Source organism: Megalobrama amblycephala, linkage group LG9 (assembly GCF_018812025.1).
Source record: "Megalobrama amblycephala isolate DHTTF-2021 linkage group LG9, ASM1881202v1, whole genome shotgun sequence".
NCBI lineage: Eukaryota > Metazoa > Chordata > Actinopteri > Cypriniformes > Xenocyprididae > Megalobrama > Megalobrama amblycephala.
In genome coordinates, this window is record NC_063052.1 from 17380221 (window position 1) to 17628167 (window position 247947).

Here is a 247947-nt window from a genome sequence, read left to right on the forward strand (position 1 = left end):
TCTCGAGCAGGAAATCATATTAGAATGATTTCTGAAGAAGGATCATGTGACACTGAAGACTGGAATAATGGATGATGAGAACAATTTAAATATTTCACAATATTACTTGTTTTACTGTATTTTTGATCAAATAAATGCAGCCTTGGTAAGCATAAGAGACTTCTTTCAAAAAACACTGAAAAGTGTATTTCACCCCTAAACAATATATGTTTTTCATGATGAAATAAAGTTTATTTTTTTATTACAAATAAGGTTTCTCTCATTGGAAAATTTACATAACAATTAAGCATATTATAATCCCTAATTCTCTTTCCTGTAATGCGAAAAAAAAAAGAAAAAAGGCACTTTCATAGAAATATTTTACTGAATTGTTTTTTTTTACAGTAATAATAGCATTTTTTTTTTCTTAAAAAGGCCACATTATTATTATTATAGTGTGAATTATGTACTGGATAGCTTAGTCCATAAAGAGAATTAAATGAGCCATAATTTTAGATTGGTGGTTGTCTGCTTGGAAAAAGTGAATGAAGCAACGCATAGTTACAGAAACTAAATGATAGTAGTTTTATTCATGGATCCTACTCTTGGATAAAGAAAAGTAAGACTCTTCAACATCAGACACCGTTGGTTTGTTCTGTTTGTTTTAACCAAATGCAATGTCTGTTCATCATTTTGTACAATTAAATTTTTTTTTTTTTTTTTTACTTACATCTCATAAGGTACACTATGTACACAATGTGAGCACTCCAGCATAAGACATCATCTAACAATCTCACAAACTGGATTTGAGCATACAGCCCTGTAGATATCATAGGAAATTTCAAGTAATTTCATATAAAAAATAGAGCATTTCATTTTGCCTTTGAAAAAAAGTTGTCTAAAAATACAATGTGTGAACAGCATTAGAAATGCATAGACCTATTTCAGATCCTGCTGCTTTTTCCAACAAAACAAAAAGCAAAATAAAAAAAAGACAAAAAGGTCCAACGAAATTAAAACCTAATCCAAACCATGGCGATGCACTGTCCTCTTGATATTATTATTATTATTGAGTTTCATCCACTGATATAGTGCTGGTGTGTGCTGTTGTTCGGAGTGGAGAAACCTTCTCGAAGAGTTCATGCTGTAAACGGCTTTTAAAAACATTGGGGTGGATGGGGGAGGATTATGGGATGGAGATCACTTGCTGAGGTTGCCATGGATTTAGGAGTCACTGGTTGTTCTCGCTCTGTCAATACAAGCACAGAATGCAAAGTCAAATATGTAATATTTAAAATCACAATGTTTAAAAGGGTTTCTTCACCCAAAAATGAAAATGAAACATTTACTTGCCCTCATTTTGTTCTAAACCTACATGACTTTCTTTTATGGAACACAAAGGAGAACTTTAGCAGAATTGTTGTTGTTCCCTAATGGGAAGTTCCAAAAACAGCTGACGGTCAAACGACATGAGAGAACTGAAGAAATAACTGAAGCAATTTTTATGATCAACTTTGACAAATAAATATAATTGACTGACAACCTTTTTTTTTTTTTCCTTTCTTTTTTTTTTTTTTTTTTTTTGAATTATTGCTGGGCATTGCCAACCACCTAATGATTCAAATCTTCACAATGCAATTTCAAAATGATTCTCGAAGCATCTCAATTTTTCCTTAATGTCACTTTAAAGTCAAACTAAAATATGAATGCTTTGAATCACCACTAGAAATAGTTCAAGCAGGTTTTGTCACCCAGTATTAGGCTGCGATTACACTGATTTTTTACGATTTTCAATCTGACACAGATCAGAATTTGTTGCACACATGTAAACGGAAAAATCTACACGCATAGAAAACGATCACCAAGAGAATAATTTTTGGCGGGGATTATTGTAAACACAGATATTGGACAAAGTGGGGAAAATAATTATTTGATCCCCTGCTGATTTTGTAAGTTTGCCCACTTACAAAGAAACGAGGAGTCTATCATTTTTATGGTAGGTTTATTTTAATGGATCGAGACAGAATATCAACCAAAAAATCCAGAAAAAAACATTATATAAAAGGTTATAAATTGATTAGCATTTGATCAAGTGAAATAAGTATTTGATGCCCTACCAACCTGTAAGAATTCTGCCACCTACAGACTGTTTGTGCCCATGTCAAACACAGATTAGTCCCGTCACTTTAAAGCTGCAGTTCGTAACTTTTTTTGGTTAAAAATGATCCAAAATCAATTTTGAGCAAGTACATAACCAGCCAGTGTTCAAAACTATCTCATTATCTTAGCTCGATTCACAACGGTAAGCTTGTAATAATGTTTTATAATAAGAGCGACATGGTGGATTTCCGCGGGAAATTCGAGCATGCAGCAGTTCGTCTTTGAGTCATTACGTCACGTCCGTAAACAGAAAGGAAGGAGTCCCGTCCAGGCTAGTCTGTTTTATCATGTGAGGATGCTGCTTGTAGCGGATCATTTATAGCCTTTTCTCACAGCAGCTGGAATAATTAAACTTATCATTTTGATGGTGGATTGTAATCGAGAAAGGTCCAAATGATAATCATCAGTGACAACTGGAGATTCACCCGTAGACAAAAAGGAAAAGACTTTGGACTGTGGAGTGGCTACAGAAATTGAAATCTACAGGTAACGCTAATATACACTAAATACACGTAATGCTGATGTTGTTAACATTAACAATTTGAAAAAGTATAACAGTAATAATAATTTGCACAGTTTGACGTAGTGCTGGGCGGTATGACAAAAAAATTATATCACGGTATTTTTCAAAATGATATCGGTTTCACGGTATATGACGGTATTTTTTTCCTCTATGCATGACCGGGCATTACCACATTTTCTACTGATTGAGAGAGGAAATACTGCAGTAGATTGATTAGAACGCCCTGTTTTACTGTCATGGTGAATATTGTAGAAAAATTCCACACTAGAGTTAATACAGGTTTACAAAGACAACAACCAATAAAACACAGACCTGCAACACACTCATTACAGACACATGAATATTAAAATATGACCATGGAGATAGGAAAAAAAAAGGGCACCTTAAGCATTTTAAAAATCTAACCCTATATAACAACAAACTGCCGAAACGAGGGAGAAACGCGGAAGAATATTTAAACTGTCTAAGGATATTTTCAGTACTAAGCTGACCGATATATCGCATGCGATTGTCACGCGCATTTTGTCAGTAAAGCCGGTTCCCTGATTACCGCTAAATCGCCATCACCTGCTTTCAAATGGAGCGGCATTTAATAGACAGAGCCGTAGATCACTGACAAGCTACGCAATATCGCGTTCATATTGCAGATGAATCTTATAATGAACGTGATATTGCGTAGCTTGTCAGTGATCTACGGCTCTGTCTATTAAATGCCGCTCCATTTGAAAGCAGGTGATGGCGATTTAGCGGCAATCAGGGAACTGGCTTTACTGGCGAAATGCGCGTGACAATCGCATACGATATATCGGTCAGCCCTATTCAGTACATTTAAGAGCGCTACAGTCTCTGAACAAATGACACACGCAAGTTTAACACAGAAAGAATAAAGCAGTTAAATTTTTGCCCAGTCTATTTATTAACTTACATCGTCTTCTGTGTAGCAGAATAACCCATCGTGTCACCGCGGTCGTGATCAGACGTACAGTTCAGTGTCCTTTGCGTAAGACGTGATGAAATATGTGCGCATACACGCTGCTGGTTCATGTTTACAGCAGTGGTTCTCAAACCTGTCCTGGGGACCCCTCACCACTGCACATTTTGCATGTTTCCCCTCATCTAACACACCTGATTCAACTCATCAACTAATTAGTAGAAACTGCAAGAGTTGAATTGGGTGTGTCTGATGAGGGAGACATACAAAATGTGCAGCGGTAAGGGGTCCCCAGGACAGGTTTGAGAACCACTGGTTTAGAGCACTAGAGTATATGAAATGGGTCCATAAAAAAACTTAAACACACTTAAACATGTGGAGAACGTTGTTAATCTCATCACGGCGCTCCGTGCAGAAACCGCTCTATCTAACACGCCGCATGTAGTTTGAATTCTGCCATTTGTAGTGGTTTCCGAAACCATAGTGGACGTTATTGAGTGCACTCATTCAATCTCACATTGCACCACAATAATGAGTGTACAGCCAATGTACACACAACGGCCGTCCGAATTTACTCACTCGTTTTCATTCGCTCTTTCAAGTGAACAATATAAGTGGATAACGTAGGGAACAGTGAATGAGGCTTTAGGGGGTGATTTCGGACTTACCATAGGCTGTGATGCGATCTCAGCTGTGCTCTCACTACAGTGCAACAGTGAAACGGGACGCTCTCAAACAGTGACGGGCTGCGGCGCGTTCCGAATGTTGGTTAAGCGACACATACCGGTATTGCGGTATCATCAAAATTCATATCATAACAAAAATAAATACCGGTATTCGGTATGAACCGGTATACCGCCCAGCACTAGTTTGATGTGATCCGAGCTAAGCGATTGTTAGATTTAATTACCATTAGCAGCCCGATTTATTGTAGGCCTAATGCTTTTTTCCTCAGATGGTCAGAACAAAAGTGGCAGACATGTTACTTGTTCAGATGATATTTTCCAGTGAAAATTCTTATATTGGTCATACTTTCAAGATGTAGAATCTGTGATTCTGAAGTACAGTATCCACACCGGTGCGGTGACTGACAGCAAGCATTAGATTCATCCGCGCTGACGAGCTGTGCCGAGGCACAACGCACGTAGAGATAACTGTTCCGCATATGACTGCAATTGCAGGTTTCAAACAGAAATGGCGAAAAAGAGGAAAATGGCGGACTGCAGCTTTAAGAAAGTACTCCTAATGTCCGCTTGTTATATGTATAAAAGACACCTGTCCAAAGAATCTGTATCTTACATTCAAACCTCTCCACCACCATGGACAAGACCAAAGAGCTGTCAAAGGACATCAGGGACAAGATTGTAGACCTGTACAAGGCTGGAACATCTAAATGATTCAGAGAAGGCTTGGGAGAAAGTGCTGTGGTCAGATGAGACCAAAATTAAGCTCTTTGGCATCAACTCAACTCGCTGTGTTTGGAGGGAGAGAAATGCTGACTATGACCTCAAGAACACCATCCCTACAGTTAAGCATGGAGGTGGAAACATTATGCTTTGGGGCTGTTTCTCTGCTAAGGGTACAGGGTGACTTCATCCAAATCTTGGATGAGAACCTCCTTCCCTCTGCCAGAACACTGAAGATGGGTCATGTATGGATCTTCCAGCATGACAATGACCCAAAACATTCCACCAAGGCAACAAAGGAGTGCCTCAAGAAGAAGCACATTAAGGTCATGGAGAAAATCTGTGGAGGGAGCTGAAACTTCGAGTTGCCAAGGGACAGCCAAGAAACCTTAAGGATTTAGAGAGGATCTGTAACGAGGAGTGGACCAAAATCCCTACTGAGATGTGTGCAAACCTGGTGACCAACTACAAGAAACATCTTACCTCTGTGCTTGCCAACAAGGGTTTCTCCACCAAGTACTAAGTCATGTTTTGCTTGGGGATCAAATACTTATTTCACTCACTAAAATTAAATCAAGATTTTAAAATAAAATTGTTGCCATATTCAAATAAAGATTTTAAAATATAGGCTAAGTGTCACTAATTAAACAAGTATATGTTTAGCTAATTGTCAGCCTCTTACTCGAGAGATTGCAGAATTCAAGTGACAAATTATGTTTAAAGGTGCCCTAGAATCAAAAATTGAATTTACCTTGGCATAGTTGAATAACAAGAGTTCAGTACATGGAGAAGACATACATTGAGTTTCAAACTCCATTGCGTCCTCCTTCTTATGTAAATCTCATTTGTTTAAAAGACCTCTGGAAAACAGGCGAATCTCAACATAACACAGACTGTTACGTAACAGTTGGGCTCATTAATATGTACGCCCCCAATATTTGCATATGCCAGCCCATGTTCAAGGCATTAGACAAGGGCAGCCAGTATTAACGTCTGGATCTGTGCACAGCTGAATCATCAGACTAGGTAAGAACAATAGCGAAAAATGGCAGATGGAGCGATAATAACTGACATGATCCATGATTACATGATATTTTTAGTGATATTTGTGAATTGTCTTTATAAATGTTTCGTTAGCATTTTGCTAATGTACTGTTAAATGTGGTTAAAGTTACCATCATTTATTACTGTATTCACGGAGACAAGAGAGCCGTCGCCATTTTCATTTTTAAACACTTGCAGTCTGTATAATGCATAAACACAACTTCATTCTTTATAAATCTCTCCAACAGTGTGTAATGTTAGCTTTAGACCGTTAGCCACGGAACACTATCAAACTCATTCAGAATCAAATGTAAACATCCAAATAAATACTATACTCACATGATCCAACGCACGCATGAAGTATGCATGACGAACATCTTGTAAAGATCCATTTGAGGGTTATATTAGCTGTGTGAACTTTGTAAATGCACTGTATTATCGTCACAAGCTCGGGGGTGGGGAGCACGAGAATTTAAAGGGGCTGTGCGCTGAATCGGTGCATAGTTAATGATGCCCCAAAATAGGCAGTTAAAAAAATTAATTAAAAAAAATCTATGGGGTATTTTGAGCTAAAACTTCACAGACACATTCAGGGGACACCTTAGACTTATATTACATCTTGTAAAAACTGGTTCTAGGGCACCTTTAAAAATAAATAAATAAATAAATAAATAAATAAATTAATTCGGGAGGAGCATGTTCTAATCAGCTCGAGAGGAGGCATATAAATACACATCCGACTCACCTAGTTACCTCGACAGTTTTCTGCATCCCTTTGCCACCCCGACTGCTCACTCTTGGCTGGTTCCTATTCCCAGGATGCAAGGGGAGTACTCTGGGTTTGGTCTAAATTCCGAGCTCGGAGCCTCTCCTCGGACAGCACGCCAAATACGCTTATTTTACATATTTACTTATTTACTCTTATTCGATCATTTATAAGAGTGACCTCGTGAAAACAACTGCCACAGGTAATCGGACAATATTTTCAAAGATTTATTTTGGCATTTTTGCCTTTTTTTATGATAGGACAGTAAGTAGACTGGAAGAGGAGTGGAAGAGAGAAAGGACGATAGGATATTATTTTCAACTTGACCGCAATGTTTTATTCTCCATCATTCAATACATTTTGCCTGTACATAAATTAACCTTTATGTTATGTCATTGCAGATTAAAATCTATACATCAAAATATTTATTGCATTTATGAAGAAAAGGCTCTCGATTCAAGGCTCTATCGCCCATGGTGTTCAGTGTCTTTGGGCAGATTGCCGGCAACAACCATTTTAGGATTGTTTGTGATTTGGTCTTTGTGACTTACCTAACTTTTCACAGATGTAGGAGCTAGTTTTAGTGCTAAAATGCTTTGTGCATAATACTCTTACAGCAAAAATTTAGGAGTCCTAAATTTAGGACTGATACACCCATTATTTTTAAGAGTTTCTTCTAAATCGGCAAGTTAGGAGCTACTTTTAGCCTTGAGATGTTTTGTGAATACGGTCCTAGATCTGGGCATTAAGACCTGCAGTGTAAACGCAGCCTTAGGAGGTGACTATGCGGCATTTTATTATGTGTAAAAATGAGATGAGACAGACTGATATAAATATTTCCATGCATTCCGTGTCAAATGTGTTCCATGATATAGATTCTTTTGCATATACATTTATAAATAACAGAAAATGACAGTAAATGACAGAATTTTCATTTTTTTTGGGTGATCCCTTTAAGTGGCACATTCAATATATGCATGTTTTTTTTTTAAGCTCTGCCTCTGACAGTCTATTAAGAATAATAACAGGTAGTTAATGTCCCACCATGCAGCAGGGGCATTAATGACCAGTAAGGACTAAGCTCTTATTACTGTGAAAAAAATATTACATTCAATATTGGTATACTGTTCCCTACTCCTTATTCACCCCTTTGGCTTCAGTAATTCAAATGTTTTCTGCATGTTTTGATGGGTCAGTTTAGACCAGTGGTTCAACCTTTTTGACTTCAAGGTTCCCTTTTGTCTGAGCTGATATGTACCTCAGGCACTTTGTTGCTCACAATTATGAGTGTTTTTAAGCATTTTAATTGAGATTACATTAATATAACTATATTTAAATAATTTTAAGAAATGTAATTTTTTCAAGGAAAGTTGTCCCCTAGTTGAGAACCACTGGTTTTTAGACTATTTTGTCCATCTTTATACATTTTTATACATCTGACTGATATAAATATTTATTCACTGATATTTATCCATCCAATGATAAATATTTAGTGGGTTCATTTCACAGTTGTGTGAAATGAACCTGACCGTGATAAAGGGGGGCATGAAGGCGAGTGAGGGAAGTTTTATGCTTAAAAAAAAAATCTTGTTATACATGCATCCCTTTGACTAAAGTGGCAGAATAAAACAAAAATATACATGAAAAATAAAGAAATAAATCTATTTTAGTGACACACAATTAACCAAGCAAAACACACTCTTAGCTCAGTCTGCAGAAACATACCAGTGCTGCACACAAACCACACGCCCACAAATGTTTCAAAATTTGAGAATTAAGGCACTGAGGCTGTACCAAGAACTAAAGAACTTTGCCACATTTCAAGAACCATCAGGTTTTGGCCCTCAAAAGACTTTTAAGTTGTTTAAATTAGCCATTGCGAACACAATTTAATCTCATTCAAGTAGAGAAAGCAAACGTCTTAATCTGAGAAAAAAAAAAGCAAAAACATCACACCATGCTTAAGCTCAGTCTTAAAACGCCAACAGCCACGGCCATAAGAATAGCAGCAAGCTCCAAACCAGCATGTCACAGCACACAAGGCTCATGTCTGGAGCTCACGTACAGCCTGAAGATTTTGAGGAGCCTGGTCAAGCTTGTTTTTACAAAAAAATCCTGCAGATGTGCCATTGCTGCCTCATTAGGGAGGTTTCCCAACAGGGCAGCACTCGCTGTGTCACGTACAGCAAATACAGCCCAGACTGAAACCATAATATAAGACAGTTACTGCCAGAATTCACCTGTGCTATACAGAACTTTACAAAGCCTCGACACGTCGCTGACCTGACCCAACAACCTGTTCATATGTAACATATGACCTCCTTGCGCTTACAAAATTGCTGAAGACTGAATAAAAAAAATAAAAATAAGAAATCTTGTTAACTAAAGAAAATTAAGACTACTTTTAACATAAGTATTTCAAAAAGTTTCTTGTATTTTTATATTTCCCCCCAAATTATCATTAGTGTAATGTGAAAAAAAAAAATCTCACTTTAACATGCAAGTAATTATATATTTTAAAAGGCATTAATACATTTTTGAAGTACAGTTGTAAGTACAGATCATAGTAGTATTTGTTTTGCTGAAATACATTTTATTAAAAAGGAAAACATTGTATTACAGTGTATTACAGTAATGAGCATTTAGGGGAAAATCTGCTTGTCATGAAAATGTCAGAATGCTTTTTTTTTTTAAAAAAATAGGCCATCAGACTTATTATCAAGCTCAGTCTGATTACATCAGCATCCCACTAGCCTACTCAAGTCTGAAATCTTGCCCCCTTCTGTCAGAGATCTGTCATATTCACCAATTAGGGTAATTTATGATGGTGGATACTGTAAACTTGTACAAAAGAAATATTCCAAAATAATTATCTGCTATCATATTGACCAACATGTCTATATAATTTGTTATTCTATTATGATATTATTAATATAATATAGTATTATCAGTGATGCCAGTTGAACTCGCAAATTACAGTAAGTTCTGGCACACACAGACATTACAAAGGCACACGGAATCGCAGCTCAAATCTCTCCCTGGGTAGATGCCCCATTTCAAACAGAGAAAAGAACAGCAGTACACTTATCCGCACTGGTGAAACTGAGCTGCTTCTGCTGTTATATGACAATGCAACAGATATATTTTGCAGAGAGAAAGATACACAAGTATATCCTAGAGACATGAGTCTGCAAATGGCTTGGTCTCTGAATGGCCCAAAAGGCTAAATAGTAACTTAAAAGTCTAGTGAGACACCAACATATGAGACACTAAATACTAAGTGACATTATGAGAACTGAGTGGGTTGAAGGATCTGTGGGATTATATGACATTACATACACATGACCAGACATGTTGAAATGATTCAGTGAGGCAGTGAAGAGTAGAGCACAAAAAAACAAAAAAAACAACAACAAAAAAAACCAACAACACATTCCTTCCAGACAGACAGTTTCACCTTTTTCTTTTCTTATCAGGGTCGTTGATCCTGGGTTTTGTCTGTTTCTGAGTCTTCTGCATGGGGTTGGACATTTTCTCATCTCTTGGTCTTTTGTGACCACTAGAAAGAGAAAACAGAGAATATAACATGACAATGTGGTATTTTAACAAGGTACTATATAAAAGTCACATTTCCAGTAAAAAGTATTTTTTTCTATCCTCACTAAAAGCAAAACACAAACTCGTAGTCTATCAGAACAAAATAGATATTTAATCCTCAACGAAGCATTACGAATCTTTTGTTTCGAATCAGTGGTTCGAAGCGTGTATCAAACTGCCAAAGTCATGCCTCCCAGTGGTAAACCAATGAAATTTCTAAACGTCCTAAATGACGTAACGAAGCATCGTTTACTGAAATTATGCGACTTTGGCAGTTTGATAGATGCTCCCAACCACCGATTCGAAACGAAAGATTCGTAAAGCTTCGAAGCTTCATGAAGTAGTTTTGGCACACAAAAAGTATTCTTTTCACTTCATAACATTAAGGTTGAACCACTTTAGTCACATGAACTGTTTTAAATATGTCTTTAGTAGCTCTCTGCGAAAGTGTAAATTAACTTGCTGTCAATGCAAGCCTCACTGAGCCATCGATTTTATCAAAAATATCTTAATTTGTGTTTCGAAGATGAACGAAGGTCTTACGGGTGTGGGACATGAGGGGTGAGTAATTAAAAACAGAATTTTTATTTTTGGGTCAACTAAAATTGGGTGAATCTCACAGAAACTGTCCTGTTCACACCCAAAATCAAAAGGAAAAAAACAAATTAAGTATGTAGTATCTGCGACACTAGTGGCACCTAGCGAAATTACAAAAACGCCTCCCCCAACTCATCACAAATACAGCTCTTAATGGGTGTTTGAGAAGGCATCTCTCAACAGGTATAGACTACATTCAATAAAAGGTCCAACATATTAGGAATAGCAATTGAGTAGGCTAATAACACTGTCTAGAGCGAACGCGAGCGTCTCGCTTATAATAAACCCATCCAACTTATCTGCACCAGGCACATTTTTTGACATAACATGACACAGGCTGTCTACACTGGACACATAAAAGTAAACAATGTAAACTGGAACATTTGTCTTTCTGAACAGGTGCATAATGATGCTATGTATGGTACTGAAGCATCCATTGTAACGCGTCGCATCGCAATGCGGCAGAATTTTGCTTGCACTCCTGTACCCGAAGCTGAAGGTTTACACTTCTTTCACACCTCTTACAGAATTTCACACATTCTTACAGTAAAATAAAATTATTGTAATACACTGATTTAAATCAGCATATTTTTTTTACGTAATACCACAATGTATAATTTTTTTTTTCCAATTGAAATGTGAAATATGCTTGATTGTCTTGAAAAAAAAAAACAATGAACGACGCAAAAAGTAAATGGTTTTAAAATATGCCTTGTTTTCTTAAAGCTAAATTATATTTCTTAGTCCTTTTTTGGAATGAAATATGACCTTGACATGTTCTTGACAGATTTTGTAAGATTCATCCAATTATAGAAACAAATCAGTAATTCAACTATTCTAAAACATTAAAATGGTACAATAATCCTGGGACTCATTTGGAAACCAAATCCAGCATCTGAAGTCATGCTTGATGATGTTTTGGAAACACTTTGTTAAATCTAAAATATACAATGTCTTGTTACATACATTGTTCGAGCATCTCTGTCTGGTTCTTTATTGGGGGTCTCTAGGCCTGTTTTCTTTCCAGTCTTTGAGTCCATCCCATCCTCCAGACGAGACAGCTTGCTGCCATTGTAGCGTTCTGTGCATTTAGGAGGCTGCGGCGGTGGGGGAGACTCAGATAGGGGTTCTTGGTCCTCTCTGGAGAGCTCTCGCCATTGTTTCTGCACACATTCATAAAAAACTATAATAAACACAAACACAGTAAATCTAGTCCAGGGTCCAGTTAATGGTGATTCTGTTAAAAAATGGCATGCCTGCACAGAGGAGTCTCCCATAATGTACTTGGCACCTTCCAGCACAGCCATATATGAGAAACGCAGCTGGTCGGGGGTCTGAATCAAACCCATCCGATACTTCCTCATGTCTAGAAGAATCTTTTTGATGTCCACCGCCAATGGGTCTTTCCTATTGTCCATCTGAACACATTGGTGATAGAGGAAAAGCATTGGTTAATTAACTCTAAGTCTGAGAGGGAAACAAATGGAAAAAATAAATAATGTATATAAATATTTTTTTTTTTCCCCCTTTCCTTTTCTCTAAGCCTCATGAGAATACAATACCGCAAGTATAACTCATGATGTTGCACCACTATCGGGTATATGTTGTCTAATCACTTGAGATTAGTAAAGTCAAAAGGTTTTTCTCCCAACAGTTTACTTTTTGGTAAAACTCAATTAATATTGCCTGTCATAACTTTGAAAACACTTCACTGGATTTGTTTCTCATGACTTAAAATTCCTATCAAACAAAGGCAAAAATGCTTGAAATCAGATTACACAAAAAGTGGCATAAGTAAATTTATTGCCTATTTTGTATCCATATTACTGAAAATCAGCCTTTCAGTGACCTACAGTCCACAGCAAAACTGAAAATTGCTTTGATGTTAGAAACATTGGCAGAATGTGCAATTAAGTATTCACAAAAACGTTATATTGTTAAAATTCTTCAGGCTCCTAGTTTTAGAAATCCAACTCACCAAGACAAGACAAGTGTCGACCAGAGAGAATGTTCCAGATCGCCCAATTCCTGCACTGCAGTGGACCACTGCTGGACCATGGTCCATCCCGAGTGAGCCAGACTCTCGCACTTTAAACAGGAAATTGAGAAAGCTGGCTGGGGATTCTGGGACGCCGAAGTCAGGCCATGTGGTATAATGAAAATGATAGATCTCTCTTGTCTCTCCTGTCTAAGTGGACAAAAAACAGACAAGAAATGTACATGATATTAGTATTGCTAAAAGAATAGAACTGCAATTAAAATCTGCATAGGAAGACATCAGATAGAAAGAATATTCTGTGAGCATGAATGTGATTTTCAGTGGTTAATATGACAAACTTACATTTGCGTTCTGGAGTTCCAGCACTCTGGTGGTGTAATATGACTTGATGTCCTCTGACACTAGTGTTACCACAAAGCGGGTGTCACGGAAGGACATTTCTCGTTCTTCTTGTGTCGGCCAATATTGTGCACACTTTTCCTGCATTAAGGAATGTGTAGAAAAAAAGACAAGTAGAAACAGATTTAGAACATTTCTTTTATTTAAAAACTTCCTGATATAAAAGTTGTTTTAAAACTTAAAAGGATGATTCTTTTTGCCGTTTTAAGATGTTGTCCATATAATTTAGATACAAAAGTCAGTGCAAGTCAGAGCAAAATTAAGACTAAATAACACTTGTTTCCTCAGTAAATTTAAATGACTCTAAACAGAGTCATAAGATGCTTTACTTATGTTCTGTGATAGTCTAATGACCATTCACATATAAGAGGGTCAGATACTATGTCCATAAACACATGACATTATGCAAACATTTGACAGTTATTTGATTTAAATGTCTCAATTTAAAATTTGCCAAAAAGAGTTTCAGTTACACCCACTGAGTTTCAGTTACACCCACTGCATACAACTGCATTTATCACAGAATATACATTGATAACTGGCTCAACGACATATAAAAATGATGTGAGATGAAGATAAAAATCTAGTTCACATGTATGTGCAAATATCATGAATTCTGAATTGCGAAATATTAATTTTAAATAATTTAATCATTCAGTCATTAAATCATGTTAATTATAAAATATATAAATTGCATTTTTATGTATTGTTTTAATTACTAGATCTGATTTATATATATATATATATATATATATATATATATATATATATATATATATATATATATATATATATATATATATATATATATATATATATATATATATATATATATATAATTTATTTCTCTCAAGGTTAGGCCTTTCTAAAATCGGTCATATTATTCTATTGTGAAATATATATATTGGTAGTATATTTCACCAACGCACTCAAACTGAACATAGACTCTATTTTCTAATAAAGTGTTATATAAAATACCTTAGTGTCATACAAAAAAAAAAACAGGATGGCAATACAGCTGTAGCATCATTTATTCAGTATTTATTTATTAATACAGCAGTCAACATTTGAAGTGGATCAAATCCTTTGATCAAAGTTGTCCTTAAACCTTCTTCTTAGGACAACTTTGATTAACTTTTTTTTGATCCACTTCAAATGTTGACTACTGTATTTTGATTTGACATTTATTTTTATATTTTCATTTTTCATTTTAATTGTAGTTTACATAACTTTGTTATGTGCTTTTGTAATTTCTATTTAGTTTTCATTTATTTTTATTTCCGCTTTAACTGAAAACTAAATTTAGTTGGTTGTTCATTTCTTATTTTTGTTTAAGTTTTTCATATAACATTTATTTTTTTATTTTATTTCAATTATAGAAGACTAGTTAATAGTCTTAACAGCACTGCATCTTCTACAGATCTATTAGTTCTTTGAGATACTACTTAGACTTCCTAAGGCTCTGCTGAGCTCTCTAATATGAACTATTTGAATAACAGAAAGCCTTTGCATTTCATTGAAGTACGAAAGTGTGGAGGCTGAAAGTGTGGTGCTTTCAAAGTTAAAAGGTTTAGATCAATGATGCTTACCGAGCCTTTTTCTATTACTCTGTTGAGCATGATAACGGCTTTGGTCTTCTGCTCCCAGATCATCAGCCAAAAGTGACCACAGGTGTTTCTCAGAGGACCCTGACAATAAAGAAACACACATAGAATGTTTGACAATAGGAAGGAATGGGCCACAATGGTCACAAGAATATGTCTTATGTAATAGCTCCTTAAGAAATATGAAACCAGCTTAATTTTTTTCAGAGCTTACTTAAGATAGATAAGTTGACTAGTCATCGGGTAAACCCTAGTTCAAGCATGTAATCAAAGCATGTAATCTTGCACTAGGGCTGCACGATATATCGCTTTAGCATCGAAATCACGACGTACGCATCCACGATAGTCACATCACAGGATGTGCGATGTCTAGTATAGTTAATCCGTACGGACAAGACAACACGATTTAAAACGCACGCGATTCTCTGATTAACAGCAAAGTTTGACCATCATACAATGAAAGTTTATCATTTGAACGTGTTTTAGGTCAGTTTAAACATTCAAGAGATTATAAACCATTTGAGCACACAAAGACGAGAAAGAGAACTCAAATCTGAACAGGCTGCTGTTTTATGTGCGCACCCGCACACACAGAGCCACGCAGATGCACGTGAACGCCGCATGCCATTCTCTTCCGCATCTATATGTGCCTGAACGGACACATACATGCAAAAACAATTGTCTAAATGCATGTAAGAGATTGACTATCCTCGTAAACAATTGATTATGGCTTAGGTGAACGAAACAATCGAGAAAAAAAACAGATGTGTAAAAGTATTTTGATCCGCACTGTGCATTCGGTCTTAAAGTGACAGAAGCCCCGCTGCTTTCGGTGTCATGAATGTTGATCAAACAAAAGACAAAGAGAGAGGAAAAAAAAAAAACACAAAAAAAAATCACTTTTGTAGTTTAAACACAGATTAATTGTTTAATTTATACTGAGACTATGTATTTTACACTATGTATTATTTTACACTATGAATCATTACACACAGTATTATTTTACATTTGATTATTCAATTTCCGTACCTGAATACTGTTAGGCTTACCTGGAAAATATAAATATAAATTTGCAACTTTGTTCTATTATATTTATCTATGCTTGTAATTTGGACATTATTTTCTATGTGTATGCACTCACCTACAAAATCACCCCAATCATCCTAGAATTATTAATTCTTTCCAAATATAGAGCTATTGAAGTCGTCTGGTGATTTATACATCACAGAAAAACAAAATATCGCAGTGTAAATTTTTCCAATATCGTGCAGCCCTATCTTGCACATCTCTAGTAGTGCTGGGGGTGGTAAAAGGTTCATCAGGTATATTGGTTTTAATTTTGCGAACAATATGCATTTTTCAAATACCGCCATCCTGGTGCATTGCTGAAAAAATAGAGTGATGCAGGTATGACTTCAGAACCTGGAAGTCTGATAAGCTGCTCGTTCCTTCTAAGATTTTCCTATGGGGTTTTATAATGGGTTTTTTCAATTTATTTCAAAATGTCTAAGTATAGTCAAGTTATGTTTACCACAGGCTTTATTTTACAAATAAATCGAAAACTCTCATAAAAACCCACAGGAAAATCTTGAAGGAATCAGCGGGGAATGAGTCTTCCGGGTTCTGATGTCATACCTGCACCACCTCTATTGCTGTATCTATTCAATGGCCACGAAGAGCGCTATGTAGAGTATCGAGAGAGGAACTCCATTAACTGCATAGCGTTAACTGCATAAACACGGATGGAATCACGGAATCCAGTCACAAATGGAACTTACTGTATAAAGCAGAACGTTATGGAATTTGGCAATATTTGTGTGAATAAAATCAAAAGTAGGGCTATACAGTGAATCAAATCTCAACATGGACTAGTGTCTGTGAATATTAAAGCTCGAAAAAACTGCTATTGAATTCTGAAGTCTGCATGTTCTGCGTTTCTGTGTGAATGAGCGCCACAGTTTTGTCTACTACACACATACTGAAGCCTGCGTGACGCTTCAGTGTCTGCCATCTCACTATATGAGGACATGGACATGTATGCCATCTCACTATATGAAGACACATGAACTTCATTGGCAGAGCTGCTATGAGAGTCATTTCACCATGTCATTTAATAAAACTATCGTCATTCGTCATATCATATACACACATGAACTCAAAGGTCTTCATTTCATGACAACCAATCAAAATAAAAGTAAAAGGTATAAATTGAACAAATTATAAATTTTCACTTGATTTCATTTTAAGATTAACTAAATTTTCAGTTTTACAAATTGATTTCTTAAAGTACTTAAAGTATTTGTCCTTACACTGTTTTTATATTCTCTGTATTCCTGATAAAATAAGTAAAATAAGCCACAATAAAAGTACAGTGAAAGAAAAAAAACAAAACAAAAAAAAACCTTGAATCATGAAACCATGAATCCTCCAGAGTCTTAAAAAATACAGTGATACAAATATTTGGTCATACCGCCCAGCACTAATCTCTAGTAGTTAGCTATGCAAAATCGTGTAATGTCAAAAAGTCTGGCACACCTACACATTTGTTAAAAAATATCAAACGAAAACCGCATCTCAAAAGGCTGACTAATGTATTTTAGAGTCTGTGACCTTCGAAATACTACCCACACAACTTTGTTGGTAATAGACGTGCGTAAAACCTACCACCTGCCTACATCATCCTGTAGTAACATCAATGTAAAGCAACTGCCAGCGGAGTGAAGGTAGCCAATGGTGTTGAATCTAGAGGAGTAACACACAGGTTTTACTAAAAACTGCTAAGTTCACAATCCTGTTCTCTGTACCTGAGCAAAGCCATTACACCACAGGTTTCTCCAGAGGGACTACAATTAGTCTACTGAAAATAACTTTAGACCAAAAAAAGTGCCTGCTTAGGCATCTTATTCACAATGTCAAAACAAAAGCTTTCTATTATTGAAAACTAGAGCTGCACGATTAACCGTTAAAAGGATAGCAATCTTGATTCAACCACCATCTTATTCCTATATGACAACGATTCTCCTGTGTCTATTAAACCTTTGACAAAATCACACCAGAACATTTAGATCTGCGTCTCTGACCCAGAGAAAGCAGTTGTCATTAATAGGTATTAAACAGCTTCACAAACAGTCTTTTCAACCACATAATATTTCTGTTACAAATATTCAAAATATCATAGAAGTACTGGGATAAATGTTTATTGTTCAGATTTTTTTTAAAAAAGACACGTCTTTAGTAGCGATCAAAATAGAGCATATCACTTTTTGAAAGCAACTCGGCACTTCAAATAACAATTGCATAGATTACATTGTTACATTGTTGAGAAGTGGCCGTGAAAAAAAAAAAAAGTATTTGTCATTGAATCATTCTTTCAAGAGATTCATCCAAAAATAATAAAACAAGTCAAGTATTTGAGTGAGTCATTGAACCATTCAAACTGATTTTTTTTTTTTAATAATTCATTTAAATTAATTAAACACTTTTAAATAGACTGCAGCAATTAACATTTTGTCAGAGCCTCTAGTAATGCTGCCTTCATGTGTCTACCTTCGGAATTATCGAAAATACGAGTTTCCTAGGTAGAAATTGCACATGAACGCCCAATCATGCAGAATCGTGAATGTGATAAGCTCGTAATCACGACTTGAAATTATCAATCACTCACGTGGAAATTATCAATTTTCCTATAGCACGTGAAGGCAGCATAAATTACATGTTATTTTCTTTAGTTAACAGTTACTCTGTTCAGAATCGTGGGAGAATCGTAATCTCTTTAGAAAAAAAAAATTGTGATTCTCAAATTATCCAGAATCGTGCAGCTCTACTGAAAAAATAATTGAAGTCTTATGGCTGTTTCCTTCTCTTATTCTTCATATTCATATAAGAACTAGTGTCAGTGTTGTACACAAAATAGCATGAAATATACTACATTATCCTTTCATATTTACACTGCTGTGATTATTTCTGCAGAGTTTTTAAAAACAATTTTAAGACTTTTTAATAGCTTTTTTTATGAGCTGCACAAATAAAATGGATACCATAGAGAATAAATCATGTATCTCAGACTCAAACTCTTAAAGGATTAGTTTAAGTGAAAATTACCCCAAGATTTACTCACTCTCAAGCCATTCTAGGTGTATATGACTTATATGAACACAATCGGAGATATATTAATAAATATCCTGATGCATCCAAGTTTATAATGGCAGTGAGAGAGACCAAGGAGTATGAAGCTGAAGAAAATGCCTCCATCCATCATAAACTTACTCCACATGGCTCCAGGTGGGTAAATGAAGGCCTTCTGAAGCGAAGCAATGCGTTTGTACATATCCATATTTAAAAAAAATATGGATATGTTAAATTTGAAAAATATCCATATTTAAAATATCCATATTTAAGTTATGAAGTAAAATATCTAGTTTCCGGCAGAACGCCTTCCGTATTCAACTTATAAAAAACGGAACTGGTGTCGCATCGCTTCACTTCAGAAGGCCTTTATTAACCCCGGAGCCGTGTGGAGTACACTTTTATGAAGAATGAAGTCACTTTCTTCAGATTCATACTCGTTGGTCTCGCTCACTGCCATTATAAAGGTCGGATGCATCAGGATATTTATTAATATATCTCCAAATGTGTACATCAGAAAGAAGAAAGTCATATACACCTAGGATGGCTTGAGGGTGAGTAAAGCTTGGGGTAATTTTCATTTGAAAGTGAACCAATACTTTAACTTAATTAAACTGGGGCACACCTTCAGCTGCATAACAGGTTAACTTCAAGTTTAAAATAATCAAGACATGTTTTACAATATATACACTCATTATATATACGTAGTCAATTTGATTTATGTACTAATAAATTATCAATACATATGAATTAGAGGATAGTGGATTTTGATGATACAACGTGTCTAAAGAAAGACAATAAACAGATTATTGTGTCGATACTTGCATATAATGAATGTGTTAAATAATGTTCTTCGTCTTACCTTCCTATGAGCTCCAAGAGTTTATGTTAAATTAAATGCCAGATGCAGTTTGTGTAACTAAAATTATGCATAATCAGGGTTTTTCCCATCATTAAATATTTTGGTGGCCTCAAATGAATTTGTCTCACCAAATATTTATTTGATCATTTAATTTGACGTTACCTAATGTTCTGCAGTACCAGTAACCACTGATAGATGGCTGTTGTAAAACACTCCCGTGAGAGTTTGTGCAAGTGCTCTGTGAACAGCTTCAAAGGTTTCTATTTACATTATTTTTTTTTGCAGCGTTGAGCTTTGTAGACAACCACAGACATATCTATTGAACGCTTGAATGCAATGGCCAATTAGATGCATTTAATTTAGCCAGCGCGAGTTCTGTATACAAGCAAATCCTTTCGTTATAACCAACAAAGTATAAACACAATGTCAATAAGAGATTCATTACACAGCTTCATTGATTATAACAGGAGTTTTCGCAAGAGTGCAGCTTTGTGTACCTCGTGCTGTAGTAATGACAGCTTCAGTGATTATAATGGCAGCGATCTTTTCTCGATTTCTGTATATAATATAAATTTTTCATGCTGCTAACTACATTTTGCAAAGTTTCTGGATACAACCATATTTAAATGTGCGACAATCAAACTGACCGTGAAAAACCATAGCAATGAACAAAATCTTATACTGTATGCCATTTGATGAATATATAGGATAAGTTAATACTACAAACTGTTTCTTTGCATTTATTTTGGATTTATAGTCAGTACTGGGCAGTTTACATGGGTATGTTTTTTTGTACTCTGTGTGTGGATGGCCGTGTTCATTTGACACCACCGAAGACCACTTTTTGACATGGGAAAAACCCTGATAATGTAGGACTTAATTACAAACAACCCTAAAATTCATTAGGACTCTTATTTTGAAATGTCTGTTTTACTTCTTCCAGTTGCTCATTTAAAAAGACAAGGAATATGCACATAATCTGCACACTTATAAACATACACAACATATTACAATATCAAGTAAACATTGTCACAATACATTGAGTAGATTATAAGATTATTGGCATAAATGTGCTGTATTGATTGACTGCAAACTGATCTGAAATTGTGAGCCTGTAGAGTGTGCAAGTGCAACAGTGCTGTATTTTGACTTTGAACATGCAGCACTTCAATTTATTTACCTCAGTAACAGCTTCATGAAATGTAATATTAACATTAGGCCATATCATGATTCCTGTTTTTCTTTTCTCTCCCTAAATTTAAGACCTCCTAAAATGGAATTTGAGCCTTTTTAAGGACCCTCAGGAACCTTGTCAGTGCTGCATGCTTGGAGCTCTAAGAGTAAATTTATTGGCCTGGGTGGAGTTCACTCACCTGGGTAAGTATGTATCTTCTCTGGGCTTCTTCCATTACCACCAGGCTGGCATTGATGTAGTCATTTTCTGTGTTTTCTAATTTCACCCGACTGTGGTCAACTGATATGTTTGGAAAAAAGGGAAACAATGTCAAATGCAATATTAAAGTCTAGTTGCATTCCATGACGAGAGGCATATCACTTAGGCGAACCTGATGTTACTTACATGGGCTCACATCTCTGTATCTGTTTCTATTGCGATTCTCTGGATACTTGGCCACTTTGAAAGCACACTCATGTGACTGGTTGCGTATTTCCTGGGAAAGAATTACAAGTAGAGCTTCAAACCAAAAGTTAAATCAGGTCATTACTGTCATTTCAGTAAAGTCAACTGCACATTTCTGCAAACACAGGACATGAAAAACTCATTTAAAAGAAATTAGCTGATCATGTTGTTTGCTACTGCTTCCAGAAAAAGTAACACAATATTACTGGAAAGGAAGCTACGTTTGTTTAGTTACAGACAAACTCCCTCAACAACAAAATAAATTTATGAGGCCTTTAAATATTATGTTTGTTTATTTAGCACTACAAGAGTGAAAGATTTGAAATCCAGTTACAAGTTCTTAAAAAAAAAAAAATTGTTCAAGAGGATACTGAATGTGAAGGAGACTTCATGGCAGTTTTATTTAACAGACTGCTTTTTTATGTTTACGGATGATATTTAGCCAATGATATTAAGAAAACGTAACAGTTGGTGTTTACAGTAAATAAACGTGTTTAAGTCAGAAATAGCTAACAGCTGTTATTCGTTTAAACGATGGGAATATGTTACATTGTTGGCACAAGATGTCTGTACCAAAACCTAGTGCGTTGCCGGCATTTTTGTCGTTAAATCACGTTTAAATGTTGTATACATTATACAGTTCGTTACGATTTCAGTCTCAGCCTACACTGTTTTTCTGTTGTTGTGACAAAACATTAAGCATAATAATTTAAAAAAATATATAGTTAAAAAGACTCAGTGCCCAAACATGCTGTCTAGGTAGGCAGTTCACTAGATTCTGAGGTACAGTTAGTTTCACTCACAACACTTCAGTTTACAAAAGAACAACCACCATAACATCCTGGTTTTACAGCTTCACTTTCATTTTATCCCCATTTCAACAACAGTAAAACGAAGAACAGTGAAAACACACTGAATTAAAGTTTAAAAAGAGACAAAGAAGATAAAGAGACATTTTTCTCTCGGCTTACTATAGATTGCGTGGCTCATTAGCATGCTAGCTGACTTAGCTTCACTTACTAAATAAAGGTTCTGCCAGCGGCCCTCTGAATCTATGTCCTCAAACTCCTGCTCCATATCTCCGTCAACTCCTTCCGCTTTAAGCTTGTTTATTATTAAGAATGAACGTCACAACTGTAGAAATCAGTCATTTCTCGTTCTCACACTGAACCGCTGAGAGAGTCTGACAGTGTTTGTCCGTGTCTCTGACATTTGCGACGAGTAGCTCAGTCCTCTGCGCATGCGCTGCGAGAGCGCCGCTGCTCTGCTCATGCGCAGTGAAAGAGCGCTTTCAAGATGTCAGAGCAGGACGAACATGTTAAACATATGTTAAGGGGTTAATTCACCCAAATATTAAAAGTATCCCTTGATTTACTCACCCTTTAATCAATCCTAGGTATATATGATTATATTCTTAAATACTCCCTTTAAACATTTGTACGTGTTGGACATTTTTCTCATATATAGCCTACATTTGTTAAGTTTTCAAGTTTATTTTGTGTTAGTGTGATGCTCACTTCTCAATTGTAATTCTTTTTGCAATTGTTATTATACTATATAATGTTATGTTATTCTAATCTACAGTAACCTACATAATAGCCCTATTACAATCTTGATTTACACTGTAAAACATCTACGGTTACTAAAGGTAACCATGGCTCCATGAGAAGGGAACGAGACATTGCGTACAGCTGATGCTGACGCATTGAGGGAACAACTTTATCCTCATTAGAATGTTGAAGCCTGATTTGCAGAGGAGGGTGGGGCCAAGACAGTCAGTGAATGAGTGTGTACATAATATTGAGAGTAGAAGCAGTGAAGAACAGCACTAACTATCAGAAACGTTGACAAGACAAATGATTATTCAATTTTTCACCAAACGGCAAGTCTGGCTCGGCACACAGTATGTGATATACTACTGCGATATACTACAGTCTTATTAAGTAATACATTCCACTAGCAAGGACTAGCGAACGAAACAACATAGCGTTCAGGGGCCAGGGAACCGGTGAACTTATGAGCGAGCGTTGAGCTCAGCCTTCAATAGAGAATGAACATATACAGGCTCCATCCTTCCTGCAGACCGTGGTACAGATTATAGAACTGGATGAGCAGGCAGTGGAGGCGCCGAAAGGAAGGACCGAAAATTGATAGGTCACACCTTTTTAGGCAAACCTCAGAAAGTGCCTGTGGTGAGGGGATATCTGAATGTGGAAATAAGCATCATTCAGATCCACGGAAATAAACTAGTCCCCGGGTTGAACAAGCGATAGTATCCATTTTAACGTGACCATTTTTAAGGAGTGTTTTGCAAGAACACGATTGAGATGAAGCAGGTCTAGGGCAAAGACAGCTGTCTTTTGGGAACCAGAAAGTAGCAGCCGTAGAACCCAGTTTTGCATTTCTCGTCAGGTACAATTTCCACAACCCCTTTCCCGAGGAGATTGTGTATTTCCGCTCTTAAAACTGGAGCGATTGAAACGAGGAGGTCTGCGTGCAAACTGAAGTATGTTGTCATTTAAGACTGTGTTCATTACCAACTGCGATATACCTGGAAGTGCTCACCACCAATGCTAGTGCCAGTATGGGCACTGAATTCTGGGACTGGGATGAGCACAGGGACTGGAGCGGACCCTGGAGCGGACTCAGGGACTGGACCCATCTCTGGGCTCTGGACGAGGAAGGGGGTCATTTCTGGATCCTGGACGAGGAAGGGAGTTAGAGTCATAGGCGACTGTTTTGGCTGAGGGTTCAGAAGCTGCATCCATCTTGGCTGAGGGCTCAGGTGGGGTGGCCATTTTGGCTGAGGGCTCAGACTTGGCGGCCATGACGGGACGAGACTCGGGAATGGCGGCCATGACGGGACGAGACTCTGAGAATTCACACACTGGAGCTGACTTGGGAAGATCACTCACTGGAAGCATTGGGACCACTGTAATTGGCAATGCTGGAATCCGTGGAGTGGGATCTAGGAAAGAGTTGAACATACTCCCTCCACAAGTAGCCATACATCTCAGGGAAGTTCAGTTCTTCAACACCCTGAGCACCAACCCAATAGATTGTTTTGAGGCTGGTGTCATCCAGATTTGAGAATTCCGCCAATTCCCAGAATCTAAGGCAGTATTCCCTGAGAGGAAGTCTCCGGTGGTGATCAACAAAAGCTGCTGCTAGATCCATTTTTCTTGGGTCAGCCCTTCTGTCACACTGGTTGCAGCAGAGATAAAGCAGTATCAAGGTTCAGAAGTCATTTATTAAATAAACTCAAAAACTTCACAAATACAGAATCTCAGGAGGCAGGAACAAGGCTAGGAACAGGACAACCAACATAAAACATTAGGACTGACAGAAAACTGAAAGAAATACAGGGTACAAATGCAAGGGCAAACAGGAGCTAATGGGGTGATTAATAAGGTAAATTAACTAGACATACCTGAACTAAACTAGCACAATCAGTGGCCATAGAAACAAACAAGGAGACAACGAAGGAGAACTGAACTAATTAAACAGAAAACCCAATCTAGAAACAGACATGAACAGATCACACAAACCATGACAGATTCATAGATACAGTCATTTGTATAGGTACATTGATAATTTATGCAATTGATTAATAGTGTATTGTTATAGTAATTATTGTTATTTACTGTTACAATACAGACAGAGCGGAGACAGAGGATCACAGATAACGTTGTTTATTTGACACAAGCAGAGGTACAGGTGAACACAGGTGAGTTTGTAGATGCAGTTGAGGTGAATGATGAGTGAATGAATAGTGATACTGTCCTTTTGTGAATTGCAGGGTAGATGCTGGTTGGATGCGGTAGCAGAGATGAGATGCTGGAGACAGACGACACTCACACACAGACTGGAGACACAGGAGGTAACTCAAGAGACGCTGGAGACAGGTAAGTAGCAATGGGAGTCCTTGAGGTAAGCATGGAGTCCTATATGCAAACAAGACCAGACAACGTGACTGAGTGTGTGAGTGTCTTTTATACTGGTGCTGATTGGCGTGCTGATGAGGTGCAGGTGTGTGTGATCAGTATTTGGGAGATAGAGTGCACCTGTGATTGGAGGGTGCTGGAGCCTGGCGTGTCTGTGACATTTACATTTTTCTGGTTAATTTTTTTCTAGTAATGTTATGTAGAGAAAAAGTGAATAGATAGATCTTAAGATATTTTAAGATGACAGTAATAATAATAATAATGACAATAAGAAAGAACACTCTGTTCTTCTTAAATAGTTCATGCACAGTGTTTAAATCCATATTTAAAGACAAAATACATGACAAAATACATTATAAAGCAGAACATTACTTTTTTCATAAATTAAATGTGATGGTGTTTATTTAATAAACAGCATCATGTCAGCTGTTTATCAGTGCAATAGAAATAACAAGACACACTTGCAATAAAAGAAATCAATAGCATCTATAATGGGCTTCATCACCATCGGTACTCTCTCTACTACCCAGTAGCTAATGGTGCTGTAGTGTAGCCTTAGTGATAGACATGGAATGCTTCTCACTGCATTTTCATGCACACAAAAAACTGAGAAATGAGCGGCAGGGAGAGGACAGAGAAGTAGAGAAAAAAATAACAGGGCTCCACACAGAAGGGAAAAGATCCTAGAGAATGACGCAAAGTAAAAAAATTGAAATGATGCCTTAAAAAGAGCAGCCATATACTAAAACAAGTGATTTTTAAAAATATGGTTGATGATGTAACAAAATGAAATGTTATTTCTTCTTTAAAAAGCAAATGAATTACATTAAAAAAGATTTTGGGGTGTTAAAGTTTCAAAGATATTTGCTCATTTTGTTGATTTTTTAACAAAAAAAAAAAAAACAAAAACAAAAAAAACATGTTGGTATTGTTTGTATCAAAATAAAATTTTCTTTCTTCTTTGACACATTCAAGATTAAAAAAAAAAAAAAACTTTAATGTAATACCCTCACTCTCTTTTATTGCAATAACTAACATTTCTGTCTTTTAGTGTGACACACATAAAAGAACCACAGATTTGTCTTTATCTCAAAATATCTTAAAAGAACAGTTGAGTATTGCAGTAGGGCAGGTATAATCATCACTTATCTTAAAATGGTACAATTTTCAGCAGTTTGTAAAGGATGACAGCAAAGTTTGTCTCGTATTTATTGAAAATGTCCAACAAGTCATAGGGAAAAATAATGTTTTTCATAATTTCATATTAAATAATAGCACCATATGAAAATAAGTGTCTAACAATGAAGATAAATCTCTCTCATGCTATTTGTATATTATTAAGAGTTATTTTCTTAAGTTTTGCTATGTCACACCACAGGACACATTTACGGTACAGTCCAGTAAAAATGTAAAAAAAGAATAAAAAAAAAAAAAAAAGAAAACAGTGAAAGAACTGATACAGTGACCCCTCATATTTTCTCAAGCATCAGACTTCACACAACAAAAATATATGTATTTTTTCTTCAAAAATGTTTTTTTGCATTTTTGTCAACTACCCAAGTTGTGTTCATAAGTGAAATTGTGTTGTGGACTATTATTTTGAAGAGGAAGTCTGAACTGTAGCTGTGTTGGGTTCTGACGTAATGTGTGTGAAAACGGAAGTGAATGAATGAACAAGATGGATGAAGTTCGCTACTCCTGTCTCATCTGCTTTATTGCTCAATAACTCCTTACAGATATCACACTGTTGTATTATGTTTTTATTTACAAAGGAGTTTAGATCTTTAATATTCGTCATTAAATAGACAACAAAAAAATAATTATCCACCTATCTGTATTGGCCAGTATTTTAATATTGATGCATACCTTTTCTAAATCTTATACTTTTCAGCAATAATCAGAAAACAGTATTTAATAATACTCTCACCTCTAGTTCATTTTATATAATGTACACCGATGAGCAATTACATTATGACCACCTGCCTAATAACCTGTAGAACCTTCTTTAGCCGGTAAAAAGGAAGCATTGATACAACGAGGTGGCGATAGGCCTCCTGGGATATCTGGTACCATAATATCAACAGTAGGTCCTCCAGTTCCCGTACATTGCGGGGTGGTTGTGATGTAGCGCAAACTCACTTTTCCAAATCAAACCACAAATGTTCGATAGGGTTCATGTCAAGTGAATTTGGAGGGCATTAACAGAAATTCACACTCATTGCTCTAGGCTTAGGGTGGTCATAATGGAATGGTTCATCAGTGTATATTGAAGTGTTGTACAGGTGATGGAGTATAAATAATAAAGAGTTCATGGATTTTGGAAGTATGAAGAGTTTTGACATTGTGACTTCAGTTTTGACCAATGCATGTTAGCAATCAAGAAAAACTGTAATCAGATGCTTGTCGTTAAGCAGTGGCATTCTTGTTAGACCCTGCTCACTATATTATTTGCAGAATCCATGAGTCATCAATATTTCTATATGATATATTGATATATCTTAATGTTTCGCTAATCCTAACCTGCAATATCCATCCATCCATTTATCCAACCATTTGCTTTATGTAGAGTCCCAGGGATATTGGAGCCTATTCTAGTGTCTCGGTGTAAAGGCAGGGAAACACCTTGGACTGATGGCCAGTCCATCACAGGGCTAAAATTGCAAAAATTAAATGTAAAATTAAATAATACAAACACAATTTTTTTATTAATTTAATCTTACTTTATTTAACATTTTGTGTCTGCCATGTAATTAAATTCCATTGCAAATGACTTTAATTTAGTTAAACATTACTTCAGCGTTTTATTCAAGGTTCAAACATGAATAATCAAACAATCAGATTCCTAGAGTGAACAAAACAAGAAAATTGGTTTAACACTTTTAGTTTAACTGTAACAGATGTCAAAGACTCTTGTTCTTATGTTGTTGGAAAGAAAAATCAAAATGTATCTATGATTTAAAATCTGATACATCATTTTTAATCTTCTTAACCTGAATTATAATTATCAAAAAGACCATGTTTAAATTCAGCATCTTTTTTTTTTTTTTTTTTTTTACTATAAAACTATATAAAATACAATTAGCTATTTTCATATTTACCAGAAAGTGCAACATGTATGCTGGTCTGGCTTTTAAACCATGTGCACTTGTTTTTTCAAAGTAAAAATTTGGTGCTGTTTTGACAATAGGTTTACCAGCTTAAAGACTTGCTCTTCTTTCAGCACCCTTTTCAGCACTCTTCTTTCAACACTCTTTCCTGGCATGCTGTCATATTCTGGGGTGATCTGGGTGCATCTCTCTCTGGAAACCAATAGATATATTCTGTGTAAATTAATGGAATGTATCAATTTAACATGAATTATTTAAGCACTGTATTTTATGTCATATTTCATGGTGTCAATTTATTTTTGAGAGAAATTGAGTACTGTACCTTTAAGATCTTTTTATTTCTTCAACAAATCATTTAATTGCTGCAATAAATTCAATAACCATTTTAAAGCACTGAATTTTTTATATCATATTTCATGGTGTGTTTATGTATTTTCCAAAGTAAATTAGTCTCCATTACTTTTTGAAGTTTAAATAATCTTTCGAGCTCCTCTCTTTCGCAATCTTGGATCTTGGATCCTGCAGTCCTCCGTTCTTTAATGATATAAATAATAATATTATAAAAGTTTATGCAATTAAACACACACACACACACACACACACACACACACACACACACACACGTATATGTGGTTTATGTGGACTCTCCATAGGCGTAATTGTTTCTATTCTGTACAAACATATTTTTCGAATTAAAGAAAAAATTTAAGCCATTTGGTTTACAAGGACTCTTCCTGTTTATGTTGTCATTATATGTCATTATACACGTTTGTGTCCTTATAAACCATATATACAAGAACACACACACACACACACGTAACAACATGAGTACAATTCCATAATGGAATTCCAAATTTCTGTGACACAACATTACATACATATATATATATATATATATATATATATATATATTAGGGCAGTCAAACGATTAATCATGATTAATCGCATAAAAAATAAAAGTCTGAGTTTGCCTAATATATGTGGGTGTACTGTGTGTAATTATTTTGTATATATAAATACAAACACATCCATGTATATATTTGAGAAATATTTACAAGTATATGTATTTATTTATATTTTTATATAATTTATATTATATATAAATACATTTTTTGTACATAAATATTTCTCTTAAATATATACATTAATTTGTGTGTATTTATATATACATATTATTTACACACATTACTCACACATATATTATGCAAACTCAAACTTTTATTTTGTATGCGATTAATCGCGATTAATCATTTGACAGCCCTAATATATATATATATATATATATATATATATATATATAATCAGAATTATTGGCACCCTTGGTAAATATGAACAAAGAAGCCTGTGAAAATAAAACTGAATTGTTAATACTTTTGACGTTTTGACTCATTGGCCACAATTGGCCCTTTTAATCAATACTTTTTGCAACCTCCTTTTGCCAAGATAACAGCTCTTTATCCTCTGTTCCTTGAAGAGTCTTTGGCCACTCAAACTCTCCTCTGAGACAATATAGATATGTGTCCTCTTCCATGCAGATTCATAACATTTCCTGTTGATCAGAACTACTTATTTATTGCCCTGGAAGCGTTAAAATGACTGTTATTTTTGTCAGCTATACTGTTCTGTACATGTTCAGTACATACACTATATGGACAAAATTACTATATGATCCCCCTTTGTAGCAACAACAGCTTCCACTATTCTGGATTTTGGAGTGTTTTTGTGGAATTTTTTTGCCCATTCATCCAGTAAAGCATTTGCGAGGTCATGAACTGATGTTGGACGAGATAGTGTGTATATTTTAAAAGGGAAATTGTGGTTCAGTGTTTTATAGAACAATTTGAGAACATTTCACTAATAAAACCAAGAGATACAAGAAAACTTAAGCACTTTTGAGGCTTGAATTGAGGAACAGATTAAGCTGATAAAATAAGGAAAGAAGAATACCTATTTATTTTAAGAGAATTAGATAAATTATGTGGTTTTATTTAGAGACACCATTTGGTGGTGATTGTTAGTTCCCAGCATGCTTTGCATATGGAGTAATTTTATATGTTTTTGAGTTAAGGGAAACATCTGATAATGTTTAATGTTCAGTTATGTTTGACATTTGAAAGAGTTTCTGTTATTTTGACGTTTTAATCGTTACTATTATGCAGAAGAGTGGTGCTTATGCTTAGGTTGTGGTGCATAACTGCATGTACTAATACTGTGAAGCATGTTGCTTTGTTCATTGAGCAATAGCTTTGATAATGCCAGTGCAGTAACAAGTTTGTTCCTACTTGTGCTGTGCTAGCAGCATACAGTCTTTTAATTGTACAACATGACTCAAAGTCAAATGATAAAATTTTGACCCCAAACCAGCCAACCACCAAGAGCCCGCTGCCGGCCCAGAGGCCATCCCAGAGCTTCCCGCTCTTTCTGACATAGCCACGGAGGCTGTCCCAGAGCCACTGGCTCTCCCAGACACAGCCACAGAGGTCGTCCCAGAGCACCCCACTCTTCCAGACATGGCCACAGAGGCCATCCCAGAGCCGCCTACTCTCCCAGCCATGACCACGGAGGCCATCCCAGAGCCGGCCGCTCCCCCAGACATGGCCACAGAGGCCATCCCAGAGCCGCCCTTGCTCCCTGCCCTGCCAGCTCCGCCTAAGCTCCCTGCTCCACCCTGGCCCTCTGCCAGGACTCCAGATCTGCTGGATCCTGCCTGGTCTGTCCCTCCAGCACTGCCCTGGCCCTCTGCCAAGGACTTCAGATCCGCTGGAGCCCACCTGGTCTGTGCCTCCAGCTCCGCTTTTGTCCTCAGCTAGGACTCCAGACCCACATGAGCCTCCTTGGCTCAACCCTCCCTTCTCTCCCTGGACTTCTGCAGAGTTTCTGACTCTATGACTTTCTGGGCTGTCTCCTTGACCCTGTAACTTGACCCCTCCTGCTGTCTTATGTTGTCATGTTGATGTGTTGTGTTCAATGTAGTGTCAGAGTTCTGTCACTTCAGTCTGTTTATTCTTGGTTTGGTGACAGCTCTGACAATGCTATCGTCTTGGAACAAGGCAGTTCCAAGCTTGCTTTGTTAAGTGTGAGCACATGGTTGTTTCTTTGTCTGTTTCTTTGAGCCATGTGCTCTCCTATTGTCTTGACTCTTCCCAGCTTGTTATCTGATTATTGGTTAATTTGCCCCACATGTCCTCTCTTGTTAACTGCCTTGTTTGCTCACTATTTATTCTCCTTGTGTTTTCAGTCCTGTGTCAGTTCGTTGTCTGATGTACCGTTTGTGTCAAGTCCTTTCTTGTCCAGATTCTGGTCTTGGTTTTTTTTGTTTTGTTTTATTTTTTAATAATAAAAGCCTGTTGTTTCTGCATCCTTGAGTCCTCGCCTCATCCCTTCACCCAACCCTGACACAGACAGGCAGGTAGCGTTGTCCTGGCATTTGCCCAATTCCAAACTCGTGAGCGTGATTTGTCACTCCACAGAACACAATTCTAAGTCCAGTGACATGGTTTAACCACTCCATTCAACAGTTGGCATTTTACTGATGTGAGGCTTGTATGTATTTTGTATGTAGTCTTTAGCTACTGAATGAATACTCTGTGACTTTCTGTGGTCTTCTGCTTCATGGCAGAGTTGCTGCTGCTCCTAAATGTTTCTTCCGCTTTCCAATAATACCACTTCCAGTTGACCATGTAATATTTAGCAGGGATGACATTTCAGGAACTGACTTTTTGCAAAAGTGGCATCCTATGACAGTACCACACTTGAATTCACTGAGCTCTTCAAAACGGCCTGTTTTTCCCCCTACAAATGTTTGTAAATGCAGACTGTGGGTAGGAGCTTGATTTTATACACCTGTGGCGATAGGTCTAACTGAACACCTGAATTCAATAATTTTGAGGTGTGTCACAATAATTTTGTCCATGTAGTGTATATTCCTGATTAATATTGACATATTTTTTTGGGTAATTGACCATCCAGACTTGGATCATTATATAGAACTTTATAATATGGCTTCTTTGTAAAGAAAAATGTGCTGAATTTGTTAAATTTCAGATGGAGTGTACTCATTTATGCTGTGTACCATGTTTAAAATTTAAAACACTGAATAATTAAATCAACATTTGTGATGTGTTCATTTAGTTTGGGGAGTAAATGGGTCTCCCGTCACTTACCTCTTAAATCAAAAACTGCTTTTTCTGTCTTCGTCCTCTCTGCTACAATTGATATATAAATTCAGTAATCATTTTTTATGCACTGTATTGTTTTTACATTACATTTATATTTAAATACCTCTGCCAGATATTTTTTCAATCTCCTCTCTGCAGAAATCCTCCAGTTTCTGTCTCAGTTGAGAGACAGATTTTCCTACATCATTGTAATAACTGACAGTGATGCTGGGAACGTCTGAAGATTCAGAAGGGACAGGGAGAGTTGGGAAACTCTGCAAAGACACAAAGACAAACAACCGGTATAAAAAAGATAAAAATAAATTTAGGATTAACAGAAACAGAAAATACTTCATATATATATCAGGGCTGTACATTAACTTTTTTGCACATAGCACTGGTGCTACAGAGGTTGAAAGCACTATAGCACAGGTCACACAATTGTAGCACAAGTATAAAACAGTGTTACCATCTCTGAAAACAAGTAGTGCAGTTCATCAATTAAACAGGCATGTGACTGATAAAGGACATTATGTTCTATACAGGGCACACAAAATACAAATGTCAACAGGAAATGTTATTATATTTATTATATTTTATTATATTCAGACAAACATTTTCTTAATATGCCAAAAATGGCAGATTGCACGAATGTAACACCTCTTGCTTTTAAGTCAATTTTGTTTATATAGCCCATTATCAATAATCACAATAAAAATCTATCCATTTTGGTTGGGCACTTGAAAATACCACTTAATTTTCATATAAATAATTTGCCTGGAAAATCCAGCCTCACCACTGTACCAGCGAGTCTGGTCGGCCATTGAATCAATTCGATTTCTAGGGCGGAGCAAATCTGAGCAAACAGGAAGCGGAGTAAACCAATCAGAGAAGGGCGGATATAACTTTAGCAAAGCGACAAGAGAGTCAACAGCGAAAAGTACATAATTAATGTGTTTTTGGTCATTTAAAACTGAATTCACGGCTGAATAGAACAAACTCTCGGGTCTCGCGTGCGCAATCTTTGTTGATATTGAAGGGACTTTCACCGCACTAGAGTGACGCTGTTTGCGTCACTGAAATAAACGAATCTGATTGCATGGTACGGTTTGGAGTTGACTCGAATCGCGACGGAGGGCGGACTGACAAGACTGATATATCTTGTAGAAGATATATCAGTCTGGCCTTGACAGGCAAATAAATCATTAGAAAGGTCTAAAATTTTATTAATAAAATATTAAATTATGATAAAAATCTTTGACTGTAGTTTTTTAAAGGGGCTCTATGTAAGATTTTTACTTTAAGCATAAAAATACCCCAATATGTTTGCAGATATTTAGGAAACACGCTAAGTTCACCTACTTGTTTCTCAGAAAAACATTGCTACAGCCAGATATTCTATTTTGAAAATGTGTGTTCCGTGTCGGAACGTCTGTCTTTGTTTTGGTCTGTGCAAAACCGTTTGCTGCCAGTTTATCCAATTGTATTTCAACATCACAAGTTGCCAGTTGGCGGAAAACACTGCGTATTGTAGCCATGGAAACCAGCAAACAAACTGGGTCAGCGAATCGTAGATTCTACCTGACCTAAAAAGCCTCTGAATCCATCTAAATATCTCTATGAACAACAGCTTATATTGAAACGGATAAATCAACTCATCAGCTTACAGTGTTTAAGTCTCCTCCTTTCATTGTGAATTGTGCTACCTATTGTTGCTGGCAACCCGCGTCTTTGAACGAGGGGGCGGGGCAAACAATATTTTGAATTTGGACTGCAGTACCTATTTTGAACACTGGGTGTCATTCCTACATAGAGCCCCTTTAATTTTTGTCAGGAAATCTTATTCATCCACTGAGAGAAAATGATTAACTATTATAAACGATTAAAAAATGTATTATTTTCCATTTTTTTATTACCCAGAATAGGGGGATGTGACTGTTATAATTAGTGAGTACACACAGGGGGTACCCTTTTGTGGTCAATATGTGCCCTCGATGTGTACTTTTGCCGAGCCCGCACTGAAGCGAGTGCCACCGCAGACTTCTTCCCGACAGTGAAAGCAGCGTTACGTCACAAATGTGTGGACTGGTAGGAAGACCGCAAGTGTTTAGGGTGCAATTTGGGACAGGGCCATATAAGTCATACAACTTATGGCATTCCAGGAAATCACTTGTATGGATAAACACCACAGCTATCACTGTAGTAGAATGAAACACAGATTTGACTACTGAAATAAAGACAATAAACATACGATTGCTACCATATACAGTTTATCTGTGTTCTTCTAGACATCTCAGGTATTTTCATAAGAGTAAAGTATATTTGTAATGCAATGCTAATGGACCTTTATCACTGAAATATAATACTATATTTCAGCCTCATTCTATGATATGAAGCCACATCAGATCACAAAAGGAAGTTATTTCAAACACTTGACTGACGCTATAAAGTGAGTTTGGAGTAAATACATGTCATTAAATGATATCTTTTGTTGGACAACAGGTTTGTAAACACAAGTTTGTAAAGATGTTTGATAGGGCTGGGCGATGTATCGAATGCTTTTGTCACGCGCATTTCTTCAGTAAAGCCGGTTCCCTGATTACCGCTAAATCGCCATCACCTGCTTTCAAATGGAGCGGCATTTAATAGACAGAGCCGTAGATCACTGATAAGCCACGCAATATCGCGTTCAATATCGATGGCGATACATATCGATATTGAACGCGATATTGCGTGGCTTATCAGTGATCTACGGCTCTGTCTATTAAATGCCGCTCCATTTGAAAGCAGGTGATGGCGATTTAGCGGTAATCAGGGAACCGGCTTTACTGAAGAAATGCGCGTGACAAAAGCATTCGATACATCGCCCAGCCCTAATGTTTGATGCGTGTTGCTTTTTCAAATGCTATAATGTTATAAGTGCCTCAAACTCGCAGCACTTAAGGGAGGAACACACCAAGCCGACGGTCAGCCGTCGGGCAGTTTTTGTTCGTCGGCTGACTAAGTTTTCTCAGTGTGTTCCATACCGTCGGCTAAAGTTGGTCCTCGTCTGCTTTTTTAAGGCCGATTCGACATGTTGAATGGAGCTCGTCGGTCCGTCGGGCCATCTGATCATTCTGATTGGCATTTTAGCTACTGCCACCTGCTGGTATGGAAATCTTACGCAGGCGCAGAATGGACGTGCTACTTGGCCGTCGGCTGTCGAGCATTGGTTTGGTGTGTCAGGCCAAATTTGGGCCCAGACGCTGCCTTTCGTCGCCACTAGTTTGCCGGCTTCGGTTTGGTGTGTTCCTGCCTTTACAGAGATGGAGCAGCATTTACTGCAAACCAATCGATCCGCTCTGTTCATAGTGTGCTTCACTATGAAACATGCTGTGCATACAGTGGGTACGGAAAGTATTCAGACCCCCTTAAATTTTTCACTCTTTGTTATATTGCAGCCATTTTTTTTCCCTCATTAATGTACACACAGCACCCCATATTGACAGAAAAACACTGAATTGTTGACATTTTTGCAGATTTATTAAAAAAGAAAAACTGAAATATCACATGGTCCTAAGTATTCAGCTGTGACACTCATATATTTAACTCAGGTGCTGTCCATTTCTTCTGATCATCCTTGAGATGGTTCTACACCTTCATTTGAGTCCAGCTGTGTTTGATTATACTGATTTGGACTTGATTAGGAAAGCCACACACCTGTCTATATAAGACCTTACAGCTCACAGTGCATGTCAGAGCAAATGAGAATCATGAGGTCAAAGGAACTGCCTGAAGAGCTCAGAGACAGAATTGTGGCAATGCACAGATCTGGCCAAGGTTACAAAAAAAATTCTGCTGCACTTAAGGTTCCTAAGAGCACAGTGGCCTCCATAATCCTTAAATGGAAGACGTTTGGGACGACCAGAACCCTTCCTAGAGCTGGCCGTCCAGCCAAAATGAGCTATCGGGGGAGAAGAGCCTTGGTGAGAGAGGTAAAGAAGAACCCAAAGATCACTGTGGCTGAGCTCCAAAGATGAAGTCGAGAGATGGGAGAAAGTTGTAGAAAGTCAACCATCACTACAGCCCTCCACCAGTTGGGGCTTTATGGCAGAGTGGCCCGACGGAAGCCTCTCCTCAGTCCAAGACACATGAAAGCCCGCAAGGAGTTTGCCAAAATGGTGAGAAATAAGATTCGCTGGTCTGATGAGACCAAGATAGAACTTTTTGGCTTTAATTCTAAGCGGTATGTGTGGAGAAAACCAGGCACTGTTCATCACCTGTCCAATACAGTCCCAACAGTGAAGCATGGTGGTGGCAGCATCATGCTGTGGGGGTGTTTTTCAGCTGCAGGGACAGGACGACTGGTTGCAATCGAGGGAAAGATGAATGCGGCCAAGTACAGGGATATCCTGGACGAAAACCTTTTCCAGAGTGCTCAGGACCTCAGACTGGGCTGAAGGTTTACCTTCCAACAAGACAATGACCCTAAGCACACAGCTAAAATAGCGAAGGAGTGGCTTCAAAACAACTCTGTGATTGTTCTTGAATGGTCCAGCCAGAGCCCTGACTTAAACCAAATTGAGCATCTCTGGAGAGACCTAAAAATGGCTGTCCACCAACGTTTACCATCCAACCTGACAGAACTGGAAAGGATCTGCAAGGAGGAATGGCAGAGGATCCCCAAATCCAGGTGTGAAAAACTTGTTGCATCTTTCCCATAAAGACTCATGGCTGTATTAGATCAAAAGGGTGCTTCTACTAAATACTAAATACTTAGGACCATGTGATATTTCAGTTTTTCTTTTTTAATAAATCTGCAAAAATGTCAACAATTCTGTGTTTTTCTGTCAATATGGGGTGCTGTGTGTACATTAATGAGGGAAAAAATGAACTTAAATGATTTTAGCAAATGGCTGCAATATAACAATAAGTGAAAAATTTAAGGGGGTCTGAATACTTTCCGTACCCACTGTATATTTAATTAAATCCTTGCGATTTCATAATTACACTAAGCCAAATCACAATTTGGACATTATGTTGCACTGTACAGCCCTGTTAGTACCTGTAATGAAAAGACTAAAGGGGTTTCTACCTGGAGAAAATGAATGTGATCTGGTGTCTGTGAAAGCTGCTCCAGCTCAGCACCTGTCCTCCTCAGTTGACAAATCTCCTGTTCCAGTCGCTTCATGAATCCTTCAGCTTGACTCACTGCAGTCTTTTCTCGATCTCTGATCATCTGTGAGACCTCAGCGCGTCTTCTCTCAATGGAGCAGATGAGCTCATTAAAGATCCTCTCACTGTTCTGCACTGCTGTCTGTGCAGATCGCTGTAGGACACACATTACAATCAGCTCTTTCTGTTGCTCACAGCCTCACAGTCTGCTGTGCTTCAGTAGGACTGAAAAATCACCCTCACTGACCGACTACAGAAGAGTCTTAACTAAGTCTGAAACCAGTTCTTCTCCAAACTCACCTTGTGATCCTCCACAGAATCTTTTAGCTCCTGAAGCTGCTTCTCTCTCACCTGGATTTGCTGCTGGAATTTTCTCTGTGTCTCACCAACGTGTTTCTGTAGGATATCACAAAAACAGTACATCACAAAAATATGAGTGGAACTGAAAGCACAAAATGTTTTTGAGTATATGTTTTCATCTCAGAGATCTGAATAATCATGCCAGTGTCTTTCAGTCAATACCTGTTTCTCAGTTCTCTCTGCTGCAGTTGATACAGTGTCATGGTTTTTGTGTTCATCCACCATACACAGCATACAGATACACCGATGGTCAGTACGGCAGAAAATTTCTAGAAGCTTTTCATGTTTACGGCATATCATCTTCTGAAGCTGTCCAGTTGCATCCATCAAGTTGTGACTCTTTCCTCTGAAGAGATTTTCATGTTGTTCAAGGTGATTTTGACAGTAAGAGTTCAGACACACCAGACAGGACTTGACGGCTTTGTATTTTCTTCCAGTGCAGACGTCACATTCCAAATCTCCAGCTCCAGCAGGAACAGCAGTTTGGAGTTCAGTCATCTTCAGTTGTTCCACCACTTCAGCCAGCAGGGTGTTTTTATTTAAATCAGGTCTTGGACTGAAGGTCTGTCTGCACTCAGGGCAGCTGTAGACTTTTCCCCGATCCTCTTGATTCCAGTAGCATGTAATGCAGCTCGTACAGTAATTGTGTCCACAGGGAATGGTCACTGGATCCTTCAGTAGATCCAGACACACTGGACAGCTGAACTGCTCCTGAGAAACCCTAGCTTCAGCCATTTCACTGCACACACATTAAGAGACACAGCTGGATAGTCACAGCACTAAAGTTTTGTTTACCTCGACATGGAGAGTTGATGTAATTTCCTGCTTCCGTGTTTTAGAGATATGAGCAAAACATTCTTAATACAATTGGTCCACTTCCACTAGATGGCAGTCTTGTAAAAATAGAGATGTATAAGTGGTGTGTGAGCTTGAGAGAAATGTTGCAGTTAATTGTGTGAAATATGTGAATGGACTAATTTGATAAAGGATATTTAATGTTGTGTAATTATGTCCTTTTTGACTAAGGTAAAGAAAACACATTTCTATGATCTATAAGTGGAAATTCTGTGGATACTAAAAAAAATTAAGGCATAGTGTTTTTATGGGGCTCTAAAGCATGTGGACAGATTAATTTGGTAGCATAAAGTGTCTAATATTTTGGTTTACCTAAATAATTCATAAAATGTGGTATAATTACATTTCTAAATACAAAAAAGAACCATTCTATTTTGCTCAGATAATTTTTGACTTTTTAATATGTAAAGTATAAATATATAAAATATTTTAATGTAGGCTACATCTTCAAACGTAGGCCTATAAATATAAAAATTAATCGTACATTTAAAATGTAATCTTGAGCTGAACACATTGATTTATATTTATATTTAAGATTCAGTAATTTAATATATTTAACATGCATTTAATATATCAAAACATTAGATTCTTGTTTTGTTAAATGTGGTAAGACTGCATAATTTTGTCTCTTGTTCATAGTCCATTTGGTAGTTTGCAAATAGCGATTACGCTTTGTGGGCGGAGCCAGTTCTTTTTGAATGGTTAGTTCACCCAAAAATGAAAATAATGTCATTTATTACTCACCCTCATGTCGTTCCACACCCGTCCTTCATTCATCGTCGGAACACATGGTTATTAAGATTCATTAAGATATTTTTGATTAAATCCGATGGCTCAGTGAGGCCTGCATTCACAGCAATGACATTTCCTCTTTCAAGAGCCATAAAGGTACTAAAAACATATTTAAAACAGTTCATGCGAGTTCATAGTTCTACCTTTAATATTATAAAGCGACAAGAATATTTTTGTGCGCCAAAAAAACAAAAAACAAAACGACTTTTCAACAATATAGTGATGGGCCGATTTCAAAACACTGCTTCGGAGCTTTGCGAATCGAATCAGTGACTCGGAGAGCCAAAGTCACGTGATTTCAGCAGTTTAAACGTTTGATAGGAGATCCGAGTCACTGATTCGATTCGTAAATCTCCGAAGCAGTGTTTTGAAATCGGCCCAACACTTTATTGTTGAAAAGTCGTTATTTTTTTATTTTTTTTTTGGCGCACAAAAAGTATTCCCGTCGCTTTATAATATTAAGGTAGAACTACTGAACTCGCATGAACTGTTTTAAATATGTTTTTAGTACCTTTATTGATCTTGAGAGAGAAAATGTCATTGCTTTGAATGCAGGCCTCACTGAGCCATAGGATTTAATCAAAAATATCTTAATTTGTGTTCCGAAGATGAATTAAGGCCTTACGAGTGTGGAACGACATGAGGGTGAGTAATAAATGACATTATTTTCATTTTTGGGTGAACTAACCCTTTAATAGTGGTAGCAGTAACTCCTCTAGTGCATTAGGTGGCAGTAATCGGCTCTCAGATGTTTTCATCTGCAGTAAAGCAGCGAGCAAAGATTTGGAGTAAAAAAAAAAACATTTCACCGGTAGAGTTAGAATTTGTGCTGAAGTTTGACCAAGGGCCTATCTGCTGTTTTATTTACAATTTGTTTGAGATATTTTCTTGGTGGCGTCAAGAAATAGTTTTACTAGAAGATGTTCGTGGCGAAGAGCATCGCAGCGGATCATAAAGATCTGATTCACGATGTTTCTTATGACTTTCATGGTCGCAGGATGGCGACCTGCTCCAGTGATCAAAGCGTCAAGGCAAGAAAACACTCTGTTGTGTGATCAGTTTAACTGGACAGGACTTTATAGAGACTTTGTCCAGACTTGTATTGAGCTGTCTACCTAGAAGATAAATACTACACGCGCCTGTATACCCAAAAAATTTTAATACATTGCCAGATATTTAATTGGGCAGAAGCTCTCTAAGTGATTGAATGGGCTTTTCTGCATGGAAATACTATCCCGTGTTATGTATGAGTCTCCAGACTAGTTTATGAGAGAGAATAGGTTAGATGTTATGAAATTAGAGGTTTGGTCGGTGTATTAAACGATTAGTTGATAGACTGAATTGGAGACAAATATGTGTCTGTTATGCTGCCTTCACGTGCTCTCGGAATGATCGTAAATACGTTTTTCTTAGGTAAAAATTGCACATGAACGCCCTCCCATTTCGAAACTTGAATCACGACTTAATCAAATTTCCGATAGCACGTGAAGGCAGCATTAACCCCCATCACGTTATATGTAATTCGGTAGTAAATATGGTCCAAAATAGGAAATTTGGTTTCTTGACCATTTTTTTTTTTTTTTTGAGTGGTCACCTCTGTTTAGGTAATACCAACCACTGTTTTTTAATCAGTTTAAAGTCATAATAAAATCAAAATAAAAATGTCTTATTTTTATGTAATCTTGCAGTATTTATTATAAATGATTTATCTGCGCACATTGTTGTTATTATTATTTTTTTTTAATTCATATGTCCTCTTAATCTTTAATCAAAATAACATCCCTTTCCTCTTGCAACATCTCATCTCTTATGATGTGTTTGCTGGTGTGAGGGCGGGACAATCTGTCACTCACATGACATCACAGCATTAGTAAACCACAACAGTCCAATCAACTCCGATGGACAAAATCAAGCCCCGCCCTACATTTGTTCTTATTTGATAAGCCGTTTCATTCAGTTATACATCACAATTGGGAATAAAAAGCAACTTCCATTTCATGCGGACTTTGTCCTGGCCCACAACAAATTTTAGTTTATACAGATGTTTACAGAAACCTCAATAATATCTCAGCTTAGGATGGTCTGAACTGCTTGAAACAAAACTGAGAGGAAATTTTAAGTTATTGAAACAATATCTTGTTCCTTAGATTTAAAATTTTAATTTTAATGTAATGATCAAGAACTCTCAAAGTTTAGCATTAAATAAAGTGAAAATAAAAACAAACAGATGGTATTGCGATACTAATATGTGGGTTAACGCAAAAATTAGGAAAATTAAAAATGGTCTAGCAGCCTCTATTGCATCACATGAGATGGATTGACAGATTTGAAGCTTGGGGATTCAACCGATAGCAGCTTCAGATAGGAGGCTGTGGTCCTTTAGCTTATGTGCATACTTGTTTTCCATATTGTTGACAAATGTTTGGCTTTTGTGAACTGTTCTAGGTTTGGGACAAAGGTGATGATGGAGAGTGGCGCTGCACTGCTAGTTGGAAGGTATGATTTTTGTTTTTTCTTTTATGTGCTTAGGTTGTAAATCTCCATGTAACCCTTATAGCTGACTTTAGTTTACACCCTCATTCATACACTGGTTAAAAAGTTGGGATACTATTAGATGCATATTCTTTTTAGCACTTTTTTATTTTGTCAAACAAATATATTGCAATTAAAATTTGTCTACCTCTAATAGGCAAGTTTCACAGACGAGGCTTAAGCTAGTCCCAGACTAAAATGCATGTTTGAGCTGTTTTAACCGAAAGAAACTTACACTGCCATATTTTAAAATATGTCAGTGCAATTGTTTTGTCTCAAGAAGACATCAGTAATGATTTTTTCTAAGGAACATTTATAAAAGCTATATGAATGTCCTAATTGAACTGAGGCCTAATCCTGGCTTAATCTAAGCCTTGACTGTGAAATCATGCCTAAATGTGAAAATAATTAATGTGATCAGACACATTATTTGAGAAATTCCTGGAATGGTTTTAATGGTTCTTCTGACTGATTGTCTGTTGTTGTAGACCCATAGCGGTTCTGTTTGGAGGGTGACATGGGCGCATCCTGAGTTCGGTCAAGTGTTGGCATCTTGTTCGTTTGACCGCACTGCGGCTGTATGGGAGGAGATAGTCGGCGAATCCAATGACAAACAGCGTGGTCAGAGTCACTGGGTATGTAAATTTTGTAATAAATTTAAGATATATTATTATTATTACTTTGAGAAGTACATTCTACAGTACAAGCAGTAATACTTGTAATATATTTCTGTCATAATTTCTGAAATGCTGGTGAAATGACAGCTGTGGTGATGAAGTTCATGCCCTCATATAGTGAGACGGCAGATGCAGAAAACAAACAGGCATCATGCATGCCATGCTTGAGTATATGTAATAGACACACTGTGCCACTCATTCACACAGAGAGACACAGAACATGCCGCCATGCTGTAATAGCAGTCTTTCTGCACTTTAATCTTCACAGACACTAGTCTATCATATCGCTATTTGATTAAGTCTACAGCCCTACTTTAGATTTAGTCATCCAAAATGTTCCAAATTTTATGAAATTCCGTGTTATACATTAAATTCATTTTTTTTTGGACTGGATTCTCCAATTACGCCCATCATAGGCCCTTACTACTTGCTTTTCCTGTTGCTCAAAGAGTAGAGCATGGTGCTAATGTAACCCCCCATGTTCGAACCACCCGCTCTAAGCGGGACTCGAACCTGGGTCCGCTGGCATGGGAGTCGGGCGCTCTAGAACGCAGTCTCTAGAGCGCCTCTTGAGATCAGGGGAGTGAGGTTTATGTGCACAACTCTTACCGGCCTATGTCCATTACACTCACTCCCATCCGGGTCACGGCACCAATGTAACCCCTCCTGTTCGAAACGCCCACTCTAAGCAAGACTCAAACCCTGGTCCGCTGGCATGGGAGTCGGGTGCTCTAACAAGGCCGTTACACTAGCAATGGGTTTGATTCCCACGGAATGCATGAAGTGACAAATATAGTATAAGTGAAGAGTATATTGATTGCAGAGTTGCTTTGGATACAGTTTCTGCCAAATGTAAATATGCGATTTTGAAAGTAATGTGAATTTTCTGAAAAGAGCACTGCAAAAAATGCTGTTCTTACTTAGTTTTTGTCTTGTTTCTAGTCAAAATATCTTAAAGTTCTTAAATCAAGAAGCATTTTCTTGACAAGTAAAAATTATTTTCTTGTTTTCAGGAAAAATAAGTTTTTCCTTAAAACAAGCAAAATAGTCTGCCAGTGGGGTAGGCAAAATAATCTTATTTCAAACCAAAAATAAGATATATAAACTAGGGCTGGGCGATATATCGCATGCGATTCTCACGCGCATTTCGTCAGTAAAGCCGGTTCCCTGATTACCGCTAAATCGCCATCACCTGCTTTCAAATGGAGCGGCATTTAATAGACAGAGCCGTAGTTCACGGACAAGCCACGCAAAATCGCGTTCATTATCGAAGATGAATCGACTTCGATAATGAACCCGATTTTGCGTGGCTTGTCCGTGAACTACGGCTCTGTCTATTAAAAGGCACTCCATTTGAAAGCAGGTGATGGCGATTTAGCGGTAATCAGGGAACCGGCTTTACTGACAAAATGCGCGTGAGAATCGCATTATCGCATGCGATATATCGCCCAGCCCTAATATAAACTTGTTTTCAGTTTGGATTAAGATTATTTTGCTTACCCCATTGGCAGATTATTTTGCTTGTTTTAAGGAAAAACTCACTTAATTTTGACTTATTTTTCCTAAAAACAAGAAAATAATTTTTACTTGTCTAGAAAATGCTTCTTGATCTAAGAATTTTTAGATATTTGGACTAGAAACAAGACAAAAATTCTAAGTAAGAACAGCATTTTTTGCAGTGAGGTTGGTAACCAATCAGGTTTTTGTGCAAATCTGAAGCAATGTCATAGTTCTTCTATTGATTTCTTCTGTGCTTCTCCAGATCAAGAGAACCACACTGGTGGACAGTCGGACGTCAGTGACTGATGTGAAGTTTGCACCAAAGCACATGGGCCTGATGTTGACCACCTGCTCTGCAGACGGCGTGGTGCGCATCTACGAGGCCCCTGATGTGATGAACCTCAGCCAGTGGTCACTGCAGCACGAGATCTCCTGCAAGCTCTCCTGCTCCTGCATCTCCTGGAACCCCTCCAGGTCTGAACCCCATCTACACACACTCACCCACACAATCAAATATCATATGAAAGAAGTATTCTTGATTGTCACAACTGTTTGTTCTGCCTTTTAGCTCTCGAGCTCATCCTCCAATGATAGCTGTGGGCAGTGATGACAGCAATGTCACATACAGTGGCAAAGTGCAAATCTATGAGTATAATGAAAATACAAGGTATATGAGTTTCACTTCATGCATCAGTTCTTTCATTTCTATTTTTCTATTATAAGCATGTTTCTAATGGGTTTATGTTGACCTTTAGGAAGTATGCCAAAGCAGAGACGTTGATGACTGTGACTGACCCAGTACATGACATCGCCTTTGCCCCTAATCTGGGGAGATCCTTCCATGTGCTGGCGATAGCGACCAAAGACGTCCGCATTTTCAAACTCATACCATTGAGGTAAATAGGATATCACGCTCGGTAGTAAAAAAAAAGCTAAGCAGTCAAATTGGTCATCTTAAGGCTGGAAAACACTGCATGACTTTTGCTCAGATTTTTGCCCCGATTTGCAGTTTGGACAAGTCGACAATAGTTACCTACTAATCCTTTAAGTCGTCTGGTGAAATTTCCTGAATCTTTTCTTATCGAATTATTATTATTATTATTTTTTTTTTTTTTTAAACAATTCTCTAGTAAGCACCATTCACAATAGCAATGTGCTAACATCTGCTTAAGTTAGAACTTCTAAGCCACCACCTGGCAATGCCCTACAGTAGCTTCAAATGGGTAAACACCACTCACATTTTCCTCTGACTGTAAGAATCTAGTTGGTGCAGTTGATTCATGTTGTGTGTCTGACAGGAGAGAGAATGCCAACAGCTCTGGTCCCACTAAGTTTGAGGTGCAGGTGATGGCTCAGTTTGACAGTCACAACTCTCAGGTGTGGCGCGTGAGCTGGAATATCACCAGCACTCTCCTGGCCTCCTCTGGAGATGATGGCTGTGTGCGACTCTGGAAAGGTCGGCCGTCAACTCAGTCTACTTCCTGCTACTTTTGCTACCGTAGACATCAGTGTTTATATCCGAATTATAAACTTTTAACACAGTACTTCTGTGATTAATTTGAATATTTTTAAAACAGAAATAATGATACTGTGTGGTTGAAAAGACTGTTTGTAAATCTGTTTCATACCTCTACATGACAACTACTCACTCTGGGTCAGAGACAGTGATCTGAATGTTTTGGTGTGTGTGTTATTTTTGGTCAAAAGTTTAATAGATTAAAAAACACAGAAGAATTGCATGGGTGTTTGAATCGAGATTGTTTTTTTTTTTTTTAAACGATAAATCGTGCTGTTCTACTTAAAAGTCAGCATAAAATGAAAATTCACCCCTATTTTCTAAATATATGTTATATGTTGTAAATTTTTGTGAATGATTTATCCATGCATTTTTTTTTTTTTTTTTTTTTTTTTTAACCTCAAATATCATAACTCAAACTCATAACTCAATGTTGCTGTGAATTCTGTTTCATGTTGTCTGCAGCTAATTATATGGACAACTGGAAGTGCACAGGGATCCTGAGAGGAGACGGGAGCCCAGTGAACGGCTCCTCTGGACACACTGCTGCTCTGAGCACTGTGGGAGTCCCAGGAGCTGCTCAGATGGTTGTTGGGGCGGCTTCAGCTGGCAGGTATGTGGCGGTGATGTGATGTAGAGATGAGCAGTATAACCCTCAATATAGTAGGGCTGCACGATATATCGCATGAGATTGTCACGCGCATTTCGTCAGTAAAGCCGGTTCCCTGATTACCGCTAAATCGCCATCACCTGCTTTCAAATGGAGCGGCATTTAATAGACAGAGCCGTAGTTCACTGACAAGCCACGCAATATCGCGTTCATTATCGAAGGCGATTCATCTGCGATATGAACGCGATATTGCGTGGCTTGTCAGTGATCTACGGTTCTGTCTATTAAATGCCGCTCCATTTGAAAGCAGGTGATGGCGATTTAGCGGTAATCAGGGAACCGGCTTTACTGACGAAATGCACGTGACAATCTCATGCGATATATCGTGCAGCCCTAGAATATAGTTATCTTTGCTTGAAATGGTTAAAATTAAATTACAATATGAAAATGGATAGAATTTAGATATTCATCACAAATGAATAGGTCTGGCATATTTATTAGACTTTTTTTAATAAAGGTACAAAAATGACTTTTTTAAAGGCATTTTTATTTTATTATATTTTTATGTGCATTTGACTGCATTTGCATTTTTTCAAGTTTGTGGTTTATACTTAATTAAATATCTTATTTTTAACAGAAAAAAAGCTCAGCTGATGCCAGGCTAATGGCATAACATGCTGATTGGCTGCTTGCTGCATGCACATGCACAGGATTGGACCGAGACCTCATTGACCCCTCCTCTGCACGGTGTGACACCTGTACACTCTTCTAGCTACTAATCTGACAGAAACGTGTGCTGACGGCACGATTTGTTGTGTGGCTGTTAAAGGAACTGCGCTTGTGTGTTCTGTTCAGTGGCACTTAACTGACATTGAGCGTTTTTTGTATTATTGAACAAATTACACTAAACATGATTCCATCAATACTGACATTCTTATTAATCGTTGTGATGTGATGCATTATTAATTATTTATTTTAATACTTATGTTTAGGTCATTTGCAAGTTTCATAGTGTAATTGTCTGCACCCATTTGCATTGACTGTATCCGTTTACTGTTATAGTTGCTTTTAAAGGAACAGATAACTCAAAATTGTTATTGTTTACTTGCCTTCGTATTGTTCCAGAACTTTTACAACTGAGTTTCTTCTGTGACGCACAAAAGGAAACATTCTAAAAACCCTCAATTAAAAAAAATAATAATACTAATTTGCACTTGGAACAGCATGAAGGTAAGTAAATGGACTTGAGGCTTCCAAAAGAACACTACACATGTTTGTGCTGAATGCTGCTCACCATGTATTCTGTGGTGTGGACAGTAGAGGGAGACACTGGGTCATAAAGCCCAGTTCTGCTCAAATTTTATGTCTCCAAATATGCTCTTGGAATTACTAACACATCACATTCAATTTGTCAAACTAACTGTGTTATAGTATTTCAGTTACTATTTTAGGATGTGGGCACAGACAGTTTGTTCTAAAACAAGCAAATTTTTGCAGCACTAAAGCTTAGTATTCAATGATGAAACATTTGATCTTCTAAACAATATCTATTCTCAGTTCAGGGTTTTGGTGCTTGAATAAATTAAAAGCTGGCATCTGATCATTAACGTTATATATTGCCAATATCCATCTTGAGATACTAGTTCCCATTCATGGCATTCTTTATAGTGATGCCACTTGAATTGGGAATTCAAAAAAAGAAATCTGAAGTGGTTCTAGAGACTAATGCAACTTTTTGTTTGTTTTTTCTTATTTTTGTAAAATAAAGAATGTTTTTCAGTTTTGATTTATGTAATAAAAACCTCTCCAAGGTTTCTCTGAATTGTGTGGTCCTTATTCAAAGAAACCTTATAAGAGGAACATGTTGGTCTGAAAAGACAATTCAAAAGAAATTAAATATCTTAATAAAAAGTTGAAATGTCACTGTGAACAAAATCCTGATTCAGTCCCACTCAGATGACATGACCCCTATATATTTAAAGCACAGGCTTGTTACACAAATCACAGTGTTGATTGCAGGTTTGAATAGTCAATCCTGCAGTTTTTCTATTAAAAGTTACTGAAGTTTTTTTTCCCTTTATTTTCTGTAACTTTATTTTAATGTGCCGTAGTTACATATTACTACATGTACTTACTATAGTAATAACAGTAAATTATGCATAATTACAAGTAACTAACCCTAAGTCTAACCATAACTATAGTAAGTACATGTGGTTATATTAAAGGATAAGTCCACTTTCAAATAAAATTTTCCTGATAGTTTACTCACCCCCATGTCATCCAAGATGTTCATGTCTTTCTTTCGTCAGTCGAAAAGAAATTAGGTTTTTGAAGAATACGGACAGTGGAAGCACGTACGAGGCGATCGTTTGTGTTTATAAAGCATATACAGTTGTATTTTTTTTTCGAAAATGGCCGATCGTTTCGCTAGATAAGACCCTTATTCCTTGTCTGGTATCGTTTAAAGCCCTTTGAAGCTGCACTGAAACTGCAATTTTGACCTTCAACCGTTTGGAGGCCATTGAAGTCCACTATAAGGAGAATAATCGTGGAATGTTTTCATTAAAAACCTTCATTTCTTTTCGATTGAAGAAAGGACATGAACCTCTTGGATGATATGGGGGTGAGTAAATTATCAGGAAAATTTTATTTGAAAGTGGACTAAACCTTTAATATTGCTCCGTACTTATTTGAGTAAATACAACATAACTACGTCACCTTAAAATGTAACCTTATTTTCTAGTTTAGAAGCAGCTGAAAACCATATTTTATTCCCATATCGGTAGTCGTATACTTAGAGGCAACTTACTTTAGGCTAAATTTATTTTAAATATGTTTTTAATTTGATAAATTTTGTCTTTTTAATTGAAATATTTATTAGCGGAAAATTACAGAAAAATAAAAATTACAGGTTGTAAGACTAACGATTACAAATCTTGGTGGATACAAATAATGTCCCAATTTTTGGTTGATGAAATTATAAAAATGATAAACCCCATAAAATCATGTGGAATAAAAATTACTTATTAATAAAAAAAGGTTTCTGGATCTATTTTGTCTTGCCCCATAGGTTTCCATTATAAAGGCATGTCTGTAAACATTAGTGTATTTTTTATAAGCTGAAGGACAAGCTAAAATTATCTTTTGTGGTAATTAACAGCATGTTTTAGATGCTGTTGATAAAAACTTCATTGCATTCAAACTGGAACATTTCATTAACTCTCCTCCTGATAATACTATCTTGTGTGATGTGAACCTTTTCCCTCTTCATTCATCATTATTCACATTTGTTTCTTTGTTTTTCCTCAATGTCCATTTTTACATCTCTCTCTTGTGCTTGTGTGTCTGTGTTGTGGGTGTTTCTCATTTCTGTTGCTTGTTGGGCTTCGCCCCCATTCTGTACCTATAGGTACTTCTTCCCACATTTGGACTCCCCCAGTACTGGATCTCGACTGGCCCACCTCCTGCCTCCTCCCTCTCTCATCGAGCAAATGAATGAGCCTGATCCCACCCACACAACTCAGCTACGTCATCGACACATGGTGAACTCCACCAACCAACCCACTGACATTTTCCTTTTAAATGATCAATAATGTCTTTATGTCCAGATCATATTTCCCTCCCCCCTCAAAAATAAAATGTGTGTGTGTGTATATATATATATATATATATATATGTATGTATGTGTTCAGACCCCCTTAAAGTTTTCACTCTTTGTTATATTGCAGCCATTTGCTAAAATCATTTAAGTTCATTTTTTTCCTCATTAATGTACTCACAGCACCCCATATTGACAGAAAAACACAGAATTGTTGACATTTTTGCAGATTTATTAAAAAAGAAAAACTGAAATATCACATGATCCTAAGTATTCAGACCCTTTGCTCAGTATTTAGTAGAAGCACCCTTTTGATTTAATACAGCCATGAGTCTTTTTGGGAAAGATGCAACAAGTTTTTCACACCTGGATTTGGGGATCCTCTGCCATTCCTCCTTGCAGATCCTCTCCAGTTCTGTCAGGTCGGATGGTAAACGTTGGTGGACAGCCATTTTTAGGTCTCTCCAGAGATGCTCAATTGGGTTTAAGTCAAGAACAGTCATGGAGTTTTTGTGAAGCCACTCCTTCGTTATTTTAGCTGTGTGCTTAGGGTCATTGTCTTGTTAGAAGGTAAACCTTCGGCCTAGTCTGAAGGTTTTCGTCCAGGATATCCCTGTACTTGGCCGCATTCATCTTTCCCTCGATTGCAACCAGTCGTCCTGTTCCTGCTGCTGAAAAACACCCCCACAGCATGATGCTGCCACCACCATGCTTCACTGTTGGGACTGTATTGGACAGGTGATGAGCAGTGCCTGGTTTTCTCCACACATACCACTTAGAATTAAGGCCAAAAAGTTCTATCTTGGTCTCATCAGACCAGAGAATCTTATTTCTCACCATCTTGGAGTCCTTCAGGCGGGCTTTCATGTGTCTTGCACTGAGGAGAGGCTTCCGTCGGGCCACTCTGCCATAAAGCCCCGACTGGTGGAGGGCTGCAGTGATGGTTGACTTTCTACAACTTTCTCCCATCTCCCGACTGCATCTCTGGAGCTCAGCCACAGTGATCTTTGGGTTCTTCTTTACCTCTCTCACCAAGGCTCTTCTTCCCCGATAGCTCAGTTTGGCCAGACGGCCAGCTCTAGGAAGGGTTCTGGTCGTCCCAAACGTCTTCCATTTAAGGATTATGGAGGCCACTGTGCTCTCAGGAACCTTAAGTGCAGCAGAATTTTTTTTGTAACCTTGGCCAGATCTGTGCCTTGCCACAATTCTGTCTCTGAGCTCTTCAGGCAGTTCCTTTGACCTCATGATTCTCATTTGCTCTGACATGCACTGTGAGCTGTAAGGTCTTATATAGACAGGTGTGTGGCTTTCCTAATCAAGTCCAATCAGTATAATCAAACACAGCTGGACTCAAATGAAGGTGTAGAACCATCTCAAGGATGATCAGAAGAAATGGATACCTGAGTTAAATATATGAGTGTCACAGCAAAGGGTCTGAATACTTAGGTCCATGTGATATTTCAGTTTTTCTTTTTTAATAAATTTGCAAAAATGTCAACAATTCTGTGTTTTTCTGTAATGTGGGGTGCTGTGTGTACATTAATAAGGAAAAAATGAACTTAAATGATTTTAGCAAATGGCTGCAATATAACAAAGAGTGAAAATTTTAAGGGGGTCTGAATACTTTCCGTACCCACTGTATATATATATATATATATATATATATATATATATACTGTATATACATTTATGTCCCAACAACTAGGACATAAATGATGCAAATTTCACAGATGTTTGATGAAGAGAAATGGAATCCGCTTGTTAAGTCGTGACGTAAGGAACGCTGTTTCCGGGTCCAAGCCTCGACTCATTTCACTTGAGAATGCCATCGACGGCCGTTTATTTATTCATATTAAACATCAATCATTTTAAAAAGTTGAACATTTTAAATACTTACAGTGTACACAACAGTTTCCGTGCTCACAGCGTCACAGACATTAATATTTTAACGATTTATAAAAGATGAATCATGGCCATCTGGAATTTTGGTGTGGAGATAAAGGTTATGTTTATATACATAAACAAATATTATATATTTTTTTGTAGTATTACACCACATCGTGTGTGTGTATATTAGCACCATTTGTTGTTTTCTTGTGGTATGAGATAGAGCGTTAGGACCCGGAAGCGCTGCCGCGTGACGTCAGACTTAACAACCGAATAGTGTTTGGATATGTCCCTGAACAAAGGGGGAGTCAATATCAAAAGTACCAGTCAGTATCTGGTGTGTCCACCATCTGCTTTAAGTACTACAGTGCATCTCATCCTCATGGACAGTTCTTGCTGTGAGTTGTTACTCCACTCTTCCACCAAGACATGGGTGTCTGGGATTACACATTGTTTGGCTCAAAAAGGATGATCACCTGTCCACCCTCTATCGCTGTAGTGCTGTCTTAGGTGTCTTACATTATTGACTGGTCACATCTGCAGTCCTCCTGCAGCAGGTCTATGGCATGTTCACACAGGTGATCAGGGACCCTAAGCATCTTTCTTCTGGTGTTTTTCAGAGTCAATAGAAAGGTCTCTAGTGTCCAAAGTACCATGACCTTAATTGCCTACCACCTGTAAACTGTAGTGGACTCTTGTCAACTCTTGAACATTGTTTGAACCCTTTTCAGTAATGCTCTGTAAAGCTTATTTGGATTTTCAAAATTATATTTAAAATGGGTGTTTCTTTTTTTGCTGAGTTTATATATATAAACACACACACACGCACATACATAGTCAAGTGAAAAAATTAGGACACCCCATTAAATTTTCAGTTCTTTATTAAGAATATTCATATATTCATAATGCTCTGAAGCTTCCTGAAGCAGTGTTTTGAAATCGGCCATCACTATATAAGTCGTTATTTTGTTTTTTTGGTGCACCAAAAAATTCTCGTCACTTTATAATATTAATATTGAACCACTGTACTCACATGATTTAAATATGTTTTTAGTACATTAATGGATCTTGAGAGAGGAAATGTCATTGCTGGCTATGAAGGCCTCACAGAGTCATTGGATTTCAACAAAAATATCTTAATTTGTGTTCCGGAGATTAACAAAGATCTTACGGGTGTGGAACGGCATAAGGGTGAGTAATAAGTGACAGAATTTTCATTTTTGGGTGGACTAACCCTTTAAACAAAGAAATCAACAAAAATGTGTATTTCATCTGAGGAAAAAGTTAGGACACCCTATGCCTTAATAGCTAGTGTTTCCCCCTTTGGCTGAAATAACCTCAATGAGACGTTTCTTGTAGCCATCTACCAGTCTCTGACATTGCCTGGAAGAAAGTTTTCCCCACTCCAATGCAGAATTCTTTCAGCTGTGTGATGTTTGTGGGGTTTCTTGCATGCACAGTTTGTTTCAAATCACCTCACAGCATCTCAATAGGATTTAGATCTGGGCTTTGACTTGGCCATTCCAGAACTCTCCTTTTATTTTTTTTATTTTTATTTTTACTTTTCAGCCATTCCTTCGTGGATTTACTGGTACGTTTTTGGTCATTGTCATGTTTCAAGGTCCAGTTCTGCTTCAGCTTCAATTTTTTGACAAATGGTCTCACGTGTTCCTGAAGCACCTTCTGATACAATATAGAATTATGGTGAGCTGGCCAGGTCCTGCAGCAGCAAAGCATCCTCAAACCACAACAATTCCACCTCGATGCTTCACAGCTGGTATGAGGTTCTTTTGCTGGAATGCTGTATCTGGTTTACGCTAAACATCCCCTCTGTTATAATTCAAATAATTCAATTTTAGACTCATCCATCCAAAGTGCATTATTCCAGAAGTCCTGGCCTTTGTCTATGTGTTCTTTGACACATAGTTATAAAATGACACACAGTTATTAAATGTTTTTTATTCAAATAATCAAGGGCAATAAAACAGATGCTACTGTACTGCATAAATAATTTTATTATAGTATTAAAAATATTTTTATCTTCTAGTAATAAGAATGAGATATTTTTTTGCATTGTAGTATAAGACAATTGTCCTTATTTTATGAAAATGGATCACTGAAAGAGTTCTAAAATGGGCATTGCTTTCATTAAAGCTGCAGTCCGTAAGATTTGCCTCTTTGTCGCCATTTCTGTTTGAAACCTGCAATTGCAGTTATATGTGAAATTATTATAGTTATGTGGGTTGTGCATCGGCACGACTCCGTGCGGATGAACCTAATGTTTGGTGTCAGTCACCACACTGGTGTGGATCCTGTACTTCAGAAACACAGATTCTACATCTTGGAAGTATGACCAAAATAAGAATTTTCACTGGAAAATGTCATCTGAACAAGTAAGTAACATGTCTGCCATTTTTGTTCTGACCAAATGAGGAAAAAAGCATTAGGCCTACAATAAATTGGGCTACCAATGGTGAATAAATCTAACGATAGCTTAGCTCGGATCATGCCAAACTGTGCAAATTATCATTACTGTTATACTTTGTTCTCAAATTGTTAATGTTAACAACATCAGCATTGCGTGACTGTGTGTGTATTAGCGTTACCTGTAGATTTCAATTTCTGTAGCCACTCCACAGTCCAAAGTCTTTTGCTTTTTGACTATGGGTGAATCTCCAGTTGTCACTGATGATTGTCATTTGGACCTTTCTGGATTACAATCCACTATCAAAATTATAAGTTTAATTATTTCAGCTGCTGTGAGAAAAAGCTACCAGCATTCTCACATGAAATGGCTGCTGGGACTCCTTCTTTCTGTTTACATGTGTGACATAATGAAGCAAAGGCAAATGGCTGCCTGCTTGAATTTCCCGCGGAAACCTACCAGTACCGATTTTATTATAAAATATTACAAGCTTACCGTTGTGAATCGAGCTAAGGTAAGGAGATAGTTTTGAACACTGGCTGGTTATAGCCTGACGTGGTCATACTCAATTCTAGTCAGAATATGAGTCTTATACTGCTCCATTGGGCTTTGATTATGGGGGCGTATTTCAACCGATCCAGGAAAGACCTCAATTGGATAGACCTACAACCAATCAGAGCTACAGAGTAAGTGACGTATGTTGAGCGACGCATAGTTGTCAACAGAACTCTTCTTAGCGACCATCGGGGCCAGCTGATAAATCAAACTTTTGCCGAATCCCGTAGGAAGGACGGCAAAGACATCTTTCCCATCGACAAATGCCTTGATCGCGGTCCTCTGTTCCTTTTTTAAAATTAATGCGCTGTCGATATCTTCTATAACGGACGCGATGGCGGAATCTACACATCTCAGTTCTTCAACAGCCATCATTGTTGTAAACTAATTGACCTTTCGCAAAGACCCGCCCCCCTTAGTTACTGTTGCTTTGTCCGACAAGCTGTGGCGCTGTCACGCCACACAGAGTGAAAAATACATCGCGGAGCAAAGAGGAAACTGACAACACATCGACAGACGAGACAGAGCAGGTTACTTATGATATTAAACAAAGTCCCAGCTTTCAAACTGTGTAGTTATTTAAAAAATTCAAACAATAAAAACCGTTTTGTGGCTCTTTAATGGGTTGTGACCATGATCGTGACAGATTGCTGTAGCGCCTCAGCTCAAGAGGCTCGTGAACCGATCATCTCTTCCTACTAGTCCATTTATAGCATCAAATAAACATGAATGAACATGAGAATGAATGTTGTTTCAAACGCGGAAAGACATCAATATGCACAATTTTTCAAGTTTAACTCCACCGAGGTTAATCTTCTAACTCCTGACTGCTTTGTCGGACAAAATGGCGGATGCGGCGTTCTGATTGGTTAGATCGCTAGTCAATCAAACTCCCCAAGCGCTCTTTGATGACGTGGCTGATTACGTTTCTGGTGATAATCTGTCAATCATTGCCCTGACAATGTGATTGGTCCGAACAGTTTCTGTTCGGGCATAATTACTCCTCTACGGATCGAGTCCAGACCGAACTCCCCAACCTCAAAATGTTGTGGGCGGGGCTAAGTTCGGCTGGCATCCAGGCTAGGCTGGTTATGTACTTGCTCAAAAATTGATTTTGGATAATTTTTAACCTAAAAAGTTACGGACTGCAGCTTTAAGGAAAATACATTTTGAATTTTTAAATTAAATATGACTGGGGCATGTGCTTGACAAGTACATATGATCCAAATGTTTGTTACATAATTAAAAAATGCTGAAAACAAGTACTGTGTATTTTGTGAGGCTAAGACAGATTTATGTATTGTTTGCTCTTTCAGTGTAGTTACAATTGAATGGTGTCTGCATATATCAGATTGTGATTTTTAGCCCTGGTTTGGCCATCCAGTCCTGAGTGGATCTAACAATTTGGGTCACAGTTCTGGGTTTATTACTATTATTTTTTTCTCTTCTCAGTCTGTGGCAGATGTAACTGGTCAGGGTTTTGGCCCTCAGGCTGCTGAGAGTGTGTTAACCAAGAGAACATAGTATTGTGGCCTGATTACACACCTGCCAACCCTGTGGCCATGTCTGCATTGGGTTGGCAAGGACTCTCTCATACACAACCACACAGTAATGGCAAACACACTTGTTAAATCCCTGCCAGGGGGTTCAGTCTCTTTTTGGTAATTGAGTCTTTTAGGAGGGTAAATGAAACAACACCTCCTCTGCAAAATTAGCACCTCCTTTTTCTCTAGCCCTTCCTACTGCTGTCTCATCCCTCCAGACAGACACACAGAGGACTCATGCAGTTAAACTCACTCCATATCACTATACATGCTGCTGTATACATACCTTATTTTTCATCCTCATTGTCTGTGATACACATATACACACTATCTATCTATCTATCTATCTATCTATCTATCTATCTATCTATCTATCTATCTATCTATCTATCTATCTATCTATCTATCTATCTATCTATCTATCTATCTATCTATCTATCTATCTATCTATCTATCTATCTATACATTATTGACGACGCATGTGTGCGCTCATTGGTACTCCTGTCCTGCAGATGTCGCTCTAGTGTGTTGTAAATTACTCATAGAGCGAGACAGAGGGCTGGACTGACTGGAACACAACGGGAGTTTGTGCTCTACTGAGTTTTGGCCATGAGAGTGAGACAGTCAGTCTAGACGCTCTTGACAGCCTCGTCTGGAGGAGAGACACTTCCCTCTGCGGCTCTGTCACCATCACGACGATACATTTACAAACGTAAGCCATTTCTATCTATCATATGGAGTTATTTCATGATGGCCCGGAGTGGTTCGAGAGAGTAAATGTGCTGCATTTCTGCAAGGAAAAAGCAATTGAAGTTGTTGCAGACAGTCGCAATGGAAAAGACACTATGCGCGTTCACGTTCTTAAAGGAACCGTCGATTCTTAATCAATGCTGCATAAATGTTTAGGACATTTACGACTACGGTGTTCTAAGGTTAAATGGGCGTTAAATAACGGGGCTGTGCACTTATAAAACTTTATGGTCTCAAATCAGGATTTTATTTTTATTTGCTGCAAAGTCAGGACTTTAGTATCTTCGTCTAATTAAAAGTTTCTGTAGAGAAGGTAAACACAGTATGTACTTAGAAGCTCTTTGCGACAGTTTACCGTCAGTTTGTATTATGCAATAGAAATATCAGGATGTTGTTTCTGCATTGTTTTTATAGGTTTGTTGTGAGAGGGGCAATACGGCTCTGTCACAGTATTCACTTTTATGCAATATAATGCGACAAAAATACTGACATACACAACACACACACATACACAAAGCAAAATATGATAAAACCTAAAGCTTTGCTTTCAAAATGTTTTTTTATTTTTTATTATTACAGGGTTGTGCCTTTTTGGCATGTAATGGAGCTCTTACACTGTTATTCCCTTATAGGCGTATATAACAACCTCAGGGGCCAGTTTGAAGACTCATAACTCATCATGTCTGAGAGAGCGAGAGAGAGAGGTGAATCAGAGACCATGGCTGCAATCTCTTTCTGTCAGTCTCGCACAGATGCATAATTTAGCCCGTACTGGTACCTTAAATGTGGCTTGACAGTAATTTTTGGAAAAACTTCCTCTGTCTCTTTCCTGGGGTCATTTTGCATGGCTGAAGTAACATAAAGTGGCATTATATGGTGCCCCGGGCCCCAGATTCCCTCATTTGTTCCTAGTGATGCACACAGACCAACGCCATAACATGGATGTGGCTTTGTTCCGAAAACTAGAGAGCTTCCTGAGTAGGCAGTATTTTAAAGCAGCATGGGAACGGTGCTGGTAAAAAAAAGTGATGCTGCCTTTGTAGCCATTAGACAGCAAGACAGCTGGTTTTGGGACAGAACCTATGCTTTACCTTTCAGCTGCCAAATTAAGTGATGTTCCATGCTGACTTCTCTACTTTCTGTCTCACTCAATGTCCATTTCATTCCACCTTTGTTAAATACGGGGCAAAAAGTACATCATGGAAACTCTTGGTCTTGTTTAGTCCTGTAGTGCAGTGGTTTCTAAACTGGGGTACATGTATCCCTGGGTGGTACGTAAGGTGACAGGGAATACATGAACAAAATGCTGAGTTTTGCTGTTCATTTAATTCTACCCCACCTTAAAGGGTTAGTTCACCCAAAAATGAAAATAATGTAATTTATTACTCACCCTCATGCCGTTCCACACCCGTAAGACCTTTGTTCATCTTCTGAACACAAATTAAGATATTTTTGTTGAAATCCGATGGCTCAGTGAGGCCTGCATAGCCAGCAATGACATTTCCTCTCTCAAGATATTTAAATCGGTTCATGTGAGTACAGTGGTTCAATATTAATATTATAAAGCGACGAGAATATTTTTGGTGTGCCAAAAAAAAAACAAAATAACGACTTATTTAGTTATGGCCGATTTCAAAACGGCTTCAGGAAGCTTCGGAGCATTATTAATCTTTTGTGTCGAATCATGATTCGGATCGCGTGTCAAACCGCCAAACTGCTGAAATCACGTGACTTTAGTGTTCCGAACAGTTGATTCGACACGCTGATTCATAATGCTCCAAAGCTTCATGAAGCAGTGTTTTGAAATCGGCTATCACTATATAAGTCGTTATTTTGCACACCAAAAATATTCTCGTTGCTTTATAATATTAATATTGAACCACTGTACTCATATGAACTGATTTAAATATGTTTTTAGTACATTAATGGATCTTGAGAGAGGAAATGTCATTTCTGGCTATGCAGGCCTCACTGAGCCATCGGATTTCAACTAAAATATCTAAATTTGCATTCTGAAGATTAATGAAGGTCTTATGGGTGTGGAGCGACATGAGGGTGAGTAATTTTTGGGTGAACTAACCCTTTAAAATAACATTAAAACTGAGCATACTGTATATTTCTAAAAGGCAAAATGACACTTCTAGAGTAAAAACATGAAAATGGTAGTGCCGTAAAAGGTCAAATACATGACATTCAATCAAATTACTTCATCTTTTGCGGTCAAAACTGATGGATGGATATGATAGGTTGCGTACTGAATATGCTGCCTTAGCAAATCGTGCTACATTACTGCCGTTCTTGACAGTGTACCTTTGTAAAAGTAGGGTTTTAGCACTTACATGCATGAAGAACAAATATAGACACAGACTGAGCATAAAGATCGATTTAAGACTCAAACTCTCTTCGATACAGAAACATACCCTGTGTGAGCTCCTGTTTTTAGTGTTGATAAATTATATGAGTATGCAAGAATGCAATATATATAAGAATGCAATTTTTTTCTGAATATATCCACACGATTGCAAATATGATATTGATTTTAAACAACAGTTCAACAAAAAAGGTAATATTAAGTGATGTAGGCTACATTTTAAACAGTATTGTTTGTTCTGTTTTGCAACAAAATAATAGTTCCAACAAAAGCCACAGTGTCTCTGCCGTTTTGTTAGTAAACGAATCTTGAACAAATAGGGAGAGTCAGTGTGTCAATGACATTTTCATAAACATAGATGCCTCATTAGCGGCTGTTTCTATGGGCCACTATACGTAAGCTGTCTGCCATATTGGAACAGTCAAAACAGAGGTCCATGAACATTCGAAAGCAAGTTGACTGAACGTCTGCAACCATATGCATATATGAATAACTAAATCTGCAATAGACTTCTACAGATGATTTTGCTAAACTAACACAATACAACAAGATGAAGCTAACTCAACATAAAAAAGTTACCACAGTGTAAGAAACCTGTAATATTGAGTTAATACATATAAAAACACAAACCAACACATTCTCACCTCTGAAAGTTCATCCCATTTATTCAGGAATTTAATCTCAGTGGTTCCACAACCAGTAGCTGCGAAATGTTGTGGCATCATTGATTCTTAAGCCCATAGTATATTTCACTTTTTATGTGTACGCGAGGGTCAATGTATATGCGCGTTATGCAAATTTCGTCATCAGAAATTTTCGTTACTGAATGAATGAATGACTTGACTCACTCTTTAAGACAGTGACTTGCCGCCACTTACTTGTGGTGTTTAATATTTAAAAGTGTTTTACTCAATTGAACAGTTTTTATTTAAAACATTATCTCATAACAATATTTGTGCCATTGTGCATTCATGCCACCTCTGAGCAACATTAAACAGTGTAAATAGATGCAGGTTGTACAGCATGCGCAAAGATGGCTTTAGTTGAAGATGATTTCATTTGATTAAAATTAATGATTTAGTTTAATTTATTGCCTTATTATAGTAATAATTAAATTAATGGAATTTTAAGAATTTTACATAAAACGTGACACATTTAATAGGGTTAGAAAAACGTTGCCTTTATAAAGGTGAAAAAAATTGACCTGAAAATCAATTTAAGGGGGCAAGTATTGTCCCCTTAAAGGATTAGTTCACTTTCAAATAAAAAATCGTTCCATAAGTACAATAGGGAAAGTGTAGGACATACAGCGTAAGCTTTTTGAAGAATACGAAAGTGCGGTTTTGGCGGAAGCACTTGGAAGGCGATTGTTTGTTTATATAAAGCATATACATTTACATTTTTTTTTCGAAAATGACTGATCGTTTCTCTAGATAAGACCCTTATTCCTCGTCTGGTATTGTTTAAACCCCTTTGAAGCTGCACTGAAACTGTAATTTTGACCTTCAACCATTTGGAGGCCATTGAAGTCCACTATAAGGAGAATAATCCTGGAATGTTTTCATCAAAAACCTTAATTTCTTTTCGAGTGAAGAAAGAAAGACATGAACATCTTGGATGACATGGGGGTGAGTAAATTATCAGGAATTTTATTTGAAAGTGAACTAATCCTTTAATGGAAAAGTTGTGACTGCAGTCTAAGTGGAAGAGAGGGGGTACGCAGAAGGATGTTAAATGCCTCAGGGGGTACGCCACTCTAAAAAGTTTGGGAACCATTGCTGCAGAGTAATGACTCCTGTCATGCTGTCTGTACCTGTAGAGAGCTCCGCAAATGTCGACAGAATTGTAATGACTGCCATTCATAAAATTCTATTAATTCTCCACAATGGTCAATGGTTTGACAAATGCAATTTTCTATCTACTGTTGATGTATTTTATATTGAAACAGGAAATGTGGTGGAACATCTTAAAGGGCTTATTCTTTTTTAGCCAACAGCTTTTTGTTTACGCCACTGCCTGGCAAATGCAATGTGTTTGACTTGATTTTCTATTTTTAGTGTGATATGTTCTGGAATACATTTTTTAAAAACAAATATTCATTTATTATTGAATATTTTGAATAATTGGATTATGCTCTCAGCTATCTGTTTAAAACATTTTAAGTTCTTTAAAGCATTATTTCACTTCAGAATTAAAATTTCCTGATAATTTACTCACGCCAGTGTTATCCAAGATGTTTATGTCTTTCTTTCTTCAGTCAAAAAGAAATGATGGTTTTTGAGGAAAACATTCCAGGATTTTTCTCCATATAGTGGACTTCCACAGGGTTCAACGGGTCCAAACTGCAGTTACAATGCAGCTTAAAAGGATTCTACACAATCCCAGATGAGGAATAAGGGTCATATCTAGCGAAACGATCTGTCATTTTCTAAAAAAATAAAAAAATTTATACTTTTTAACCACAAATGCTCATCTTGCACTATAGCTTTGCGATGCGCCATGCATGGCGTAATCACGTTGGAAAGGTCACGCGTCACGTATATGTGGAAGTACCTTAATTTCTTTTAGACTGAAGAAAGAAAGACATAAACATCTTGGATGACATGGGGGTGAGTAAATTAACAGGAAATTTTCATTCGGAAGTGAACTAATCCTTCATACATATGCAAATGAAGTTGGGCATTTCGCTGCATTCCAAAGTTCAAGGTTGGTGAAATTTTACCTCTGAATTTGTATCACATGAAGATGTGTGTGACCAATAGACAAATGATACGTCACAGTGTGACCTTAAATTAAACGAATTCAAACTTTAAATCTGCAGGTTGGCAGCTTTGCAGTAAAGTGGAGTAGTTTGCGTATTTTGTACATTTAGTATTTTTATTATTAGTCAAATTTATGTTTTTAAAAAGGCAATATCGTTCTTTGCAGTGTCCAGTGAAATTTTGTGTGCTCAAAGTCTAGTGTGATCATGGCTTGATTCCGCAGATTTTCACTCAAAATTGGGGAATAAATTCCTAAAAAAAAAAATTCCACAGATTCCATCTGAGCCTGTGCATGAGCAAAGCCTGGATCACATCCTTCAGCTAATGTTGCTCCAGAGAGAGTCTTCTGCACTGATATGACTCGTATTATAAAGATAGTGCTGAGAGGATATGAAAATAAAGTTGTCCTCCCTGAAGGTTTGTTTTTTGTTGACCTGTCTGAAGTTGGCCCAGCTGTTTATGCTGGGTGCTGCAGTTTTTGTTGTTTGCTTTTGCATGAGTTTGTTTTTACATCTCAGTATTTTGCCAATGACCTTATATTGTTGCCATTGACCACGGCTGATTAAAAAATTGCAGTCCAATTTGGAGCAAGTATTACACAGTAATCTTCTGAATCCTACCACAAATATGTTGATAGCATGACTCACTTCTTCAGTATATTTATAGAGTCCATTCATGCTTATATACTGATACAGATATAATACGGCTGTTGGTTTATTTTTAATTTCATGTTGAAGATGCTATGAAATGGTTTGCAAATTCAGTTTTCATTCTACCGTTGATGTGTTTTATATTGGAAACAAAAATGTGGTGAAGGGCTTATTCTTTTTTAGCCAGTAGCCTTTAGTTTACGTCACTGCCTGGCAAATGCAATGTGTGACTTGATTTTCTATTTTTAGTGTGATATGAGTAATTACAGCTGTAATTTTTTATCATTTCTTTTCTATGTACATTGATTAGACTGCCAAAAGTTACAACATTTGTATACAAAATTAATTTAAAGCATTTCTATTTTTGAGATAACTACTTGTGGCATACTGCTGTTTGAAATGTTTGTGATAGGTTAATGCCTACTGTTTCACTTGCTATTTTTAAAGAATAGTATTCAGTATGCAGTGATTAATGCACAGTATTCAGTAAATAGCAAGCTAGCGTTTCACTTTGAACAGCCCATTATTTGCTATTTCTAGTTATAAGGAGGGGGCATTCTCATTTTAGAGAGCATTTTATTGTAGAAAAAATGGTATATGCCTGTGAAAAGATGATGATTTGTTTAATTTTCCTAGAAGTGAAAGACTGTACATTGTAAAAATGTGTATATGCTAAACGCCTATATATAACAGACTTGTACTAAAATCTACAAAGCTTCACTTTTGATTTCATGGGGTGTAATTTATCGAACAGAGCCAGCAAACAGTGCTTATTGTGACTCATTCACATGCTTTCCATCAACAATCACTATATCATAATAGATGTCGTGCATAAATCTTTACTACTGTGGCGCTGGAGCATTAGGGAACAAGCCTGTTAGCAACAAGCCATCTATGTACTTGTTCCTAAGCTTGGGAGACTGATTAGGGACTAACAGGCCGCTGTTTTTCCTCTTCTTCTTTCTCGATCTTTATTTTTAGCCATCTTAGGCACCCTTCCCAGTCTACCCAGGGAGTCTCTCTGTTCTAGCTCAGGCTAAGACTTCAAATTCACCAGGTTTTAGCATCTACAGCATCTACGAGGAAGAGAAAAAGGGCTTTTCTGTCTTTCTGCAGGTTTCTCTTAGCTGCCTTTGAAGAAGCTCAGTTTTATTCATGTATGCCCCATAAATATTGATCAGAGTCCTGGTTCAACGCATCTTTTTGCTTTGAAGGCTTATTGATGGATTAGTTTCCTGCAGGAATAATTCATTGGGCAGGAAGAGGGAGTGTTAGGGACAGAGTTTGATTTCGAAGTCTTTATTCAAGGCCTGACTCAAGCCTGTGAGGATGCACAACACTGGAAAGAAAGCCAAGGTCTTTCGTTTTTAACCTTAATATTTTTTGGAAAAAATTCAAGACTTTTAATTGAACAGATTTGCACCAGTTTACAGCGGTTATAATATTATTTATGATATACTTATTGTAGATTTTACTTAAAACAAAAATGGCCCAATGTCAATCACACATCCAAAATACAGAGCAAGTAAAAGATTAAAATATTATATGTTAAGAAAGTGTTGATGCATATCTAGCCAACATATTTATTCATGGAGATTAAATCCGAGATCGCCCTCCTGCTTTCTCTTGTCCATTGAAGTGTAGTCTGTTCTCAGCCGTGTCTCTGATGTCTTCCAGCTGAATGGCTCTTAAACCAGAATTATTAAATTCGTACACATCCCGTTGCCACTCTTTTCAGTTCCCCAGTGGAGAGGATCTGGAAACATCGGCTGTCACAAATCACATTCTAATACTATGCGCTAAGCATGTAGCACGTCAAAAATTACCATCTATATGACCCCTTTGCAAACTTTTCAGCCTCTAACTTAATCCATTAGCGTAAAATACATTGTAACTCTATTTTCATTTTAAGAACATTTTCCTTTCAAATTGCTCATGCTAATGGGGTTAATATTAGCCAAAAAGCATGAATAATTGGACACTTTGAAAATGCCCAAGAAATAGCACAGCATTCAGGCACCTTTGAAACTTTTTTTCAACATACTAAAAATTGTAACCCAAAAACTCTTATTAGGAATGGTTCAGGATTGTCAGCTAGTCATCCAACAAGTGAATAATTAAATAGTGAGGTCGACTAGGGAGTACATTCTTTAGTACGGAAGAACTATAAAGGTAAAGTGTGTAATGTCTGCTCCCTTAGCATCACTCAATGCTAGCATGCTAAACCCCATCCTGAGACATTCTGTGTGCTTAAATTGATCTCCTTAAAAGCTCCAACACTCCAGCATCAAAGCCTAAAGGCCTGCTCACACCAAAGCAAATGTTCTGACAGTAGGTGGCACTTGTATAAGAAAATATTGACGCACGTGAATATCATGGTATTATGTTCTGCAATACTGTATCGATTCTCAAAAACACTGTATCAATATTAATTAATTCATTTGTTTGTTTGTTTACATCCAAGATTCAGGTCAGTGGCTTTGTGTTCGGTTTAAACCTGACTGCTAGATGGCAGTGTTATCTTAGAATGTGAACTGATGAGGAGAAGTGCTAGCATTAGCATTAGCAAACCCAGCTCACAAGACGATAGATGACTGCTGAGAGCAGTGTTTCGATAGAATATGTGTACTGCATGCTTTTCTCTCAATAACAAAATAAACACAAAAAAATGACAGCGGTGGCAGCAGCAAGAAAGCATCTGTTCATAGAAATGTGGTTATGTTTGCACTAGCTCTGCAGTTAAGCACTCCAGTGAAAGGAATGTTTATTAATACAGCACTTTATACAAGACAGCAGCTTTACAGTATTAAATATAAAAATAAAACGGTCATGTAGTCATGGATGGGACTATGCACTTTCTGCTTAAGTATATACTTAATGAATCATGCAATCACTTTAGTATTTTCCCTTTACTTAGACTGCACAAAATAGTGATTAGTGATATAAATGCAAATGATAGGCCTACTGTTTTGATTCAATAAAATAAATGTTTTCCTTTGGTTTTATGCATATGGTGGGGTGTTCTTTGACATTTTTTTCCCCTAAAATTAGATCCTCTTTCTTAGTGTATCACATTATATCACAATATATTAAAGGAACACGCCACTTTTTTTCAAAATAGGCTCATTTTCCAACTCCCCTAGAGTTAAACAGTTGAGTTTTACCATTTTCGAATCCATTCAGCCGATCTCCGGGTCTGGTGGTACCACTTTTTGCATAGCTTAGCATAGTTCATTGAATCTGATTAGACTAAAAGCATCTCGCTCAAAAAAAACCAACACACGCGGTAGTATGTTTTTAAGGGGGAAGTATTAACAGGATTAAAAAAAACGAAATAACCGACATGGGAAAATTACGTCGGTTAGAGGTTCTGAATTTCAGTTTCGATTACTTTTCGGTTAATCGGCCAGCCCTATTTCATCATGAGTTTTGAGTTTTAAAAATGGTTTGTCAGGGTAAAAATCTTTATTTGTAAACATGTAATTTTACACATCCATATGTACCTTGCAAACTACAGATAATATGCCGTTGGGGTACACAGCACTGATGTCGCAGCTAAAAAAATTGCATGTATGTTAGTTTGATTGCTCACACAAACACATAGAGTAAAAACATTCCTAACCCTGTCTCATGTCTGGTGAGTGAGTGAGCCAGACTAGGCCTGTAATTTGATAGCCATGGTGTGATCAGTCTAAATGACTTTGCTGAGCCATGCAGACATCACTCAGCCAGCTGTGGTGGTGCAGCATTCATCAGCTGACCTGAGATCAGCCGTGAATGGTGGTGCTATGGCTACGGCAAAGATTGGGGTCAGGGATCCTGATTACAGTTCAGGAATGAGATGAGACTTGTACCTTAACTCTGACTGCTTGATGGCCAAACCTGGCAACAGATGCCACAAAACAGCATCGTGACATCATCAGTCATCGTGATCAGCTCCTCTTCCACCAGCTTCAGACTCATGTATGGTCATTTGTGCTGCTGCCACCTAACATGCCCATAAGTGGCGAGGCAGACTGCTCCTCGCCTGTAGCCTGCCCACGTCTCTCTCTCGCGGCCTCCCTCCCCCTCTTCTCTTCCTGGCTCGAGGAGAGAGAGCCGATAGAAGCCTGCATTCCTACAGCATAGCAGGAAAGCTTCCTGACACAGGCGGGGAATGCGTGACGTCCCTCTCCGACCGTACGGTCGAACTGCTATCGGGACAGCACTCACGCTGTGGCTTGTGTTCAGCCAAACTCGGTTGGCCTGAAGGGGAAAGGTCTCACAGTATAGTGCATGACACTCACTACCCTTTGATCAACCAACCAGTTACTTTTTTATGGTTGTAATGATACCAACATTTTAGATGCTGAAGAAATTTTACAATTTTTGATCATTTAGATACCAAAGCAAAAATTACTAGGCTAACTAATGTAAGTAAAAAGGTGTCGCAATATACCGGTATCGCCGATAACTGTGATATTTCAACTGAATAGTACATGTATGGCACCAGAATCTGGTTGACATCCCAAAGGACAGTACGTGGCGGTACTGCACCTTAACGCTGGTTAATATCTGTCATAAAACACAGGTAGACACTGACGCGTAAAATCATGTCATCTGGTATGACAGATGAGACACTCTCTACCCGCACTCCAAGAGAGTTAGCTCGCCAGTTTTATTCCGCAAAAATGACTTGTTAATCAGCCCAGTCTGCAAGAATTGCCGATCAACAGTGAGCTCAAAAACCACCAACCTGTTCACCTACCTCCGCCTCTGTTATCTTACAGATTTGGCCACTGTACAGAGAGTAAGTTGCTGTTATTTTGCTAGTCCTGAAATGGGAAGTGTTACATTAACGTGTTAACTGCTGACACCTTCTGTGTTTTATTATATTTACATCCCTTTGGGCTTTTAGTACAAAAGTGTGCTCATTCGGATAAAAACGTATGGAATATCATGTTTACTTCAAATATATTTACAGATATTTACCCAAAATAGGACGATGTGATCGTCAAACTCTCACATGTAATTTGATTCATACTCAACGCTGGAGGGCGCCCTTGCACAGAAAGTCTACAAGTAAGACTCATGAGTAATAAGTTCCAGGAAATCCCTAATATGGACAGACATCCAGCGATCGCTGTAGCTGAATAAAACACATTATGACTGATTAAACATGAAGAGAATTAACACACCATTGTGACCGTATTATGGATTATCTGTGTTCTTCAAGCCATCTCAGGTATTTTTATTAAGATAATGTATTAAAAGTTCAATATGTAAGAATTTTGCAGTAAAATATCCAAAAACCACTTGGCCAGTGTTATATATTTTGTTCACTTGAGTACATACAATATTCCAAATGATTCCAACTATTTGTAAGTCTTGCGAAAATTGCAGTTCTAACCAAGGCTCCGGGACGTGTGAGGAGTCGCCTTTCAATTGCGTCATACCTGCGTTACCCTCGGTTTCCGGTTTTATTTTGTAGAAACCATGGAAACACCAAAGACGCTTTAATATATTTACATGTTTTAATAGACAAGGGAACAACTGTTTTGATACATTCAGACAGAAAACTAATTATTGTTATATAGCTTAACACGTTTAGCGAACGCACAGAGTAACGTTATAACAGAATTTAACACACTCAAATGTATCTAATATGATAAACAGAGCTGAGTTACCTCATACTCATGACTGGAAAAGCGGAAGCGGCGCCGGCGACTGTGGCATAATAAAAGTTCCTCTGCTCGTGAGGCATGTTGCGCAATCGCTCCAGCGGCCTCGTTCAGCTCCCACAACACTCGGTCCTGCTCTGCTTCATGCTACAATAACGTTAATAATCGCATCCATGAACATGATTTCTGCCCGAGTCCTATCCCGGTTATTTTCCACTGGCTGTGAGGTGAAGACCACACGTCCCAAGATTCTGCGCTCAAACTTGGCGTCATCAAGCTACGCCCTTGTTTTGAATAGGCCTCTAGCGACCTCTAGCGGACAGAAAATTTTACATATTGCACCTTTAATGCAACGGCATTCGACATGGCTTTTATCGCTGTATATAATACAATAAAAATAATATAATTTATTTTTAATTTCTGATTTGAAAATTATCTAACTTTTATAACTGTTGGAAGCCAAAATCGAAAATAAAATTCAATTAATTTTCCATCCCTAGTGCACATTGTACAGTTTTTCTAAAAAAATTTCAGGAAAAAAATCGTCTTTGATTACTTGGTGTGATTGGCTGTTGTTTCCTTTCCTTTGTGATGAATCTTACACCAATGCCCTGTCCCAAATGGCACACTTCATATGCACTTTTGGTCTTGTGGACTTACAATGCCTGCGCGTGTCCGTTAAGTCCACAAGACCGTAGGATGTCCCATTTGTCAATTTTAAGTTTCAGAAGGGTACACTCGAACACCCCCTTTGCAGTCGATACACACCCTCGATGCGCACTTTTGCCGAGCCTGCACTGGTGTGAGCTTCACAGCAGGCTTCTTTCTGATACTCGAAGTGGCGTTACTTCACTAAAGTGCCGTAGGAAGACCACGAGTCTTTAGGGTGCCATTTGGGACAGGGCCCACGTCATTGTCCTAACCAAGTGAGCCATGCACGTCCTGAAAAGTGAAGCCAAAACAATTTGATCGCCCCCTGGTGGCTGGGTGCAGTATAGGTCATGTAATTAAATGGGATGTGAGCCAAACAAATAGAAAAAAAAAATCAAATTACTCTTTTTACTTTTTACATTTTTTCCAAAGATGTTTTTTTTGTCATTTTTATCATGTAGATGTGATTCGTTTTTCCAATAAGATTGGTTTTAGTTAGTTATTTGATGCTATAAAAATGGTGTAATGTCATGATCGACAGCTGTGTTTGTGATTGAATCTGTGGGAGCGGGAGAATGTGCAGGACCTTGATACTGCGGCTCCACCTCAGGATCACTACTGCACAGACTCCGAATGACTTAGTAAGGAAGCGGAGATGCGCTGTCCATCTTTTTTTACAGTCTATGGTCCTAGCCCAGGGCTCTGGCTCTCGAGGTCCACTTTCCTGCCAACTTTAGCTCTAACCCTAATCAGACACACCTGAACAAGCTAATCAAGGTCTTCAGGATTACTAGAAGGTTACAAGCAGGTGAGAGTGGAACTTGAGGGCCAGAGTTGAGAAACCCTGTTCTAACAAGAAGCGTCATGTGATAAAAGGTATCTCTTCCATGCTAATTGGAGTTTTGTACTAACCAGTGGTAAATGCAAAACTACTGTAGTTGCTTTTTGCAATTTCACTCCAGCTCTGCACTGGAATCTCATTGGACTGAAGTACCGCTCATTATGTAGGTCCTATATTAAAATTGCATGCTCTTTGAGTAAGTACTTCTTTTGAATAAGTAATTACTTCATGACTGCTAAAAAAGTAGCGTAGAGGGATAGTAAAGTGTTCATTAGATTCTTGCCGGACTTAGTAGGCCATCCGGGTACTTTTCTCCTATTGTTCTTTGAATACTGTGAGTTCGGACATACTACTCTTTTCACGTATTGCTTTTTGCCTACTATATAGTAGAGAAGTACATGGAAGCGTGTGGATGAAGGTCCGCAGTAATGATACACTGAGTTCCTTTAGTATATTTAATAAATGTGTTTCAGTTTTACTCCAGTTTGATTTTGCCGCCGCCATTTTGCATTCTGCATGACGACCCCTGACCTCTTGACGTGATGATGTAGATGCAAAGTAATTGCTTTAACGCGTTTACATGGCAGAATTATTATTTTGTTCAGTTTATAGAAAGGTTTATCCTACCCCCACCCCCCCAATTACAATTTCATTCGGTTTGGGCATTTTTGTTCCGATTGAGGTGTTTATATGGAGCATTTTCATTTGGATTGGACCGATTATACCTACTGTAAATGGAGAAAACCTGTTCTGATTGCCTGTTTTTATGATGGATTGTATTGCATTACACCCCATTTTCCAAGTAAAAAGACAAACTCCGCTCAACTTGTTGCATCAGAAGTAGTCGCTGTTGCTCATGCCGCTCAGTCACCAACTCTTGCCGATTTCTGGTCTCTTTGTTGCTACAAATTGTTGTCAGTGTGAACACACCTTAATATGAGTAACATCTACTGTCAAAAGTTGTAAATATTTTGTAGTAATTAAGACTTTTTTTAATGTTTTTGAAAGAAACCTTATGCTCACCAAAAATGCAGTAAAAAAACTGTATTACTGTGAAATATTACAATTTAAAAGAACTGTTTTTGTGCAAACGGTGATACTTTTATCTTAGGATTTATTGATGAACAAAGTTAAAAAATGTTTTTTTTTTTTAATGAAATTTATTTGTATGTTTTTACTGTAATTTTTGATAAATTTAATGCATCCTTGCTGAATAAAAGTGTTAATATCTTTTCTTTTTTTAATCTTTCTTACCCTATAATTTTTTTGAATGGTAGTATATTATGATTTCCATAAAAAAATGAGAGATTTCTGAAGGATCATGTGACACTGAAGGCTGTATTTTGAATCTGTAAATGAATCTTGTATTTTGAAGCACATCATAGCTACGTGCTTTCAGTATTCCTAGCTATAGCCCTCAGTACAGACCATCTTTGTGTCTCATACCACAAATTAAGCCTTTGTCTTTTCGTAGCGTTGTCTGTCTTCTGCCAGTGCTGCCAAGCTCTGGCTAGCTCTTGTGGAACATATTGCATGGACATGCCCCAAGTTAGCGCCTGTGGGACATGATTTCTGATAGAAAGTCCAGATGGAGACGCTTCAGGCCTGTGTAGCATTTTTTTTAATCCCTTCCCGGGGCAAAGCCTATGACCCAGGCCATCCCCCTCTGGTGCGCCTTCTCAGAGGACAGACTTATATGTTGAGCCAATGTGGTGGTGTTAGTTAGTATGAACCGCACAAGGCTGCTAGGCAGACTTGCGCTGATCTTACGGGTGCAGCACATTAGACGCTTTCTTCCTCTGCCTTATTTGAGAGGGGTGACCTCTAAACCATGTGCTAGATGACTTCTTACAGAGGCGTTTGGGTGAAAATTGTTGCAAAATCTTTAAATAGCAATGCGTAAACGCTAACGCACATTTATGCTCCCTGTGTCTCTCTCTTACACACACACACCCCTCACCTTTCCTGTGTGAAAACTGTGCTATAAATGTTCGCTGGTGCTGTGGCAGACTCTGTCTGCAGTTGGCATGGTTTCAATTGAGATCTGTGTGTGTGTGTGTGTGTGTGTCTGTACGAACGGAACGGAACAGAACAGCACTGTACAAGCCCTCATTCTTTAGATTGTACTGCACGTACAGCTGTGGCTTGTGTCTCTCGTCATCTGTTAACACAGGGCGTCTTTAGAAAGAGGCTGCATGCTCCGGAACATTGTGAGTACAATCAGATGCATTCAGGAACTGAGAAACAGAACAGGCTAATCTTAAAAACACTTTAGCTAAAAGAATGTAGTTTTAAATGTCAAAACTCACAATTTTTAAGCAGATGGGGCTTTTATGACAAAATAAATAAATAAAACATCTGTTTTGTATTCTATGCTTTTAAGAGAGATTGCATGAAGTTTGCTTAACCTCACAGGATGTAGGACAGTACATGCTGTCCTTCTTTTTCTTCACTTATACGAATGAAGTGATGAGGTCCATTGAGGGATGGATAGATGGATGTTATGATCAGTCCTCACTAGAGCTCTCTTTCAGAAACCTGGTGGGCTGCCTACCTAGGGTGTGTCTCAATCTGTTCCCTAGTTCATTAGTGAGTACACTGCTCAGGGAGTCTAAGGCTGTCCTATAGAATATAATTGATTTTCAGCAATTACCTATAAACTGTTAAAGACAGACCTACAGTGAGCCATACGAGATTGTTAATCGATTTAAAAAAAACTTTAAAGGGTTAGTTCACCCAAAAATGAAAATTCTGTTTTTAATTACTCACCCTCATGTCGTTCCACACCCGTAAGACCTTCTTTCATCTTCTGAACACAAATGAAGATATTTTTGATAAAATCCGATGGCTCGTTGAGGTCTCCATTGCCAGCAAGATCATGAACACTTTCAGATGCCCAGAAAGCTACTAAAGACATATTTAAAACAGTTAATGTGACTACAGTGGTTCAACCTTAATGTTATGAAGCGACAAGAATACTTTTTGTACGCTAACTGTACTTTTTGTACAGTTTTTTTTATACACGCTCCGAACCACTGATTAGAAATTAAAGATTCGTAAAGCTTCGAAGCTTCATGAAGCTTTTTCATGATGTTTTGAAATCGCCCATCACTAGATATTGTTGTATAAAGTCGTTATTTTATTGTTTTTGGTGCATTTAAAGTATTCTCGTCACTTCATAACATTAAGATTGAACCACTGTAGTCACATGAACTGTTTTAAATATGTCTTTAGTAGCTTTCTGGGCATCTGAAATTGTTCATTATCTTGCTGGCAATGCAGGCCTCACTGAGCCATCGGATTTTATCAAAAATATCTTAATTTGTGTTCCAAAGATGAACAAAGGTCTTACAGGTGTGGAACGACATGAGTAATTAATGACAGAATTTTCATTTTTGGGTGAACTAACCCTTTAAGAATCAAAGTAAGTTTAATTAATACAGTCAAGATTAGTTAGTATTAACATTAGTTACTGTAGTATAGTTTTAAATAGTTTTTGCTGAGAATTATTTTTTAGAATCATTTTTTAAAATACTTTTTTGCTTTAAATCAATGTTTGTAATGTTGTGATTTTCTCTTTTAATTTAAACATTTTAACAACATATTTGTGCACTTTGCAGTTTTATGCTTAGTTGTGTCAAGCTGTTAGAGAATCTTTCTCAAACAAGGATGTTTATGTTTGTAGCTAGCTACCTGAATAAGTTTAACGACAGATACATTTGAAGTTAAATCTATTGCTCCCTTGAGTACTGAGGTTTGTAACATCACAGTAACACAAGAGTGCACATTAAGTATGTACAACAGGAATTTTAGGAACTGAAATTGCTCTCATAATGCTCGAACTAAGCAATTGAGTATGTGTTTGTGAACTTTTGTAATGTCAAAAGTGACTCCGTAATGTCAGGCCCGCCCATCTTTGTGTCTAAACTTGGGCCTTTTAGGACACACGTTTAGAATTTAGTTTTGTTTCTCTATTGTACTCATACATCAGACGCGTAGACAGAACAGACATGGTTTAATTCACCACATGGCCTTTGAAGTCAAATGTTTAGTCTGCCAACAGATTGTGTGTGTGTCGAGGTATGTGGAGACGAGATAGCAATCTCCCCCCACATGCACGGTCAATGTAATGCCTTGTCTGTCCTGCTGGAGAGCGCGTGCCCTGCGTGTGACCTCTGTACTGAGACACACACACACTTCTGAAGAGCAGTCAATGACCCTGTCGTCTAGACACTGTTAGTGCTACCGTAAGAACCATTGATTGGGTGGAAGCTGACACTTCCAGCATTGCTGAGAGTGTTACTGACAGAGAGTATGGACCCTCCCCCCACCCCAGCATTAATGTCAGGGCATTTTTGCTGTCCACACCGCCATGAACACATCCATAGTGACCTGCCAGGGTGTTTTTCTCCAGTCCTGTGGTACTTAAGCCCCAAAGTCTTCTTCGTTTTTAGACGTGTACCTACAGTTGAACATGTAGCCTTTCAAAGTAGCTATACTCCATTTGATAGCGTGCACAAATGCAGGCGGTCGACAAATGCGCTCTATAAAGTTTAATCTTTGTCCAGTGTTTGCACTATTTTTCTACAGAAGTTATGTATTCTTTTAAACAAAGGTTCTGGCTGTCTCAGTCATAACCCCCTCATACAAGCTCTTGTCAATGTTGCCGTCTGTTGTTGTTGCAGTTTCTGGTATTTTGTTGTTCTTGTTGTTCTTCCGTCTCTTTAGTTTAGTTTTCTAATGTGAAACAATAGCCTGGGTCAGTATTGCCACTTTGTGGAACAACTGATTTGTGCAAAACACATTCAGTGCTCATGTGAGACCTGCACATACAAAGTACAAAGTAAAAACACACTGCGTGGGATACTGTATCGAAATGCACGCTTCCACAAAGCACAGTATGACTTTCTATTTTGATGAATTAATCGGAATATTAGCCTCAATTCTTTCTTTAGTCAATATTTGATTGGAATGTTAAAGGGTTAGTTCACCCAAAAATGAAATTAATGTCATTTATTACTCACCATCATGCCGTTCCACACCCATAAGACCTTTGTTAATCTTCGGAACACAAATTAAGATATTTTTGTTGAAATCCGATGGCTCAGTGAGGCCTCCATAGCCAGCAATGACATTTCCTCTCTCAAGATCCATTAATGTACTAAAAACATATTTAAATCAGTTCATATGAGTACAGTGGTTCAATATTAATATTATAAAGCGACGAGAATATTTTTGGTGCGCCAAAAATTATTTAGTGATGGCCGATTTCAAAACACTGCTTCAGGAAGCTTCGGAGCATAATGAATCAGCGTATCGAATCATGATTCGGATCACATGTCAAACCGCCAAACTGCTGAAATCACATGACCTTGGCACTCCGAACTGCTGATTCGACACGCTGATTCATTATGCTCCGAAGCTTCCTGAAGCAGTGTTTTGAAATCGGCCATCACTATATAAGTCGTCATTTTTTTTTTTGGTGCACCAAAAATATTCTCGTCGCTTTATAATATTAATATTGAGCCACTGTACTCACATGAACTGATTTAAATATGTTTTTAGTACCTTTATGGATCTTGAGAGAGGAAATGTCATTGCTCCCTATGCAGGCCTCATGGAGCCATCGGATTTCAACAAAAATATCTTAATTTGTGTTCCGAAGATTAACGAAGGCATGAGGGTAAGTAATAAATGACAGAATTTTCATTTTTGGATTAACTAACCCTTTAAACGTTGTTTTTTTTGTTTTTTTCTTTACACAACATTTCTTGTAAATTGTAAAACAAGTATTTATTTTTAATATGACCTTCAGTACTTACAATTGCAATATGTATTGTGCAAAGTATGCAAATTTTTAATTTGCAGTATGCACTAAATACCTGGATTACATGCTACATTTGTACAATACATGTTCAGTATTCAAATGAAACACACTGGAATACTGTATCCTACAATGCATAAAGCATATGACCTTCTATTTCAGTTTGAGGAATGATTCTGAAGTAATTTTGGGCTGTCAAACGATGGAAATTTTTTACACAAATATTCAATACAATGAGATGTGGCTGCAAGTAGCATGTTTGAAACATTGGATATTGCATACTATTTCACATGCTAGTCATAGAGTACGGTATAATACAGTAAGCAATATGCTAGAATTCTGAACATAGTTTAAAATACTACTCAAACTAGTTTTGGAGTATGCAGCATGTATTAACCGGATGGCCTTCTAAAGTACATGCGCTCAACCTTCTATTTCCAGTGTGACCAATGAACCAAAAGCAATATCATGTTTGTTTTCTTTTTGATTCATTATTTGATCAGACTGCCATGAGTTAAGATACACACACAAAATTTCTATTAAACATTAGACAACAATTTTTTAAATGTTTATTGCTGCATACTTTTTCACATACTGTTTTTAAAATAGTAGGCAGTACACAGAATATAGAGTGCAGTATGAAGTAAGTACTACACTAGTATTCCATTCCCAACATTCTTTGACTTTATCAGGGTTTATTGTGTCCCTTTGTGTCTATCCAAGCGCTTGGCATCCTCACACCTCTGTTTCTCTCTTTTTTTAATATCGCCTCCCTTTATTCATTATAGTCTGGCACCCTCAGTACCAAACGAGACGTTAATGTGCTTGTGCCCTTTCCATGCACTCTCTCTGGCTCTCTCTTGTCTTCTCTCTGCCCCAAAAGACGGACTCTCAGCTGACACCTGAGGGGCCATAGGAAGGTCACAGACACCTCATGTCTTCATGCACTAGACAAACACACATTCTGTCATTTTCTGTCTAGACTATTATTTTAGCACATATCTATCCTGCTATTGTTTTGTATTTTTTTTCTGAGATGGATTTAAGGGGTAGTTCACCCAAACATGAATATTCTGTCATCATTTACTCACCTTCTTGTCATTCCAAACATGAATTACTTTCTTTTCTTTTTCATGGAACACAAAATTGTTATTTTCCATACAATGTAGATATATTTTGGCTGTCAAGCTCCAATAACGGGGGAGAAAACAACAACAACCATAAAACAACCACAAAACATCTCCTCATGTCTTACACAGAAAATAAATAAATAGGGTTTGTAACCAGAATTTTTATATTTGGAGAAACTATTCCTTTAAGACAGAAACTGATAAAATAACCCCATCAGCAAGAATAGAAGGTCAATTAGAAAGGACGAAATGAAGCCCAGGTCTGCACTTCTCCAGCCAATAACGTCAACCAATGATCTGTGAAAGTTACTGCTGCAGATATATAAGATCGTGTTGTCTGGCTGTACCCGACGCTTTGTATCAGCCGCAATTTTTTTTATTTTTTTTTAAACCTGTCCTTTAGAAACAAGTACATTCTGATATAATCAGTAAACGAGGTATCAAGCTGAAACAGCTGCATTAGCATTTATCTGATATGTGATTCAGCTCCTGATATACTGATCTGACTCTCATCGTCTTGAGCTTAAAGTCCTCTGGAGTCATAATAAATGATCTATCAATGCTTGGGAACATTGTCTATTTTCTTTATTGCAATATGGGAGAGATTTAGATTGTGTGAACCTCCACAGTCCTTTCAGCCTTATATACTGTAACTAAATAAAAAAAGTAGCAAAAAGTGCCATCATGGTCACAATGTATTACCATGATTTTTGAATATGTACCATGGTAATGTCATGGTGTTTTTTGAAGTATCTTACAGTACAATTAGTGTTTTTAATTGCAAATACCTGGTGTCCAACAGTGTTTTGACAATGCTGGATGACAAAAATGTACAGCAATTTATTATATATATTTTTTAAAATCTGACATGAAATGTTTAAGAAAGTGCCATTTTTTTATTAAGTGTTATAATTATATTATATTATATTATATTATTATATTATATTATATTATATTATATTATATTATATTATATTATATTATATTATATTATATTATATTATATTATATTATATTATATTATATTATATTATATTATATTATATTATATTATATTATATGGTTAGTTCCTGTCCTTGATCCTGATTGGTCAATAGCTGTGTTTTATTCACGATAAAACACGGCTATGACCGCTTCACCCAACGCTTCTGTGTATCACTACACAACACCCTTAGCAACCACTCTCAGCAGCGTAAACTGTTTGTTCTCAATTTATATTGTTAATTGAAGCTTACTGTATTATGTAGAAGAGTATTGTGAGAAAGTATTATCTGCATTCAGATTTAGCATTTTCCTTCAAGTCAGTCCTATGTTCATAATAAAGAATATGCTTAAATTTCTGCTGCAATATCTTGTCCTTTTAACAGTTAAAGGTTTTTCCCGTGTCTGACAGCGCTAGTCAAAGCATTTGTCAGTTGCGTCTTGTTCCGTGTTCACAACAATTCAGTCTTTTCAATATAAAAGTCTTCGCTACTGACTGACACACTCATAAGGACAGCCTTTGCCGCCATCTAATGGCGTAATAATGTAACTTCTGTTGCTGTTCACGGTCAGGGACTATTTTTTCCGGCGAAAGGAAGGCTTTAGTGAAAATTTATTTCATGAAAGTTGCATTGATACATATTTTTTTGGCATATTTTGTGGTAACATTTTATAAAAGGAATAAGTTATTCAAGGCTAGTGCTGTATCGTGCAATAAGCGGCTGAAGGGTGTTGTTAGGCACGACCTCGTACCTTATTGCTTACATATATTATATTATATTATATTATATTATATTATATTATATTATATTATATTATATTATATTATATTATATTATATTATATTATATACATTTTTTAAACACTGTTGTCCATTATTTTGCTATTTTTACTTTCATTTTTGTGTTGAACTGTGCTGGTTGTTGAGTCACTTGCAGCTTCATATACAAAAAGAACCAGTCTCTCGCCTGTCACAAATTGTGAAGCCTTGTTCAGTAAATTTTTTGTGTTTTAATTCAAGGAATATTTCTGGAAAAAGGGAAAAATATGTTCTGGAAAAAAAAACCCCACTTAGATATCCTAGATAAATTTAATGTTTTTTAAAGTCAGTCTTTACATATGTTTTATTTGATAGACTGTTTGTATGCCTTGAATCGTTCTTGTCACTTACATCACTGAGGGTCAGAATATTGTACTTCAGTTCAACTTAAATCACAATTTTTTTTTCCCGTTCCCAATAAAGTTACTGGCCAACATAGCCAACTTATTTATTCACCTAAGCCAATTTTTACTCGCATTTGGCACTTGGTAAGTGTTTATTTTGGACCCTGCTAATATAGATAATTTGATATAATACACATGAAATGAAATCAACACTTATTTTATGCAATGTTTACTCAAAATGAATGAAAAACATTAAAAAAACAGAAAATGTTTAATGGTCGTTGACAAGGCTGTCGTTAAACTTTGGAAAAGATTCAAAGAGCACTCCTGTTAATCAGCCAAACAGACAGAAATGTTTTTTAATGCTGATAATGTACAATTATTCAGTTCAGTAATCATTTTGTATACATCAGAATACCATGCTGTCACTTTCCTATACCATAACTGTACTATGGTACCATACAGTACTTTTTTTTGTCATAACCCATCTACCCACACTGCACCTCTTCTCTCTCTCCTCTGCTTTTTCATTCCTATTTTTTTTGTTATTTTTTTTCTCATCAGGAACAGGGCAGAGATTAGAAATGTTCTGCTGGCTTTTCTTTTCCCCGTGAGCTCTCAGTCTCGCCAGACGATTGAAAACGATGCAGACGGATAATGATGCGGGCGAGAGACGGAAGTTTTTGCGCAGGGAGGGGGAGACACATCCGCCCACAATTTTTATTTCCATATTTTATTCTGTCGTAAATGAAATAAAAGAGAAAATGATGCTGTTTACCTCCGACATGCTCTGCTACCATCAAATGTTATGATTCCCCTCTGTGCCAGCCAACTCCCCACACCCCCCATCGGCCCACGCCCTGCATGAGAGTGTGTGAGACGGTGTCTAGCTCTGGCTGCAACTTGTCTGAGGGGAAAATGTGATTGTGGTGGGGGTGGGGGTGTTTTTGGGACTTTGTGTATTTTAAAGAGAGACAGAAAGATGGTGAAGGGGGGGGGTGTTGCCTCGTTCTCTATGTCTTGATAAATCAATCTTGAGGCTGGCAGATGAGGCAGGCACCACAGAGACACTCTCAGACTGGCACCATTCAGCCCTGAACCCCTGTGCACGCACACACACCCAGACAATAATGAGACCCCGGCACAATACAACAATACACATATTTCAAATGTGAGACGCAAATACAGACTGTACACAACAGTTCTAGACCTGTCAATCTTTTCCATGTTTTATGTTTCACAATACATTCCCATGGAATATCCTCTACAATACATTCCCATGGAACATCCTCTAATGTGTATTGGCCATAAAATGTCAAACACTGCTACAATGAGTGTGTTTTTTTTAATACGATATATATTTTATTGTGGTACCCTATCCAGTGTGACACCACAGACTGACACCACAGACACAGTTTAAAACTGCTTGCCAAAGCAAGGAGGGAAAAAAAGAAGAAAATAAAATGTCAATAAACAACATCAAACTAATCGTCCCATGGTGATTACATATAGGTAGGTGTGCTCTGTGGCTCCACCTTCTTTGACGTGGAAATCTTCTCCAGTTCATTCCTTTTGTTCAGCCTGTTGAGGTCTGACGTGAGTAAAACATGAACACACTGGAGAGCTGCTTTAGAAATTGAGGTTGTATTTCTTATTGAAAGGAACATTGGCACAGTTTTTCATGTTTAATAGCTGCTTGTTTTAAAGCAAACTTTTGTATAAAATGCTAAATAAATGACTTGACTGGAGTGCCAAATAGCAGAGTTTGTGCAAACATATGCACCTCTCTATCAGATGTTTTCTTAACTGCTGTTTTCTCACCACTGTCATTTTTGTTGTGTTTACATGTTCATCTAAACGCTCTTTGCTTGCGCTACTTTCATCATTACGACAGCAAACATCTTTATTACTACTCTGATAGTACACTTATCAATTCATGTAATAAATTCGAGTGTATTTGGGTTTTTAACGGGTCTGATTCTCACCTTATTGATGAACAGAAATTGTAGTTTGCGAGTAAAGCTTTAAATTCCACCATTAATGTCAGCTGCTGTAATAATCATCTAATACGTGTAAGTGAAAATCGCTGCGCGGCATAAATGATAAATATGTTAGGCAGTATCTGTGCATTTCTTCCTGTTTTCTTCCATTCAAAAAGTTGCATTGTATATGATGTAAGCATGCTTCGGCCTGGAACGTTAAGTGCAATGTGAGTGCAGGCCAGCGGAGGAGAGGGGAGGGGGGACAATCGCACTCGGGCTCGGTTCAAGGCAACCATGCCTAGTGTGAGTACACCCTAAGCTGCAAAGTAGAGGGATGAATTGAGAGAGTGATCCAGTGGGACCAAATACTAATCTCAAGGGAGTGGGCGATTTTACCTTTGCTATAGGTGGGAGTTGGCGGACAAAAAATACAGCGCATAACAAGAAAAGCGTCATCAAATGAAGTTCACCGCATTCGATCAGTAACATTCTCTTCCTCCATAGCAGGCTAGGCCAAGTGATTAATTCATTCATTTGTTAATGTTTTTTTAGTTTTATATATTTTCTTTTTGCTATATGTTAATTAGCAAGGCTACATAAACACTAGGGCTGAGACAATACATCGATTCTCGATTGATACAATGAAACTGGATCGGTCCTGTCATTCTCTCTCTTGAATCGATTCTGAGCTTAGTTTTAACAGCAGATGGCGCTCTAGGCTAGTTTTTAACTGCACACTCAAATGCTCATGAAGAAGACTGCTGGACAGTGATAGTGTGTTCGGCTGAGTCATGTAAGTGGTTAAATATACTTGCACCTCGGCTCAGAATGCTTTTATGATGCAAGATTTGTAATTTTCTTCAAACTTTTGGAACTTTATGAATGATTATTTTAGGTTTAAAGGTGCCATAGAATGCTTTTTCACAAGATGTAATATAAGTCTAAGGTGTCCCTTGAATGTGTCTGTGAAGTTTCAGCTTAAAATACCCCATAGATTTTTTTTTTTATTCAGTTTTTTATCTGCCTATTTTGGGGCATAATTATAAATGCGCCGATTCAGTGCGTGTCCCCTTTAAATGCTTGTGTTCCCGCCCAAGCTCACAACTCTATAATACATTGCATAAACAAAGTTCACACAGCTAATATAACCCTCAAAATGGATCTTTACAAAATGTTTATCATGCAGCATATCAGATCATGTAAGTATGGTATTTATTTGGATGTTTACATTTGATTCTGAATGGGTTTGATGGTGCTCTGTGGCTAAAGCTAACATTACACACTGTTGGAGAGATTTATAAAGAATGAAGTTGTGTTTATGAATTATACAGACTGCAAGTGTTTAATAATGAAAATAATGATGCTCTTGTCTCTGTGAATACAGTAAGAAACAATGGTAACTTTAATCACATTTAATAGTACATTAGCAACATGCTAACAAAACATTTAGAAAGACAATTTACAAATATCACTAAAAATATCATAATATCACGGATCATGTCAGTTATTATTGCTCCATCTGCCATTTTTCGCTATTGTTCTTGCTTGCTTACCTGCATAACGTCTGATTATTCGGCTGTGCTGCTCCAGACGTTAATACTGGCTTGTCTAATGCCTTGAACATGGGCTGGCATATACAAAAGTCAGGGGCATACATATTAATGATCCCGACTGTTACGTAACAGTCGGTGTTATATTGAGATTCGCCTGTTCTTCAGAGGTCTTTTACACAAATCTAATTTACATAAGAAGGAGGAAACAATGGTGTTTGAGACTCACTGTATGTCATTTCCATGTACAGAACTCTAATTATTTAACTATGCTGAAATTCAGTTTTCAATTCTAGGGCACCTTTGAGTGGTGTGTGTAAAGGAACTGGAAGTAGGCAGAGTACAAAGTGTTTCTAAAGCACATATAGTGCCATCTGCTGTTAATAACTAAGCTCAGAATCGATTTGAGAGAGAATCGCGATACATCAGAAAATATCATAATCGCTCCAGATTCTTTGTATCACGAACTGAGATTCAGTGTCCCAGACCTAATAAACACTTGTGTTAGCTGAAGTTTTTATTTCCTATTTATTTTAATTTGCGGGTGTGGGTAAAAGTGGATACAAACATTGCGGCTGTGTGCGTGAGTGGAACACACACTTTTACAGGAGCAGGCGGTAATGGTCAGAAGTTCAGCAGATCGGGTGGGAGCGAGTCCTGCACAGGGTTCAATTGCAAAGCGGGCCAGACTTTATGGCGATACTCAAAAGTCTGGAAGAGATGTTTGCCTGAGGCCAGGTCTGCTACAGCCAGTGCCACCCTCCTGAGCACTCAGTCTGCTAAAAGTGTGCATGTCTGCCAGGGGAGGTTTAATTGAGCTGTGACTCATCAAATGGAGAAGGCAAAAGGCTTGTCACACTTGGGTGCATGGCAGGACTGTATTGAATCAGTGGTTGCTGAGGACAACAGGTGTGTATGAGTGTCTGTCCAGTCCAAAAAAAAAAAAACCATATAAAAATGAGAGTTTGAGAGTAGGTGGATGTTCTATAAATGGGGTACTGCACGTTATCTGCCGGTTTGTGTATGTGCATCAGTGTGTGTTTGAGCACTGTTTAGGTGGCAGAATATGCCTGAGAGGATGAAATCTGAGCTTGGCACATCCGGTCTGATTCACAGCTCCTTATAATAAAGAACAACAGAGACTGAGAAGGAAATCCTTCATTGGAGAGCAGATAGGGAGACGATGATGGGTTTTGGGACCTTACGTAAGATAAGATTCATCAAATATTCTTGTTGGGTTATTACGTGGGCACTCCTACGCCAGAAGCGGGAACTATGCCAAATAATGGCTGAACAGGATGAGTGCTTCTAGCGGTCTATATTCTTTTTCATTCTAATAACAATGACCTAAAACCTCTTGAATTGGGATGGTTTGGTAGACCCACCAAAGGTGGGTCCAAAATTCGAAACATTTATTGCTTTATATTACACAATGAATGTTTTAAGAGTGTATTTCTGTAACCACGAGTTAGGTTACGGTTTATTTAGAAGGTGAGCATTCACCTGGTGCTAAATGAGGGGTCCCTTCATTACCCCTGGGGACACGAGATACACCCCATTGTAGTTGTATGTATTTATGACAAGCAAAAACTAAAAACTAAACCAAAAGTCTTTAAAAAGATTTTTAAAAAAGACTCTCCTGGAAGTCATTGTATAATTCGCACACTGGCTGTTGAGTATGCATGGTTACGTTTTGTTACATAAAATGTTGGGAGCGTGAGTAAGGAGGTTATCCAAAGTGTGGCCAGAGGCAAATCAAAGATTAAGATTAGGGATTCTCAGTCAGGACATGGGGGGACGTAGTGAAACTGAAACTGAAAGATCATTCGTAGGAAACTAAGTCTCTGTAAATTCTGGCAAGTTCCTTCCTACCTACTGACAGTGAAGGGCCCTAGTGACAGAACACTGTCCTTGCAGTAGTGGATAGAGGGAACTCCTGTTTTTTCTTGAGACTGAAGAGATTGAGTTTAATTTGGTAAACACCGTTAGGCTGACTCCCTGCTCTGTTTATCTTCTTCATCAGCTCCCTGCTGAGGTGTGTGCAGTAGGCTTCTAGTGAAGTGCTCATAAGGTGTCTATGTAATACAAAATTGCAATGAGAGTGACGTGGGGTTTTGGTGATCATCTAGGAGAACTTGTGTAATTTGTTGTTAATAGAGTGTGGTGTGCAGGTGCAAGCGGCCATTTTTGTAAATTTGGCCAGTCTTTGGCACTGTCTTCCATGAGATGTCTGACTCATATTTCATGTTTAGAGTTTTTTTGTTGGTATTGGTTCCCTTTGTTTAACCTGTCTCCTCAGCACTGGGGTACCACAGGGTTCAGTACTTGGCTCATACTTTTCTTCATTTGCACTCAAATCTGTAATGCATTCATTACTTATCTTATAACATGTTGCTTATCTCAGCACGTCTCCTCCTCTCTGTCTCTCCACCTATGATCTTAGAATGGATCTCAGCATGCCTTTCTAACATATCAAACTGGATGCAGACTCACTTTAATACTTAAAACAAATAAACTTCCCTTAATACATCTCAAGTGATGGTCATACAGTCATCTATACCAGTTCCCTAAAACAGTAGGAGTCACCCTAGACTTTGGTGGCTATTTGCAGTGCTGTATGGTCTACAATTCTGCCTTTTCTTGGCTAATGCTTTATTAAGCTGCTCATCCAGGCAGTAGTCATTTCATGGCTAGGCTAATACAACTCACTTCTTGCTGACCTACTTGCATCTTTCAAAAGCCCCCCAGAATACCGGAACTTGACCTGTATTAACCTCGATAAATGTTCTTATGTCAAGCCTCTGCTCAGGTCTGTACTTCGGCTCTCATTAACTACAAGAATTACATTAAAGTATTTGACCTGCAATGCTAATGTCTAATTTACTAATTTGTCATTTAGATGATTCTTTTATCCAAGGTTATTTAAAATACACCTGTGGCAACCTGGGAAGGGACTGCACAGTGGTGGTAGTTCATGAATCAACTCTTCGGGAGTTTTAACCTACAATGTTTTTGTTACCAACCAAGCTCTTTAAATACTAGACTACAACATCCCAATGGTGCCAATAGCCTGGTCCCCTACAACCTTCAAACACTCCATCATCCATCTCTCCCCACAAAGGGTTTCTGCTTGTCCAGGTCTAGGATTCTTTCAAGTCATTCCTCAAAGAACAAGTTTTATTTGTCACATGCTCAGTTGAAATGGCACTGAAATGTTTTCACACATTTGCGTGTTGGGTCTCCACAACGTGTCTGTAAGTGGAACGACGATGATGTGTGGGTGGAGGTTTCACCTTCACTGTACAGTACGTGTTTGTGTGTGTGTACTTGTGCTTGCCCCTCAGCCAAACTGCCTTTATCTGGCATGGTGGGAAGTTGTTATATCGTTAATCAATGTCAGAAGAGCAACATGCCCTTTGGCGTTTCTCATCTCAAAGGAGAGCGCTGCCATGTGGCTGTGTCATAATGGAAATGTATGGGCAGCCATTGATGGGCAAATGTAAGGATTAGTCAGTGTATCATGTCAAAGCAGAGCCTCAAGATTTCTGTCTCAGAACCTTTTGTTTATCATTCAGTCATGACCGAAAGCATTTATATATCTCCTGGATAGTCTCCGCTTCAGATGTGCTTTCTTGGCTTAGTTTCAAGGAACAAGACGTGGCCTGTAGAACAGATCTATGGTCAGATGTACCGATATGAATGACACACTGCAAAGTGACACACCTGGGATTTCTATACAAGGATTCCTGGATGGTGTCAGCTTCTCAAAAAAGTTTTAAGAAGTTTTAGAAAGTACCAGGGACACTTAAAACAGTAAGTGAGTGCAGAAATGATGCAGATCAGCCCTTCACATTACTCTATATCTGCTGCAGTTGTTGCACTGAGGCCCTATCTTCCATTTTCAGTTCGTCACAGCGCGCCACGGCGCTCTAGCCGATCTCCAGAGAGAGATATTCGTCGCATAGAATGCTGACACAAGGAGGAACTGTCCTCAAGAAGGAGGAGAGGAACGAGAGAGCGTCTTGGCTTGTGCATGCTGGCTGATATCGGAGCTGTCAGTCAAACAATGAACAAACTCTGTCCTAGGGACAAAAAGAAAACTTCACTCACACTCCTTCCTAACTTCCTACACATCCTTATCAGTATAAATCAACTTCACTGTTTTTCAAATTAGACACTCTCATCCTTGAGTTAAACACACTGTGCCAATCTGCATCCACATATTAGTAGTCTATCTCCTGAGGGGTGCGTTTTCCGAAAGCATTGTTAGCCAACTATGGTTGCAAATTCTGTCGTTATCTGCATAGTTCAACGAGTAGGTGTTTCCTAAAATCATAGTTTCACCGAATATTCGCAAACAGCATCGCAAAGTTCTCGACCTGTGGTTAGAAGCATAGTTTCTTGTTTGTGTGACGTTGACTTAATAAATCCCTATCTTGAGCTAAGTAAGAAAGCCGACATTCAGTGCAATCTATATATTTAATTTTTAATCTTTTTGGTTTGTCGAGAGATTTAAAGTGCCGTTTTTAAAGAGTGTGCATGTGCATACATGCTCTAGTACATAAGAAAGAGCCTATGATTGAATCTTTAAACAAAGCAAAATAACTGAGGAAAGTAAGAAAATTAGTCCTCAGATTTCATGTCTGTGATTTGTAGCAAAAAAATCTTGCATTAACTCTATTTCAAACTGATTACTTAAAGGTGCCCTAGAACGCTTTTTCACAAGATGTAATATAAGTCTAAGGTGTTTCCTGAATGTGTCTGTGACGTTTCAGCTCAAAATACCCCATAGATTTTTTTGTATTCAATTTTTTAACTGGCTATTTTGGGCATCATTATAAATGCGCCGTTTCAGCGCACGTCCCCTTTAAATGCTCACACTCCCGCCCCCAAGCTCGCAACTCTATAACACATTGCATAAACAAAGTTCACACAGCTAATATAACCCTCAAAATGGATCTTTACAAAGTGTTTGTCATGTAGCATATCGGATCATGTAAGTATAGTATTTATTTGGATGTTTACATTTGATTCTGAATGAGTTTGATAGTGCTCCGTGGCTAATGGGGCTAAAGCTAACATTACACACTGTTGGAGAGATAAAAAATGAAGTTGTGTTTATGAATTATACAGACTGCAAGTGTTTAATAATGAAAATAATGACATGTGTCTGTGTCTGTGTGCTGCTCCAGACGTTAATACTGGCTTGTCTAATGCCTTGAACATGGGCTGGCATATGCAAAAGCTGAACCTTTAAAATAAGTTATTATCCACCGCCTGCGTGACATCATTAACCAACGTGGTTAAATGACAAATTTGCGACAATACGGTTTCGTGACTAGCTAGTTGTTCTCCTCAACGATGCATTGTACAATAGTAGATAAGCAGTGAGTTACATTGTTGTATGGGAAATGCATCCCTGATCTAAGAATGTGAAAAACTAAATATTTTCAAAATTGACTGTCTGGTTCTTTGAACTCTGAGATTTGTATAATTTTGCAGACTCAGGGTCATGGTCAGACCAGACAGTGAGCAGACATGTTTCTTAATGAGTGTTAACATAGTTCTTCTGTTTGAAACTATTTGGACTGAGTACAACAGAATTCAACAGAATGCAGAAATCTCAAGATGCAATTGTTAAAATTTGTTAAAGGACTACTGGAAGATAGTGATTTTATAGCAATGATTTGGTAGGTCAGGTCACAGGGGTTGTCTTTCACATTTCTTTGCTACAACCCTACACATTCAGATGAATGTATTTGTCCATTGTGTTGGTTCTTGTGCTGTTTTTTGTGCTGTTTTTGTGCAACCGTTAGAGTTCAGGTTAAAAAGAATACTTTTTAAAATCTTTTAAGCTCTTCCACTTTTAAAACTTTTAAAATCTTCCACTTCAACTTCACTTCCATTCTGCTGCTCTCCATCCAGCTGTTTAAACCAATTATAAAGAGCTTTCTTAAGAATGATTAGTCAACTAGTTGTTAAAGCATCTGATTTTGAAAATATGTACATTCCTAGACTTTAGGGTCAATATGACGCCCATGTAGACCTCTATAATAGTAGAGTCTCCGGTTCCTAATGACTTGACTGTCACATAGTGCTTTGATGAATAAGAGCCGTCAAAACCATACTGCTGTGTCCAGAGCTGCCCTACACATATCCATAGTCTTTGCTTTGACTTTTATTCTACACATTTGTACTTTTTGCTAAAAATGTTTCATTTGCCTTTTCTTGTTGAGCGGGCTTCTCTTCTCCCTGTAGTGTTTGAAGTGGAGATGATTTTACTTTCAGAGGTGTGCACGCCACCCCCAGTTATATTTATCTCCAGACTTCAAAGTGCCACCCTGCTGTGTTTTTGCATCTGAACAAATAAAGAAGGTTGTTTCTCCAGTGTAGTCTTCCATATGGCTCTCTTCCGAAATGAACCAGCCAAGGGGAACAGGAATCACTTGTTCAAATATAATCAAGTTAACCTTTTTTTTTTTTTTCTCTCTTTCTCTTTCCTTTTAGTTTCTCCTAAGATGAAACTCCAGCACTCCTGAAGAAGAATGACACCCCTGGCACATTGGATAGGACGGTGCCTATGGGCATCTGTGTCACTCACATGCCAAGCCTGAAAAGTGGAAAGAAAGAAGGCAGTTCTAGCAGACACATCGAACACTTCCAAGCTTTAGAGTGAAACTTTGCACAATTGGCCATGGCTGCATATCCATGGCTTGGAGGATAGGGTTCCTTGTTTAGCAAGCATTTCTTACCACAGTAAGTTTTGTAACTGGTCATTTAGCAAATCCAGCACTTCCTCTGGCCAGGAGGGGTTTAAAGAACAACTGCCACACATGAGCTGAACCAGAGGATCCAAAATGGAGGTCACACAGCAACGCTCTTTCTACTGGACTGGTTAAAGCTGCAGTCAAAAGCATTACTGCAAGGGCAGTATGCAGGCAGCTGACTACCCAGCCACATATAATAACACAGGTAAGAATCACTTAAATTAAGTAAATTAAGTTTCTCCTTAAAGGTTTGCACAAATAAATTAATATTATATATCAAATATTAAAATTGATGTACAATTGCATCTTATTAAGATTCCCCACAGGTGTCAGTATAAAATCAAATCAATTACTTATCAAAATATTGCTTAGTTCACAACCCCCTATAATGATAAAAATCCACCCACTCTTTTTTTTAATCCCCATAAAACCTCAACACTCTCATGGAACAAGCCGTCTTCATTTTCTGAGCAATGTCATGAAAGTTTATTATTTCCATGTGATGTCACATTGCTCAGAAAATGAAAGCGGCTTGTTCTGTGAGACTTTTGGGGATTTATGGGGATTAAAAAAAAGTGGGTGGATTTTTATTTAGTTTTATTTTTGAAGAGAATGCGCCACAGATCTAATATACACATTCGATTTCTGTCCCTGCTGTTTACGTTCACAGACATAACAGACTGTTTATGTGAACTTTGTGTGTTTTTGACATAATATTGCATGTGTTTGACAGTTTAAGCACAACAAAAAACACGAAAGAGAAGTTAGTTTAATACTCTTGCAACATGCCATCTGACAAGACAGCTTTCGGTTTGTGTGCTTCAGATGTGTGCGCTCAGAAGACGATAAATTAGAAGTTTAAACTGATATACCTTTAAAGCACATGGAAATAATAAACTTTCATGATGAAGAAGAACTGCACTGTCCGTGAGCGTGATCACGATATAGATGTTAATCAAAACCAAGCAGATGTTTTGTTAGTATTTGGCACAGTAATCGATGCAGACAGGAGCTGTGATTGTGGAAAGGGGAGCAGCAGCTCAGTTGCATTTAAAGGCACAAGCACGAAATGGTATGTTTTTCCACAAATGTGTCTTTACAACATGGTATAATGATCCGTGAGGTCTTTTAATCTGAAACTTCACACACACATTCTGGGGACAGCTGAGACTTACATTACATCCTGTATAAAGGGGCATAATAGGTCCACTTTAATTGTTTGAGAATACATGACTTAAAGGTAGAGTAGGCAATTTTTTTATAAACACTTTGTTATACTGGTTGAAACTATACACATCCCGATGGCAGTCAAATAGAAGCAATAGAAGTGGTCTAAATATTAAAAGGATAGTTCACCCCAAAATGAAAATTTGATGTTTATCTGCTTACCCCCAGCATATCCAAGATGTAGGTGACTTTGTTTCTTCAGTAGAACACAAATGATGATTTTTAACTCAAACCGTTGCCGTCTGTCAGTCTTATAATGTGGGTCAATGGGAACTTCTTTTATAAGAGTAAAAAAAACTTGCTTGGACAAATCCAAATTAAACCCTGCGGCTCGTGACGACACATTGATGTCCTTAGACACGAAACGATCGGTTTGTGTGAGAAACCGAACAGTATTTATATCATTTTTTTACCTCTAATACACCACTATGTCCAACTGCGTTCAGCACTCTGTTAGTGAGGTCTGATCGCGCTCTGACATCGGCAGTGATGTCTCACGCATATACTTCAATGAGTGCGAGACATCACTGCCGTTGTCAGAGCGCGATCAGACCTAACTAACCGAGTGCTGAACGCAGTTGGACATAGTGGTGTTTTAGAGGTAAAAAAATGATATAAATACTGTTCGGTTTCTCACACAAACCGATCGTTTCATGTCTTAGGACATCAATGTGTCATCATGAGCCGCAGGGTTTAATTTGGATTTGTCTGTGCATGTTTTATTTACTCTTATAAAAGAAGTTCCCATTGACCCACATTATAAGACTGACAGACGGCAATGGTTGCAGTTAAAAATCATCATTTATGTTCTACTAAAGAAAAAAAGTCACCTACATCTTGGATGCGCTGGGGGTAAGCAGATAAACATCAAATTTTCATTTTGGGGTGAACTATCCCTTTAACCCCTTAGCATTCCTGTAAAATTTGCCTAAAATGCCTAAAAAAAGAAAGGCATACCAAAAATAAATTGCATGCTGTTCTTGAACAATTTGGAGTATATGCATGGTTTTGGTCTCTTTTGAAAGGTATGTGTACCGCTGGTGGTACAGTGGAAAGCTAACAGGTTAAAAAAATATACATCTTCTGTGGAAGTCTCAGGACCAAATAATGTTCGTCCAAACATCACATGCACATCAGCACATTTCATGAGACTGTGTAGAGTTGTAGACAGACAGTCGCCGAGCACCACAAACAAACAGCAGCCACCTTTTTCAGTTACTCCTAACCCAAAACAAGACTGCAACCCATGACATTCTACTCTGAGCTGTTCACGTCCTCAAACTCAGATTTTTGCGTTTCTATATCAACACTATGAACACTGAAATGAATCTGCATCAGTCAGGTGGTTCATGTAAGAGCTCTAAAGTTGTTTACGTTCATTATTATTGTAATGTTATGTGCTTTAAGGGGCCGTTCACACAGAATGCGTTTTTCTATTCCAATGCGCTACTTTCCCATTGTTTTTCTATGTAAACACGTGCTTGACGGACGTGCATGACCGTTACGCTCGCGTCTCGTGTCTTTTGCAGCGCCTCAGACATGAGCGCCGCGTTTTTAAGACGCCGTGTCAAGTTAAAAGAATTTCAACTTTTACACGCAGCGCCGCTCATCATTGTCAGTTCCAAAACAGTGGACCAATCAGAAGAACTTGGAAGCGGGGCAAGCGTTGCGAGTTGGCATGACAACTGTTTTATATAATGGCAACATGGCGGAGGAGGTGCTCATTATTATCTTATTTTCTTTTTTTCCATGTCAAAACTTGTATCTGTAAATTCTGCAGTTTGCCTATTTCTGTTATTTCCGTCATTGTAGTTATTGCATCATGTCTCAAAGGCGCGTCTCGAGACTCTCGCGTTCTATGCTGCGTTTTTTTTAAAAACCGTTTTTAGGCGCAAAGACGCGTTCTATGTGAACAGCCCCTGAGACGTGAGGTAATTTACCGCAAGGTAACGTCTCTCTTGATGCCTTGCAGACTCTGCTGTGCTCTTTCATGTATTTTGGAAGAGGCATGGCTTTGGATAGCGCTCTGAAGGGAGGGTGGGTTCTTATGCTTTTAAAGCTAGCTTGCTATTGCTAGCCTCTCCGAAATTGCCTACCTTACCTTTAAATCTTTTCAAACTGCAAGGAGTCACTATCATGTTAGGAGGTTATGTTTCACAAAAATCAAAAAAGAGAATGTTTTCAGAAAGTGAAACTTCTGTCTTTGTGCGGGGCCGGCCAAGTGCTGACAATGAAAATACTCCAGTATCCAGTTTTTAATATCAGATGTGGAATTTGAACTTGGAGTGGAATTTGGACCCATACATCCAAAAATTCCTGAGAGACCTGAGGTAGAGGATATTGTTTTAACAACTGGATGGCCCCCAAGCTGAGCCGGGGTCACAATGTTCTGCTATTTTATTCATCATGGAGAGAAATGAAAAACCAGAACATTCTGTTCAAAAGCATGTGATGGGCTCTCCAGCTGAGGGGAAAGAGCGCCGGCCCACGATCTTAAGCAACCTGTCAGTCAGAGAAGTCACAACAGAATTAAATGCCTAAACTAGCAAAACCAAATAAACATTACAAAGATGGATTGAAATTTAACACAAAAAAAAAAAAAAATTTGCACAAAAATCAGAATCAGAAGGAGCTTTATTGCCAGTGTGCTTGCACACACATGGAACTTACCTTGATATTGAAGCTTCCAGTACACAAACAAATATAACAAGACAAATAATAAAATGTAAGAATAAAATACACAAATTATAAAGACAGATATGTAGGATTAGTCAGAATAAACATATTTACATATAAACATATTGACATTCTATTATCATTTTAACACCTTTATTTCGTTCTAAACCCACATGACTTCTGGAAATTCTGCAAAATGTCAGACATGCTCTTGAACATGTTGAGCACCGTAAAAGTAGTTCACATTATGTGTGTGCTGTATTCATTTTTATGTTTAATTTAATTTAAACATGTTAACACGCGTCACCTCTAGAAAAGCTTCAGTTTGCCATATTTTAATAAAAAATTGATTAATTTTTTCGATCCATCAATTCAGTTTTGTTGCATGGAGAAGAACAGCTTGAACATTCTTCAGAATATATTCATTTGTGTTTCATGCATAAAGGAAATTTAGGTTTTAAGGACATGAGGGTGAGTAAATGTTAGAAAAAAAAAGTTTTGTGAAATATTCCTGACCATAAGTTTAACTAAAATACAGAAATTGCCATATTTTATTGCTTTAAAACATTTGAGAGAGACAAACACGAAGCTTAGTAAATCTTATTATACAAATACTAACAATCACATATATATATATATATATATATATATATATATATATATATATATATATATATATATATATATATATATATTATATATTTTTAATCAAGTCACTTTTCATTTAATATCTGTATGAGTTAATTTTATCCCAATTAAAAAATGTATGCTGCCACTGTTTTTATGTCAATATGATTTGATTTAATTTGCTGATGATTTTGCCTAGCAACAGAGACTGAAACTACTGATGCTTGTGCTTGCTCAAACACACACACACACGCACACACACACACACTGTATTCTTCATGGAGAAGGAATTGTGTTGGTGTTTCATGGCAGAGGCGTTTTGAGTGTGGACAGCTTCCAAATCGATTCCTGTCATTTTGTGAGCCCACAGCACACAGGTTTGCGTAGGGAGATTCGGATAGGTTGGGGGAGTTTACCGTGGGATAAATGCCGGGGAATGTGGTGATACTAAACAAACGGGATAGGGGAGCGCAAAAACAATCGATACTTGGGAGGTTAAACTCTGGTTTGCTGGGCTTGTTTTTAGGTTTGAGCCGTGGCGGTGGACTGACCTGTTTAAACGCTCCCGTCTAATACGTTCACTTTAAATCTAAAGTTAAAGGTGTTTCAGAATCTGACGGAATTAGCTTAATAGTTTTCAACTTTAAAAAAAGACCATCACACCAGCTATATGTAGTACAGCGTCTAGCCCTTGTCTGTTTTACATTTTACTCAGAAATGTTAATAAAGTGAGAACATATTGCGACGGCTGCTCTGTCTCGCACTTTTTGACTCGGTTCTGCTATGCATGCACACTTAATTATCCAAGCTCAGCCGGCGGAGGTCATTCTCTTCTCACCACGACACACACCGCTCCCCCTCAATGTGCTGGGGAATTTGGCGCAGAAAATTTTGCAGGCTTCCTCGCTCTTATTTTCTTTTCTTAATAAAGGAGCCAAGACCTGGAGGCGGCGACAGACACAGACTGAGGGAGAAAGACAGGGAGGGGAGTGTTGAAAGTGACAAAAGATATAGCGTGATGTGTGGGAGACGAGGTCCAAATAAGATTAAAGGTATTAAGAACAAAACTCATTTCGCAGCCTTGGAGGAGAAATCCAGCGGAGAAGTACACAAGACTTGTGTAATGCAGCAAGACATCTTATCCAAAACTAGATGGCAAAGTATCAGTTTATTTGGAGAATCAAAAAACACAATATCTGATTCTGGCTAATTAATTGATGTGTATTTTTTGCGCAACTAGTCCACTAGCCAATCAAAAATAGCCCAAAATTAGCCCTGTGACCCTATCACAAATAACAAAACTCAAAATATGCCACTACCATACCTAAAATACATATTTTACAGTCACTGTTATATGTTATACACAATTTAAACTTGAAAATCACTATATAGTTGTATTCATAAACAGTCTATTTTGATAAATGAGCTCAAAGGCTCCTTAACAATGCCCCTCTCTAACAAAACTCATCATCTAGCACAGTTTTATCATTGGTAGACTATTAAATGGGTAAAATATTTTAATAAGTGCATTTTGTCGATTTACAAGTTTTCGATTTAAAGGTCCCGTTTTTCGTGGTTTTTTGAAGCTTTGATTGTGTTTATAGTGTGCAATATAACATGTGTTCATGTTTCGCGTGTAAAAAAACACAGTATTTTTCACATAATTTACTTATCTGTATACCGCTGTTTCCACTGTCATAAAAACGGGCTGATGACTTCCTTGTTCTATGAAGTCCCTCCTTCAGAAATACGTAACGAGTTCTGATTGTGCCAGCGGTTCCTGTGTTGTGATTCGACAGCAGTTTAGCGCATCTTGCCCCAAAAGGTCACGCCTCTTACCATAACGTGGAGATGCACGCGCTCAGTGTTATTGTAAACATGTCTTTAATTTTACCCTATCAATTTGAGCCGGAATCAGACCCGGTGATTGGACTGCGGGATGAAAATAACAGCGTTTCGACGACATGGCGACAAACACACTCTACAAACGCAACTCTTGTGTATTCCTGTGGGCGGAGGTTAGTCAAAAAACTGTTTTAGTGACGTCATTAAAGAAGGAAGTAGAGGGATGTAGTCCAAACTGGCCGTTCGATGTAGGCGACTTCTGTTAAATAAAATATCTCGCTTGGCATTGAACTTTGAGCTTTAAAATTTTACAGATTTTATTTATACTCTAACAACAACATTACACACTAACTAAAGTTTGAAACATGGGATCATGAAGAACGGGACCTTTAAAGATTTCAAGCTCAAAAAAAAATGGTTGAATCATTCACAATCAGATCGATAAGATGAATTTCGAAAGTAGAAAGGATGAATTTCCATTTCCACTTTAAACAGGCAATTCAGGCTATTGGTAAGTGTGTTAACCAACAATCAGTTAGCAGTTTAAACATTGATTTTTAGGCTAATGTTGTAGGCAACGCAGCCTTTCTGATTTTTTGACAGTACTTGACAAAGTCATAAATGATAATGTAATAATTTATTGCAATAATAGCGAAAAAGAAGTATTACCATTTGAAACTTGGCAATGCTTTCAAAGATGAACATTGATTCTTTACAAAAAGACTTTGTCAACTTTGTCAAAAAGTTTCAAAAGTAGGCATTGACTGTGCTTTAGGATAGGAGTAGCCCATTTTGAACTGGAATGCTTACTTTTCATGATCCAATCAAGTCCCACCATTAATTGTTTTTTCTTGAGTATCCTGTTTCACATTGTGGAAATAAAGTGGGTCGTGAATGCTATTTCATGATGTCAAATGGAAAATTAAGATGAAAAAGACAACAAACCACAGACATGAACAGCTGACACACTTGGCCTGAACTTGCCGGCGGACTCCAAATCCCACGTGCAGGGTAAATTTAGGCACTGAGGCTTCTCTCACACCCATGCATCCCATGATCTCAACCGGCCGCACACAGATGGCCTTGTCTGACTGCTTCAGGGGAGCGGAGGGCAGGTGATATCAACAGCCGGGCCAGGGAAGAGAACCCAGACACGCAGGGTGGTTTGAGGTCTTATCAGGGTCGGATGAGTCATGAGAATGGCAGGCGATTGTGCGACGGGCAGCCGATGACACGGAGAGCGGTCAGAGAGCATCAGTTTGGCTGAGCAGACGGGAAAGCGAGTGAGAGAAAGTGTCCTGCTCTACTGTAGGACAATAACACTGCTGCATCAGACACACTGACAATGTACCAAATGACAGTCTAAAGGCACGGTGGCATTTACTCTTGATCTGCAAAATTTTACATACGAAATTCATTTCAATTGGAATCTGCACAATCTGGAGTTTATAGTGAGGCGAGACACTGGGTTCAAGTTCAGCAAGTTGACCAAATGAAATTTGGTTTGAAATCGACTTCTGTGTGAGCTGTGTATCACATATATTGGCAATTGATAATAGTCCATTTTTGTCATGAAATTTTGTCAAAATTTCAGTAACATGACAACACCTCCAGGAAAGAATAACTATTACTGTTGCTTATATGTAGGATTAGTGAAGTAGACAAACTCCTAACTGAAGTAGTAAACTTTGGTGTGTTGCACATCCTTCACTGTTTTTGATACAGAAATGATTGATACCTCAAATAATACAGTTTGTTGAGTAGAGGTATGCTTTTTTTAAAGTGATTAGACAAGTTTTAATTATTTTAAGTGATTAGACTTACATTTAACTTAACTCAACATTAAAAATAAATACTTTAAATATCCAATCTTACCTGGATACATTCAGTATACACCAATCAGGCATTACATTATGACCACTGGCAAGTGAAGTGAATAACACTGATTATCTCTTCATCACGGCACCTGTTAGTGGGTGGGATATATTAGGCAGCAAGTGAACATTTCATGTGTTATAGGCAGGAAAAATGGGCAAGCGTAAAGATTTGAGCGAGTGCCAAATTGGCAAGGGCCAAATTGTGATGGTTAGATGACTGGGCATCTCCAAAACTGCAGCTCTCGTGGGGTGTTCTGGTCTGCAGTGGTCAGTATCTATCAAAAGAGGTCCAAGGTAGGAACAGTGGTGAACCGGCGACAGGGTCATGGGTGGCCAATGCTCACTGATGCACGTGGGGAACGAAGGCTGGCTCATGTAGTCTGATCCAACAGATGAGCTACTGTAGCTCAAACCTGTCAGGGTGCCCATGCTGACCCCTGTCCACTGCCGAAAAGGGCAACAGTGAGCATCAGAACTGGACTACAGAGCAATGGAAGAAGGTGGCCTGGTCCGATGAATCACGTTTTCTTTTCAAGTGGATGGTCGGGTGCGTGTGCGTCACTTACCTGGGAAACACATGGCACCAGGATGCACTATGGGAAGAAGGCAAGTCGGCAGAGGCAGTGTGATGCTTTGGGCCATGTTCTACTGGGAAACCTTGGGTCCTTTGACACGTACCACCTACCTAAGCATTGTTGCAGACCATGTACACTCTTTCATGGAAACGGTATTCACTGGTGGCTGTGGCCTCTTTCAGCAGGATAATGCATCGTGCCACAAAGCAAAAATTGTTCAGGAATGGTTTGAGAAGCACAACAATGAGTTTGAGGTGTTGACTTGGCCTCCAGATTCCTCAGATCTCAATCCAATTGAGCATCTGTGGGATGTGCTGAATAATTGGAGGTAATGGAGGCCCCACCTCGCAGCGTACAGGACTTAAAGGATCTGCTACTAACTTGGTGCCAAATACCACAGCACTCCTTCAGGGGTCTAGTGGAGTCCATGCCTCGATGGGTCGGCTGTTTTGGCAGCAAAAGTGGGACCGACACAATTTTAGGAAGTGGTCATAATTATATCTCTGATCGGTGTATACTTAGTTAAGCAGTATGTACTTCTATTGCAAACCTCAACTGCTCGATTGTTGTATCGTCAAAAAATGTAAACTATATTATTGCATATCTCTTTATATAAAGTAGGATATAAAATTATAACTTTTTCCGCATACATACAGTATCCTTGCGCAAGGTGATACGCTATATAGCTCATCTAAATTTTTATTTCATCGCAAAATGTAACTATATTATCCCCCAGCTATTTTTATAAAGTTAGACGTATAAGTATGTCCAACTTTATCTGCATACATAAAGTATTATAATGTAAAGTGATGCATACTATATAGCATATCTCAACTGATGGATTGGTTGTGTATTGTCACAAAATGTAAACAATATTATCACCCATCTGTTAAATGCAACTACAAGGCATTAAGATATAACATCATGATTTTTTGTAAAGCTGCTACAAGATTTTTATCCTGGAATGTGAAGAAATGAGCAAAAAATCTGATAGATTTGCATTGAGTGGCAGCATATAGCAGCTTATTCTGGCCAGGAACCACTAACTTACACAGGAAGAGAGCGTTTGACCTTAAAGGGATAGTTCACCCAAAAATGAAAATTTGATGTTTATCTGCTTACCCCCAGCGCATCCAAGATGTAGGTGTCTTTGTTTCTTCAGTAGAACACAAATGATGATTTTTAACTGCAACCGCTGCCGTCTGTCAGTGGTATAATGCAAGTCAGCGGGAACTTGGACTATAAGAGTAAATAAAACAGGACAGACAAATCCAAATTAAACCCTGCGGCTCGTGACGACACATTGATGTCTTAAGACACGAAACAATCGGTTTGTGTGAGAAACCGAACAGTATTTATATCATTTTTTACCTCTAAAACACCACTATGTCCAACTGCGTTCATCACTCGATTCGTTTGGTCTGATCGCGCCCTGACAGCGGCAGTGATGTCTCGCGCATATACTTCAATGAGAGCGAGACATCACTGCCGCTGTCAGAGCGCGATCAGACCAAACGAATCGAGTGATGAATGCCGTTGGACATAGTGGTGTATTAGAGGAAAAAAATTATATAAATACTGTTCGGTTTCTCGCACAAACCGATCGTTTCTTGTCTTAGGACATCAATGTGTCGTCACGAGTTGCAGGGTTTAATTTGGACTTGTCTAAGCAAGTTTTATTTACTGTTATTGTAGAAGTTCCCATCCACTAGCATTATTTGACTGACAGACAGCAACGGTTGGAGTTAAAAATCATAATTTGTGTTCTACTGAAGAAACAAAGACACCTACATCTTGGATGCGCTGGGGGTAACTTAAGCAGATAAACATCAAATTTTCATTTTTGGGTGAACTATCCCTTTAATGTAAAGTGAGTTTTTATTTTCCTTTTTGGTGAGGATAAATCTGAAATAGCATGATATTGGACTGGCGATATTGCAAGGCTGTTTCGTTCATCTTTGTAAAAAAAAAAAAAAAAAACCTTGAAGAAATCTGTACACAATGAAAATATATAGAGAACATAAAGGAATTTTGTGAGTATGCAGATGTTCTACTAAGTGCCTCAAAAAGTTCTTTCAAAGATTTGAAAGCCACAAACCTATAAGCACCCTAGCATTATGCCAGCAATTTTTTTGCACACAGAAGCACCACACATAATTTGTTCAGAAATTGTAAAAAATCTAGTTTATATTGCAATGCAAAACGATAATAGCAGCAATGTCTGCAAGGCTCAGACTTTGGTCTACATTTCATCCTGAAATTGAGTGACACGCCTGGCTGTCTGCTTAGGACAGATAGATAGTTGTCTGTCCTCAACCAGACATTCAAGTGTGTTTGAGTTTGTTTGGGCGTTGTGTAGAGACTGGCGTCTTAAACATGGTGTCTCATTTCCCCTGCTGGTGATCAAATCTGCGATTAACGCCACAGACCAGACAGCGGCCGGCGAACAGCCTGATACAAGCTTGCAGAAATCCTGCCCGCTATAATGGCTCTGAAGTGAATTTTTATGGTAGATGTTATGTCATCGGGTGCGGCGTCAGGTCACGCATCTTGAGTCTGGGTAGATTAGAGACACATAAAACTCTATCACAACATCACTGACCTCTTTTATTCAGAGCAGCCTGCCGAACAACTGCCTCATATGTTCTCTTTCTTGGGATCTCTTAAAGTGCACCTGTACAAAAGATTAACAGAGGCTCTTTTGTTAATTGGAGGGAGAAATTAAGATGGCTTTTACAATTACAGAACATTATTTTATCTTATAATTTTTACCTTTTCAGTGGTGTTGATTTAATCCTTAAAGGAACAGTTTAACCAAAAATGTAAATTGTCATCATTCACTAAACCTCATGTGATTTCTTCCTTGGAAGACAGGGGCCCTATTCACAAAACATCTTAAGGCTAAAAGTAGCTCCTAACTTGCCAATTTAGGAGAAACTCTTAAAAATAATGGGCGTGTCAATCCTAATTTTAGGAGTCCTAAATTTTTTGCTCTAAGAGTATTTCACAAAGCATTTTAGCACTAAAACTAGCTCCTAAATCTGTCAAACGTTAGGAGTAGTCAAGAGAGGACTCCTAAGTCACTAAGACCAAATCACAAACAGTCCTAATCCATCCAAAGACACTGTACACCATTGAGGCAATAGCGATAGAGTCTTGGGTGCTGAACCTTTTATTCATAAATGCAATACATTTTGATTTATAGATTTGAATCTACGATGAGATGCCAAAAATAAATCTTTAACAAATACATAAATATTGTCCAATTACCTGTGGCAGTGGTTTTCATGAGTTCACATTTACAAATGATTGAATAGAGTTAAAAAAATAAAAAAAATAAACATATTTGGTGTGCTGTCCAAGGGGATCGAGGGCTCTGAGCTTGGAATTTAGCCCAAACCCAAAGTTATCCCCGTATCCCCAGCCGAGAGTGAGGAGTAGGGTGGCGGAGGGATACAGAAAACTGTCGAAGTAACTATAGGCGAGTTGGCTCTCGTCTGTGTATATATTCCTCCTCTCGAGCTGATTAGAAAGACCGTTTGAATGTGTTTCTCGCAAACTGTTTATAAAACATAATTTGTCGCTTGAATTCTGCATTCTCTTGAGATGCAGACATCCAAGAGGCGGACAATTAACTGTATATACTAGTTTAATTAGTGACACTTAGCCTACATTCTAAAACCTTTATTTGAATATGGCAACATTTTTATTAAAAAAAATATTTGTTTGAATAGGGCAACATTTGTATTTTAAAACCTTTATTTTAGTATGGAAACATGACATCTCATTCTACAATATTTCTATGATTAAATCACTGACAGAGACTCCTCCCCCATCAGCCAATCACTGTGTGTATACTCCGTATACTCCATAGCAACGAGGTCAACCCCGCCCTTACTCTTAGCTTAAGACTTCTCTCTATTCCTTAGTAAAAGTTTGTCTCAGCAGCTTTGTGAATAGGTTTTAAGAGAAAACTCTTTTACTGCTATTTAGGAGAACTCTTAGTGGTAAGATAAAATGTTTTGTGAATACGGCCCCAGAAGTATAATTTTAGCAGAATGTCCAAGCTGCTCTTCTATATAAATATATTAGACATTGTTGCACAATGTTAAGCTCTAAAGACCACAAAAGTACCATAAAAGTACCATGATTTACAGCTAGTAATGGCTTAAATTTGGGCCTGTTCCAGTGTTATTGTTAACTAAAACTATTAATAATATTGCTGATATAAAATAAATAAAATATAAATATTAAATGAAGAACTTAAAAAAAAAATTGAAATGTTCTTGGCGACTAACTGATTCTAGTTGAAGTACTAAAATTACTGAAACTAAAAACAAAATAATATAAAACTGAATATAATTGTTAAAAAAACTAATAAAAATAACAAAAAAGCATCAAAATGTCTAAAATGAAACTAAAATTAAATTTAGTTACTAAAAATTAACTCAAATTAAAATGAAAATGGAAAATTCAAAACTAAAAGCTAATTTAAAATCTTAATAAATACAATATTAGTACATAAATAGTACTAAAATAACACGGTCCAGTTCCTCACATAAAGCATGTAACATGTTTATAAAAATATTTTTATGTTTTAAAATATATGTTCCAAATATATGTAAAAAAAGTTCCGTTGCTACTGATTTATCCATCACATTATTTACAAAATTGATTTTAATGTAGTTTATTTTGTACTGTTGTGCTGACACTATAAGTTTACAAATAATTTAATTCTAAAAATATTTCAGAATGAATTATCAAGAATGAATTATCAGTCAAAAGGAGTTGTCGCTTGTCGAAACCATGGCCTAGCAGTTAGATCAGCTTAAAAACCCGTGCACTCTGAATCCCATAAATCAGTTAGAAATCAGCCAGTCAGATTGGAGCTTACTGTTTTAGCCAACTCATACCATTTTTGTGTGCAGTATCCATCAGACAGCCTGTGAATGATCTATGGGCGTACCGTCTGAGGTTTAGACTTGTCAAAGAGCAACTGGGTAAAAATGTTTCACATGCTCTATAAAGTTTTGAAATATGTTTATCTTAGCACTCCACCCAAAGCCAAATTGTAATTGTTATTTTCCTGCATGTGGTGCATTGCATCAACCTGCATATACTTAATTATTCAGTCTGTCTGGTATGTGATGCCTTTACTTGTATAATAGTGCCGCATTGTGTCATAACAATCCTAACCATCCACCCTTGAAGGCACATTTCTCTCTTTGTCTTACTGCAGAGTGCAAGTTCCACTGCACCAATGGCAGATGTCTGAAACTTCTCTCGCTGATTTGTAATCATCTGAATGAATGTGGAGACAACAGTGATGAGGAAAATTGTCCTGCTGCTGTCCCTCCACCCCCAGACACCATCCAGTGTAAGTCCATCCGCCCACCTCTGTCTCAGCACCACATCTGCATCTCTGGCAGGTGATATTGCATCAGTGTTGGGGAAGCTACTATAGAAAGCTACTCAGAATTTAATGCTCGGCTAACTGTCAAGCTGCATTTTAGAAAAAGTAGTTACATTGAAGCGAGTTAGTGTCTGTAAATTAAAGGGGACATGACATGAGAAATCAAATTTGCCTTAATCTTTCACCATGAGGTCTTTGTACCATTAAAACATCCTGTAAGTTTCATAGCTTAAAAGGTCCTCCTCATTATAAACAAAGCATTTATTTAATTAAGACGAATGGTTATACATCGGTGCACCATAGGCCCCATCCACTGGCGTTTAGTTGCTTAAAGGATTAGTTCATTTCAGAATTCAAATTTCCTGATGATTTACTCACCCCCGTGTCATCCATATAGTGGACTTGCAGTTTCAGTGCAGTTTCAAAGGGTTCTATGTTGTCAATTTAGGTGTATAAATAAGGGTGATATATATATATATATATATATATATATATATATATATATATATATATATATATATATATATATATATATATATATATATATATACTTTAACCACAAATGCCACACATTATGTAATCATGTTGGAAAGATCACGCATGACGTAGGTGGAAGTACCATGGTAGGGCGAAAAACTCCTCCAACTTCAAAATCGTCCGACACACTTGCTCGGTACTTCCGTCTACCTCACACATGACCTTTCCAACGTGATTGCGCAATGCTTGGCGCATCACAGAGCAAGTGCAAGACGAACATTTGTGGTTTAAAAAGTACATAATTAAAAAATTTTTTTTTCCGTTTTGCTAGATAAGACCCTTATTCCTCGGCTGGGATCATGTAAAACCCTTTAAATCTGGATTTAAACTGCAATTTGGACCTTCAACCCATTGGCAGCTGTTGAAGTCAATTACATGGAGAAAAATCCTGGAATGTTTCCTCAGAAACCTTAATTTCTTTCAAAAACCTTAATTTCTTTTCCTCAAAAATTTCTTTTCGACTGAAGAAAGAAAGACATGAAAATGGGGATAAATGGGGATAAAAAACATGGGGACATGGGGATAAATGATCAGGAAATTTGAATTCTGAAGCAAACTAATCCTTTAACTGCTGACATTTGCCTACACTGTAAGCGAGAGTTGTCGCGTCAAAAAAAAAAAAACAGAACCCATTATAATCACTGATGCTGTCTACATTGGGTACAGTATACAAATTCAGTTTCTGACATGTTCTACACACTTGAGTCCAATAAAGTCTGTTAACAGAGCAAATGGAAGAGTGAAAGAACATTTGCTTACGCGTCCAGTTTAAACGGGTTGTTTGCGTCTCTGTACAGACTTCAGAAAGTTGAAAGATTATATGTTTTTCAGAAAAACTTTTGACTGTAAGTGTAAAAATGACTACAAGTAACAAACCGTAAGTACATGATTTCATAATGCTTTGTTTGTAAATGACGGTTTTATTTGGATAATGTTTTTAAAACACTTGCGTGCAATATTGAGGGGGCGATGATACTGCAATGACGATAGCCATTCTTAACAGTGGCCGTTTACTGATAAGTCTTAAAGGAGCCATCCCTTAAAAATGAGTTATTTCAGACAGAGGGTCAGAATGAAGGTTCACATATATATTTGTTTTGTTTTGTTTTTGTTTATTATAAGTTAACCTCAAGGAACATCAAAATAATTAAAAAAATTCATGTCATGACCTCTTTAAATAATTATTACTTTACGATTCATTTAAAAAGAACAGTATTTTTGTGGCACAAACACATAAAAGGGCTGAACAAGAGCCTGATGTATTGATACACATATTATTTACACTAAACAAATAAAAATTACTAAATTGACAACATATTACTAAACAGCAATATTTAAATTTGTTCACTACAAAAAAAGATTTGGTGAATCAAATTTTCTTTCTTTGAACCAGCATATTATGATGATAGTCCAAACTAAGCAACTCGCTAAAATGAATCCGACTTCTCAATGCTTTTGGAGAGCGTCAGACTACCAGAGTGTTTGATTACTGTCACAATTGGTTGCAAAGCTGGGTGTGCAATTTAATGTGACATAAAAGCAGCAATATAACACCACTTGTTGGAAAAAATAGCTTGTTACTGGATAAGCTGCACTATTTTGAAAACAGCTGAACTGCTGTTACGCTACTGAAAAAAAAAAAAAAAGGAGCTTGGTTTGTACTGTCGCCCAGATCTCTTTGCTGTGTGTTCTCTGCTGTTGTCTTTGCTGATCTGTTCTGTTTTATTGATATTTATTACAACAGTATGCCAGTAGATGTTGTGTGGTACATTTGATTTAACACAGTTAGGCTATAAACACGTAGTATATACAGAGTGTATATACTGAGAACAATTATTCTGCTGAAGAATACAGTTCATTAGATGATACTGCAGATATGTTAACTTGGTGCATTAAAACAGAATTTGATGTGATCAACTGATGCGTGTTAGCTGTTTTACAAAGAAAGTGGCTTATCCAATCAGATTTGAGAGTTGGAACTATCCATTAGGACTGCAACTAATAATTATTTTGATTCTGAATTAATGTCAGTTTCTTTATTCTGATTTAATCAAATATTACCCTACAATTTGATCAGTGTTCTCTATAAAACAATGTTCAAATTGAGGTCTATGTAATCTACACTGTACATTGTGTGCAAAATGTTTTAAAATATTTAAAAAGGTTGCACTATTATGTGAAAGGAACAGAACATTCCAAATTAACCAAAATTACCAGACAACAATCTAAGTGTCAAGTCAGAGGTAAAAATGTGCTGGAACACACACATTCCCACCTCTGAACATGTCAACATTCAGTCATTTAAGATAATATGATTAATATGATTTAATATGCACTCCCTTTATGTTACAGAAAGTATTGATGTATAACAAAGACAGCAGAATTTAGTCATTCGCTTGATGTGATGTGTTAAAACTGGAAATTACTGTAAATATGATAGTAAATTATACACTACTGTTCAAAAGTTTGGGGTCTGTACATTTATGCCATTAAGACTGTATTTATTTGATCAAAAATACAGTAAAAACTGTAATATTGTGAAACTTAATATAACTGTTTTCTATTTAGTATTCAGTAACCATTACTTTAGTCTTCAGTGTCACATGATCCTTCAGAAATCAATATTCTGCCCAAAAAGCACTTCTTATTCTTTTCAGGATTCTGTGATAAATAGAAGGTTCAAAAGAACAACATTTATTTGAAATAGAAATCATATGTAAAAATGTAAAAGTCTTTACTTTCACTTTTTATCAATTTAATGTAGCCTTGGTAAATAAAAAAAAAAAGTGGTTGTTTTTTTCAACAAGTATTAGTGATTTCATTAGTAACACTTTACAATAAGGTTCATTAGTTAAACATTAGTTAATGTATTAACTAACACGTACTAACCATGAGCAATACATTTGTTACTGTATTTACTAATCTTTGGTAAAGTTAGTTAAATCATGACAACTCAGAATAAATTTTTAAACAGCATTTATTAATATACATGGAATGTACATAGGTTTGGTCTTGGTGGACTAGATCTGCTACGCTGCTGCTGCTGGATGAGTGAGAATAGATCTAAAATGCACATGAAAACATTCAAGTGAATTTAGGCTGCTGCACGGAAACCTAGGGAGAATGCCCCCGAGCAGATCTAGGCAGGTGGTGCTGGGGAAGGTGGAGGGCAAGCGAAATCCCATGGTGCGCTGCAATGAACTGATCCAATTCGAAGTCAGGAATAAATAGGTTACGTAGATAGAACAAAGCGGAACGATTGGATGACCCATTGTCTTTAATTTAACCGATCAGCTGCTTGGAATTAAACTATATTTAATGAAATTACAGCTGTTCATTGTTTGTTCATGTTAGTTCACAGTGCATTAACTAATGTTAACAAGATTTTAATAATGTATTAGTAAATGTTGAAATTAACATTAACTAAGATTAATAAATGCTGCAGTTCATTTTTAGTTCATGTTAACTAATGTAGTTAACTAATGTTAACTAATGTTAACTAATGAACCTTCTTTTAAAGTCTTACCAATTTATTACATATTGCATTTTGGAAAAGTGTTTTGGAAAAGGAAGTTGAATGCATCTCTGTATATTCACTCTGTCTGCATCAGTGTTACACTGGTTGTTGTTGAAGGTTGATTTATTTTGCTTTATCCTTTGCTAGCAGACTGCGCTTGTATGTTTGTTTAACAGGAGCTTTTACCGAATCGGTTTATATAGTTGTTTGTATGACCTTCCCCTTACATCCTGCATGAATGCGTGCTCATAGGTGTCTGAATCTGTGTTTGTATGTGGACACTGTTTGCTGATGAATGTGTGTGCTTTAGTTCTCCGTTTTACTCACACATAAACACACTCTTGCATGATGTCACTCATCTTACAAGGCCAGACAGGCAGTTAATTCTTTAAAATTTACAAACCCGATTCCAAAAAAGTTGGGACACTGTACAAATTGTGAATAAAAACAGAATGCAATGATGTGGAAGTTTCAAATTTCAATATTTTATTCAGAATACAACATAGATGACATATCAAATGTTTAAACTGAGAAAATGTATCATTTTAAGGGAAAAAAAGGTTGATTTTAAATTTTATGGCATCAACAAAAAATCTCAAAAAAGTTGGGACAAGGCCATGTTTACCACTGTGTGGCATCCCCTCTTCTTTTTATAACAGTCTGCAAACGTCTGGGGACTGAGGAGACAAGTTGCTCAAGTTTAGGAATAGGAATGTTGTCCCATTCTTGTCTAATACAGGCTTCTAGTTGCTCAACTGTCTTAGCTTAATTCTTGTCTTAATTCTTTGTTGCATCTTCCTCTTTATGATGCACCAAATGTTTTCTATGGGTGAAAGATCTGGACTGCAGGCTGGCCATTTCAGTACCCGGATCCTTCTTCTACGCAGACATGATGTTGTAATTGATGCAGTATGTGGTCTGGCATTGTCATGTTGGAAAATGCAAGGTCTTCCCTGAAAGAGATGACGTCTGGACAGCATATGTTGTTCTAGACCTTGGATATACCTTTCAGCATTGATGGTGCCTTTCCAGATGTGTAAGCTGCCCATGTCACACGCACTCATGCAACCCCATACCATCAGAGATGCAGGCTTCTGAACTGAGCGCTGATAACAACTTGGGTTGTCCTTGTCCTCTTTAGAGAGAACTTCAAAGACCTTCAAAGAAAGAACTTCAAATTTTGATTCGTCTGACCACAGAACAGTTTTACACTTTGCCACAGTCCATTTTAAATGAGCCTTGGCCCAGAGAAAACGCCTGTGCTTCTGGATCATGTTTAGATATGGCTTCTTTTTTGACCTATAGAGTTTTAGCCGGCAACGGCGAATGGTACGGTGGATTGTGTTCACGACAATGTTTTCTGGAAGTATTCCTGAGCCCATGTTGTGATTTCCATTAGAGTAGCATTCCTGTATGTGATGCAGTGCCGTCTAAGTGCCCGAAGATCACGGGCATCCAGTATGGTTTTCCGGCCTTGACCCTTACGCACAGAGATTGTTCCAGATTCTCTGAATCTTTGGATGATATTATGCACTGTAGATGATGATAACTTCAAACTCTTTGCAATTTTTCTCTGAGAACTTTCTGATATTGCTCCACTATTTTTCGCCGCAGCATTGGGGGAATTGGTGATCCTCTGCCCATCTTGACTTCTCTGAGAGGCTCTTTTTATACCCAATCATGTTGCCAATTGACCTAATAAGTTGCAAATTGGTCCTCCAGCTGTTACTTATATGTACATTTAACTTTTCCGGCCTCTTATTGCTACCTGTCCCAACTTTTTTGGAATGTGTAGCTCTCATGAAATCCAAAATGAGCCAATATTTTTTTATTTCAAAATGTCTCACTTTCAACATTTGATATGTTATCTATATTCTATTGTAAATAAAATATAAGTTTATGAGATTTGTAAATGATTGCATTCCTTTTTTATTCACAATTTGTACAGTGTCCCAACTTTTTTGGAATCGGGTTTGTAAACAAATGTGCTCAAGGGTCATTGTAGGACTGAGTGTTTATAAGTGGATTAAGTTGGTTTTTATTCTGTAATGCTGTCCACTCTGTATTTTGTTGAGTTTTGCTTAACTTATTCATTAATGGGAAATTGGCAACTCTTATAGAAAGAGAACTTAGGTCCAGTTGCTTTGACGTGATAAACCGATCTCAGTGTGAACCCCCTTAACACTGTTCACCCCCAGATATGTCAGTTTCTTCTGGGAGAAGGGTTATATCTAAATGGTAAACTTTGTTCATTTGTTGCTACCAAAGATTGGATTGGTGGTGTACAGTAAGTTGCTACCTTCTTTTTTTGTTTGTTTTTTTAGTTTTTACTTCTATTTGTTTTGTATTTGTCTTTTTTCATTTTTTTCTAGTTTTAGTTTTTCAGTTTTTTGTTTGCATTTTTTTTTTTATCTTAGTATTTGTATTTTAAAGTTGTTTTTGCAACCAACGTCTCAGTCCACAGCTCACCTCTCCCTTTCAAAGCACATATGGAGAAGCTATGATTGCTGACCATAGACTGTAAAAAATATGGACGTAGTGTCCGTGACGTCACCCATAGAGTTCTGAACAGCAGTTTTGACGCAAAAATGAGGCCGCGGCCATCTTAGCTGCACGTGACCGCACGTCACTCACGGATAACTGAAAATGGGCATAGAGGCGGGACGTAGTTGGAGCCCATGCGACTTGTTGCTGAAACCACACCCGCCTAGCATATCTATCTTAGATACTATCTAAAATATTAATAAAGATAACAATATCATTAGAAAGTACTAAAGGTTTACTGTCAATCTACGGTGATTTTTAAGATAACGTTATAGATGCTCTAACACCAGTAGGCTAATTAATTTGTGTGGGGTGTGCAAATAACACAAAAAAATCAACTGGGACTTCATACCTTTAATGAAATAGAGATCGTGAGATGAATCCAATCCGTTGCACTTGGGTAAAATGTCCATTTCAAAACATAAAACATCGTTTATAATGTAAAACTCTATACGTACATATATAGGATCCAGATATCTGTATAACTCTCAAATGTTCTCTCAAACTAATGAGCACGTGTCCAAAGTATAATTTTTCAAAATAGTGCAGCAGTTTTAGTTATATCCAAGCAGTGCTGTCGGAGTTCTATATCCTCCTGGTATTGTCATTGTAGTAAATCTCAGGAACAAAACCTTTAGCCAATGCCACGACGATCCAACAACGTGTGTTCCGCGTGCGAGCACATGTACACAGATGGACATCTGTCTCGAGTATGCAGCAAGCCATATATTGTATAAAATAATCCAGAAAAAAGGCACAAATACGGCTGAGATGCCAAATTCAGCGGCTGGAATTAGCTGAGGTAACATGACGGCTCACAGACAGCAGTGCCAATCCACCTGTCACTCAAGTGACCACGCCCTTAATTATGCAGAACTTTAAGGCTTAATATAATTTAAACGGATGAGTTATAAAAAAATTCACCCCCCTCAGAGTTGTCATGAAGGACAAAATTAGCAGTATAGATCAAAACACAATGTGAACCAGAGTGTAAACATGTTTTTTTCTGCTGTAAACTTGGCTGTTTTAACATTATGGTCAATGAGATTCTGCTCCCTTTTGCAGCCTGTCCCTAGCAGCCAGTCGATGAATCGCAGTTTAAGTTACTTCCGTATTGGCTTCACGAGAAACTGGGGGAGGTTGCCGCTTGTTGCTGACACAAGACAACATTGTCATATGAGACAGCAGAGAGTAGCCAATCAAGCAAATGTGCTCTGTAGAGCAGTTTGTCCATTTAGGGCTACTTTAGAAACATGACAGTGCAAAATGGCGAATTCGATGTAAGGGGACCTGCAGTGTTTTTAGATAGAATCCAGTTGTGATTTATATATATATATATATATATATATATATATATATATATATATATATATATATATATAAATCACAACTGGATATTTTGGCAAAAGGACAGACTTCTCTCTTGTGACACATTCAGGACTTGTCCAATCATTTTGTCAATTTAAACTCCACCCCTTTCTTTGTTTTTTATCCCCAATTAGGGTCCCCCAGTGAATCTCAGCCATTTCCACCTATGTCAACAACCGATGCATAGAATCAAGTCATACGTTTTTTCTTTTTCAATAATCCATTTAATTCTGATCAAAAGATTTTTCATTTCATGCTGACTTTGAGGCTGTTAAAATTACTGTCAACTAATGTCATTTAAGTGCATTTAACAGTGTGAAATTCTAAGGGCCTTTTAATTCTAAATGTTTCACATTTTTATACCGAAAATAAAATTTTTTTGCTATATTTCAGTTCGTTTTGGAGTCATAAAAATGTATTTTAGTTTAGTTTCAGTTTTTTTTTTTTTTTTTCTGTTAATGAAAACATTTTCATATTAGTTTTACATTTTCTTTTTGGTGCATGGGTATAAAAGCTGTGAATAGATACTATTTCCATTGAATTTTTAAAGTATACTTCTGCAAGTTTTGGTGCGTTCCACATGGGATATATTGCCCTCTGAAGGGCACTTCAAAGTGAAAACAATCACGGCTGCCATATTGAAGGGTCGTTCCAAACCGAAATGCTGAAGGATTTGGAAGGATACAACTTCGGGCCCCCATGATGCTTTGCACAGGGAAGTTGTTTGGCATCACAGAATGGGTACAGGAGGCTCGGAGTTCGATTTTACCTATAAATGTATGTATAGTATTTTTCTATACTACTGTAGTATTTATACGAGTTAGATTTGGTACATTATTATGGTCAAAACAACATTGTACTTAAACAAAAATACTTTACAGCTATGAATTAAGTTGAATCAGTCCATTCAAATGTTTAGAATACATAGACAATATACAATATGGTGCGATAAACCAAAAATAAATAAATAAACTTCGTTCTCGTTCAGAGCGTGTTTTTTGGTGGGTCAACCACCGTACAAAATGTGTGACGAAGGCACCTCCTTGATTGTCTCATTAAGATGACGTAGAAGTGCGTTCCAGAAAAGAGTCAAGAAGAGTTTTTTTTGACCCCCTACACCCTTCATTCCTTTGAAGCTCTCACTCCGGAGAGTAAGCCCTTTGAAGGGATTAGGGCATAGAGATGAGTACTTCCGAATGGAACGCAGGGTTAGTTAGCTAATATTACCCACAATTCCTGTCGTTTTAGGAATTTGACTGTTTTATTTCAACTTTATCAGTTGGAAAACGAAAAAGGAATACATGACAAGGGCTTTGCTAAGGGTCTTTTGGTATGAAGACACAATTTTACAACTTATACATGGAAATGTATTTTGGTTAATTTCAGTTTTTTTTAAATTATGGTTTTACTTTATTATAGTTAACGAAAACTTCATTTTAATTTGTCATTTTTAATTTTTGTTTTGCTTTTCGTTAATGATAACAAACCTGCCATGTGCATGGCTATAAAAGCTGAATGGATAGTATTTCCATTGAATTTTTAAAGTATGCATCTATATGCTTGTTTAGTTAATATTACCCACAAATCCATGCGTTTTAGGAGTTTGTGACTGTTCATTTGGGAAAACGAAAAGGAATACACGACAAGGGCTCTGCAAAGGGTATTTGGTATATGAAGATTTGGAAATGTATTTTAGTTTAGTTTCAGTTTTTTGTCATTATGGTTTTATTTTAGTTGGAGTTTTTGTTGCACATTTTGTTAGTGATAATAACCATGAGCTGACTTTGATTTGATGTTATCAAAATATTTGACAAAATTTATAGAAGTAAATTCACACATATGATTTTTGAAAATAAAATCATTTCAGATGGATGAGGAAAATGTAAAATGGCTCTGGCATTTGTTTTTAGAGTTTTCTATAACCAACAGAACTTTTTTTACAGCTCAGCTTTTATTGGCTGTGTCCATTTCCTCCCTCTTTCTCCTTCCACAGCAGCCATCTCTTCATGAGCACTCCCCACGTTGGGATCGTTTGGTTTTGTGTGCTTTATTTAACATGCTTTTTTTTTCTTCTATTTTTTCCCTTGCTGTCTGCTGAACAAGGGCCACTCTTTACCGATGGAACAAGTCCAACTGCTGCACTTAAAATATTTAGCAGTCTGGGCCGCATGTTAATGAAAGCGTCTGCGGCTGGCTGCTATTTTAGAGACACCTGTGTGCGCTGTGATTGAATTTTCAGAGGTTGAGGACTGCTGATTTTCGCATCGAGAAAGAGACAGCAAGCGAGAGAGACGCAGAGGAGGCAAAACGAGAGATGAACAGACAGGGGTGGGGGGGGGGGGGGGACAGAAAAATTATTTCAATTCTAATGGCCACGGCGGTAGTGTAGCGTTCAGTCAGACAGATGGATCATGAATATGGTCTAGACGCTTGGTGTCTGGGTGAGTCAGGGGGGCCCTGTACGAGAGGGGTCTTCACACTACACCCCCCCACATACACACACATATACACACACACACTCACACACTTATACACATACATACTCTGTGAGTGGAGAAAATGAAAGCATTTTCAGGCAGAAAATAAATGTTTGTTATCATACGCTCATCAGAAGAGCCTCAAGGTGGAAACAGACAATGTAAAATGATTGTTAAACAACATTGTTAAACATAATCCCTGACATTTTGTCTTAATGAGAAAATGTTCGTTTTATCATCATTTACTCACCCTCATGTCGTTCCAAACTTTCTTCTGTAGAACACAGAATCATCAAGTCAAATCACAATACACATTGTTACAAAGCAGCTTTACATAAAATCATAATGTTTATATCTATAATATCTTCATGCTTTATAGTTGCATTTTTCAGATTAGAGCTGAGCGCTAATATAGTTTACATTTTACAATGATACAAGGAATCAAGTAGTTGAGATTTGCTATACTTATTATTTATTTATCTTGATATAAAGAGTTGTACAATAATAGGGTTCAATTTTGCAATGTTGGTGACCAGTTTTGGTGACAATTGCCTTCTATTGTAAGGACAAAAAACAATGAGAAATATCTCAAAATATCACATTTTATGTTCCACAGAAGAACGAAAGTCATACAGGTTTGAATGACATGAGGGTGAATAAATGATGACAGAATATTCATTTTTGGGTGAACTATCCCATTAAGGCAAATAAAATAAAAATAAAAACAGACAGATGGTCAGTGAGTACATGCACTCCACAAAAATGTATGTAATTGCTAATTATTGACTGATGAGGGACTTGGGATGGAGATATATGTGCGCTTGTCTCAGTGAGAGAGGATGGTAGGTGCTGACGCCTGCTGAGGTGGAAAATCTACAGTGACTCAATTTGTCCGGGTCTTTTTCCTGCTTAACATGACCTTCCTACAGAACTGTGATATCGACGTACTCGTTGCACTCAATTTATGCACACTTTATTTGCTATTGAATTCCAGTGGTGATATGTGTCTGGGGTCAGAGGTCACTGTTACGGGCTTTTAGAGAGTAGCTATATTCCAGTTCTTGTACACTTTAATATGTCACAATACAGAAGAAAAGATCTGTCGCTACGTCCTATAACAAGTCCACTGTAGGCAAGTTGATTTTAACCTTTGTGCAATTAATTCCAAAATCAAAAGTGAACCAAAACTAAAAGATAACTTGAAACAAACATAACTTAAAAAAAGAAAATAACAAGAACATAAACATAAATGTGAACTTGACTTGGAAACACCAAACTCACCAAAGAGCAGTTACAGGGAACAAAGATAGACAAGTAACAATGAAACAGGAAGGCTATATATACACCAAGACTAATGACTAAACAAGATACCCCTGAAAACAATGAAGACAATGAACCAATTAGAATGTGACACATAAAACAAGGGAACCAATCAGAACATGACACATGAATCTAGGGAAGCACATGACCTGATCACGTTAGGGCAAGGAATCGCATGACAAACTGGAACCATGACTGTGAGAATTATACTAAATAAAGGACACGAAAACATGAAAGTGAAATCAAAACCCAAAACCCAAAACTAAACGTGACATATCACCCCCACCCCCCACCCACTCAAAGGGCGGCTCCAGACGCCCTAACGGCACACCCACCCAAAACCCGAAACACAAACAAAATCAGGAAGGTGGTGGGTTGGAGGAGGTCCAAGGGGAGGGATGGAGGGCCAGGTCCATGCAGCTAGAGGACAAGGTCCTGGAACAAAGCCTGGATCAATGAGCAAAAGTGGACCAGGACTGTGGAGCAGTGGTGGGCTTGGACAATGGAGCAATTGGAGGCCTGGACCGTGAAACAGGTGGATCTGGACTGTGGAGCAATGGCATGCCTAGACCGTGGAGTAGCGGTGGGCCTGGATCACCTACACCATGGAGGAACAGGTGGCCATGGTGTATCAGCGAAGACAAATACCATCAGGGTGGAGCTGGTGGATGAGATGACCACCTCAGCTGAGCAAATGGCATGACATAGGGCACGATAAGTTCTTGGACGGCCTCCGTGGCTGTGATATGGGGCATCAAAAGTTTGTGAACAGCCTCTATGACCTTGACATTTGTCTCATAATGTTTAAGGACTGCCTCCGTGGCCGTGACATGGCAGGCAGATAGTTCTTGGACAGCCTTTGTGACCAAGATTTGGAAAGCAATTGGCTCAGAAATGGCTTTGTTAACAAAACATTATTTTTATTATTTTTTTATTTTTTATTAACAACCCTGCCATAAAACGTCTCTTAAATCTGTAAATGGATACTATTTCCAGTGGATTTTCAAAGTATGTATCCACATGCTTGTTTAGCTAAAATTACCCTATGTTTCAGGAGTTTGGGATCTCCCCCCCCCCCCCCCCCAACTTTATCAGTTGAGAAATGGAGAAGAATACATGGCAAGCACCCAGCTAAGCAAGTATATAGTTCAGCATGTAGTTAAAGCATGCGAAAAGTACTAAATCAACATCATTTTTTAATTATAATTAACTGGTTTGTGTTATTTGAAATCACACTTAGAGTAAATATATATTTAAAATGTACTAATTTGCAAACTCATCTTTACAAATATGTAATTACAAATATATTTAAATAAAGTTTCAATAGAATGACATTAAAGTATTTTTTAGTTTACCAGTACATTTGATAATACATTTATACCATTTATTTAAAAGACAATAGTAACTACAAAAGTAATTATGAAATTACTTACAGTAGTAAGTCATGTCCGGCCTAGGAAAATTACCACCCTTTGTTCAAATATTATTATTAATTTGTTAAAGATTTTTGGAAGCATATTGCATAGTTGTGCTTGGAGTCATTTGTTTAATTTGTGATAATGCAATGAAATATGCCATATTGTGCAGACGAAATTTTTGTCCTACAAAGAAATTATGTATACATGCAAAAACAAGAGAGAACCAGCAAAATGTTAATAACTGCTTATGTTGTAGTCAATGTATGCTTTATCCTGTGAGCTTTTGTTTTTCTATGCATTTTTTATATAGTAAAATAAAACATTTTATAATTATAGTAATTTATTTTTAATAATTTTGGCAGATAAATACCTTAACCAAGTTTAGTGTTTTGTTCTTCCCTCATATTTAAAATATTTAAAAAATATTTTGATGATTTAATAAAACTTGTAAGATAATTAAAAACAAATATAGCCTCCAGATGTCACTTTGGCCACTACTATATAAAGATTCCTGCTTAAGTTGGTCAAAAAGCACTCTAAAGTTCATCTAATTGCATTTAATATAAATTTAAACTGTACTACATTTTAATTTTCAGAGCTGTTTTAACTCTCATTAACTCTCATTAACAACCTGCTGGTTGATAACACTTGACAAGGTGTCTTAATGTGGTGCTCATGTCGCAAGATGCTAAAAACAATGCAGTTACTAAAGACATCTACCACATGTGTAAGTAGACTAACAATTGAAAAATAGCGCAGATGGAACACAAGAACATGCCTTGTGTGAGCTGAGGAGAGCATCTGTGGACAATTTTCTATAATGTATGTTCAGGCTTTACCATATTATCCTATAGTGAACTTTGGGAGGTGGAAATATCCTGACAGTGTGGCGCCTGGACACACAAAAGGAATCAAGGCATTGAGTCTGTCTGTGGGATGTAATTGGAGTGAATTGAAAAGCACTGTCGCTGTGTTCTGTCTGTCTGCTGCGCACAAACAAACACTCATATCCTGACCCGTGCAGCCTGCAGAGAGGAAGAGGATTTGTGTGCTCTAGAAAGAATAATCCAAAAATATAAGACAGTATGAGACACACAGAATTCAAGGGAAGCTAAAACCGCATTATCAAATAAAATCATTGCCTCTTTTGCGTTTGCAGTCTGTCTTTGTCTCTTTTAATGTAGGGAGAGGTTTTGAAAAATATTGTTAGATGATAACATGTTTCATTGTGCTTATGTCGTTGGCGTTCAAGATGTCTGCCTGTTGTTTGTCGGTCCTGTAGAGTCGGCCCTTAAATATTTTTCTGCTCCCTCCCTCTGGCAGTTGTGCGCAGAGTGTTCATGTGTTTGGGGAAGGAAGTGAGTGTGTCGACGGTGAAGTGCACACTACCTCCCTCTCTCTCTTTGCAGCAAACCTCCAAACAGTCAGAGACACTGCATCAGCAACAGGAGGGACGGCAGACTGCAGATACTTGATTTTTAAAGCTAGAGTCTGCCTCGAAACTGCTGATTTTAGGCTTAGCATGTGACTGTTTGGAAAGTTATCTAATCTCACATAGGGTGATAAAACCGAATGCTTTTATAGATTGAATAAAGTTTATATAAAGCAAGTGGAACGTCACAGTTTATGTGCAATGAGGAGTGACGAGAGAAAACAAGTCACCGGTATGCCATTCTTTCTATAATGAAGGAAGAGAGAGACTGTTTTTCCTGGGGTTGAAATGAGAATGTTCATGCAGCTGTCAGCTGATCTCTGGGTGTGGTCTGTCATCCACAAATCAGACATCTCCCATAAGCACTGTTCAGATGGGATTAGTCTTCTAAATGACGTTTGATTTACCGTTAGGATGTCTATGATTTCTTGTAGTGATTAAAACAAAATTGGGATCTCTGTAGCTATTGCTAAGGTGGAAGTGTCTGTTTTCTGAATGTAGCCATTACAGAAGGTCATGTGTTTTGGATGCATTCATATATGTGTGATTAATTGTATAATCAGTTTGTAAAATCAGATGCACTTTATGAATTTAACAATGTACTTTATGAATGCTTTCAGTATACGGTAATAATAAAATAATCATATGCGTGGTTCCAGTTAGAAAGATGCAAACTTTATTTCCAAAAGCCCAAGAATAAATAGAATACTATTCAATATTTTGTGGGGCCGTAAGATTTTTTATTTTTCTTTTGAAAGAAATTAAAACTTTTATTCAGCAAAGACACATGATGCACTAAACTGATCAAAAGTGACAATAAAGACTTATACTTAATATTACAAAAATGTATATTAAATGCTGTTTTTTTTTTTTTTTTTTATCTTTCTATTCATCAAAGGATCCTGGAAAAATGTGTCACTGTTTCCACAAAAATATTTAACAGTACAATATTAATGATAATAATTAGAAATGTTTTTTGAGCAGCAAATCATCATATAAGAATGATTTCTGAAGGATCATGTGACACTGAAGACTGGAGTAATGGCTGCTGAAAATTCAGCTTTGATATCACAAGAACAAATTCCATTTTAAAATATATTAGAATAGAAAACTGTGACGGACTTAACATGGAGGCATGTTTAGAATCCATATGTGGAAGTTTATTGAAAATAAACAGAGCAGACAAATCTGAATCATGAGGCAATGAGACGTAGTCGAAAGGCAGACCAAAGAATAAAACACATGTAACAGTCTAACCAGGCAAACACAAAGAAAACAGTAAACAAGCACAATAGTCATAACAAGCATCATGAACAGCAGGCAATGGTAAACACTCCGTAGTGCAGAGAAACTGGCAATACTTGTATACATGGAAATGGCATGGCTTAAATACATGACTGACAGGTGTAGTTGTTTATTAAGTGACTTGTACTTTGTGTTCTATGGCTGAGGCGTCCTCTAGGTCGTGGCGCTGGGTGGTCATGGTGTGCTTGGTGGAAGTCGTGGATCAGTGAAGGGTCTAGTATGTCGTTGACAGCTACCCACGATCACTCCTCTGATCCGTAGCCCTCCCAGTCCACCAGGTACTACATCTGGCCCCCTCTACCTCTAGAGTCTAGGATCACTTTCACCATGTTGGCCGGCTTTCCATCAGTCTCCAACAGAGGCGGCGGTTCAGGATCCATTGATACCAGGGCCAGATGCCGGGTGGACCGGTTTCAGGAGCGAGACATGAAAGGAAGGAGAGATTTGATAATGAGCAGGAAGCTCTACACAGTATGTAACAAGGTTAATCTGACAAAACTTTTTGAAAAGACCCACATACATAGGGCTGAGCTTCATGCAGGGTAGCTGGAGCTTGAGGTCACGTGTGGACAGCCAGATCCTTTGACCAGGTTGATAGTCGGGGTGGGGACGTCTCCGCTTATTTAACTGAATCCTCTGGGCACATATGGCTCGTGTAGCCTGATGTGCACACTGTCCCATACCTGCTCACTACACCTGATCCAGTCATTCACTGCTGGCACCATAGAGTGTTCACCTGACCAAGGGAATATTGGAGGTTGGTAGCCCAGCATGCACTGTAATGGAGTGAGTCCTGTTGAGGAATGAGTGAGGCAGTTCTGTGCATATTCAGCCCATAGGAGGAAGTCGTTCCACTTTTGTTGCTCTCAACTGCAATACAACCTGAACTATCTGCCGGTCTCCTGGTTAAGTCCATTAGCCTGTGGATGATACCCCGAAGTGAGACTGATGTTAATATCGAGTTGTTTCCAGAAGGCCTGCCAGACTCGATGTCTTCTGGTAGGCGGTACTCCCTGAAAACTTGGTGGAACAAAGTGTTGGCAATCTCCATTACAGTGGGTAAACCTTTCATGGGTGTCAACCTGCATGACTTGAAGAATCTATCAATGATTACCAGTATTGTGGTGAATCCACTGGAGTTGGGCAGATTAATGATGAAGTCTATAAACAGGTGGGACCATGCTCTTTAGGCAATGTGCAATGGTTGCAGCAAGCCAGATGGTTGCTCCTTGGGGGTCTTGGATTGTGCACGCACTTGACATGACTTTACAAAACAAGCAGTTACATCATCAGTCAATGATAGACACCAGAATGAGTTACGTACCAGTGAGATTGTCCTGTGAATACCTGGGTGTCCAGTACTGATGGAGGTGTGTATCCAGTGAATGGTTCTCTGACATAGTGCTTGAGGTACATAGAGTTTGCTTTGTGGGCATCCTGGTGTTGCAGGGTCCATCTGTTGTGCTCTCTGGATTTCTTCTATAATGTCCCACCTGATGGGGGCAACGATGACAGATGGTGGTAGAATGGAATCATTATGTGGTTGTGCATAAGATGGATCATACTTTCTAGCGAGAGCATCGACATAGCTGTTGTTGCTGCCAGGGCGGTAAGTAAGGGTGAATTGGAAGCGTGTAAAAAAACAAAAAAACAATGGCTAGCGGGCTTGGCAAGGATTAAGTCTGTTGGCTTCTTTGATATATTCAAGATTCTTGTGATTCGTGATTACTTGAAATGGATGAACAGTTTCCTCTAGCCAGTGCTGCCACTCCTCTAAAGCGGCCTTCATAGAGAGTAACTCCTTATTAATCACGTCATAGTTTCGTTCATCTGCATTCAGTTATCTAGAAAAGTAAGCTGCAATGAGACTGTAATTTTGGTTAAACATGTGGTAGGAATCGGCAAAGCCCAGGAATCATTGGAGCTCCTTGACTGTGTAGGCTTGGGCCACTGCCTGATTTTTTGACATGTCCATCTCAACTCCTTGGTGACTGATGTTATAGCTGAGAAATGTAGTCTGGGTGGTGTGAAACTTGCATTTCTCAGCTTTCACGTACAGTTGATGCTGATGGAGGCGTGAGAGGGACTGTCTTGACGTGCTTGATATGCTCAGTTTTGCTCTGTCAATATAAGCAATGACACATTGGTTAAGTTGGTCTCTGAAGATCTTATTTATTAAGGACTGAAACACTGCAGGTGCATTGGCAAAACCATAGGACATGACCTGATACTCATAGTTCTCCCTAGTGGTGATAAATGCAGTTTTCCACTCATCCCCTTCTCTGATCCTTATAAGCACTCCTTAAGTCTATCTTTGTGTAAATTCGTGCCTCACAAAGTTGTTCCGGTGCTGAGGCGAAGTGGAAGTGGGTACCTGTATTTAACTGTGACAGTGTTCAGACCTCTGTAGTCAATGCGTGGACGGAGTCCGTCACCTTTTTTTTTTTTTCCCACAAAAAGAAGCCTGCTGCTGCTGAAGAGGTTGAGGGTCAGATGAACCCAGATGCTAGGGGCTCTTCAGTGTAGCTCTCCATGGCTAGAGTTTCAGGACTTGAGAGAGGGTATACTCTGCGCTTAGGTGGTGCTGTGTTGGGTAGCAGTTCAAAGGCGATGACGATGGACGATGAGGTGGTAACTGTGTTGCCTTGGTTTTGCTGAATTCTTGGTACTCTTTGGGAGTCTTGATTTCTTTGGAGACCTCTGGGCTCTCAATGCTAGTAGTGAGACATGGTATGGAAACAGTAACAAGAAGACAATTGGCTTGACAGTAATTTGACCATTGTGTAAGCTCACCATGGCTCCAGGAGATGGATGGATCATGAACAGCTAGCAATGGATGGGCCAGGATGGGAATGTCATTGACAAACAGTGAAATGACTTCAGTGTACAAACAATCCAATCTGCTGTGTAACTGGAACAGTTTGATTGGTTATGCCAATGGGTTCATTATTAACAGCGGTGATGTTGATAGTAGGGATACATGGAACAGAAGGGATGTTGAGTTCTTTAACCAGATCTGCATGAATCAAATTAACAGCGGATCCTGAATCCACTACCACTGCCTTTGGAAACCTCATTGACAGAGATATCAAGGGGCAGAGAAAAGTCATGGTTAATAGGAGAGGTGAAATTTGTAGTACTCACTTGTAAACTTGAGTGTTCTGAATGTTTATGAATTCGGACAGAGTTGCATCCTCACCTTTGCATACAAGCTTGGCCTGTAGCTTGTGGTTAAGCCCATCTTGGAAACAGTTTTTAAGGCCACATCGTTCCAGCCGCTCTGAGCCGCTAGAGATCTAAATGTGATGGCATACTCAGCTGCTGATCGATGGCCCTGGCGTGAGTGAAGCAGCTGAACAGAAACATCTTTACCCCAGCTGGATATTCGAACACCTCTTTAATTTGTTGCACAAAGTAATCAAAGGATGTTTAAAACTGTGAATCTTTCTCCTAAACAGCTGAAGCTTACTTGACATGAAGCTTACTTGGCAGTCTGGAACACGTTAAGCCTTTTTTACAAATGAGAAGCGCGTTCAACCAATGTGGACGCGCAAGTGGTTGCCATGGTAACGAACAATACCTGCTTGTAAAAGCGATTGAACATCTTCTCTATCTGAGGCTAAATCACTAAATATTAAGAATACAACAGCACATATTATATTTTTCTAACTCCAAATGATTGGCCAATCATCAGAACCAGCTGATTATCACACATTTTTCTGATGCAAAAGATGTGTGCATGCTTATGCTGTGAAAGGTGAATATGAAAGGCTGAGCAGCGACGGTGTCTCAGTCTCCACCGGGCTTGAGTAAAATAATAATGTTGTTACAAGGTGTGTACAATTTAAACTACTTTATTAAATAACTCCACTAACAGTAGCTGCTGTTGAGTTTGCATACTGCTGTTCTCTTCCCTGTATTCATTAAAGCTCCAGTGAAGGGTTGACAGATATATAAGAAAAAGCAAAACAAGCCCCTTAAAACACAATATAATAAATAGATATGGTAAAACTGTACCAAGAATGAATTTTAATCGAATTGGGAGATTCCAAAAGATTTGCACCCCTAGCAATTAAAGCACTAAATCATCAGAAACTCCAGCACTATCAGCTTTGAAATAATCTTATAAATGCATTTAAAACAATACAGAATCGAATCATTAATCAAAATCACATTGAATTTTGTGTATCAAATTATTTTGAATTTGCAAAAAAAAATAAATAAATCTTGAATCAAATCAAAACCTTTTGAAATGTGAATCAAAATAAAGTGATTCACTGTCTACCCAAAGATTCACTCTTCTAGGGTCCATAAAGATACTTTATTTGTTTTGTATTTTTTGCCTAGTTTCTCTTAGAAAAATCCCAATTTAAATCAAAATGTATTTGATTTGATGTATCAATTCACTAAAAAAATATGGAAATGGCTCACAATGAGCTTAATAGAAAGTCTCAATAAGGTTTATTCTGTTCTCTCTTCTTCTGCCCCACTCTTTAGTGCAGAAGAAATGACAAACAAGGAGATGTGTCCTGATCTGAGGTCACTGTTGTGTAGCAGAGACTAAAGGTTGCTAAAACCCAGGCGAGACAGTCAGTAAGGACAAACCTGGGCATATGTTTCCCCCGGTGAATTGTGTGTGGGTTTATGAGTAGTTTTACTTACCATGAGTGTCCTGTGAGGAATGAGAAAAAGCAGGAGAACACTGCAGCCATTTGGAATGATAATTATTCTAAAACCATGACAAAGTATGGCAGTAGTTTGTGAAATGTTTTATATATACCTGTCTGTGTGTAGTGTTGTGTCTTCAGATACCATAAACCTTACATTTCAGTGTTCAGTCTTGTGGTTTCCCCCATTTTGTTAACCTCCACTCTTGTAGAAAGTTGTGTAATATTATGTCTTGTTCTGAGTGTTTGGGTTTTTCTCTGGGATGAGCAAAGGAAAACAAATATGCATATACTGCATACAAAGCTTACAGGGTTGTGCACCATGTAGAGTTGAACTGAGAATGCCTTTTTATATTCAGGTACATTGGATGTAGAATTGCAGTTCAAACATGAGGTAGAATTAAAATGGAATGCAATTCAAATCCACACATTTTTAAATTTTAAAAGGAAAGTTTGTCAATACAAACTTGAATATTGACTTGACCAAGAAAGTTTTAAAAAAACTCAAAAGTTCTAAAGGCCGGATGGATGGATGGATGGATGGATGTCGATTCTTAAATCGATATGGATTCTTAAAACGAATCGAATTTTTGGTCTGTGCTGTTTTCAGTTGATGAATGAACAGAACATTTTAGCGTGCCTCCCATCCAGTAAATCACAATAAGCTTTGTGCTTTGATACTTTTGATATGAAAAATCAATTTTATTACAAAATTCAGATAACACAGATCGGTGTTGTCGCTTTAGATCAAGCAAAGTGTATGTGAACGGATCAACTATTACACTTTGCTACTAGTTACAGCACGAAATAAACATGAATGAACATCAGAAGGTATGTTGAAAGATACAGTACAACTTACCGAAATCCATATATCTCATGTAATCACTCAATCAGTGTTTCATCCACGGAAAGATGTCAATAAAAACGCTTTTGAACCGCATACCATGTAATGTTACATTTACCTTAGAAAAGCCATTCGGTGACCATAAACTCAATAGTCAGATAGAAAAATAACTCTAGAGAGGAGCATTTTGCTAAATGTATGCACCATATTGCATATTTATTATTTTTTTATTTTATCCGAGCCAAGGCAAATACCCAAAATCTAATGACATTGGTCATAATAAAAGAGTAAAAAAGTAAAATAACAAACTTCCGGCGCAACAGCCATACACATTCGATGTACGTCCAAAAAGTGTTAACTTCTACGACGTAGTACACAATGCCATGACGTTCTACACTACGCCATGACGTACTATGCTATAACACGTAGTATGTCATGGCATTGTGTACTACGTCGCAGAAGTTAACGCTTTTTGGACGTACGTCGAATGCGTATGGCTGTCGCTCCGGAAGCTCATATTTTATTTTATAAAGTTTTAAATAAGGATATTTGTCTGACACAAACGCATCGATTCGCTTCAGAAGGCCTTTATTAACCCCCTGGAGTCATATGGATTCCTTTTTTTTTTTTTTTTTATGGATGGGTGAATTTCTTTTTTTTTTTGTCTTCAAAATTTGGGCTGCCATTTACAACCATTATAAATCTTGGAGGAAGAAGGATATTTTTAAATATATCTCTGATTGTGTTTTTCTGAAAGAAGATAGAAGATGGAGGTGATAAGTCAGTCAAGTTTTTATGACAGCCACCATTTAAATGTTTATATTTAAAAAAAAAGTTTAAAAAAGAGTAGAAATATAATTAGGCATTATGAAGTTTTATTTATAATATTATTGTGACATGATAAACGCATCGATCTTTTAGATTTTGGGTCTTTGCCTCAGCTCGGACAGACGACTTCTCGTGACAGTTTTAATTTTATTCTTCAGATAGCCTTCAGATTTTTCCGCCACTGCTAAAAAAATTCAGTCAATGATGGAATTTTTTTGGTTAACGGGACTTCGGATGGATGGATGGATGGATGCAGATGTGTATATGCAGACAGACAGATGGATGGATTAGATAGAAAAATCAAGTCCCACCCTACCATTTCCTGTTTCACTATGAAGAACATAAGATTATGGAAGTAAAATGTGTTCTGAACATCATTTCAGGTTGACATTTTTTCACCAGCAAGTACAACTCATATTTTCCTCAACATGTAAAAATTTTGTCTCCGTTTTTTCTTATTGCTCATGCATTAAAGACTCCCTAGAGCTGTAGTTTAGGTATGGTCTGTAAAGTCTGTAAATGAATAAAATGAGGTGCTGTGGAGCTCTAAGTGGAAACAGAGCTCAATAACAAAAGTCCAAGTTCAAGAGCAGCTACTCAAACAGAAGTTGTGGAAAGTGTGTTAAAGGTAAAAGTGTGTGTGTGTGTGAGAGAGAGAGAGAGAGAGAGAGAGAGAGAAAGCGAGAGAGAGAGGTTCAGTCTAGAGCGGGAAGTCAATAGTCTGAGTCTGTAAGTCTGGTTAATGAATACCGCCCCCTCAGGGTGATCCCTTCATGTAAACACTTCATCACACTAGCAGTGAGAGACTGCATAGCTCCCAGGGGCACGGCCACTCACCGCCCATGACTTTAAAGCCTATCAATATCTCCCATCCTCAGGTAAAAGCACACACACAAACAAACTTGGCAGTCTCGATGCAAACTGACAAGAACCTGTATTGGTTTGTTCCCGTCAGATTTATTCCTGTGTGTCTGGCCTTTCTTCTTTTCTACTCTTTAGAAGCTCATTTTGGGGTATTACCATAGTTGATAGTCTAGTTAGAGAGAGAGAGGACTAATGAGGATTACATTAGTTAATGCTGACTGCAGCTACTCTAATCACTCCTAATCAATACTGTTGCCTATTCATGTGTAGTACTTCAGTGTGTGTGTGTGTGTGTGTGTGTGTGTGTGTGTGTGTGTGTTTATTCAGCTATACTTTTGGGACAAAGTTGTCTCAGGAAGTTAGTTAAATTTGACAAAACCTCCCTTTGTAGGTTTTTTGAGAACCCCAAAGCAATGATTTTTTTTATTCTAAAAACAACAACAACAACAAAAACAGACTTTTAGGGGTATGGGTTTGTTGTGGATGAACCTTGTGGTTAGAGGTGATGAGGTAACCAGGACAACAGGAAGTCAGTTTGATGCAGGATTTTATTTTCCAAAAAAAAAAAGTAGAAAAAATAAATCCCACGATGCAGAAAATAAATAGTGCTACAACCCAAAAATAAACCAAAAAAAAAAAAAAAAAATTATACAAAACACGTTCACCAAACAGACTAAAAGTTGCGGTACTCCGACCACACTCACTCACAGTCGCCGGCGCTGCTTCCGCTTTTCCGGTCATGAGTATGAGGTAATGCAGCTCTGTTTATCATATTAGATACATTTGAGTGTGTTGAAAATTCTGTTATAACGTTACTCTGTGCATTCGCTCGGTGGCTGATGTGAGACACTTATTGCACACTGCAGTAAGATAGATCGATTTTTGAATATCATGTTAAATGCTGGATGGCTTGTGTTGATAAATGGCATGCAATTCATTTTAAAACATTTTGTCTGATTGAGAAAATTCTGTATTAATGTTACTAAAAATAAAGCTGCATCTGATTATGCTATGTTAGCTACTTGACAAAATAGTGTTTTTCTCTGAGGCATGGTAAAGCATGGTACTCGCAAAAAATCAAGAAAATTAGATTTAAACAATAAGACTAAACGTGTTCAGCTATATAACAACAATTAGTTTTCTGTCTATAAATATATCAAAACAGGTGTCCCCTTGTCTGTTTAAACGTGTAATATATTAAAGCGTCTTTGGTGTTCCATGGTTTCTACAAAATAAAACTGGAAACCGAGGCAGACCGAGGGTTAACGCGGGTATGACGCAATTGACAGGCGACTCCTCACACGTCCCGGAGTCTTGATTAAAATTGCAATTTTCTCACGATTTACAAATAGTTGGAAACACACTGGCCTAGTGGTTTTTGGATATTTTACTGCAAAAATCGTACATATTGCACCTTTAAGTGCTATAATGTTAATAATACACCAAGCTATTTGAAGTCCCAAAACCATAAATACGACCGTATTTTACAATAAAATTACTAATATAATGCAGTGTTAAACCATTTGCTGTAAGATAACTTACAGTTAACCAAATTGTGTTTATTAAAAAAAAACATCTGTACAAATTACAAACTTTTTACAGTGCACAATATAAAATGAAATATATTATGAACTGTAGACAGCATCAAATTTACATCCTGTAATGCCTGAATCATTATTTTTTACATCCAGTTTACTCTAAATTTAACATCATTTTATTCCTTGTTGTATTATAATCAGTATAACGTAATATAAAAACATAAGCAGTCAATGGAAGGTTCTCACTGTGTATCTGTACAAGTCTGTGTTTTTGTAGAAGTGATCCTGCTGCGAGGAAGTTATCCTGCTTAAGTTAGTTTAATTTTTCTTATTCCCATCTTATATTGTCCAAATACATAGTGCAGTAAATCCAAAGTTCCTGCCTGCTTCCACGAATATAAGGCACATTTACTTGGCTAGACTTGGTCTAACTGTGATGCTGATCTCTGCTGATGTGATGGCTGACGGCAGTGTGATTTAGACTTCCACCTGAGCAATCACAGGTGTTGTGACGGAGCCAGACTGATGTGTCTGTGTTTCAGCTGTAAGAAGCTTGGCCTCCAGCAAGAGACGCTATGAGTCATCTCTAACACTGACAAGCATTGAATAGAGTCGTCTGTGGCATGAGGTGATATTGTAAGGAAGGTTCATTAGTTTTGGGTAACTAAAAAATGATTTATATATACTATTATAGTTTTTTGATTAATATTTAAATTAGCTTATATTTTTATATTTTCAGTTTTCATTTTAATTTTAGTTTTTTTATATTTTAATTTTTCTATTAAATATTATTTTTTATATTAATATGTTAATTTTAATATTTTAATAACAAATTGTTATTTGAGATAGTTGTCAGAGCAACTATTTTTTAAGTTTCATCTAATATTTTTATTTATATTTTATTATTATTTCAATTATTCCTTGTTTTTAATTAGCAATAATAACACTGTTATTATACATCATCATAGTATTTCTTGTACTTCCTGTATACTGATTTAAATATTTAAAAATTTTATTTACATATTAAAAATGACTATTACAGAAATGATTCACTATTGAAAATAATGGGGAATTAAAAGATGACTACACAATTACTAATCATTGGCATGTAATTGTTTGTGCTATGGATGTTAATAATGATACCATAAATCATGTGTCTAAAATAAGTCTTATCAGAGTTATTTTTATCTAACTGACAGAGTCGTGCTAAACAGTATAAAGTGTAAGTGTTTTAAGACTCATAGTTATAACATTGAAATGGCACCCCAGTAACATTTCTTTTTTTAAAACAATTCAGAGCTTGTCATAAACTCTTCTTATCTGTCTGACCTTACTGTGACCGGCTCGCACGGGGAAAGCTCGTCTCACCACAGATTGTCTTATCGTTGTAAATATCCTCACAGCCACGCACTCACACATATCTGTTACCGCAACTCGGCCTGGAACACTTCAAACCATCACACCGTCAGTGAGAGGTCACAGGGGAAAGTAGGACACAAACACAGGTCATGCTTCCCACATTTAATGCAGTGGTGCCATGAACCCAGATGCCACCAGAGGGCGCTAAAGCAAAACCTGCATCTCTTTCAAGTTCAGTCATAACAAGGCCAATTTTAGCACTCATGTCTGACAAACAGTTCTTAAAAATGACAACAGTTAAATGGTGTAAACGTTTCATCTTTGTAAACACGACTGAATTAAGCGGCATGTCCTTTGTTTTTGAGACATAAACATTTCTTTGTTTTGTCTATTCGCACAGCTAGTTGCCTAACCCCCAGTTTCACAGACAAGGCTTAAGCTAGTCCTAAACTAAAATGCATGTTTGAGCTGTTTTAACTGAATGTAACTTGCACTGACATATCTTAAAATATGCCAGCGCCATTGTTTTGCATCAAGATGCACACCATAATGTTTTTTTTCTTGTGAACATTTATAAAAGCTACTTAAATGCCCTAATTGAACTAAGGCCTAATCCTGGTTTAGGCTAAGCCCTGTCTGTGAAACTGGGCCTATGTGTTCTTTTACTTTATTTAGAGTTAGAACATTGGCCAGAATGTCACAAAACATGTCCAGGTGACATTTCACATGAAAGTCAATAAGAAGAGGATGAAAAGATTTTCTACCTTCAAAAAATGTCTACACATTTGTCTTTGAAATTTTTGTATTGCCCATTATTCTCAATAGCGATTATCATTACTGTATAGTAATTTTTGACTGACACAATAAAATAAAAAGTAATAAAATTGTTAAACATTTAAATCAATATGTAGGCGGTATATGAAATACTATGATATATATAAATACCAGTGTTGTTATTGTTAACTGAAACTAAAAATATTACAAATCTTTTTGTTATTTGAAATAAAATACTAAAATAACACTGGTGATAATGAGAATTTGGGTGGAGTACCCGAATGCTTAAACTGCCATAAATATGTAACAAAAATTAATTAAAAATGAATGTTTTTAAAACTGGCTTCATTTTCTCTAAAAGAAAACAGAGATTCATATTTCTTCATTCACCAATTAAGAGTTACACATACAGTGGCTCAAAAATATGAATATTAAAAATACCAGGCAAATGCATACATTTTAAACTAAGATTTTTAAAGCAAAATATATATGTAAAAAAAGAAAAGTATAAAATGATTAAACAAATGTTGATACAATGTTTAGAATTAAAGTCAGCATGAAATGGAAGTTGCAGTAGTCTTTTCTTTTCTTCCCTATTGTGACGTATATCAGAGTAAAATGTCTTATCGAAAAAAAAGGAGGATGGGACTTGATTTTGTCCATCAGGAATCGATTGGATTGTTGGACGGTTGTGGTTTGCTATTGCTGTAATTTTATGTGAGCAACAGGTTGTCCCACCCTTCCATCAAAAAACACGTCATCAGAGAAGACAAGAGATGTCGCTGCAAGAGGGAGGGGAAATTATTTGGATTAAAGATTATGAGGACACATTAATTAAAAAAATGTGCATGGATAAATCAAATATGTGCATACAGTGACCAAAAACATCATGAATTTTAAATATCAAGGCAAGTGGCATTTTCAAGCAAAATATTTAACAAAAAAAGTATGAAATGATAAAAAAAAATATATATATATATATAATTAAATATAATTTTTGTAGGTTAAAGGATTAGTTCACCCAAAACTGAAAATTCCGTCATTAATTACTCACCCTCATGTCGTTCCACACCCGTAAGACTTTCGTTAATCTTTGGAACACAAATTAAGATATTTTTGATAAAATCTGATGGCTCAGTGAGGCCTCTATTACCAGCAAGATAATTAAAATTCGAAGCTTCATGAAGCAGTGTTTTGAAATCACCCATCACTAGATATTGTTGAAAAAAGTCGTTATTTTGTTTTTTTTGGTGCACAAAAAGCTTTCTTGTCGCTTCATAACATTAAGATTGAACCACTGTAGTCACATGAACTGTTTTAAATATGTCTTTAGTAGCTTTCTGGGCATCTGAAAGTGTAAATTATCTTGCTGTCAATGTAGGCCTCACTGAGCCATTGGATTTTATCAAAAATATCTTAATTTGTGTTCCAAAGATGAACAAAGGTCTTACTTACCTCACAAATCCACTAAAAAGCACAGCGACTTCAGTGATGTGATAAGTTGTTATAAAAGCTCTAGAATCATGTTTACAGATGACAATTGGTTTAATATTTTGTAATGTAATTCCATTAATTAAGTGTGACTTGAGTGCCCAAATACTTTGGGGGGTGGGGGGTTACTTCACTTTTGCCCACTCAGCCGGACATTCCCCACACCAAAACCACCCCGGATATTTATAGACCGCAGACAGTTTGGGAAAGAAGGGGGGTGTCTGACACATCTGCTGAATATCTGCTAGACTGTGGGGTCAGCCCAAGGTTAAAGCCTCTTCAATGCCTGCCTTGATTGGTCGTGGCTGCCACTAATGAGTGTGTGTGTGTAATTCTAACCGTCCCTACACACACAGTCCCATTGAGGGTAGAGCAAGCTCTCTCTCTCTCTCTCTCTCTCTCTCTCTCTCACCACCGCCATTGTCAGCGCCAGTCTCCCCTCCCACCGCTCCTGTCTGTCTGTCTGGAGCTGCTCCCCTCTCGGAGGAGGGAGGCGCAGGAGGAGGTGGGCTGTGAGCCTGAGACCGTCACAGAAAGCCATTCTTCTGAATGAAAGCGAGAGGAAAAGACCGTCAAGATGCGGGGAACGTATTTACCGTAGTCTAGAAGCAGAAAATGCGTCGGAGAGTCGTGAGAATGGCATGAGACGCGCGTGTACCGAGACCGCAGGCTGCTGCTGTGGAAGTGTTCCTCAGTTCATGTGAGGGCCGCGGCCGGCGGCTCTCTTCCCCCCGTCCCGTCACTTCCCCGAGCCCCCATGCGAAACATCACGGTCCCGGACAGCAGCTCCAGCAACAACAACAACAACGCCGCCAACTCCAATGACACATGCTCCTGCAACTGCACCCTATCCCAGCCACAGGGAATGGATATATGTAAGTAGGGCGGGTTTTTCTGAGCCGTTTTCGAATGCGGAGAGAACGCAGACTGTTACATTAGATCAATTTTCGAACGTGTACCGAATGAAAACAGAATATTCTTAACCTACCACACTCGACTCTACCTGGTGGCAATGTAACAGTTTTAGATTCAATCATTTAATTCGGTCTGCATTTGAAAATGTATCAAATGTAACTGTGGCAGTTCCGAATCCGTTATTATGGCAGCAAGCTGTGCAAATATGTCAAACGCGAACGTATTAAAGATTTATCTGAGTGTAAATGTCATTCTCAGGTCGAATTATTATAGTATTTGACCGTTATTTTTCACTATCTGACTTGTACACCCATCGAATTTGGCTGTGGCGTATTAAACTATTCGTTCAGCCCCCCAAAAATGCGCTGTGTTTGTCAAAAACGACTTTTGATAAGACCATGTTGTATTTTAAACAGCTTGACCAATTAAATATAATAATACAATTGAGTGTTCCTGATGACTCGGGCGTCTGGGAGTGTTTGGAACTGGAACACAACTCGATGCATCAGTTGTATATTGCTGGTATTGCTGTGGGGGCTGCGCACAATATGGCAAGCCGTTTAACATTTATCCCTGAAAAAAACTAACTACTAGTCTCTGTTTATGTTATGAGTGCTTATTTCTTAATTACGAGTAGATAATGCAATCGTGATTAGTATATATTTTCAATTTGTCACTAGTACTTATTAGAGAGCTACTAGCACAGGTTTATGAGAAAATTGTTACTAGTAGCTTTTCTTATCTCGTTAGTTACAGTTGCTTTTTTAGTTATGTCAGGTGTTCTTTCACTTAAGGAAAACTGAAATAGATACTAGTAACTATTTTAGTAGATACTGCGTGCTATTGGAATAAGTATTAGTATATAATGATAGTTACTACTAGTAAAACTGGAAAAAAGTAACTTGGTAATATCTAAAAATAATTTTATGCACAAACGTTAAACTAGCTTGCCATAGTGCACACATTCTTTAACTCTATCCCTTCTGTTGGGTTCCCAGACAAACACACCTCTAGTTGTCCATATGTGCTTATTCTCACCATTAATGTACTATTTAATCACATTTTCTATTAGCATTTATGCTATACTTGAGAACTGCATGTACTTAATGTGGAACCTCTTGTAATTGCCTCTTGTTGTTTTTACTATAACATCATGGAAGCTGTAGGGTAAAATTTTGCCGAACATCTTAAAACTGTGTGTTCATCCGCTGGCGTTATTGCTGGGAATTGGTTCACTGCGGTCTGAAGCGGGCAGTCAGTCAGTCAACCCTTCCCCCACTTCAGTCCAGACTGGCTGAGACTCTGGGCTGTCTGAATCCACAGAGGACAAAAGGGCCTGTCATAATCAGTACTCGCACTAGCTATTTCTGCCGCAAATGGGATGAATTATTAAAAGTAAACCTTCAAATGAAAGAATCATCCCTCTTCTCAAAGCCCTCTGGTAGACGACACTGATGTCTTGCCCCAGAAACTTTTCATTTGCTCATGAACTTGAATTGATTTCTGTTCTGTAAGATGTATGATGCATATGTAGTGTCCCTCAGCTAGTGAGGACTACATTAGAAAGAACCAGGAAAAAAGAGAAAAATGTTGTATTTTGAAAGTCTTTGTATTTTTTGAAGTCTAAGGGCAATTTAATTTTGTATATGGGTGAATTTCATGGAAACGACTAATACAATAGCTAAGGGGGTGATTGCAAATTTGATATCTTATTCTCTTCTTTCCAAAGCAATCAGTCTCTCAATATTTTTTTTTTCTTCTTGTGAATTGAAGCAAATGGAAATGCAAAAATTTCTTAAGGTCATAACAATAAAATAACAAAATGTAGTACAATGACTGTTTAAAATCAGCATAAATTATAGGCAGTTTTTTTGCATTAAGACAATAAAACAATTTGCTTAATTGTGATGAAAATGTCACAATGCATAATAATAATAATAATAATATAAAAAAGAAATATGAAAATAAATTTATAAAATATACTTTATTTTACTTTTGATTTTGAGATGAAATATGACCTGTACTCATTCTTGACAGTTTTCAGTGGATGCAATTCTTTTTATTAATTTGCCTACTCATGCTTGCTAAATGGTCTTGGCACAAATTGTGTGAATGGTATTCCTTCTTGTTCTTCATTGATAAGGCATACTATCCCTATATATATATATATATATATATATATATATATATATATATATATATATATATATATATATATACATATACATACATACATATGTGTGAGTGCATTGGTGGTTTCCGTGTCTGTGCTGTGGTGTTTGGGACGGGCCGTGCAGACAGTGGAATGCTTGGTGACTTGGCGCTTAGATTCTACTGCAGTATTGGCTGCATTCAGGGCCGGCGATCCTGTGAGGCTGGAAAACTGGGGGAGCCAGTGACACAGCAGACACACAAAATCACAGAAAGGACACACCTTTCAGGTCTCAGCATGCAAAACTTGCCAGTATAATCAGTGTCGTATTAGCCTTAACGTTTAGCCAAGTGGATTAGATTGCATTTTCATGCATGTGTGTACGTTATTGGATTCTAGGAGTTTCTTCCCTGTTGTCTTTTCCAGGTCTGGCCCCATATTAGCTGTTGTTCTGTCTGCTGTTTTAGGCACAGTCTACATCTGAGGTTTTGCGAGCTAAAGGCTGCTTATCTTATCTGACAAAGGCCTTACACCATACGGCTATTTCAAATGAAAACAGAGCCCAGCTATTAATAGACCGCTGTGTATAACAGCACTGTTGCATAGCTAGTCGTGCTGCATGGAAAAAAGAAATGCACGATCATTGCGTCTTTCTTCCTAGCTGTCTTGCTCTAACTCACAAATGGCTGCACACACAGGGATAGTGTAGTCCATTTCCAGTGGGGCAGTGGCCAAAGTCAAGCTCCAGAATGGAGAAACAGGATATTGGACTGGCATTCGGATCACTAGTGCGCTGCAGCTCGTATGTAATGAATACGCAAGGGACAAAAACACCATCCTCGTCAATATCTGATCTCTGCATCAATTTGGCACCTTTTTTATTTTCCACTGGCGGGCCGAAGCTTGGCCCAGACTAGAGGGTGAGGCCTGAGACGGGACACAAGAGTCGAGTGTTTATTGTCAGAGGCCAGAGGTTCTGTCTGTGTTGTTAACTATTTATTACAGATGCTGCCGTTAGAAATATGGTAGTAAAAGTTTAGTGTGAGAGTTTGTTTGTTTTGTTTTGTTTTTTCAGCTTAATTTAACGTTTTAAAATGTAATTTAAGTTAATACAGTCAGTTTATGTTCATAAGGTTATATCTTGGGATTGAAACATTGAGTTTTTAGTTCATGTCTTATGGTAATAGTCTAAGACATGCTTTTTTTATAATGTCTAGTTTTAGTCGACTAAATAGCATAAGATTTAAATCTACTAAATATACAGTAAATTTAGTTGACTAAAATCTAATGGGTTTACTTAAATTGCAATACATCAATTAAGCATTTTTCCAACAATACACAGATCCAATACACTGATACACATCCAATATTCTCCCAACTATTACTTTAGCTGTTACTTGAATACTCGCCAAAAAACATTTTTATTATTTCTGCTTTCATTGCAATTTTATTTAATATTTCTGTTTTAGTTATCATAGTACATCAGCATAAGCTATATATATTATATAATTTCAGTTAACATTTATTTTATTTCAAGTAATGAATCATTTTTTTTATGATTTTAGGTTTAACTATAATAACCCTGATACTAGTAAAATCTATATATTATATAATGTTTTTGAAATAATGTTCTTAGTCTTTCCTTCCTGTGACGGGGCATCCCAGACAGAAGCTACAGTAGTTTACTGTGAATTAAATGGAAATTAAATTAAATGAAACAGAGTTTGTGTAACCAAAATATCAGTAATGACCAGGAAAAAACGTAATAGGCTATAATGCGTGACTGTTAATTATAAACAAGCTAGAAAAACCACTGTGACTCTTATTTTGAAATGTCTGCAGTCTGCACTGTTCTATTGCAGGCTGCTCATTCAAGTTCAGATGACGAAGATAAAATATGCATTCTTACAACTGTCTAAAACATATTACCATATAAACAACGTAAGGTAAACATTGTCATAATTCATCAACATTAGCACTCTCGTGGCATAAATGTGCACTATTCATTGATTGCGAACTGCTCTGACATCAGTTCTGACTGGATCTCTTCCCAAATCGTCCCTCCCTAAGATTTTCTTCTCGTTTTTATTTATTGACGAAAATGAGAGTAGATTGTTGTCATCTCGTTTTCGTCAGTGAAAACATTTCTAAATAAAAAAATTAACACTGTAATGGATCTCTGTAAAAAATCGAACCGTACCATTCTCCACCCATGGTTCGGCACACACTTGCACTGCAGTTAATTTCAAATCTGACGAGGCATCTATAATAACGCATAAAACAGTCAGAGTTCCGCTTATGTATGTTTCTGTCGATGGATACCCTTCAAATCCATTTCATGTGAGAGTAGCGCTCCAATCAACTGTTAGTATGTAAATCTATTACTGACTTCACAGTTCCTCAAGTGTACCGAATAGCATACACAGAAAGCCGCATCTCAGAGAGCGTGTGAATACTAAATTGAGTTCTTTTTCAAGTCTTCTTGCACTTGAACAAAAAATTCACACAAAAATTGTCAAATGCCCATATTGGCGAATATCCTAGTAAACATAGTCAGTTATGTCTTAAGTGAACGTAAACAGTCGAGAAACAGCAGCGGTGACAGCAGCCTAATATTTTTGCTGCTGTCTGTGTTTTTAATATCAGTCAAACAACAAAAGACAATCACACACTGCTCTTGACTGAATAGCTTTTGTAATTTTAACTTTATTTTTATTAATTTTTGATTAATTTATACATTGAAGATTATATGCAGTGTTATTTTATATTTGATTAATTTCTGCACCTGAAAACTACTTAGACCTACCTGAAAAGCACTATTTATTTTATTTGTATCTTTGCTTTATTGCATTTACTGATTATTTGTTCACATTTGCTTTATTCTTACTTGACAGTAGTCCTTTTTTTTCCCTGAACATAGCACATACCGAACCGTACTGAAACCGTGACCCTAAAATCGTGATACAAACCGAACCGTGAGTAATTTTACATCCCTATTATAAATATATATTGTTTTGACTTTTTTAAAAAAAACACTGAAAAGCATTTGGTGTAAAAACTATTTTCAAATTGTGTGAAATTTAAAGTTAAATTAAGTCTGAAATGTTTTTTTCTTGTAAAGTATACAGTTTAGATATAGGGCTGTTTTGGAGAAGGAATTTCCCTTGTAGTGATTTTGAGTGGCTCAATATCACAAATATGCAATATTATCGCTTTTTATTATTTATTTATTTATTTTTGCTATATAAATAAGTGTTACAATGTGGTCAGCAGGCACAAAGACGAAGAAGATTCAAAAACAAAATTGGCTTTATTAATAATCCAAACACTGAATGAACACGTAGGAGAATAACGCAACCCACACAATGCATAAACGAGAACTGACAAAGAACAACTGAATCACAGGGCTATATAAACAGGGGATGCAACATTTTAGTTACATTCATTATTACCACCACTCTTGACTAAATGAAGTTGCTGAGAATGTGGTAGTGATTCACATTGTGTGTGTAAGTGTTTGTGAGCAGAGCAGTTGTGTGAAGTGTGCGAACACATCGGAGAGATCAGTAATTGCCTTGTTAGAGAGGTGTCAGTCAAATGACCCCATGGGCCCTAGCACTCTATCCAATACAATATGCATGCTCTGTTCAACTCTTCCTCTCCAGCATTGCTCCAGGGTAGGCTCAAGGTCACATCCCTGCCCCAGTAACCCCGGGCAGGGCAATCAAAACTGGACTTTACAGGCCCATCTTGGCCATAACTGCGCTCTATCCAATAATCTAATGCACCTAATGCACAAGCTCAGAGGGGTGTGTGTGTGCACGTCTGTGAGCAAGTGTGATGAGGTCACAACGGAGGTCAGCTGTCAACCCCTCCTGCTAATCTTTGTATGGCCTGCTCGCGCTCCGAGGAGGGTGTGTGTGCACTCTGTGTCATGTCAAAAGGGTTTTAAGGCACACAGGGGGTGGGTCAGCCTGCTGAGGGGTAACTAGATTCATTTTTACAACACTACTAAAATGCAACGCACTAAAATGCACCATTCCATTTCCGTCAGACCATTAAACGTAGTGAACATCCACTCCACCAAGATAACAGTGCTGTGCTAATGAAATGTATCTCTTGAACCACAAATTAAAAACGTATGTCTTCGTGACTGGCAGGAAACAGCTTTGAAACCGTAGCTTCCTAAGCTACATGCTTTCTATAAGGAAAATGTCTTTTCAACAGTATAGCTAAGCAATGGAATAATTTAAAATTGAAGAGACTTGTTTTTCTGGCACACAACAAGGGAGTTTTAAATGAAGGAACATCTCAGTTAGGGTGACAATATTAAACTCGAACAGATAAAATTACACTAAATACAACAACAAAAAACAAACAAACTAGATAACACCTAACAGATAACAACATTTATATAACTAAATTAAGGAAAGAAGCATAATGAAATATGTAGTGTTTAACTAAATACTTAGTTGAAAAAGAAGACCTCTGTAAATTGTTGTTGTTGTTGTTTTTAATTGGTTCATTTACATTAACCACTTCAACAAACTGATTCACTGGAATGAATAAGAATTTTCAATGCATTTGTTCTCAAGACATTTCCATTTCAGCTCACTCTCTTGGTAACTATTTTACATTTTGGGTAAATTTGTGGCTGAATTGGTATGAATTAGTACAATATTGTTTCTGTACAATCTATTTACACCCCACCAATGGGACATTTTAAGAGAGCAAATTTGAATACGGATTATTCATTACAAAACTGTGTTGCACTTTATTGCACTGCAATATAAGTTGTTGGAAAAAGTAATGGAAACATTAATGAAAAAAGTTGAGCTACTGTCATATTACTTAAAAATGTATTTTAGTTACACTGTAAACCCAAATTAGTTGGGCTAACTCAAAAAATTTTACGTAATCAGTTACATACATTATGATGATACTCTGAGCACTGCCGATAACTTTTATTGTGAGCACTTCTTGTCTATTTGCCTCGTCATGACGACCCGCTTGTTGTATTCCTCACTTGTAAGTCGCTTTGGATAAAAGCGTCTGCCAAATGAATAAATGTAAATGTACATGAAATTTTTTGAGTTATGATGTTCCCAAAGTAAGAAGAACTATCAAGTTTTGAGTTTGTGGTACTCATGCATGTTAATTGCTCCTAACTTGAAGTACTGAGTTAGCTAACTCATACATTTTGATAGCAATGAACAAAAAAGATTTAGTTAACTTTTTTATTTTGAGTTCTTGCAAATCAAATGGGTTATTTACTTTACTGTAAACCCTAATAAGCAAATTCAGAAAATGCCAACTTGCTAATTTTCTATTATCAATAGCAGGGTTTAGCACTTACTGAATGAGTACAGCAACTTAAAACATGTAACTTACCTGCTCTCAAACCAAGCCGCATGCACCACTTGTCACCATGATGGTAACTCTCCAAAAACCCACATTAACAGAAACTCTTCTAAATTAGCATAACAAAACATTAATCACAGTCCCAGCCCAGTTTCAGATAAACTTCTAAATTAAAATCTCTAAATTAAAAGAAAAGAGTTCATACAATTCAAAACAATGAAACAGTTCAGTTTACTTGAAATATGTCAGTGCTGTGAACTCAAAAGAAAAAGAAAGTTCTAAATACTCATAAGGCTTAATTTAACTGAACTAATTTGCTCAATTTAAGTTTGCCTTACTCAAACCAATTAAGTATTTTGAGCGTTAAGGTTTACAGTCTAGCATCACTATTTTAATAGTCTCAAACCCATCATTTGTTTATGTGAGTGTTGTCGGGTCATTTCACTATCGTATTCCGGGTGTCTTTTGAAGACAAAAAGGGGGCAGCTTCAGGGTGTCACCCTCCACTCTTGCCCTCTGACAGCAGCAGCTGAGCCTCACCCTGCAGCAGTCAGCCAGCCTTGACATTGGCCATGGTCCCCTTCTTTGTGTCTGGCCCTGCACCCACCTTCTGGGATTCTCCATGGGCCCCGGGGGACTCGTCTCAGAGGAGATTGGTAGTCATGCTGGGGGTTTGGCGAGCCCTGCAGGGAGGTGTGTGGTGTGTTTTGTATGGGTCTGGCAGAGTCGTATCTGGACAGACCTATGTATGTATTCATGCTGTCTGATGGGGGTGTGCTGATAATGGAGAGGGTTTAAGAGTGCACATCTCTCGCCTGTGTTTGGCTTTTGTGTAACCAGAGGACCAGACTTGTGTCTGATGTCAGCCCTTTTTATTTGGAGGTCGTTTCCTTTAGGCAGTCACACAAACACTGTGGTGAGCTATCTTGTTTGTGTTTTTTTTTTTTTTTATTACTATTATTAGTATTGTTGTTGTTGTTTTAGTGAAAGAAACAATTTTATAGTGTATATTAAGCCAGTTAAGCCTCAAGACTGATAAAAAACTGATTTTAAAAATAGCCAATACAACATCAAGAATGTGATGGGTTATGAATAAAGTGATGTACTGTATAAATTCTACTGTATAAAAACATTTTCTCAAAATTCAGTCAAAATACACTACAGTTCAAATGTCTTTTTATCAGTTTCAAATGAATAATTAGGCAGTACAATCATTTTCAACATTGATCATTATAAGAAATGTTTTTTGAGCAGCAAATCATCATATTAGAATGATTTCTGAAGGATCATGTGACACTGAAGACTGGAGTAATGATGCTAAAATTCAGCTTTGCCATCACAGGAATAAATTACATTTTAAAATAAATTACAATACAAAACCGTAATTTTAAATTGTAACACTATTTCACAATATTACTGATTTTACTGTAATTTTGTATAGCTGCATCAAATAAATGCAGCTTTGGTGAGCATAACTTTTCAAGTGTAGTGTATATTGTAATTTGAGCAGAAAATATGTAATCCAATGTAGTTGCTAGATTTTAAAACTAATTATGGCAATCACAATTTATTTTTGTTTTTGTTCAAAATGGCCCAGTTTTATTGGGTTAAATACAATGAGCAGCACCATTTTGCAATTTCTTCGAGGCTGCTTTCAGTTTTTAAAAAAGCTAAATTAAAGCTTCAAGCATGGACATGAATATTTTTTATATGGTAAGCTGTAAATCCGAAAACCTTTTATTGTCTGTGTGCAAAAGCAGAACATTTTAAGGTACAGCATAATTTGTTTTACAGTGAAGTTTATAGAAGGAAAAACATTTTTTTTTAATGCAGACATAGACATTTGATTTTAAAAAAATCCTGCGTGTGGTTTTCAAAACGGTCACGGCAGAACGCAGACCTATCTAAAGCAGCTTCACTGTTTAGTTTTTACCCAGGAATGTAAACGATTTTTGTCTGCATAACACACACAGCATCTGGCCTCCCTTCCGCTGCCTTTTTTGTGTTGTTGTTGTAAAATGGTGCATTGGTGCTCCGGGCAAGAGAAGACAGCCGAGCAGACAGCAGACGCAACAGAATCAGATCAGACGTGATGTTATCAGACTGTGTGTCTCACACCCATCCCCTCTCATCAGGCATGCATGCACTGGGTCCTGCTCTCAGACATCACCCCTCCAACCCCCTGCTCTCAGAGTTGAAAGGTCAGAAGGTCTCTGCGGTAACTCTTAGCTTCTCATTCATCGGGCTCGTCCTCGTGGAGTTCAGGCTGCCTGATTTAAATATGAAAACAATCTTTTCTGCATTGGCAATTACCAGAAATGAACCCTGCTAAAACATAAAGAATTATTTTAGCAATAATTTGAATATTTGAGGTTTATTTCACATTTCACAGCACACAATTAACATTGATGATTGGATTTGTGGAGTTTTCTGCATTGTGATTTGTGTTTACAAATGTTTAAGATGAGAAGTAAAATCTTAATAAAATAATCTAAAGAATCTTTTTCACGTTTTCACTAAATTAACTCAATGAAGAATTATTTATATGCACCAATATAATGATACACACTAATATACACAAGTAAATATTACTGTTTATTTTTTATTACATTTTATTACTTGTTTTTGAGTGATGATGCACAAATCATTAAATCAGAGTTTTGAAGAGAAAATTGATTAACTGATTTACAGAAGTGAATCAAACTTATTGTAGTTATTTATTTTATGTGATTTGTTTTTTATAAAATGTTCAATAATTACAATATTCATAATTGTGCTTATTTCACACATGAAACAAAACATTTGCGTATTGCATTGTCGTATTTACTGTATATTATTTTCACATGATATTTTAGATTTTATCATATATTTTCCTTCGTCACATTAAAGCTTTGTTGTCATGTGGCTGGTGGCTGATATTGGGGGAGGGATGTGTCCTGACCCCTATTTGAAAGTCAGTCGGAGATCTAATAATGTCGGTCACCCCTTTCGGCACCTGACCCCAAAATGTGAGAATGGGGGAGCTGGGAGCTTTATTTTATTAAGATCAAGTCAGCAGTTGGTCTGTCTGGGAAAAATAACCTCTTGAATTGCCCCTTTGATTTCTATTATCTAAATTTTATTTAAACAGTTTTTTTTCCAATTCATGCTTATCACATTACAAGAACCTCAATCACACAACACACTATGTTATATTAGATGTTATGTTACATAAAAACAGGGTCCAGGTCTCAGTTTTACTGACACAGTGATAAGACTGGTTCATGATGCGAATGGCCTGTGCTGTTTGTTGAAAACTGCTAACACAGCTAACAGCTGTCTAAGGACAAAATTATTTCTGTTAAAAATACAGAAATACAGTTTCATGGATGCTAAGATCTATTAATGGCTTGTAAATGTTTTCTAATCACCTACAATTGGCAGGTAGCAAGAAGTAAATTTTGTATCCTGGATATAAATGAGTGTTTGAGTACTTTCCATGTCACATAACATTTTTGACAAACTATCCTGCAAATGGCTTGTAAAATGCAGTTATAGAATCGAATATCGATTTCTACACATAAGTGAATGGCCAGACAATTAATATGTTGTTTTTATCTGTCAATATTTTTTGTCCTCATGTATACATAACCAAAAGGGTACGAGAAGATGCCCATTTAGTCACAGCTAAAGAGCAGGGCTGGTCCACACAGAATGCGTTTTTGCTGTTAAAAACACGAGATGCAGGTTAGTGGAATGAGAAAAAGCGCAAGCTATAGAGATTTGTTTTTTTAAAAACTGACCAACTATGAACTTGAGTGACGTGTTTTTTTAGAATGCCGTGTCCTGCGCGAGATGCTGCAAAAGACACGAGGCGCAACAGTTAAAGACATCCGTCTAACTTACATCGAAAAACAGTGGAAAAGTATTCCAGTGGAATGGGAAAATGTTTTCTGTGTGAATGGCCACTAAGGCGTGATGTGCATTGAAGTAACTGCAACCCCTAAAGTAATCACAATACACAATATAGCACAAGCTTGAGTGTCTTATTTTATTAAATTAGTAAGCAAATTCATTAAGTGATTTTTTTCAGTTAGAAGATATTGTCTCTGAAGTGAAAACGTGAAAACTAAGGTTGATATCTTTTGGAGCTGTGCAGTGAACAGGTGTTTCACGTCATATAGCTGTTAATAAATGAGGTATTTTAGCACTAATGGAATGCTGTATTGACCAATCAGCATCTAAGAACTCTCCATTGTATGTTAAAGAACGGCATGTCTAGCATGTTTTATTCTGTCTTATGTTTTATTTCCAGGTCTTGTTTTTTATTTATTTATTTATTTATTTTTGTCCTCTTCATCATCCACTCATTCTCTCTACGTGTACGGCCGTGTCAGCTGCGTAGGAGATAGGAGGTAGTGAACACACTGGAGGTAGTGTGTACCTCAGGGAGCGCATGGAGGCCAAGGGGTTGTGTGTGTGTGTTAATCTAGTGAGTCAGTGTTCAGATAGGATGGGCTCTTACCTTCACATCTCTTATTACAGCAGTCAGTAAAGTCACATGCTGAACCCAGTCATAATCATCATGGTGTTGACTTGATGTTTGCAGTTATTCTTTGAGTCTCCCAGCTCTATGTTTAGAAGACATTCCCCTGCCAGGACTAAAGCTAGCAAGGCTTAGCACTCTTTCTTTATGGAGTTTGTCTGGGGTTTGGCAGTGTGACACATGCATGTTTGAGAGCTATTTGCACTGTGTCACTTGTGTCTGTTGTAAGAGCCACCGAGCCATTTGCTCTCCAATCATTTATGTTGTTCGGTTCATGCAGAGCAGATAAACAAAATGGAGGAAAATGGAGCTTTTAAAATGAGGGTAACTATGGCAATTTAATCTTTTGATCCAAATATGAGGGCTTGGCTTATTGATATCAGTGCAGTTCAGAATATACACGTCTTTGTGTTGTTTCTGCTTTTGTTCCCTTCTCTGCAGCATGTTAACCAATTTAAAGTCCAAATGAAATTAAAATGGCCCCATATCCTTTCTTAATACATGTTCCTGGTATTGTTGTGCAGTTCGTCAGTGCATGTTCATGTAAAAATAAATAGTAATCTTTCATCAAACTGTTCTGCCTCTGAAACGACTCATTTTCACCTGATGTCAATGCTAACCAATAGCAAAATGACTATTTAGGCTTTTATATTTTAGGCTACTGTTGTTGGTAATACAGCGTTTCTAAAATTTTGCCAATAGTTAAAGTAATTTTGTGGTGGTTAATATACAACATGTTCTGCCTTTGGTATGGAATGCCAAAGTCCCTTTCAAGAAAAGCCTGTTCACTCAGCGGCCATATTTCGGGCATCCGAGATCAAGTCGTATCTATTTGAATGGGTTAATCCTGAAATCTCAAAAACATGCTTAGAGAACTCAAAATTAAATAACATATTTCAAATCAGAAACAAAATCTGACATGTTGTTTCCTTATGCTCAAATAGCGTTAAAAAACGTATTTTTCAGGCTAGATGAGCCAATGCGCATGTGCAGTCCTATGCGCGAGTCTCAGGATTCTATGGGAACTGGAGCTTCTAATGTCAGCTGCAATGATGCAATGGCTTTATCAATTAGTGATTGGCTCTTTTACTTAGAACGGGACGTATTCCGCCATATTGCGTGTTGCAGTTCCTTTCATTCATAACTTATAGGAGTGAATCGTCTTTCTATATCTATAGTCTTTGGGAAGGCTCACTTTCCACAACCTAATAAATTCCCTGCCTACTTTTTTTTTTTTTGATCGCGTAACGTGGTTCACTTGGAAATACATAAACTAAGTAGTACAGTTGGTTTTGCATGAGTTGAAATATTTCAATGTATAGATCTGAAAACCTTGCATTCACAGAGATTTGGGACTAAACTCAGCTAGTGTGTGACCCTCAACTGGTCTATCAGCAGTCTTTACAAAGGGTGGTAAAATCAGACTTATTTTAAACCCTTCAGGATGTGGTTTAAGATGAGGTGTTCTAAATAGAGTGCATAGTATCCCAGCATGCCTCAGTATAAGGTCCCCACATGCCTGCCTTCAGTCATGTGGACTGAGACCACCAGTAAGGAATAGCCTCACCATGGAATTTCTGGATCTCTTTTTTTTTAAATAGAGATCAGGATTCTGAATAGACAACAGAACAAAATAACATAATTTACTAGAGGTTCTGACAAAATGTTAATTGTTGCAGACTATATTAAAAAAATAATAATTCATTTTGAATTATATTTTTAAAAGTTTGGTTTGAATGAATAATTCAATTACTCATGAAGACTTCCCTTGTTTCATTACTGGATAAATTAGCTTTCTTGATCTCTTGAATGAATGATTTGACAATGACTTGATTCAAACCCACCTACTAGTGTAACGATGTAATTGATAGAATCCTTATTTGAAGCTTCAAGTTCCTTTTTTTTTTTAAATAGATTTACTCTATTTTGTTTGCTATCATAGACATCAGTGTTTATCCAAACTATAAACTTTTATCCCAGTACTTCTGTGATCATTTGAATTAATGAAATAATTATACTGAAAAGACTGTTTGTGAAGCTGTTTCATACCTACACATGACAACTGCTCGCTCAGGGTCAGCAGCATTGCCAAAGCAGATTTGAATGTTCCAGTGTGATTGTACTTGTCAAAGGTTTAATAGACATCTAGCCGAATCATTGTCATTTAGGAATAAGATTGCGTAGGTGTTTGAATCGAGATCAGTCTTTTAATGATTAATCTTGAAGCTCTAGTTTCTATAGGACGATGTATATTGCACATAGCATAGTGTCTGTTGTTGAGTACACATGCTGCTGCATCGTACAGTTCTTGAAGAGCTCTGTCATGCCGTCAGAACTACAGAGAGAACATCATGTACCAAACACTATTTGATGAAGAACTAAACCCAGAGCTGGGTCCAGTTTCAAGGGGATATGACTCAATCTGCCTGGGCGAACGGTAGTGAGAGGTGGAGGAGCAAGAGAAGGGGGTGTCGAATGGAAGAAGAGGAGGAGAGGGGTGTAAAATAATATTTGTGGTAAGTCGGTGTCACCGGTGGGATGAGATGAGCTGCAGGTTGGGGGTGGGTGTAGGGGGACTCTGTAGCAGGTGGCGTCTGGGCCCAGGCAGAGCTTATCTTGTACAGTCTTACCAGGAGGTTAAATAATTAAAGAAAAGTGGGTGTTATGGCATGGGGAGTCTAGACGTGTCTGGCGCCCGTATGGGGCGTCTCTTTAATACGAGCGCTTTATCTCAGATTAGAGAGCGAGGTCAGTGGCTTGCGCCCTGCTTAGGTGACAGTGCCGCTTTGCTAGCGAGGCACAGACGAATAGCTCCTGCCACTAGCACGATTAAATCGCCCTAGTTCTCCATCACACTTCCTGCTATCTCTCCCACCGTGAAAGGCCATGAGTTAGATAGCGGCATTCATTTTTACTCAGTGACTGAATATGGTGTGCCTCAACTCCGTAGATTTGGCCCGTCTTTGTTTTTTTGGGTGGCTCTTTGAGTTGTTCTCTGATCTCATTTGTTCCATGAGTCTCAGTTTATTGAAGTGTCCTTTCATTCTCTCTTTTCTTTCCTCTGTCTTCCACATACTCTCAGTCTCTCTTGCACTCCGTCTCTTGCGTTTTTTTATACACCTTGTGTGTGAATGGAAAATGTCTGTCACACCAGAAAAGGGCTGCACTGGTGAAAGACTTCACAAGCTCTCCCTCCCCTTTCTCTCAGTTTCCCCAAAACAGAAAAACGGGAAAATTCCACAATGCTTAAATGCCTTTCTTTCTTTTCTGCATAGAATAAGTCCCACATACTGTTGAAGCCTGTAAATATCTACTGAAATAGCAATACTTTGGTCTAGCAATCTTCTACATACATTTCTTTTTTGCCTTTATTTCGTTATTTTGCCCCTTCTGCAGCCTCTCATAAAGTGACTCATAGTATGTTGCTAGGGAATGTTCCAGAAAGGGGCATTTACTGCACCAGGTTCAGTCTTCCCTTATGAATGCGTTTCTGGGTGAAACCTGCCGTCTCGCAAGTCTCCAACCCACATGGGCGTCTGACATGTGCCCTTTTCTTTTGTCTGGCATTCTGATGAGACAACTCAGATAACACAGGAGGAGGGGGCAATGCGTACCCTCTCAAGTTCCCATAATGCCTTTGTTGTCTGGTGCATGCTATGACGTGGGTGAATGGATGGTTAACTACATTAAGGCTTGATAAAGCAGTGCTATTATGACTGGATATGTCCATTTCTGGTTTTTCTCCGCTTACCAGTACAACCCGCAGTCATGAGTGCCAACATGGGTGGCTGATGGCTTTATGCATGTCCAGATTGTGCATGGGATCTACTGGGGATGCTTACTTTTAGGGTCTTTGGACTCACTGCACCACAAACTGGCCCAAACTAGAGAGGACGCAAGGAAACTTTCAATGTTTTTCTCTAATCTCTGCTGTCTTGCCATTTCGATGAAGTCACTTGGAAATTAGCTGTTCACTGCTCACACACACTCTTTCCCGTGGAAATCTGTTGTGTAATGTGTGCTTTGGTAAGAATTCAAAGCCCAGTCTAAGAACTTTCCCTCACTGCTGTGAGTTCAACTGTTGGATCTCTCATGACATGATCTCCACACACTGTGCCCGACTCCATGAGAATAGTACTGTACCGGGGAGACATTTGGAGACGGAGCACAGATGGCTGGCAGTGAGCAGCAGTCCCCATTCTCCAGCCTCTCTCTCCCCCTCCTCCTCCACCCTCTCCGTTTCTTTACTCCCAGATCGTGAGAGCACAGCTGTTTTCCTTCTGTTATGAAACTGCGGAGAGGAGGAAACAGGAAATGGCTTCATGAAATATAGATCTGGAGGCCAGACTTGGTTGTCTTTGCAGCTTGTGAGCAGAGTATAAAAGGGAGAGAGAGAGAGAGGAAAAAAGTTTCGGATAGGCTTATGTAATGCCTCCTCCATTTCCTTCAGCTCAGAAACAGAATGGCCTCCGCAGAACAGAGTGGTCTCACAGCTTCTAGTACATTTCTGTGCAGCCAGGGTTTTCCAGCCTTAGAGATGAGTTGACCACTGCTTGAACAATGCGGACCCAGTTCACCTACGAGTCTGTTAGAGGCTCTGTGACAGGTGTTAGCGCATATCTCCTCTTAGCTAAAAACACAATGGAGCAGCATACGTAGTGGTAAGAGGATTGAGCTGTCTAATCTCAGAGAGTCCACATAAGGCTAACCCGAATTAGCCCAGCTGCCTCTCTCCCTCACTCTAAGGCTTGCTGTTGTGCAGTTGTTGCCACATTATCGCAGCCTGTTTACATTTCTGCCCTGTTGCAAACAGGCTGACGACGGTTTGTTGTGTCTGCTCTGTCTGGGGTTTGTGTCTGTAATCATAACACATTAACAGATCTTCCGGGATGCCGTCACGTCTGACTTAGATGACTGAGCCCTCCGATTAGCACAGGGAAGGTTAAACGAGGCTTGAGCAATATGATTTTTATATAAGGATTACAAGTTTATGTAACTTGCACTCTTAGCGTAGTGATAAAAAGTAAACCATGCTGATGACTCACATTGAAGTCACATTGGATTCAGTCGAATTGTTATCTGAGTAGTAGCTAATTTGGCTAAAAACCAATCAGGACCCGACACACCCGATACTTTAATGGACTAGTGGACCTAGTAAGGTTAGACACCACAATTAATTTGACAAATGAAAGCAGGACTGTGAGGATAGATGTACAGTTCATACAGGTGTCGGTTGTTTAGCTGGCAAAACATTGAAAAAGGAATCTTTCCAAAACAATTTGAGTGAGCAAAAAACTTTGGACAACATCACTTCTGAAAATGAGACATGACTAAAGGACATGCAACTTAATGAATGGACTGTACATCTGTCCTCACAACATTGTTTTCATTCAGGCCTAATTAGTATGAAGTCCACCCTGACTACCCTGCATTTTGAAGGGGGATAAAGTGAGGCTACTCTGATGAGATTACCCTGGCAACTTAGAGAAAACTCTTACAGTGTGTTACAGCAGCAGTGGACAGTCCTGGTTGAGGGAATGTTACTAAAGTTGTGCCTGGTACTGTAGGTTGGCTGAGATTACAAACTTAATATCTCAGAGGTTGAGATGTGTCAGTTACAACATGTTTGCTCCACCCCCAATCTACCACCAGTTGTCTGTCTCTTGGAGCTGGTCCAGACCGTAATCCGGTTAGGGGCGGCAGATTTGGGCCGTTTTATCTCCTACGCTGGGTTAACTCCTGGGATGCGTCTGGTCTCTGGTCCTTTCCTCCAAGCCCTAAACAGATGGGGTCTTGTCTTGCAAGCACTCTCTCCAGAGGAGCCGTGGCAAAGAGCCAGCGCCAATGCAGCTTATTTAACAATGCCACTACATGGCCCAACTGCATCCTGGGTACAGCCTTTCTGCTATTGAGAGAAAGTGGACATGATGGAAATGTCAGTAACTCAAGTTTGAGACAGCTCACCTATAGAAACTATTAGCTGGACATCTCAGGATGGATGACTTGTCCAACAACCGACTAGTAGTTTATTAAGTTGATTTATTTTATTTTCTACAAGTTACTTGTTTTTGAATCGCAATGAAACCAAAATAGCGACAGAAATTTCTTTCCTATTCACTATAAGATCTATAACAGCCATTTGAAAAATAGGTAAGGTGAGTTTTCATTGCATTCTAACTTTAAAGAGGATGAATTTGAATATGTAGCTTCTTGGAGAGAGCCATCAAAGAGTATTTCATTTTCTTTCCTGCGTAAACCAAAGTCCACTGTGTGTTGCTGATGTCATAGTCGTACGTTTGAAAATGATTACCCTTAACATCAGTGTAGATTGTGTTGGGTAGATAATGGTGTTTGCGTAAGGGTTTACTTCAGTGCCGCAGCAGTTTTTCCATTGTCTCAAAACATAAACCTTCATGTGTCTGAGTAAATTGTGGGAGTTCCTCAGTGGGCAGCAGGGATAACAAGATTTCTCTGGATGTATGTGTGGCACATTTCTACATGATTTTCATGTGACTGGAGAACAAGTATGTATTGACCGGGCCCATCTGTGTGTGAAAGTGTGTCAGCAGGGTGGGGTGTGTTCAAGGGTCAGCAGAAGGTTGAGAGGTCTACCCTGTTTGTAACAACATGTCTGATCCCTTTTTACACTATTGCTGGAAAAGAGTCTAAAACAGGAAATTAAGTGTAGACTGTCATGTTCATTCAGGCATTCCTTTCAAAGGATTCCCAAATCATGTTCCTCTGCGAAGAGGATGTATGACGAGATTAAGAAACGTAAAATATTAATTCCGTCCTCTGACTGCGTGAGGTCTACCCATGACATAATCAGTTTATGAAACAGTTTTATGAAATAGCAGTTAGCTTATATGCTCAGACGTATTGAGCTGTGTCGCTCATGTCGGCAGTACAAGTTAAAATCTAGCTCATATCCCGATCATATCCACTCTGAACTGTCCTATAAATAATTAAAATGACCTAAAAACTCTTTCTCTTTTTCTCCCTTCTTGACTTGATGTAGGTCAGAAAAGCCATTTGAAATGTCATGTTATCACATTTTTGTGGATTAGTCTGTTGCGTCACTTTTTGAGTCTGTTCCCCACACCCAATCTCAATACTCTCAGAAGTGTTCATTTTATTGCCACCTGGTGGTAAGAATGAAGAACATGTTGTGCTTGCTGTGTCATTACTTGTCTATATTCAACTCTATCTTTTCGCTACCTCTCTGATGTTCCTGAAAGCTTATAAATCATTAATAGTAATCACTATTATTATTTTGTACTAGGTTTAATGACCAATTACTCTTGCACTGTTTGAGTAACATCTGCTGAAATTGTGTGCATTTTTTATGTTTTGCATTTTTTTTAAGAAGACTTGAGATTTTCGGTGGACAATTACCACCTTAGCAACTGCATAGCATTGCCCTGGCAACCACCCACGACACCCTAGAAGGGAGTTTGCACAAGGAAACCACTCATTTTCTATTGAAAATGTAAAAATCTTGTAGCTTCTGCAATTGTGTGAAATATGCAACTGATTTTCTCTCTGTTTTCTTGTCTTGCAGCTGAACTGGAGTTTGTTCAGATAATAATCATAATTGTGGTGATGACTGTAATGGTAGTTGTGATCATCTGTTTGCTGAACCACTATCGGCTGTCGGCCTGGGCCTTCCTCACACGCCACAGCCAAGCCCGACGACGAGAGGAGGGCATGCAGCCGGTAAGTGTGTGTGCGAGTTTTATTCTGAGTGGGTGTTCGTTTGATTCTCCAGTCACCATGTGTGTCCTGTCTGTGTGAGCTCTGAGTGGGTGTAGAGTTCCTGTTCTTTTGTTTGATCACCATGTGTGTGACTTTGTGACCATGTTCATATGGGACTCGGCAATGTGCGTGCCAGCTTCAGGGTCTTTGTGTCGGTACACCTGCACAAATGCATTATGCAGTTCCTAGGGATGGGTCAGGATGGTCGACTGGCTCCATTAGTTAGTTGACTAGTGCGTTTAATATTTTTTTTACTGTGAATTATAATCCACAGGCCTCTGTTTCCTGAGTAAAAAGTTACTGCTCTCAATATTTCATTAATAAACATGTCTTAGAGTGGACATGATGCTAAACCAACTTAATTATATAGGGTTTCTGTAAGTCTACTAATCATTCAGGCAACCCACAGACTAGTCGATTTTGGAAATATGTAGTTCTGCACATCCCTGCTTCTTCATATTAGATTTACATCCTGTAGTTGGGAACGCCAAGACGTGCTTGTCTAGACTGTAGTCCGTTTCACCTCCCAGCACGAGAGAGAGTCATAAATAGATATGAAGAAGGTGAAGATGTGATTTAGCAACAGATGCAGAGCATGAAAGGAACCGAGCTCTTAAATTCAGAAACAAGCTCATAAATTTGGAGAACAGCACATTTTCTACAACTGCATTCTTAGAGGCCACAAGATTAACCAGCAGCCCTGAATTAATAATAACTTATATTAATGTATTCTCATATTTACTGCTTGTGCATTTAGATCAAGTATTCTGATGGCTGGAGCAAATTTGGGTTTTTTTCTACCCAAACTCAAAGCTCTAATGCATCAGTTGAAGTTGATTTTATGTGTTGTCTTTAATGCATGACTCACATCAGCCCTCTCTCTTCTGTATCATATTAGGACGGCTGCGCATGGCCAACAGACAGTTTGGTGACGCAACAAGGAGCCACTGAGGTTAGTCAACTGACAAGACCTATTATTCAACAAAATATTATTTATTACTCATGTTTTACTGTCATGTTTAGGGCTGGGCAACAGAGCTAATAGCTCAATATTAAATATAAAAATCTCAATATTGTTATCCCTTTCAAAGAGTTAATATTTTTTAATATTTAATATGTATTTGCTCTGAAATGACTATATTCTTCACTAAATAAACACATTAATATTCTTTTTATTTATATACAACAGTATAACAGTGCATAGTAATAAAGAGCCATATTTACCTACATGTAATTTTTACTATTTTTACACTGCTGTTCACAAGTTTGGGGGTTTCTTTCTTTCTTTCTTTCTTTCTTTTTTTAAAGAAATTAATACTTTGCATAAAATTGATTAAAAGTGACAGTAAAGACATAACATATTTCAAAAGAATTCTATTTCAAATAAATACTGTTATTTTTAACTTTCTATTCATTAAAAATTGTGAAAAAAAATGTAAGTTAGTTAGTTCACCCAAAAATGAAAATTCTGTCATTTATTACTTTATTACCCTCATGCCGTTCCACACCCGTAAGACCTTCGTTAATCTTTGGAACACAAATTAAGATATTTTAGTTGAAATCCGAAGGCTCAGTGAGGCCTGCATAGGGAGCAATGACATTTCCTCTCTCAAGATCCATAAAGGTACTAAAAACACATCTAAATCAGTTCATGTGAGTACAGTGGTTCAATATTAATATTATAAAGCGACGAGAATATTTTTGGTGCACCAAAAAAAACAAAGTAACTACTTATTTAGTGATGGCCGATTTCAAAACACTGCTTCAGGAAGCTTCGGAGCATTATGAATCAGCGTATCGAATAGGGATGTGCACAAATATTCGAATATTCGTTCTGTAATTAATATTCGAAAAATAAAAATACTATTCGAATTTTACTATATTGCTTTGCTGGCCGTAAATACAGTGAATCCATGCTAAATCCTAAGCACTAAAACTCGCAGTTATAACTAAATGCACCAGGTGGCACTGCGGAGCGTGTTTAACAAGTTTATTTTAGTTGATCGGCACATAATATTGTCGTCTGCCTCGCAAAGTTTGGAATTACTTAGATGAAAATGATCTTACAAAATGGAATTACTTTTGATCAAATTAATTTATGAAACCGAGTTATCTTAATATCAACACCATAATGAGAAAGCACATGAAATCTAAACACCCGTCGAATGAGGAAAGACAGCTGTCCATCACTGCACTCACGACAGGTAAGTACAGCTGTAAGTTATCCCCGAGTGAGCGAAGATGATAACTTATCTGATAGCAAAGTGATTTTGAGACATATGCTTACTTTAAGTTTCGTCCAGGGATATATATTTACGAACAGAAAACAAAGTGCTACTGTTAGAAACTTAGCATACAGTTATGTATTATTATCTTTGTGTCTCTGCAACGTCTGTCAGCACGGCTCGTTTTCTCACCCGAGCATGTGGATATTATTGTTTTTCTCAACATGAACATGTGAAACAATATAAACACGATAACCATATACTGACTCGAGTGTATTATGAACGTTTTGTACAATAACTGGCGGCGCTGTCTGCTTTATTAGTGTTTTTCCCGCTCGCGCTGCTTAAGATTAAATGCTTTTCTTAATATTTTCTGTTTACACATATTGTTTAATGCTTTGAACTAAAAGAAAACCTTAAGATATAATAAGCTTGTTGTGTATATTGCCTAATCGTAAGCTTGTTCAGAAATGGTTACAAAATATTGATGAATAAAACAATAACGTCTTTCTCGTTTAACCACATTTAAATAAACTAATATTCGAATATTCGTTTTTTTACGAGCCCAAATATTCGAATACAATATTTTGGAAAAATGCCCATCCCTAGTATCAAATCATGATTCGGATTGTGTCAAACAGCCAAACTGCTGAAATCACGCTCCGAACAGCTGATTCGACACGCTGATCCATCACTATGTAAGTCACTATGGAAGGCGCACCAAAAATATTCTCGGCGCTTTATGATATTAATATTGAACCACTGTACTCGCATGAACTGATTTAGTGTTTTTAGTACCTTTATGGATCTTGAGAGAGGAAATGTCATTGCTCCCTATGCAGGCCTCACGAAGCCATCGGATTTCAACTAAAATATCGTAATTTGTGTTCCGAAGATTGACTTTCTTATTTCATTTTTGGGTGAACTAACCCTTTAAGCAGCACAACTGTTTTCAATATTGATGATAATAATAAATGTTTTTGAGCACCAAATCAGCATATTAGAATGATTTCTGAAGGATCATGTGACAATAAAGACTGGAGTAAATACTGCAAAAATTGAAAAAATTACATTTTAAAATATATTAATATAGAAAATACATATTTTAAATAGTAATAAATACTTTTGATAAAATAAATGAAGCAAAAATATGAGCAAAAACATTAAAAAAATCATGCCAACCCCAAACTTTTGACAAGTAGAGTATATTGATTTTATTAATAGTTTATTGAATAATTAATCTGGCTGCATGTTTACAAAAACATTTGTGCTTTTTTATTCTTAGGTTAAGTTCTAAAGGGTTAATGAATATTTTCTTCTCTGTGTTCAGGTGATGTATGGGCCACGGAGCGGAGATCGCTTCAACCCACCTTCATTTATGCAAAGGGACCGATTCAGCCGCTTCCAGCCCACCTACCCATACCTGCAGCAGGACATCCACTTGCCACCCACCATCTGCCTGTCAGATGGTGAGGAGCTGCCGCCCTACAAGGGCCCTTGTACCCTGCAGCTCAGAGACCCTGAGCAGCAGCTCGAGCTCAGCCGCGCGTCCGTACGCGCGCCCCCCAACCGGACCATTTTCGACAGCGACCTGATAGACGTTTATGTGCACGGAGGCGGGCCACGACCCCCAAGCAGCAACTCTGGCAAGAGTGCCTCGAACTCGCACGTGGAGGGGCCGCCACCCACCTATAGCGAGGTGATGGGTCAGACGTGCCCAGGCTCCGCCTCCTTCCTGCACCAGCACAGCAATAACGCACCACCCTCCAACCAGAGGACAGCCAGTCGCTCCCCCCAGCCTGGCGCAAGCACAACCCTGTTCGTCAAGGTTAAGGATAGCCGGCGAGACAAACCCGTGTGACTAGGAGGCATGGAGAGGGCAGTAGAGAGTGCGTGCCGTCACCTGTGCTCTCTGGTACTTCCTCCTGGACCTAAAGGGGAGTGGCTTCACTGTTAGACCACTCCCCTTGCACAATTTGAATTGAAAATTGAGGAACCAAGCTTACAAAGTTTATTTTTTTGTATTTTTTGTTTCATTTTGCTAGAACTTCGGGGCCTTGTATGGATGTTTGGGCTCCTTGGCTAAATCTCTTTGTTTGTTTGGTTTTGTATGCTTTCCTGTATTTAAAGAACACGTGTGTTGGCACAGATTGTTTGCGTGAGAGACCACATAGGTCATAGGATTGAACAATTTTCTATTCGTTTGTGTGCATTTGTGCACAAAAACTGTTCATAACCAATCAAAATCCAAATTGAGTGCCATGATAAAATCTTAAATCTTGGGGATGTGACTCACAACAACAACAACAACAACAACAACAAATGTCTTTATGTTGCACTTATTCTTTAAAGAGTAGAAACAGCGACCCTTAGTTTTTATATGTCAGTCTGTCACCGGTCTTTGATGGTTCCTGGGAGTTATTTCTTTCCTTTTTATGTTTTTCGTTTTCCTGAAATGGAGATGTAGAACTCTGATCCAGCCTAAAATCTCCATAAATGAACTGCATCATGGCACTTATTTAAAGAAAAAAGGGGTTTAACAAGCTGTTCAAATTCCAGTTCACTTTTTCCACTGACCAAGTGAGAGATATTGGCATGGATATCTGCAGATGGAAGTTACGACACATACGCCACTTTCATCCTGTCGAGTAGCACTTTAAACTTACGTCACTTCAGCATTGTCATGGGGTCCAATGGAAGGGAATCATGGGAACTGTAGTCTTATGCACATCCTGTCCCCTTCTGAATGAGTGTGTCATATCTCATAATGTTTGTTTTCCACAAAAAAAAAAAAAAGCATGCGTATAGTTTTTTCCAGTTATCCATACTATACTTTAGTTCACAATCATATATGGATCTCATATTTTATCCCTTATTTTCATCTCCTGGAATGCCGTTTTATTCCAAGGCAGCACAGGAACACACTTTTGTCTGTTATTTGTCTGTTTATTCAACACCAGTATTTATTCTTTTATCTGTTCTGAGATTTCATCCAAACAAAACGTGTACCAATCATGACGAGGTACATCCCGCTTTTTTCTTTCCTTATTTTTTGAAGTTGTATTCAATCATCACCACATGGCACACATTTGGAATGCTTTCAGACATGTTGATTGTGTTTTTGATCACATCTGAGCTTTGTAAACCATCAGTCTTTGGCCTTCCCTTAAAAAAAGTACCATAGAAAACCTATTTATTAACTAGCTATTTATTAAAGTGACCAGTTCGAAAGGATATTTAGTCAAAGTTGGGTGGGAAAGCCACTTTCTCCCCCCCCCCCCGAAATAGGCTTTTATACAACCTTCTTTCCCCTTAAATACCAAGATTCTACTATCGCCCATCCGCTTTGGCTCCGAAACAGCCTCCTGTCATAGGCTCCGCTTCTGTCACTCATTCTGACTGCGCAGTTTGAGTTCGTACTGTATTGCTGCTGCTGCTGCTATGCGCTGCTACTGCTACTGCTGCTGTTGTTCGTTCGGTATGTAGGCCTATGTCCGCTTCCCCATTAGTTTATATTTGCTTACCAACCGAGACATAGATGTTTGTGCTCTGTTTTTGTTTTCTTCGTTAACATTAGTGCATTTCCGCTGTCATAGTCGTGCTAGGAAAACCAATCCAAATGTATTTTTTACGTTTGCAGCCGAGAGGTTTGCATGTTACTATTTACATGAGCAAATTCGGTGCCTAACAGTCATGTTTAAGCAGACATAGAAACCCACTTGCACTCAAAAGTCCCCACCTTTGTTGTGCCTCACTTCCTATGGTGCTTCTTTCAGTAGTCGGACTCTGTTTATTTGTACGGTGCTGTATATAACTTGAATATATTATGCACATATCCTACCCAATGGGTAGAAAACCACAAGAAAGCATTGTTAATACTGTAATATAATGTATAGATAATATTAAAAAGAAAACTTTAACACGGTGGCATCAAGTTTTGTGAATGCCTTCAATTGTGCTTTGTCTTTTTTGTAAAACAGAGTAAAGTTTGCAAAGAGAAACGCTACAGTGTGGTCACAGAAATACAAAAAGACTTCTTATATTTTTTTCCTATACAGTAAATGCAAATCTGTTATGTGATGAAACAAATATTCTGATTATAAGGCAGTTATATAAAGGATAACTAGCTGCTGCTTTTGTAACTTCCAGAGAAAGAATTATAAATGCCAGCGCTTGTCATTTTATTTATTGAAATTTATTTTGTGACTGCTAGCTGTTTGGACGTGTAATGACCACGCTCGACCGATCGCAGAAAATAACTCGGCATGACGTAACTGTACCGTAGTTATCGAAACGAACGGAACATATCGCCGACTTTTGGGCTCCCACGAGTCCTTTTCTCTGACCCGGGAGAAGGTTTAGTGGTTCATATCATATAGCAGCTCAGGGTGAGGCTTTATTGGATCGGTGGGACATCCGTGGGAAACGGTTACCGTTTTGTTCTTTTTTTATGCACATAATCGAGTTGTGTGGTATATAAAAGAGCATCAAATGCATACATGAGGAAAATCCAGCCCATAGCTGATTGTTACTGCATGTTCATGTTGTCATTTTCCTCGGCATAGCAGTCTCGTTCCGAGCTCTCCGCACCAAAAGGCTCCTCCGCCTCTCCAGAAACACTTGGTGTTCCCTGTACGCGCTTGAATGAACGAATAAACGAGTGAATGACTGACTGACGACTTGTGTGGCTGACTTCAGCATCTAGTTCCATGGATCTGGAACTCCGACGAAACCACAGCAATGTTCATCATTGGCCTTGAGCGAGATCACATCACAGGACTGTATGACATATTGTGGACTACGAACCTTTTTTGTTTTGTTTTTTTACAAGAAAAAAAAAAAAAAAACAGTTAAGTGAGCAAGGAACACTGCTGTCCTTACGCCTTTTTATTTTTATTGTTCTATTTAATTGTGATGTCAGCGGTTTTCAGTTTGAGGTCTGTTAATTGCAATACTTTTACAGGAAAAAGGTGACTAAAACGATTAAAAAAAATCATAAAAAATAAACACACGGAAAAAACAATAAAACTATTGCTCAAAGATACTGTTGTAGTCCCTCATGAAACGATTCCACGCTTGTTCTTTCGCTGTCATCAAATGGCTAGAGAGAGCAATTAAAGTTGAGGAAAAGAACCAGAGAATCAGTCTCTTTTGTGCTTTGTGTTTGTCACTCCATTATGCTAGTACTTTTCTTAAAAGGTGAAAAAGTCAAAGGTTAATTCCCACAATAATAATAATAATGATAAAAGAAAAGATTCAGATTTGAATTTTTTTATGAACTAATATATTTTTTGAATGTATCATATTTATTTATTTATTTTTAGCTATGAATCAGAGTGACATTTTTAGAAGAGCATGTATGATATTTTTAAAAGTAGCTTGTTCCTAGAAACCTTGTACTGTTTTGAAAACAACTGAGCTGTAATAGTAAAAATAGCTTTAATATCAGTCACTTCTCAACAAGCAGCAAATGTGAATGACAGTTAGCCAGCTTGCCTATAACTTGCAGGAATATCAATGCACGGTTGAAATCACAATCTAAGAACATTACATCTTTTCAGTCCTGACTTCAATGTTTGTCAACACAGAAGGCTGTGGATCTTCCCATAGGTTTTTAGGATAGCCGTTTTCAATTTATGAATTGCTTGAAGAAACGTTCACAATATACTTAAACTATGATGTGCTCATTTTTTTACACTTTTGTCAGCTTCACATACATTTTCTAAATTTACTTGTAAAAAGTTAATTTTGTACCAAATTTTGAAATGTTTGCCAAAAGAAAACAAAAATGCTAAGACTAGCCCAGAGAAAATGTGCAACCAAGGCAGGTTGCTTCCTGTTGAGATCTTACAATTTGACTTAGACAATCACTTATACAGTATATACGTACAGTGTTGGGGGTAATGCATTACAAGTAACAAGTTACATAATCAGATTACTTGTTTCAAGTAACTTGTAAAGTAACACATTACTTTTAAATTTACAATAAAATATCTGTTACTTTTTCAAATAAGTAATGCAAGTTACTTTGTGTTCCCTTATATAGACTGACAGCTCTTCTGTCTCCATGTTGAGAGAAATCGAGAGTAAGTGCAGAGGCGTGGTGTGTAAACATGACGGTTATTGTAGTTCTAAATGTGCGCATTTACTCTCACTTGCACAAAAACAGAGTCAGTATTCCTCAAAATGAATAAAAACAATGAAATGCAGAGCCAGAATACCTGCAATAATTAAAAGCATTGAATTAAACAAATATACTTTATGTATTTAATCTTACTTTAGTAACCAATGTGTTTGCTGCTGACCTTCGATGATCAAATTCAAACATACTAATAAGCAAAAATGACTTTAGATAAACATCACATTTGTGATCACCCTGAAGCTTATTCATTTCACTTTTGGTGTGAAAGGGCCTTTACATTTGCTAAAAATATAACTTTTGTTATTTAAAGGTGCCCTCGAATGAAAAATTGAATTTATCATGGCATTGTTAAATAACAAGAGTTCAGTACATGGAAATGACATAGTGAGTCTCAAACTCCATTGTTTCCTCCTTTTTATATAAATCTCATTTGTTTAAAAGACCTCCGAAGAACAGGCGAATCTCAACATAACTGTTACGTAACAGTATTTGCATATGCCAGCCCACGTTTCCAACATTATAAAAGGCATTAGACAAGGGCAGCCAGTATTAACGTCTGGATGTGCACAACCAAATCATCAGACTAGGTAAGCAAGCAAGAACAATAGCGAAAAATGGCAGATGGAGCAATAATAACTGACATGATCCATGATAACATGATATTTTTAGTGATATTTGTAAACTTTCTAAATGTTTCGTTAGCATGTTGCTAATGTACTGTTAAATGTGGTTAAAGTTACCATCGGTTATTACTGTATTCACGGAGACAAGAGAGCCGTCGCTATTTTCATTTTTAAACACTTGCAGTCTGTATAATGCATAAACACAACTTCATTCTTTATAAATCTCTCCAACAGAGTAGCATTCGCCGTTAGCCACGGAACACTATCAAACTCATTCAAAATCAGAAGTAAACAATATAACAGTATACAATACTCACATAATCCGACGCATGCATGCCGCATGCATGACGAACACTTTGTAAAGATCCATTTTAGGGTTATATTAGCTGTGTAAACTTTGTTAAGGCACTGTTCAAGGCAAGCACGAGCTCTGTGGGCGTGGACCACGGGATTTAAAGGGGCCGCAGCATAAAATCAGCGCGTTTATAATGATGCCCCAAAATAGGCAGTTAAAAAAATTAATAAAAAAAAAATCTATGGGGTATTTTGATCTGAAACTTCACAGACACATTAGACTTATATTACATCTTTTAAAAACATAATCTAGGGCACCTTTAAAAAAACAAGCAAGCCCAGCTCAGGTGAGAAAAAATAACGCAAGTAAAAGCATTACTTTCCATAAAAAGTAACTAAGTAATGCAATTAATGACTTTTTTAGGAAGTAACACAATCTTGTGATGCATTAGGAACTTTCCAAAACACACTATCTTTATATAAATAAACAAATTAAATGTGTCCATATGTGTGCTAGAAAAGGGCTTGTAGCAGCGATCGCCAACAATCTGCAAAATTTAATTGAATACAAAAAAAAAGTGTGTATGAAACAGCTCTGGTAATAAACTTCAAGCATCCACGCTAAAAACTGTAAGTATAGTGGACCAATGGATCAAAAAAAGAAGAAAAAAATAATACTGCACCTTTAAATTTCAATCAGTTTACAATAATTCTAATATCACTGGTGATCATTAAACATCATGAGTAAGAAATGTTCATTTCAGTGATGTATCCAATGTGCATACTAAAAATACCTTTCAAAACTCTTCAATTTTTAAGCCAAACATCTTCATGATTCCATCTGAAATAAGATGAGACATTGTTTATCATTTTTATTGTTACTGTTGACAGCCAGGTGGAACATCCTTCAACAGACAGAAGGCTTTGCAATCCAATCAAACCTAAACAGCCCTAGTGCTTCACCAGCAGAGACATTTGCTGTGGAATAATCAGTTCAATTATTAAACTTCATCAGTTACTAAGCAAAATTAAAGCAAAAAAAAAAAAAGGATTTTGAGAAATATGTGACTACCAACTGAAAATGAGGTTGCATAAATTAAACACATGAATATGGCAGGAACATACTGAATTCGAAATAGGACATAAAGAATGTTGATGATCTGCAGAATGACCGTCAGGACAATTTGTGATTATTTTTCTGCATTTCTATTTCCCATATTATAAGCAACGGTATAAGCTGTATTACATCTTAACGTACATTTACAGCTTTATGACAAACACTGTTTTGCATAATATCTAAAGTTACAATCAATATTCAAGATTTTACAACATGACTACATCATTCTTAGTAACTTGTGTGACAATTCAGACAGCTGTTTTGAATCCATAATTTAAATATGAACATATGCAAGAATCGAAAGAGCCAGTGCTATGTTGTTAGGGAACTAACAGTATTATAAATATGATATTGGGCACATTATACCAGCTGTTCTCTTTAGAAAACACACTCTCATTCGTTAAAAGGTACTTCAAGTTAAGTCCAACGTCTTTCAGTAGACTTTGTGTGCTGTGATGTTTTATATCCAGAAACTATGGTCAATTTATGAATTATAATACCGCCACATCTTGTGATAGTTTAGCCTATTACTGTACGTGAACAGTGAGTGTAGAGCTTACAGCCTACATTATATTTTAAATATGCTTTCCTTAAAGTGTATTATATTGTTTAATAACGTGAATCTTCATGACATTATGGGGAGATAAAGTCACTTCGTGACCTTTCGTAAGTGTATAAACCTATTCCTTTTTCTTTCGGAAAGACACTTTGTCTTTGGTTTCTTGAAGTTTTTCAGTGAACTTGTCTTTCGTTTCCTCCATTCTCTCGGAAAAACGATCCTTGGTCTCCTCCATTTTCCCAGAGATCCTCTCTTTGGTCTCCTCCATCTTCTCCTGGAGGTATTCCTTCACAGGCGGAGGGGTGGACATGTAGCCGTGCTTCCTCAGGTACTTCACGGACAGTGATGTTCCTCCTAGAGTCACCGTGTACCTCGCAGGTGTGGCGATCTTCAGGAAATCAAGAAAATTAAACCAGCGTCACATTAACTTGCACGAAAAGGAACTGAAAAGAAGTTTGTTCATGTAGTGAGTGACTCTCACAAAGTTTGAGGTCAATGACATTCTAATTCATTCAATTCAGATGAGCTGCCATGTAGGTGAAATAATTGTGTCTGAAAATACGTCATTCATTTAATTTTACGAGATACAAATTCTCCAGGAAAACTGAACCTAAATTGTCTTGATTTTGACTGAATCTCTGTGATATTTATCGGTCTTGAAGTCCTATAGCTGAATGGAAAGTTTGAAACAAATTTATTTACAATTAATTTCTTGGTAAATTATATTATTTAAACAATTAATTTATTAAAAAAATAACTTAGCCCACCTTGTACATGGCATATGCTGTCAGTGCATAGCCACTCTGAGAGTTCTCCAGGAGTTTCACAACCTTGTCAGGAAACCCAACATACTCAAGAAAGGGCACCAAATTCACTCCTCTACAGGAGAAAAAAGAGAGAGAGAGAGAGAGAGAAAAAAAACTTTTTGAATTTGAAGATCAAGGTAAATTATACTTAATTTTTCTTCTGGGAAATGCAAGAATCTTCTGTTGCTTCTGTACTAAATCTTCATCCTGTTCAAAAGTTTTCACCCCCCAGCTCTTAATGCATCGTGTTTCCTTCTGGAGCATCAGTGAATATTTGAACCTTTTTTAATAGTTGTGTTTGAGTCCCTCAGTTGTCAGCAGTGTGAAAAAATGGATCTCAAAATCATTCAGTCACTGCTGGAAAGGGTTCAAATATGCAAAAGATGCTTAAAAACTGAAAAATCTGCAGGACCTGGAGGAATTTTCTGAAGAACAGAGCTCAGTTTAACTGCTCAGGACAAACAAGAGACTCATGAACAACCATCACAAAACAAAAAAACAGTCGTGGATCATCCAGGTAACCACACACAGTATTGAGAATCAATGGTTCACATACTTATGAATGGGGTTATTTTAATAAATTCAGCTTTTTTTTTTCTTGTCGACTATATATAAAAACATCTTTTATGTAAAATATCTTATTCAGGACAGTACTAAATAAAAAAAATAACATGCATTTTGCATGATCTCTCTTATTTTGTTAAAATTATTCACATTTCCACAGATTCTGTATAGTTTTTTCCACAGATATACAGTACAGTCCAAAAGTTTGGAACCACTAATATTTTTAATGTTTTTAAAAGAAGTTTCATCTGCTCACCAAGGCTACATTTATTTAATTAAAAATACAGTAAAAAACAGTAATATTGTGAAATATTATTACAATTTAAAATAACTGTTTTCTATTTTATATATTTCACAAAGTAATTTATTCCTGTGATGGCAAAGCTGAATTTTCAGCATCATTACTCCAGTCTTCAGTGTCACATGATCCTTCAGAAATCATTCTAATATGCTGATCTGCTGCTCAAGAAACATTTAATGTGTACAATTGTACAAAATATTTGTGTACAATATTTTTTTTCAGGATTATTTGATGAATAGAAAGTTCAAAAGAACAGTGTTTATCTGAAATCTAATCTTTTGTAACATTATAAATGTCTTTACTGCCACTTTTGATTGATTTAATCCATCCTTGTTGAATAAAAGTATTCATTTCTTTAATTTATTTTCAAAAAAATAAAAATAAAAATTCTTACTGACCCCAAACTTTTGAACGGTAGTGTATAATGCTACAGAAGCTTTGTATTTCAGATAAATGCTGTTCTTTTGAACTTTCTATTCATCAAGGAATCCTGAAAAAAAAAAAGTACACAACTGTTTTCAACATTGAAAATAATCATAAATGTTTATTGAGCAGCAAATCAGCATATTAGAATGATTTCTGAAGGATCATAACGATGGAGTAACGATGCTGAAAATTCAGCTTTGCATCACAGGAATAAATTACTTTGTCACATATATTTAAATAGAAAACAGTTATTTTAAATTGTAATAATATTTCACAATATGACTGTTTTTACTGTATTTTTAATTAAATAAATGTAGCATTGGTGAGCAGACGAAACTTCTTTTAAAAACATTAAAAATCTTAGTGGTTCCAAACTTTTGGACTGTACTGTATATATATTTTTACATTTTCTTAAAAGGATTCACCCTAAAATGTATATTATATTTATGTTACTCACTCACAACAGATGATGGACCCCAATGACTTTCATAGTATGGAAAAAAATAACATCGACTGTTTGGTTACCATGTTCTTTGAAATATCTTCTTTGTGTTCAGCAGAAGAAAGAAATTCATTCAGGTTTGGAACAACTTGAGGGTGAGTAAATTATGACAGAATTTTCATTTTTGGGTGAACTATCCCTTTAATTAAAAACTTAAAACACTTAACATAAGAATCAAATGTCTAAGCAGCTAAAACATGTAATTGTGAAGATTGGTGGGGAACATATGACAAGGCAAACAGATAACTCAGAGCTTCCTGAAGAGTGAGGTCATGGTGAATGAAATAGCCCATATTCAAGCATCCATTACCACCTCCCACATTTCTGAAATGTCTAGACAGTGGTGACCCACATTCAGCCAGATGTATTGCAGAGTAAACATTCCATTGTGCCATTTACCTCAATCCAGCACGCACCATACAGATAGAATGACCAAGCAAAAAGAAAATTACCTATCTATCTAACCCCACAGACACCTGGTTAACAGTTTACTGCCTGAGAACAGACTTTTACAATGTATGACAAATTCTGACAGACATTCCTTATTTATCAGGTTGTTTAGTCAGAACTTAAAAGCTTTATGTTGTGCTTCTTGTAGGATATTAGTCGTATTTCTTTTATATTTCTTTGGCTTTAATAAATATGATCAACAACACACTGATATATTAGGCAGGCCGTTATTAAAGGATTAGTTCACTTTAAAATGAAAATTACCCCAAGCTTTACTCACCCTAAAGCCATCCTAGGTTTATGACTTTCTTCTTTCTGATGGACAGAATCGGAGTTATATTAAAGGGTTATTCACCCAAAAATGAAATTTCTGTCATTAAGTACTCACCCTCATGTCATCCCAAACCCATAAGACCTTTGTTTGTCTTTAGAACACAAATTAAGATATTTTTGAAGAAATCCACAACGTAGGCAGCAACGTCATTGCACATTTTAAGGTCTAGAAAGACATCGATAAAATAGTGTAAAATAATCTGATACCCTCGGATTTCATCAAAAATATCTTAATTTGTGTTCCGAAGACAAACAAAGGTCTTACGGGTGTGGAACAACATGAGGGTGAGTACTTTATGACAGAAATTTTATTTTTGGGTGAACCAACCCTTTAATAAATATCCAAGCTTTATAATAGCAATGAATGGGACCAATGAGTATGAAGCTGAATAAAGTGCATCCATCCATCATAAACATACTTCACACAGCTCCAGGGGGTTAAAAGGGGACTCAGTGATATTTAAAATCCACTGTTTGGAAGTTAGTCGGGCTGAGTCCAACAACAAACATCTAACCAATCAGCATCAGCGGGCGTATGATGGTCGAGGAGTGAGAACGAGCAAGAGGGAGATTTGAAAATAAGAAGAAAACTGCAGAACGAGAAATGGGACACAATACAAAACAGCTCAAAAGAATATCACGGGAACGAAGGTTTATGCCTGGGCAAGTGCTTTAGGACCCGGTTATATTAGAAAAGCTTTCCAGCACTGGAGAGAGCTAAGAGGGATGGCCTGAAAACTGCTTTGATCCCGCTTATCATGTGAGTAAAACGGTTTTTCTGGAGCTGCTGTGCTGTTGGCGACTACGAACACTTTGTATGTTTATTTTTTGTGCTTCCTTGTCGTTCGTTCATCAACTGCGCTTTATTTTTCGTGAAACATTTTGTTGCATGTCAGCTTTGATAAACAGACATCCACTCACATTGTGTGTGTAACAGCGGCCAGATAGTGAGAGTTCTGCAGTTAAACCACTACACACTGACGACAGCTAGAGAATGAGGTGTTTAGCGTCATTGGTAGTGCATTCGCCTCGCATGCCAGCAGCGATCAGGCAGTGGTTCGAGTCTGACTCGGAGCAAGGTGGTTAGAATTGGAGTGTGAGTTTTGGAGGTGATGCGATGAAGAGAGGGGTGGGTTTGTTTGGGTTGATTTAAAGGTGCCCTAGAACGTCTTTTTAAAAGATGTAATATAAGTCTAAGGTGTCCCCTGAATGTGTCTGTGAAGTTTCAGCTCAAAATACCCCATAGATTTTTTTTTATTCATTTTTTTAACTGCCTATTTTGGGGCATCATTAACTATGCACCGATATATAGGTTGCGGCCCCTTTAATTCTCGTGCTCCCCCGCCCCCGGAGCTCGCGCTTGCCTTGAACAGCATAAACAGTTCACACAGCTAACATAACCCTCAAAATGGATCTTTACAAAGTGTTCGTCATGCAGCATGTCTAATCGCGTAAGTATTGTATTTATTTGGATGTTTACATTTGATTCTGAATGAGTTTGATAGTGCTCTGTGGCTAAAGCTAACATTACACACTGTTGGAGAGATTTATAAAGAATGAAGTTGTGTTTATGAATTATACAGACTGCAAGTGTTTAAAAATGAAAATAGCGAAGACTCTCTTGTCTCCGTGAATACAGTAAGAAACGATGGTAACTTTAACCACATTTAACAGTACATTAGCAACATGCTAATGAAACATTTAGAAAGACAGTTTACAAATATCACTAAAAATATCATGTTATCATGGATCATGTCAGTTATTATCGCTCCATCTGCCATTTTTCGCTATTGTTCTTGCTTGCTTACCTACTCTGATGATTCTGCTGTGCACATCCAGACGTTCTGCCCTTGTCTAATGGCTTGAACATGAGCTGGCATTTGCAAATATTGGGGGCGTACATATTAATGATCCCGACTGTTACGTAACAGTCGGTGTTATGTTGAGATTGGCCTGTTCTTCGGAGGTCTTTTAAACAAATGAGATTAATATAAGAAGGAGGAAACAATGGAGTTTGAAACTCAGTGTATGTCTTTTCCATGTACTGAACTCTTGTTATTCAACTATGCCAAGGTAAATTCAATATTTAATTCTAGGGCACCTTTAAAATATCAACAACATCCAACAGTGTAATTCAAATACCACTTACTGCATCTTTAATAAAGGCCTTCTAAAGCGAAGCGATGCATTTGTGTAAGAAAAATATCCATATTTAAAACGTTATAAAGTAAGTTGAATACGGAAGGCGTAGATCTTTCTTGAGCTTCATACTCATTGGTCCTGTTCCCTGCCATTATAAAGCTTGGATGCATCAGAATATTTATTAATGTAACTCAGATTGTGTTCATCAGAAAGAAGAAAGTCATATATACCTAGGATGGTTTGAGAGTGAATAAAGCTTGGGGTAATTTTCATTTTAAAGTGAACTAATCCTTTAATATGCTGCCATTTTTAAAATAATATTTATCTATAAATATTGTATACATATTTCATCATATCACATTCATCACATACTAAAAATTTAATTTTATTATACTTTTTTATTAACATTATTTTTTTATTAAAATGTTATACATTTAAAATAGTTGGTCATCAGCGGTCACTGGCCATACTCTCTACAAATTTAGGTTTGCACGATTTATCAAAATAAAAGCGAAATCACAAAATGCCTTAGTGTGATTCTCAAATCATGAAGGCCATTATTTAAATAAATATATGTGTTGCGTAATTCATAGTGAAGAGCAGCACTGTGTTCATTTACACGTGAACAGCTCATGATCCAGTGTTTTCAGCGTCTCAGAGCAGCTCAGTTCTCAGTAAATGTTGCCTCACAAGACTTTTAACATTTACGTACGCAACATGTGCCAACCATCTTCCCATACTTAAAATGAGAAGTGCTTATCAAAAAAAGAGAAGCATTAGGCTCCCTTCGGTTTCAAAATAAAAGTTTGATGTTTTAACATTTGAAAATGAGAACAGACAGACATAAATATTAGTATTCTAATTTTACAGTTGTAATTTAAAATAAAATTATTATATATATTATCATATATATTTATTATTTTGTTTTATTTAGGTGTTTTTCCTATTTTTATTTGGTAATTTTTATAATAGTTATTTCAATAATTATATAATAATTATCATCATTATAATAGCTTTTATTATAATAATTATTATTACAATAGTTAGTGGTCTTTGACTAACAGGTTATTATTGTGTAGTAACTCTGATACTCCATCTTAGCCTCTGACCTAAATTTACATAACTGTAATACTTACTTCATTGCAGCATAGTAAAATGTACCGAACCACACTGTAGACGTCAACAGGTGCACAGGGATCATGACTTTGCCATACTGCTTAAAGGTTTTCTTGAATCTCTGAATGAGGCCGATGGATTTATCCTGCAGAGGGTCTGGGTCATCCTGCCCTGGAGCTGAGTTTACCAGATGATCTCTGCTGGTGTCCTTCTGAGAGGCCGGAGAGCAGAGCGCACTGGAGCTGCTGAGCCATCGTGGGCTGGAGCTCAGCTGTTTCCAGCACCGCCGGGTCGGGGGATCCAGTCTCTGTGCGGTCCGGCTACAGGACGGAGGACCAATCTGCAGCAGGGCAGCAGGCCTGAAGACTCTAGCACACACAAACCGCTGCATCGCAAAACAAGCTTCTTCTCCCAAGGGTCTGTCAGCATAAAAACAAGCAGACAGTCTGACAGGGGCCTGACTGTGGGCGCAAGACAATGGCTTAATACATCTCAGAAAAATGCAAAGTAAAGAACTCTAGACTGATAAAACATATTCATAAAGGATCTCCTATCCACCTTATTTTTCAGGTAAGAGCTAGTGGGGACATTTGTAATTTTAATGTGTCTGGCTTTCGGTGTCATTCGCCTCCATATTTATTTTTAGCTGTACAGCTTGTTATACTGCTTGATATTGCAAACTGGCATTTCTTACCATATTTTTTTTAATGTATTGTCTTAATTATAAAAAAAACGCTGGTTTGTAGCACAAACAGTTTACTGCATTTTGAAATTCTTCTTGTTATTTCCCTATAGCAGCTAATAAAGTTTCACAGAAAACACCTTACTTCTGAGTTGAAAAATAAGGTGGATAATATAAATAAATGGTCAGTAGTACTAAAGATGCACAATATACAGTGGGGAGCAAAAGTCTGAGACCACATTGACACTATTTGATTTTATAATTATTTTATTTAAACCCAGAAATGTGTTTTAAGGATTTAAAAAAAACAACAAAAAAACAAGAAAATTATAAATTTTTAATTCAATTATTTAAAATAAATAAATAAATAAATAAATTAAATTAATTAAAGATTCTGTACTCTTTCTGGGACTCGTATGAGCAAATCTGAGACAGTCCATTAAAGCTTAAGCTAGGGCTGCACAATTATTAATCGCGATTAATCGTGTGCAAAATAAAAGTCTGTGTTTACGTAATATATGTAAAATAATTATGTATATATAAATACACACACATACATGTAAATATTTAAGAAAAATTTTATATATATTATATATATATATATATATATATATATATATATTTATTTATTTATACATGCATATATTTCTTAAAGATATACATGTATGTGTGTGTATTTATATATAAAAAAATATTATACACATAACACACACATATATTACGTAAACACAGACTTTTATTTTGCACACGATTAATAATTGTGCAGCCCTATCTTAAGAGGCTCTTTGAACAATTTTAAATCATTCTGGATCACATGATCATCATAAGGTTTTGTTTTTATAAGCTTGAGTGCTGCTGTCATTAAAAAACAAAGACATTCTAAAACTTATATTATTTTTTTAATTCAGCTTTCACACAAACTGTAATTTAAAAATGTTTATAGCCTACATTTTTTTATTACAAAATTTAAAATAGAGGCGTTTGAACTAGTTGTCACATTTTAGACCCCACTGCATCTGTGACCTCGGCATCTGCCATAATTTACTTTTATTAATTTTTTGGTATTACACTGTTATTGAAAGCACATATATTTACTTGCATAATGTGTATTAATAGATTACTAAATATGTGTCCATAATTTGTACTACATATTACAATGTGTTGACGCCAGACTTCATTTGAAGCATGCTATTTCACTTATTCCTTTTTTGAAAACAGACATATCCTGTAGAATAATAATTATCATAGGGTATCATATCAATTTGACGTGGATTAATTTTTAATTTATTGAAGAAACACAATCCATACAGTTAGGCTACAATAACAATACAGAAATTTGAAATGCTAGGGGGGATATAAATAAAATTATAAGAATACGTTAAAAAGTGTACATACTTGCAAAGTTCGAATAGCTTTTTGTTTCTTCGAGGGTAACATAGAGTCAATATAATATTTCACTTCAATTTTAAATGCTATAAAACATGTTTTTTACCTGAAAATGTACATTTATGGATATGAAATTTGGCCATTAAAATAAATTAAAAAAAATAAGTGCAAGTCTGTTTATCTTTGGAGTTTACAATAATGCCTAAAAGAACATCTTTCCACTGTAAAATAAAATTATGAATTACTTTCTTTACCTTCAATATCCCATCGATAATGACGTCACTGGTGCTGGAACAGCTGAAAACATTAAGGAAAACTTAAGCTGCTGCACGTGCTCAATCACATTCAGAAAGAAACTCTCTGGAAATAATCACAGACTAACCTCCTAAAAAATCGTATTTAAAACTCAGATCTTTTGGTATAACTTCACATGTGTGAAGTATACTACGATAGTCACCAAACGTGAGTCAGCTAGCTTTGCTAAGGGATGTCTACTGTCTGATCTGCTAAACTAATTAAAGTTTCACTCGTCCTTCTGTCTAAACATACAGAAACGATCATCGGAAATATGTACAGCTACATACATAAGTGACTAAACCCGGCATGATGTGATTTCGCCACCACAGACACATGTTATTCATGTCCCTTCTGTCATTCACAGTACCCCTCAGAAGACGCAGCAACATTACACATGGTGACTGCGCTCGCACTGTGTTGTAGGAAATGTAGTACAGTCGTACTGTGGAGCCATTTTCAATGGAACAATGACTCTCTCTTGAACTACATTTCCCAGAATGCACGACAACGTCGCGAATGATTGGTGGACACGAAATGCCAATCTCCGACTAAACGGTTTTCATACAAAATTATTGAAAATACGTTAAAAATGCGGTGATATGTGTATGTGGGGAACAAGTATTTATTCAAAATTTTGTACTTTAGTTAAAGAGAAAAAAAACTCTTTTCTCCTGCTATAAATTTAGTCCATTTATTTATATCTATATATGTATAAAATGCTGTTACATTTGGTTTATGTTTACAATAACATACTTCCATAAACTAGTCCTAAAAAAGTATTCCAAGTTGGAGATCCAACTGGAGGCGCTGAATTAAAGGATTAGTTCACTTTCAAATAAAATCTTCCTGATAATTTACATGGGGGTGCCATGTCATCCAAGATGTTCATGTCTTTCTTTCTTCAGTCGAAAAGAAATTAAGGTTTTTAATGAAAACATTCCAGGATTATTCTCCTTATAATGGACTTCAATGGCCTCCAAACGGTTGAAGGTCAAAATTACAGTTTCAGTGCAACTTCAAAGGGCTTTAAACGATACCAGACGAGGAATAAGGGTCTTATCTAGCGAAACGATCTGTCATTTTCGAAAAAAATTTAAATGTATATGCTTTATATAAACAAACGATTGCTTCCAAGTGCTTCTCCCAAAACCGCATTTTCGTATATTCTTCAAAAAGCTTACGCTGTATGTCCTACGCCTTCCCTATTCTACTTACGGAAAAAATGTAACTGGTGCTGCGTTCCTTCCGTAAGTTGAATAGGGAAGGCGTAGGACATAAAGCATAAGCTTTTTGAAGAATACGGAAAGCTGAAGCACGTGCAAGGCGATCATTTGTGTTTATAAAGCATATACAGTTGTATTTTTTTTTTGAAAATGGACGATCGTTTTGCTAGATAAGACCCTTATTCCTCATCTGGTATCGTTTAAAGCCCTTTGAAGCTGCAGTGAAACTGTAATTTTGACCTTCAACTGTTTGGAGGCCATTGAAGTCCACTATAAGGAGAAAAATCCTGGAATGTTTTCATCAAAAACCTTCATTTCTTTTCGACTGAAGAAATAAGGGCATGAACATCTTGGATGACATGGGGGTGAGTAAATTATCAGGAAAATTTTATTTGAAAGTGAACTAATCCTTTAAACTTGTTAGATACACAGCATTTCGACTGCTGAAGTAGACACCAGTCCTCTAGGCGGCGCTGCGCTAGTTTTCTCATATGAAATACTGCAGTGAAGATCGTGCTTGTTGGATACATGATGGCGCAAAACTCAAGTGAGTGTAGCAACATTGATTCAGTCTTCAGTGATCTGTGTGTTACATAATCAGGTCCTTGAGCACATAAACTCTTAATATGATTTATAATGTTTGTCTCATTTTAAGTTCAACTAGTCTCAGTCTCTGTAGATGAAACACGTGACGAGATGGACGCTTGACATGAGCTGTTGTAATGAACGCAACACTGACGCACTACCGTTTTATGTTTATATTGGTCTATCTACGTACACTTCATATATACGCAATTACTTTCGATTTGAAATGATTGAAATCATGATTTATGTTTCTTCCCTGTGGTCCATTACTAGCTATGTATAAAAGGTGAATGCACATTTCATAACACAAATAGTAATGCACTGCGCGCTTATTCACAGGATTGTTTGAGGCGAGCAGTAAATATGCTGATCCAGAGGTCGAGCAGGACAGCATAGCATCATCTTTAGATGGTTCCCAGACTTCTTCATCATCCTCACTGAAGAGACACAGGGACCGCGATGAGGGGGATGAAGATGACTCTCCCAGGAAGAAGCTGGTAAGCTCGCGCCATCATGATTTACGTGTAATGTACGTTTACTTTTTATAAACACAAAGACTGGGGCTAGTTGTTTACTTCTGGGAATTTTTCTCAGGATATTTTCTGTTTATTGATATTGAGTTGCAGAGCTCAGCTAGGATAGTCACTTTATTTTTTGACACGAATGAAAACGAGGCAGGGTTGTTTACTGTTGTTTAACAACTTAAAAGTCGTTCAGTTGTTTCCTAAAATAACCATAAAAATCCACAAAACAGGTGTAAGTTCTGAAATTTAAGAGACTTATTTCAAAAACATTAAAAAATTGTAATGTTTGCAAACTTTTGACAGGTACTGTAAGTCAATCCATCACAGCCTCATTTTAATCTGCATTAAAAAATCAATATGGTGATCTCTCTGACTAAGATCTATTGTTATTATTATTTTCCATTTTATGCATTAAATGTATAAAATGTTAAATGGACCCTTTCCAGATGTCTGGGTCCTCAGAAGCGGAAGTCGTCATAGTTGTGTAAAGTTCTATAGTAGTGAACGGAAACTACAACAAATATAATTTTTGCATTCCCGTTTGCTACAATAGCAAAAGAACAAACAACCACAATAGTGCATCTATGATTTTACAAAAGAGGAAAAAAATATCAAGGGATTGGTTATGTTGGTAAGAAGAGAGAAAATGTCAAATTTGCCATCACTTCCTCAGCGGTTTTATTAGAAACACTCAAACAGCAGCGCTAACAAGTTTTCTTTATTTAAAGGTGCAATATGTAAGAATTTTGAGGTAAAATATCCCAAATGTTTCTAACTATTTGTAAATCATGAGAAAATTGCAATTTTAACCAAGGATCCGGGACGGGTGAGGAGTCACCTGTCAATTGCGTTATACCCACGTTACCCCTCGGTTTCCGGTTTTATTTTGTAGAAACCATGGAAACGCCAAAGACGCTTTAATATTTACATGTTTTAATAAACAAGGGAACAACTGTTTTGAAATATTTATGGACAAAAAAGTAATGATTGTTAAATAGCTCAACACGTTTAGTCTTATTGTGTAGGCTAAATCTAGTTTTCTTGATTTTTTTTTTTTTTTTTTTTTTTTGTAAGTACCATGCTTTACCATGCCTCTGAGAAAAAAAACTATCTTGTGAAGTAGCTAACATAGCATAATCAGATGCAGCTTTAATTTTAGTAACAGTAATACAGCATTTTCTCCATCATACAATACGTTTTAAAATTAATTGCATGTCATTTATCAACACAAGCCATCCAGCATTTAATATGATTTCTAAAATCGATCTATCTTACTGCAGTGTGCAACAAGTGTCTCACAGCAGCCACCAAGCAAACGCACAGAGTAACACTATATAATAGGGCTGGGCGATATATCGCATGCGATTGTCACACGCATTTCGTCAGTAAAGCCGGTTCCCTGATTACCGCAACATCGCCATCACCTGCTTTCAAATGGAGCGCCATTTAATAGACAGAACCGTAGTTCACTGACAAGCTATGCAATATCGCGTTCATATCGCAGATGAATCGCCTTCGATAATGAACGCGATATTGTGTGGCTTGTCAGTGCTCTACGGTTCTGTCTATTAATATTATTTTATTATTTAATTAATTATATGCTCCATTTGAAAGCAGGTGATGGCGATTTCGCAGTAATCAGGGAACCGGCTTTACTGACGAAATGCGCGTGACAATCGCATGCAATATAGCGGTCAGCCCTACTATATAACATCATTTTCAACAGACTCAAATGTATCTAATATGATAAACAGAGCTGCATTACCTCATACTCATGACCGGAAAAGCGGAAGCAGCGCCGGCGACTGTGGCATAATAAAAGTTCCGCTGCTTGTGAGGCGTGTGTTGCGCAATCGCTCCAGCGGCCTCGTTCAGCTCCCACAACACACGGTCCTGCTCTGCTTCATACTACAGTAACGTTAATAATCGCATCCATGAACATGATTTCTTCCAGAGTCCTATCCCGATTATTTCCACCGGCTGTGATGTGAAGACCACATGTCCCAAGATTCCGCGCTGAAACTTTGCATCATCAAGCTACGCCTTTGTTTTGAATAGGCCTCTAGCAGACAGAAAATATTACATATTGCACCTTTAATGCCAAGGCAATATAACAAAGTATAGTGTTATAAATATCAGCAATAGAAAATGAAACTTGCAAAATATCAAACCATTGTTTGATGAACAATTTATTTATTTATTTATTTATTTATTTGATAGGGACAATGCTCCTCAATCAAGTGTCAGACACTGTAAATAACCCAAAGTTCGCCCAACAGGCTCATTTTCATCTGTTGCCAGATTTTAAAATGGCAATCTAACATAAAAATAGGTAAATTATCAAAAATAAAAATCATATCCACAAATAATAAAACAACATAATGTCAATATAATAAAACCTAGTATTCAAATGAGGAAAAGGAAACAATCATTTTTGCAACTGGTATTTCAACTCCAAATCTAGTTACTGAGAAATAGTGCTGCTTGTAATTGCGTTTCAGTGTGTTAACTGATCTCCCCTGCTCAGTTCAATACATGCTTTGTTTTGCAGGTCACAGAGGAATCATTACACAGTCAAAAAGTGGCTACACATTACAACAAACTTCAGGAGTGTGGCCTGGCAGAGCGTAATAAAAGCAGGATAGTCCACATGCGCAACTTCAACAACTGGATGAAGAGCGTGCTTATTTGTGAGAAGCAGCACAGAATTACTTTTATCTCTCAAAAAAGCATTTCATGAGACTGTATTGGTGCCATGTAGTGGCAAGTTTTTTTGTGTTTGGGTTAGTCAGGGATGAGATTTTTTTTTAACTATTTGAGGTCTGTGTGTTGGTCTCCTCAGCGGAGATTTTGGATAAGGTGAAGCAAAGACGGAGAGAGGTAACCGTGTTGGATCTGGGCTGTGGCAAAGGTGGGGACCTTCTCAAATGGAAAAAAGGACATATTGATAAACTGGTCTGTGCAGGTAACTACACAATCCTCTTCATACTTTTCCAGTGTCTGTAAAGTTTAATGTCATGTTTACACCATTATTAAGATTTCTCAGTGAGCCATAAAAAAAAACAACAACTAGGACTTCTTTTGTTTTGCTTTTCAAAATGGTAAAGCCATCCCTAACCAATGATGTTTAAAGCTCTTTGAGCACAATTATTGCATGCTAGTTGAGTGTGCTTTGCTTTGCCGTTTTCCAGGACACATCAAGACTAGTGATTTTCTGATAGTAAATAACACGTTACATAGGGCTGCACGATTAATCGCATGCTTTTGTCATGCGTGTCTCGTCAGTAAAGCTGGTTCTGTGATTAGCGGTAAATGTCCATCACCTGCTTTCAAATGGAGTGGCACTTAATATACAGAGCCGTAGTTCGCGGACAAGCTACGCAATATCGCGTTCGTAATCGAAAGCGATTCATCTACGATTATGAACACGATATTGCGTAGCTTGTCCGCGAACTACTGCTCTGTATATTAAGTGCCGCTCCATTTGAAAGCAGGTGATGGACATTTATCGCTAATCACAGAACCGGCTTTACTGATGAGACACGCATGACAATCTCGTGCAATTAATCGTGCAGCCCTAACGTTACAATAAAACGTTTATTTTGCATAATATTTACTGAATCAGAAATAATTTGATTTTTAAAAAAAATACATTTAAAAATTTTTTAATTTGATAAACTAAAATAAACAGATTTATACTTTAGATAGCAACTTCCTAATTATGTAATAGTGTTTTTCACAAATAAAGAGTTTTGCTTTCAAATTTGTGAGCACGTGTAGTCTGTATAGGCTTATAATGCCTATAATTTCCGGTCATCAGTGAGCCAAAAATATTGAAATCGATTTTGAATGCTCACTCTCTTTTTACTTTTGGTTTCAAATTCGCGATTACGCGCACTACGTATAAAGGGAGCGGTGGTACTGACCGCACATTTTATTTTATCTGCACATTTATATTATCACAAGATATTTGTCAATGGTGCAGATATTACGTCAGAACCCGAAAGATTTAAAGGTGCCCTAGATTCAAAAATTGAATTTACCTCTGCATAGTTAAATAACAAGAGTTCAGTACATGGAAAAGACATACAGTGAGTCTCAAACTCCATTGTTTCCTCCTTCTTATATAAATCCCATTTGTTTAAAAGACTTCCTAAGAACAGGCGAATCTCAACATAACACCGACTGTTACGTAACAGTCGGGATCATTAATATGTACGCCCCCAATATTTGCATATGCCAGCCCATGATCGAGGCATTACACAAGGGCAGGCAGTATTAACGTCTGGATGTGCAGAGCTGAATCATCAGACTAGGTAAGCAAGCAAGGACAATAGCAAAAAATGGCAGATGGAGCAATAATAACTGACATAATCCATGATAGCATGATATTTTTAGTGATATTTGTAAATTGTCTCTAAATGTTTCGTTAGCATGTTGCTAATGTACTGTTAAATGTGGTTAAAGTTACCATCGTTTCTTACTGTATTCACGGAGACAAGAGCTCAGCTGTCGCTATTTTCATTTTTAAACACTTGCAGTCTGTATAATGCATAAACACAACTTCATTCTTTATAAATCTCTCCAACAGTGTAGCATTAGCCGTTAGCCACGGAGCACAGCCTCAAACTCATTCAGAATCAATGTAAACATCAAAATATACACTGTACTTACGAGATTAGACATGCTGCATGACGAACACTTTGTAAAGATCCATTTTGAGGGTTATATTAGCTGTTTGAACTTTTTTTATGTTGTTCAAGGCAAGCGTGAGCTTTTGGAGTAGAGCACGAGAATTAAAGGGGCCACGTACCCTGAATCGGCTCATTTCTAATTATGCCCCAAAATAGGCAGTTAAAAAAATGAATTAAAAAAAATCTATGGGGTATTTTGAGCTGAAACTTCACAGACACATTCAGGGGACACCTTAGACTTATATTACATCTTTTAAAAAAAAGTTCTAGGGCACCTTTAAGGGTGTGTTCACACTTGTAGTTCGGTTCGTTTGGTCCAGACCAAAAAAAATAAAAAATGTAGTCCTGCTCCAATTAGCATTCAGATCGGCATTTTTATCACCGAACCAAAAGATACCAAACCTAAAGGCACAGGGACATGTTCACAATCTGATTGGTCGGTGTTTATAACATATTGCCTATTTTGAGACGAAACTTACCGAACATCGCAAACAATGCTGTGTGCTGCGCTAAATGCACTCGTTGTATGCGTGTAGTCTATATATGGTGGTATGTAGGCTACATTCATACCAGCTGAGAATTCATGAAGAGCTTATAAAATGTGTAAAGGCGTCAAAACAGCGGCAGGAATCCCTCCGTCACTCACGCAATTGATCTGCTGCGAGGAAACGCGGTTCTGACGCCTGTACCGAGCTGTGATGTGCAACATCATGACTATTGACGAGAAAAAAATGATATGCGTCCTTTTTAGGGTCTCCTCCTCCTGTTTTTGGTTTGTCTACATGTCTTTGGTCCATGTTGCGTTCATCATTTGATCGGCACCAGAGTTCGTTTAGAAGCGGCCCGCTTGTTTGGTGCACACCGGGGTTCGGATGGCATTCACGCATATTCAAATGAACCACACTATCAGAGCAATCGCACCAGGGTTCATCTTAGTTGAACCAAACATGACAAGTGTGAAAGCACCTTAATTCACCGCTAGTTTTTTTTTTTTTTTTTTTTTTTAGATTTTCCTATGGGGTTTTATTAATGGTGTTTTTAGATTTATGTGTAAAATAAAACCTGTGGTAAACATAACTTGTCTATACTTTGATGTTTTGTTTTACAATGTAAATTATAGCAAGAACTCATATTTTGAAGCAGTTATGTTCCTTTTTGAAAATGTACCATTTTTAAAAAGTAACTAGATAAGACAGCTTGGGGTCTTGGAATCATATTTTTTAATTTTACATGCCATCTGTCCAGGGTGCTTTCCCCTTCCTCTGGCCAAAGAAACTGGGATAGGATCCAGCCCTGTGACCCAATAATCGTTGTCGATAATTAAAAAATGCCAATATATTGATCAACCACTAATCAAAGCATTCATACTTTTTTTTTTTTTGCGATATCCTCTTGTGATCCTGCTGTTAAAAGGTGTAAACGGGACCCAAGATGTTCGTAAATGTGTAAACTGCATACTTTAAAAAAATGTCTTTATATTGGAAATCACACATACTTCTGTATTTGTGTTTGCACATCACAGATATCGCTGCTGTGTCCATTGAGCAGTGTCAGCAGCGCTATAATGACCTCAGACGGAGGGGTCACCCAAACGACCGCACATACTCTGCCGAGTTCATCACCGCAGACTGCAGCAGGGTACGAACCAGTGTTTTATTAGCAGTGCAGAAAGTTACACATTACACCATATTTCATTTGTTAGAGGGACTCTGTTCATTGTCAGAAAGGAGAAACATGAAAGTCACTGAGCATCATTCAGTACATGACAGTACAGGGTCACATACTCTCTGTCTTTCTCAGGAGCTGCTGTCTAAGAAGTTGCGAGACCCTGAGCTGCAGTTTGATGTGTGCAGCTGTCAGTTTGTGTATCATTATTCCTTTGAGAGTGAGCAGCAGGCTGACACCATGCTGAGAAACGCCTGTGAGAGACTCCGGCCGGGAGGATTCTTCATCGGAACAACTCCGGATGCATACGAGCTGGTGTAAGCTCTCACACACACTAACTATGATATTTATATTTATTACTGTTTAAATGTGACAGTTTGTTGTAGGGCTGGGATAATTGTAATGTGTATATTAAGTAGGGGTGTAACAACATACTCGTCAAGATTCGAAATCGCAATACTAAACTCATGATACAATACTATCGTTATATAATGTTTATGTGGCGCAGACATTATATCAATAGGTGCTATAGTGAGGGTCGAAACGTGTGGCTCACTCTGGATGGGATCTGCTCATAGGGCAGATCATTCAGGTCTTATTCCTACTGTGACGTCACAGTAGGGGGAAATTTGGAACAGCGTATTTTCAGAGACTGCTTCCGATTTATGGGGATTACATAAAAGAGTGGGTGGATTTTTACCATTATAGGCTGGTTGTTTACACAGACTGTGGACACACATCTATGTTCAAACACCATGTAAAAGTGAATTTTGCATAATGGGTGCCCTTTAGTATATTTTAAGTTGTCAGTTATTCCTGCGGTGACACAGCTGAATTTTCAGCAATAATTACTTCAGTCTTCAGTGTCACATGAACCTTCAGAAATCATTCTAATATGCTGATTTGCTGCTCAAGAAACATTTCTTATTATTAGCAATGTTGAAAATAGCTATATCTGTTTAATGTTTTTGTAGAAACCATCAGACGTTTTTTCAGAATTTTTTGACGAATAGAAAGTTTAAACAGCATTTATTTGAAAGAGAAATCTTAATGTCTTTACTGCATCAATTTCATGTGTCCTTGCTGAATTAAAAAGTATTAAATGGTTAGTTCACCCAGAAATTTAATTTCTGTCATTAAGTACTCACCCTCATGTCATCCCAAACAAATTCGTCTGTCCCCTGTCATACTGCTATGTTATTTTCGTTGCAGAGCAACAGTGTTTACAACCAAATGCGGGCACAGTATTGGCCGGGTCCTGCGTCAGCATCATGCGCATGCGTTGTGCTTCTCACGTGACGTAAACACGGAAGCTCTGCAACGAAAATAACGTAGCAGTATGACCGGGGACAGACGAATTTGTTGAATAAAGTCATTATTTTTGTTTTTGCGCACAAAAAGTATTCTTGTCACTTCATAACATTAAGGTTTAACCACTGAAGTCATTTTGACTATTTTAACAATGTCTTTCTGGACCTCAAAAGGTACCATGACATTGCTGCCTATGTGTGGTTCAGATACCCTCGGGTTTCATCAAAAATATCTTAATATAAATATCTTGTGTTCTGAAGACAAATGTCTTATGGGTTTGGGACAACATGAGGGTGAGTACTTAAAGGGTTAGTTCACCCAAAAATGAAAATTCTGTCATTTATTACTTACCCTCATGCTGTTCCACACCTGTAAGACCTTCGTTAATCTTCAGAACACAAATTAAGATATTTTAGTTGAAATCCGATGGCTCCGTGAGGCCTCCATAGGGAGCAATGGACACTTCCTCTCTCAAGATCCATAAAGGTACTAAAAACATATTTAAATCGGTTCATGTGAGTACAGTGGTTCAATATTGATATTATAAAGCGACGAGAATATTTTTGGAGCGCCAAAAAACAAAATAACGACTTGAAAGACTTCATGAAGCATCGGAGCATAAATGAATCAGTGTGTCGAATCATGATTCAGATCGCGTGTCAAACTGCCAACGGCTGAAATCACGTGACTTTGGCGCTCCGAACAGCAGATTCGACACACTGATTCATCTGTGCTCCAATGCTTCCTGAAGCAGTGTTTTGAAATCGGCCATCACTAAATAAGTCGTTATTTAGTTTTTTTGGAGCTCCAAAAATATTCTCGTCGCTTTATAATATTAATATTGAACCACTGTACTGACAATCAAGTCAAGTATTATTGACCTACATGTATTCTTTATTGAAATGTTTTAAAGCTTCCAGGACTTTATTTTTAGCCTTTTGATGCAAATAAATCGTTGAAATGGACTGTTTGAACTTCATGGAAATCAATTGAACTTTCTAACACAATCAGGATTTTTGCTTCTGAAGTTTAAATCAGAGATGTGTGTAAAATATCTTTGTCATTATGGTCAAATTAAAAACACAAATCATTGCAATATTCACAATTGTTAATTAACAATTCATAATGCCAACCACATAACTGATATTGCAATTATACAATAATTTAGCCACATATACATGTGTTAGCTTTGTTCTAAATCAGAAACGCTTCAAAACAGTAATTCATGTTAACCAAAACATTCAAACGGATTGTTTTTTAATAGGAAGCGCTTGGAGGCGTCAGACTCCAACAGCTTTGGAAATGAAGTGTTTAGTGTGACCTTCCAGAAGAAAGGAGACTACCCTCTGTTCGGCTGTCAGTATGATTTCAGCCTGGAGGGTGTTGTTAATGTCCCAGAGTTTCTGGTGTATTTCCCCCTGTTTGAGGAGTAAGTGTCTCATCTGTCTCAAAACATATCGCTTCATCATGATTGTTACTTTCCTGATGTGCCAGCAGAGGGCGCAACAGCTTTATAAATATGTGCTGTAGTGTCATAGATAATCTTGGTTTCAATGTTTATTTCTGCTTCTAGAAAATTCATATACAAACATATTATTCAACTGTAATTTCTGTGTTATGGATGAAACATCAATGATTATTGTCTTTTTAATAATAATTTTCAATTTATTTTTTATTTTTTTCTGTCCAGAATGGCAAAAAAGTACAACATGCGCCTGGTTTACAAAAAAACCTTCAAAGAATTCTTTGAGGAGAAAGTTAAAGATGAGAAGAATAAGGTTCTGATGCAGTGGATGCAGGCGCTGGAGGTATGTGTGTAGGACTGTCACTGGCTTTCATATTTGATGAATCTGTTGAGATATATATATATATATATATATATATATATATATATATGTTATAGTAAAAATGCTGCACATTTCATCCACTTTACACAGCATAAGTACTGAACTATTTAAGTACTGTATTGATATTATTTGTTATTTATCAGTGCGTATTATTCCAAAGATAAAGGGTGTTTGTCTTTGTAATTTTTTTTTTAACAAAATGGAGTCACTTGCTCTACCTCTGACATGATTTTCCTTTTTGACTGCTGTTACCTACCCTCCTTTCAACCCCTCCTTTTATTACCTGTCATATTAAAGGTGCAGTATGTAATAATTTTGTCCGCTAGAGGTCGCTAGAAGCCTATTCAAAACAAAGGCGTAGCTTGATGATGCCAAGTTTGAGCGCGGAATTTTGGGACATGTGGTCTCCACCTCAACGGACGGTGCAAAAGAATAGGGATAGGACTCGGGAAGAAATCATGTTCATGGATGCGATTATTAATGTTACTGTAGTATGAAGCAGAGCAGGATCGAGTGTTGTGGGAGCTGAACGAGGCCGCTGGAGCGATTGTGCAACACACGCCTCACGAGCAGCAGAACTTTTATTATGACACAGTCGCCGGCGCTGCTTCCGCTTTTTTGGTCATGAGTATGAAGTAACGCATCTCTGTTTATCATATTAGATACATTTGAGTGTGTTGAAAATGATGTTATATAACGTTACTCTGTGCGTTCACTCGGTGGCTGCTGTGAGACACTTGTTGCACACTGCAGTAAGATAGATTGATTTTAGAATATCATGTTAAATGCTGGATGGCTTGTGTTGATTAATGGAATGCAGTTAATTTTAAAACATATATTGTATGATGGAGAAAATGCTGTATTACTGTTACTAAAAATAAAGCTGCATCTGATTATGCTATGTTAGCTACTTGACAAAATAGTGTTTTTCTCTGAGGCATGGTAAAGCATGGTACTCGCGAAAAATCAAGAAAATTAGATTTATACAATAAGACTAAACGTGTTGAGCTATATAACAACAATTAGTTTTCTGTCTATAAATATATCAAAACAGTTGTCCCCTTGTCTATTAAAACGTGTAATGTATTAAATCTGGTGTTTCCATGGTTTCTACAAAATAAAACCGAGGCAAACCGAGGGTAACGCAGGTATGACGCAATTGACAGGCGACTCCTCACACGTCCCGGATCCTTGGTTAAAATTGCAATTTTCTCATGATTTACAAATAGTTGCAAACATTTGGGATACTGTAAGTACTCAAGTGAACAAAATATATAACATTTTGGATATTTTACTGCAAAAATATGACATATTGCACCTTTAAGATCACTTTCCATGACTCTGAATTTCTGATCAATTTCGGTTTCATGAGAAATACATCACATTATGAAAGTAGAATGTCATTTCTTGTTGACATTAAAAATAAGCTGCTCCTATGGTTTTGATGACAGGATATTTTCCCAAAAATGTAAAATCTAAACTGTCATCATTGCCAAAGTTCTCAAATTGTTCTCTCTCTCTCTCTGGACAGGACATTAGGTATATTTATGGTGAAATGTTTATGGTTAAATGCTGCTGTTCTAACTCGTTTAGTTTGGCTTTTAATTTTTTTTTCTTTTATTTAGTTGTATTTAGTATAATTTTATCAATTTTAAATTTATAAACTTTTTTTGGTTTTGATGACATGGGACATACTTTTTTTATGACTCTGAAGTGACATCACTGTTGGAGTAATCAATTCATTTCATTTGTTTGATTGATTAGTTGCATATGTGTCCATGCATGTTTCTGTGTTATGAATGGTGTCCTCAGTCAGTTTGACTGCACCCACACAAGCACAAATCCTCAAATCAGCTGTCATAACTGCACATTAGCACAAATTGAGCATATTTAACACACTTCAAACCTCTTTTCCCTGTAAAAAATCCCTCTCACATTCAGCTGTAATCCCATTAGCATGCCAGTGGTAATGTGAAGATATCTGCTCCAGGGGTCCATTATTTGCACCTCGCTTAATGCATCCGAGATGATTTGACAGATTCATCCAAAAGTGATAATTGATCTCTGGCTAATTTGATTCTTCAAACAAATTTGCGGATTTGATTAAAATATCTGGATTAATGCTGCCTTCCCGTGCTATCAGACATTTGATAATTCCCACTTCTGAAGGTGTGATTACGAGCTCATAGCATTCAAGTTTCGAAATGGGAGGGCATTCATCATGTGCAATTTTCACCCAGTTATCTCATATTTACGATAATTTCAAGACCATGTGAAGGCAGCATAAGTTGTCTGATATTACTGTGTTCTTGTGTTCATTGGAAAGGACAGATACAGTATATATCGAAACTCGAAACCATAATCAGCAATGCAGTAATTGGTTTGCATCAAGACATCAACGTAATGACATCATATAATTAAAAAAGGAAATGGTAAAGCAGGCAAAATTACATAAATGTTCTAATAGATAACTGAAATGTGTACATGTGTTACACGATTCCCAATTATTTAGTTTTTTCACCATTTCTAGTATTTGTACAGTATATAGGCTTTAAACTTTTATCAGTGTCAAGAGTAGCCTATTGTAATTAGCAATTCATTTAATTTTACTTGTAATGCAGATAAAGATTCTTAAAAGGTTAGTTCACCCAAAAATGAAATTTCCGTCACCCAAGTACTCAACCTCATGTCAGTCCAAACCCGCTAGACCTTTGTTCATCTTCGGAACACGCATTAAAGGATTAGTCCACTTTTAAATACACTTTTCCTGATAATTTACTCACCCCATGTCATCCAAGATGTTCATGTCTTTCTTTCGTCAGTCGAAAAGAAATGAAGGTTTTTGAGGAAAACATTCCAGGATTTTTCTCCTTACAGTGGATTTCAATGGCTACCAACTGATTGAAGGTCAAAATTACAGTTTCAGTGCAGCTTCAAGGGCTTTAAACGATACCAGATGAGTAATAAGGGTCTTATCTAGCGAATCGATCGGTCATTTTCTAAAACAAATACAACCGTTTATGCTTTATAAACAAAATATCGCCTTGAACGTACTTTCCGCTTCCGCATTCTTCACAACGCTTACGCTGAATGTTCTACGCCTTCCCTATTCTACTTACGGAAAGAACGCGGCGCCAGTTTCGTTTTTTTTTTTTTCGTAACTTTTGTGGATTAATACACTTTCAAATTAAAATTTCCTGATAATTTACTCACCCCCATGTCATCCAAGATGACCATGTTCTCCTTTCTTCACTCGAAAAGAAGAACACCTTCCCTATACAACTTACGGAATGAACGCGGCGCCAGTTCCATATTTTCCGTAAGTTAAATAGGGAAGGTGTAGGACATACAGCGTAAGCTTTTTGAAGAATACGGAAGGCGGTCTGGCGCAAACACTTGCAAGGCGATCGTTTGTGCTTATAAAGCATATACGTTTGTTTTTGTTGTTTTTTTTAAGAAAATGACCGATCATTTCGCTAGATAAGACCCTTATTCCTGGTATCATTTAAAGCCCTTTGAAGCTGCACTGAAACTGTAATTTTGACCTTCAACCGTTTGGGGTCAATTAAAGTCCACTATAAGGAGAATAATCCTGGAATGTTTTCATCAAAAACCTTAATTTCTTTTCGGACATGAGAAGGACTTGAACATCTTGGATGATATGGGGGTGCGTAAATTTTCAGGAAATTTTCATTTGAAAGTGAACTAATCCTTTAAGGTTGAACCACTGCAGTCACATAGACTATTTTAACGATGTCTTTACTACTTCTCTGGACCTTGAATGTGGTAATTTTGTTGCTTTCTATGGAAAAAACCCTCGGATTTCATGAAATATGTCTTAATTTGTGTTCTGAAGATGAACAAAGGTCTTGCGGGTTTGGAACGACATGAGGATGAGTAATTAATGACAGAAATTTCATTTTTGGGTGAACTAACCCTTTAAAGGTCAATAACATATTTCTAATGGCACAGCAGACAGCATTCAAGTTGTATAGTTTTTTTTGTAACTTATCTGCATCTGCTCTGCAACTCCTGCACTGCACATATAATGGCTGTCACCATTCAAATTAATTCAGTTTTTACTAACTGTATGTGTGTGTAAGGCTCCAATAAAACTGAGATAATTATCCCCTCACAAATAAATCTCTTAATGAGCAAAACTGGCTCTGTATATTGTTATAGACTACACAACATTATAATTATTTTAAAATTGCTATGACAGCAACTCCAGGATGAGCTTCAAAAAACCTAACAAGCCCAGATCATGTCAAATCGTTGATGACTGAGTAATCCACGCACAAAGAATAGGCCCTTGAACTGGCATAGAAAAAGATTTTTTTTTTTTTTTTTGTGACAATGGATGAAACTGGTTTGATTTTTACTCTAGGCTTTCCACTGATCTAGATGTCTCCCCCCTCCCCTTTTTTTCATCACCTCTACTACTTCTATAAAAATTTCAGCATTTAACTTGTCATACACTTTTTGTCATTGCCAAGTATGAGGTATCAAATCGTTTGGCTTGAATACTGCTATGACTGTTCTAAACGTTCAGACCTACAATGTTTGCTTGCCGGACAATAAATTGGACAAGAAATCTTATAGACTTAAAGGGCATATTGCAGGTTAGAGCTTCAGTGATTCAATGTATAGAAAAATAATGTATGAAATAAATACGCTACATAGGCTTCTGGAGTCGTTTTTTGTGAGAGAATTTTACTTCCGCATCTGAAAAATGCCAAATCGGAAGTGACGTAACTCAAGGGAGTGCGATCAATATAAACAATAGGAAAACAATGGATCGCAATGACAGTTTGGACGCTGAGGAAACTAAATGTTTATTCATAAACGTATAACTAACCACAGCCATACAATTAGCCTGCCATGTGGTCAAGAGAGCAGGGACAGGCCAGGATTAGACAGAATAACGGTCAAAAGAGACACATTTATTGAGCTGTTGTGTGAGAACCAGTGGAAAACAGGGCAGCGACCGATGTTAGATTAGCTAACAATATGTGCTCAGATCCCAATATTGTACAGATTATTATCATGAATCAGGCAATAGCAAAGCTATTGGTCATCTAGGACTAACGTTATTGATTACTAATAACAGAATCTAATAAACCTTGATCAGGCGTATGTCATACGCGTTAATATCCGTCCACATTAAAGTTACGCGATATAGCGGTTTCTCATCACGACTGATTTGGTAGTTAGCAAATGAAATAATAATAATAATAAAAAAAAATAATAAAAGAAGACGGTGCACAATTCACGTGTTCATCGAGCTGCATCTCTGACGGATCCGTGATCACGTCTCCCGCCGGCGGCCGAACATAGTAGTGTTACTGTAAGTGTTTCATGCAATGTTATCCTTTATTCATTAATTCTGTGTTATGAGTTTATTCCGTGCCCATTCACTGATAGTGTGAGGATGTATATGACACCATGATTATGTAGTTGTGTGAACTTGAATGTATATATACGTTTACAGTATATACATGGCATGAATGAAATTGGAGTATTTACATTACCAGCACATAATTCAAAACTGTTTTGTGTGAGTGTGAGACTGTATGCATGTGTACATAATTTGTAATCATCAGTGTTGAAATTGATTCAAGTAAAAACAGTGAAGAAGCATCGCGTGTGTAAGTTTATTCATTTAATATAGTCATTTACAGTAGTATTACAATGTTGAACTCCATCATATCGCCAGGATGATAATCCTTCGGTCTATAATGAACGTGTTTCTCTAAGCAGATGCAGAGGTGAAGTCCCGTCTCTTCACCTGCACAAAACACACCGGCACGGAAGATAGCAGCGTCCTTTTTCTTGTTAGTAAACCTCTGGACTCTGTCCTGACAGGCTGGAGTTTGTGCAGCTTCCACAAACACAATAATTTATCATGACGATGATAAATAGAATACAAAAACTACAGAAAACACACTGATTCACGACCGCTGTCACTGAATACCAGCCTACTCTTCACTGAGTCAACACTGAGCTCGGCGATTGACTCCCTTTAGTGACGTAAAATGACGCGACGCTGAAAAAAAAACGGTTATTATAGAGACCGTCACTTTACCTACTAAATTCATGCCCTTATGTCCTGCAAAACATTTTTAAACCCTGCAGTACCTTTTAATATGGTATTTTTGTACAAGGTTATATATTCATCTCGAAAAAAATGTTTAACCTGCAATATGCACTTTAACATTGACAAAGAATTCAGAATCTCATAGAGACTTGGGGTCATTTGACTCAGACTAGCAACAAGCCAATAAGTAGTGATGCAGAAAGCCATGCCCTAGCAACAATTTACAGTGCCCTAGCAACAGTATAGTAAAATGAACTGGCATATCTCTGCACCAGAACATTATATAGGGATAATAGGGGTGGGCTCTTTTGACTTGACAGGCAAGTAGTTTTACATACCGTACATCAACATGAATACACTAAATCTCAGCTCTACTAAATCATAGAGACAGAGTTTGGCTCTTTTGATATGGACAGGCGACTGAAAGTATCACCATGGTAACTGTGTACAGACACAGTAGTAACCATTTACAGTGCCCTAGCAAATGTATAGCAGCATGAAAAGCCATATTTATGTACCTGAAAATCATACAGACTTTAGAGTTGGATCTTTTGCAGTCACGCAGAACAGTAGAAACTGCCTAGTACCAAGTTTTAACTAATGTTATCTCTGTTATCTGTAGATAATGATGTTTATAGAACCATACTGCCTTATCCTTACTTTGGCAAAATCAAACAGTTTTGTGTCTTCTTGTTGTCATAGCAATACCCTCCGGATGAGAGGGGCCGACTGGCATCCGACAGTCCGGAGGAGTATGACCATGCCAAGAGAATAGCTGAAAATCCTGCTGTTAGACATCCACTGGTAAGCCGTAATACTGTTTTTTTTTTTTTTCCCTTCCCCAGCAGAAGGGATTTTTTCTTTGTATTAATTGTGTTCTGATAGTTTGCTCTTTCTCCGCAGGGAACCTTGAGCAAGTCTGAGTGGGAGGCTACAAGTACGTGGTGATGTTCTTCCTATTAAAAACAGTGTGTCATTTTATATAGATAGATGCTTTAACTTTCTGAAACATCTCAGGTGTTGTCTCCAAGGTTTTTCTGATTTCACAAAACATGAAAAAAGATGTAAGAGATTAATATAGAAATCATAATTGAGTTGTTTGATGTTCATGTTCATAAGTGAGTATAACATGCATGGAGGCTCATTTGTATTGAAAGCTCTGCCCGCATACAAGCCAAGAAATTAAAGACCCAAGCTTTGAAAAAGTCTTTTCTTCTTAAGATAATGTAGTTGATATTTCCTCTTACTGAAGTAAAGCTTGTGGGTTGGCCATCAAGAAAAAACTAAGCTTACTTGCATCTTCACTAACAGAAAAGTAGTGCCTTTTTCGAAGCAACACGTATAAGATATACAGGTGCATCTCAATAAATTACAATGTCATGGAAAAGTTCATTTATTTCAGTAATTCAACTCAAATTATGGAACTTGTGTATTAAATAAATTTTATGCACACAGACTGAAGTACTTTAAGTCTTTGGTTCTTTTAATTGTGATGATTTTGGCTCACATTTAACAAAACCCCACCAATTCACTATCTCAAATTAGAATACTTCATAAGATCAATAAAAAAGGGATATTTTAAACAGAAAAGTCAGGCTTCTGAAAAGTATGTTCATTTCCATGCACTCAATACTAGGTAGGACCTCCTTTTGCATGAATTACTTCATCAATGCGGCATAGTGGCATGAAGGCAATCAGCCTGTGGCACTGCTCTGGTGTAATGGAAGCCCAGGTTGCTTTGATAGCGGCCTTCAGGTCATCTGCATTGTTGGGTCTGGTGTCTCTCATCTTCCTCTTGACAATACCTCATAGATTTTCTATGGGGTTCAGGTCAGGCGAGTTTGCTGGACAATCAAGCACAGTAACACCATGGTCATTGAACCAGCTTTTGGTACCTTTGGCAGTGTGGGCAGGTGCCAAATCCTGCTAGAAAATGAAATCAGCATCTCCATAAAGCTTGTCAGCAGAAGAAAGCATGAATTGCTCTAAAATTTCCTGGTAGATGGCTGTGTTGACTGTGGACTTCAGAAAACACAGTGAACCAACACCAGCAGATGACATGGCAGCCCAAATCATCACTGACTGTGGAAACTTCACACTGGACTTCAAGCAACATGGTTTCTGTGCCTCTCCACTCTTCCTCCAGACTCTGGGACCTTGATTTCCAAATGAAATGCAAAATTTACTTTCTTCTGAAAGGAGGACTTTGGACCACTGAGTCCAGTTCTTTTTCTCCTTAGCCCAGGTAAGACGCTTCTGACTTTGTCTTTGGTTCAGAAGTGGCTTGAGAAGTGGCTTGATAAGTGGAATGTGACAGTTGTGGCCCATTTCCTGAAGACGTCTGTGTGTGGTGGCTCTTGATGCACTGACTCCAGTTTCAGTCCACTCCTTTTGAAGCTCTCCCAAGTTCTTAAATCGGCTTCGTCTGACAATCTTCTCAAGCCTGCGGTCATTCCTTTCACTTGTACACCTTTTCCTACCACACCTTTGCCTTCCAGTCAACTTTCCATGAATATGCTTTGGCACAGCACTCTGTAAACAGCCAGCTCTTTCAGCAATGACCCTCTGGCTTACCCTCATTGTAGAGGGTCTTGATGATCGTCTTCTGGACAACTGTCAAATCAGTAGACTTCCCCATAACTGCTGTTGGGATAACTGACCTAAACCCAGTATTTATACCCTGAGAATGGTAATTTAATAGAACTTGAAATTAAATGTTCCAATAATTTGAGATACTGATTTTTTTATTTTTTTTATTTTGATGAGCAGCAAGCTGTAATGAAAACAAAAAATTCTGGAAATAATTTACTTTGTCTAATAAATCTAGAATATATTTAAGTTTTACTTTTTGAATTAAATTACAGAAGAAAAAAAAACTTTTTCATGATATTCTAATTTGAGATGCACCTGTACACTAACATTCAAAAGTTAAGTAATTAATGAAAAGTGACAGTTAATACATTTACATTATTACGAAATATTTCTTTTTCAGTTAAATTGTTTATTTTGAATTTCATCAAAGAATACTGAAGGAAAAAAATGTATCAGGGTTTCAATTTGAAATGAGATTACATTAAATACAGGTGTTCGCAGGGTCCGTTATGTTTTATGATTGGTCCACAATGATGAATCATCAGCATTCACTTTTACATTTATGCATTTTCAAAGAGTATTTTTCTGGTCTTAAGTTATTTCAAAATAAGTGATATTTTAGCATAGTTTAATTTAGTATGTTTTACATGTGATGATTACCATGATGTCTCGTCCTTAACCTTGACCAACAACTCTCTCTCCTCTCTTTCTTTTTTTAGGCATATACCTGGTGTATGTGTTTGAGAAAATGTCATGAGTCTGAGGGATTTACCTTCAAGCTGATGTATCTGGATGAGTGAACCACAGTTGTGGAATCTCATTGTCATTCATTCAGTTTCCAAAAGCCTGCTGAGCGTGTCCATTCTGCAAACCATCAAATATTTTTATACAACTAGAGCTTTTCTTTTGTGAGTGTTTGTGTGTTCATGTGTATTTGTGTAAGGAAGTGTACACAATGCACATGATCAATATTCTGTCTGATACTGTATTTCTGTTTGTCTGTAACCTTTATTCACCCGTTACCCTTTCTCTTCAAGTCAAGCAATTTAAAAACCCTGTAGAGCTTACAGTTATACAGTCCCTTTGGGTTTTACTTTGTGATCCAGCCTTCCCTTCAAGCTTGACTGAACTCTGTATAGGATTGTATTTTTTTTTTTTTTTTTTTACAAAACAAAACAAAGCTCTGTTCAAATGACAAGAATACTGTGTTCAGCTGTTAAGAGTTAATTGATACCATGTTTAATGTGTGACCAGGCTGTTTTCTGAGGGAGGAAGTGTTACCTAATTTTCTTTTTCTTTCTTTCTTTTTTTTCTTATCATTTATTTAGTAATGATGGCATAGTTGGTTTCCGGGAATACCGGGAAAGAAGTTTATTTCTGTCTTTCCTCTTCTGATCTCGGATTGTAGAGCATTGTTGGTCCTCCAGTTAGTCAGGGAATGAAAGCCTGGTATAGGATTATTAAACCTTGAATTACATGACATCAGTTGTATGCCTCTGTCTATTAAGATTTTCAAGGTACAATACACTTGCTCTATATACTCCTACATTACAAAAACTAAGTCTTTGCAGGAAATGACATTATCAATAAGCAATGTTAGTAGAGCTTCAGTTTCAGAGTTTTCTGAAATTTTAAAATATATTACAAAATATTAGATCATTACAATATGAATTCATTATAGAATTATTTATTTCTGTGATAGCAAAGCTGAATTTTCAGCAACATTACTCCAGTCTTCAGTGTCACATGATCCTTCATTCTAATATGCAGATTTGCTGCTCAAGAAACATTTCTTACTATTATCAATGTTGAAAACAGTTGCTTCATATTTTTGTGGAAATTTATACACTACCATTCAAAAATAAAAAATAAATACTTTTATTCAGAAAAGATGCACTAAATTGATCAAAAGTGACAGTAAAGAATAAAGGGGGTGGGCGGATCAGATTCTGATGGATCATTCTATTTTTCACAATATTACCATCTTTATTTTTTTTATCAAATAAATGAAGCCTTGCTTATTTCAAAAACATTTTAATTATCCCAAACTTTTGACTAGTGTATATTGTGATTCGTGCAGGCATCTTAAAAGGATAGTTAACCCAAAAAATGAAAATTCTGTCATTTGCTTAACCTTACGTTGTTCCAAACCTGTATGAGTTTCTTTCTTCTGTAGAACACAAAAGAAGATATTTTGAAGAATGTTGGTAATCAAATAGCCATTGATTTCCATTGTATATTTTTCCTACTATGGCAGTCAGTGGCTGTTTGATTACCAATATTCTTCAAAATATCTTCTTTTCTTTTGTGTTCTACAGAAGAAAGAAACGCATACTGGTTTGGAACAACATAAGGGTGAGTAAATGATGACAGAATTTTTAATTTTTTGGTTATCTATCTCTAGGATTACAGAGAATGGTGTGAAAACCAACTAGTGAGTGGCAGTTATGTGGACTAAATTGCTTATTTTTAATGAGAGAGGCCAGAATGGTTGAAGCAGACGGGATGACGACAGTAGCTAAAATAATCATGCATTGCAGTGTTTGTCAGGTTCTGTTCCTGTCAGGTTCAAGCTAGATACAGGCCAAACTGGGCACAAGCTCACCAAAAATGGACTGCAGCAAGATTGGAAAAATGTCTCCTGGTCTGATGCATTTTTTTCTGTGGGAACATGCAGATGGCAGGGTCAAAATGTGTAAATAAGATCAATGGATCCATCCTTTTTGAGTCAACAGTTCAGACTGGTGGTTGTGTAGTGATGTGAGGAATATTTGTTCTGGCATACATTAGGCCTCTTAATACCAACTGAGTTGACGTGTTTACATGTCACTCACATGAGATCACAGCAATAGCAAACCACAATGATACAAACAATTCCCACTGGACAAAATCAGGTCCTGTTCTACATTATTCTTGTTTAAGAATCCATTTCACTCAGATAAACATCACAGTAGGGAAAAAAAGACTCACAGCTTTTGTTTCTTGTCTTAAGTACTTAAGTGTACTCTAGTCTTCCATTGTCTCTAGATCACAATTCAATAGAGCACTTTTGAGATATGGTTGAATAGTAGATTCACATAATGAAGGGCTCTCAAATCAGTATGGACTGGGATTTCCAGCTCCATCACTAACATATCCAGTCCTCCAGTTTCAGATCCTTGTGGAATTCAAGCCATGAAGAGTTTAGGCTGGTCAGGGAGCAAAGTGGTGGAGACAGGGATAGATGAAAAAGGGGGTCAGAGAAAGAGGCGTGACATGATATAAGGTTTGTGACGTAAGCTAGGAGGCATGCAGATAACATTGTGTTAGATGTTTATGCTCAGAATTTGAGTCCAGTCTACAGAGTGTTAAAAAGTAACACTGAAGCAGTGTTTATGTTGAAGTTAATGAGATAATTAAGTGATAAATTGAGTGATGACTGAGCATTAGTGAAGACATCTGCAGTTAACAAGCAGAATCAATGAAAGATAGATCACCAGAAAAAAACCCCACAACAACTAGAACTGACCTCCAGCCACAGCCTATAGATGAAATCAACTAAAGATAAAAGAAGACATTAAATCTCTCAAGAGCTCAGCTGATGATGATTAGACTTCACTTACTACCCACCATTTTGACTTTATTTCTGTCATAAGTCTACAAAAGTTCTTATTAATTAAACAGATCAAAACACAACATGGTTTGTATAGTACTGATTATTGACATCCGTCCATCTACCATAAAGATTTTATTACATAGGCTCGCGGAAGTGCATGATGATTACTGACGAACAGCAGGTTACGTGATATTGGAGTTAGGTTAGTGGAACGTTCTTTTAATGTTATCAGAATGTTAGGGAAATGTTCTGTAAACCTGAAAAAAAAACTTTCTATATCTGTAAAGAAAATTTTCCTGGCTAACCAAAAACAAACCTTGAACATGCATGTTTTGGGAACATTCTGGGAACCAAAACTACCAATCTGCAAAAAATTGTTCACAAAGAAAGTGTTTTTGTGTCCACCCGTGCTGTTTTTCAGTTGTTTTCCCTCTGAACATGTGCTAGCTAGCGGATTTCTTTGACCATTTCGTTGCTTTTTGGATTTCAAATTTAAAAACATTTAAAATGTTTGTTCTGCTCAGGTGTCCCATTGCTCTCACTGATCGTTTGGTTCGAAGTGTCTAATAGAAGTACATACACAGGGGTGGCTAACCCTGGTCCTGGAGAGCCACAGACCTGCAGAGTTCAGCTCCAACCCTAATCAAACACACCTGAACAAGCTAATCAAGTTTGAAAGGTTGCTAGAAAGCAACAGGCAGGTGAGTTTTTATCAGGGTTGGAGCTAAACACTGCAGGACTGAGGCTCTCCAGGACCAGGCTTAGCCACCCCTGGTTTAATTTAAAAAAGTAAGTTACCTGGTTGCCTTAAAATTTTGTGTTCATTGAAATTAAAAATTTGAGTTAATACAATGAAGCCGATTGGTTTAATCAACAGAAACTCAAAATATTATGTTATCTGAACCACATTAATATACTATCTCTGTATTTAAAAAAATTTAGTTACCACTTATATTTTTTTCCCCTTATTTTTTAAATACAGAGATAGTATATTAAAAGCACATTTTAGTTCATATTTCATGGTGTCTCAAAATAGCACAGTTGAGTACACTTAGATATTCTTAAGATTATCTTAAGAAGAACTAAAGAAGAATTTTTTTTACCTGGGCTACTCTATCGCAGTTCATCGACTTTCCAACTGACCATCAAACCATGCGGCAAAAGTCACTTTTATGTTAATAGTGGTCTTCCCTGGAGTTGTTGGAGCCATTGATGAAACTCATGACACATCATTGCTCCAACTAAGGAGACATATATCAATAGAAAAAGATTCCACACCATCAATACTAATTCGTGATAATTTTGCACAATGCAAAGCTGTTTTTCAAAATAAATGTAAATATTAAAGGGTTAGTTCACCCAAAAATGAAAATTCTGTCATTTATTACTTACCCTCATGCCGTTCCACACCCATAAGATCTTCGTTAATCTTCGGAACACAAATTAAGATATTTTAGTTGAAATCCAATGGCTCCGTGAGATCTCCATAGGGAGCAATGACACTTCCTCTCTCAAGATCCATAAAGGTACTAAAAACATAATTAAATCAGTTCATGTGAGTACAGTGGTTCAATATTAATATTATAAAGCGACGAGAATATTTTTGGTGCGCCAAAAAACCCGAAATAACGACGTATTTAGTGATGGCCGATTTCAAGACACTGCTTCAGGAAGATTTGGAGCACAAATGAATCAACCACTGTACTCACATGAACCGATTTAAATATGTTTTTAGTATCTTTATGGATCTTGAGAGAGGAAGTGTCATTGCTCCCTATGGAGGCCTCACGGAGCTATCGGATTTAAACTAAAATATCTTAATTTGTGTTCCGAAGATTAACGAAGATCTTATGGGTGTGGAACGGCATTGGCTACGCTATTGGCTGATTCAGAGGTTGAGGGTGGCCATTTTGAGTTGACATTGTAGTCCTTAGTTCACAACACTTAATTCAGCACTTAAGAATCAGTCTTAGACTTTACTAAAAGTTTCTTTTAGCTTCTTTATAAAAGTCTTCTTGTAGGGGCAGATACAAGCAACCCACACATCACTGATCCATAATTCACACATCACCGACATACACACACACATGCATATTTGACATTCCCCATTTAAGAGTTATAGAGTTTGGTTGATGCGTGGTTAAGAAGCAGAAAGTGAGAAAAATAATTTGATTCACGGCCGTCTGAGTTAATGGATCACATGCTAGCGCTGCTGGGTGAGCATAAGCCATGCTTTCTTTTTAAAGAGTTGTTCTTACAACAGTTACCAAAGAACATTCATACCTCTCTTGCAAACAGTACAGTGACTGACTACAGGGAACTGGCACAGCTGGCAGATGTGTATCAGGCAGCATCACACAAAAGTACAGCAACTGACTCAATAACTACGTCTGTGTACCCTGTTTTGAGAGCTGCAGCATGGGGTTCAGATGAACCGTCAGCTCCCGCTGCACGTCAGTCGGCTGAACAAGGACTATGTTTCTGTCACGCCCGTTTTGGGGCAAAAGCCAAAAGTGCCGACCCCCATGCACGTTTAATGTGAGCCGCAATATGTCGACTGTCAGTAGCATAGTAGCTAACGACACTGCTTACTTACTGTTCATCACAGACTCGTTATCTGGACGATACAGGGGCACAGGTTAGCGTCTTGCCCACGTCAACAGTGGATAGACGCTCTGGCGAGGTTGGCTCACCGCTCAAGTCAGACAATCAAGGCAAAATACACACCTATGGGAAACAGCTAGTACCACTATGCTTCAATGGACAGTGTTTTACATGGAAGTTCGTGTTAGCAGGTGTGAGTAGGCCCTCCTGGGAGCAGACTTCCTGTGCACTAATGGACTGTTGGATGAAACAGTCAAAAACTGCTGTTTGGTCAATGCGGAAGGTTTCAATATTTTACCTTGTTCAAGGAGCACGACCTTTCCCACAACCACTCTGTCCAGTGCATTGACCGATGACTGTGAGTTCACCCGACTGCTCTGTCAATTTCCCAATCTGACTAAACCTACTTTCTCCTTAGCAGTGGCCAGCCATGGGGTCGTACATATCTCTACATTCGGACTGCCGGTTCATGCCCGGGCACATCGTTTAGATCTAGTGAAACTTGCAGTTGCCAAGGCCGAGTTTGCTAACATGGATAAACTGGGTATAGTGCGACGCTCTAACAGTCCTTGGGCCTCGCCCCTCCACATAGTCCCCAAAGCGGATGGCAGTTACCGCCCATGTGAAGATTATCGTCGACTCAATGACATCACCACACCTGACCGATACCCAGTTCCACACATTCAAGATTTTTCGGCCCAACTGGCTGGGAAAACTATTTTCTCGAAAGTAGACCTTATTCGAGGTAACCATCAGGTGCCATTTTTCAATGTGGATGTCCCAAAAACAGTGGTGAAAACACCATTTGGGCTCTTTGAATTTTTGTGGATGCCTTTTGGGCTCAAAAATACAATACAAACGTTTCAGCGCATGATGGACTCCATCCTACAAGACCTAGGTTTTTTATTTGTGTACTTGGACGACATTTTAGTCGCTAGTGCCTCCAGAAGAGAGCACCTGACTCATCTACAATTGCTGTTCGCTCGCCTCGGCCAACATGGCTTGATAATTAACCCTGCCAAGTGTCAGTTTGGCCTGGCTGCTATCGACTATCTTGGTCACCGGATCACAAGTGAGGGGGCAGTTCCCCTAACAGACAAAGTCGATGCTATTACAAAGTTCCCCACACAACCAAAGCACTGCAAATCCCCAAGTTTTTGAGGATGGTATTTGTATTTTATTTCTATAGCACCAATTTAATACAACATTAGTTGTCCAAAGTGCTTCACAGTGCCAAGAAAAAACAAAAGTTAAAAAAATAAAAACAAATAAAACAATACAAAACACACACATAATACACATTAAACATCACTCTCCATCATTAAAACTTGCATTCAGAGTTAAGTAAATGTGATTTTAACATAGCTTTAAAAACGGGTAAAGATTTGATGGATCTAATCGCGACTGGGAGATCATTCCACAATTTAGGACCAGCTCGAGAGAAGGCTCGATCACCTTTGTGTTTGTATTTTGTCTTAGTAACGGCAAGCAGATATTTGTTTTCGGATCTCAAGGATCTTGGCAGAGTATACACTGTCACCATCCTAGATAAGTAAGTAGGCGCTAAATTGTGAATGGCCTTAAAATCAAGTACAAGGATCTTAAAAACAATTCGATAACGTACTGTCAACCACTTCAGTGAAATTACAGAGTCATAGAGTCATGTTTTTTTGAAGACTTAATCATTCTCGCTGCTGCGTTCTGAATTTTCCGCAGACGCATTAGTACTTTACCATCAACTCCAAAGTAAAGGGAGTTACAATAATCCATTCGAGAAAAAACCATAGCTGAAATTGCCTTCTCAAAATCAGATAAAGATAGAAATGATTTAGTCTTTGCTAACAGACGTAGATTAAAAAAGCATGATCTGACAACTGAGTTTATTTGACAATCCATCTTTAACTCATCTTTATCTTTAACCAAATTTAACTCATCTTTAACCAAAACAAACCCCAGGTTTTTCACCTTAGATTTAGTAGATCCTGATAGGGTAGTAGCATTTAAATGCTGGAGTACTTTGTGCTTCCTAGGGCCAAACACAATAGCCTTGGTTTTATTTTCATTAAGCATCAAACAATTTGCAGCCATCCAGTCCTTAACCTCTTGAAAGCATGTTAATAGAGCATCAAATGAATTTGGCTGTATCTCTCTCACGGGCAAATAGATCTGCATATCATCCGTGTAGCAGTGAAAAGATACGTTATATTTTCTGAAGATAGCCCCCAAGGGTAGCATGTAGAGGGAGAAAAGTATTGGAGCAAGAATCGACCCTTGTGGAATACCCCAGGGAAGATATGCTCTTGAAGATTTGTTGATTGGTGAATTGTGGTGAAGTGGTGAAGACCGACAGTGGTGAATTTCTATCACCATTTCATTCCTCGAGCAGCTGAGCTCATGCACCCTTTGTACAGGGCCCTCAAAGGACACAGCAGGAATACACAGATTACCTGGTCAGAGGACATGACTAAGTCGTTTGAGGATGATAAACTCGCCTTGGCACAGGCAACCATGCTGTCTCATCCAATTCCTGATGCCCCCATTGCTATCACTACTGATGCCTCAGACTGTACGATGGGTGCTGAACACGAACAGCTGGTAGATGGGGTTAGGCAACCCCTTGCATTTTTCAGTCGCCAGCTCCGCCCAAATGAGCAGAAGTACAGCACTTTTGACAGAGAGTTGCTCGCGCTCTACCTAGCAGTAAGACACTTTAGTTTCTTTTTGGAGGGACGTGTTTTCACACTGTTTGTGGATCATAAACCCTTGGTTTATGCTATGTCTAAAGTTTCTGAGCCCTGGTCATCACGACAACAACGTCACCTGGCCTTCATATCCGAGATCACAATGGATATCAAGCACATCAACTGAAAAAGCAAAATCGTGGTAGAGTGCCTTTCCAGGGCCACTGTGCAAGCAGTACACTTGGGTATAGATTTTGTCCAGTTAGCAGCTGATCAGCAATCCGACCCCGATGTGCAGGCTTACAGGACAGCCATCTCAAGCCAAATTTTGAAAATAGCTGATGTCCGCTTCACGGTGGCAGGAGTTACGCTGATGTGTGATGTCTCCAGAGGTCACCCTCATCCAGTGGTACCTGTGCAGTGGAGGTGAGCCGTGTTCGACAAGGTCGACAGTTTGTCACACCCTGGATGGAAAGCTTCACAGAAACTGGTCTCATCAAAGTTGTGTGGCAAAGATTGAAAAAGGATGTTCGGATCTGGGTTTCAGCGTGTGTGGCATGTCAGCGGGCTAAAGTGCAGAGACACATCAAAGTGCCACTGGAAAATTTTTAAGGTACCAGAATGATGCTTTGACCAGGTTAACATTGACCTGGTTGGTCCACTGCCACCCTGCCGGGGGTTTACTCAACTTCTGACCATGGTGGATCGAACCACCAGGTGGCCGGAAGCAGTACCATTGGCCTCAACGACAACGGCGGATGTAGCATCAACACTTAGAGTGCATGTTTCACCACACCATCGGACATCGGCCCTCAATTGTGGACGGAGGTGACTCGAATCCTAGGTGTGCAGCTTCACCATACTACCGCTTTTCACCCACAGGCCAATGGGCTATGTGAACGCTTTCATTGCTCTTTCAAAACTGCACTGAGGGCCAGTCTGACAGATGACAGATGGATTGAGCGGCTACCCTGGGTCCTCCTGGGCCTGCGAACGGCTCCCAAGGAGGATCTACAAACTTCCTCGGCAGAGTTTCTCTGCCCTCGTGGACAGAATCAATACTTTCAAACCTGTTCCTACCTCTCAGCATGGACTGACGGTAGCTTGAATGCCCAAAGACCTCTCTGTGGCTGAGTTTGTTTTTTAAAAACAGATTCAGTATTCCTCAAAATGAATAAAAACAGTGAAATGCAAACTCAGAATACAACACAAATTTAAATATGTTAAATTACACAAGTATACTTTATGTGTTTAATCACACTTTAATGAGCAATGTCTTTGCTGCTGTCCTTCGATGATCCAATTCAACCAAATATGAATGTGACCATACAAATAAATGACTTTATATAAACATATTTGTGTTTCATTTTATAGTTTTGATTGCTGAAGTAAGAGTGTTGAATTTTCTCCTGCATCCTATTCTTCTGTGATCCAGAATGGCAGCACAGTTGGTTTGTTTGAGCTGCGCCCACTACTGTACAGGCGTGAATTTGCATTTCCTTCAGCCTGAGGCTTATTCATTTGACTTTTGGTGTGAAAGGGCTTTTACATTTGCCAAAAATAGAACTTTTTAGTTATTAGAAAAACAAACAAGCAGAAAAAAAAGTAATACAAAACTAACGCAACGAGTTAACACATTAAGGTAAATAAGTAACACAATTAGTTACTTTTTTAAGGGAGTAACTCAATATTGTAATGCATTACTTTTAAAAGTAACTTTCCCCAACACTGGTGCTGCAATCAGTCAATGGAGGTTTCAAATTTTTTTATGCCAAGAACTTCCAAATATGATGAGATCCATGTAAGGGACTCAATTCCTAAAAGCAGCTACCTATATTTATGCATAAGAACTTATTTATACTGTTCGAGAAAAATATTATTATGGTGCTGCTGTCATTGTACTTGTCACAGACACGTCAGGCTCCACCCCCCTGCAATACCCACGCACTCAATCTAATCACCGCCACCTGCACGTCATCATCCCCATAATCACCAGCACCATATAACCCACACTCACACACACAGTAGTTGTCCGGTCTCGTTTGTTATACAGACTAATGTATACTTACCTAAAGGACTCCAACCTGCTACTTACCTGCTACCAGCGATCCCAGTCTCTCCAGCGTCCTCAGTCTTCCTCCTGTGGTTCTCCCTCTGTGTGTGTGAGTGTTCCTCGTCTGCCATTCTCCATCTCATCAACCACGATTTCCATCTACAAACAACAAAGGACAGTATCAATCCCCTATCTTCACATTGAACTCTCTACCAACCATTTACTCACCTGCTCACTGCTGAATTGCAATAAACTACCTTACTTGCTTTTACTTCTGTCTCCGTGCCGTCTGTACCGTAACAGTACTAAAGCAGGGGTGCCCAATCCTGTTCCTGGAGATCTACCTACCTGCAAAGTTTAGCTCCAACCCTGATAAAACACACCTGAATCAGTTAATTAAGATCTTCAGGAGCACTTCCTAATTACAGACAGGTGTGTTGAGCTGGGCTAGAGCTGAACTCTGTACTAAAGCAACCTTCTATTCTCTGTTAGAGCATATATTTATAATTAGATTTACAAACCTAAAAGAATTCATATTTATTTGTATAGTACTTGTATTTGTATAGTCACAATAAATATTCCAAAGCAATGTTACAGATAATAGGCCTTATAAACCCCAGCGCAACAGTGATGACAAGAAATGTAATAAATAAGATACAAAACAAATGAGAAATAATAATAACAGAATGTAAGCTGCAAGAGAGAACAGAAAATGTTATTTTTCACATATCTATATGCAGATATTTTTTTTGTTGAAAACCAAAGTTGTCAATAGAATAATGATCATGATTATTGACATGATTTCCAGCAGTAACAATACAAAATTTGCTAAAAAAAGAGGTATTTTTAAATTAAATACTTAATTAACATAAGTCAGTGCATTTAGGCAGCCCAAACATTTTTTCCTAGACCTCGGTTTAAAAAATATATGTTTTGCAATGCATATAATATCAGAGTTATCAATCAATGCATATGAGTCAGATCATGCAATGATTAAAAATAATATGTCTGCTTTGCAATGTGCAGGCCATACAATAAATTAGCAATATACAATGTTTGCAAAGTGACTTACCTGATAACACCATTTTCCTACGGACATACCTTAGAAAAAGTCTTCAGCCCAGCTTCCAAGGCACCAAAACATACTGTCTAATGATCTAGAACAAATTCAAGTGAGCTATAGATGACTACTATCCTTATTTCTCTGTAGAAATATGTGAAATATATTAAATAAATGGACATTTATAAACTAAATTCTCCATCACCCTGCATTTTTCTTCTTTAACCAACTGTCAAACTCTATGAATAGGGTATAGGTTATCATATCTATGCTGCCTTAAAAAATCAACCATGCATTGTAGAAGACAGAATATTACGCAAATATAAGATTTGGGTGTGCTTTGATGCCTTCCTACCTCCAGATATAATCTGAGAAGGCAGCATTTTGGAAGCAGTCAGTAATTATACACATCTTATACAATCTGTAATTATGTGCCACAAACACCAGACAATCTTGAGGCTGACTCACTGTTCCACTTGTTTCCTGCTGTAAATCGATGCCCTCATCCTGATGCTAATACTCATAATTGTTTGTTGAGAAGGTGAACAGGGAAAACTGCTAGTTTGTGTCGTTAAAATTGTTAAGGTTCAGTCGATTTGTTTGGCCAACAGTGGGGATATAAAGTGATTAGTTAGCTGTAGTTATCGACAGTTTACACAATCAATTCTTGTCACACTTCCAGACTGAAATAACCTACAGTATAATAAATCAATGAGTAAGATGGAGTGTGCCTACTTGTCTGCGCCATTAGCAGACTGAGACAAAATGGCGATGTTACAGGGTCATCTGTGGCATTCTTTAAAAACTCTTTGCTTACTATTGTGGAAATTGTTTCAGTTGAATAATATATAGTGATCAAGTAATACATATATATATCATAATGTTAAAATCAACTATTCTACACATTCCAAAAAAGTTGGGACAGGTAGCAATAAGAAGCCGGAAAAGTTAAATGTACATATAAGGAACAGCTGGAGGACCAATTTGCAACTTATTAGGTCAATTGGCAACATGATTGGGTATAAAAAGAGCCTCTCAGAGTGGCAGTGTCTCTCAGAAGTCAGGATGGGCAGAGGATCACCAATTCCCCCAATGCTGTGGTGAAAAATAGTGGCGCATTATCAGAAAGGAGTTTCTCAGAGAAAAATTGCAAAGAGTTTGAAGTTATCATCATCTACAGTGCATAATATCATCTAAAGATTCAGAGAATCTGGAACAATCTCTGTGCGTAAGGGTCAAGGCCGGAAAACCATACTGGATGCCGTGATCTTCGGGCCCTTAGACGGCACTGCATCACATACAGGCAATGTTCCCTCTAAGCTGTGCGCGTGCGCGGCCGCGCAGAAGAAATAATTGCCGCGCAGAGAACAGACATGAAAATGATTGTAGTAGTTTAAATGAGAAATAATTGCAGTGCTCTGGACAACCACTATAGAGTTATTGTCGCTATAGTGTTGGAACCGGTGAATGCGGTTTACAGGTTTCATAGAAAGAGAATGATTGAGCGCGTGTGAGCTGGCTGAAAAGTGGTGGAAATAACGGATGATGGGCACAGAATGCTAACAAAACTCTGAGACATTTACAATCACACCCCCACCACAGGTGTAGCTTGCAAACTCAAAATACATCAGAGATATACCTCCGTTTAAATAGATTTTTTGTGTGTGGTGGTGGTGTGGGTTTCAGGGATGTTTAGATAACTATAAAAGTGTTAACGTTCACTTTTCTTAAAAATATTTAGCTATCAGTTTAAATGCTTCAGTTTGTTTTCACGATATAATATATTAAAACAAATGGAAGCATTTAAACTGATATAATACTGTATATCAGTTTAAATACTTAAATATTATATTTTATTATATTATAATGTATAAATAATTGATCTCACAAGGGGATTGTTTAGGGCTCCTTGCCACAAAAAATCTTAACCTCCTGGTATATAAAATCTGAGAAATTCATAAGCAATAAACATGTAATTTTGATGGTTTAACACTGTCTGTTGCTAATAATTGACTGTACAAAAACACATTATGGTTGTCCCAAACCATCATTGTAACTGCTCATATTATATTATTATAAAGAATTGAACTATCCTGCAGGAGGACAGAAATTATTTTTTAATAGAATTTCTTGGTAAAGACTGGTACAGTTAATACAGCAATGTGAAAAAATCTCAAGTAACCTAAAACTGCTTGTTTTCAAAAATATTATTTAATAAATCACTAAGTTACATCAAGGGTCAAATAAAATAGAAATGGCACATTAAAGTTAAATGTTACAGTTGTATGATAAAACCATTTTTTGTGTGTGTGTGTTTACGTTCATTGTACAGGTCTGATATAAAGTATGTTTTTGCTCAGGTGGCCAAAATGTGCACTCAGCAGAGAAAAGTTTTGCTCAGCGAGAAAAAAAATGAGAGGGAACATTGCATACAGGAATGCTACTGTAATGGAAATCACAACATGGGCTAAGGAATACTTCCAGAAAACATTGTCGGTGAACACAATCCACCGTGCCATTCGCCGTTGCCGGCTAAAACTCTATAGGTCAAAAAAGAAGCCATATCTAAACATGATCCAGAAGCGCAGGCGTTTTCTCTGGGCCAAGACTCATTTAAAATGGACTGTGGCAAAGTGGAAAACTGTTCTTTGGTCAGACGAATCAAAATTTTAAGTTCTTTTTGGAAAACTGGGGCAGACTAAAGAGGACAAGGACAACCCAAGTTGTTATCAGCACTCAATTCAGAAGCCTGCATCTCTGAAGGTATGGGGTTGCATGAGTGCGTGTGGCATGGGCAGCTTACACATCTGGAAAGGCACCATCAATGCTGAAAGGTATATCCAAGTTCTAGAACAACATATGCTCCCATCCAGACGTCTTTCAGGGAAGACCTTGCATTTTCCAACATGACAATGCCAGACCACATACTGCATCAATTACAACATCATGGCTGCGTAGAAGAAGGATCCGGGCACTGAAATGGCCATCTTTCACCCATAGAAAACATTTGTCGCATCATAAAAAGGAAGATGCGACAAAGAAGACCTAAGACAGTTGAGCAACTAGAAGCCTGTGTTAGACAAGAATGGGACAACTCTTGTTGTCCCATTCATGGGAAAATTGGATCATAGAAAATAAGTTAATTATTAATGTTGCGAAGAGTAAATGTATGATGTTGGGAACTAATCATCTTTTAAAAGATTCCCCTGCTCTGAACTTGTCAGTTGGTGGTTTGATTATTGAACAAGTGGCTGAGGCCAAATTGCTCGGTGTGATTGTGGACAGCAGGTTGACTTGGAATGCTCAGATAAAATTAATATTGAATAAAATGGGCAGGAGTATGGCTGTTGTTCGCCACTGTAGGAAATGCATACCGATTTGCGTACGGAAAACTTTGGTGGAATCAGTAGTTTTGTGTCATCTGGACTATTGTTCCATCATTTGGGCTGCAACTACAGAGAATAATTTAAACAGATTACAGATTGCACAAAATAAAGCGTCTTGGCTTGTCCTAAACTGTTCTTTTAGAACAAGTATTAGGGACATGCACAATCAGTTAGCATGGCTTCAGGTAAGAAGTAGAATTAATTATTCTCTTATTAAATTCTTAAAAAATATAATTATTATAAAAGCTCCTGAAATTATTTATAATAGATTGACTTTCTTCAGTGACGTTCATACTCATTCCACTCGTCAATCAAGTGAAGGGCGTTTCTTGTTACCTGTTTGTAGAACAAGTCAACTGCAAAGAACATCGTGTTTTAGAGCAATGGTGGCATGGAACTCGCTCCCAGTGTGTCACAATGTTAGCTTTTCCAGAAGATTGAGACTGTATTTATTTACTTTGGAGTAATTGTAATTTTGTAATTAATAATGACTGTATAATGAGCTATGGCAATTGAAATGTGATTTGTATACTATATTATATTATGAGAGTGGTAATATTTCGGATTTGGAAGAGCTTATGTTGTTATTGTTATGTTGTTATGTTTAGTGTATATGTGTTATGCTGAGCTCCTCAGTCCCCAGACGTTTGCAGACTGTTATAAAAAGAAGAGGGGATGCCACACAGTGGTAAACATTTTCAGTTTAAACATTTGATATGTCATCTATGTTATATTTTGAATAAAATATTGCATTGCATTCTGTTTTTGTTCACAATTTGTACAGTGTCCCAACTTTTTTGGAATCAGGTTTGTATATTTGAAGATATGTCATAAAAACAACACTGAATTAAAATGTAATGATTTAACTCAATTTGCCTGACATCAAATATTATTAAAAATGTTTTAAAGATTTTGTAAGCATAACGCAAAATTTGTTTGTTTTAACCTCAAATCTGATTGGCTGAAAGGCTTTCTAGGAGTGCTGATATTTCAACAGTATCAGCGCTGGAACTGTTCATCATTGGTAACACTAATTTCGTGATGTTGTATCACGAAATGTAGTTTTAAGAGTTTTTCAGGCAAGAATAGTTGTTAAACCTCAAATCTGTGGTTTATTTATAGAGGTAGTAGTGAGGTCTGGAAGATGGAACATTCAGCGCTCATGCACAGAGAACAGCCTTGTCTCGGCAAGTCCTTCTGCCATTTGTCACTGACATTTTAGTGTCTCTTGTAAACATGATATAATTTGTTTTGGGTATATCAAGCGGGCAGTGTTTGGTCTCATGAATCTATTATTTATTCAAATCATTTTGGCCGAGGGCAGAATTAAACTTTTTATATTTTTATTTGACTTTAATGCTGTTCTTGAGTCCTTTGTAGGCCTACTTTTGACTGAATTGTTTGCTTGTCTGTTTTCTCTTGTGAAAATGTCTAATGCTTGTATATGGCTTTTATTGTAGGCTACATTATTATTGTTCAGTAACAATTTTTTTATATAAATAATATTGGCGTAGCTGGTATTTATTCAAAAACGTAGGGGTGTAACGATTCACTCGTTTTCACAATGAATCGATTACAAATCCTGACGATGCATATATACATCGATCTTGAAATGTTTTTTGAATCGTGAATCGTTCATTTCGGTCAGTAATCGATGTAAAATGTTAAGAATCGGATTAATCGTGATTCTATAGCGATTCAGTGTTTTAAAATATATAAACATTAAATTACTACATGCGCGAATTGATGGAGACGTTGTGCGCCGTCATTCACGCCCTCACACAGCTCTCCTTCACAGATACGCGCTTGCACTCTTTACCGCCTTTCACTGGATTGATAGTCCTGAGTCATACTGCTCAAGCCATTGATAAAGCTGCCAGGTCATTACAAAAAGTTTTACGGAAATGGGTCATACCATTGACATTACCTGAGCAGTTGAAGTAAATTTATAGCGCGCATTTATTGCATGGACGAACCAAACACATAATGTAAGTGTTTAAATGCATACGCACAGTTCCAATGAATGATAAATGAAATTATTATTAGAATCGAATCGAATTAATCGAATCGCATCGAATTTTAATGTAAATCGCCTCAAATCGAATTGTTCTGAATTTGCACAAATCGTTCTTGAATCGATTCGTATACCAAGCCCTAGTCTGTAGTGGTGAGGATTTTTCAGTGACTACAGTGCAGGTTTACACCAGTAGGTGGCGGTAAGGGACATCTTACCCAAGAGGTCTAATTTTCAAAATAATTATTTTTTTTTTACTCCACAAATCTAAAAACATGAATGTGCTCAAAAATCCCTCATTAACAAATAGACACAAAGAGCTTTGATATTCAACACAATATATGTTACAGATCACCATTTTACAGTGACACAAAATTTGATAAATTAACCTCAAAACTGTTTTGCCTGACTAAATCTTACAAATGTTGATAAAATGACAAAATTAAGATGAGCATAACCATTCATCAAATGTATTGAAGGGAGATCCTTTTCACATTTTGTAATTTACTGCCAAGGTAATATAATACAAAGTATAGCATTATAAATGTATATGATTTAAAAAAAAATGAAACTATAAAAAACTTTAGTAGATTTGAGATGTTGATAACTGTGCCAATCACAGTCTATGGAAAGCTCCATTATGGAGCTTGTTTCAAGCAGAAATTTAAAAAATGCAGCCAAGAAAAGCTTTGTTATAATAGTGTGTGATTTATGTACTCTTTGTTTTTCAGACTTGCAGGTGGTTGCCGACAATGGAAAATCTTGAACCCCAATGATCCCATTATGGGTGCTGTGACATTTTACCTGACCTGTCTTTGCTTGTTTCAGAGGATACATTGGTGACATCTCAATTATTTTCTGTCTCTACCCTGGAGAAGCACTGATTCCACAGTAATGACTTTTTTGTTTTTTGTTTTTTGCAACTGCTCAATCAGTCTGTGCAAGCTGTTGGAGATGTTGGAGATGTGCCTCCTTGACGGGTCTCGTTTGATTATTGAGCACAGTGTCTAAATATTAGACTTGCTTGTGCTCAGATTTTGTATTTAGACTGGAGATTTTATTTTGCACTCTACTTCTGGTATATCAATTATTATTCATGTTCCTTCCTCTTGAATGCTAATGAAAGTAATTAGCATCTAACTCTATGCCCTGAGCAGGTGTTCACCCTTGGCTTGGAGATCAATTTATAGTCCAAACCAGAGCTCCACAGAAAGATTTCCATAATACGGTTGTATATGTTTTCTGTGTTTATATTACAGATTCATTACAGTCAACATGAAATTAACATGGACCTTCCTTACCTTTTTTCTTTATGAACTTTCCTGGTCTTACTGTGAACAATGCATGTCAAATAGCTAATAATTTAGCTGTTTTAGAAAACATTCTGGTTATTAGGTCTTAAAATCCTGATATATAAATTCAAGTCAATTTTTCCCCCAAATGTCCTGTTTCACTCAGCAGGGCTCCTGCTAAAGTTGCAACTACAATGTTCGCCAATGAAACAAAAAAATTAAACATTTGCAACCTGTCACTCACATGAGATCGCAGCAAGCCACAACGATCCAATAGATTGCCGATGGACAAAATCAAGTCCCATCCAAGTACCTTTTTTTTTTTTTTTTTTTTTTGAGAAGCTCGGATATACATCACAATAGGGAAGAAAAACCTCCATTTCTTGCAGACTTGCAGTGTGGCGGGAACTGTTTTCGCTAGATTGTTGTTTAACATAGTTGGTATCACTTTAGTTAGCATCCCTTTACAATGCCATCATCAAATTGTAACACAAATCGATTCTAAAACATAAGTCTCTATAACCTAATATGTAACAAACAAATTTCTGTAGAAGCATGACCCTAAATATTTCATTTATTAATTAATTAATTATTTATTTTACTTAACGGGAGCTTGAAGGCCAGAAAGGCTTGAAGCGCTTTGTTTTGGTAATTTATCATCCTCGTGATAAACAGAGTTGTTTACATTTATGAAAATGACAATTGCAGCACTGTATTTGTTGGCAGCTGTAACTGAGATGTCCTCTGACAGTCATGTGCTAAAGCAGGCGCTGTATATGTGCGCAGAAATGTAACGAAGCCTGTATGCTAATGAGGGTCAGAGGCATCAGCCTGTCAAAATCACAAGAACAGATTAGGAATGCTACAGGTTTATATAACAGGTTGCACTGATGTCATAATGAAAGCCACCACTGGGAGCTTCAAGCAGAATGCTGGTTTGAGACAGAGGGCTGTTATGTAACGTGTCACCCGCTGTCAGCGCTAGTGGAGAGACGAATGAGGCGCGAGACTGAGGGGTGTCATTATCTGAAGGTCTCTAGGGGAAAAACTAACAGGCTCCTCTGAACTGAAGCTCTGCTGGAGGAGACAGACAGGGAGTGCTTCTGTAGCGAAATATCATAACCTCATTTCCACTCTCAAAGCCATTAAGAATGAAGCTCTCATACAGCCGGAAAGCCAAACGTTCCACGCGTTTATGCTACAGATCATTCAGCTGCTGAAGAGAGGTGTGCTAGGCCTATTGCATTTCTACGTAATTGGACTTAAAGGGGTGGTTCAGTGGTTTTTTGTTTTTTTTCTAGGCTTGATTGTGTTTTTGGGGCGCAGTTTAACATGTCTTAATGCTTCATTTTTTAAAAAAGCCGTATTTTTCATATATTTTACCTTTATTCTACACCTCTGTTTCCATTGTCATATGAACGGCTCGTTTGACTTCCTGCTTCTATGAAGCCACTCCCTCCGAAATACGCAATGTGCTCAGATTGGTTAGCTGGCCCAGTGTATCTAGAGCAATCGTGATTCGCTGAAGCGTCCGGAAACGCCACGCCCCTTACCATTTTAGTGGTTACCAGAGCCGTTACTTGTGCTTCGGTGAAAATGTAAATAATAGCGTCTATATTGCTGTAACAAATTGAGCCGAATCAGATCCAGATGAAGAGGTTAAAGCAGAAAATCTGCAATCACGGCTTTTAAAGGATGTTTATGAATGGTATTTCATTTAGTATTTTTGTCAAAGTGTTTAGATATGCTGTCACTGCTGTTTGTTAGCTTTCAATATACAGTTTTATCCTGATTAAAGCTTTACTGTAGCCGAATACATGACTGAGTAGTCGCATTTTTGTAAAGGTATCGTTTAATTTATAGCATGAACAACTGTTTGTCTTTAAATTAGGGCTGGGCGATATATCGCATGCAATTGTCACGCGCATTTCGTCAGTAAAGCCCGTTCCCTGATTACCGCTAAATCGCCATCACCTGCTTTTAAATGGAGCGGCATTTAATAGACAGAGCCGTAGATCACTGATAAGCTACGCAATATCGCGTTCATTATCGCAGATGAATCGCCTTCGATAATGAACGTGATATTGCGTAGCTTATCAGTGAACTACGGCTCTGTTTATTAAATGCAGGTGATGACGATTTAGCGGCAATCAGGGAACCGGCTTTACTGACGAAATGCGCGTGACAATCGCATGCGATATATCGCCCAGCCCTACTTTAAATATAGAAGTTTGTTGGTGTTTGTAGAATTTAGCTAACTGGCAAGAGGCAAAAACACGTTGGTCTTTGTTTACATCCTCTAGACAACCAAAAAACAGCAAAAGAACTAACCTTATATGTTTAAAAGACATGTACAAACAATAAAACATACTTACAGTTTGAAGGCAATAAACAGCACCTTCTGCTTTTAAAGTAGGAACTGTTTCATCTTTCAGTAATAGCCTTTGTGCAAATCCAGCATTGAACTCATGTAGATTCTGGAAGCTGTCTTCAGCGCCACATGCAGTGTAGAAAATATCACAGATTATAATGGGTTCTGTTATCTTTTGACGCGTCGCGTGTACACAACTCTTTCATTATGCTGCGCCACATGGCCTCACCCACTTTGTTGCGTGTTCCCAGGGGTGTGTTTTGCAGGGTTTATGATGTCACCAACCGGGGAAGAAGCTCATTGTAGTCCAAACCGGTCGTTTTTGTAGGCAATAAACTGCCATAACTTTAAAAGACAATATCTCCGTTTGCATTGAACTTTCAGCGCTGTAACTTTGCAGATACTGTTTATGCTCAAGCAGCAACATTACACACTAACTAAAGTTAAAAAAGTGAAATCGCATTGAACCACCCCTTTAAGATTTAAACTTTGCAGACAATGAATAAGGCAAAAAACCTCAGATTTATACACACTAAACCATATCATAAGACCAAAATATTATAAATATTATGTGAATTTTTGCCTGTATTTTGCCATTCCCTCATACTTTAATGAGAATTCAATGATCTCAAGAGAATCAAGAGAGATGCTCACTCTGAAACTATCCACTGGATATATGTTGCTTTTGGAAGGTATTACATAAAATACATTAGTGATTTACTTAATGTTTTGGCTCATATTTCATAATATTAGTTCTGCCATGACAACTCTCTGAGTGTTTGGCATTGTAATGGGTATGACAATGTTGATATGTTTGGTCTTGGCAGAGTAGATCTGCTACGCTGCTGCTGCTTTTATTGCTGCTGTTGCTGTTGATTATTGCTGTTGCTGCTGCAGAGAAAGTACGGGACTTTCCACTGCCAATACATACACAACACTGCTGTGAGCAAGTAAGACATGCTGCTGCTGTACAATATAGCGTACATTAATTACCCATGCTGTACAATATAGCGTACATTAATTACCCTAGCGTGCTGCACTGCTAGGCAAATGCTACTCATGTATTTGAAGATTACTCGATTACACAAGCTCGTTGGCTGCTAATACAGCAGGAACCAATCATCTGTGTCCTATAGATAATGTTGTGATTACAAGCAGGTTGAGTTAAATGACCTATTATCCTGCCCATTAGAGTTTCATGCCAGAACTTTGTATTTTTGTTTATAATTTTGTTGTGTCATTTATTTGCATCATAGGAACAACCCCTGATTTGTTGTCACATAGCCATGTGCTAACAACCACTCAGAACATTTAGCATAATGCTCTGCCACTCACCCAAAACACCCTTACATTACATCGACATAGACATAGACATTATGTGGACAGCACAAGCAAGCACCATTCACATGTTCTTGAAAAAGTATAGTTTAGGCATATGCAGCTGGTATAATATATGTGTTTGTTTATTAAATGAATACACAAAGAAGAGAGAAATGCATTCATCTTTAGATACCTCTGGGTGTGAGAACATATTGTTGATGAGATTTACACTCTGTCTGTGGTCATCAATGCCTGCTTTAATACAACCCTATGACTTAGTTAAGATGGAAAACAACTTCCCCTGGTTTCACAGACAAGGCTTAAGCCTAGTCCCAGTCTAAAATGCAAGTTTGAGCTGTTTTAAATGAAAGCAACTTACACTGACATATCTTAAAATATGTAAAATATTTGTGAAACCAGGCCATAGTGTTTTTCTTTAAACAGTTCTCATGTAAAAGTTCCTAAACATAAACAGATATTTAGGAGGACTTCACAAGTGTTTTGATGTTATTTGATAATGTTGGCTCATTAAATTATTGTTTTCAAGTTTATTTTAAAATGTTGTTGCTTCATGTTTGCAAAGTTAAAATTATAAAAGTACAGTGCTTCTGTATGCACACTTCAAAATATGTGTAGCCTACTTCTTTAAAGCACAACAAAAGCTTATTAAAACTATTTAAAAAACTACTTTTTTATAAACTAGCCTACATATTTTTATCATATACATTTATTTTAAACTACATTTTTAGATTATTATACTAGTTTATTAAAACTAAGATTATTAATTATTATTATTTATTAAAATGTACCTTAAAGTAAAACTTTTAGTGTTTAGTAAAACACAAAGTATTTTTTAAAAAGCTTAAGAAATATGAAATGTACTCTCTTTAAGTTAATTTAAGTGGCCTTTTATTTCATTCAAAATATACCCAGCAAAACCCCCAGTTAAATTTACTGTGCTCAGAGTTAAAATTAACACATAAAAACTTTTGACGTTAATAAGATAATTAATTGATCAATTAAGTGATGATTGAGCATTAGTGATGTAATGTTAGGACAGCATGTATAAATGAGGCGATACAAGCGTTACTCCGTTTCTGTTATTTATTTACAACGTGTAGCAGCATTAACGCACTCTGTGTTGACTGCCGTCTGCCGTATATACCTCATTAGTCACGCATACCACAACAGGTACAAGTTGCTCTATACATTATTGTATACAACCTCAAACAGATCATCATTACAAGTGAAGACACCTGCAGTTACCAAGTAAAATCACTGAAGAAAAGAGAAACAAGAACAGAAAAAAGAGAAACACATCTACAACTGACATCTAGCCAAGCCTTAGATGAAATCACCTTAAGATAAAAGAAGATCTCAGCAGAGATGATTAAAGGGGTGGTTGATTATGATTTCACTTTTTTAACGTTAGTTAGTTTGTAATGTTGCTGTTAGAGCATAAACAACATCTGTAAAGTTCAAAGCAAAGTGATATTTTCTTTTAAAGAAATCATTTTTTAAGGACTACAACAAATGGCTGGACACACAAAAATATAGTGTTTTTGCTCACCTTCAAAAATTGACAAATTTAACATGCTATAAAAAATTATCTGTGGGTATTTTGAGCTAAAACTTCACATGCACACTCTGGGGACATCAGAGACTTATTCTACGTCTTGTAAAAGGGGCATTATGTGATTCCACAAACAACATTACCAGCTTCACTTATTACTAACCAGTTTGACTTTATTTCTGTCATAAATCTACAAAAGCTCTTATTGAGAATGAACATGTTTAGATGTTGATGTTTTATTGATAATAATAATTTGGATTCAAGTCATCATTATGGTGATCGGTGTATGCTTTAGTTGGGCTCTTTACCCTTGACTTTTAATGCTAGCATTTGTCTGATTGATTTAACTGTCTATAATGCAGATTTGTTATGGAAACAAAGCCAAAAGAAAATATGACCGAGGGCATTCCAGAAATGAAGGTTAACTTACCGTCACATATAACCTGAACTCTTGGTTGATTAACCCAAACCTTGCTTACTCAAGGTATGCAGGTTCCAAAACCACAGAAAGATTGATTGAACTAAAAAAAAAATCATTCTGCTTGCAAATGTAATATGGTTGTGTAAGTTTATTTTTTGTCTTTAGCCATTTTACTTCTACATTTATTGTAAGGTGAGATGTATCACAAATAGAAATACATTATATATAAAACGTCCCATTGCAAAAAAACATCTTTAAATTATCTTTACAATGTTGGATCTTATACTGTAGAATCACACATCATAACACATCACCCATACAATCAAAGATTAAAGTCTTATGCTGTGTCCCAATTTGCATACTATCCATCCTAAATAGTATTTGAAATTAGAATTAGTGTGTCCCAAAATGTAGTATGTTGAAATGAGTATTCCATAGATACTCGGATGGTCTACTTTTTCTTAAGTGCAGATCCTTGCACACTCTAACGGCTAATATTGCCCACAACCCATAACATGTTGGACGAGGATTCGATTAGAACTAGTAACACAAATAAAAAGTGTTAAAAAACTGGCATGCAAGTCTGACAGTTAAGTGGAGAGGTTTAGATAAAGGGTTTGAGTGATTAACAATCAGTATCTAACCTGATGAAAATATATTTATTCAATGTTATCCACATTATATTTAATCTGCCACAGCATTGTGAACTTTTGTAAAGATACTTTTTGTCATTATCTTTTTAAATGCATCATCATGCAAATTGCAAACACATGAGGAGAGTTCTCCGCATAAAAGACCTATGACTGGCAGATCAATGTGCTTCTAAATTTCAGAAACGGTAGGAAATGAAATTAAATTGAATGTGGAGGATTTTAACTGTGACAAGATGATTGACAGGGCAGGTCAGTTTAAATGGTGACAGGATGCACATAACTAAGTGACAGAGCTGTCCGTTACAGATGCAATTATTATGTAGTATGCTTGCTTACTCAAACGTATGTAGTTTTTCTTCACAAAAACAGTACGTACTTTTAAAGCACGGTATAAGTAGACGAACTGGGACGCAGCATTGGGACGCTTCTTCTGGTCAACTAAAGCAAACACTGATCACCATAATGGTGACTAAACCAAACCAAACATTTTCAATAAAACTAAACCTCTGTTACTTCTCAATATAAATGTTTGTAGGTGTATGACAGTGTAGCATTTGAGCCAATCAGACATATATTTAATAGAATCTAGAAAACTATCCCCCAAAACCGCAACTAACACCCATAATGCAGCTAACACCAGACCTCTGTTTACTGTGGTAACAAAAATAAGGTTTACAAACAGAAAGAATTTACAGGGAGTTTTGACGCTCACTTAATTCTCATTGAAAAGGAAAAACAAACCCTTTTAACCCTATATGTTCTATATATAACCGCTTGAGAAATGTATTATATCATCATCATCATGTATCAAAATGTTTCATATCATGTTTGTTGTCAAAATGATCCCTGTTCACACAGATCCGCAAAATTAACTAAAAATGCTGTATTATGCATGCCAGGCCAGTAGTTAGTAGGGGTTGAATGACTTCATTAACGTCATTAACGAACAAATAAGGGGCTGTTCACACAGAACGTGCTTTTCCATTCAAAGTTGAACGTGAGTTACTGAATGGAAATGTCTGGGTTACTGATGTAACCCTTGTTCCCTGAAGGAGGGAACGGAGACATTATGCCTCTCCTGCAATAGACCTGAACCTCGGCTAAAAGGCTGGGTTCCCTGTTTCTGCTCCTCAGCATACACCCGAATGAGTGAGTTGCTGGCCTGCTCATGTCCGTATGTCCGGGTAGGAGTGGCTCAACATGCAAATCTCATGCTCATATGCTCATATTCATTTGCCTGTTTTCTTACTACTCAGAGGTGATTGTGTCTCTCAAGTGAGACCCCAATACCACCTACGTCTCTGTAGGATTTGAGGGTGAACCAGACACAAATGAATCTTCCAGATGATTCGTTCAATCATAATTCCACACGAAAATATGACAGAACTTCTTCTTCTACAAGACTTTTGAATGACCTTTTAAACACAGGACTGAAATCTCTTAAAACACACAGAGACTGAGACTTTACATATCAAAAATGCACCAGATCATTCCAAAACAATTCTAGATGGACGTTCACCTGCATAATTTTATATCATGTCAACCTATATGTGACTTTTATGCTTAGATCACACATAATTCATGTAATTGTTATAACTATTAAATGGTTGATTGAAAGTATGCTTTGTTTGGTATGAGTGTAAATCTCTGTTCATAACTCAAATCTTGGCTTGAATGAAAAATATGTAAAATGTATCATATTTGTTTTATAGAAATCATGTCTAAACGGTACTCTCTGTACTCTCTAAGAGTGGGAAAGTTAAGGCATCGTGAAGAGTCAGATAACATGTAATTTATGGTGAGAGGAGGAGAAAAATCCACATCTGAACCAAAAGATGATACCTTTTCAAAGAGATTGGACAAACACCTCAGTTTAAAAATTCAGGACACGAACAAAGAATCAAATAATGAATAGATCAAGGCAGATCAAGATCAGATGAAAATTTGTCAAGAACGAACAGCTTCATTCAAGCCATCAAACTACTCTCGTCTCACTTACTTTACTTTCTTTTTCTTAGTTTCCTTTCTTTTTTTCATCGAGAGTCTCGTGTTCTAAGTTAAAGGGATAGTTCACCCAAAAATGAAAGTTTGATGTTTATCTGCTTACCCCCAGGGCATCCAAGATGTAGGTGACTTTGTTTCTTCAGTAGAACACAAATTATGATTTTTAACTCAAACCGTTGCCGTCTGTCAGTCGTTTAATGCGTGTCAATGGCAACACCATCTATAAGAGTCAAAAAAACATGCACAGACAAATCCAAATTAAAAACCCTGTGGCTCTTGACGACACACTGATGTTCTAAGAAGTGGTGTTTTAGAGGTAAAAATGATATAAATAATGTTCGGTATCTCACACAAACCGATCGTTTCGTGTTTTTTTTTACTCTTATAGACGAAGTTCCCATTGACATGCGTTATACGACTGACAGAACAAACGGTTGGAGTTATAAAAATCATCATTTGTGTTCTACTGAAGAGACAAAGTCACCTACATCTTGGATGCGCTGGGGGTAAGCAGATAAACATCAAGTTTTCATTTCTGGGTGAACTATCCCTTTAAATTTTGCCGCAAAGTTCAATCAACGACAATACAGTTTTTTCAGGCCTCAAAACTTCAAACTTCAGCCACGAGGGAGACTCCGCATCCATTTATCCGCCAGCACATCAGAGCGTGATTGGTTTCCCATGACATCAATCCAGACACGAAATGACCTTCAATATCAACAAACCCCCTTCTCCAGGACAAAGACGCAGACGAAGGGAATCCCCATTTAAAGACACAAACGACAGACGCAAATATGCCTCCAGATTCTAGCTGAACTGGTCCATTGATGTAAAGTTTAATAACCCTCCCTTGGAAGTGATAGAAGAGTTAAATTAATGATTGATGGATTTCATCTTTTCACTCTCTTAAAACTAATTTCTTTCCTCACTTTCTTTCTTTCTGCAACTCATGTGAATGTGTATGTGTGTGTGTGTTAGATATTAGATTCATGTGTTAGAATAATCAATAAAGTCTCATTTATATTTTTTAAAGAGAAGTGTCTTGTGTTGTGTGCTTACAAATTTAATGTCTTAAACTGCTGATCCTAGTGTTTTCATTATAGTTTTTGATAATAATATCTGCTGCAGAGTTGGTGTTATGGCCCATTCAAATGAACGCTGGACGATTCATTTGCTCGGTTCTAAAATAGGTGACTCGTTCAAAATTTCCTATAAATTCATTAATAATTCCTTTTGAGCTAAATTGACCTGTTTCCCTTACATCTCTGTTCCCTGAATGAAGGTTACAGGGTATTTTTTCTTCTTCTGTGTCCTCAGTAATAAAAATATTTAAATTTATAATTTGATACTATAGGGCAGGGGTGGGCAAACTCACAGTGTTCAGCTCCAACCCTAATCAAACACACCTGAACCAATGAATCAATCTAAACTCTGCAGGACAGTGGCCCTCCTGGACCGAGTTTGCACTCAGCATTGACTGTTTAGTTTTGAGCAGTTTGTTCAATCAAGTCATAAGCAAACAGTTATCTCTCATTCCAATTAGACATACCTGATTTAGTAGCAAAATTATAGCAAATCCTTGATGTTTTTCTCTATGAAACAGCTTACTCTACATGCATGTATATTTCATGTAGAATTTATTCTTATTGTTTTGTGAATACATTGTAAATCTAAAATATTTATCTGATCATTACAGAGCTTGTTCACTTACTGCCACAGTTATAACATCCCTTCATAAAATAACTAGGTCTGGGTGTTATGAAAGTAGCATAAGCTTTTGTAATCTTCTGGTTTTATTGAATCTATTTTAATCTGAATTAATAAATTTAACTGACACAAGTAATGGCTGCTGACGTCAAAGGTTTTTGAGGCAAAATGTCAAAGCTTTAGGCTAAGCATTTTCTGAATGAATAAACAAAAGTGCAAGTACAAGTGACAATTACACAACATCAGAACAGCCATTCTTTCAATACCATTTGCTTAATTGTATCAGCTGTTTTTAAAATTTTAAGGATGGTAAGTGCTCATGGCAAAACTATTGGTATCTAATATACAGTACCAAAATATTTGGTATCTTTGACAAGTCCAGGAATCTGTGGCATGTATGGACTCTTATAAATGAACCACAAACACATGTCCTCTATGGAGGAAGAACATGAATTCCTTGGAGATCCTAACATATACAGCAGATAATCCTCAATCATTTTTTTCTCAACAAAGAAAAGAAGGACCCTATTTCTCCTCCTCCTTCTTCAGTCAGCTGAGAGTAGTTATACTGGCTCCGTTATGAGTCACCTTCACAGTCTGGATTTTGCCTGCAGGCTTTATCAATGTGCATTACACAGTGGAAGACTGAGATACTCATGAGGGTCTGATGAGGCCCCTGCAGACCTTGGGAACACATGAAAGCTCAATTCCTGAGAAAACGGTCACAAGCAAATTACAGTGAAATCAATCATAGTGAACAATTCCACCCAGTTCCCTTCCATTTATTATGCTTCAGAATATGATTATCAGACCCTGCATCTAATCTGTATACTCTAAATATATATAACTATGAAGTTGTTTTGTCACACTTAAAAGAAGATACTAAGAGAAATGTTTCAGTGAGTTTTTATGTTCAACCAAAACTGTTTGGTTTTCAACACTCTTCAAAATATCTTCTTTTGTGTTCCAAAGAAGACAGAAATTCATACAGTTTTAAATGAGATGAGAGTGCGTAAATTATGACAGACGTTACTCACATAATTGAATTCCCTATTGCATAAGAAAGTGTTTTGACAGAATATTTCATAGCCTGATGTATGTTACTCTACAAGAAACATCTCTTCTCATGGTTGTCATATGATGGAAAAAAAAAAAAGTACAAAGCAGTACAGCCCATTTAATTGAATTTTATGAAGGATTTTTTGCTTATTACACATGCATCCAGGCTTTCAGCTTTGTGAAGGGGTTCAAAGGTACCTCTCATTGTCTCTTGAAGAAGTGAAAGTACATTACTTCAAAAAAATTGTCTTCAGAAGACAGACGAAAAGGGAAATAGTATTCTCTCCTGCAGATATAAATAATAGAGCTCTTATAAAAGCAACAATTATTCTAATTCTTCATCAGCATTCATGCGTTCCTGTTTTCCCAGCTCACAGTCAAGCTTCTAATAAGCGGTCAGCAAGGCAACTAATTAATTATACTGATAATTTTCTGCTGTGCTGTTGTAATATGCTGAAGTGATTCCATCAACTTCCTTTGGGATCCTTTGCTTGTGAAGCCAATTACTCATATTGCACACTTGGTAATATACAAGTTTCTAATTTTCCAACAAATGATTCTGCACATGGATCACGGTCATTACATTATCTTCTGTCATCATGAAATGTAATTAATTTAGTCATGTAGGAAATGAACTAATTAATTACGTTTAGGAAAGTGAGGGTCATTATATTTTAAACACTCATTCAGGGTAAAATGTCTGAAGTTAGTTCATAATTATGTGCAATTGACTTTTGTTGTGTTTAAGGGCATATGGCACTAAACATGGGAAAATGCTTAATGGAGAGAGAGAAAAGGAAATGGGTTTATTTAGAAACAATAGCAGAATGTGTTTCTGTTCCATATTATTCTAAAGTGCACATATTATTCTCAAGTTCATGGTGTGAAAGTACTCTAAATGTTGCCTCGGTGCCATGGTAATATTGCAAGGTCTGCACAGTACATCAGTGGCTTAGAATACTAATGATATAAAACATTATAAAAATTAAATAAAAAAAACAACAAACAGATTTCTTTTAATCATGCTTATATCCAACCACATAATGACAATCTTAACTTTCAATGTGGGGCTTTTTGAACATTCTGGAAAATAATAAGACTGTTATGAGGAGATCAAACGGAAACATCACTTAATTGCTGCTCTTCACATAGACTTTTTCACCTTAATCATCATTAAGCAGACGTAGCAGTACAGTGGTGTGGGTTGCAGGTTGAGGTATGTAGCTGCTAAGGTGTTTTGAGTGTTTTTGCTATGTAGTTGCCAGAGTGTACTGGGTGGTTACTAGGGCAGTTTTAGGTGGCAGGGCTCAGTAATAAGGATGACCTGCTGGCCTGGGGCCAGTGTTTTATTTTATTTTATTTATTTTATTTTTTATTTTATTTGTTTAGTTAACAGGGACATTGCACATTAATAAACATTTCTGTAAAGGCTGCATGCAGAATTAGCCAATGGCTATTTTACATCTGTCATCCCTGGAAACAATGTTATACGTCAACCTAAAACAAAATATATGGTTATAAATACACGCTAGTTGAAATTTGAAATAAAATTCATAACACTATCCATAAATCCATCTATCAATAAAAATAAACCACAAACAAACATAAAAGTACAATACCAAAGAGGAATAGTAACAATGACAGAAGCAATAGCAGAACAGCTGACAGTTATAGAGTTCTAATGTTGACAAAGCTGAGTACTAATTAACCATTTCTTTAACTGAACTCTACATAAATCATGTATCTAGTGCTCGTATAGTTTTTGTAATAACGTTCCATTTCTCATGCACCTTTAAAGGGATAGTTCACCCAAAAATGAAAATTTGATGTTTATCTGCTTACCCCCAGCGCATCCAAGATGTAGGTGTCTTTGTTTCTTCAGAAGAACACAAATGATGATTTTTAACTGCAACCGCTGCCGTCTGTCAGTGGTATAATGCAAGTCAGCGGGAACTTGGACTATAAGAGTAAATAAAACATGACAGACAAATCCAAATTAAACCCTGCGGCTCGTGACGACACATTGATGTCTTAAGACACGAAACGATCGGTTTGTGTGAGAAACCGAACAGTATTTATATCATTTTTTACCTCTAATACACCACTATGTCCAACTGCATTCATCACTCGATTCGTTTGGTCTGATCGCGCTCTGACAGCGCATATACTTCAATAGTGTGTAACGAATGTAGCGGTTCGTACAGTTATTAATCAATTTATGGATGAAATATGAATATAATAATTCATAAAGCTTTATGAATAAATTATGATTCATATATCGACCCAACGGGGAATTAAACATATATTGTGAATCAATTACAACGAATTATAATCAATTACATATATGATTAGTTCTGGTTTAATAATTATTTAGAGAAACTGTTCGTTTGTCCCGCAAACTAAGCCCCTCACAGAATATTATAAATTGAGTTATTCTCTGGCCAAGAGAATATTCCTATTATAGCATCAAAGCATAAAACGATCGGAAAACGATAAAGTGACTTGGTCTTCAGTTGAAAGAACAAACAGAACAATCGAGCATGAATTAAGTGTTTAATATATGCAAACTACGAATACTGAGGTTATACGTCTAAATATATATACAAGAATATACACACATATGTACAAGAGTGGAAGTAGAGAAGGAAAGAGAGAAGGCAAGTGCAAACTTACAAAACGTCCTTGAGGCCAGCACGGAAATCAGTTTCATCATCTAAGATTGAGAAACGGCAGTATACTTGCATTGGTTGGGCGTGTCGAATTTCAGTTTAGCGCTGGTGCAGTTCGTTGGCTTCTTCCGTTCCGCGGGAAGGTTTGAACTGAGGACTTGAGAGTGAGTTTCGCTGGAAGATGGCGGTCCCGAAGCTGAGCGCGATGGCAGCGCGTGGTCACCGGAGGCGTACCGGGAGAGACGAGAGAGACAATCGGGAGAACCCCACGAATGATTCAGAGCCGTCGGGAACACACCAGGAGAAGAGAGAACAAGCGAAGAGGAAGGTGTGTGTCGTTGTTTTTATGGAAACCCAAGTTAACACACCTCCTGAATTGTAGCGACCAATAGATGCGCAGCACTATTTGGCGGGCAAAGTTCCTTTGTTTGGTCTGTGAGCTGAATTTGCATACTTAATGGCTAGCAGATCGGATTTCGAGATGTAGTGCGTTCTTCACAGGATCATTAAACACATAGAAAAATGCATTTGTCCGTTTTGTGACATGTCTCAATGAATAGCTCGAGTCCGGAGCTTTAAAACGAGATCAAACTCGATAGGTCAGAAAGACAAAGAAAAGAAGTTATGGTTTACAGACAAAAATACTATCATTAAAATGCACACTAGCACAAATACACTCATTTAAACACTAGGAAACATGCATACGCTTCAAAATACAGGATGGGTATCCGTTGGCATAGTGGTATTTTACATATACAGTCATTAAGCTGTGTTTGTGTGTTTCTGTATGTGTCTCTGTGTGTGTTTTTGTGTGTCCCTGTGTGTGTGGGGTGTTGGAATGTGGATCTGGTCAGTCTCTGGGGGGGGGGGGTGCTCCTTTTGAAGTCACCAAAGTGAGGAAGTTGCACTTTTCTGTTTACCCTCGCAGGTCCACAAAAGTGTCAAGTGGGCTCATCTTTGGCAGATCTGTTCAGAGCCGCGATGAGGTTTTACAACCCAGTCCAGGATGCTAAAAGCGTTCTGAACATTCCAAAGTTTATTGATTATCATGATACGTGTGCATATGCTACAAGTGATATATACTTCAATGAGAGCGAGACATCACTGCCGTTGTCAGAGCGCCCTTGCTTCATTTAGTATGCGCAGATCTATGAATATGGTAATAAGCCCCACCTCCACTTACTCACATGCTGCTCATAGATCCACTCGGTCAACTTACTGAGGTAAACGCAGCACAACGGTATCGCTTTTTTTTACAATGTTAGACACATAATGGTAATTAATATAATTAGCCTTTTGCTTGACTATGTTATCAAACAGCTAATAATGTGTTGCTAATGTTACACAAACCCGATTTTTCATAATCAGCAGAAAAATATACCAGGATAACCTTCTCTTGAGACTCCCTTGCTTCAGGTCGGTCATAGGTAATGATATGCTAAAGCCCGTTGGCACGTTGTCATAATTAGTTACAAGGTACTTTGTGATGTCACAAACAACAGCAATTTTGAAACTGTCTTTAGATCACTGCAGTTTTAAAGAGAAAATGCTCAGCAAGCAAAATGTCAACATGTCAGCAAAAACACCAAATAGACATACAAACAACAATAATAACTTGATTTTCACCACAGGGGGACTTTAACAGAAAAGGCAGACTAAAATTACATGGAATTGAGTGGAATAATACAATTGAGTGCAATAATACAATCTCCTCTTAATGCACCTCTCATGGAACGATAAGCAGTTGTTCTAAAACTAACAAACGGGTGCATTTGCCAAAAGCATCGTTAGCATCGCAAGTTCCGTCGTTACTAACATAGTTGAATGATTTGGTGTTTCCCAAAAACATAGTTCACAACGAACATCCAACTGCATTGCAAATTTGTGTGGTTGGACAGATAGCTCTCGAGCTGTGGTAAGAAGCATAGTTTCTTGTTTTTATGACATGTTGACTTAACAAATCATTATCTTGAGCAAAATAAGCAAGCTAACATTAAATACAATGTATATCTTTTATTTTGAATATATACAAATTACATATTTTAGTTTGTCAAGAGATTTTTAGCACCGATTTTGAAGAGTGCACATGTGCGTACGTGCTCTGGTACGTAAGAACAAGCCTATGACTGAATCTGGAAATAAAGCAAAATAACTGAGAAAAATGAGAATTAGTCCTCAGATGCCATGTCCTTAATTTATAGCAAAAATCTATCATTAATTCAATCTCAAACAGATTTATTAAAATAAGTTATTACTCCACCACCTGTGTGACATCATTCACCAATGTGGTTGAACGTCAGGTTTGCGACAATACGGTTTCAGGAAACAGTAGTGACTAGCTAGTTGATTTGTTCACGATACATCGTACTACGGTAGTTGATAGATTTCGTGCTGGTCTCAGCATTGAAGGAAAGTGGACAGAGGGTCCTTTGTCCTTTGTCCTTTGTTGAAGCTGTATTCTATGTTTTAAAATATGGTTTTCTTTATGTACCGGAACCATTTCCATATAAGGAACAAGGCTCTGCTAGGACTGAATGGAAGACAGGGAATGGTCCCTGCTTTTTGTATTACAAGTATAGGAGAAGGTCTTTGGGATCCCAAGAAAAGCCTGGATACCTGACTGGGAGATGACCATATTTAGACTTGTTTTTTCTATATGCATCACATTCCTATACCATGAGCTATATGATGTATTCTCTCTCTCATTGGTTGAACCTATACTACACCACTTGTACTCTTTCTATATATTCCCTCTTTTCTGATAAATAAACTGAGACTATATACTCCCTCAGCGCTGAGTTTGTTCATTCAATTGCCAATTAAGAGGACTGGGATGAGGCACGCCTTAGGAGCCATAATCTAACAGTAGTGAAGCAGCGAGTTACGTCATTGTACAGGAAATGCACCTCTGACTAAGAGGGGGAGAAGTCCCATTTATAATCTTATACATGAGACATACATTCACATATTTAATCATATTCTCCCAGCTCAGCAGATTATATTTCTCTAATATTGAACAGTGATTTTTAAGAATTTTAAGTGTACATTGTAGGCTAATGGTAAATAATGTGAAAGATAACCATAGAATGCATATACAAATACAGCTGCCTCTAATGACATATAATCTCGAGTAAACCTAAAATTAGAAAGATGAAACTTAACCTGCTTACAAACCTTTTTAGCCGCTTTAAATGTAAGTTTAGAATCAAAGGCTTTCTTCAAAAACAGAAACATGGCTCCAACTACACCACCTTTATCTAAAAGAGTTTTGATATTTTCTATAAAAAAGCAATTTGCAGTCTCTGTTGAATACTTTGCTCTAAAGCCAAACTGCATTGGATGCATGGCACACTATTATTTGAACTATTCAACTTAAAACTATATATGAACTATTATTCAAGGAACAGCTAATTTGCTCAGCAATTAATTTCTCAACAACCTTAGAAACAGTGGTTAAGATACTGATAGGCCTAAAATTACCAGTAGTAAGGTGATCTCCACTTTTAAATATTGGAACAATATTTACCCTGAGAAATTGAACGATTGGTAATTCTAGTAATAGGTTTGATTAATGTCAAACTAGACTCTTTAAGCATATCTACATCCATACCATATTTATTTTTTACTCTAGATGGTTTAAGAGATCTAACCGATCTCATAACATCTAAATCAGTAACAGGCCTTATAATAAAAACAGGCTGCATTGTATTAAATGGACAAACATTTGTATACTCCAATGAAAAACACTGTGCAATGGTAGCACTGGAATCAATAAAATAATGATTAAAAGTTTTCTGCTATTGCAGCAAGATTGTTTATTAGTGTTACGGTTTGGTTGTAGGAATAAATCACTCAATGAAGGAAAATACACAGGAACAAGCTTTAAAGGGGGGGTTTAATGCTATTTAATGTATTCTGACTTATTTAAACTGTTATAGAGTAGGATTCTCATGCTAAACATGGCCAAAGTTTCAAAACACGAGTTAGACGTATTTCTGTGCCAAAAATACTCTTCCAAATCCTCACAAATTTTGCGGCCTTTTTTTCGAGTATGTGCTTGTGTGACATCAGAATGGTCGGAATTCCTTGAATGGGCACTTCTCAACCAGAGTGAGAGAGCAAGAGCACGCCCATCAATGCGTGTTTGGTTTTACGGAAGTCGGCAGCGCTGCACAGGTCACAGGACTTCACGAAATCAACAATGTCACCAAAAAAGTGTGTTTTTGGTTGTGAGGGAAAAATAACCTTGCTTCCCAAAGAACCCAGTGTTAACTGGGGCTTAGAGTTTGTGCTCACGCATTACATTGATGCGCTCTCAATATTTGTTATTAAAATAACCATAGAAACGGATCATTGCAATCAATTTTTTATTGGTTAAAATGAATGGAGAATATCTCGTGTTTTTCCGTGGCTGCTTGAGCCCTCAGGATCAGTGATTATGGTTTCATAAACAAGGCCCAGTTTTTCGCTGGATTTACAGATCGTTTGGAACTGAAAGATGGAGCGGTCACAGCGGTAATGATCCCAGTCATGAATCGGAACCGCAGGTGGTGAGTAAAACTGTTTCAAATGTCTATTTTGTTGGCAATAGGTGCCTAAGTGCATATAATGTTAACAACACAAACATAGTGAATTCATAAATTCATTATTCATCATTCACTATACGCTATATTCATTATAGTGATTCAAACATTATCCAGGGATAATGTGATGGTGTATTGTGTGTGTTTAAATACATTTGTTTAGCTGACCATTGATAGCTTGCAGATGATCGTTACGCAAAATCTGCGAGTGCTCGTCACTCTTTAGCTCCGCACACATGGCACGCCTCCAGGCGCTCCGCTGTTTTCGGAAAGACTCGGTACAGCGTACAGTATGTATCTTTTATAAATATGATAAAACTAAAGACTTTTTGGAGATATGAAGGATGCACTACTACTCTATAGGTACTCTAGATTAACATGAGATTGGCAGAAACTGTGTGTGACACCCCCCCTTTAATAACAAACTCTCAGGAGAACATGTAGAAACACAACCAAACTGTAATGCAAATGAAGACGGACAGAGACTAGGTGAAAACTCAGGGCTTAAATGAACAGGGACTAATGAGAATTAACAGGTGAACAGGATAACCAATTAAAGGAACAACTAGAAACTATGTCACAGGGAAAACACTACAAAACCGATCAAACTTGTAACAGTTCGCCCCTTCCGGGAAATGCACACGAGCCGAGGAGCCCACACGGCATTGATGGTACTGGAGACGGAGGTGGAGCCACGGTGACGAGCTTCCGAGGTGGAACCAGGGAACCAGAGGACAGAGGCGGAGCCGGTGAGACCATGGGTGTAGGCGGAGCCGGGGGGAAGGCAGAGCCAGATGAAACCATAGGAGCAGGCAGGACGACATATGACCAAGATGTAGCCAGAGGGGCGAGGGAGCCCGATGGAGTTTTCAGGATGATGGTTTCTGGTGGAGCCGAGGGAGGGAGGAGCCAAAACGGCGCCGCTAGGTCAACAGAGGTGGAATGATGGGTTCAGAGGCTTGAGGCAGAGCCAGGGGATTTTCTGGGATAGGCGGAGCTGGTGGCTTGAAGAACTGAAGCAGATCCCCATAGTAAAGTGTAGAAACCTGCAGAGGTGGGGCCGAGGAACTGGCTGTTAGAGGAGGCAGGAGAGGGAGGTTGGGTGGGCTGGAGATACAGGAAAATTAGGACTAGGCAGGACCTGTGGAAACTGGAGATACAGGTAATACCTCCTTACACACGTCCATCAAACAGTCCTCAACATAATTCCCAGAGGCCATGTCGGCAGGGATTTCCTCTGTGCCCCCAAACTCCACTAACACTCCCTCTGCAATACACAGTGGTTCTGGCTCATGCACCTGGTCAGACACTCTGAGGGACACAGGCTATGGGGCGATGTCCTCTTTGTTGGACCAGGCTCGTAGATTGTGGCAGGCTGAAGTCCCTTGTCTGCGGTGGGCTCTAGAACCATTTCTGTCGTGTTGCTCGCAGGTGGGTATCTGGTCTGTGGACGTGCTGGAGTAGGGCAGGTGATGATGTCATCCTCAACGAGGCCAATGGTGTATGCCGAACTGCAGTTCACCAACACTCACTCCACATACTCTGCGAAATTCCTCTGAGGACCCACACTGAGCAGGTATGTGTTCTTCGTCTCCATGTTGAAGCTTGTATGGTAAAAGACGCTCAACGATCAGTACGGGAAGGTGGTGAGGCTCGTCAGGTCTAGGAATCCGTGCGTGTGGATCTCGAGGGATAGCTTCCCCTGCTCCAAGCAGAGAAGTTGGACTGCCGGTAAGTCTATAGTTCAATACTCAGTTTGAGGGTCCGTCTTTCTGTTACGGTTTTGTCGTAAGAATAAATCGCGCAATGAAGGAGAATACAGAGGAACAAGGTCTCTTATATAAACATTGATCAGCGAACATAAACATAAGCTCAACGAACCTTCTTTATGCGCAAGAACAAACCTCTTTCGGAAGATCAAACGTGCTGCATGAATGAACTTCATTGTTTCTTGCACATGTCAAGCAAACATGCTTGAACTTGTGTTTACCACAACTGATGTGTGAGATGATGAATGTTTATATATGTGAATAAAAGTCTAAATTCAAACTGTTCATCATATAAAGCGATCACGTCTCTTCAGAAAATTTGGACTAAACCATTCAATTCATATGGATTATTTTTACGATCTCTTTATTAACTTTTTGAAGCGTCAAAGTGATAGTCGCATAGCTGTCTATGGAGGGACAGAAAGCTCTCAGATTTTGTCAAAAAGATCTTCATTTGTGTTCCGAAGATTTTAGGATTACCTCTTGCTTTTTTGAGAGTTTGCAGTTAACAGACCTGTCACTTCCTTTTTGGTCCAGTGCTGCGGTGCACGGAACATTTTCATTCATGGATTTTGAAAAAGAAGCACACTTTTGTATGTATGTAAAGCACATGTACACTTTTGCACAATTGTATTAAATGTGCACTTGTAGTGTAAAAAATAGTATATACAATTTTAATGAAATAAAAGGCCACTTAAATGTACTTAGTGAGTCCACTTTCATGACTTTCATGCACTTTGTGATAATGCAGAATTAAAAGTTTAAAAAGTACATTTTAAATCATTATGTTTGAAATATTTGGTAGTGCTTTAAAGTACACTTACTGTGATGTGTTGACAAACATACTGTTATTTGATATTACACTGTAAAAAATGACCGTGATTTTAACAGTAAAAGACTGTAAAAATGCTGCGGTGAAAAACTGTCAATTGGTTTACATAAAGTTTCTGTACTATATACGGTGAATAACTGTAATAGATCTAACGGTCCATTTCATGTAAATTTACGGTAAAATACCGTAAAACGTAAAAAAAGTTTTTGGAAGTGAAAAATAACAATTCATTGTAAAATTTACAGTGAAAAACCGTAAATTGACATTCCCACAATTCCCTGCGTGACACTTCACATTTGATATATTTTCGTTGAAATAACTCTGTTTCTTCTTAGTTTTTCTCATTTTTTTCTAATCAGTTATGTACATTAGGGTTTTATGTTACATCTAATGTTGTTAAATTAATGTTTATTGCATTTTTAAAATTTCATGCATGTTACCATGATGGTGTTTAGTGTGTGTGTGAATGACACTGTGTGCACCTTCTATATGTTAGTGTTTTCCTTCTCAGCTTGTGGAAAATCTGCTTGTGATGAACTTTGATTCATCATGTGACTCTTATCACCACTGTGTTTGGTGACTGTCAGTGTATTATAAAGGTACAAAACAGATATTAGTACTTCATTAGATTGGTAAATTAACATTATATCAGTTAATGAAACACGTTATTTTACCGTAAATTTAACAGGGTTTTTTTTACGTTGCTACTGTATTTTTTACGGTAAAGTTCTGGCAAGCACAGCTGCCGGTTTTTTACTGTAAATTTTACTGGGATTTTTTTTACAGTGTACATTTAAAGTTAATGTTTTAAATATACTAAATTTCAGCTTCATCACTATGAATGCTTGGAGGTGATGTCAGGCCCACTGACCCTTGGCTTAATGTCTGATGCATATTGCACACTTAACTTGAAACACTTCAGGATTTTTAAAGTTCACAGCTCCATTGTTGCAGTAAACTTGTACAACATTCTCGAGTGAATAATTTATTACATGCACGCTGGTCTGTTATTATAGGGACATCTTTACATTTTCAAGTCCCTAAACATGACATGGAACAAAACAAACTGTAATTGGTTGCATTACATGTCAGTCAAACGTCCTCTTGAGTGGTCCTTGGCCAATGAAAGCTGCAGCATGGACTCAAACATCGCGACTGAATTAGGAGTGCCAGTACCTACTCCACAAAGTCAGCAAAGTTCTCCTGAGGACCCTCCCCAGGACAACTGCTCCTTGGTGGCGGTGTTCAGGCCGGTATAAAGAAACGAGCAGAGGCAGTCATCCGGGAATCTTGATTAGCGAGAAAGAGGAAATCCTTTAAGTGTTCCTTGAGGGAGCAAATCCCTTGTTCAGGGCTTATAAACAGAAAACAAGGATTGTCCATAGTGAAAACTGAAAAAATTCAAAAAAGGCCAAAAACCAAAAAACATGAGATGAAAAGAACAAACAATATATAATAAGCATAATCATTTCTGAGGTCAGGACTTCTGTCACGCAACTGTGTTGCTAAAAAATACAAACATGATGATGAAGACGGAAGACAGTCTTAGTAATGCAAACAGAGAGAACAGCTACAACACCTTTACACATGAACGAGACCCGACAACAATGAATGGAAACAGAGGAACTTAAGTATACATGCAAACGGGGATAATAAACAACACACTCCTAAACTAAAGGACAAAATCAAATCAATAACTATGACAACCAACTCAACAGGGAAAAAGTGCAAACTGAAACAAAGTCCAAACTGAGTGACAGTGTGACAAGTTCACATTTACGTATATTCTTTTAAATGTATTTTTTCTATAATTTCCACTATTTTTAAAAATATGCTAAAGTGTACTTTGCTTTTACTAGAGTATATTCATTGTTGTTGCAGATTATGCTAATTTCTGTTTTGTTGAGTGACTTGTAATTGTCTTGGAAGTAAAAAGCAAATATATGTTGAAAAATGCAAACCAGTCAGTAAAGTTTTTTATCGTACTTCATCATTTTACAGAAAAAGTGTGTTTATAAAGCAATGGAGTTACATTATAGCTGTAGATTTTCCAGGTGTCTTTATTTAAAGCATAATAATAATAATTTGGTAAACAAAAATATGAATAAGTCTAGCAAATATATTTAGAAAATGGTTAAAAAATAAAACATAATTTTTGTGGTGAGGGCAGCAAAAATGTTGGTATAGGGCAGGATAAGAACTCTTAGTTGTCGTACTGTCTTATCATGCATTTTCCTTATGTCAGAAACATATTATTAAAAAGAAGACCGCTTGGTTCTCTTTTCCATGAATTTGCAGATAACAACAGCTTTGTGAACTGAAAGACACTGTTAGCGTGTCTGATGAATTAAATCTAACAACCTGCGTACACCCTAAGTAATTCATTAGAGCGGTTGTTTTTGATTAAGAACACATCACAACACATCACACATCCAAGCTCTGTGTCTATTAAGGACAGTTCATTAATAAGCACTATTCATGATATGTAGGCTCAGACAGAAGCTTTGCTTCATTTATTTTATGTTCAGAAAATCTTCATCAACACAGCAGTGCATGTTTAATGATCTAGTGCCTAATACCATCTATAATGATTGCTTTGGGTCTAGTTCTGTGTCACAGTACTGATGATCAGAGACATGCAGAATGATAAGGTCATATACAGTACACTGGAACAGAAATAATTAGATTTTATCCAACATACAGGAGCTTTTAAATTACAGATGAAAAAAAAGGTAACACTTTACAATAAGGTTCATTAGTTAACATTAGTTTACTAGTTATCATGAACTAATAATGAGCTTCACTTCTACAGCATTTAGCAATCTTTGTTAATGTTAATTTCAACATTTATTAATACAAGAATTGTATTTGTTAACATTAGTACACTGTGAACTAACATGAACAAACTATGAACAGCTGCTGTATTTTTATTAACTAATGTTAACAAAGATGAACAAATACAGTAACATATGTATTGCTCATGGTAGGTTCATGTTAGTTAATACATTAATTAATCTTAACAAATGAACCTTATTGTAAAGTGTTTCAAAAAAAATTTTGTTAAATAACAAAATTCCCTGAAATGTTACTCCAAGTCTAAAAACAATATACTTAATAAAATATGGCTAAAAGGATTTTTACTTCTTTAGATTTCATGACAACGCAATATGTAAAAAATATTTAACAGAATTATGTCTCATTTTGTTTTTAAAACTAAAATTAGAGTTAACATAATTTTAAAATGTCTGGAATAAAACTACACATTTTGTTGTTAATGTTATAATTTGAATATTCCAAATTAAGAAGCCTTTCCTGTCTAAATCCATCCAATTCACCAGTTTTATTTACACTGTTATTGATTTTGTTGTTGTTGTCATTCTGTTGGTTATAACTTTTGTCATCTTTCATGTAACAAGTGTTTAGGTGTGAACAAACTATACACAAAATTTACTTCCATTTAACTATATATACAATGTTACTTGCACAGTGTATATCTGATATGAATAAAAAAATTGATTGTTACTGCCGCTTACATATACATCTGTTTCTGGAACCGTTCCTTACCATTCTAAGAACCATTCGGCCCGATGGTGGAAAAGCGGCTCAAGTGTCACGTGTTGGTTGTAATAATGAATCGCATGAAGGAGAATACACTGGAGCAGGCTTTAATGATAAATAGTAGGAAAATACAGAGAAACTCAACCAAACTCATTCGTAAATGAAGATGGACAGAGACTAAGGGAAAACTCAGGGTTTAAGAATGGTGGGAATTGTCAACTATCATCCAAAAAGAGGGGGGCTGGGGCAAGAGTAATCACCTTCCCCCGGCCAGTGGCTTCTGGGGTTTCCCACAGTGTAACACACCTGAGAATACAGCTCATCACTCTCCAAGAACCCCTGACCATAACCGCATTCGATGGGAGACCCCTGGGCTCTGGTCAGGTAAGCCATTGCACTACACCCCTCCATCTCTAAATTGGTTATCATAAAGAAAAGATACATTTTTTCCGTTCACCAGGGTTTCCTTTAATTCTTGGCTTCCCATGGTTATCCCTCCACAATCCACAAATAGGCAACTAGGGTAGTGACTGATTGGGACACTGAGTTAATTTACTGAGTTGCTGGTGACACCTCATGACTCACAACCAACCACCTCCAAACTGTTGCCTACACCTCTCAAGACACCAACCCCATCCACAGAGGTGCTAACCATTCCAAAGCTTAACCTGTGGCTTTTAGAATCCTGGTGTTTTCTCCTGAGCTGTCTAAAGTCCCCTCAGAATATGTAGACCTCTGTGAAGTCTTCAGCAAGACCCCCGCAGCCTCTATCACCCCATAGATCGTATGACAGTGCAATCAATCTGCTCCCATGAACCTACCCTCCTTGAGGGAGACTTTTTTCCTTTTCCACCCCAGAAAGAGCTGCCATGGAGGAGTATATAAATGAAGCTCTTAACAGCAGATTCATCCATCTATCTACTTCTTCTTCATGGTGAAGAAGGATGGTGGTCTTCGACCATGCATAGATTACCAGGGCCTTAATTGCATCGTGGTAAAGAACCGCTACCCACTGATGACCATGGCCTTCGAACTCCTACAATTGGCAACTATTTTCACAAATTAGATTTTTGGAACACCTATCACCTTGTTAGGATAAGAGAAGGAGATAAATGGAAGACAGCTTTTAAAACTCTAAATGGCCATTATGAGTATCAGGTTGTGCCCTTTGGGCTAGTCCGTGCTCCAGCTGTCTTTCAGGCACTTATCAGTGATGTGCTATGTGATATGCTAAACATATTATTTGCATTTGTTTTTTGTGATAGTATTCTCTTTAACTCTCATTGCTATCAAGAGCATGTCCAACATGCCCGACTTGTCCTGTCTCATCTGCTGAAGAATGGACTCATTGTCGAACTAGAGAAGAGCGATTTTCATGTCTCCACTGTTTCCTTTCTTAGATTCATTGTCTCAAGTGGCGGCATCCAGATGGATCCAGGCAAGATTCAGGCAGTTCTGAACTGGCCCCAACCACACTCTGTCAAACAGGTCCAAAGTTTTCTGTGATTTGCCAATTTTTACATGAGGTTGATTAGGAACTTTGGTTCTATTGCATAACCCCTAACCACTGTCACCAAGAAGGCATCAGTCCCATTCAAGTGGACCGAGCAGATAACCAAGTATTCAACAGACTCACGCAGCTCTTCACTTCTGCACCCATTCTGATTCTCCCAGGTAGAGGTCTGCATTCCCGATGTGTTGATGTGTTGTGATGTGCATACCCGATAAGATTTCTTGCTGCTTTTTGAATAAAAGGCGGTTTGCGGTCGGTAACTATAGTGTTCTTTAGGCGGGAGCCGTCGGTCTGACAATAACCCAGTCGCTCCCAAGATGCTTTGACATCAGCGCATCTGTGCTTGAACTTGAAGTTAACAAAACTTTCTGCAGTGGTGGCGTTCACACAGTCACCAGTTCTCTGTCCCGAGAAACCTGGCAAGATATGTTCTTTGCATTAGTGGTCTGCGCGAATGCACCTTCAGAGAACATTCAACCTTTGTGATCAGATTTTGAAGAAGAGATGTTCTAAAACAGTCGTCAGTCAGGTCCTTCTCTTCTTGCGTGGATGTTAAAAAAAGATTTTATTTTGCAGTATAGCTAGTAAGCCAACAGTTTTCGTTTGTGTAATTTTGGCTTAGCCTATAGTTTTGAGGGACAATTTGTAGGCTATTTAATTTAGCCTATTATTCTTTGTGACATTTTTTCTCTGACATTTTTTAGGGTGTTGACAGCATCATAGACAAATAACAAATGCAAATCTTGTATATGCTATGCAACATTTTATATTTGTTATCCCCAATCTGTCACAGACACGTCAGGTTCCACCTCACTCCCTTACCCACGCACTCAATCACCAGCATACTGATCACCGCCACCTGAAGCTCATCAGCACTGCAATCACCACCACCATAAAATTTGCACTACAAACACTTGTAAGCTTACCTTAAGGACTCCAAACACCATACTTACCTGCTCCAGTCGTCTCCTTCATCTCCTCCGTCTCCTGTTCTCCTCGTGTGCCTACCTGCCTGTGTGTGTGAGTGTCTCCGCCATCATCCTCCAATGCCAGCCTCCATCTGCATCTGGAAAACACCACAAGGACAGTATCACCCTCTCTTCATCATTCAAGAACTGCTTAAACATCTCTCCATTACCATTTGCTCTGCTGTTTCAACAATAAACAAACCTGTGTTGCTTTTACATCTGCCTCCGTGTCTCCATTGTAACAGAAGACCGGACCATAACAACAGTCAACAGCATGAGCATCAACGACCCTTTTCAGGAGCTCGTGGACGCATTGCGCCGAGCACTCACCCCACAACCATCCTCACCGTCTTCCACCAACGCTGCAGCTTCCGCACCCACCATCACCGCTCCTTCTCCAGCGTTCACTGCCAGTCCCATGGCCAAACAGGCGCCCTACTCAGGATCGGCGGAGGAATGCAGCGGATTTCTCCTTCAATGTGAACTGGTCCTGGAGATGCACCTCTACACCTCTACCCCACCGACACGGCTAAAATCGCGTTCATCATCTCACAACTGCAAGGTAAGGCCCTACAATGGGCGGATTCTCTGTGGACCCAGAAAGGCTCTGTTGTAAAGTCATATCCGGCGTTCGTCTCTCATTTCCGTGAGGTCTTCGGAAAGCCTCTGACGGATTCATCGACTGGTGAGAAACTTTATAATCTAAAACAAGGAAATAACTCTGTTAACGAATATGCCTTGCAGTTCAGAACGCTAGCCGCCACCAGCGGATGGAATGAACAAGCCCTCATCACCACCTTTCGTCAAGGATTGGAGCCTAATGTGCGGTTGCATCTCGCTGCATACGAGGACTCCATAGGACTCGAACGCTTCATCCAACTCGCCATCCGCGTGGGTTCTCGTATGCAGTCGTGTCTCCTCGAGCACCAGGGCCAGTCACTCTCCAACATCCTCCTCCGTCGGTCCGAACCCGTCTGCTCTCCAGAACCAGCAAGTGAACCTATGCAAATAGATCATTCACGTCTCACAACAGCTGAAAGACAGAGAAGGCTGACCCTGAATTTATGCTTATATTGTGGATCTCCGGGGCATGTCATCTCCACATGCCCAACCCGTCCTCCTCGGCCCGTGGTGAGTGCAATAATTCCCTCCATTCAAAAAATGAAACCACTCACTACTATTGTAAACCTTACTGCTGCAAATGCCTCTGTTCCAGTGGTGGCGCTCCTCGACTCAGGGTCAGCAGGAAACTTCATCTCCGGCGCCCTCTGTCGACAACTCAAGCTCAAGATCTCCCCGTCTCCGATTAACTATCAAATCCACTTCATCACGGGCAAACCCCTGAGCCGTAAGACAATCCGTCACTGTGTGGGACCACTTCAACTTCGTGTGGGTATTCTTCATACTGAAAACATCCATCTGCTGGTTCTGGAAGAGTCGACCGCTGACGTGGTTCTAGGGCGCCCATGGCTTGAGCAACACAGTCCCACCATCTCCTGGCGCACGGGCGAAGTCCTGAAGTGGGGCGACCACTGTTTCCTCGACTGCTTCCCAGCACTTCCTGCTCCGAACTCTCCACTCTCCAAGACTCTCTCCATCAATGCCACGTCCATCGAAAGTCCTGTAGAGCGCTCCGTGGATGCAACGCGCCTCCAAGCTACCTCCACACCGGCCATGGGACTGTGCCATCGATCTGTTACCGGGTGAGCCAGTGCCCAGGGGACGCATCTACCCCCTGTCATTACCGGAGGAGAAGGCCATGGAGGAATACATCAAAGAGGCCCTTAGTCAAGGTTACATCCGCCCGTCTACTTCCCCTGCTGCTTCAAGTTTCTTCTTTGTGGCTAAGAAGGACGGAGGCTTGCGGCCCTGCATCGATTACCGTGCCCTTAACAAGATCACCATCAAGTTCCGCTACCCACTTCCCCTCGTCCCAGCGGCCCTGGAACATCTCCGCGGTGCCACTGTGTTCACTAAGTTGGACCTCCGCAGCGCGTATAACCTCATCCGGATACGTGAGGGGGACGAGTGGAAGACCGCCTTCGTCATGCCCACCGGCCACTATGAATACCTCGTTATGCCGTATGGCCTGGTCAACGCCCCCTCCGTATTCCAGGATTTCATACACGAGGTGCTCCGGGAGTTTCTCCACAAGTTCGTGCTGGTGTATATAGACGACATCCTCATCTACTCCCGGAGCTTGGCCGAACATCGCCACCACGTTGCGGAGGTCCTCCAACGCTTACGGCAATACCATCTCTTCCTCAAAGCTGAGAAGTGCTCCTTCCACCAGCCCTCTGTCCAGTTCCTGGGGTACGTGATTGACCACAGTGGCATCCGGATGGACGAGGGGAAGGTTTCCGCTATCCAGACCTGGCCCACTCCAACAACCATCAAAGAACTCCAGCGCTTCCTCGGATTCTCCAATTTCTACCGTCGCTTCATTAAAGATTACAGTACCATCGTCAGTCCACTCACCAACCTGCTTCGTCACCAGCCCAAGTCTCTGTCCTGGTCCCAACAAGCCACCAACGCCTTTGAGACCCTCAAAAGAGCCTTCACCACCGCTCCCCTCCTCGTCCACCCTAACCCTGACCTACCTTTCGTCGTGGAAGTGGACGCGTCCACCACCGGAGTGGGAGCGGTTCTTTCACAGCAGCAGGGGACGCCAAGTAGACTCCATCCATGTGCCTTCTTCTCCCGCAAGCTCAACCCGGCGGAGGTCAACTACGACATCGGTGACCGTGAGCTCCTGGCCGTCAAGCTTGCCCTAGAGGAATGGAGGCATTGGTTGGAGGGGGCTAACCATCCCTTCCAAGTTCTCACTGACCATAAGAACCTTGAGTATTTAAAGGCAGCCAAAAGACTCAACCCTCGCCAAGCTCGTTGGGCCATGTTCTTCTCAAGATTCAACTTCTCCATATCCTACCGCCCAGGTTCTAAAAATACTAAAGCTGATGCCCTGTCTCGTCTCCATGCCCCAGAAGAAAAGTCTGAAGCTCCAGAAAATATCCTACCTGAGTCAATCTTCGTAAGCCCCATCCAGTGGTCCGAAGAAACCTTGCCCTCCTCCAATGCCTCCTCACGCACTCTACCGGGTTGCCCCCAAGGCTTGCAATACGTCACACGGGCACGTCGCACTCCACTTCTGCACAACGCTCACTCTTCAATTGGCACTGGCCACCCGGGGGTCAATGAGACCCTCTTGTTGCTCAAACAACGCTTCTGGTGGCCCAACATGGCCAACGACGTCAGAAGGTACGTGCAGGGCTGCAGGGAGTGCGCCATCTCCAAGAGCCCACGCCATCTTCCCACCGGCAAGCTCAATCCTCTGCCCGTTCCTGAGAGACCCTGGTCACACCTGGGAGTGGACTTCGTCACCGATCTCCCCGAGTCTGATGGTCACACTTGCATCCTGGTAGTTGTAGATCGCTTCTCAAAATCCTGCCGTCTGATCCCCCTGGAGGGTCTACCTACCGCCATGACCACTGCAGAACTGATGTTCAACCATGTCTTTCGTCATTATGGAATACCTGAAGACATAGTCTCCGACAGAGGGCCCCAATTTATCTCCCACGTCTGGAAGGCGTTCTTCTCCCTCCTGGGTGTGACCGTCAGCCTGTCATCCGGATACCATCCTCAGTCGAATGGGCAGACAGAACGGAAGATCCAGGAGATAGGCCGCTTCCTGCGTACCTTCTGTCGCGGCCACCAGAACTCCTGGAACCAGTACCTGGGTTGGGCCGAGTACGCACAAAACTCCCTCCGACAAGCCACAACTGGACTAACACCGTTTCAGTGCGTACTCGGCTACCAACCCCCACTGTTCCCCTGGGATGGGGAACCCTCCAACGTTCCAGCAGTCGACTACTGGTTCCGGGAGAGCGAGAGGGTTTGGGACTCGGCTCACCACCAACTGCAGAGAGCCCTGCGCAGACGCAAGATGACAGCCGACCTTCGGCGCTCCGACGCTCCAGTCTACCAACCGGGGCAGAAGGTCTGGCTGTCCACCAGGGACATCAGAATGCGTCTGCCCTGCAAGAAGCTGAGTCCCCGCTTCATTGGCCCATTCACCATCATCCGACAGATCAACCCGTCACTTACCGCCTCCAGCTCCCTGCACAGTACAGAAGAATTCATCCCACATTCCATGTTTCACTTTTAAAGCCTCACCACCCTTCTGTTCTTCCCACCACAGAAACTTACGTGGCAGCCGTCGAGCCCCCCCTTCCACTCATCCTGGATGATGGCACTGCCTACGTGGTTCACGAGATTCTGGATTCCTGGCGCCGTGGTGGTCAATTGGAGTATCTGGTTGACTGGGAAGGCTATGGACCCGAGGAACGCTCATGGGTCCCCAAGAATGATATCCTTGATCCTAATCTGTTACAGACTTTCCACACCAACCACCCGGACAGACCTGCCCCACGCCCTAGAGGACGACCACCATGACGTCGGGGTCCTCGGCCATCAGGAGCGGGCCGTGGGAGGGGGGGTACTGTCACAGACACGTCAGGTTCCACCTCACTCCCTTACCCACGCACTCAATCACCAGCACACTGATCACCGCCACCTGAAGCTCATCAGCACTGCAATCACCACCACCATAAAACCTCCACACTCACACACATTCACTGTCCGGTCTCGTTTGCACTACAAACACTTGTATGCTTACCTTAAGGACTTCAAACGCCATACTTACCTGCTCCAGTCGTCTCCTTCATCTCCTCCGTCTCCTGTTCTCCTTGTGTGCCTACCTGCCTGTGTGTGTGAGTGTCTCTGCCATCATCCTCCAACGCCAGCCTCCATCTGCATCTGGAAAACACCACAAGGACAGTATCACCCTCTCTTCATCATTCAAGAACTGCTTAAACATCTCTCCATTACCATTTGCTCTGCTGTTTCAACAATAAACAAACCTGTGTTGCTTTTACATCTGCCTCCGTGTCTCCATTGTAACACAATCACTCTCTTTCTTTAGGGGAAGTTTAAACGCAAGATTCTGGAAACAATCTTTAGCGGGACCCGTCGGGTCGGGAAGAAAATCACTATATGCGGAAAGCGGGTGAACACAGAGTGAATTTTAGGCGGGAGCAGGTGCGTGCGGAATAGAACCTTGCGGGACGAAAAAAACAGTCCTGTGCAGACCTCTACTCCCAGGTCCCGAATTGCCCTTTGTAGGGGAGTTAGATACTTCTGATGCCGGGGTACAAGCAGTCTTGTCTAAGAGTTAGGAGCGACAGCTTCATCCTCTGTGCTTACTTCTCATGTCAACTTTACCCAGCCAAGAGGAATTATGACATTGGTAACCGTGAGCTTCTGACAAACCCGAACCAATCCTACCCAGCTCCTGAGTGGTGGCATCAGTCCAGTTGGGAATCAGAATGGTGGTGAAGAGGGCCCAAAAAAGTAATGGCCCTCTGGTTCCCTTTTTTGTGCCTATCCCCCGGTGTTCTGATGTGTTACAGTGGGGCCATGCTTCCCTTTGCCTGGGCCACCCTGGGAGCACAAGAACATTGAAACTCATCCAGAGAAATTGGTGGCCCAGTATGCAGCAAAACGTACAGGCTTTTGTCGCTGCCTGTGCTGTGTGTGACCAAGGTTAGGGTTAGGATCCCATAACCCACCCTCAAGGCCTACTGCACTCATTACCCATCACTACACACCCCTGATCCCATATATCATTGGACTTTGTTACAGGTCTACCAACCAGGGACCACAGTTCACCTCCTGGTTCTGGAAATCTTTCGGCTGCCTAATTGAGGCATCCATCAGCCTTTCCCAGTCAATGAGCCATTCCTCTGTATCCAGCTCCCACTAATACCCTTCTGGCATGTATGTTATAGCCGGCTCTCACACCTGGTCTGACTCACTGTGGTGCTCAGGCTTTGGGGCGATGGCTGGCTCAGTCCTGTCCTCTGGTACTGGCTCGTTCATCGCAGCAGACTTGAGCTCCCTGTCTGCAGTGGGCTCTGGTTTTTCTAGCTACATAACCAAATGTTGCTAGAATGTTAATGAGAACTGATAACTAAGAGGAGAATCACAGGCATATAAATACTGGAAACAAAACACAGAAAACACCTTACTCCCATGTTGAAAAATAAGGTGGATAAATCTATTTACAGTAGTATAAAGTTCTATAAATGTTCTGTTATAAAGTATAGGGTAAAAACAAGTTAAAAAATAAGGTTAACCGGTATTTTTTCGTATCAAACCGTTTTCAGAACTGTAATGTTACAGAAGGAAAACAGAACAGAAACATTAAAAATACTGATTCTGCTCAGAGTGAACCGATTTATCTATTTATCTTTTTTCCTTTTTTTTTCTTTTTTAAGCCCCAGTACAAAGCATCATTTTTCTCAGTGTATGTTAATTTGATTGGCAGTGATTTTATCACAAAACAGAACTAATATTTTATATGAAACCATACATTCATTTGTTATGTAATCTCATCTATAAAGACCATATGGAGTAATTTAGTTGTGTGTAATGTTTTGTTCCCCCTCTTAGAGATGAAGGGATTAATCAAATCCAAAGGAAATGGAAGTTATTGATGGAGGAAATTGTCTGTCCGCCCAAGGGAACACTAAAAATAACTTCCTCAGTGCCTCAGAGAACATTGAGAGAGATTTTAAAAATGCTATTTTCATAAACTTTGCCTCTTTGTTATCAGATATATAATAAAAAAAGACCATATAGCATGCCATCTTTGAAGAGAAGATGTTCTGTGTAGCAGCATATGGCAATATAAAGTCATTAGGCTAGAAAAAAATCTAATGCCAAACAGAAGACCATGACTCAACATTAAAGAGCTTTCTGAGGTCTGCACACAGAAACATACAAAGAGTGCAATCTATATCCTCTTTTTCAAGAGCCAATTCATTGGTGTTTTTGTTTTACTATTCATTTTGCATCCGTTATTTTGTCAAATATTTTATCAACACACTTCCCACATTGATTATGTACTGTAATTCCTCAGGGGTCCTGTGCAGGGTCCAAAAACCCATTTGCCACAGAGAAACTTGCAATCTTATGTTCATGGAAAGTGATACATAAACATTTGTTCCTAAATTAAAAATTCCAAAAAGTTTAATCTTTGCAATTACTTTACAAGCACAGATCACATTTTGGGGATTTTTCCCAAGAAAAGAACCTCTTAAGAGGAGTTATTTATGCCTCCATGGTGAGCTAAATCTTTAAAAAGGACAAACTTGTGACTGCCATCACAAGTTTCTCATTAGCTGACACCCTGTTAAGGATCATAATCACAATTTACATTTAGTGCTATGTAGTGTTATAGTACTCAAGACCGGTCTTGGTTTTGAGACCAGTATTATTACCATTTTTTGAAGGTCTTGGTCTTGTCTCGGTCTCAGACTAAGAGGACTTGGGATTTTGTTTCAAGACCGGTCAAGACCACAACTGCTGAGATATTACTAAATTGCTGGTGCATTGTCAGATTTATTTATTAACATCATTAATGAGTTAATGTGATTGGATGTAAAACTTACTGCTTCGGATGCAATCAATAACTTATTTCTAATTTGATTTATTTATTGTTTCGGTTCAGAAATTAGTGAGGGATTGTGTTAAAAATGTCACCAAAATTAATAGAAATGCTTACAAAATTCAAGAGATTGTTGCAAAAAAGTACTTATATGAGATCTGGATTTTTGTATTATAACATGACATAATTAAGCATTATCACAAAAGCAAGAGAACATGTTGAGCATGATTGCAAACATGACATTTAATTTATACAAAGATTCAATAAAAAATATTTAAAACATTATTCTCAATGTTATATGTGACCCTGGATTTCAAAACCAGTCATAAGTAGCACAGGTATATTTGTAGCAATAGCTAACAATACATTGTATGGGTCAAAATTATCGATTTTTCTTTTTTGCCAAAAATCATTAGAATATTAAGCAAAGATCATGTTCCATGAAGATATTTTGTTAATTTTCTACCATAAATATATCAAAAATACTTTTTTGTGAGTGGATATGCATTGCTAAAGACTTCATTTGGACAACTTTAAAGGTGATTTTTTGCACCCTCAGATTCCAGATTTTCAAATAGTCCTATCCTAACAAAGCATACATCAATGGAAAGCTTATTTATTCAGCTTTCAGATGATGTATAAATCTCAATTTAAAAAAAATTTACCCTTATGACTGGTTCTGTGGTTCAGGGTCACATATATGCATTTGTAATTTACCAATTTCATATGCATCTTCTGTGCCACCTCTGCAGTGCAAAGATGTGTTTGCGATGCGTTTGTGTATGAAAAATATCCATATTTAACACGTTATAAAGTAAAATATCTAGCTTCTGCCAGACCACCTTCCGTATTCAACTTAGGAAGAAAATGTAACACCTCTCGCTGTTCAAAACACTACATCAAAACACTACGTCTTAAGTTGAATACGTAAGTACTACAACACAACACTACAACACTAGTGCTATGCATAGAGTTTATAATCAAACATCCCTAGAGACAACACTTGTGTTTCAGTTTCCGTCATCAGTAATTGTCTCCCACAGTTATGTGGGATTTATTGAAATTCGTTCAGGCAGTGGTAACAGAGATCGCCC

The 247947-nt window shown here is 37.8% G+C and overlaps 6 protein-coding genes and 1 long non-coding RNA gene across 22 annotated transcripts; 3 read left to right on the plus strand and 4 right to left on the minus strand.

The window, feature by feature from the left end:
* Window positions 1-540: 540 nt before the first annotated feature.
* ptpn2b (protein tyrosine phosphatase non-receptor type 2b) lies at window positions 541-22887 on the minus strand. Of its 2 annotated transcripts, XR_007186396.1 has the most exons (11): window positions 22652-22887; window positions 21572-21662; window positions 21366-21466; window positions 14991-15089; window positions 13345-13482; window positions 12982-13191; window positions 12260-12421; window positions 11970-12166; window positions 10267-10368; window positions 8875-9010; window positions 541-1228 (listed from the first exon to the last, which is right to left on the minus strand). XR_007186396.1 is itself a non-coding variant. In XM_048201910.1 (10 exons), exons 1-10 carry the CDS (start codon window positions 22706-22708, stop codon window positions 1204-1206), a joined length of 1182 nt encoding a protein of 393 aa, XP_048057867.1. In that variant the 5' UTR covers window positions 22709-22885; the 3' UTR covers window positions 541-1203. The 2 variants fall into 2 exon arrangements, 1 of the variants encoding a protein (XP_048057867.1); XM_048201910.1 differs by lacking the exon at window positions 8875-9010 and having other exon boundaries at window positions 22652-22885.
* A 5721-nt stretch (window positions 22888-28608) lies between these two features.
* On the minus strand, window positions 28609-39608 carry ftr56 (finTRIM family, member 56). Of its 8 annotated transcripts, none has more exons than XM_048201914.1 (8): window positions 38516-39605; window positions 38294-38389; window positions 37914-38147; window positions 32964-33114; window positions 32846-32887; window positions 29143-29216; window positions 29005-29044; window positions 28609-28895 (listed from the first exon to the last, which is right to left on the minus strand). In XM_048201914.1, exons 1-7 carry the CDS (start codon window positions 39086-39088, stop codon window positions 29018-29020), a joined length of 1197 nt encoding a protein of 398 aa, XP_048057871.1. In that variant the 5' UTR covers window positions 39089-39605; the 3' UTR covers window positions 28609-28895; window positions 29005-29017. The 8 variants fall into 8 exon arrangements, 6 of the variants coding, with proteins under 6 accessions (XP_048057871.1, XP_048057870.1, XP_048057869.1 ...); XM_048201913.1 differs by having other exon boundaries at window positions 28609-28874; window positions 38516-39604; XR_007186397.1 differs by having other exon boundaries at window positions 28609-28874; window positions 29005-29216; window positions 38516-39608.
* Window positions 39609-40734: 1126 nt separating this feature from the next.
* seh1l (SEH1-like (S. cerevisiae)) lies at window positions 40735-50525 on the plus strand. Of its 2 annotated transcripts, none has more exons than XM_048201918.1 (9): window positions 40735-41031; window positions 42446-42496; window positions 43021-43167; window positions 44972-45183; window positions 45278-45376; window positions 45465-45605; window positions 46008-46165; window positions 46691-46838; window positions 50245-50525. In XM_048201918.1, exons 1-9 carry the CDS (start codon window positions 40921-40923, stop codon window positions 50426-50428), a joined length of 1251 nt encoding a protein of 416 aa, XP_048057875.1. In that variant the 5' UTR covers window positions 40735-40920; the 3' UTR covers window positions 50429-50525. The 2 variants fall into 2 exon arrangements, with proteins under 2 accessions (XP_048057875.1, XP_048057876.1); XM_048201919.1 differs by lacking the exon at window positions 50245-50525 and adding an exon at window positions 47473-48657 and having other exon boundaries at window positions 40740-41031.
* Window positions 50526-57406: 6881 nt separating this feature from the next.
* On the plus strand, window positions 57407-160516 carry ldlrad4a (low density lipoprotein receptor class A domain containing 4a). 4 transcript variants are annotated; one of them, XM_048201921.1, is made up of 7 exons: window positions 57414-57556; window positions 58227-58298; window positions 89668-90132; window positions 103994-104131; window positions 152965-153119; window positions 154057-154110; window positions 156714-160516. In XM_048201921.1, exons 3-7 carry the CDS (start codon window positions 90093-90095, stop codon window positions 157242-157244), a joined length of 918 nt encoding a protein of 305 aa, XP_048057878.1. In that variant the 5' UTR covers window positions 57414-57556; window positions 58227-58298; window positions 89668-90092; the 3' UTR covers window positions 157245-160516. The 4 variants fall into 4 exon arrangements, with proteins under 4 accessions (XP_048057877.1, XP_048057880.1, XP_048057878.1 ...); XM_048201920.1 differs by lacking the exon at window positions 58227-58298 and having other exon boundaries at window positions 57407-57556; XM_048201923.1 differs by lacking the exons at window positions 58227-58298; window positions 103994-104131 and having other exon boundaries at window positions 57407-57556.
* Window positions 131036-132996, minus strand: LOC125275196. Its single transcript, XR_007186399.1, has 2 exons — window positions 132863-132996; window positions 131036-131741 (listed from the first exon to the last, which is right to left on the minus strand). It is a non-coding gene; the product is annotated as an uncharacterized LOC125275196 (long non-coding RNA).
* Window positions 160517-163299: 2783 nt separating the features above from the next.
* fam210aa (family with sequence similarity 210 member Aa) lies at window positions 163300-173549 on the minus strand. 4 transcript variants are annotated; one of them, XM_048201928.1, is made up of 5 exons: window positions 173411-173549; window positions 173081-173123; window positions 170779-171219; window positions 164886-164997; window positions 163300-164506 (listed from the first exon to the last, which is right to left on the minus strand). In XM_048201928.1, the coding sequence occupies exons 3-5, from the start codon at window positions 171147-171149 to the stop codon at window positions 164240-164242; spliced, it is 750 nt and encodes a 249-aa protein (XP_048057885.1). In that variant the 5' UTR covers window positions 171150-171219; window positions 173081-173123; window positions 173411-173549; the 3' UTR covers window positions 163300-164239. The 4 variants fall into 4 exon arrangements, with proteins under 4 accessions (XP_048057885.1, XP_048057881.1, XP_048057883.1 ...); XM_048201924.1 differs by having other exon boundaries at window positions 170779-171177; window positions 173411-173548; XM_048201926.1 differs by having other exon boundaries at window positions 170779-171177; window positions 173209-173519.
* A 1210-nt stretch (window positions 173550-174759) lies between these two features.
* rnmt (RNA (guanine-7-) methyltransferase) lies at window positions 174760-195141 on the plus strand. The gene is made up of 11 exons (XM_048201929.1): window positions 174760-174893; window positions 175271-175428; window positions 178007-178145; window positions 178298-178420; window positions 181672-181787; window positions 181950-182131; window positions 184390-184554; window positions 184816-184933; window positions 191772-191873; window positions 191973-192006; window positions 194381-195141. Exons 1-11 carry the CDS (start codon window positions 174875-174877, stop codon window positions 194416-194418), a joined length of 1194 nt encoding a protein of 397 aa, XP_048057886.1. The 5' UTR covers window positions 174760-174874; the 3' UTR covers window positions 194419-195141.
* Window positions 195142-247947: the final 52806 nt, after the last annotated feature.

What these genes read in the sequence shown, in the direction of transcription:
- ptpn2b (XM_048201910.1), bottom strand. Translation starts at nt 22,708, where the DNA reads ATGGAGCAGGAGTTTGAGGACATAGATTCAGAGGGCCGCTGGCAGAAC. An exon ending in GAGTAATAGAAAAAGGCTCG is followed by an intron (nt 13,483 to 14,990) that starts GTAAGCATCATT and finishes TCCTTAATGCAG; the next exon opens with GAAAAGTGTGCACAATATTG. An exon ending in TGGAACTCCAGAACGCAAAT is followed by an intron (nt 13,192 to 13,344) that starts GTAAGTTTGTCA and finishes TTGTCCACTTAG; the next exon opens with ACAGGAGAGACAAGAGAGAT.
- ftr56 (XM_048201911.1), bottom strand. Translation starts at nt 39,088, where the DNA reads ATGGCTGAAGCTAGGGTTTCTCAGGAGCAGTTCAGCTGTCCAGTGTGT. An exon ending in ATCACATTCATTTTCTCCAG is followed by an intron (nt 33,115 to 37,913) that starts GTAGAAACCCCT and finishes GTGTCTTTGCAG; the next exon opens with AGTTTCCCAACTCTCCCTGT. An exon ending in AGCAGTTTTTGATTTAAGAG is followed by an intron (nt 29,217 to 32,845) that starts GTAAGTGACGGG and finishes ATATCATTAAAG; the next exon opens with AACGGAGGACTGCAGGATCC.
- seh1l (XM_048201918.1), top strand. Translation starts at nt 40,921, where the DNA reads ATGTTCGTGGCGAAGAGCATCGCAGCGGATCATAAAGATCTGATTCAC. An exon ending in CCAGTGATCAAAGCGTCAAG is followed by an intron (nt 41,032 to 42,445) that starts GCAAGAAAACAC and finishes GAACTGTTCTAG; the next exon opens with GTTTGGGACAAAGGTGATGA. An exon ending in GAGTATAATGAAAATACAAG is followed by an intron (nt 45,377 to 45,464) that starts GTATATGAGTTT and finishes GTTGACCTTTAG; the next exon opens with GAAGTATGCCAAAGCAGAGA.
- ldlrad4a (XM_048201920.1), top strand. Translation starts at nt 90,093, where the DNA reads ATGCAGGCAGCTGACTACCCAGCCACATATAATAACACAG. An exon ending in ACCCCCAGACACCATCCAGT is followed by an intron (nt 104,132 to 152,964) that starts GTAAGTCCATCC and finishes CTTGTCTTGCAG; the next exon opens with CTGAACTGGAGTTTGTTCAG. An exon ending in CGCAACAAGGAGCCACTGAG is followed by an intron (nt 154,111 to 156,713) that starts GTTAGTCAACTG and finishes CTCTGTGTTCAG; the next exon opens with GTGATGTATGGGCCACGGAG.
- fam210aa (XM_048201928.1), bottom strand. Translation starts at nt 171,149, where the DNA reads ATGCAGCGGTTTGTGTGTGCTAGAGTCTTCAGGCCTGCTGCCCTGCTG. An exon ending in TTTTACTATGCTGCAATGAA is followed by an intron (nt 164,998 to 170,778) that starts GTAAGTATTACA and finishes TTTCTCCTGTAG; the next exon opens with AGGAGTGAATTTGGTGCCCT. An exon ending in CAGCATATGCCATGTACAAG is followed by an intron (nt 164,507 to 164,885) that starts GTGGGCTAAGTT and finishes GATTTCCTGAAG; the next exon opens with ATCGCCACACCTGCGAGGTA.
- rnmt (XM_048201929.1), top strand. An exon ending in CCGGATGCATACGAGCTGGT is followed by an intron (nt 182,132 to 184,389) that starts GTAAGCTCTCAC and finishes GTTTTTTAATAG; the next exon opens with GAAGCGCTTGGAGGCGTCAG. An exon ending in CTGCTGTTAGACATCCACTG is followed by an intron (nt 191,874 to 191,972) that starts GTAAGCCGTAAT and finishes CTTTCTCCGCAG; the next exon opens with GGAACCTTGAGCAAGTCTGA.